We start from the raw sequence: 276988 nt of genomic DNA on the forward strand, positions 1-276988 counted from the left end.
CAGGTATATGGAAACTCCAGAACCTGGGTTTGCACATTGACAGGGTGTCTATGTGCATGTTGGGTAGGTTTAAGCATCAGAAAACAAAGCACATTGTAGATGAACTTCAGACACTTCTTCATGCAATAGCTAAGCAGTATAAAAGGGCTGGGGGTGATTTATCTCAGTAACACAAAGGTGTTAGGCTGCAAGTCTGGCCAGTTGCATTGGCTGACCGGGCCTGTGGCTCCTCCTCTAGTTACAGATGGGCTGTATGCCCCTTGTTATGTTGTGTTATGATGGGGTTAATCCTATCTTACGCAGTGAATTAGTTACTGGTATCAATTCAAGCATTGCACGGCTCATAGGAGGATGTGTTTGTTTGTCTTGAGGAGTCTGGCATGAGATTTCCACAGGGTGTGCCATGTTATTACTCAGAACAGAGGGCAGCAACACCAGATGTGGAGAGAGCAGGATTTTCTGAAGCACTATTTTTGAGCCTGCCCTTAGGGAAACGTGCCTCCACTGATGGCTGTGTTTACTCAAATGCAGCTTGGTTGCTTTGATACTTGTTCCAAAACACCTGCAATGGAATAATTGCAACTGTTTTAGTATAACTACGCTGGCAACTTGCCTGTGAAGAAGATACTTGTGGAAACAGTCAGTCATTTTCCTCCTAGCCCAGCCTGCTGCCTCCCCCATATCCCCAAACTAATCTGATAGTGTTTAGTTATCTTACATAGATTTTTAAATAGTGCCAATTGATATATTTGATGGACAGTCTGAATTATTTTATTTTATTTTATTTTATTTTTTTAATTTTTTTATTTTATTTTTTTTATTTTTTTATTTTATTTTTTTTTATTTTATTTTTTTATTTTATTTATTTTATTTTATTTTATTATTTTATTTTATTTTATTTATTTTATTTTATTTTATTTATTTTTTTTTATTTTATTTTTTTATTTTATTTTATTTTATTTTATTTTATTTTATTTATTTTATTTTATTTTTTTATTTTATTTTATTTTATTTTTTTATTTTATTTTATTTATTTTATTTTATTTTATTTTATTTTTTTATTTTATTTTATTTATTTTATTTTATTTTATTTTATTTTATTTTTATTTTTTCTAATATAGTTTGGTTATACTGCTGAGATTTGAGTCATCACTGAATATCCCAGTTTGGAAGGAACCCAGAAGGATTATCCAATCCAAATCCTGGTTCTGATATAGTTCTATATAAAAATGAAAATTGTTTCCATAGTGCTTGTTAATGTTGCTGTGACAACTTCTGGTTTCCAGCTGATGAATAATGATGTGGATGGATACATAAATTTCAGGAGTGTTGAGTAAGGAAACGCACAGCTCAGCAGGACAACAGATGGGGGAGCTGCAGAGGCAACATGAAGGTAAGGAGATGTTCTGGAAGCAATGGGACATATTGGGTCACTGTGAAAGGGCTGGAGATGGTTTGGGATAAGAAAATGAGATGCTTTTATTTATCTTTATGCCTCTTCCACAACTGAAACCTCTACCAAAGTGGAGATTTACACATGGCTTAAAGCATGTGACTAATCCCATTGACACTACTAAGTAGTACTACTTAAGCACTTAACTTCATATTCCTTTTAAGTAACTTTGAACTGGTTTAAACTTCTCATGTTTGACATCCCATAGGGAAACCAGATGCTCATTCCTTCTGATGGTTTAGTGTTTTCTGAGTACTTACATGCAACACCTTCTGCCCAGCTCCTGTCTGATCTCTCCAGCTGTGTGATCCAGAATCTTGGCGTATCCTTCAAGAGCTTGACTGCACTCAGCAAAGAAGCTATTCACAAACAGATGAGTACTTCATTATGATTAAATTCTGTTTTATTCAGTGTCGAATCTTCTCACCTTGCAGTGAAAGGTGCTGCCCGTGGTGTGTAGTCAAGAAATAATTGGCAAGCTACTGGCACTTGGTGATGTTTCATTAGAGGAACCTGCTTATGAACATGCTTCTGAATCCAGCCTTCATGGAAATGTCACTTCTCAGGAAGCAACACCACGAGGGTGCCAAAAAAGCCCAGATCAGAAGCTCTTCAGGGATGCACGCGTTCAGAAAAGGTGGAGTATGTACAAGTGAAGCTGTAACAGAAAAGAAAGGATCCAAAAGAAGAAATACAAAGAAAAACCCCTGTGGGAGACATGGTGATTGCTTAACAGCAATGGAAGCATTTTTGAGAAACAGTTTTATTTTGAGAAGTATCTGTTTTCCACAGGGAATATTATTTAGCAATGACAACTGCACTGCTCTCAGTGTAAAAGAAGAAATAAATCCAGTACCTGTGTCTAGCAGTGTCCTTGGGTTTATTTCTTCGTGAAGAAAATCAGACTGTAAAGAAATGATGGAGGCCTGTTCACAGGTGGATCCTATAGAAATACCTTATTCCCCTTGATACTGAAGCTGACCCATGCAACATTCAGGAAGTATTAGACAACTTTAATGAACAGAATCATAGACTGTCCTAAGCTGGAAGGGATCAAATCCAACTCAATGACATCTCACGATGAGCCTGTAGGATCACAAAGCACTGTCGCTTGGAACGGACTTCTGCAGTATCTGCTTCCACCCCTGCTCACAGCAAGCCAGTTACATAGCTCAGGACCCTGTCCATTGAAATTCTGCATTTCTCCATGAATGGACATCACACAGCCTCTCTAGTTGCTTGTTCCAATGTTGCACCTCTCATAAGGAAGATACTCATTTTTCTCCTGTTTGGGATTTCCTTGACTTCTGTTGGTTTTTGTGTGCCTCTGAGAAATCTGGCAACGTTTCCTATAGCTCTCTCCCTACCCTTTGGCTTCTGGTATGTGTCAGTAAAGCTTAGGAGGAATGTGAGGTCATGCAATGGAAAGTAGGTAATGATGAATGTCCTTTCAAAAGTTATCAGCTGTACGATGGGAGTAATTTGCAGTTGTGCTCTACAGCTGTATGTATAGGAAAGCTCAAGGTTACTCATGCATTCACCTGGAGCCATAAGCAGGTGCTTGGGGGATGGAGAAATTCAGTTCCATAGCACTTGTCAGGACAGAGGGCTCTGTCAAATGAAATCAAATCTGCTGTGGGCACTGATTTGTTACTGAAAAATTGACTTTTACAGAGTCTGTCACAGCTTTGGTACATCAGATCTAGAGTTCCAGAATCACAAATCTGAGAAGTCTGAAATAATACATGAAGGCAAGGCCTGCAAGGTGAAGGTACAGATAAAAATGGTTCAGATCTACTATCTAGAAAGAAGTGCATGTTAAAGATGCAAAAACACTGAGAAAGATGGCTGTACGAGCCTTTTATAAACTATTTTTGGAAGCATTGGGTACTAAACATGTGTCACTTTTGTTTATTCTTCATTGCCTTTTCTTTATTGTCAAGGCATTTGAGTCAGAGCCTATAAAAACTGCTGAAGAGATTCTCATTTGTTTGCGCATTCCTGAGTTCTGGCAGAGACTGTAAGACAAGCTGCAAGTAGATCAGTGAAACCATGAGGTAAATGCTCCCGAGAATACATCAAGATAGGGGTAATTCAACAGGAATGTTCTTCCCATTGGATACATGTGACAGTTTGCTGGAGTTTAACCCAGTTTTGGTACGTCCTGGGTGGGGTCCTGGACAACCTAAGCTGCTGGAGGGCAGCTGAAGTTACAGGCCGTTTGTAATAAAGCTTACTATGAGCAATTGCCTCTGTCTCAAAGGAATGCATGGAGAGCAGTGTGGCACTAACTTAGATGATGCGAGCTAAATGTGATTGGTTTGCCTATTCCCAAGAATTTTCTGTCTTACAGTAAGGATGAGTAGAGAAGGGCAGCACAGTGGTATCCACGTGCTCTTGAACTCTCCTGATATGTCTGACATAGTTCACAAATGCTCCCTCAAAAACTGCAAGTAAATAGGTCACCGATACTTCATACCAAAGCTGAGCTGCCATAGACTTCTTTTCCATTTGTTTCACTTTCTGTGCCTGATGATAGTTGGGTTGTCCAGAAGAAAGCAGCTTGTATGGCTACTACTTACAACTTTAGGTGGTGGTCCTGATGTTCCTTCACAGGCGGTTCAGGTGTGACTGGGATGAACTCTTAGGAGGAGTATAGAAACAAGAGTTAGAGACCTAAAGTAGATAAAGACTCCCATGAATGTTTCAGAGATGGTTTGGAAACCCATATTGCTCAATATCCTGATCAGTGTGTGAGTTATGTTGTGTTATCATAAATTCTGCTGATTATTTCAACTGGATATCACATTTCACCTCAATTTCTATTGTAAAATTTCACAAAGTATGGGAACTAAGTGTGACTTTGTTATTCAAGCTATGCGTTTTGATTCCCAGCCACATTTGGAACTGCTTGCCCGTGTTGTGTCTAGCAAGTAAATGACTCAGACTGGAAGCAAGAAGGGTTTTGGAATTGAGTTGAGTAGAAACTTAGAAGACTGCCTACAATTGCCTTGTAACCAAACTGCAGGCCCAGTAAAACCATGCAGAGGTCATCAAGTTCAATGGACAGCTCAGAGTTTTTGGTATGGAACCTGAAAGTCAAAGTACTTTCATGGAGTCAACAAGATCGATCACCCTGTCAACAACACCTCTATCTGAAGCAACTGATCTAGCTAGAATAATGTCCATTAAGCAAAATAAACATCTACAACTGAAAAAATTATAGAGGAAGTCTTCCCTGTGGCCACATCATGCTCCCTGAAGGACCAGAAGGTGATTAGGAACAGTTGGTGTGGATAGAGCAATGGTTGATGGTGCCAGAGCCAACTCTGTGGCCTTCGGTGGTGAGGTGGTGGGGGAAGGGGAGAGGGGTGGATTTTTAGCACAGACTTCATCATTTTCTGCCATAGTAACTATTGTCAAATACAGACTGGATGTAGAGCACAAACTGGGTGGAAAAATCCTGGAGTCAAAGGCATTCAGGGTTTCCCAGTCCAGCTGGCAGGCTGTTCATTTCCCCTTCTGTTGTTAACAAAGCCTTCTGGTTTTCCAGTTTTCCTGTCCTCGTCTCCTGGGGCTTGGCATCAGGTAGGTAACTTCTCATTTTTTTTTGCCCACCATTAATGATCTAATTGTCTTAATAACAATAACTCTGAACTGTACTGTGAACTTCTTTGTAGAGTTTTCTGGTTCAGAGTTGTGAAGCTCTCCCAATGTTGCCATAAGCCAGGATGCATCTGCTTCTTCTTGGGCTGTTTCTATCGACAGGAAGATCTTTAGGAAACGCTATGTGAGATCTAGGTATGTTTTTTGTCCCACCTCAACCCTACAGCTTTAAAGTCATTTTTGAGATTAACTTGATTATATTTTGACTCAAAAGGAACAGGGAACATGGGAAGAAACATTCCATCTCTCCATGTCACATTGGTGACTGGTGGGCTGTGGCCATGGAAAGATTTGAGACTTGTGTTCTTTCATCTCTCTATTAAGAGTCATCACTCAGCTGCGTCCTGTGCCCAAATTCTGTGCAGATAAACCAGTGCTACTTGTACCATTGGATGATTTCAATGTCTTTTGTTGGCCAGCATCCTTGGTCCATCCCTCTGTGTTACGTTGATGGAGTCCTTCTGATCTCACTACTTTCCTTCATCACCTTTTCCTTCAGCTTCTAGTGTAACCTCACTGGCATCCAGATCGTACTGGGTTTTAGTTTTCACCCAACACAAACCCAATGTGAGACTTAACTAGGGGCTTCAAAATTGAGGTTCCTGCTACATGCAGACCAAGACAGAAACAGCTTCAATAACTGTACATTGATATTGTGCATTGCACAGCTGCTGTGTTCCCCTGCCTTTGGTCCCTCTTCCTCTTTTCAACTCCTACATTCAACATTTCTAATAGCCCCCTTTGGGATCTTCCTCTGGAAACTGACTGAGTAAACACTTCATGGAGGATGCGGGTGGTGGTTGGGCTGGACGATCTGACTGTGGTCTTTTCCAGCCTTGATATTGTTGTGCCTCCAGCTGATCTCAGACACTCAGAATGTTATCTGCTTTGTTTGCTGCCATAAATAAGCGTGTCTTGTAGTTCCCTCCTGATAGCCATGCGGAGATGAAGTGGTGGAGGGGCAGCCAGCTGGGTCTGTTGTGGCTCCCAGATCAGTAGCAGGACTGGGTTTTAAACTCAAAGCCATTTCTGCAGTGTTTAGAAAAGATTCATGCTGCAAAAAGGGAGAGATCGCTTTATTACTGCTGCTCATTGGCCGCTGTACCAACTTTGCCTGGGAGTTTCTAAATACGCCTACGATTGGGCTGGTGCCTTTGAAAAAGGTGATCAATAGGTGTGTAAATGTGGCACCGAGGGACACAGTCAGAGGACACAGTGGGGATGGGTTGGGGTTGGACTGGGGATCTTAGAAGTCTTTTCCAACCGGAGTGATTTTGTGATTCCTTTAGTGAGAAGCAGTGTCTGAAGGTGAAATTGGTCTCTGCCTCTTCTCGGTCCCTCTGTATTTATCCCTTGACTGTGGGATGGACCTGAGCAGCTCTGACCCACTCTGTCCCCCATACCACTTCTTATTTCCCCCCCGTGCCATCCGTCCTGGCCAATCCCCAAACCATGCCCTTTCTCTTTTCTCCTGCAGGAAACCTAATCTCTCCAGTAAATGACACCCAGAGCTATTTTGGAGCTGTGCTGTAGGGGGAAAGCAAAGCACGTCAGCAATGTGACAGCCAGGAGGGGTGGGCAGGGGGTGGCACAGCCTAACCCCGGGTGGCGAAGGCACTGCAGGGAACTCGGGGGGACCTTGTGCCGTGCATCCCTATCGCCGCTGGGGTTTCTGTTTTATTTTGCTGAAGGGGAAAGGGGGGAACCAAAGCCAGCATGGTGCCCCTATGTCCTCTGTTCCCCTTTTCCCCCTTCTACCTTCTGTCATCTCCATAAGAAGCGACTTTCTGTCACCCTGCCCAAGGACTTTTATCTCCTCAGGCTCCAGGTAAGACTGAAACCTTCAGCTGTAGGGAGGTGTGAGATTTGGGCATTTGAGGTAAAAAAAGAGAACGATGTTTGGCTGTGATAGGAGTGAAGTTGTTTCTGTGTCAGCATTATTGCACTGGAGTGTGGTTTGTGAAGCGTGTTTGGAGATGGAGCTGAGGGTAGAGATGGTGAATCCACCCTTCTGCTGGGGAGTGAACATGGATTGCATTGCTTGCTTACTTCTGTCTGTGTTAAAAAAGAAACATGGATCAAATCAGAGGAGAGAATAGGGGAGAGTCAGCGTTAAACAGCTATTGGTTGTGTCTGATGTAATTTGTCCCCAAACTGTTGATAGCAGCTTGCATGAAGAGCCTGGAAAAATAAGAGAGGTGACAGCAAGAAGTGTTTTTTAGGGCTTTATTTGCAGGGTACTATCCTCAGTGAGAGCTCTTTCCCCCTGAGCTCCTTGCCGGTGCTGACACAGATTCAAACCACAGCCCCCACCCTCCTCACATTTCTCCAAATGGCTCTGACAAGCCATGGGCAGAGATGGAGCCCGACAGCTGATGCTATTTTTGTCCCCACAGCTCAATGGGTTGGAGTGGCTGTTAGGACAATGATGTCTTCGTTAGAATACAGGTGCTGGGGCCGGAGTCTCGCAGCTCATTGAGGGAATTCTTTGTCCCTATGGATGTTGTCATTTCACAGCTCCCTTCCATGGGAAATACACTGTGCTAAATCTTCCAGCTTAATATAAGTGAGTTTATTTCTCTGTTAATGCTGATGGGAAAGTATATGAGTGTTGGGGGTGTTTGTTTCAGGACTGTTTTCTTCATGGATATCCACGTTAGAAGTGATAGGATGCAAGGACATGGTTGCAAGTTGTGTCAGAAGAGATTTAGTCTGGATGTTAGGAAGGATTTCTTCATGGGGAGTTGCTGGAATGGGCTGCCCAGGCAAGTGCTGGAGTCCCCATCCTTGGGGGTATATAAAGGATACTTGGGGGGTGACAGTGAGGGACATGGCTCAGTGGTGGCACTTTGTGATCTTGAAGGTATTTTCTAATCTAGATGATGCTGTGATTCTATTGCAAGGGAGAGAGAGGTCTATGGAAAGGATCAGTTGAGTGATACAGTTGAATGTGAGTCTACTGTGCTCCTGAACCTTCCTGGTTCACTTGCTCAAGCTCCCCATCTTTGCTGCCCAAGCAGATGTAGGTGTCCTGCCGCAGCCACCCACATCCAGGAGATGGTACAGGCAAAACCCAATTGGAAGAGATTTGTGATGACTTCACTAGTATTTACATCATTCCTTTTCTGTCCCCAGAATTATATTTCCTCTCTATTTCTGTTCTTTTCACCCCCATGAAGCAGCAATAAGCATCACCCTACACCTAAGATCTCCCCTGTGTTGTAGATGTTATTTATGTTTGGTCAGAGCAGCCTGGGTGGCTTCAGGCTTAGAAGAACAAAAGAAGATGCCATGTAGTCTATTGGACTTAACCAAAAAAAGTCATCTATTTCACTTCAGTCTCATGTGTTACGCCGACTGTGTAACCATCACACATTGCTTATGTGACTGGTAGGTGATCTGACTGCATTGCCCAGTAGTTGTACAAACCATGTGGATGATACCTGTCGGAATTTTCTAAAGGTTTGATTCTTTTATTTGCTACCAGATGTTGGGAATTGTTGTAGTTCATTTAGAAAGGATTCATACCAGGATTGTGAGGTGCTGCAGGGCCCTTTCTAGATACTTGTTGTGTTATTAACCCTAATTGAACTCTGAGGGTCAAAACTGTCATGAGCATAGCCAAATTTTGCTCAGGGTTGCTCATGCTGAGCACCGTATGTGCTCAAATAACCACTTACGAAGCTTCCCTTAATCTCTCCCATGGGCTTTAGCCAACTACAGAGGCAACATGGAATGCGAGTGAGCCTTACCCTGAGTTGAGACAGAAGCTTAATGCAGTAGGCCTAGTTTATTGCACAGGCTTCTCTGCATCCTACATCTCTTATAGCACACCTATGCTCCAGCCACCACAGAAAGCTCTTCCATTGCTCATCCAGTGACCTTTGGATGTGCCAGATCTGCTGTCCCTCACTGCAGTGGAATTCAGAGTAGCCCAAGCTCAGCTCTGTGTCCAGCTCCTCAGTGACAGATCCCATTCCTGCTCTGATGAAGCAGGCGCCAGATGAATGCAGTCATCTCAGATCAGTCTATCTGTGCAAATCTGTGTGCACCTTATTTGGAGACTTAATGGGCATGGAGCACTGGGTGTGCTGCTGTGCCTTTCATCTCTGATGCTGCTGTAATGGTTCTAAGGTGCCCATGGCTCTGACATCACTGAACTTACTCTGCATTTGTGCCATTTACTTACTAACCTCTGTTCCCTGGGAGATTGTAAGGCATTACTGCCCAGCAGCACTCAAAACATCAAAGGAAATCTGTACGACCCATTTTATGACCCATCAGCTTCTCATCCCACCCACAGAGCAGTTTCCTCTTTTTAGATGGAAAAACACAGGCAGATGTATCATGTAAACTGCACAAATATCATCGCTGCCTTGATTTTATCTGAAGCTTTATGTTTTAGTGATATTCTTTAAAGGGTTTGGGAGTCAAACAGGGACCTTCCACAGTTATATTGTCTCTTATCATGGGAGAGGAAGGAGGGCTGCAGAAGTAAGTCCAGGAAATGTGAACTCTAAAGCTGACTGAGACAATGACCGTGCAGGCAGAGGACAGCTCTTAATGTGGTTTCTGGAGAACCTCTGTGCTTTTGGTTTGCATTAAGAATTGGCAGCTGTTTTAGCTTTAGGAAGGTGTTAGAATCTCAGAATCATTCAGGTCGGAAAAGACCTCTGAGATCTCCAACCCACCCCCATCATGCCTACTGACCATGATACCCCTCAGTGCCACATCTCCACAGTTATAGAGCACCTCTGGGGAAAGCCTGACTGTGTGCACGGCTGTCTGTTGTTTCCCGGGCAGTGATCTGACTTATTTGCATTATCTGACACTTGTGCTTCTTTCCCCAAAACATGAAAAAGTGGAGAAATAGAATGGATAAAAACCCAGGCCAATTGATGTGTACTTTGCTCTCAGTGTGCTCAGAAATACCCACATGTGAATGTGATCTCTGCTGCAAATGATTCATCGCAGTGGGATTATAAAGTGAAACGTGACACTGGTAAATGTCTGAGATTAATTGGAAGGGGTGTTTGCACTGATGAGGTTTATTCATGTTTTGTTGTCCTATCGTTATAAGGACAGCAGTCCTCACATTTGCAGAGTTAATATTGGCATTGAAGTTTGTGCGTGCCTGTAAAGAATCTACAGTAGTGTATTTGCTCAATAAACTGCTTAAAACATTGCACTCATGAAAAATCAACTCTTGGCTTTACACATGGCATCCATTTCTCAGTCTAACCAAGGGAGATGCCTTTTCTCCTATTTAGATGTAAAAAAAACCCCATGTATTTACTAGTCCAGCCTACCTGAGGAATAAGGAATCATAGAAACATCAAGGCTGGAAACATCATTTTCTTTTTCCTCTTTGTCATATTATGAATTTGAAGCTGAAATGGAGTTGGTGTGGGAAGGATGCAATAGAACCATGCCTTCCAAAGACATAGCCAAACAGTTTTGATGTTAAGATGAAGCCTGAAATTCAGCCTAGTGGGCAGAGAAGGTTGGGGCATGGGTTCCAAGTCCATGTTTTGATTTATTCTTTCTTACTGTAGTAAATGCTACTGCTCGATTCTCCAGGGATGGACTTCAATCCCAGCATCTCACCACCCTCAACTAGAGTTCTGCTGCCTCAAATGAGCAGAAGACTCTGATCAATTGACTTCAGTGGAAATTTCCACTGACTTCAGTGTACTTTTGTCATGGTTTTGCATGACAACTTTGGCTCCAGCCCAATGCCTGGGTCTGCATCTTTCAGCCATTCATGTATCTTGCATTGCAGCCTTGTAAGTGTTTATGGAAAATACACTTTTAAAGCTCAAATGAAGACAGAGGTTGGATGTAGTCAGAGGGAATAGGAAGCGCAAACTGGTTCACAGATTTCTGGTGCAGTCTGTGATACCATCTTCAATAGTAGTAATGACTCAGATGAGCACCATCTTGTGTTTTTGTGCCCCCACTTTCCCATTCTTAAATTTTAACGTCACTTTGTCAGCAAACTGAATGGAATGAAGAATAACTTGCTATTAATGTCACGCCTGGTTTGTTGTATACAGATGGTTGGACTAGGTGACCTTAGTGGTCTTTTTCAGTCTTAATGATGATATGATTCTAAGTACTGTGGCAAGTACCTTGTCATATACACGGAGTGTGAGCCCATCCCTATCTTGACATGAAGAAGAAATGGGAGGAAAACAAAGACATGAGGTTTTTGGCTTGTTCTTACTGCTTTCTGCTGGATGTGAAGGGGAAAGCGCTAAGGACATCTGCCATTGGGTGAGAAAGGGGGTGGATGTGTGGCCAGCAGGGAAGCCAGGCTGCCATAGGATTAAGCAGGATATTTCTGTCACAGTGACCGGTTATTATTTCTTTGAGTTCCTCCCAGCGTGGTGCCTGGTAGCTTCACTGTATGTGGCACTTTGAAGGTGAAAGAGCACAGAGGTGAGAGTTCTGCAGACCCTCATTCCTATAGCTCAGGGGGTGCAAGTTGCCAATGCAGAAGTGCCTGGTATTGTGTACCTGGAGACATGGAGTGTGTAGGGAGAAACTGTGCCACCAGAAAGGCTTTAAGCTGGGGTTTGCTCTCCTTACAGAGCTCTATTCTGGGCTCTCATCCTCCTCCCAGGCACAGTCAGCTGCTGCACTTGGGTTTCTGGTGCCTTTAGATGTGCTTTGATTGATTCAGAAATGCTCATGAAGAGAGCAGGGCTGCTCCTGAGGGAACTAGAAGTAGTTTCACTCCAGCAGAAGGGAAAGGATACCCAGGAGTAATGAAGGGACAAGGAAAGTTTGTGTGCCACGCAGAGTTCAGGTGACCCTAAATGCTGTGCTCTGCTGTGATGCTCAGCTGCACAAGGACGGGTGGGCTCTGTGAACAGTGAGTGCCACTGATTGATTCTGGCTTTCTCAGCATGCAGAGGCACCAGAATTGCTGTTAGCTTCAGTTCTGGGCATTGCTTTCCCTGGAAGTGTTCAGGAACTGCGGAGATACAACACTGATGGATGTGGTTTAGTGGACGTGGTGGGGATGGGTTAACAGTTGGACTAGATATTAGTGGTCTTTTACAACCTGAATGATGGTATTAATAGTAGGGCAGGGATGCCTGTCCCACTGCATGAGCGGGGTTTGCTGTAAGGTGTGTGTGGATATGGTTCAGAAAACAAGGCCTTGGGGTGGAAAAAAAATAGATGAAAGGAAGATGGGCATAAAGAAGATATCTTGATAGGTAGACCCATCACTCAGAATTTAATGTCTTTTGTATTCATAATACAGAATCAGCCCATATACTATATAGCGTTAGTACTCATCATTTTCCTAGTGCCATCATGCTGTTTGTGGATGAACTGCCCAATGACTTGCTTTTTACCCAGTGACTTCAGTTGGAAAATGGGCTGCTTTCTCAGCAGATTCACATCACTCAGTTTGGACACAAGAAGTATACAAGGTCTTCTCACCCCTACTAAAAAGGACAGTGGAAATGTACTCCAATCAGATTGTTCTGGATGACAAATGTCCCGATACCACAAAAGTGCAGCAGTTGTTTGCTTGCACCGTCTAATCTGTTCGCTTGTGACATTTCTCTTTCTCACCCTTTAGGTAACCGAGATGGATTACAGCTCGTTCAGTGGAGTCCCCCGATTCTTGACCCGGCCGAAGGCGTTTATGGTATCTGTGGGGAAAGATGCCACGCTGAGCTGCCAGATCATTGGAAACCCCATCCCAGTTGTGAGCTGGGAAAAGGACAAACTTCCCATCCAGTCTGGGGGAAGGTTTAAAACCACAGAAGATGGGGACCTCTATCAGCTAACTATCTATGATCTGAGCCTGGAGGACAGCGGCCAGTACATCTGCCGTGCCAAGAACACCATCGGGGAAGCTTTTGCAGCTGTTAGTATCAAAGTCGGAGAGGAGACCACAGTCACAGAGTCAGCCCCATATTTCATCCAGAAACCTTCTTCCATCAAAGTAACTTTGGGAGAGGATGCCATGTTCAAATGCAAAGTCCAAGGCAGCCCTCCCCTCTCTGTGAACTGGGAGAAAGACGGCAGGCACCTGAGGAACCGGGCTGACGCTGGCCGCTTCCAGATAGAGTCAGCTGGGGAGTCCAATGCTCTCACCATTCAATGTACCCGGCTGGGGGACAGTGGCACATATACGTGTCGGGCCGAGAATCCCATCGGCTCTGCCAGCGCTTCTGCAGCACTGGTTGTGGAAACGCAGGGCTCTTCCAACCCGGGCAGCCATTTCGATACCAGCTATGGCAAAACCACTTCCCTGTTGTCTCACTTGCAAAAGAGGCGGGAGGAGATCAGGAAGATGGACATCTCCCATGGGGCTCTTGATGCCACATCAGCCCAGTCTTACTCCAAAACAGAAGGGCTGTCTGGCATCGGTTACAGCCTCTCCCGGGATTATGAGAGGGCAGCCGGCCTCACCACCAAAGGGGCTCGCAATGCCACGTTTGGGACGCTGACGCGCACCTGCAGTGTGACGGAAGGGAAGCACGCCAAGCTGAGCTGCTACGTGACTGGGGAGCCTAAACCAGAGATCGTGTGGAAGAAGGACGACGAGGTCATCGTGGAAGGGCGGAGGCATGTCATCTATGAGGATGATCAGGAGAACTTTGTGCTGAAGATCCTCTACTGTAAGCAAGTGGACAACGGGCTGTATACCTGCACAGCCTCCAACCTGGCAGGGCAGACCTATAGCTCTGTGTTGGTCACTGTCAAAGGTGAGTGCCTCCATCTGCTCCTACAAAGGGGAAAGCGATGCTTCCAGCTTGGTGTGAAACCGGGCAAAGCTTCTGCCACCAAAGTGCAGATAGGGAGTATGGGTTGCACATAAAAAGCCCTGCAGATTGAAAGTAGGTTATAGTACTGGAACAGGTGACGTGGGAGGCAGGAGTCTCGTCACTTAAGGAGCTTTAGGATGTTCAGTAAACAAGCTTCAGTCAGGAATGGATGATGCTTCAGGGTGGATATTCAGAAAAATTTCTTCTCCTGATGAGTGGTCAGGCATTGGAACAGGCTGCTCATGGAGGTGGTGGAGTCACTGTTCTTGGAGGTGTTCAGGAAGCGAGTGGATGTTGCCTTGAGTGACGTGGTTTAATGGGCATGGTGGTGCTGGGTTTGTGGTTAGGCAAGATGATCCTAGTGGTTTTATTCATCCTTAATGATTCTATGTAGAACTGGTGCGCTGTGGGGCAGCGGGGATGAACTGGATCTCTACTGTAAAACATGGAGAGATCAACTGTCATCCTCTGATTCCAGTGAGTGCTGAAGCCCCATCTTCCCCTCCAGACTTTAATCAGATCTGGATTTAAAATTCACCATAGGGTTCAATCTCACCACACACCATTAAATAGCAGTAGAGGAAAATCCTCCCTGCAAACTGAGTGTGTCAGGTTGGGTTGGACCCTTCAGGGGCCTTACTCCAGCTCAAATCACAGCTTCCCCTGTTCTCCTGCCCAGAGTGACCCACCAGCAGCCTTGTTATTGCCAGGCCTTTTCAACCTTTTCCCTGCTCACGCTGTTGGGCAGCCTGTAGTCCTGCTGTGCTCCCAGAGCTCCACCAATGCCAGGATGCCTCTTCTTGCAGTGGTTGGTTGTGATGAAATTGCCTTCAGAGCATCCCTTGACTCTGCTGCAGGTCAGATTAAGGTCTTCAGAACACAAACAAACACACAATGCATGTTTTCACAAAGGAAATCCTGTATTTTCAAGCTTCTATTTGGTGAGGCTTCAGCAGGCAGTTTGAAACACAGACAGCACCTATAAACTTATTCTGAGACATAAAAAACAAAAACAGAATAATTTTTTGTGTGGCAAAATTGACTCTTTGGACTGGTAGCAAAATGTGTCAGAGATTCAAATGTACAGGAAACGGCTGCATTCCATACTGGTCATTTAGTTTTCTGGTTTCCCTCTTCTGGACCTCTCTTCATTCTCACTGTCTTTCCCAGCAGTGACTCGTGCCCTGTGTCCATCAGTGACACTCAATCCATGCAGCTCGCTGGCACCAGTCCCACTCATTGCCATCTCATGGAGGTGCTGAGTGGTGTTGAGAAGAGCATTTGGCTCTTCCCTAAAGCTGTGATTACCGTATGAGATGGGACTCAAAGGAGAAGACCAAGCCAGGCTCTGGGACGGCTGCTCTTGTAGAGCATGACTCCAGCTCCATTCCTCATCTAGTGTCTGTCTGGCTCCAAAACGCACTGTGTTTGTTTGATAATTCCCAATGGGGTGCAGCCTGTTCCAAAGCAGACAAAGCATGCGAAGCAGCAGGCCTGGGAGCAAGCTCCATGGCAAAGGGCTATTCATCAATGTCCATCGTCAAGAGATGTGAGTCAGAGGGCTCAAGTGGAAATACTTGTGGTCTGTTTCTTTGTGACGCTATACCATGTAGGGCTTTCTGACCAGGCCAAAGCTGCCATGGAAAATCTACTTGTGTTGGTTATAATTAGGCCCTGAATAATGGCTCTCATTTGTGTCACAAGAAGTCTTTATCCATCCAAAGACAGCTCAGGATGATGCAGCAACGAAGAGAGCTTTTAATTCTGTCCGTTATGCAATTGGTGATGCCATTAGTTTGCCTGCAGTCATGTTTTGAGGGGTAGATCATCGTGCTACACAATCTTCTCTTTGCTCACTTGTGCAAAAGAGGCTGAATGATGTGACTGCATTGGACTGTGTGCAGATAACAGAATATTTAGAGGGCTTGTGATGCTGCTTCCCCTGTGAGTACCCACAGGCACAGATAGATACAGATCCACAGAGAGTTGTGGATGCAGGCATTCAAGGCCAGGCTGGATGTGGCTCTGGGCAGCCTGGCCTGGTGGTTTGTGACCCTGCCCATGGCAGGGGGTTGAAACTGGATGAGCACTGTAGCCCTTTTCAACCCAGACCATTGTATGATTCTATGATACCTGGGTAGGAAAGCTGCATGGGTTTAACTGCAATCCAGGCACTCCGGTTCACGTACGGTACATAATTTAAACACAGGAATCTGAGAGACAGTATATTTGCTGGTGTTTTAAACGTAATAAGAAAAACCTCCTAGCCCAGCATTCTGCCTCCAAATGGCAGCATCTCAGAGCACAGGAAGTCAATAAACTTTTTCCCAAGAGAAGTTCCCCTCTTTAACAAACCAAAGAGCAGAAATGATGGGAGAAACATGAATGAATTGCTTGAATTTCCTGAAGGCTTTGAAGATGTCCCTAAACCACATGTGAAGTCAGTAAGAATAGTGTACAGGTCTCTATCCTGGGGCCTGGACCAAGCAATGGTCTGAGTAAAACAGTGTGGGACTGAGTGTCTGAATACAGAGGCACTCAATAAGTAGTTAAGTAACCAGATACTGTAACGAAAGGTTAAAGCTTGCCAGCCAGATCAAGGTTTGAAAAACAGATTGGGACCAAAGCCACTTCTTTCTTCCTGTGGTTTGAAATGATGGTGGGTGACTGCTGGCATCATCTGAGATCTGAAAGAGAACAGCAATGTGAGAAGTACGAAGGTACAAGGGCAATATGGGAAGCACTGTAACTAAGGAAAGAAATGAAGGAATGAGACAACGGGAGTTTGTTTGTGTACCTTCAGATTGTTCTTTTCTGGAGTATTTTCTGTGTTCTTACTGTGATTGAATCACTTCTGGAAAAAAATGCCTCTTGAATAATAGATGGAGAGCGCTACAAGAAAGCCAAGAGGAGGCAAGAGGAAGTGCAGGCAGATGAAAGCCCAGGTTGGGAGGGCTTATACACATTGGGAAGGTTAAGGAGAATCTAGTTTCCCTGCAGGCTGCACCTATTCTTAGCAAAATATGTGTTAGCAGGGCCTGTAGTTAAAACATAACATCACCTCATTGCTATGCTGGTTGGTATGGACCAAACAAAAGTTTCTGATGCTGGAGACGTGTTTTCAGGACAAGCAGCCAAATTCATAGCTGGTTTAAGCTCTTGCAGTTCTCTACTGACTCCATGAGCTGCTCTTGCTCCACGATCCCTCAGGGCTACGCTTTGCTTCTTTCCATTTCACATTTTTCCCAGTAGACTGAACTTTGTAGATCTCATATTTCTCCTTGTATAGCACTGCTTTATTGCCCTCATACGCTTTAGTGAGCATTTGCTGCTTTGGCTAAAATCAGACAAATAGAAAAAAAAACATACAGTAAAAAAAAGTGTGGAGAATTCATCATTTAAAAGAAATTCATCCTGACAGTAGAGCTGAATTTCAACGACCTCTCAGGGCGTTCTGTGTGAATGGAAATGAGTCGTGCTGGGAGCTGAGATGCTGTAAGAACTAAGTAGAACTGTTGCTCAAATTCAGACCACTGAGCTTGCATGGAAGGAAATGCTTCTAGAGAAAGGCTGATTTGGAGTTCTTGCAAAGACTTTTTTCCATACTTTTGGTGGCACTTACATCAAACAGAAGTTTTTTTTATGAGATTTATGTTGCACGTGACTTCGGATGATCATGCTTAACTTCCAAGGGTGTTTTTTAGGTATTCTGAACATTTTGGATAATCATACTATGGCCTGGGTTGAAAAGGACCACAGAGATCATCTCATTCCAACCCCATGCTATGTGCAGGGTCATCAACCAGCAGACCAGGCTGTCCAGAGCCACATCCAGCCTGGCCTTGAATGCCTGCAGGGATGGGGCATCCACAGTCTCCTTGGGCAGAAGGAGGAAACTAGTTGGCTGCCAAATGCCTGTGTCTTCCATATTGGAATCATACTTAGGAGAAGCGAACTGGGCAGTTAATATTCATGGAGGCTGACAGGTGGAATGCAATGCCAACATCTGCAGCACCTCTTGCTGAACTCCCTCTGGTAGTTACAGCACAGAATGTTTCTGAATTGTGTTGGGTGCCGTACAGATACATCGAAGAGGGTCCTACATTGGAGAATTGGCCAAGTATGGTGTGAAAGAAGGCAATGCAGAGGTCTCTGCTCCACATATCATCCTGACCAGTACATGAATGTGTTTAGTTATTTTCCTATTTGGCTAGTTAAGTAGAAAATACACTAAGGGTCTTTTTCATGTAAATATTACCCAAATTAACCTCTTTTGCCCTCTGGCTGACCGGCCATGTTAGACTACATAGGGAAGATAAAGATTTGTTCAGGAATTATAATGTTGGTGGGTTTCAGAGCCTTTCTCACACATCCCCGAAGCAGGAAAAAGCAATGGGCTGGGAAAATAGCAGTCTTTAATTTAATTTGTCAGCTGCGGTCTCTGCTGTCTCTCTGAAGCCTCATTCAGAGCACAATAAGATGTGTGCATATGTCAAGAGAGTGGAAGCAAAGTTGTTTTCAGATTATATCTGTGACCTCTCAGTGGCTGTAAGGAAAGAGGTGTTAATGACATGGCTTTAAGTAGGGAAACAAGCCTGTGTACCTCTCAGGTGTGCCTTGTATGTTCTTCTGGCCCTTGGGCACATCACTGTGCTTTCATAGTCAGCTCCAAAATCCCTCCTATCTCACACAGCTGCATTGCATTCACTTCTTCAATGCTGACACTGTTCCCATAAATGCATTCTTGACATCATCCTCTTGCTTGGTCACCTGGCAAGAGCATTGCATCCTCTTAATTCCCCCTGACCAAATGGGGTGCTTTCAGATGTGAGATAGAGGAGTCCAAGCTGCCTTTTAGGTAGAGAGAAAGAGGTAATTAATGTGAGGAAAGGGCTGTATTACCACAGCTGAAGACTTTTTGAGGAAAGACTTTGACTTGCCTTGAAATGAGGCACGTTAACCCAAAAGGCACGTCCTCCTTGCTTAGGTATTGGATGGGTACCCAGTGAAGTTCCAGCTCCAGAATTACAACCTAAGCAGTTGTAATCAGTGTCTTCTAGTCCTTTCCTAGTGATGGGGCAGGAGGGACAGACCATGGCTCAGCTGCCAAAAGATGGTTAACTTTTAAGCCATGCTCTGTCCAACAGAAAGTATTACAGGCTGCAAAATAGGTTTTCACCTTCACACATCAGCCCTTCTTTCTCAGAAGTGATTTATGTGCCCCTTCTACTTGCAGGCCATAGCCTGCCCAACTCAGATCCCAGTGATACAGCGTGGTACAGTTGGTAAACTGCCCAGTACAGAGGAAGCTGAAGGGAGAGCTCGTGGTGCCCTATAGCTCCCCATGGCCTTCCAGCCCCTCGTGGCCCTACTGCTTCTCACAGGGTTTGAGCCTTTCTCACTGAGTTTTTTTTCATGTCTCTTAATCTAAGCTGCCACAAATTCTTGTTTCTCCTTTCTTTTTAATCCCCCGAAGAACCTCCAATACCCTTCAAGGAAAAACTGAAGGATCTTGAAGTCTGGGAGAAGGAATCTGCCACCTTCCAGTGTGAAGTGCCTGTTCCCAGTACGGAGACTTCTTGGTTCAAGGAGGAAACCAAACTCCGTCAGAGCAAGAAATACAACATAGAAGAAGAGGGCACGTATCGCCGGCTCACAGTCCAGAACGTCACTGCAGATGATGATGCTGTCTATATCTGTGAGATGAAAGAAGGGAGCAGGACCATTGCAGAATTGTCTGTCCAAGGTAAGAAAGAGCTTTACTATTTCAGATGGGCCAAGTCTCACCTACTGGGTGAGAGATGCATGTGTGGGACTCCAGACTTGAGCTTGCAAACACATTTATCCCATACATGTAGAGAAGAACAGCAGAATCCATTACAATGTGAGAAGGGAGCCACTGATCCATGGGCCCCTGGGTCTCTTGCCAGGGCTTATCTGGGACACAGGGTCACAAAATGAGGAGAGACTGTGTTGCTGCACAAGGCAGGTTACATAGTGGGACCCCATGCTTTAAGTGGTTCCCTGAAAGGCAAAGCCTTTGAGCTGTAGTTCAGCGTTGTAGACTTTCCTTGATGTGATCCCAAGCAATGGATGTGTGTTCTGGCACCATCTCACACAGGTCTTGTCAAGTAAATCTTGTCTGAGAGTGGTGCAGATCAGACTGGGAAGTTGGCTTGGCAGCTGTTTTATGGTCTGATGAATGGTGCAGGCTGTGCTCATCATCCATATGATGTCAGACTGCAAAACTGATTCGTGTTTTAGAGCCCTGACATCTGGAGTTGCTTTTTGGAGTTTGGAAGGCTGATGAATAGAGGATAAAATGTAGATATAGGTCCCTGTTTAAGCCCCCTGAGTCCAGCTGTTTAGCACTGAATTTAATGTAAGCGTAGAGATGAGTACATCACGGGTGTCTCACAACAGTGTGCACATCAGAGACACAGTTGGCAGAAGGCAACTCACTGATTTGCTGTCTGAGAAAGTATTTAGCTGCACAACTCCAGGACCTGCAGTTTTCACATCGATGCTGCTCGTTCTGTTGTCATTGACATGTCTCCTGTCATGCAAACTGGAGACCTACTGGATCACACTCGTCCTGTCTTCTTTGAAGCCTGAGTTTACTCCATCTGAAAACAATGTTCTCCACTACATAAATTGGTGCAAGGTAGATTGTTGCTGAGAGTCATTGTGCAAATTCCTTTCTGCCTAAATAGCACAGACATAAGAGCTGACACGAGTGAAGGCAGAAGGTGTCATTTAGTCTGTGGACACTTGAGAGTTCAGATAGACATCCCTTTGTTTTGACTTCTGCTGGGGCCAAAACAGTCAAACCATTTAAGTGCGCTTGGCCCTGGTAGGGCAGCTGGTATTTGTTTTTACTTGTTTGTGCTGTGGTTCTACAACATGTTCCATTAAAAAGAGAGTGACTGAGCCAGGTGGAGCTCTCAGGGGAGAAAGAAAGCAGAGCCTTCCTGAAGGAGCCCTGTGCCAACCCAGGAGGAGAAGATTCAAGAGAGCAGGGTGGGGTCAGGATAATGTGAGAGCTTGGCAAGGTGGGCAGCCCAATGGCACTGCTTAGGGCAGCAGGGAGCAGACACGTGGCCAAGCTTCAGAGAGGATGAGCAGAAAACCAGAGTACTGAAAACTGATGAAGTGTGCCTGCTCTGTTCCATGTTGCAGTTCAGCATTGCTTTCCGTTAAATACCTCTAGATGCTTTGCCTGTTGGAGGGCACTTCTGCTTTGCAGGGACTCTTCTGGGGCTTGACAAAGTGACTGTCTGCTGATAGGACTGATCTGATTTTTCAGTGCAAACTTGCCTGTGGGTAGTCAAGTTTTGTAACTCTGACATTATTCTATTAGATTTTCACTGAAGGATGCGTGTGTAGTGTCTACCATGTATTGCTGGGTGAGAGCTACTGACTAACCTGGCTGTTGTCTGGGCGGTCCAGTGCTACAGGACACCTTTATATCTGCTGTTTGTGAACCATCCTTACTTTCCTATTTAAAGGGAACATCATTAAAAAACTTCCACGAAAGACTGCAGTTTCAGTTAACGACACAGCCATTTTCTGTGTGGAGCTGGACAACGAATGCCAGAACATCTGCTGGCTGAAAAACACAGAAGAGGTGAAACCCAGCGATCGAATCTCCATCACGCGCTCCGGCAGACAACACACCATGATCATCCGAGAGTGTACGATGGAAGATGCCGGTGAGATCGTCTTCCTGGCTGATGAAAGCAGGACTTCTACCCAATTCACTGTGACCAGTAAGTTTCCCTTGTATTCAGCCTTGGTGTTGTCTCAGAGAGTGGTGAGACACTGGTACTGCTGCCTGGGGAGAAGTGGGTGCTCCATTCCTAGGGGCGTTCAAAGCCAGGTTGGATGGAGCCCTGAGCAGCCTGACCTTGTGAGTGGCAAAATGGAAAGGGGTTGGGTCTTTAAGATCCCTTCCAACCTAAACTTGTCTATGATTCTCAGATTCCTCAGCACACAAGCACTCCTGTATTAGGGGTGTTCTTTATAGGTACTGCTACAATGAGTTGTGCGTTGGCCAAAGAAAGTGGGAAGTTGGCTTGTCAGAAATGCCAACAACCTGATGTTATGGAGAGGACAAAAGAGAGAGAAGACAAGTTCAGGAGAAAGCATGGCACAGCAGCCCAGGGGAGGCACTGGAGGCATTAAAGGCCAGGCTGGATGTGGCTCTGGGCAGCCTGGGCTGCTGGTTGGTGACCCTGCACATAGCAGGGGGTTGGAACAGGATGAGCACTGTGGGCCTTTGCAACCCAGGCCATTCTATGACTGTACGATTCCATACTGGAACAAATATAAAATGCTAACTGTAAAACATGGAGTAGAACCTGCGTGATTGTCCACAGTGTGGAGGTTTCCTTCAGCTGGCAAAGCTGATCTGGGCAAGGGTCTCAAGCTGAGCAGCAGCAGCAGAAGCAGCATAGCAGATAAGGGACCTGACATGAAATTTGGGTGAAGCTGCCTGATTTTATGAAGCCATTCACATTATTTTTTTGGTGCTGTATTTCCCAAATAAGTGGTTTCTGGCACTGCTGCGGCACCAGTCTGCATGTGAACATCGACTCTATTCACCATCTGGGAAGATTAGTACTTCCCTTCTCCCACCAGCACCACTCAATTACAGTTACTCAGTGGTTAAAAAGAGGAATCCTTATAGAAGGTTTTACAGCTGTCATGTTATCTGAAGTGCTTGGGGCATTCTGATGCTATTAAGCTATATTGTATTAATGAGGAAAAAAGGTAGGCATCTGGCTGTTGTGACAGCTTCTAAGTTATTTGGAAAGCTGTACCACCCAACCACTCATTCTATTTGACGGAGGTGACAAAGCTCAGTTTAATTTCTGACTGCTGTTTAAATGATGAAGCTAGAGCTGCTTCCTGGAGCAGAAAAAGCTCGGAAGCTGTTCTCCTACAAGCAGACACCTCTGAGCAAAATATGACATCTCAATTTCTGATGGTAAGGTCAGGAGATCTGATTCCAGCGTCTAGCTTTCGGCTTCATGCTATGTTAGTGGGACCTTTGGCATCTAGCTCTAACCAACAGCAACTGACAGGCTGGTAACAGTGCACCCCAAAACAGTTATGTGTCTATTTATGTTATGAGGGAAAATTGTATCGCATTGAGATTTCCTATTTTTACTCTTTGCATATCTAACTAGCTGCTGGAAGAACCCTGTACACCATGTTCACACCGCTTTCAATTAGCTGAATGAGCCTGTTGTTGGCATTTTAATACCATTTACCAGGCAGGTAATATTTGTGGAGTATTTGGCTCTCTCTACAGTCATGAATATTTGAGTATCTTCAACATGTGGCTCATTGCTTCCATTTCAGGCTGCCCAGAGAAGCTGTGGATGCCCGTCCTTGGTGTTCAAGGCCAGGTTGGATAGATGGTGTGCAGCCTGAGCTGGTTAGTGGGCAGCCAGCCCATAGCAGGGCATTTAGAACTGGATGATCTTTAAGGTTTCTTCCAACCCAAGCCCTCCCGTGATCCTATGATTGTGTGATTTCATTCAGGTTCTTTAAGATGAGTTCTCCTGAATGCGCTGTTCTCCATAGGATTATAATTGGAGTCTGGATGGGTAACTTAAACCAGACACCAAACTTTCTGATGGCCAAAATTAAATGAAATCAATCCTTTACTGTGTCAGTAGTCTGTAACTAGAGCGCATCGGGTAATTCCCAGCCTCCTGCCTGTATCAGTGGCTGCACACAGTGAATAAGTCTGATGGGATTTTAACCTCTAAAATGTTCAAAAGCAACCAGAGGGTGAATGTATTCACTGTGCAAATACCTGCAGGAATAAGCTTGTTGTGTATGTCCTCAGGTACCACAATAGCCACATCTCCTTGGCTGCAGGGTCCTGTGATGGGGACTTGCCTTTGTGTCATTTCCTTCTGAAGTGAATTCTTCAGTCCCCAAACTTGGCTCTGCATAAATTGCTAAAACATGTATTTGCTGACAGAGATCCCTGATGACAGCTCTCACCCTTGGGAGACAAAAGGGCTTTCTGTATGGGAGTAGCACGGAATTCAAAGGCACAACAGGGGACAGATTCCCAGAAGAAAGTGGCTGCAGAGAACAGCCAAGCTCATGGAACAAGCAATTGAGACCTCCATAGAGGAATGGACTCCAAAACCACTGCGCTGCTTATTCATATCGACCATTTATCTATAAAACGTTGTAGTTGTGCCACGTTTAGCTGGTCTGTGCTTAAACTTGTTAAGAATAAAACAGACTCAAACATTTCCATACACTTCTGGAACAGATCCTTGAGAAGAAGTGTAGACCACAGGCTCCTTGCGTAGGAGTGGATTTATGTTGCCTCTCAGGATGCCACATCTGTGTGTAGAGACAGCAGAATATTGCTGTGCTTTTCCTTATGCAATCCATGGTGCTTTGCCACATAGTGCTTCTCACAGGCACATCCGTGTTCTTGTCTGTAGTTCTGATGGGGACTGCTGTGGTTGATGCGGGCAGCAGATTAGTACTAGTGCAAGTCAGCTCCTGTTCAGTGATGTGTAATAGACACAGGAGGTATCATGGGTCTGTGTCTAGCACTGAAAACTTCAGCTTATGAATTGTTCATAGTAAACTCTGAAAGGATCTTCTATGCTTTCTTTTGCAAAGGTTTTACAGAGATTTATTAACCTAGGGTAGCCTTTAGACCAGTGTAAGCTCTAGTTTTCCTCACTCAGACATAGTGTGTTTCTCACTATTTTTTACCTTTGGAGTCTCCCATCCCTGGAGATATTTAAGAGACATAGGGATACAGTTAATGGTGGGACTCAGTAGGTCATGCTGAATGTTGAGTCTGATGTTCTTGAAGGTCTTTTCCAACCTAAATGACTTTACGATCATATTTCTGTATTTATTGCTATTCAGCTCCCAGAAAACCTCCCACCCAGCCCCCAGCTGACCCCGTGGTGAAAAATAAAACAGAAACCTCAGTGACGCTGGCATGGTCCCCTCCGAAGATGCACCGCCCCATTCCAATCGATGGCTACGTTGTGGAACGCAAGAAACTAACTGGCTTCACCTGGGTGAGGTGCCACGAGTCTCATGTCCCTGTCCCAGAGTTCACAGTGAGCAATCTGTCTGAAGAGGCTGATTATCAATTCCGAGTGTCTGCAGTCAATGCGCATGGACAGAGCCCGTATCTGGAATTCCCAGGGAGCGTGCACCTTGGTAAGCACAAAAACCCCAATGGAAATGGGTCAGTGTGTGCTGAGCAGCTGTGTTGGTTCCCTAAAGACATTTCCTTTGACTTTAAGTAGTGCATTAACACACCAAAGACTTTCCTTCATTCCTAGTTCTCCTATCTCATTTCAACCTCCACCTACCACTAAAGTGATACAAGTTATGTTACTGTGACAGAGCCGTGAATATCCTTATATTTTGATACCTCACATGTGCAAGAGGCAGAACTTTCTGTAACAGATCTTAAGCATAGAAGTGCTTCTTCCAGCACTCGTGCAAAGGGAGAAGTAGAAATGTACCCATGATTTAATCTTCCGTCTATAAATGAGATACCAGACTTGCATCTAAAGAGTGTTGATGTGACGATCATGATGCCATGAAAACCAGGTTCCTGTTGGTTTCTCTTTAATCTCAGAGCAACTAGAAGAAATGCAGGATTATACTTCATTTGTAGGGTGCCACAGAATCATTCCATGCCATGGGATTGTTTCTTCCTTTGATTCATTGCACTGAACAGTCTCTGCTTAGACTCCAGTCATTTCTGTTATTGTGTCATTCTTTTCCCTTGCTGCCCAAATATGCTCGTGCTTCCCTGGAATATCTAGCAGTGATGAGTGGGCTGGGAGGACTGCTGAGGATCTTTCTGAACTATAAGAGCAATACTTTGTATTAAAAAATAACACAACGTGCTTGCTAGGCATCCTGGGTGGTTTGAGACGCTTAGCAGGTCTGTTATGACGTGAAACATCTTAGTACTAATTAATACATACCTGTTGTTCTGTCTATGTAGAAAATAGGAGTTGCTCTTGTGTGACAGGTCAGTTAACTGCAGCTGGAGAAAGCAAATCCCATTCATCGATCATGCACTATATTCAGTGCATGCAAGACATGTGCAGGATTTTGTTCTCATGTCTCATTTAGTCTAAGAACTACCTTCATAGAAAGACTTGTTCTGCTGCATGGCAGCCTTGTGCCTTTTGGTCTCAGACATACACGTTGTTCTTCTTCCTCAGAACCAGTCCTGGCTGTGAAATCCCCCCTAACAACTGGTGAAGCTGTCCCTGGAGGGGATGCCATGTTTACTATTGACCTTACAACAACATGTTGCGGCACTTGGTACCTCAATGGGAAAGTCTTACAGGAAAGCGAGACCTGTATCATCAAGAGAACCCAAACTACTCACAGCCTAATCATAAAGAACGTCACCAAGAACGATGATGGAGCAGAAGTGAAATTTGTTGCCAAAAATGTTGATGTCAGCACCAAGATGAGAGTGAGAGGTATTTGCTTTGATCATTCTCCTTTCCCCATACAGTCAAGGCATAGTTGCTGTGATCTGATGATTAGAACTGGGGCTGCAGGCATTCACTGACTGTACCAAATACCTGAAATTGCATCACATGGGCTGACGTGAGTCCTGGTAATGTCCTAAACATGATAGCACTGAGTGTAGAGTAAGCCAATCTACCCAGCTGCTTGGTATCTGAACCAGACTGCTTCATGCCAGCTGATGAATGTCTGCAGTTCACAGCCATTGGTCAGTGCATTCAGTCACCAGGTTTACCACTGCATCACCTCAGAGCAGTACTTTCAGCTCCAGGTTCAGACAGCCTTTCCGATTGCACTGGAATAGTTTAGAAGGAGGGGAGCAATCATTCCAATGAGATCTCTATCAATCAGCTTTGCATAACAAAAGCTAAAGAATAAACATTCATTATGGGAGGACCTGTTTGTCGTTGGGTAAAAACCTCTGCTGAAGCTTGTTTAGAGCATTATCAATCAGTAGAAGGAGATGTTTGGTTGTTTTTTACTTAGTAAATCTGACAAGAAGACCAAATTAAATATCTTGAATTGCTCAGCACTGACACAGTCGCAAGTGCAGGAACAGAACATGATACTTTTTCAGAGATCTTGCAGCAAACATTGATCACGTTAACCTGATGTAAATTGAAATAACGAGGCCTTTGCTCCTGACAGGTGCTGCAGTGAGATTTACCAATAAGAGCAAAGATGTAGAAAAGATCTCCGCTCGGCTGCGTGAGGAAGCCAGACTTCAGGCTGAGCTTTCAGACACAGGCGCTACTGTGAAGTGGATGAAGGATGGGAAGGAGCTCGAGGCCAATGAAAAATATGAACTGCAAATTGTGGGGAAGAGACACACCCTGAAAATTCACAACGTCTCAATGGACGATGCTGGAAGTTATCAGTGCATCTGTGAGGGGGATAAAATGCTATATCAGCTTTCAGTGAAAGGTATGTGACTGTCTGGGCTGTCCTCTTCCTGCCCAGAGCCAGCAGACTGCATTCACCTGACCGTCCAACAGTCCAGCTGTTGTCAGACAGCATCTGGGGTGTTTTTAGAGGCTATTTTGACTTGAACTGGCCAGTCTGCTTTGTAGAGCCATTTGATTTCTGTGTTCTGTCCCGTGATTCGTCCCTAAGATACAGAGGAAATCAAGGCAAAGATAGGAAAAAGAGCATCTCGGCCTTCCTGCTCTTCTCTCAGGGTGGCCACGAGAGATGATGTAAACAGCTCTTTTTGTAGCAGTGATTCAAAATGTAGAAGAGACCTGTGAAGAGTCACAGGGGTGTTTACCTGGCTGCCATTCCATGGTGGGTTTTCTCTTACACAGATGTAGAGAGAAACTTAACTTTCCCAGGCAGCTCTCTGTTTTGCTGCAGGCTGTAGGTCTGATTTCTGAGATCCACACGCTGGGCCTTGTTTGCAATAAATGAGAGCTCTTTGTTTGCTCCAGTGGAAGAGTTTCCATTTCTGCAGTACCCTCTGCAGATTACATCAATGCAAATGCACCTTCTTCCCAGCAAATTGCCTTTTTTCTTTTACACTGAGTATGCATGAGGCTCTTCATCATATTCTGCTGGCTTGTCACCCTTGTTGATCCATGCAGAAACAACAAAGCCCTAGAGTAGCGTATGCACTTTGGCATTGGAGAGCTTACTTAATTGGTTATTCTCAAAGAACAAACTCCAAAGAGGCATGGAGACAGCTCTAAACAGAACTGAATAATGGGACTACATTTATGGAGAGCAGAACTTCCTGCCAACGCTTGTCAGTTAGTCTTAATTTTGCTTTTCTTCTCTCTCTCTGTCGTGTTAGCATAATATTTCATGCTGGCAGGTCTGCCCACAGAATTAATTGAATTAGCTGATGGACGTTTCCATGTGCTTTGCACTGTAATGTGACTATCAAATGAGTAATCAATGCTGTTATTTTAAAGTCTGTGTTGGCAAGCTGTAAGACAAACAACTGCCGTTGATAGCTTGGTTACTGCAGAATCAGCTTTCGTGTATCTCATATATAGGGAAGAGACCCTTAAGGGTCAGCTAGTTCAACTAGTTCAACTCCCCTGCAATGAACAGGGACACCGCAGCTCCATCAGGTGCTCTGAGCCCTGTCCAACCTGACTTTGAGCATCCTCAAGCTCACAATGCCACACACTCCCAGTACTTCACCATTCAGCATCGCCGCTTGTATCTTCTCTTCCTGTAAATCAGAGCTAGCTGGTAAATCATCTGCTGTGAGGGTCAGCTGTGTCTCTCACACGGGCATCACGTGGCTGCTGGGAGGCTCTGTCAAGCTGCAGCCAGAGGTGTGTCACCCGCTGGGCCTCGTGCCCAGAGGAGCCCATAGGAAAGTGTTCTTGCAGTTTGTCATGCACTGCACTGCCATGAGACTTCATGTGCCAGACATCCCCTGACACGTGACCTCCTGCATCCAGGCAGGACAGCTGAGACGTCTCCTTCAGCCTGCCACGACTGCAGTTTCACCCTGGTTTTACTAAGGAAGGAGAAGGCACGTGGATGAAACTCTTTTCCTGCTCTTCCTCCCAAACCTTTCAACCTGTGTGCCATGCTGGTGGAAAAACAGAGATCTCAGCAGCATCCATCCTTTGCAGGGAGGTTGGGAAGAGGAGATGGTGTTATTCCATAAAGGGAGGTGGGGAACTGGCACAGGCTGCCCAGGGAGGTAGTGGGGTCCCTGGAGGTGTTCAGGAACTGTGGAGATGTGGCTCTGAGGGATGTTATCAGGGGGCATGTTGGGTTGGGTTGGGGTTGGAATCAAAGGAGAACCCCCATGTATTTCAGCAGGAAGCGCTGCTGGTAACAACACCTTTGGAGCAAATCCTGGTAGGGTCAAACTCAGCTGGTCCAGTCTGGAGGCTGTTCCTCCTTGCTGCAGTATCTGCAGTGAAAACCAGCACCTGCTTTTGTGTGGCTGGGCTGACATCCAGCAGTGGTGAGGGGACTGCAATTGTTAGAGACAGATTCTGAAGAAATGAATTAAATTTGACTGTATTATAGGATGGATTTAAATGTATTTACAGGATCTCAGGCACCCCAGTGTCCCATCAGCTGGCTCTTGAGCTCCTAAAAGACAAGAGTTCTGTAGAATGTTGTTGAATTTGTATTATACATGCGTGTTCTTGGAACTGCAGAACTAATGCATGCATAATCCAGACTTTGATTTTAGCAGCTCTGACTGCACCGTCTCAACAGACCCTGCTCAGTTGTGTGCACTGTTTTGAAATGATATATTAGCAAGAAGTTGGAAAACAAACTCCATTACCCAGAGTAAAATGGGACCGTGGCCTTAGGCTTAAACTTTTGCCTAAGACAATGGTGAGATGTTAAATCTTTGCAGTCAATTATTCCACTGTGCGTTAATAAGGGCCAGTTTCATCATCTAAATTCTGCGCTCCAGTTAATTTCCAGAAAGGAATTTTGTTTTTCTTTTCAGTCCTAAGTGATATCTCCATCTTTTAGGCTCGTTTTGTTTGCCAGGAGGTTACAATGCAGTAATAGAACACCCTCCATTGCTTTCCTTCCAGTTTGCTTGTTCCAATTCTTCCCTCAGTTTTCCTATTTTAGACATTTTCTTGAAGCCTTGGGCTTCTTCCTTTGGCTCTGTCCCCTGTACAGTGTATGTCCTTCAACTTCTGGAGATAAGATAATCTGGTACATTATAAAACCATTATAAAAGCTGCCAATTTGCCAGCTTCTGAATTAGAATCTAGCAATTAGAACCAGGATTAAACGTATACGTTTGGTCTCATGATAAATGAATACCTCATGGTCACCAATGCCCTTCAATTCTTTACCATCATACATATTTTATGTGTCCATATTTTGTTTCAGCACTGGCAAACTTTGTAAACAAAGAGAAAACTGGAGGAGTTATCAGGGCCGTTGCTGGAAAACAAGCTGAATTTGTTTCTGAGACCTCTGAAGCCAACGTCATGGTGAAGTGGTACAAAAATGGCAAAGAAATCACGACCAGTAAGAAATTCACAATGGAAGATAAAGGGAAACTGCATAAGCTCGTGGCTTCAGCTGTAACGAAAGAAGATGAGGGAACATACACCTGCAAAATTGGAGATGACACTCTGATTTTTGATTTGAAAGTCTCAGGTAAGTTTGCGAGGCAAACATGAGATCACAATCCGTGTTAAGCACTTCAGACTTCATTCATTTTACTTGTCATAGAATCATAGAATTACCCAGGTTGGAAAAGACCTTGAAGATCATCAAGTCCAACCGCAGCCTAACCAGTACCCCATCTCTAAAAAACCTCTGCTAAATCATATCCCTGAGTACCACATCCAAACGGCTCTTAAACACATCCAGGGATGGCGATTCAACCACCTCCTTGGGGAGCCTATTCCAGTACCTAACCATGTGTATCCCATTCCAGTCCCTAACCATGTGTATCCCATTCCAGTCCCTAACCATGTGTATCCCATTCCAGTACCTAACCACCCTTTCTGTAAAGAAGTTCTTCCTAATATCCAACCTGAACTTGCCCCGGCGCAACTTGAGGCCATTTCCCCTCGTCCTGTCACTTGTCACTAGTGAGAAGAGACCTGCCCCACTCTCACTGTAAGAACCTTTCAGGTACTGGAAGACGGCAATAAGGTCTCCCCTCAGCCTTCAACCCTGTGGGTTTCCAGTATTTAGGACAAAGATTGCACAGCACCATTTAAGCAATTCTGACCTTACTGTTGTCCCTGTGCAAATCCATAGTACGAGCAAATAACATAACTGTGTTGTGATGAATTCAGAACAGCCAGCTGGGGCTGGAGTCACGACTTGAGCCCTCACATCTGGGCTTCATTCTTCTAGTTCTTGAATTGCCTCAGCACGTAACATCATCTTTGAAACTATGACTGAAATGGGCCTAAGTTCTTAGCATGGGAATCCTGTCTCCCCTTTTGACAAATTAAATTCCACATTTGGAGAGTTCAGTGTCTCCTGCTGTACCCAAAGGATGTTGTGATCTCTGAGGTGTCTCCCTGAGGTGCTGTAAGCACAGCCATTAGCTCATTGTACAAGTAAAGCACCGTCAGGCCAAGCCTGGAGGAGTAATGCTTGTTGCTGACATGTTCCTGTTCAGGGTGGAGCTGGAGGGTAAAAAAACACAAGAAATTTTCATTGAAATTCAATATCTGTGAAATCCATCTGTCTGCATTCACAGAGCCTGGTGTTAAGGTCTGTTTTCTGGTTTATATCCTGAGCCTATTTTCCATAACCCAGTACTCAGTTGCAAACTGAAACTCTACTGAAAGCCTTTCACTGTGTATGCTCATGCTGCAGTGCAGCGCTTGTGACCTTTAACAGCACATCCATGTTACTCTGATCACAGGATCCTTAAGGTTGATTAAGACCCTCTAGTCCAACTGCTCACCCATCACCACCATGATGCTCACCATCAGCTAACTAAAAGCTCAGCAGAGCTGGTAGATCAAGCACAGCACTGGATTTGGGGTTGCTAGAGTTTCCTAAGATACTGAAGGATTGCTTGCGGGCGGTGTTGGCTCAGGTGTTCACTCTGCATCCCACCTCCAGTTCTGTTTGGTTGAGGATCATACATTCTGCAATTTCACTTTGAGTGTTATTCAAAGACACTGGCTTTATCCGTTGAAAAACTGATCTAAAACAAGCCAAGAAGACTCTGTTGGAACTGGTTGATGCAGAACAAAGGCATCACCAAAGGACAACTTGCACTGTTTGATGAACATTATTGGATGAGAGCTAAGATAAGATTTAAAAGGTTCTAGGGCTGTCTCTGAGCATCAAATACAGAGGAAGCCTGCATGATTCCCTGAGACTGGATACCTCCTACTTTGGTGTAGGGTTAAGGGAACACTAGCAGTAACTCCTATCACAAAACATCACATGGCTCAGACAAAAAAGCCAATAAGAGGGCTTAATTAGGAGCACCAAATAGTCACAAGATGGTCTTAGGGCAGGGAAGTAATCTATCTACGTGATATTGATTGATGCTATTAGTTCTTAACAGCTTGACTCTAGAGGGACTGTTCTTCTTTGGTCACCTAGTTTTAAAAGAATAGATGGTTCCTATCTATTACAATTTTTAACAAATTAGTTGTTCACTGATGCCATAAATGTGCCTGGCATAGCAATTGGCCTTGGTATATTCAGTGACTGAAAGCAACAGTTGTTGCTATAAGAAATGCAATACTAAGCTGGGACTGCCTGTAGCTGACAGCCATCACCTTGCTCCTCAGGCAGGTTCTGTCTGGATGGAATGAAGGGCATGAAATACTGATGTGCTCATCAAATGCTGCTTGTTAGCTTAGAGACAAGATGTCGAATAGGTTTGTTCATGTATTGCAAACACGTTACTTGGCTGCCTTCATTTTAGCTTCAGAAGAACACGTGCAGAATACAGAACTGATTAGAAAAAAAATAAGATCTGTCTGCTTAGAACTTACTCATTCCTTACACAGGAGAATCAAGCACATGTTTGTATGTGAGAACCTCCAGAGGTGAAACTTGATCACGCAAATGTAATGAGCAGAGAAATTACAATCAGTTCTAACTGTATCTTAATGCTGCGCTGAATAAGCCTGAGTCAGGATGTAAACCACTTTCTCTTTTTTAATTCAGATGAAGCCATTCATTTTGTCAACAAGCCCAAAACAACTCCAGAAATATCAGTCAGTCCTTCTGAAGACCTGGAGCTGGTGTGTGAGGTGTCAGCCGCAAGCGGAGCTGTTGTATGGAAGAAAGATCAAACAGAGGTGAAACAGGACCAGAGGACAACCATCATCTCCCAGGGGACACACCGCAAGCTCATCATCAAAAATGTGACCCTGAAAGACCAAGGGAGCTACAGCTGTGAAACAAAAGATGACAAAGCAACATTCCAAGTGAAAGTCAGAGGTGAGAAAATGCTTGGAATCCCAGAGATAAAGTAACGCTTCATTTTGTGTGCCTTGCATCTGGAGGATCAACTTACAGCCTCTCTGGTGCGAAACATTTTGGCTGTAGGACTTGCTTTGTCATCTAGTGTCATAGCAACGCTTTTATACGTGTGCTTTTACATCCAGGAATGAATAACTGCAATAAACAATAGGCAAGGAGGGTAACTACTGCACCTCTTACAGTCAGCTGGTGTCTGCAGTGTTACAGTGCAAGAGCACACCAGGTGTGCAAGGAGAGAGGAAAGGGGAAGTGTTTGAAGAGGTCTGGTTACAAAATTTGAATGACACAATTAGGTGGAAAATACAAATAATCATAGACTCAGAATGTCCTGAGTTGCAAAGGCCCACAGTGCTCATCCAGTTCCAACCCCCTGCTATGTGCAGGGTCACCAACCAGCAGCCCAGGCTGCCCAGAGCCACATCCAGCCTGGCCTTGAATGCCTGCAGGGATGGGGCATCCACAGCCTCCTTGGGCAACCTGTTCCAGAGGGCTGTTCCCTTCTGATTTATTGGAACTGCAGAGAGACATCAGGAGAGAAAAAGATGAGGGAGGAGGTTCAGCAGTGCATGCAGGTGCTCTAAATCTCATGTCCAAATCTGTTCTCAGACTGCGAAATGTTTAGCTTTGTCCCGTATGCCTATCATTTCCCAAGGCAAAATACAGAGGAAAGTGTTTTCCTGTCTTAATGAGGCATCACGATGTTCCCTGTGAAGGGCAAGTCTAGTGAAAACAGGGGGAACTGGAGTAAGCTCTGCAGCAGAATACAGCAAAACACTGTGTGACTGTTGTGATGTCCCTGCAGAGAAAGAAGATGCGTTTACAAACAAGGACAAGGTACAAAAGGAGGTGAAGGCTGTACTGACTCAAAATGCCACGCTGAGCTGCGAGGTGGCCCAGGACAAGACCGAGGTGAAGTGGTACAAGGAGGGGAAACTGATCACCTCGAGCAAGAAGTTCCGGGTGGAGTCAGAGGGCAAAGTGCGTCGGCTGGTGGTGAGCCAGGTGGAGAAGAAAGATGCAGGGGAGTACAGCTGCGAGGCTGCTGGCCAGAAACTCACCTTCAAGATTGATGTTACTGGTAGGAAACACATTTTGGTTGATATTTCATTTCCTTTTCTTTGTGTCTGTTTTTTCTTTGCTCCTTTTTTTTGTCTGTCCGGAAAGTAAAAATAATGCCTTTTGATGTTTGTCTAAGCTAATATTTCAGTAAGGTTTTCTAGGGCACAGCAATTACACTTGTTGCATGTAGGTGTCCTGATACCAGCCACTCAACTGCCTGTTATTCTTCTTCTGCTCTGGTGTTGAATCTAGAGTTTCTGCTAGCAGGCACTGCACTGAAAAACCTCTTCCAGGGCGGTATCCATCATGCCTGAAAGTCATTGTATTTTCTCCATTTCATCTTTTCTCTGCACAATATCATATCTTCCAAAACCAAATTTTTCTTTCTTATTCCACAGCCTGGCTGTGGAAACGTCTATGTGAACGTGTCCTCATGATTCTGCCATGAAACTGTTTTGGGGAGGATGAAAAGAAATGCTTACAAACGTGCAGCTAAAATTATGATTTGCTTTTAACAACGTTTCATCCAGCTCTTCCCCTACGACTACTTTTATCATCAGCTGTCCATGGATGTCCAACTGTGATCTGTACAACAACGTGCAACACTGCTCTACCAATTGATATTTCAACAGTGGTATTTACAGATCTCTACTGTGGCTGCACTGAGAAGGTTTAGTTGTTGGTGTCCTAAGAGCTTTTGGTCAGAGGCATTGCACTTGCCTTTGACTTGTTGAATCCCAAGTTGACAACCATTCGTTCCATGTTCTGTAGATGTAATGACCAGTCATGAATCCATTTATACTTTTCTATCTGTACATTTCTCATTAGTCTAGTTTAGCACAGAGGCAGATCTCTCACTCCAACTGCAGTAGAGATTGCTCTGGTGTCAGTATATTTTGCACAAGATCTGGTAAATTTTAACTTAGGCTCCAGATAGCCATGGGCACAGCTGCGTTATGAGTGACCATTTGTGAGCTGGCTGATGACAAGGGATTGTCTTCTGTTTTATTTGTGGCTGCACTCTACTGGCTTTTGCTTATAAGTCAACTTATTCTCTGTTAACTTTACAGTTCTTGTCTTGTATTCTGAGCTGATCAGGACAGGGAATCTGTTTTCTCTTCTTCGTTCTTACGGCACTGAACACATTGAAGTTTAATCCTGGTCAAGGTTTGGCATTTTATCAGCTATGTGGAGGAGCAACTGTACTGGGAGTCTACTGCCTTTCTGCTCACACACAGGCTGGAGACCTGGTGTCCTTGCAGGGCATAGCTTGCGTTCTGTTCCCTTGTAAAGGTTGCAGTCTTTGCTGCTCTCTCCGTCTTGGGGCATTCTGATCCTTCATTACCTGGTGTGCAATATATCTCTGCTCCTGTAGTAGACAGTTTTGCTGCTGCCTGTGGTGTAGACTCTAAACTATCGGCTCTTACTGTTCCCACACCACGTGGATGTGATTCTGGGGCCTTTGGATCGGTTTCATGAGTTGTGTAGCTCATGCTTTTGGCTCAGGAAATTGGCAGTTTCAGTGACGAGTGGATTACAGGAAGGGTAGATTTGGGAGGTATCTGTCAGAGAAAATGAAATATGAACGATGACAGAAAGACCATCGCAACAGCTGGAATCAACCAAGTTAATCCTCAGCAGCCGAAGCCAGCCCACATATTACTGCAGAGGTGTAAAACACAGAAATGTAATGGTTTTACACTTGAATTTTGCTAGCTGAGGGCTATTATTAGCTGTTTGCCTCAGAAACCAAAGGTTTTCTGTTCTCTTTCAGACTGGGTGACCTCATGGCTGCACAGGGTAATGTAATACCTCCTCCTTTGCCATACGTGGAGAGTGCTTGCCTAGCTACCGTTGCTGTATTTCTCATGTGTACCACTGTAACATGACGTGCAAGTCCAGCACTCACTGCAAAACGATCTGGTGTGAAAGTCAGGAGGGATTATGAGTACTCTTTGAGTGGTTGGCTCTTTCACTACAGAAATCCTCACCTTACTAGCTTATCCCAAAGTGCAATGGCTTTCTGAGTCTTAATTTATCCTCTTACCATTGCACTCAGAAAGCTTTTCAGGGTTCTTCTACCCCAGGGTTCCACTGGTAGCACAAAACTATCCCATTTTAAGGACATCTTGAATGTTAGGTGCTCAGTGTTGAGCATTATGGGATGCAGATTAGGCTTTCTTGCTTAAAGGAAACAAGTGCTGCACACCTTGGAAACCTATAGAAAACTATAGTAAAAAGGGCTGATTCTGCCATCTCGTTATCTCAGTATTTGTGGTGCACGCTGAAATCCTTATTTGAAGTGGGCCAAAGCTCCATTGCCTTGATCTTAATGGAACTTCACTTGCAAACGATGGCAGAAATTGGAAATGTCATCTACACTGACTACTCACGTAGCTTTAAGATGTGTTTCTGTGGCAGATTTCTGGCTATTGTAAATCACTTTGTAAGCTCATTAAAAGATATGGTCACATTTCCCTATTGCTATAGAAGTGTTTAGTGTTGAAGGGCAAGAATGCAAAGGATGAATAACTCCATCTGTTCTACTGTGGTTGAACCCAGCAGCAACTCAGCACCACACATTTGCTTACTTACTGTCCCCATATGGGACAGGGGAGAGAACTGGAAGGGTAGAAGTGTGAGAACTCATGGTAGAGGCAGTTGTCTACGTAGAGCAAAAGCTGTGCATGCAAACAAAGCAAACCAAGGAACTGATCTGCCAGTTCCCATTGGTGGGCAGATGTACAGCCACTTCAAGAAAAACAGGTCTCATAATGCATTGTAGTTTCTTGGGCAAAGAGATTGCTCTTAACAACTCTCCCTTTCTCTTTGTTCCCCCCCCAGCTTTTATTGCTGCCATATGGTTTGGTACATCCCTTGAGCTCTCTCTCTCTCAGCCCAAAGCTGGACACTTGCTAATTTTTAGCAAGTAATTTTAAGCATAGCACTTGCTTAAACAAGCTGTTTTGGGACTTGTTTAATTAATGTATTCTCTGTATTTATCATCTAAGTTTTTGGATAGAAGCTGAAACGTTCTATTTTTTTCACTCAGTTTTTAATGCAGACCATGGTGTGTCCTTGAGCTCTTACCAAAGTGTTGCTTGATCTACAAATTGTCTGGAATGCATTTGTGAGAAGTTTTGCATCACCTGGTTGGTACGGGCCATGTTTGTTGTCTTGCTAATGAGCAAGTCTTCTGATCTTCTTAAAATCATTCAGGTTGGAAAAGACCACAAAGATCCCCACATCCAGCCTCAACCCATCCCACCATGCCCACTGCTCACGTCCCTCAGTGCCACATCTCCATGGTAACTAATCCAGGGATGGTGACCCCACCACCTCCCAGAGTAGCTGTGCCACCGCATCACCATTCCTCTTAAGAAGAAGTTTTTCTTAACATCCAACTTGAACCTCCCCTGAAAGTCATCAGTCACAACGGGGGCTGTTGAAGACGAGTGGAGACAATGGTACTTCTACAGTCAATACAGCCAGGGAGATCAAATGTAGAGAGTATAAACTGCATTCTTGCATTGGCTTGCTGCCCTGCTCCCTCGCCTTCAGTGGACAGCAGTGCTGGTGGTAGAGCTGTGGTGTGAATCCTGGGACTGCACGTACTGCAACGGTCAGCAGCACAGGAACTTGACCTGAACTTACCCTCCCGGGCAGCTGCTGCCACTCAGAATTCAGACAGCATGCAGAGGAGAAAGTCATGAAGGAAGGGATAAGGATGGCAGCAAGAGGCTTCACAGAGTGACAGTGGGGAGGAAGGCGATAGGGGACAGGTCATGGAAGGCTTTGCCATGACTGCAGGGGAGCAGGAGCCTTCCCAGTCACCTGAGCTGAGCATGCCTGAATATGCTTGCATGAATGATCTGGATGACTGGTCTTCCATGTCTCCACTGCAAATAAAAGGCAATGTCAATCCCCCTCACACCTGCTAGTCCTGCATTCATCCTTGGAGCCTCTGCTTTGGTATCTACATCAGGACCCTGGGATCCTTCCTGGAACCCAAACAGGCTTAGGAAGCTTATTCACTATTGGGCTGCTGTTAGAAGCTGGCTAGCACTAGAGAAGTCCATGATGTAAATGCATCAGAAATATTCTGCACTTCTACAGCTTTTTGTAGGGCAAACCACGGGATAAAAATGGAAGCCCATTTATTTAGGGTTTATCTGTTCTCCCATGCCTCAAATACACACTAGCATGAAAGTTATCAGCAACCAGTTGTTGGGAAAAGGAGAACCAGATAAAACAGTCATTAAAGTAATCAATAAAAGTTTCAACGTATCAATCTATCCCACTTAGCAAGGTGATTAACTGAATCTTTTAAGTGTGTAGGCCTAACTAATTACACTTGATATCTTTCTGATCCTAGCTCCATTTGTTGACACAAAGGGTAAGGTGGGCTTTAACACTTTATTCTATATGTGTTAGGTATTAAGAGGAGATTACCTCAGCCAGTTTTCTGAAGAATCAGGGGTTGCTGAGGGTAGAAAACCATGTTTTGTGCATAAAGCCGAGCTACCAAATCTAATGTAGGCCAAGTATTCACCATATTAAGGGCTATATCATTGCCACGGGGTTGAGTCAAAAGATGGTTTTCTGTACAACAACCAGTCATAACGTAAGATACTCAGATGCTCCTAAATTCCCATGGTTTCCTAATTTTGAGGCCTGCAGTTCATAATTGAGCTGCATTTGGCTGATCTCCAGTGTGGAGTGGAGCAATATCAAAAAGACACGCAGATGAAGATTTGTCATTGTCTTCATTAGAAGAAATCTGAAAATTAGGAGTCCCAGCTGATAGTAAGAACTACCCAGAGGGATGGGATGACCATATGGACTGTGTTGAGGATGCACTATAATGTGTGATAAACACTGAAGCAGTGTTGCTCCAGGAAATGGCCCTGTACAACACAGAAGCAACTTTTAATGTCTTCCAGTCACAAGCTGCTTATATCTAATGTATATTTTCCCTAATGTTTTCCAGTTCCAGAACCAGAAGATGCCTTTATCAACAAGGAGAAGGTGCAGAAGGAGGTGAAGGCTGCACCAACAGAAAATGCCACGCTGAGCTGCGAGGTGGCCCAGGACAAGACCGAGGTGAAGTGGTACAAGGAAGGGAAACTGATCACCTCGAGCAAGAAGTTCAGGGTGGAGTCAGAGGGCAAAGTGCGTCGGCTGGTGGTGAGCCAGGTGGAGAAGAAAGATGCAGGGGAGTACAGCTGCGAGGCTGCTGGCCAGAAACTCACCTTCAAGGTTCATGTCACAGGTGAGAGAGATGTTTTTCATCACAGAACGGCCCACGAGTCCCACTTGGTTTCCAGTTCTACCTGAAATTCTCTACAGATCCCTGCTGGTGTCCAGCTGCTGTGTTAGAAAGGGAAGGCTCTCCTGAGAGTGCCGTATAGATTTCCCAGCCTCATGAAGACATCTTGGATGCACTGAGCATGTCAAATTGCCCAAGATGCCTGAATGTGGGCAACTGGAGTATGGTCAGTTGTAGTCAGTACAGTCTGAGGAGTGAGCTGCCACCATCAGGTGTCTGCTGTAGGGTGAGGCGAATCACTCACTGCCTTCCTCTGAAGGTCACCACCTCAGTACAGCACAGCTTCAAATCCCTCATTCTCATTGGGAAACTGAAGCTTGAATATCTTACTGTGGGAGCCGAGATCAACCCTAACGCTCAGGTGGCTGAAGTTAAGTGCAGTTAACTTGTTTCATGATGTCATATTCTTTACTACTGAGAATTAGCAGTGGCTTCTGAGTTTCAGTATCTAAACCTTATTTACAATATTGAGGATTTGGTAAAGAACTGGGATTGGTTTGTAGGTATGCAGTGAAAGAAGTCCTCCTGTTGACAAGGACAGAAACGAACACCTAATCAGGAGTCACATCAGTACTGCATGAGCACATTGTTCTGTGTAAATGGCACTTCAGAGAGTCATTCCTGACACCTGTATATCACAGAGCACGACATGCTTATATTTTCAGTTTGTTTTTGCTTCCAATTTTTGATTAATGTACTCATAAGAATATCGCCCTCATCTAAAAACAGACTTTGTAGGGACAAGTTATGCAAAGCTCCAAGAACCACAGAGAAATTAAGTTAAAAAGGATCTCATGAGATCCACGTAATGCATCCTTCTCTGCTGCGTTAGTGTAGTTTGATTCCCATCCACTTATTGGGGGAGAATGCAAGGAGCTGTTTTAGAAACAGCTCTGGGTTTAAAAAGGAAAATATTTGCTCAGAAACCTTAATTATTTAAAAATATGGAAGGTATGAAGAATAATTAATGGTATGAATACAAAGGATATTTAAAGATATGAAGAATATATATAGCATAGTAGTGAACGATGAAGTGTCGGGTCATTGGTAATTAATAGACAGAATGTATTTAATCTGGATCACGTTTAGTATAAATGAGACCATTCCAAAATGGCCAACATACATGAAGTTGTTACAAGCAGCATTTTGCGTTTGGTTTTGAACACACTGGGCAGTGTGAGTATACCTGTGCATCCTAAACGCTCTCCCAATCTGCAGAAGCAGAAGATGCCTTTATCAACAAGCAGAAGGTGCAGAAGGAGGTGAAGGCTGCACCAACAGAAAATGCCACGCTGAGCTGCGAGGTGGCCCAGGACAAGACCGAGGTGAAGTGGTACAAGGAGGGGAAACTGATCACCTCGAGCAAGAAGTTCCGGGTGGAGTCAGAGGGCAAAGTGCGTCGGCTGGTGGTGAGCCAGGTGGAGAAGAAAGATGCAGGGGAGTACAGCTGCGAGGCTGCTGGCCAGAAACTCACCTTCAAGGTTCATGTCACAGGTGAGAGAGAACACTTTTCTACTGTACTGAACCCCCCAGCAAAGAAGGAGGGAAAGTTAAGTAGCTTGGCACATTCAACCCCAGCAGTCAGTGATGTAGATGGTGCTTAAATTCTGTTTAACTCATGTACTTTTCACAGTCTGTTTGCCTTTTGAAGCTATGAACGCAGAGGACTTGGGTAGCCTAAGCTTAAGACAGGCTGGAAATAATTGGGGAATTCCCCTGGGGATCTCAAGGAGATGCAGTGATAGGAAAATAGAAGTCAATAATGACAGGGGAAATTAAAGAATATTAAAGATATCTTCAGGGCACAAGCACTCCCCTGCAAGTGCTTCTTCCTCAATAGTCTTAGAAACAGCATTTGGTCACAATGCTAGAAGAAGGCATTGGTGGTTTCTATTAAATTAAAGAAACCTGCAACTAAAATGGTTTTCCCATATTATCTTTTGTTTTCTTCTCAATGGCAAGTACAAAGGAAATGCTTAAAAAAATAGAAAGGCTTCAAGCTGGTGCTTTTCTTTCCAGAAATGGAGGAAGACAGGCGTTCTATTTATTAGGAGAGTCTCATAAGAAAGGTGGAAAAAGACTTTTTACCAGGGTCTATAACAACATAACTAGGGGCAATGGTTTCAAAAGTGAAGCTAGTGGACTCAGTTTGGACATGAGAAAAGTTCTTTATGATGAGGATGGTGATATACTGGAACAGACTGTCCAGAGAAAGTTGTGGGTGACTCATCATTGGGAGTGTCCAAGGCCAGGCTGGATGGGGACTATGGGCAGCCTCATTTAGTGAATGATGTCCCTGACCACCACAAGAGGTTGGACTGGATGATCTTTAAAGCTTCCTTCTAACCCAAACCATTCTATAATTCCATAGGGGAAAACATTTTATTACTGCCCCTGAAAACTCATGAGATATTAGAACTGTTTTCAGAAATAAGTAGGTGAGAAAAATACATTTCCTCACTATGACTTAAACAGAATTTAACCTTGACCCTCACCTGGCTTTTGCTGGCAAAGCAACTTACAGCTGTCAGCTTGTTTGGACAATGTAATGCCTGTCCCCTTGTATGGAACAGACATATGACTGCATATGCTGGTGTGCTGCTGGACAGTGGGGAAATGGGTATTTCTTTCTTTGTGAAGATTTTGGAACATGATAGTACTAGAGATGGAAACAAGTTTAGGGCTATCTAAGCTGTTTTGGTCTGGCAGGGAGGAAGTTCTTCACTGACAGTTTATATAGTTATGTTGGCATTCAGCTCATAGCACTGTCAGGAAATGTGATAGGGAACGTTGCCCTCAACAGTACAATTCAAAGATGAATTTGGGCATTTGGTGGAAAGGCTGTGCAGAAAAGATTCATGTCTTAAATTTGCTCATTTGCTTTCAATTCCAGAAGCAGAGGATGCCTTTATCAACAAGGAGAAGGTGCAGAAGGAGGTGAAGGCTGCACCAACAGAGAATGCTACGCTGAGCTGCGAGGTGGCCCAGGACAAGACCGAGGTGAAGTGGTACAAGGAGGGGAAACTGATCACCTCGAGCAAGAAGTTCCGGGTGGAGTCAGAGGGCAAAGTGCGTCGGCTGGTGGTGAGCCAGGTGGAGAAGAAAGATGCAGGGGAGTACAGCTGCGAGGCTGCTGGCCAGAAACTCACCTTCAAGGTTCATGTCACAGGTGAGAAGGAACACTTTTTGGCCTTTCCTTCCTATTTCTAGAATAATTTAGAAAACCGTCATTAGTTTGTAAGTGTTTTCCTGCTATGCTTCAATTTTTTGGAGCTGATCTTTGGGGTGGTTTATTTCTGATGAGGAAATTGAACAAATGATTCCAAATACAGTTGTGAGGCAGCTCCATCCTTTAAAATCTTCAGGAATTTCCCTTTGCTGTGGGAATGAGGCCATAGACAGATTGCACTTCTCCATTCCCACGTGCCTGTACCACTGGAACAACTCTGCAATGCAGATGCTTCTCAGGAAGTTTCAGAGCAGGGGCTTTGTGTCAAGCAGTCGGGTGTGTGCTCAGTGTTTGCATGCTTTTGTCTTGGGAGGGCTCACTTTGCTTGTGAGAGAATACTACAGGAATGCTTTGTATAAGTTGATGTTTTGAAGACATGAAGTAAATGGCAGCTAGGGGAAGAAAGAGTCATGGAGAGTCATACAAGAAGCATCATAGAATGGCTTTTGTTGGAAGGGGCCTTGAAGATCATCCAGTTCCAATCTCTGTCATGGACAGGGACACGTTCCATGAAACCAGGTTACTCTAACACCCACCCAGCCTGGACTTGGACATTTCCAGGGATGGGGCATCCACAAATTGCACAACTTCTCTCCACATCATACTCCTTCCCAAAATCCTGCTCTTCTTTCAAGAGGCCAAACTAATGTATCTCTCTCTTCTCAGAGCCAGAAGTTGTATTTACAAACAAAGAAAAGGTGCAGAAGGAGGTGAAGGCTGCACCAACAGAAAATGCCACGCTGAGCTGCGAGGTGGCCCAGGACAAGACCGAGGTGAAGTGGTACAAGGAGGGGAAACTGATCACCTCGAGCAAGAAGTTCAGGGTGGAGTCAGAGGGCAAAGTGCGTCGGCTGGTGGTGAGCCAGGTGGAGAAGAAAGATGCAGGGGAGTACAGCTGCGAGGCTGCTGGCCAGAAACTCACCTTCAAGATTCATGTCACAGGTGAGAAAGGGCACTCTTTGGCCTTTGTATTTCTAGAATAATTTCTACAATATTTAGAAAAATGATTATTCTTTTATAAGAATATTTCCTGTTGGGTGTCATATTTTTGGAAACATGACTGGTATTGTTTAGGTCTGATGGGAAAATGGGGAAAAGAGTTCTGAATATATTTCGCTTTGTGTCTCCTCTATAAAGCTTTAGAAAGTCCTTAGGACAGGCAGCTCCATCCTTTAAAAACTTCCAGAGTTTGCCATTGCTGTGGGAGCAGATCCATACACAGGAAGGTTGTACTTGTACCTGTCTATCCCCACACACTTGTACAACTGGAGAAGTGTGAAGTGCAGCTGATTCTCAAAATGATTTAGAAGAGGGGCATCATGGTGAGCAATTGGGTGTCAGCCCAACGTCTGACCACTTTTTATTCATCTTGTAAGGTCTTGTCCCATCCTATGGAGAAGATATAACTGAAAGGTTTTGTGTAGATGAATGTTTCTGAGGCGTCAAGGAGTTGGCAGCAAGGGGAAGAAAGCGGTGTGGAGAGTCATCCAAGATTCATTGCTCTGTTGTGGCTCCAGAGTAGGAAAAAGGATTTTGCTTTCTGACCTACTCTCTGCCCCCCAATTCTCTTGCAAGTGACCTGAATAATGTGGCTCCAGGAGGATGAGGGGATTTCACCATTTAGATGCAATAATGTGAGATAAACTTGGCTCTTCGCAGGGTGGGATGGGAAATAGTGACAAAGTCCTGAACGTGGAGTCCTGGTCCATCACTGTTTGCAGTGAACAGAATGATCCAGTGCTGATAACAAAGGCAGCTACTGGGATCAAAAGAAATGAATGATATGGGTCTCTGATGCTGCATGCTACATTTCCTGGCACTAGGAATTTGTCCGTTTGCACTCAGCTTCAACCATAATATTTCCTTCTTTGACTGCAGCGCAGTGGCTTTAAGAACCACCCAGGTGATCTCCTACCTTGCTTCACAGAGATAGTTGCTTTGTCACAAAAAGATTACTAAAAGCTTCTTTAGGAAACAAAGCTACAGCAAACAGACAAGCAAATGAAAATCACCCTTCATGGCACAGTTTGCATGTTCTTCTAGCAGCTTTAGGTGTGTTCTGCCAGGTCAAAGAGATGGTTTTCCATTGTTCCTGTAAGCGAGAAGGGCAGTTTGCACATTCATATCTTGGACACGATTTTTTTTCCCTTCTCAGAGCCAGAAGTTGTATTTACAAACAAGGAGAAGGTGCAGAAGGAGGTGAAGGCTGCACCAACAGAAAACGCCACACTGAGCTGTGAGGTGGCCCAGGACAAGACCGAGGTGAAGTGGTACAAGGAGGGGAAACTGATCACCTCGAGCAAGAAGTTCCGGGTGGAGTCAGAGGGCAAAGTGCGTCGGCTGGTGGTGAGCCAGGTGGAGAAGAAAGATGCAGGGGAGTACAGCTGCGAGGCTGCTGGCCAGAAACTCACCTTCAAGATTGACGTCACAGGTAAGACAGTTGTTGTCTGAAATACAGCAGAGGATAGTAAAGTGAAATCTAGTTTCTATTATACAGTGATCCAGCTGCAATAGTCTGTGCTGAGGTTTTTTCCCTATACTTGATTGCTTGGATTTGTAGCAAGTATTTGGTTTTAGTGTGGCACAAAGATCCGTTTCAGTCTGTCTGTAGAATAATAATTACTGATATACGTACAATGGAAGCAACATTCAAGATATTATTCAAATGCCCGAGATCCCAAAGTGTAATTCCTGTTCACCGGAACATTTAACCAAGACAAGTATGTGTGCTGAGGATGGAATTCATGTTCTGTGTGCAGCCTTTTGTGGCAGGATCAGCAGGAACTCCTCCTAGCAGCACACTGCCTGTTTACTGTGCCTTTATGTTGGAGGCTGCATCTGGATAGGTGAGTCTGCTACTCATAGTAAGACATGGAGGGCAGTGGAGAGATGTATGCCCAGAGTGATCCTGCTTTGAAGCATTTCTGAACACTGTGTTGGACCAGCAATGGTGAGCCTGAAAGCAGCTGAGCTAAAATTTGTGCTGATAACCAGCAGAAGAGCAGTGTTAAAATGAAAGCAGCTCTGAATAGCAATAAATAGATGAATAATTAAGTAACAGAGGAGTGTTCTTTCCTTTCACGTTTTGCTTGCTCAGTTTCTCCTCTGTTCAGCTGTAAAGCATCTACTTGCTTTGCCATTTCAGCATCAGCACTCACTGAGTTGGGTTGCGAATGTTTCTTTTCCAATTTGTGATATAACATATTTGAAACCTCAGCCTTCAAGATGCCCTAACGCTTTGCTGGGTGGTAATTGGCCTTTGGGCAGGAAAGATTCCCAGCGCTGGGACCTTCGGACCAGGTCTGCTTGGTTCCTAACCTATATTAAGCTTGTGATGTCAAAGGGAACCTTGAAGTTGACAATGTACATGTATACTTTACGAGCCACTATGCTGGGCTACCTGAGTGCTGAGTGCTGTAGGGAGAGCATATTTCCTTTGTGCCTTTGACACAGTCGTGGCAGTGGTAGAAGCCATGAGGAGTCTGTTCAAGAAGGCAGAAGGACTGTTCTGAGTCATGAAAAGGCAAGCCAGTGGTTTTACTATCACGTGTTTATGTGTTTTGATGTTTCACGGTGGGTCTTAAGTAAAAGGAACTTGGGCTTTTGGTTGCCCGCAGGACAGATGTTCTTTTGGGTTAAATATGTTCGCGTAGTGACTTGCAACCATGGGACTGGTGTTCAAGGACCCTCTTGGTTCCTTCAGTTCCTAGGTTCTTTCTTCCCTAGATTTGACACTTTGCTTCAACAGAGGAGCTGATATTCTCTAGTGAAGGCTATCAGTTTGGGCACAAGTGGTTACTTAAACCTTTTCCAACCTGTACATACAAACCTGCAAGATGGTCTCAGTTCAGTCCCACAGTCAATACTTTTTCTTTTCTTCACTCAGAGCCAAAACCTGTGTTTATAAACCAGGAGAAGGTGCAGAAAGAGGTGAGTGCTGTCCTGACAGAAAGTGCCGCCCTCAGCTGTGAAGTAGCACAGGATACAACCGAAGTAAAATGGTACAAGGATGGAAGACTGCTTGCCTCCTCCAGAAAGTTCAAAATGGAAACAGTGGGCAAAACACGGCGTCTGGTTGTGGAGCAGCTGGAGAAGAAAGATGCTGGAGAATACATCTGTGAGGCTGCTGGCCAGAAGCTGACCTTCAAGTTGGAAACAACTGGTGAGCATTTGCTTTGGGAGCACTAAGCAGCTGTTTATGTGGCTTAGAGGAAGACTATGTTATACCGTGTGGGCATGGTGCAGCCATGATTCCCCCTGGAACAACATCAATGACCCACACCACAGATTAGATTCTCCTTTTTAATGTAGTGGTAGCGAGGTGAAAATCTGGCTGTGGGATATTTTTGACTAAGGAAATTCCATATAGATTTTGTTCATCATTGCACGCCTCGTCACCTGATCTGTTTCAGTGACCAGTAGCTGAAAGCAGACATGGGACGTTCTGAAGAGCAGAGAAAGAGACAGGGAGGAAGGTGATTAAGACAATCCCCTCTGCTGCTGTGTGTCCCAGAACTTCCCAGTTCTGTGGCAAAGAGTTGTACAAGATGAAGAGACCAAGAGAACGGGAGTAGAATGAATAGAAAATAGGCCTTACTTAGGCCATACTCAGCATATTAATACTTCTCAGTTAGTTTTAGAATTCTAGAGATAGCAGAATTACGCAGGTAATTTTACTTGTAAGAAACACGTTTTCATGGGTAGCAGATAAAATGTATATTTTAATTTCCATTCCTTTGCTTTATCTTCTAAGCAGAAGCTCTGGATTTCTTGTTGGATCATTTTCTTCCTTCCCACTCAGCAAAAGATTATATTAGCCATATTCCTTATGTTGTAACAGATTACGGATGAGCTGGTATGCAATTGTGAGGCATGGAAACTGAAAACTGCTGTCTTTAAGGATTTGAGAAGTTACTAATTTTCCTATTTCAATATCTTTCTCAGAACCAGAGGCTAAATTCGAAAAGGAATTTGTCCAGAAGGAGCCTCTCGTTGTTCAAGAGCATGAAAGCATCACTCTGACTACTTCAGTAACACCTGAAACTGCTGTAGTTAAGTGGTACAAAGATGGAAGGGAAATCAAGGCGAGCAAGAAGTATGAGATCAAGAGTGATGGGGCATCCAGGACTCTGACGGTGAACCTGGCAGAGAGCACAGACACTGCTTTGTATGCTTGCCAGACAAAGAATGACAAGCAGGAATTCAAAGTAGAAGTGAAAGGTGAGCAGATTGCAGCCCGCAAGTTGTGTCTTTCCTTACAGCTGCTCTTTTCTTATGGGAGGATGAAGTGAAGATGATTGATCTCTCTTAAAAGCTGTTCCAACCTTTATGCTTGAATTGCTGTTGCAGCTACCGTAGCATCCTCAGCAATAGACCAGAAAAGACCTTCTTGCATCCAAAGACCCAAGTTTGTCCTCTGCTGGCCACTTGAGAGCTCAGAGACTATAATGGGTTCTTTACTGGTGTTTGCTCCTCACTGTCATCACATGGTTTCTATCTCCTCCTAAAGCAGTTGGTAGGGCATGGACAGAGCCTCAGCTCTTCCGGACTCTGCTAAGCATGTCAAAACTGATGAGGAGGATGTAGAATGGGGTTTGTGTCCCTTCGGACACCTACACTGGAGAAATCTGCAGCTGGCACGCACCCCACCAGCTCCCTTTGGCTGTGACTGCATGGGAATGGTTGCTGGCAGGTCATGATCCAATCAACAGGTTGAATGTCTCACATTCCCAGATCTCTGACTCCATTGACTGTGTCTCTAGTGACATGAAATACAAATGTGGCTGCTGGGGTTCTTACATCTGTACAGATTTTTAATGGTAGTCAGGAAAATTAGACTCTGATGTTAAAAAACAAAACAATAAAAGCAGCAAGAAGAGACAAGCCCAACCAACCGACAATAGCAGCAAAAAACCACCATGCATCTCATTAGGTAGAAGATTAAAGGCATAGGAAGGTAGTCTCTAGACCTCTTTAAGGCACTGTTCTTACGTTGCAGAAGTATAATGATAATATAATTCCATGTTGATAAAATCTCCAGATTTCCATCTTTTGGGTTTCTTTCAGCCTTCCCTGATCCCCGAGTCTGTCTGTTCATGGGGTTTTTTATTTGGTTTTGTAGAACACGTTTCTTAACTTCTGCTTTCTCATAGTTCTTTTCTTTCCTCTGCATCTTAGAAATCCCAGTGAAGTTCACCAAGAAGCTCGAAGCTGTTAAGGCTGAGATTGGAGGCAGTGTCACTTTGACCTGTGAAGTGAGCCATGCCAGAGGGAAGGTGGTGTGGCGCAGGAATGCAATTGAGATCAAACCCAGCAAACGTTTCCAGATTCATGAGGAGGGGGTCAGAAGAACCTTGACAATAACAGGGATCCGGGCTGAGGATGAGGGAGAGTACTTCTGTGAGTCCAGAGATGACAAGAGCAGCGTTACCGTCACCCCCAAAGGTATGTCTCTGGAAATGAAGGCTGACAGTGTGGAAGGATCCTTGGGTTCCCTCATCAGCCATTACAACACTGCAAAGCCGAGTTTATTTGTGTGTTTATGCTGTTCTCTGTGTTAACAACCAAGTACAAAACGTCTCTTCCTCTCTATATAGCTGTGGAACAACTGTTTCTGAAGAGCACAGCTGTTAAGCGGGCAAATCAGCCTTCAAGGCTGGAATTAAGCATCCCAAATGTAAGATGGGATTTTTTTTACCCCTTCTTTGCCTCTTTTCCTCTTGCATCTTTGTAGATACAACCTACAGGCAGGAGATGTGAGTGTGCGTTATGGTGATCATCTACTGTGAGTCATAAAACCTGATGCTTCCAATAAAATCATTGACTCCGTTGGCTCTTTGAAGGTGCTGATACATACAGGAGCTCATACACTTAGGGACACATCTTTTATGTACTCCTAAGTGGTTTCTTCTTCTCCATCAGCTCCCAGAGTGGTGAAATTTGTTACGAGCCTCAACAACGTGGCTTCTGAAGAAGGCAAAGAGGCTGTGTTCAAGTGCACTGTTTCTCCCAGTGATGCTGTGGTCACCTGGTACAGGAATGGTGTCAAGATTGAAGCCAGTAAGAAATACGTGATCTCACAGAAGGACACCAACCACAGCCTCACCATCACCGACCTGACACTGGAAGATGCAGCTGAAATCTCTGCCAATGCTGAGGGCGTAGAAAGCACAGCCAATCTCAGAGTCCGAGGTAAGGGGCCGTAATGCCCCACTGACAGGCTGTCACTGGTGCTGTGGTTTGTGGGTTTCATGTTGCCTTTCCTTTGATTATGGTAACGGTATGGAATGTTGCTTCCTTAAATAGGGTTCCCCTGAATGCACTGGGACTGGAACCACCATTTAAATTCTTTCTAAAAAACTGTTTTGTGGGTTCTCTGTGTTCTTACTATTATTTCTTCTCATTTATCAGAGGCTTCAATCTCATTCAAGAAGAAACTGGAGCCTAAAACTGTTGAAGAGAGAGACACGGTGACCTTGGAGGTAGAGCTGACCAAGCCTGCAGAAGTCAAGTGGATGAGGAACAGCATTGTATTGAAGCCCAGTGAAAAAATAGAGATCAAAGCTGAGGGAACAAAGCGTATCTTGATAGTTAAGGACATCTCCTTTGCAGACAGGGGCTTTTACTGCTGCGAGAGTCCTGATGACAAGACCCAAGCCAAGATCAATGTGGAAAGTAAGTGGAATAATTGCAAGGTCTGTAAATACACTGTGATGTGAACTTGGATTCAGGTCTTCCCTATTATCACAGTGGCCACTGCCAGCCCTACTTGCCATGGGGGCAGGGAGACACAGCCCTGGGCTTGGACACTGTTCTAATGCTTGAAATAAGGTGGAAGAGAGGGCAGTCCTTCCACCATCAGCCCTCGGCCATGTCATTGACATAAGCTCTTAGCTGACTCCCTTCTGAAATTTCTCACTCTGGTGCAGTCTGTTTTTCTTCATCTGTAAGGCTATTAGCAACCTATTCCCTGCTTACCCATCCATTCTTCTCTACAAAGCACGTCTTTCAGAGCATCTCTTTAGAATCAGTCAGAGTTAAAAATATAAATCAAAATAAAAACACAACAGCGCATCTGTCTATGGATGCTTTCCTTTCAAGTAAGCTAACGGTGTCTCAGCTGTAGCCCTGTACTTCTGTCCTATTTCCTGCATTCTTTTGTCATGATTGCTATGGAATGAGCAAGGACAGAATTTAAGCACATAAGGTCTATCTGATCTTGTCTACAAAGCCCCTGCCACCAATTGCTGCTGTGTAGGTCGTAAATAGGTACTGAAAAACTTGATAGCAGGCTTCGAGTACATAAAAGGCTCTTAGAAAGTGGAAGCAAACAATCTGTTCTCTGTGCAGAAATAATGGACTTAAATTGCAATGACAACGATACAAGTTATACAACAAAAAAGCTTTTTAATGGCTGGATGACTGGATAAGTCATTTGGAGGGGCTTTGAAGGCTTCACTGAGGGTTTCAGAAAAGGTTAGTGAAATATCTGGGGCACAAAGAGCTGAGCATGTCCTGGAGCAATGGAGAAGGGCTGGATGATTTTTGTGGGTATTTTCAGCCATAGAATTTTGTGTCCTGGTGGTGTCAGTACGTTCTTTCGCACAACATGGACAGGTTGGTTTGTTGCATTGCTTCAGACTTTTGTACTAGAAGCTCAGCATTGCATAGGCATTCAGAGAGGGTTAAAGCTCACACTTCTGCAAAGCAAACAAGCTCCTGCAATTGGTCTCTATTTTAGCTGTGGATCAGCTTTACAGTTCCCTTCCATAAGCTTTATGGTTCCCTTCTGTGAGTCTACTTATACAGACTAAGTGCTTAACTTTAACTCTTGCTCCAGGATTTCGGGCATACTGTTAGCAAAAATATCACAAATAATTTCACCAACAATTCTCCCCACCTATATGTAGCTTTCCTTTTTTTCACTGGAAGGGTTTACATTGGCAGATAAGGTGGCCATGTGGAAACAACCCCATTAATTCTCACGAAGCTCTGATTTCCCTGACTGGCCTTTGTTTTGTGATTCTGCATGCATGCCCTGTAGCTAAAGCCTGGATGTCTTCTCCAACACCTTCTATCTCCCATCCTTACTTAAGCTACTCCATTGCGAATTTCTCTGCTAGTACATGAGAGTTTTTATTTTGCCCCTTCTGTGAGGCAGCAGCTGGATGGGAAGGGTGAGATGAGGACTAGCCTGTTTGGGTGCCTTTTTTTTTTGCCTAAGAGCAAACTGGGAACCAAAGATACCAAAAATTGAAGATGAACCGTGTCACACAGAGCAGGGTTTGTCAAATCACTGGCATGCACTGTTAGGACAACTTCATCATCAACATATTCCGGGCTGACAGTTGTCACTAAATTCTGCTTCTGTGCCCCAAAATGTGCACTTATCACTTCTATTGGCAGTTGCTCATCTTTTCTCCAAACGGAATGGTTGTAGGAAATAAAACAGGCAAGCAAACAAACCAAACAACCCGCAGATATTAACCTCCAGCTGATTGTCAGTGCTGGCCACGTGCATCACTTCAGATCCTTCTGCGACCAACAGAGATTGGAAAATACAAAGCCCTTCAGAGACTGCTTTTATTTCCAGAGACACTGAATTACCCTCTGGAGTGTCTTTCTGAATATATAAGGAACCACAGGTGGCTACGACCCTGATTTATATCTAGATTCAGGCTTTCTGTTTCACTTAGGTTGGATGAATGGCTCCAGAGAAGATAGGGAAATACAGCAGTTCATTGATACCACGTGTTGGAAGAATGCAGCTCAGTGCTGGGCAGTTTGCTGCTTCGTTCCCTCTTACAAGTTGCACCCCAAGGCATTGTTTTCAAACTCTGGATGTGTCAGTTTCCTTCCAGCAAGATCATCAAATCATTCAGGCTGGAAAAGACCACTGAGATCCCGAGTCCAACCCCAGCCCATCCCTGCCGTGCCTACTAACCACATCCCCCAGTGCCACATACCCATGGCTCTTGAGCACCTCCAGTGACTGCGATATATCAGTGTGGTTGCTTCAGTTGTGTGAGTTTTCAGACACTGGCTGTTGTTATAGCAAGGCAAAAAAGCAAAGCTGATGGAACGGTGTCTATTCAGGAAGCAATTGGCTGTCCTGATAGCTGCCAACAGTTTTGCACGAGGTGTGTCATGCAAGCTTGCATGAGTCTGGTTTAAAAACTTCCTGTTCCAATGGAAGGAGAGGATGTTGGTACATGATAACTGTGGGATTTGTGCTCTCCCAACATCCAGTTGCAATCACAGCTTATTGTGGCTGTAGAAAATATCTTCTCTGTAGACAAACTGAGTTAGTTCCATTAAGTGGCTGAAGCTCTAAGTGATCCAAGGTGAAGCATAATCCGAACTGGAATTTAGCTAATTGTAGTAGGGAATTCTTGTGATCAACCAAGCCGTAGTTATGAGTTATTTAATATACAAGTCCTCCATCTAAAACAGCATTGAGCTCTTACCCTGGTTTATGGTAGAAGTGAGAGTTTAACAGCAGTAGGCTGAAGTTATGCTCCATATTTCTTGTCACTCAAAAGAATATTTGAATATATTATTTTCTTTGGCTATGTAAGAGCTCATAATGAGGTCAGCTGATGTTCTTTAAATGCTGGGAGTCTGGCAATGTGGGGAAGTGGACTGTTATTTGCTGTTGAGCTTTAGGCTAAGAAGCCTGATTTTAGAGGACCGTGGGCTTCCCCTTTTCATTCCCCTCTCCTTCCCTTCTCCCTGGACTGATACCGCATGGTTTGAGAATGCTTTCAGAGCAAGGTAACTGAGGAATAGCCATGTGAAAACCTGTTGCTTTACTGCACTATAAAAGACACTTAGTCAAAAGACAAGTTCCAAGCTTAGGATTCCAGGAGATCCTAGAAACAACTGAGCTGCTCAAACTTGTAGTCTGGCTGAATATCTTATTGTCAGTTATGGTCAGGAGGAGATGCTTGAGTAAGACAAATAAAAGGTCATGGGTAAATTGGTCCTTTTTGTGATACACTTCCCCAAATGTCTGTTGCCTTATGACAAGAAGAATTCTGCAAAAGTAATTTTTTTTTTTCAGTCTTGTGTGCAGTACAAAGAGGAGTAAAATCTAGGAGGCCACTTGAAATGTTTTTTCCATCTGGAAGGATCCATTTAAGAGCACACATGGACCTGGTTATGAACAAGTTTTCTTCTTTGCAAAGGTTGTTGCTTAATTTGCAGATACTGTACCTGGAAGAGGAAGAGGGAAGTAACTTGTTTTGTAAGTCCTGATGCTATTCAAGCATTCAAGGCCAGGCTGGATGAGGCTTTGTGCAATCTGGTCTAGAGGGACGCGTCCCTGCCTACAGCAGGGGGGTTGGAACTGGACGATCTCAAAGTTCCCTTCCAACCTAAACCTTTCTATGATTCCTTCTATGATTCTATTTCTCAGCTGCTGGTGTGAGATCTCCAACCTCTCTCCGTTGTCTTTCAGTGCGGCAGATCAAGCTGGTGAAAGGTCTGCAGCCCCTTGAAGTCCCTGAGAAGGGAACTGTCACCTTTTTGGTGGAGGTGTCCCATGAGGATGTGGAAGGGACTTGGCAGAAGGACGGCGTGCGGCTGAAGCCTGCACCAAATATCACGATGGGCGTCCAGGGGAAGAAACATTCATTGACTCTTTCTTCTGTGACCCTTGAAGATGCAGGACTCATTTCCTTTAAAGCAGAAGGCATTAATTCATCAGGGAGGCTCACTGTGACAGGTATTGGTTGGTGCAGGGTGTGCTTATCTGCTCCTGTCCCAGATTAACAGCAGAACCAGCTTTCCTTCCAGCTGCAAAGAATGTTACGCACTGGGCCATTGCCACCAGAGTATCCCTCAAATATCAAGAGGATTGTTGTAACATCTTTGTCCCTAGCACAAGTAATGATAATGTGCTCAAAACAAGAGGTTTTTTGTTGTTAATTGCAAGTTATAGTAAGCATGGAAAGTAGGCACTGCCTTTCATTATTCCTTATGCCAGATGCTCCTAGAGACCTCATTCCCAACTAAGTGCACATCCTTTTTTTTTCCTCCTCAGAATTGCCTGTGAAAATCAGCAAACCATTGGCAGACATTAGCGTCACTCAGAAGGACAAGGTCACATTTGAGTGTGAGCTGTCCAGGCCCAACGTGGACGTCAAGTGGTTCAAGGTATGGCATGTAATGGTATTTTCATTTCTGACTTCTCTGGAAATGAATGAGAGCCTTTAATTTCACTTCCAAGGGATGTGAGTCTGAGCTTTTGCTTTATAGCTTTTGCACTGCTCTCTTTATGCTCTTTTACTTGCCCAGATCAGCACTCTTTGTTATTATGTCCGGAGTTCATTTATCAGGTTGAAACTGAAGTTTGTTTTGGGTTTATTGTGAACTCCTGAGGTCTTGCTGCGCAAAATATTGTTGGTAGTTCAGTCTTGTGCTTCAACTCTAACATAGAAATTCTCGCCCAGGATTTGTAGCCTTGTTGTGAACTGGGTTTTAGGGTGAAATCTCAGTTTTCTTTGCACCTGACAGTGTGAGAATTTGCTCTGGCACTTTGTGTACCTCTTTGGTGCTCAGCTGTTCCTTCCCTTACTTGGGGATAACATCATTTAATCAAGTTGGTGTCCAAATGGGCTTGTTAACTGTCCTCCAAGGTGCTTTAAGATGTCATAGGTCATCCAGAATTTATGCGTGTTCTGTAGCCATTCCTACATGTTGAAAACACTGCACTGTGCTTAAGTTTCAGCATATGTTCCAGTAAGCACAGTTCCATTAATTCTAGGGAAGTGGGTGAATTAAGCGTAGATCTGAAGGCTCCCTTTGCTCAGTGCAGAGATGGAAGGACTGATGGAGATCTGACTTGATGTTTTCCCTCCTAGGATGGGAAGGAGCTCCGTCAAAGTAAAAAAGTGGGCATTACTTCCCAGGGAAATAAGAGAAGTCTCGTTATTCACAAGTGTGAATATGAAGATCAGGGAACATACACGTGCCAAGCAGCTGAAGACAAGACGTCAGCTACCCTAAAGGTTCATGGTATGTTTAACTGAAAGAGCAAATGAATCCTATTGTGGTATTTTGCACCAGAGCAAGAAATGCCTCATGGGCAGTTTGGGCATTTCTTGGTTAGTCATTTTGGATACTCTTTTAGTGAGAAAAATACTGGCAGAACTGTTGTGTACTTGTTCTAGCCTTAGAGGAGTCTTTCTGGAAGAAGCTCTAATTGTGTTTTCCATCTACTAGAAGTGATTGACATTTTCTGGAATTTAAATAGTATTTCTAGATCAGCAAATGAGCAAATACTGGACAGACCGGCACAGATCAGGGATTCAGTGTCTGGCATGCCCATGGTTTGGTTCAGCTTCTGCCACTGCCAAAGGACTTTACCTGATTACAAACTGGACAGTCCCTGGGTACAATTTCAAGACCTGCCATACTTTTTACCAGTGTAGTAAATGATAAAGAAAATGCCATGATATCTGTCTGCCTCTCTTCTTTATGCTCAAGACAGATTTTCCCTCCTCGTACTGCACTGGTTAAACCCCAGTTTGTAGCTCATCACCGGGCTCTGGAGCATCAGACTGGTTACTGAACACGCGGGTCTGCTGTGCCCTGGTGGATGCCACCTTCCAAAGGGATGTCTGAAAGGATGCTTTTTTCTGATTTCCTACTAGATGCTGTCCTCATGTGGCCACTTGGGTTCAGTGTTAGCAGTCTCTTCATGAACATCTGTTCTGTCCCATTACTTTGGTGAACTCTCATTTTCTCTCTCAGTCTGCAACCGGGTTGGGTTGCTGTTTCAGTACTGCCTATTTTATGCAGGAACTCTGCTCTTGAGGTTAATCCAAGTTGTATCCAGGCCTTTCAGAAGGAAAGGGAAATAGTAGCACAGAAATATAGTCTGGTTCTGACATAAATAAGTGCAGACCTGGAGAGTTAAAAGGGATTGTGTGATGTTCAAGGGATTTTGAAGCAAAGATATCCCCTAGGTAAGATTTGTGGCTGACATTCTCCATATGTTCTGGGCACACAAGCTAAGGAAAGACTGGTGAGCATGCAGAGAAACCTGTGGTTCAGACAAGTTTGTAGTGACACAAGAGATTGTAGAGTTCTGAATAGTTCTCCTTGGCATAGTTTGGAAAATAAAGATGAGGTGATTGGTGGTAACCAATATGGCTTCATCCAGGTCAAGCCATGCCTGACAAACTTGGTGGCCTTTCATGATGGAGTAACAGCATCAGTGGGAGAGCAACTGACGTCATCTACTTGGACTTGTGCAGAGCATTTGATCCTGTCCTGCATGACATCCTGGTCACCGAATTGGAGAAAGATGGTTTTGATGGATGGACCACTTGCAGGATAGGGAACTGGCTGGATGGTCACACTCAGAGAGTTGCAGTCAATAGCTTAGTGTCCAGGTGGAGAGTGGTTCTGGGACCAGTGTTATTTAACATCTTTGTAGGCAACATGGACAGTGGGATCAGGTGCACCCTCAGCAAGTTTGTAGGTGACACCAAGCTGAGCGGTGCTGTTGATGTGCTAGAGGGAAAGGATGCTACCCAGAGGGACCTGGACAGGCTGGAGAGGTGGGCCCTTGGCAGCCTTATGAACTTCAGTGTGGCCAAGTACAAGGTCCTGCACCTGGGTCAGGGCAATCCCAAGCACAGGCACAGGCTTGGAGGAGAGTGGTTTGAGAGAAGCCTTGACCCTGAGGAGAAGAGTTGGTCTGGAGGGAGGTGTCCCTGCCTATAGCAGGGGGGTTGGACCTAAATGATCTTAAGGATTCATTCCATTCTATTGTTTTTCTACTCTTAATTTTGCTTAAAAGATTTTAGAATAAATGAAATTCTGGCTTCCATGAAATCTGTTTGCAGGGAGCTCCATTGTAGATAGTATGTCTATCTTTAAGTTCAAGGCCAATAATGAATTTACTGTGTTGAAGAGAGAAATGACTTGTGAACAGATGATGGTTTAGAATAAAACGTAATTCTATTTATTTTCTATGCAAATATGTGTAAGGAAAAGATGCTGCACTCAGTTCTGGAAATACCTTGACAGATATATCTCTACTGTTTCACAGCTCGAGATATCAAGATTGTTAAACCACTGGAAGATGTGGAAGTGAATGAATATGAGAGTGCATCTTTTGTCTGTGAGATTTCACACGATGAGGTTCAGACCCAGTGGTACAAAGATGACAACAAGCTGAAGGCTGATGACAACATCAGAATGCGGCAAGATGGTAGGGTGTAAGAGGGGGATCTTTCTCCTGAGTGGGGGGGTGGGTTGGAGATCAAGCAGAAAGGACATCTGAAATGAAGAAGGTTCAGAAGGGAGTTTCCCATTTGTTTTGGGATTGAGGTTAGGGTGGAACAAATGACATAGTGGGAACCTTAGTGTGGGAAGTGTGATGCTGTCCCACCATCCCTTGCTGCCAGAAGTGGGTAGTAAATCAGTGCAATTATTTCCAAAGTGGGGGTGAACAGGACAGTCAGTTCACTTCTCAAAAGAGTTTTGTCTGACAGCGAGTGTGATCCTTCCATCTCAGGTACTTGGAAGATGACGGCGGCTGCATTCGGTCAGTCCTTGTAGAAGCCGTGTTTAGATTACACTTCGGTGGGGATGTGGATGTGGGGGAATGGGTAGTTTCATTGACATGAGAACAGGCAGTGGTGCTGTGATACCAGATGGATGATGTTCTGCCTGGCAATGTGCCTCAGAGCTGTTTGCTCAAGGAAGCAAAGTGTCGTTGTGTGTCTGCTCTCAAGAACGCAGTTTGGTAGGGATGGGTTGGTGGTTGGACCAGATGACCTTAGTGGTCTTTTCCAACCTTAGTGACTCTATGGTTCTCTGCTTCAGGAAAGACCTACTCGCTGACTTACACACGTGTCCAAGTCAAGGATGCAGCAGAAATCAAATTTGTAGCAGAAAAAGCAGAATCTCGTGCCCATCTTACAGTTAAAGGTAATTATGCTTTTGATGACAACTTTGCTTAAATTATCTCATGTTATAAACCAGCTAACATCCTTTGCTTTAATGTCAAGGAAGTTAAACAACAGCAGAACCTTTCACAGAAATAAAAACTCCTACCTAGCGACCTTTTTGTCCATGAAAATATCTACCTTGTCTTTTGGGATTTACTTTTTCTAAGTAAAACAGTTTATTTTCTCAGGAGGTTGATTTTCTACCTTTAGACTTCAGATTTGTGCTTGGACGTTGAAGGATAAAAAAACATATCTTGGCTTTTTCTTCTTTTTCTCTTGCTGTTTGAAAAGAGCACAGGGTATTTTTAATATATATAACGATAAGCTATATATATAATGTTAAGTGTGATAAAGAAAAGGGAGACATTTGAGTTAGTACGCTACTCAAGAGTTCATTCCCCAGCTTGGCCACTGCACTGCTGTACAGTGCTGAGTAAATTACTCTTTGCCTCTGAAATTTGGCCATCCAAGTGGTAAAATAGGGATAACAGGTCTTCTTTTAATTAGCTCTTTATTTGCTGTGCGTTAGAACAAGTGCTTAACAGAGCATCACCATCCAAGTAACCATCCATAGAAGAACTATCGCTACCGAGTTTAATTGGCCTCTCTCTCAGAAACTGTGCTGATTATTATTATATATATACACATATATATGTTTGTTTGTTTGTTTGTTTTCCCCTTCTTAGAACTGCCTGTGAGAATTGTGAAGCCTCTGCGAGATAAGATTGCGCTTGAAAAGCATCGGGGATTCCTGGAGTGCCAGGTGTCTCGTGCCAATGCTGAAGTCAAGTGGTACAAAAAGGATGTTGAAATTCATCCCAGTGACAAATATGAAATTGTGAGCGATGGCGTGTATCGGAAACTCATCATCAACGATGCGGATTATGAAGATGAGGATACATACACTTGTGATGCCTTTGATGATAAAAGCAGTGCTCATTTCTTTGTTGAAGGTAAAAATAGTAATAATAACAATAAAATAAAATAAAGGCAGGGGGATGCAGATGGACTTATACAAAAGCCGTTGTCACTTACTTTGAAAACACAATGCAAATTAAATGATTATTTTTTGTTTTCCCAAAGTCCATTGATATTCTTCCTGTTACAATTGTAAGGGCAAGAACAACCTGGAAAATGAATTTCTCCTAAGTAGAGTCATTAAATTTGAGCTACAGAGACCTTTACTAGGAGAAAACTTTTTGTTCAGAGCTAAGTTGCTGTATTTAACCAAAGTAATTATCAATATCTGTGTTTCATTGAACCTCTATCCCATTTCATAATGCCAGAAGGTTGATATTGGGATGGGAAGGTCATGGTTTGCTTTGGATATTGGACTGGGAATCAGAAGATCAGGGCTCTCTTCAGGTTGTCAAAGTCTTATCGTCTGACTTCTTAACAACAACATTCTTTTTTATTATATTATTTTTTAATGATGTTTTAAGGCATTTTGAGCTGATAGGTGTAGTGTTCATGTGCAGTAATGCTGGCATGAGTGAGTAGGGTGATAATATAAGGGTTTTTTTTTTATTCCTTCTAAATCTCTGCTTTCTCTTGTTCCATCCTTTTGAAAGAGCAATCCATTAATATAGTAAAGGAGCTGTGTGATGAGGATGTGACTGAGCCTGAAGAAGCCAAATTTGAGTGCGAGATATCCATTCCTTCTGTGAAACCTCCCAAGTGGTATCTACGTGGGGAAGTCTTACAGGCTGGCAGAAACTTTATTATGCAGCAAGAAGGCACCATCCACCGGCTGACCATACTGAAAACCACCACTGATATGACAGGCACCATTCAGTTCTCAATTGGCAAATCAAAATCCACAGCAAATCTGCTTGTCAGAGGTAACATATCCTGGCTTGGTTTACATCACGAAGATGAAGAATTAATAAATGTAAATTCTTCCTTCCCTGGGGTCTTTGAAATACTGTGTGTGTGTCTGGAGGGTCTGCTCCATTTCCAGTTAAAAGTCGTTGGACACTAAAAGAGGCAGCTGCATCTCAGTAAGAGATCTGTTTGAATAGCTGTGATGTGCTTACTATTCAGATCTACAGAGCTGAGGTTTTGTCCTTGGCTGTACCAAAGAAGTCAAATCAGGTGAAATTCATTATATTTCTGAACTAGATGAGTTTAAGTTTGGTAGCACATAAATTTGATGCAGTTTGTCATTGATTTCATCTGAAACAAAGCTTCCAGGCTTTTTATCTGCTGTTGTCCCCAGAGTAAGAGTCTCCATTCACATCCTGAAGTACTTGTTATATCTTCAACTCGCTCTTATTTGAATAATAAAATCCTCAACTGGGAGCAATTCAATAAGCACAGAACGAGAGCTGGACCTTACATTTGGTAGACAAAATACAGTATTATTTTATAGAAATGTAGTCAATAGCATTCCCTATAGACAATCATTTGTTTTATCTTCAAAGAGCTTCACAGAGCCTTTGCGAACATGAAATTAATTGGAATGGAATACACGCAAGAGACTTTCCTCTTCTTCCAATTGTCCTCATCCTTTCTTCTCTTCCACCCTTGCTTTGCAGATTACCACATACAAATCACCAGGAAGTTGGAGGACAAGACAGCTTTGGAACGTCATTCTGTCATCCTGTCCTGTGACTTCAGGCCTTCTCCGAAGGTCGTGAAATGGTTCAAGGGCCACACACCCATCGAGCCCTCTGAGAAGTACAAGATCAAGAGGGATAAGCATTCAGCAGAGCTCAAGATTCTGAAGCTGAAGCCCGATGATGCTGGTGTGTACAAATGCAAGGCAGGAATTGCAGAGACTGAGGCCACGCTGACAGTTGAAGGTATGAGCAGGGAGGGTGGCTTCTTACGTGTCCTATTTCACCTCAGATTTCTCTTCTTGAGGTTGATTTCTGCAGTTCTCTCCTGCTAACTTTGTAAATGTATAATCTTCACTGAGCTGTTTATATTGTGCACTGTGCAGAAGTTACAGCGTACTGAAATCAAACATTCACACTCAGGTGGGTTATGCACACACAAGGGCAGTTACTGGGTGAGGTGATGGGGTTACATGGATTTGAATTTGTCTTTCTTTTCTTGAGACATATTATTTTCCATTTTGTCCAGTGAACCAAATCCTTTGAAAGTCTTTAATAGTCCTAGGTTAAAATGTTGGGATTTTTGTGTGTGTGTGGACTGAACTGCAACAGGTCTTTGACTGTAGGTGCATGTCTGCGGTTTTCATTTCCACTGACCACTGTGTCAGCTCTTATCTGTTGTTTGTTCATTCATAATGGTCACAGATTAGTAGAATAACTGAGGTTGGACAAGGCCATGAAGATGATCTAATCCAACCATTCTACCTCATCCCAGTATGATTTATAGTAACAGTGGTAACAGTGCACCTTGTTTCCCCACAGCCCGCAATGTAGAAGTAACAAAACACCTGCAGGATGTGGAAATTGAAGAAGAGAGCTCTGCTGTCTTCTCCTGCGAGCTGTCCCATGATGACGAGGATGTGGAATGGTTCCTGAATGGCACCCTCCTTTACACCAACAATTACAATGACATCAAGAACGTTGGCAATTGCTACACACTGACAATGAAGCAGGTTAAGCCTGAGGATGCTGGCACGGTGACAATGAAGTCAGACAAGGTGTCAGAAAGCGCGCGCCTGAAGGTGATAGGTGGGTCTGATCACACCCCTCCTGGATGTAAGAGGTGCTAAGGAGCTATAATTCATTATATTGTGCAGCAATCCTTCTTCTAAACCTCACCTCTCTGTGGTGACAAGTCATCAGGGGCTTTCTTCCAGTGGAAGGTGCCATTGCGGCAGATATCAACGAAGGAGGATGGTTTTGGTGTCCTGCCAAAGCATTCCATTGCTCTTTGTCATCATTTTACTTAACATAAGAAGAGTTACAAGAGCAGTTTCTTTTACTGCTTCAGTAATATGCACAGTAAATGCTGTTGTCTCCAAGGATTTATGACTGCAGGGAGAGATCACTCAGTGTGTGTTTTGCCTCTGGTACAACTAATGACCAGGCTGTGAGCAACCTGATCTAGCTATTGATGTACCTGTTTATTGCAGGGGAGCTGGGCTAGATGGCCTTTAAAGGTCTCTTCCAATTCTAAGGATACTGTGATTCTAATCTGGTCTCCCCAGCAATTAAGCTCTTTTGCTCTATGCGCTCAGAGTTTGAAGGATTTCCTCTTCCTCCTTTCTTTTATGTTTGGTGGATGTTTTTTTCACCTTATGTGTGAAATAGAAGATCGATAAAAGGAGTCGATAAAACAGGAAAATCAAAAGTGTTCAGCAGCAGTGTTCCTCTTAACGCTGTAGCCTGCTGTATGAGCTCTGTTCCATGAGAGGGCAATGCCAGCTCTCTAGCTTTAGGAGAGCAGCATCCCAATTACTTCATATGATATCAGTCCCACCCATGGCAATGCAGGCTGTCTCTCCTGTTCCCTGTATTCTCCTACTGATCAGTTCAGAATTCCATAAAGCTCATTCAGTTGTCAGACATGAAACCGCTTTAGGTTCTATACTGGTGTTGTCAGTACTGGTAAAGATTTATTTATCCCTCTTTAAAAATCTGAAAGCAACTGGAAATGTCTCAACTTATGTATCCCATTGTCCTGTTTTGCCTGTTTAACTGCAGAGAAGCCCGCTGTCTTCATGAAGTCCTTGGACGATGTTTTTGGTGAGGAGCGGGGTGTGATTAAATTGGAATGTGAAGTCTCTAAAGAGAAGGTCAAACCGGTTTGGAAAAAGGACGGTGTTGTGCTCACTTCTGGCAACAAGTATGAACTGGTACAGTCTGGGAAGACCCTGTGTCTCCTTATCCATGACCTCGAGAAGTCAGATGCGGGTTTATATACCTGTGATATTGGCACCGATGTTGCCAAGTCAAAGGTCGGCGTTCAGGGTAAGTACTGTGGAAAGTAAAGGGGTGCTGAAAGCACTTTCAGTTTGGTCACTATGTCTTACACCTATTCCCCCATGAGCCTTAATGGTTCCTATAATAGAACTGCATTACTGCAATTTAGCACAGTGATGTCTGGACAATTCCCATTGCTTTTGATGTAAATGTATCTCATTTTGCCATGAAAATCACCAAACGTGTCAAGAATGTCCTGGAAATGTTTCCTTTCTAAACATCCCTAAAATGGACAAATGGTTTGAACACCAGCAAGGGTAGGATAGTAACAAATTAGCTAATAGAAACATTTAATTTCTTGTCATAGGCAAAATCCTTTTTCTCACGCAGCATCCTAGAGTTGTCCTCTCTGTTAGGTTTTTCCCTCTGTAGCTCATTGAATCTTCATTCTGCTCCACAGACTGAGCTGCTCTCCTTGTAGTTCTTCCAGAGCAAAGCCAAGAGTTTCACATGTTTTTCTGTAGCTTTCTGGTAATTCTGAGTGGAGAATGCCTTAGGAATTCTTTGCAAGTTGGGTACATCAGTCAGGAACGCAGCCATGTTCTGCAAATCCTGAGTTAAAACACCAGTACTGCTGCTCACATCAGTCACAAATGCCTTTTCTCCATATAAACCTCATACTAACCGATCTCTTATCTTCCAGAGCTGAACATTGGCATTACCAAACGGCTGAAAAACACTGAAATCCATGAGGGAGAAGATTGTACTTTTGAATGCATTCTGTCCCATGAAAGCATTGATGAGTTCAATTGGACACTGAATGGAAGCAGAGTGGAAAGTGGTGGGCGATTTAAAGCTTCTAACGTGGGTCGGAAATATACTCTCAGTATCAAAAGTGTGATTCCTACTGATGCTGGGGAAGTCGTTTTCACTGCCCGTGGTCTAACCTCCAAAGCCTCTCTGTCTGTGAAAGGTAATGAGATCAGAGAGATTCTGGGGTCTGATTCCTTCAACTGTCTTCTGATAAGATGGTCATGAGAGCTAACTCACAATATGGTTAAAGTGAATCGCAACCTTCTACTTGAACTTTGAAGCACTGAGAATTTCTCTTAAAAATAAGTGAAAGGAGGAAACATTTTACACAAACGTGAGAACTACCCAAGACATTGGGGTAGAGTTGGAAATGGGCATCTCACTACAGCTTGTTCCATTAACAGTAAATCAGGAACAATCTGTTCAGGGAACTGTGGGAGCAAATATCCTCTAAGTATAAGCTGAAGGGATGGCCTTCACATCATCTAGCTGTACAAAAGATTCCTATCTAGAACATGTGCATCTGAGAGCATCATCCAAGGCTCCCAGTGTGATCAGTGGAGAGAAGAAAGAGGCAGTTTTCAGAGATGGTTCATCATCCGCAATTGGATAGATTGAAGACAAAATAAATGGTACCTTGAATTCCATTGTCTGTACTTTGCAGATTACTGCTGGCTGTAGGATGGCCTCCATTTCAAGCGCCTCTCTATCTCCAGCATGTAGATGCATGTATTTAGAGAGAGACATCCTACCCCTAAGTGTACATTACTCATAAAGCATGTTTTCTTTCAGAAAAACCTACTGAGGTTACAAAACAGCTGGAGGATAAGACAGCAGCAGCAGGGCAGGACATCAGCCTGAGCTGCGAGCTGTCGAAACCCGATGTGAACATCAGGTGGTACAAGGATGGCAAAGCAATCAGAAAAAGCCAGAAGTACGACTTGCAGCAGGAGGGAACGAGGGCCGTTCTGATCATCCATGACTCTACCACCAAGGACAGCGGGGAGTACACCTGTGAGACAGAGGACTCTAAAACACAAGCCAGGGTCACTGTGCAAGGTGAGTTGAAAATCACACTGGGGGTGGCATGTAGAGAAGTCGAGGTAAATATCTGCAGCCTGTGGGTGATGTTTTTCCTCTTCTGTTTCCTTGAGCGGGGTCAATTATTAGTTTTCAGAAAATATTATGGATAAAAGTCTTTTACTTAAAATAATCTGGAAACTGAATGATTCTCCACAATGATGTGGATCTGGGCAGCCTGATCTGGTTGTTGGTGACCCCTTGGCAGGGGGTTTGAAACTAGATGATCTTTGAGGTCCTTTTCAACCCAGGCCGTTCTATGATTCAGTGATCATTCTATGATCTTGGGTGTTACTTAGTGAGCCAAGAAAAGATGGCAATCTGAATTAGTCAGTATTAAATATGTGTAATCAAAACTATACGCAGTTTACCAGATGAGATCCCACCAGCATGTTTATAATAGTATTAAACTTCCCAGATATCTTCTGCAATTATCAAGCCTATGTAAACGGGTGGACTCTGTGGTCTTCTTAGTCTCTTTGCATCGCTATATGATGTTCTAGAAGTGAGGTCAAAGGGGATTCAGGACAACCTCTTTGTTGGGATAACAAATCCCTTTGTCCTACACCCTCATCCTTCTTTTTTTCCTTCCAGAAAAACCTAACTACTTTATCAAGGAACTTTCAGATCTGAAAATCGAAGAAAGTGGAACTGCAGTTTTTACATGCCAGAGCGAGAAAGCCGCATCCTCCGTGATATGGAGAAAAGGCATAGCTGAGCTCAGGCCTGGCAGGAAATACGAGATGGCACAGAAGGGACGAGACCTGCAGCTGACCATAAAAAATCTGGAGAAAAGTGACAGTGACGTGTACAGCTGTGACATTGGTGATGCCCAGTCCAGAGCCAAGCTGGTTGTACAAGGTATGTGTGAGAGCCATATGACTGCACATCCTGTTTCTCCACTACCAAGACATTATCCTGGTAGAGTTTGTACATTTATGGCATATCTTTGGGGCTGCAGCTGTCTGGCCTGAATAGCAGTTCACAGGCCATACACAGAGCAAGCTGCATGGAAAGGGAAAGAACTGTACCAACTAGAGCAGTGCCGCTGGGTGGCTGTTTTTGTGCTGCCATCTACGCATATGCAGATCAATTTCTCAGCACATGAGTAGCACATTCATTCATTTTTGCCTCAGACTCACAATGTGTACACCGCACAGGACATGGACAAAAATATAGCAGTATGGAACCTGTCATGTAGAGCAATTCATTGATTGGAGCATTTGTACTTTGAGAACTTCATGTATCATTTAAAAACCAAGAATGCTGATGTACGGTGAGGCTGGTGACCCAAAAATGAGTGTGAAGTTTCTATTTCTGACCTTTCTGAGTCAAAAATAGTCCTCCAAAAGTCTAGGCAAAAATTCCCTGATGCTGCATTCCAGGTAGTTTCATTGGGGGAAAGTTCGTAACATTGGATTTGCCTTGTGCTGGCTACTTGTCCTGCTACATGTGTTCTGGTACACCAAAGGTGTCTTCATCCTATATTGGTGTGTGTCTTGTATGCATTATCTTTTTGTGAATAGGTTTTGTTGTGTGTGTTTAGTAACAGGGGAATTGTGTTTCAGTCTTCTGTATCATGAGTGTATTTCTTTCTTGAAATACGTGGAAAATCTTTCCATAATGGTTTTCATGTTGGGAATGGAAGATTCCAGTAATTGATGTATCTGTGTTCGTTTCAGGCCAGAAAGTGCTAATAACAGAAGACCTGGAAGATGTCACTGTGTTAGAAGGGGAGTCTGCCATGTTCAAATGCAGAATCTCTCCTGTAGAGTATAGCAAAGTGCAGTGGTTTTTGGATAAAACCCCACTCCATACCAATGAACTTAATGACATCCAGTCTCAGCCTGGCGGATATCACCTGCTAACCTTGAAAAAACTCTCTCTGAAGGACTCGGGGGTCATTACATTTGAAGCTGGTGATAAGAAAACATCTGCCAGTTTGGTTGTTAAAGGTAATTTAAGCATAAAAACGGCAGGAGACTGCATAGAAATAACTATGGAAAAATGTGGATAGGTGGGGAAAAGCGCAATAAACTTGGCCCCATCATTTGTATATCTCTATATTTTTGAATGTATTATTACCTATATAACATATCTGGGAAACGAACACCTTGCAATATTGGAGAACTGACAATACGTTTATTGGACCTTAGATGGGAATATTATGCTATAGCAATGATACATTGAATATTGTGTCCAGTTTTCCTTCAGCTAAGCTCTTAGGGCACCACTGCAATGGTAAGTGAAAATAAATTCATTATCTCATAGAAAAAAAGAAGCAACAAATATGTCTTCAATTTAATTTTCATTGTTTGAAGGGTAATGTTACATGTTCTCTACTGTTCATGGTTGACAATATTTTCTCCTGAAAAGTTAAACTAGGCAAAAATTACAATGCTGTTCTACTTTTATAGGGAAGGAATAAGACAAATGCCAGACAACCTAAGAGCGTAAGTTTAGAGAAGTGTTGTTTTCTTAGTGGAAATATCGATCCTTCTTATTACCCAGAGATGTGTAACACACTGTCTCTGTGTCATATTCTTATTCTTTTCAGAATCATCCCATTTCTTGCAAGGATATATATATATTTTTTTTCTCAAAAGTCAAGAACTTTGCCCCGGTTGACAATTTTTGCCTTCCTACAGAATTGCAAATTGATATTCTTGAAGAGAAATGAAAGATCTTATTTGCAAAGGGTTGACACCTTTTGGTGACCCCAAGAAGTGGTGCTGTATTGTGGAGGAGAACAGTTTTTGATTTTCCGGTTAATTGGGTTTTTAATGTATTAAAGCCAGAAGCTGGGAGTTGTAATACCTATCTTGGTCAATTTAGCTTTTAGTATCTAGCTTAGGCTGCTTCTAGGAGCTGTAAAGAGAGATGAAACGCTTCCAGAGAGCATTTCAACACCTCTGTCCTAAAAACATGTGTTGGAAATGAATACCCTGCCCTTGCAGGTGTCTGTTGTCTTCCATTAATGATAGAGATACCCTACATGACCAGTCTAGGATATCCACCTGCTTTTTAGATGGCCTTGTGCTGATATTCGTAGAATCATATGATGAAGTAAGCTCTGCTCTATATGTCTGTCTGAGAAATCAGAGCTGTACCTTGCTTGATCTAGAATTAGCCTTCTACATTGCATTGGAAGGCCCAAACTGAGAAGCACGCATGGAGAAGTGTTTAGGAAAGTTGTGCCTCTGTCTTGCTTAAGTTCAATGAGATGTGAGAGATTTTGTTATATGGCATTTTATTTCCAGTTTGTCCCAGATGCCATTAGGTGTTCACTATACCAGATTTTATGGCATGATTAATGCCTTCCCAAGGGCTTTGTAATCCAAATTATTCCTTGCTAACCTGTGGTTTTAATGCAAATGATCTTGGATATAAGCCTCACAGATTACTTGTGATTTGAACATCTGCACCTCTTGTGAAAATCTCAGACCGTTTTTATGTGATTCTAGAAAAGCCCTGCATCTTCACAAAGGAGCTGGTTGATACTGAAGTCACTGAGGGAAAGGATGTGATTCTTCACTGTGAAACCTCCAAGTCAGACAGCCCTGTAAAGTGGTGCAAAGACGGGAAGAGCCTTAGGAATTCTTCTAAGTATAACATCAGTCGTTCGGGATTTGAAGCCAAGCTGGTCATATATGGGGCAGAAGAAAGAGACAGTGGCAGATATGAGTGTGAGGCTGGAGCAGCTAAAAGTAGTGCTGTTATTACTGTCAAGGGTAAGAACATTTGGAGTAATGGTTTGGGTTCTGCTTTGTCAACCATCACAACATTCAGAACAATGCATAGAAGTGATGTAATTGTGAAACTGTATCGAAAAGGAACCTCATGTCTTTGCAGCTCAGAGCAGGAAAGGTTCTAGTTAAATCACTCAGGATAGCATCCAGAGAGGTGGCAACGTGAGACAGGGAAATCCTTCATTTTATCTAGAGCTGTCAGGAGAAAATGGTGGCAATCTCTGCAGAAGATCAAAGAATCATTAAGGTTGGAAAAGACCTCTAAGATCATCTAGTCCAACTGTCCACCTACCACTGATATTGTCCCCTTAGTGTCACATCTCCCCACTGTCCTTGAACATATCCTATCCAGGGATAGCGATTCCACTGCCTCCCTGGGCAGCCCATTCCAGCACCTGACCACTCTGTAGGAGAAGGATTTTTCCTAATACCCAACCTGAACCTGCCCAGGCACAACTTGAAGCCATTCCCCTTGTCCTATTACTGTTACGTGAGAAAAGAGGCCAACTCCCACCTCACTACAACCTCCTTTCAGGGAACAGTACAGAGTGATGAGGTCTCCCCTGAGCCTCCTCCTGTTCCCTCACCCAAGTTCCCTCCGCTGCTCCCCATAAGACTCATGCTTCAGGTCCACCCAGCCTAAAAGGTAATGCAGAGAAAGGATGAATTGCCTTCTGAAACTCTTTCCAGTGCTATCCCTGTCCAAGGAAGGGAGCTCATACACCCACATTTGTCAAAGGAATTGCTTGAGGCATCTGAATTTATTAGGAGTACTGCATCCAAAAGCACTTATTCCAAAGAACGTGGTCAGGGAGAAGTCAATAATTGAAGGGTTGTGTTTGAGCTGAAACAAATGTTTTCTTCTTAGATATAAGAGATTTTAGTGTACTTCCCTGAGCACGTTAGGAAAGCATGTGAGGTAAACATTGGGACTGAGCTGGGCCAAAACCAGAGTCACATACTGCTCACACTATAAACCTTCCCCTAAGAGAAGCCAGCAAGAACAAGAAGTCTTTGACTCGTTGGAAGAGTCAACCTGAACCTCTGAGCATGAAGAGGGAGGGAAGCTGCTCACAGTATTTGCCGAGCACCAAGAAACCACATCAAGGCTGAGGTCTGCAATGCAAGGATAAAGAAGAACTTAATGTAATGAGGATATCCAAATTGCTATAACTTTCCATAGCACCGCAGTACTTTTCCAATACCCAATACACACAAAGACAAGGTGCTGAAGGCCACGTTGGATGAGGCCCTGGGCAGCCTGATCTGGTGGCTGGCAACTCTGCTTAAAGCAAGGGGGTTGGAGCTGGATGGGCTGTAATTGCCCCTTCCAAGCTAAACCATTCTTTGATTCTACAAAGACCTGAGTTGACTCCAGTAGGACCTGAATCTCACTCATGATGAAGAATTTTTCTGCTAGCTAAAGCAAAAAAGCATTCATGAAGAGTGTTATCCAACTGCCAATGAGTGTTATGCGCCTTCCCCATTCCTCCTTTCACAGAGCAGGGTGTGAATAGGTGTAGGATTTAAACACATGGATTCAGATGAGAGGAATCAAGTCACAGATATGCCCACAGTATATTATATTGTTCTAACATTTCTTTATCTGTCAGGGTCACAGTAGAATGGTAGAATTCAACAACAGCATTAAAAAATCAGAGTCTGTGTTAGTGTGGGTGTCCACAGACTAGAGATGAAAGGGGAACAGAAGAATAAGGTGCAGTATTTCAATAGACACAGGACAAATGCATCATGGATCATTGCCTGAACTGCACGTTCATCAGCTTGAGTTAGTAGACAGCACCAGCCAGGAGGAAAGGGATTGGTTTTGTTGTTGCAAGGTTGTTGTATATGATTTATGTTTTAAATTATCTGAAAGGAAAACACGTTGTTAGACATTTCTATTCCTTCTCCTTTTCCCCAATAAGTGCTATCTCCACTGCAGTTCACCTTCAAGTCCTGAATCCCAGGCTGTGACAGAGCCTGCACAAGAACATCCATATGGACCCTTCTGTGTTTTACGTTTCTTTGGTGCTGTTTTTAAGTCTACATTCGTGTCTGATAAAAATCTGTTGTGGTTTCTTATGGCAAAAAATTAACGCTGCTGGTCTTGAGAAAAGGTGCTCTGTCATTTCTTTGTGTCCTCTGTGTTACGTGACGGGTGACCTCAGTGAGGTTCAACATTGATTGTAGCATTTGCCAGGCTCTAACCACAGATCTGCGATCCAGTTCAGTGTCTACCAAACCTGATGTCACCAAGACACATCTAAGTTGCACCTGTGGAACCGGCTTTGGTTGCTTTGCATACTCTGTGTGTTGCTCCTTGAATTTGGTTGTTTCCTCAGAAGGCCAAGGGAAGATGAAGTAGGGCACTTCTCTAGATCTGTGCCCTGGCATTACATTAAACCATTTTGATGTTTACTGCTGAGAGGAAAGGAGAGAAAAATTCAAATAGCTGAGCGTAATGACTCTGCTAAAGATCTTAAGGCTTAAGTTTTGCCATTGCTCCAAGTACTGAGACCAGTTGCACGCAGTTGGTGCCATTAATAGTATTGGAAGCATCTGCTGCTGTCGTTAATAACAGCAATTGCCTTTTAATAGTGCAAATTGTGATTAAAAGGAAAAAAAAGCATATGATCTCAGATACTTTTTGCTGTTGCAGAGTGCATTTCCATTCCTGAGGTTTTCTATCTGAATAGTAACAATTAAAAATAATGAAACAAAAAGGAAACAGGGATCTGCAAACTTGACTATGTGCAATGTTCCTTTTCAGAAATGCCAGTTCTCTTCAAGCAAGAGCTTCAAAACCAAGAAGCTAAAGAAGGAAAACAAATCAAACTGACTTGTGAGCTCAGCAAACCCGATACCCCGGTGAAGTGGATGAAGGGAGGCACTGTTCTGTATGCCAGTGAGAAATATGAGTTTAAGCAGCATGGTACTGTGGCAGAGCTCATCATTCGGGATGTGACATCGATAGATGCTGGGGACTACACCTGTACTGCTGGGGAACTGAAGACCACTGCTCAGGTGAAAGTACATGGTAAGCAATGTTGGGTATACTGCAGCACTTTCTTATTGCATCTCTCTACACAGCAACCATCTACAATCTCATGATGACAATGTAATGGCAATGTAGCATACTTGGAAGTAGCTGTATGTATTTTTCATGTGATTTCATGTCTTGCATCTGGGATCTTAAATCTGTCTCTTCCCGCTGAGCAGAAAATTAGTGCAGATTTGTTTCCTGTGCTCTGTGTGCTGATTGGTTTGCTGTTATACATGGTTGTAAAACCGGAGTTATAGATCAAGAACATGGGAGCACAGGCAGAATGTGAACATTTAATGTGGAAGAGCAGAAAGGAGCACCATGCAGTCAAGTCTAATCCCTGGCAAACTGCAGGTGGCAAACTGGTTGATATTTAGATTCCCTCAAACTTCCTAGACATCTTCTCTAAAGGCTCTCAGATACGGTCAGCAAAACGAAATGGTTTTAAACTGGAAGAGGGTAGATTTAGGCTAGATATTAGGAAGAGATTCTTTACTACTAGGGTTGTGAGACACTGGAACAGGTTGCCCAGTGAGGTTGTGGATGCCCCCTCCTTGGAAGCATTCAAGGCCAGTCTGGATGGGGCTGTGAGCAACCTGGTCTAGTGGGAGGTGTCCCTGCCTGTAGCAGGGGGTTGGAACTGGATGATCCTAATGGTCCCTTCCAACCCAAACCATTCTATGATTGTATGATTTATGACTATGAACTACTATGGGATGCCTGTTGTACAGTGGGAGCTTGTCCTGATCCCTGTTTCTGTATCATAGCAGTGCCAGTCCTTTTCAAACAAACCTTGGAGAACACGGAAACAGAAGAGGGGAAATCTGTCTCTCTGCGCTGTCAACTCACAAAAGCAGATGCCACTGTGGTGTGGAAGAAGGGAGAAGCCACACTCCAGGCAAGTGCCAAATATGAAATGAAGCAGAAGGGGACAATGGCAGAGCTGGTGATTCATAATGCAGAGCCAGAAGATGCGGGAAGATACACCTGTGACACTGGAGACCAGCAGACCACAGCCCAAGTCAAAATCCATGGTAGGAATGAGACACCTGCTTGTGACCATTTGTTTACTGTTCTTGCCATGGTCCTGCGCATTTCCAATGGGTGCTCAGAAAAAAAAAGGGATCAGTCCAAAGGAAAGGCAGCTCTGGTTGTGTCCATTAGGTTACCTGTGTTCTAGGACAATAACTTCATACTAAAACGTATCAATCAATTAACCCTGACCTGATATAAATATGTCTTTCCTCACCTCTGAAATAACTGTTCTGCTTTCTGCTCAGGACGTAGACACTTACCTGAGTTCTAAACTGCGAGGTAAGAAGATGATGGATATGTTTTGTTAGGAGATATGCATTTCTTTTCTTTACTTGCTGAACAATTTTTTTCACGTCTGTGACCAACAGCATTTGGGCAGCAGGGGAATAACTACTTTGATGTTCTAATTATTGAAAAATAATTGTTTTGGTTTTAATTCCCTACAAACTCATGGCAAGTAAGTGCAAGTAGAGTCCTGGAAGTGCAGGTAAGTCAAAGTCCATTAGCTGTGCCAAGAGAATATTGTTTGGCCTTTAGGGTCCCATAAAGAGGTAATAGTTGTTAATGATGCCCCTAAAGTAAAATGAGAATGCTTCATTCCTCAGCCATCTCTGCACTCATTGAAGAAGAGCTTAAGAGTCTGGAGGCTCTGGAAGGTGGGACAGCCACCCTGCACTGCCGGCTGAGCAGAGAGGCCCCCGTGGAGTGGAGGAAAGGGCACACTGTTCTCAGGCCAAGTAACAAGTACAGGATGAGACAAGAGGGCACGTTGGCTGAGCTACTGATCCATGACCTGGAGACAAAGGATGCTGGAGACTACACATGTGTAGTGGGAAGCCAAAAAACCACTGCAGCCTTATCAGTGAATGGTAAAAAGTCAGAAATCACTCATGAAATTCTGGAATATTTCTGTCCATCTCTCTTCCTTTCTATGTATTCCATTTCAACTCCTACCTTTATGTCCTCTGTCTACTCTTCTCATCCTTCCACTTGTACGTGTGTTACAGGAAGCCAAAAAACACAGCAGCCTTATCAGTGAATGATAAAATGTCAGAAATTACTCATGAAATTCTGTAATGTCTATCTGTCTGTCCTTTCCTTCTTCCTTTCTATGTATTCCCTTTCAATACCTGCCTTTATGTCCTGTGTCAACCCCAACCTTTATGTCCTGTGTCCACAATTTTCATCCTTCCATCCTTTCACGTTTCCATGCTACTCCTTTCCCCATTCTCCATCCACAATCAGATTTCATCACTCTCAGTGTTGCATGTGTGTTTCTGTAATGACTTCTCAAGTGAAGGACACTAATGTGCGTGTATGCCTTCCTAAATTAGTGTGGGAAAAGATTCCTTGTGATTTTCTGTTAAGGAGGATTCCTGACCTCCTGTCTGGATAAGGTTGTTGTTTGTGTGCATGTTCTTGATCAGATCTCTGATTGCTAGAAAATGTTGTTACAAGCCACAAAAAAAGATGGATTATGGTTAAGGATAATGGCATAGGAATAAGGTCTGGAGAGTCATTTATAAATCACAACGCAGCTGCTGACCAGAGGGCATTGGGTTGCAACCCCTTGTTCATTCTGCATCTCTCAGCCCTGCCAGTCCACTTCAAGAAAGAGCTGAAGAACGAGGAAGGTACGGAGAGTGGAACGGCCACGCTGCAGTGCGAGCTGAGCAAGGCAGTCAGCATGGTTGAGTGGAGGAAGGATGGGAAGGCACTGATAGCAAATGGCAAATACAAAATGAGACGGGAAGGGCGCTTTGCTGAGCTGGTCATCCAAGACCTAGACTTGACCGATGCTGGGAGTTACACCTGTGTGTGCGGAGACCAGAAGACCACAGCTTCTTTGAGAGTGAATGGTAAACATTCTACCCATCTTTCTCATTAAGCCCCAAGCTGAGCGTGTTTGACAACATTTTCTGATTGTCTGATGCTTGGTCAGTACAAGTCTGTAGAGGTTTCATGTTGTCAGCTCTGTGGAGCAAGTCATCCTGTTAGAGAGCATTCCCTTGCCTTTCTTTTCCTCTGAGACAGCTCAGTAATGTTCTGAATTGCTCTTTCTAATTTATTTCTCTCTGCTCTAGAAGGTCTTCCCCCCTCATATAACTTAGCAGTGGTACCTCTGGTTAAATGCACACACTGCAGTCCAATAATTCAGTGGAAGTTCCAGGTTATTTCATTACATTTCTGATTCCATCTCTGTTGGTATTGCATCCTTCAGCCTTACCTATCCTCTTCCAAGAAGAAATGGTGGACAAGGAAGCTACAGAGGGCCAGGCAGTCACTTTGCACTGCAAGCTGAGCAAATCGGCTCCTGTTGAATGGAGGAAGGGGAATAAAGTCCTCAAACCAAGTGAGAAATACAAAATAGAGCAGGAAGGCCCATTTGCAGAGCTGGTGATCCAGGATTTGGATTCGGCAGACGCTGGTGATTACAGCTGTGTGTGTGGAAATCAACAGACTACAGCCACTTTGACAGTAAATGGTAAAAAAGAAATTCTCAGCACGTGTTTCTGAACTCTTTTTCTCCCACTGCATCTGACCTCTCCACACTTTTCCATTCCCAACCTTGCTGATAGGTTTTTCTTTCCTGTTTTTCTCCTCTCTCTCTCTGCCCCACCACTGCCTCTCTCCCCTCCTCTCACCTGATCCCGTCTTGATGTGCTGTGTTAGAATGACCTGAAGTACAGGTCTCCCTCTCGACACCATTCCCAATCCAGTGCAGCTGATGTTTAGATTTTGTCCTCATAAGGATTGTCCTAGAGGTGGGATTCATATCTACTCTTAGTTTCCTAGGCTGCTACATCTGTTGCTCCGAAGCAGAAAGAGTTTTCATTGAAGTGTGATGCTAAGGAGCATCTTACTGAAGAAATACTCTTTTTTTTTCCCCACACTCCTACTGTGCCCAGCCCCCTTTTTTTAAGCAGTTTTGTTTTAATTCTCACCAAACGTTTGCTGTATCTGCATAAAGCTGACAGCACGTTTGCAGGGCTTTGTCTTAGGGGATCCATTTGTAAGATTACAGACAGTGCCACAGCTCAGGTACTTCTGGAGAAGTGTTCAAGGCAAACGAGTTGCTCCAGGAGTCCTACTGAAATATGGCCTTTAATTTTATGATCTGTAAAATACGGGGTGGATTGCTTGTTAACTTAGTTTGTGGATAGTAAAAAGTTTGCTTTAAAGTCAAATTTTAAAGCATGCAAACAAGGAAAAAAAAGGTAAACTGAAATATGAACATAATCCTGGAGTGTGGGGAAAGCTTTGTGGCATGCAGGTTCAGGGAGATGAAGGAAGAGAGCAAGTAGACCGTGGGCCAGGCTTTCTCAGCTTTGATGCCATGTTAATATTCCATTTACTCTGCAGTCCTACCCACTCTTTTCACCAAAGAACTGAGCAATGAAGAAGCTACGGAAGGTAGAAGCGTTTCTCTGCACTGTGAGCTGAACAAGGCTGCTGCTAATGTGGAGTGGAAAAAGGGCCTCAAGACCCTCAAGTCAAGTGACAAGTATAAAATGAAACGGGAAGGCGTCATGGCAGAGCTTTTAATCCAAAATCTAGACATGACAGATGCTGGAAACTACTCCTGTGTGTGCGGAGACCAGCAGACTACGGCTGTTCTAACAGTACATGGTAAAACAAAAGAATCCAGATGAATGCTACAATTAACTGCTGTGTTCTCTCTGTCCATGTGGAGAACAGATGCCTTGTTACCCTGCCACCTCCTTCCTCTGCCAGGCCTTCATCCTCAGCTCCATGATGTCAATGATGTGTTCCTGTTGGCATCAGCATGGCTGGTGTGCATGGCACAGGAGGGGTGTCAGAGTATGAGCTTGGGGAGAAAGCAGGCAACCAGGCTTGCTGCTACCCATTTGCTGAGGGCTGATATCTTGGTTTTCCCTCTTGCAGATTCCTTTATCACAATCCCCATTGTGCTCAAGAATGTTGAGTCCCAAAGGGGTCCATGACTTGGTGTTTTTAAGGTGTCATCAAACTCAGCCTGGTTAGGATATTCCCTGAAATCTTATTCCCACTCTCTATTTTCCTGGGATACCGAAGTGGTTTAAAACATACAGACCAGACTCTCCCGTGCAAAGCAAACGCAAACTACCTCAGGGATTATTATCCCGAGTTACTTTTATTGCAACTGACATGTTTGAAAGAACACGTCAATGGAAGTGAAAATGCTTGTTTCCCTATTGTGTATTGAAGTGAACAGTTTCATTTCAAACTGAATTCTAGAATGAAACTCAGTGTTTCATTCCTTATTTTAGTGCAGAGTTCCTTTCCATTTGCTTAATGTTAAGATGCAGGATGTTAAGCAAACATCCTGTTTTCATTATGGTTTAAGACTTTGTGTGAGAAACCCTTTATTTTTTATTTTTTTCCCAGAAATTTCAATTTAATTGTTTTTATTGGAAATTTCACAGGAAAAGTGGGGTGGGGGGAACCTACTTCTGTCTGTATTGATTTGTTTCTCTCAGTGAAACATCTCTGTGGGTCGCAGCAATCATTGGATCCTTTCCCAGTGATGGCATTATTTTGCTCCTCGTACTGATTCGTGGAGAATATTGACAACTTGTGTTGATAAATCCATTCAAGATAAGAAGGAAAAGGGAAATTAAATACCACTGTTTAATTTGAACTCCTCGGAGCTCACATCTCACTGCTCGTATTGCTGTCCCTCAGCTTTACCTGCATTTTTCAAAGAGGGCTTGAAGAACAGAGAAGCCACCGATGGTGGAACTGCCACACTGCGCTGTGAGCTGAGCAAGGTCGGAGTCCCAGTGGAGTGGAAAAAAGGAGATAAGATGCTCAAGTCAAGTGATAAGTATAGGATGAGACAAGAAGAAACCTCTGCAGAGCTGTTGATCCGAAACCTGGAGGTAGAGGATACTGGAGAATATACTTGTGTGTGTGGAGATCAGAAGACCTCAGCTGTCTTGACGGTGCATGGTAAAAAAAACCAACCCATTCTCCTTTATCATAACTGCATCTCGGAGATACCCTTTTTCTCTGGGAGGTCTCCTCACTGGTTTTGATGTTTTGATTCTGCAGCCTTTTCCTGGTTTAGAATGTCTTGTGTTGGAAGGGTCCTCAAAGCCCACCTCGTCCCATCTGCTTTGCTGGTATTTCATCCTGTCTCCCAGCGTCAGGGTGAATCAGATCACCTAATGGCAGCATGGAGTTGTGATGGTTTCATACCCTAGAGCTTTCTGAATGCTTTCAGAGTACAAAGAGCAGTTGATAGGGCCCAAAGCATCTAGACCTCTAACTACAAGCTTGTTCTCAGAGGGTTTGTCCTCTGTGTCTCTCTGATGTCACTGGATGCCATTGCTTAACTTCAAGGAAAGTTCATTAAGAATGTTGAGCTCAGCTAGGAAGAGGTTTTTTCAGTGTGGGAGGAAATGACTCTTTTGCAGCACTGTGGTATATTGTGCTGGTGAAACCATACTTTAACAAAACACGATCAACAGCCCAACAACAAACCATTACTCTGAAGGTCCTGATTTAGGAGAAGCAAGCTGAAATTTGTTCCTGCCTCTGCTGTGGTGATTAGAGAAAAGCTTTGTGTTCCCCTCCAACAGGTCACATACAGTTCCAGTAGATTAAAGGAACATTTCTATTTGAGGGGTATCTGAAAGATGAGATGCTTTTAAAGACAGGAGCAAAACTGGAGGCAAACATCTCTCTGATGTCTCTGCATGCTTTTATTTCCTCTTATTTCTTCCAGTTAAAGGTACTTGTGTCCTTTCCTTCCTTCAGGCTGGTGCTTCCTTATGCAAGTTGCTTTCTTTTTACATTGATGACACCACACAAGGCAACTTGCAGTAAACCATGGCCTAATGGTGCACAGGACCTGATTCTGTATTCATAGGATCACTGAAGTTAAAAAAGACCTTTCCCCATCCCCATCGTGCCCACTAATATGCCCCTCAGTGCCACACCTACACATTTCAAGGTCTGGTTAATGGTTTGATGTACTCTGTTTATGTTACTTCTCTTAGCTTTGCCTGTGCTTTTCAAAAAAGAACTCGCCAATGTGGAAGCCACAGAAAGTGGGACGGCTGTTCTGCAGTGTGAACTGACTAAATCCGCTCCGGTGGAGTGGAGGAAAGGACAGGAGTTGCTCAAGCCCAGTGATAAGTACAAACTGAGGCTGAAGGATACCATTGCTGAGCTGACAATCCAAAGCCTGGAGGAACAAGATGCGGGAGATTACACGTGTGTGTGTGGAGACAAGACAACTACAGCATCTCTGACAGTGCATGGTAAAATACTTACTTTTAGTAGGGAATTTCTGCATTGCCATCTGGGCTTTCATGCAGGATCGCAAATTGGCACCGATTTCATCTATTACTTTAGATTTCTATGATAAATGAGTTTACCACATACTTTTTGTGGAAGTCCTTCACTTGGGAATGATACGTAGCATCTTACAGGCTTTTCTGTTCCTGTTCTTTCACATTAATGCAGTCTGGAAACAGATGCTGAAGATCTTGATGAAGTAGTAAATACCACTTCCCGTTAATTAATTTCTAGGCATATCACTTACCAGTGAGTTTTCACCTCTTTTTCTTAGATATAATTGGAAAATGCTCTGTTATGTTAATAGTTGAGAAAGACAGGTGAGAACTAGGCATTACAGCCTGGAATATTAAGTGATGGGTTTCCAGCTGATTGTTCATTTGATCTGAAGACAGAGCTGTGCAAACTCTATTAAAGCTTGCCGTCTGTTTTCTGTTGCTTACATCTTAAAATGGATTTAAAATACACGTCCCAGTACTGAAATTACACTCCTTCAATCCTGATTTCCGATTCAGGCTGCAGTGAGTAAGGCAGAGATGCCCCTGATGTTTGTATCTCATGAACTATATGTGTGAATGAAAACGTTTTGAAATCAAAGGGTTTTAAGGCAACGGAGCAGTCAGGATACGGTATTTCCTCAGTTTTAAAGTGCTCTCTCTTCACCTGTGATCTTCAGCCCTCCCTCCACGTTTTAAAAAGGAGTTGAAGAATGTGGAAGCCACAGAAAATGGAGTGGCCACTTTCTGCTGTGAGCTGAACAAGCCTGCAGCTTCTGTGGAATGGAGGAAAGGAGACAGAGCCCTGGAGCCGAGTGACAAGGTCACCATAACGTGCAAGGGCACAACCGCAGAGCTGGTGATCCGTGACTTAGATCTGGCAGATGCTGGAGATTACACATGCTGTTATGGAGATCAGAAAACCACAGCTGCTCTAAAAGTGAATGGTAAAAAAATAATCTTATACCCAATTAAGTAGATTATTTCCAAGCAGATTGAAAAAACAGAAACAAAAGAAAAGCAGAGTAGTATTGAAATTGCAGCCATGTTTCAGATTAATTTAACTACATGTGGTTGGACTTGTGCATAAAGCCCTGAAGGTGCTGGTGAATGCCAGGCATAGGTCAGATGTTTATTGCAAACAGACATAATTTAATGTATGAGCTTTTCCAGTAATGATCAGAGTTATGACAGAACTTCAACTCTCTACTTTGGCTTTATTTTCCGTTGTGGTAAGCGGTGCCCAAAGTAAGGCTGTCTTGCAGAGTCTGAAGCAATATGTGGTGTGGTTCTCCATTTCATAACACAGAACATGCTATAAGAAAAATCACTGCTTTACAAACAAGACTTTCCAAAGTTGCTATCAGACGATTCTCAGAGTTACTATCAATGCTATTTGGATTAAGGAAGGCTTTGCTTGTCATACGTGGTCCACAGACCACAAACAAGTGGTTACTTGAATTACTCCCGTGGTCATACATTCTCCTCATTTTGAACTCCTCAGCCTTGCCTGCATATTTCAAGGAAGAGATGAAGAACGAGGAAGCCACAGAAGGTGGAACAGCCACGCTGCAGTGTGAGCTATCTAGGGCTGTCCCTGTGGAGTGGAAAAAGAGGCACAAAGTGCTCAAATCGGGTGAAAAATATTCTATGAGGCAGGAAGGTGCCACAGCACAACTCCTGATCCATGCTTTGGAAGTCAAGGATGCTGGGGAGTATACCTGTGTGTGCGGGGACAAGAAGACTACTGCAGTGCTGACAGTGCACGGTAAAAGAAAAAACACCAATCACAACACGTTGTTTTTATCCAATTCTAGATAGAAATCTAGTTCTGTTGATTATATTAATGTTGCATTCCCAAGTTTTCTCTCCCTGCTTCCATTGGTGCATGACTACATTGCTTTGTACCACACTGAAAGGTTCCACACGCTTACATGTTCTATTGTTACTTATATCTGACTTGGGCCTGTGCGTTCTGGAAAAGAGTAATCTTAGATTTCAAGTTAGATTAGGATGTGACAGATTGGTATGAACAGTACAGACAAAACTTGGTCTCGGTGCATCTTCTTAGTATAACTTTGATCACGGATTGTGTAGATTTGTATTCTGGTATTGCAGAATATTCGGCATTATGGAGTATGAGACTTCTTCATAGTCTTCAGTGAAACACTTCTTCGAGCTTTCTTTGGAAGAGAGGAAACACAATTTCCACTGTTAATGCAGGACAGGAGGAAATAGTTTTCAGCCATCTTTCTCACACAGAAAGTCAGTGAGTCAGTCCCTTTGCTTTGCTTCCCAGACTTTTTCATTTTGATGTTTATGTACAGCACAAAGATAGGTTCCATCTTGAACTTCCAATTTAACTGTGGGAAATAGAGTTGGGAAGGGCCCCTGCAGTCATCTAGTCCCAACTCATCACCCCTGTATAACCTATACTTAAAAACCTTTGACGGTGAAGAATCTGCAGTTCTCCCAGACACCCATCTCAACACCTGTCTGTCATTACTGCTGGGAAGTTCTTCCTAAGGCCAACTGAAACCTTTCTTGAGCCAGCTTAGGTTCCACACACTGTGGAGAGGAAGAAGTCTTGTCTGTAACAGATTTGAAGACTTCTATCACATCTCCATCTCTGTTCTCTTTTTTGGATTAAGCAGCTTCATTTCTTTCACACTTTCTTCCTAGATCATGTTTTCTAGACTTTGGCTCATCTCCATTGCTTTCTGGAATGCCTTTGGCTCATCCATGTCTTTCTAGAAGCACAGTGGCCAAAAATGGACCCAAGTGCTCCATGTGAGGCCTTCCAGGCTGGAGCAGGGTGAAGGTGTCTGGGTTCAAATGTGTCACATATCTTGCATATGACACTCCACATTATATATCCTATCATCATTATTGCTTTCTTTGTATCAGAATTGATTTCTTGACTTACATTTGAACAGTCATCTCCTGTAATCCCAAACCTCTTTCTGAATACCTTCCGCCTGTTATTACCTATCTTGTATTTATGTAGTTGATTGGGATCTTGCCACTGTTCCATCAAGATCCTAATTCTGTTAACAAAGTGCTTTCAGTTTCTCTCCCAGCTTGAGTTCTCCTGCAAAGTTAGTAAGACTTCTCTACATTGTTGGCTTCAGAGTTTGTTTTCTCTTAGCTATCATTAAATATTGAAACAAACAAGCAAACAAAATAATAATAATAAACAATAAACAAAAAACACAAGGAATTTAAACACTTCATTCTTCTGTAGGCCACCAACTATCAACATAGATTCCTGAAAGAGGCAGACCAACCTCCTCTTTGTTGTTTTCCTTCCTTCAGATCAACTTACTGAGTGTCATTATGTTATTTCTGTTCCTTCTAGTTCAAGCTGGCCAGATTTTCTGCATGCTAATATTCTGGCACAACCAAGACCCACAAGTTGGACTGTACAACTGCATGGAGCACACAGCTGTGCCTGGAGGCATTTGATGTCAAAGTCTCATTGTAGATTATCTTCCAGCTCTTCTTTCTGGTTGGTCTCTTTGCCTAAGAACTGCCCGAGTCCAGAATTTGGGAACTGCCCTGACTCCGCTGGGATGCACAGAGAACCCAACCTTTGCCTCTCTATTCTCTAGTATTTCTAAGATCATTATGATCCTTTTCAACCCAGGCCATTCTATGATTCTATGTTTTATGGCTCTGAATTTCAGGAAAATTAGGAACTTTTGACTTAGGTAGACTATTCCTGATAGTCCTTCTAGCAGGATAGTCTGTGTGATTATGCCCTTAATGTAGCCTCTTTGAGAAGCTTTCTGCTGTCTTAAACCTTGTCCTTTAAGATTGCTTCTACTTGGTTGCATTTAGCAATTCTTAAAGAATTGAAGCTTTCATTGTTTCCCACATCATTTCCTTTCGCCTTGCTCTGTCATTACCTGTCCAAAGACCCATGAGCATCTCTGCTTTGTAATGGATAGCTGCCCAGTTATTCTCTACATCTGTACTCTCAAATATTTATTTCTTGCTGGTCAGAGTCAGAGCTTTGACTCTTTTATGCATATTCTACGACCAAAAGTGGTCACCACCCCATTCCAAAGACTTAGCAGACACTATCCCATCCTACTACTCCCAAGATATGTATTACTGCATTGCAATCCAGCATTCAACTCAAGGATTCTATTAGTTGTTCCAAAGGAGTTCAGTGTTAGGACACTCCTGAACCTCCTGATATGATAGTCTTACAGGAGAAGTCCATAATGGAGACAACCTATTTCGTTTTTATTTCTACTGTTACACGAGCACTTTGAAGAAGCCTACTCCATTTAACCCATCGGCCTTTTGCATCCACTCTAACTCTTGAGTTAAGCATCTTTAATGCATAAATCTTTAACTTCTTTATTTTCCTGATGACAGTATAACCTTCAGTACCAATTTTCCAGGCAAGGAAGTTATAGTTTTAGCCATAGGTGAAGTCTTCCTATTCCTCCTGCTTGTGTCCTTAACAAGGCATGGATAAGTAATGCTGAACGTCACATCTTTTTGGTGGCCAAAAATTGCATGTCATGAAAATGTTTGCTCTTTATTTCTCAGCCCTTCCTGCTCTCTTCAAAGAAGAGTTAAGAGACGAGGAAGCCACTGAGGGTGACGTAGTCACTCTGCGCTGTGAGCTGACCAAGGCTGCACCAGTGGAATGGAAAAAGGGGCACGCAGTGCTCAAACCTAGTGAGAAATACAGAATGAGGCAGAAGGATGCCACCGCAGAACTGGTGATCCATAACCTAGATGAGAGCGATGCTGGGGATTACACCTGCGTGTGTGGGGATAAACAGTCCACAGCTTCCTTAGCAGTACACGGTAATCACGTTTTTCATCTGGATGTTCTCATCATCAAGCTCATGGTTTTGATTCATTTTGTGTTTTTATTTTCCCCATGTTTATTGTTATCTCTGCATACTTTCCTCTGAGTCTGACTTTTCACATCATGGTCATAGTAATTAATTTGCATTTGTTTTTTATCAAAGGGGAAAACCTACACCCCTGCCCTTAATACAAAGTGGTTGTAGGACCTTATGAAATATGTAGATGTGAAAACAGACCCTAGGACATCTCCCCACTCTTGCTTCAGCCTTCCCTTCCCCCAGCTCTGCTCTTCATCCAGAGGCTGTTTGCAGCTCCATTTAACCTCTGTCCATTGCATCCTCAGCACTGCCTGCACACATCAAGGAAAGCCTGAAGGGCGAGGAAGTAACAGAAGGGCAAACGGCCACTCTGCTCTGTGAGCTGACCAAAGTTGCTCAGGTAGAGTGGAGAAAGGGAAGCACTTTGCTCCAAGCCAGCAGCAAGTACAAAATGAGACAGGAGGGCACCGTCATGAAGCTGCTCATCCACGATACAGAGCTGAAAGATGCTGGAGAATACACATGTGCGTGTGGGGAACAAGAGACAACAGCTGCCTTGATAGTGAATGGTAAAAAAAACCACACCTATGTATCTGTATCACTGTGCACTTTTTCTCCTAGCTCATCACTGTTTGTTATGTGTTCACCCGCAGCTGGGTTAGGATAAATCTGTAAGCTGTCTTCAAGCTCTGGTTGCACCCAGGCTACTTTTCTGCTTATGCCTATTTGTTTTTCCAATGCCCCAGGATTAGGAAATTGCAACTCTGTCTCCACTGAAATGTTCTCTGTTTCTTTTTGTCCTCATCCATCTTCACCTGTGTGACGTGTCGTTATTTAATGTCCTCTGTCCATTTCACAACCTTCAGCCTTGCCTGCACTTTTCAAAGAGGAGCTGAAGAACCTGCAGGCCATGGAAAGCCAGACAGTCACTCTGCGCTGTGAGCTGACCAAGGCTTCACCCGTCTCATGGAAGAAAGGAAACAAGATCCTCAGAGCAAGTGAAAAATACACCATGCGGCAGGATGACGTCCTTGCAGAGCTGGAAATCCATGAGCTAGATCTGCAGGATGCAGGAGATTACACTTGTGTGTGTGGAGACCAGCATACCACTGCCTCTCTGACAGTGAATGGTAAAATCACTTTGCAGATGGCTGTCCGCTCTTTGGTTCTCTGCATCATCCCGCTGTGATGTGAAACGTTCACCCTATCAGCTTTTGGATTTTCCCCAGGAATTATTAATTTATGGCCCTATTTTGATGTATTGTGGCTCCGTTTTGAGAACTCAGCCCAACTGCCAGGAGTTGGACTCGATGATCCTTATGGGTTCCTCCCAGCTTGGGATATGTTATGAAATGCTCACGTTAGAGTGAGATGTTTCAGATATATTCTTTAAGTCGCATCTTGGATCCTGTGGTACTTTGACCTTCCAGCTCAGAGTTTCTTTTCTTACTGTCATTTTCCACATCATCATAGTGGTAATCTCAATGTTTAGATTATCTGACTTAGCTGTACTTAAATTAATGGTTCATGATGCCAGTCATAAGTACAGAGGTCTTAGTTTAAATACGTTGTCTGTTGGCTTTCCATTCCCAGCCCTGCCAGTTGTTTTCAAGGAAGAGCTGAAAAATGAAGAAGTCACGGAAGGAGCATCAGTCTCTCTGCATTGTGAATTAAGCAAAGCAGCTCCAGTGCAGTGGAAAATAGGGTCCAAAATGCTCAAAGCGAGTGACAAATACCAAATGAGCCAGCGTGGCACCACTGCAGAGTTGGTCATTTGTGACCTAGATGTAACAGATGCTGGAGATTACACTTGTGTTTGTGGTGACCAGAAGACAACAGCAACCTTAACAGTTCATGGTAAAAAAAGTCTTTATTAAAATTAATAGAGCTATAGATAGACATAACTCTGGATGAGAGGTTAAGATCTAGGCTATCAAAAGAGTAGGTTGAAAGGGGAGGCATAAGGGGAAATAATACCAAGCAGGACAAAGAAGTTAGGATTGGAATTCTGGTTTTCTAGTGACCGTTTGTCCGTGTTGTGTCCTTCAGCTCTGCCACCACTCTTTAAGGAAGAGCTAAAGAATGAGGAGGCAGAAGAAGGTGGAGATGTCATCCTGCACTGCGAGCTCACCAAGGCTGCTCCGGTGGAGTGGCAGAAGGACCAGAAGGTTCTCAAAGAGAGTGAGAAATACCAAATGAGGCAGGAAGGGCCCAAGGCAGAGCTGGTGATTCGTGGAGTGGCTGAGGATGATGCAGGAGACTACAGCTGTGTGTGCGGGGAGCACCAGACTACCTCTGTGTTAACAGTACAGGGTAAAACTGACCTGTTTCCTAACTAGACATACCCATCCTCTGCTAGCGGGTGTTCACTTCTCCATGTCTGTTTGTTCAGCCTTATTAACTGCCCTTCCATTTGTTTGAAACAGCATTTCCTGTCTTTGATGACCTCTGATTGGAAAATACCACTCTATATTCTTCTTCATCCTTTCGTTTCTTCCTTTCCTCAAACACAAACCTGCTAACCTCTCTCCTTTCCAGCTCTCTTTTTGTAGCACATAAACCCACTGTTCTTTTGTCTTTCCTTTTCTGCCTTTCCTTCCTACAACACAATTCTGTTTGTTCTTTGCTTGTTCTCTCCCTTCCAGCTTTCTCAATCTGTGCCATTTGAATGTAGGGTATAATAAGCCATATTCTGAATGTGACCACATTATTTTTACTGTGCTGAGTGACATCTGTGTTGCTCTTTGTGCCCATAGCCACCATCCTAATGCAAAAAGATAGGTTTGTACTGGAAGTCCAATCTTCTGGGTAAGAAAGGATATGTTTTTTGTGACCTCTTCTGGTCTTATTTTGGTACAAGAACCGGGTATTGTGCAACCAGAACAGACATTTCAGCTTAACTCTGCTGCAGATGAGAAGTGTGCCAAATCAAGACTTCTAGCCTGAGTATTTTAATGTAGCTCCACCACCACGAGGGAGTCATGAAGTCCAAGACCTGAGATATCCAACAACCTTGTGAAATGGGTGGAATATCCCATCATCTCACCTAGTTACTTAGAGGGACGTACGTGAAGTTCACTGTATTTACTTTGAGGACACAACATGCAGTGGGTACTAGAATTAAGCAAGCCCAGAAAGCGTATTTTGGGATGGGAATACAGGCTTAGGATTCAGCATCTAGAGACTTTCTCTGGGGTCAAGAGGCATCTGTGAGCCTTGGCTGTGTCTTTTCAACGACACCTCAAGGAACAAGGAATGATGAAGAGGAAAGAGTTGTGCCAACACTTGGAGCCCAGCAGGGCTGCTCTGTAAGAAGGAAAAGATGGTCTTTGTGGAAGATGTTATCACGTGCATGAGCCTAGGGAGCTCAAAGGTGCTCCTCTTGGTTCTTCTTATAAGGAAACTGGGAGAAAGCAGGGGTACATCTCTTGGCTGCAGTGCAGTTCTGCTAGTAGGAAGCCAACATAAACCCTAAATAATTAAATGTATTCCCACGAGGATGTCTGTGTTTCTCTTTCCTCTCTTTGCTGCTAATGCCCTTCCATAACCTTCACAACCATACCCCATCACTTCCCACTCCAACCCACTCCAGGAAGTATCCTCAGTTTGTAATACATTTTACCTGCATCCTGCAGCTGTGCCTCCATTTTTCCAAGAAGAGATGACCAGCGAGGAAGCAGTAGAAGGTGGAAAGGCTACTTTGCACTGTCGGATCAGCAAGGCTTCTGCCCCTGTTCAGTGGAAGAAGGGCCATCGCATCCTCACCTCGGGCAGCAAGTACAGCATGAGCCAGGAAGGCTGTGTTGTGGAGCTGGTAGTTCACAATTTAGACTTAAGTGACACTGGAGAGTATACCTGTGTTTGTGGAAACAAGACAACCACAGCTGCCTTAACAGTGCATGGTAAAGTAATCCTTGGGACTAAGGTTCTCCACAACTTACACCTGTCCATATCTCTATCTCTATCTCTATTGTTGTAGTCTCCTCCCACTCCCTTTCTGTTTGCTTGGGCTTTTGTTTTTCTTTGGAGGTAGTTTGGATGCTTCTTCCTACTGTTAGAAACAGAAAAAGAGGTGCCTGTTAGTGCCTGTCCTCCTTATCTCTGCTGGTTCTTCTCACTTTCCTTGCCCTGATGCATTGTCAAAGCAAGATATTTCCATTGTGTTCCACTGACCCATGCCATGCATCCTTTCCCACTGGACTTCATCTAGCTGACTTTTCAATTCAATGGTAATTCTTTTACTCTTCAGTGCTGCCTCCAGAATTCAAGACAGACCTGAAGGACCTGGAAGCTGTAGAAGGTGGGACAGCTACTCTGAACTGTGAGCTGACCAAACCCGCTGCAGTGGAGTGGAAGAAAGGGCAGGAGGTGCTCAAAGCAAGCAAAAAGTACAAAATGAGTCAAGATGGTGCTGTTGCAAAGCTGATTATCCATGAGCTGGATGAGGAGGATGCTGGAGATTATACCTGTGTGTGTGGAGATCAGCAGACAACAGCCACTTTGACAGTCAATGGTAAAACAAGCTGCATTTTGTATTATACTTATTTCATTGTCACTTACAGAGAAGACATGGCCGTGACTCGTAACGAAGGTGTGTGGAATAGCATGGCCTGTACAGCCTAATAGAGTGATCAGGTGGAAAATGGGATATGTGGTGCAGAACAGAATACATCGTCTCAGTCCCGTATTGTCAGGGTAATTGTAATCTCTCCTGCAAGTGTTCTGCCCTGAGAGGGGATCCGAAAGCTTGCAAATCTTGCTGATCTCTGGAATATCTCTTCATCAGTGAGAGAAATATTCTGCTGTTTTTCAGTCTTAGGTTGGATGAGGCTAGAATAGCCTTTATGGCAAGTGTAACTTCCTAAAATTGATTTCTTCTTGTCATGCAGATCTTCCTATTATCTCTCTGGAGAAACAGCTTTGTACTTTGAATCAAGAGCATTGAGATTTAGAGCCACCTGCAAATAAGCTCTCTTGGTGTTTCCATTTTCTTCCTGCTTTCTCTTTCCCAAACCCCAACTGCAGCATGTTTGCAAGTTGTATTTCTATTTTATAGCCCTACCAGCACTTTTCAAGCAAGAGCTTCAGAATGCTGAGGCAGACGAAGGTGGGACAGTGACCCTGAGGTGTGAGCTTACCAAACCCAAGGCTCCAGTAGAGTGGAGGAAAGGAGATATTACTCTCTACCCTGGTTTGAAATACGAGATGAAGCAGAAGAGCTCCTCTGCAGAACTGGTCATTTATGACTTAGAATTGGATGATTCAGGAAAGTACACCTGCGACTCCGGACATCAGCAGACAACAGCTGCAGTAACTGTACATGGTAGGCAGTACTGACCCCTTGGCTCAATAGAGACAAAGTGAAAGGAGCACCTTTTGGTATCTTTGTTTATCACTTCATTGCCAGCTCTTACCATACTGCTGCTGCTTATGTTTTGAATGCTATCTTGGTCTTCTGTATGTTGGTGGAAGTTTATATAGGGCATGAATGGGGGAGGGAGGAATACTCTTAGCTCAGTATTGCAAACTCCCAGACTTTCTTTGAGGAACAACAAGGGTCCAAGTAGAGGGAGCACATCCCTCTGTGTCCTGGTGGACACTGGCTGAAGCACCCCTAGATGGCACAGAGAGACTTCCATGGGAAAACCTGACAACTTCAGATGGCACACCAGGCCATGCTGCTCTTTCCTAACTCTTCCCTAACTTCACTGTCTGCCCTCAGCTCTTGGTTCATGAAGTGCTTCAAGGAAGATGCTGCTAAGAAGGAGAACAGCAGCCCAAGGATTTTGGAATCGTTAGAATTAGGCTGTTTCAGAAGAATGATGGTAGGATTGGGTCGTTTGTGGACTGAACCGCTCTTAAAACATTTTCCTCTCAAACTTTGCAGCACTGCCTGTCACATTTAAGAAAATCCTCCAAAATAAGGAATCAGAGGAAGGAAGTACAGCTACTTTCTGCTGCGAGCTGTCAAAACCCAATGCTGCAGTGGAATGGAGGAAAGGAGGAGTGGGGCTGCAGCCCGATGAGAAATATGAGATGAGGCAGAGGGAATGCCTGGTAGAGCTCTTAATACATAACCTCCAATTGGAAGATACAGGAGAATACAGCTGTGATACCGGGGATCAGGAAACAAAGGCATCCTTACATGTGAAAGGTATGTGGTGTGAGCTGACTCAAAAAGCAGTAGATTTCATCTTACTCAAACCAACAACTTGAATAGGATTACCTGCCTTTTTTCTTTATAAATATTTCCAAATAAAATGGACCAGGAAGATACTTCCTTTTTCCAGCAGTGTGTCTGAGTCTTGATTTCTAAGAAGAAATACTTTCAGGCTCTGCGGTGGAAGAGAAATAGAAGGAAGAGCAAAGTTTTAATGTAATGCAGGAATGTTTCATGCGATATGTGATTTAAGTGTTTTGAGAAGGAATTCCTTTCAAATCCTGGAAAGAGATTGGCAGCGACCTCCCTACTCTGCTGAGACTGCTCAGGGAGTTCAACTGCTTTACTCCCGAGATCTTTGTGACATCAACTGAAGGATAAATTCATTCAAATAATCCAGCCCTGGGAAAGATTGAAGTCAAGGAACAAAGGAAGGAACCTTTGTTAGTGCTGATGGCAGCTTCTCGTGCAGAAATATCTGCTACCACAACCAGGCTTATTAGAAAACGTGGGTCTTGCCTTGGAGCATAGCACTTGCAGAGCACAGTATCTTCTTCCCCCAGGTGTCAATCTAGTCGTGTTAACCAGGACTTGATTCTGGCTTGAATAAAAGCTGCTGTTCTTTGTTGTTTTCATTTTCCTTTAGCCCTGCCAGTTCTTTTCAAAAAGGAGCTCAAGGACGAGGAGGTTGAAGAAGGAGCTGCGGTGAAATTCCGGTGTGAGCTGACAAAGGATAATGCAACGGTGGAGTGGAGGAAGGGCACCATGGAGATCTTCCCATGCTCCAAATATGAAATGAAATTAAGTGGCTGCACAGCTGAGCTTGTGATCCATAATGCAGAACCAGAGGATGCTTCTGATTATACCTGTGATACAGGAGACCAGCAGAGCACAGCCATCCTCAGAGTGAATGGTTAGCATTGCACCAAGATGGAGCAGCAGATAAAAGGGATTTGTGAAGCTGTGTAGATAACATTTTGTTATTCTCAGGTGACCAAGTCCCTCCGAAAAGTAAGATAAAGAGGAAAGGTTTGTGAGATGTCTAGTCATAAACCAGAATACACAAAAGTGGACTTTTTTTGGTACAGGTGGATAGAATGGCTGTTTAGGTCTGTGTAGTTCTTAACTTTGGCATTTGCTGCTGGGTCACTCAGCTCAACAACTGGTAGTAAGCCGTTTACAAAAAGCATTTTGAAAATGGGCTGTTTTCAGTTCTTCTAAGGACCTCCCATGAGGATCCCAAGAGCAGAGTAATGTCTGCACATAGTCAGCATTGGTGACATGTCTGTGGTTGCCTCTGATATTTGGGTGGAACTTGTGGCTTCCATCTAAGCCACAGCATTCCAACTGTGTGTGCTTTGGGCTGAATCCAGTCTGGGAAGAAGCTGCTGTCCCAGTGATGGGTGAAAGAGTGCTCCTTGTATGTGCATCCTAATAGGTCTTAGATAACAGAACCAGAAACACTGGTTCACAGCTGCTCACACATCCATGAGGGTATTCTCTTCTTGTTTCCATCAGTGGTGAGCTGTGGTCTGGGCTCTTCCCATCGGTTTGCATATTATCTGGAAGGACATTCTGCTGCTCATGTAGGGTCTAGATGTGATGGTATAGAAACGAGATGTGCACAAATCTTTGCAATTGCTGTTCGAAGTCAAATATTTATGCTAGCTTTAACCAGAAAGTGCCACGTTCTGCTCAGTCAAGATCTTTTTGTGTGGGAGTTTTCAATATCCAGAGCAGATCCTAGAGGATATAATGAAAGATACCCTTGGGAACAAACACATTTGGGATTTTTTTTCTCCCTGTTTGGATATACAGAAGTTAAGTATCATATATTCACTTAAAGCAAACATGTTCTGCAGCTTCAGACCTTGAGTGCCTTGTGCTGAGTTGTCCAGACCTGACATTCATCCAAGCTAACAGTTCATGCACTCATTGCCTTTCTCACTTTGCAGCCATCAAGCCCCAGCTGAAGCAGCAGCTGAAGAATGAAGAAGTGGAGGTGGGAGGGACGGCTAAGCTGCGCTGTGAGATTTCTATAAGCAAAGCAGAAGTGGAATGGAAGAAAGATGGAGTCGTGCTTCACTCAAGTTCCAAGTATGAAATGTGGCAGCAGGGCACCATCCGTGAGCTGCGTGTTCACCATTTGGAGCCTGGTGATGCAGGAGAATACTCCTGCAAGGCTGGAGATGAGACAACCTCTGCGAAGCTGACTGTGAAAGGCAAGAGATGCTTACTGGAACAAGGGGATTTTCACTTTAAGATAATAAGATTTGGAAACATCCCTGCTACCATTATGTTAAATGCACGTAGGGCACAGGAAGGGTCTTGTGAAGTAGTATGAAATCTTGTTGTCTATGACTGAAGTGAGGCAATGAGTCCCTTGGTGGGCAGGCAAGAATAATGTAGCTATAATTTTTGACTCAGGGTTTGAAATGTTTGCTTGGCATCTGAGTGAGCAGATGGCTCACCTCTAGCTTCCAGTCACATGGCAGCACTACAGGCAGAGCTTGCTTTCAGGTTGGACCACTAGTGTATAACAGTCACCTCTAGCCACTCCGCGGGCTCCTCGCAGTTACAGATGCTCTGTATGCTGTGCCCAGTTGCACCATTTTTCATGCTGAGGATGACTTAAGTGGAACAAATCAATGCGTACCCTCTGTGCTCAGATGGAGACTGCTGTACTGCCCTTCAGTATGTACACCAGATTCAGGGAGAAGTCCCTGCCTATTGCAGGCTGTCTGTGTGACCACTGCACAGATCTGCTGGTGCTCAGCTGACCTAGAAGGAGATCTAGCAAAGCATAAACACCCTGTGCACTGATCCAGCGAGTCCTGCTGTGAGCACTGTGCCACCCAGATACTGCAGCCCAGAGAATAAGCAAGTCTTAGCAAAAAGGCAGGAGAGGGGATCAGTATTTAATGTTGTTCTGTGAAGATATCTACAAATGTAATTTCAATGTCCCGACTTTCAAATCTGGCATTCAAGCCATATTCACCCAGTCACAGCACCAATTGTGCTAGTCAATACACAGCACATCTCTGAGAGAGAGCAAATGATAAAACCACTAACTGAAAGATCACAGAATTGGAGGGGTTGGAAGGAACCTCAAAAGATCATTAAGTCCAACCCCCTGCTAAATCAGGTACCCTACAATAGGTCACACAGGTCAGTGTCCAGATGGGCCTCGAGTCCTCTATCATCTTTGCAGCCCTCTGCTGGACTCCCTCTAAGAGATCCCTGTCTTTTTTGAACTGGAGTACCCAGAACTGGACTCAGTAGTTTAAATGTGGCCCCATCAGTGCAGAGTAGAGGGGGAGGATCACTTTCCTTGCCCTGCTGGCCATGCTCTTTTTAGTGCATCCTGGGATCTCATTATCCTTCTTGGCCATAGAGGCACTGCTAGCCCATGGCAAATTCTTCCTCCCCAGGTGCAAGACTCTATACTTGTTCTTGTTAAACCTCATCAGGTTCCTCCCTGCCCAAACCTTTAGTCTGTCCAGGCCAAATGGTAATTGTCAGATAACTACATGCACTGAAAGGAATCAAATAACAGAGTTCAAAACATAATTTGAGAGGCTGTGATGTCCTCATCCTTGGAGGAAGTCAATGAAACTCAGCTGGACACAGCACTGAGCAACATGCTGTGAGCTGGCCTTGTTCTGGGCAGTGGTTAGTGGGCATGGTGGGGATGGGTAGAGGGTTGGAACTGCTGATCTTAGAGATCTTTTCCAACTCGAGTGATTCTATGATTTGGTCCATATTTTCCATTTTATGCACTGACTGTTTGCAGAGCCTGATGTGACCATTGTGAGTCACCTAAAGGACATGGTGGTGTTCGAAGGGGACGATGTCACGTTTCAGTGCCAGGTGTCTCATGAGAACGCAAGGGATGTGGAATGGAAGCTACAGGATGTTGCTCTGCAAAATAATGAGATGAATGAGATCTCGGTGGAGAAAGGGAAGATCCACAAGCTGACACTGAGGAAGGTGACTGAGCAGGACATTGGCACCATCACTTTCCGAGTGGGACCATACACATCCACAGCAGAGCTCACAGTAAAAGGTAAAGTACTCTGTGATGCAGTAAAGACCTGTGAGAACAGGAGGCGTTTTGCTTTTGCATATACTGATAGCAAAGTTAAGGCCACTGTTCACTTCTCGTTAGCTCATGTTAGCAATGTGCTTGTGCTTCAGAGCACATCTGATGCACTGATGTGTTCTCATATGCTGTCATCACTATGGATGGAAAGTGGAGAAATCACCATTTTTAGCATCCTGAAGCTAAGTATTTGTGAGTGGGTTTCATTGGAAATCCATTCACTTCTTTAATCCCCCAAAAATATAGAAGTTAAAGTATTTGCCTAACTGTGCAGCTGTCATTTTTTAACAGTAGGGAAAGCAAATAAAGGTGGCTGTTAATTCCTTCACTGTGTTTGCAATTTCAGCTCCACCTCCGGTCTTTAGGAAGAAATTACAGAACACAGAATTCCAGGAAGAGGAAACAGCCGTCCTGCACTGCGAGCTCTCCCAGCCTAATCTTGCCGTGGAGTGGAAGAAGGATGCCCAGGTGATTTCCTCAAGCTCCAAATATGAAATCAGACAGGAGGGAACAACCCACACTTTAAAGATTTATCACCTAAAACCAGAAGACTCTGGCAAATACAGCTGTGATAATGGAAATGAGCAAACGACAGCCACTTTAACTGTAAAAGGTAGGTTGGTTTGCGTTGTTTTGTTTTTAAGTTGAGAAGCTCCTTCCACTTTCTTGGCAAAGTACTAATGAGTGAGTGTTATCTAAAGTCTTGGCTTCAACTTTACTGACACAAAGCAGCTGAGTCCTTTTGTTTTCAGAAGCTTTTTCCTCCTATCCGGGGCATAGTAACTTCTTCCACTATTCTAGACCCAAGGTTCTCTTTAGACTCTTTAGACTCAGAAGACCAACACCATTTTGTTTCTCAGCCACCTTTATTTTTTAAGCTGTGGTCCCAACTGGGCAACAAGTGCCTAGGATTTGAAGTGCTCAGAGTTACCTGGACTCTCAATTCTAGCTGAAGAGCGAGCTACCTAAGGAAGTTTATTGCCTATGGTCTTAAATACAAGTTAAATGTGCCAATATATCCATTTAAAAAGATCTAGCCTGCTACAAATACAGTCTTTTCCTGAGCTCCAAGATCAGCTAAGATAAAGAGGAGCCAGGAAGTTCTTGTGACGTGTCATCTTTTGAGGACATATTGCCCATGATGGATGTGCACTTGCTTGCTATCACACCAAATCCAGGATCCAGTGATGCCGGAATATTGGCACGGTAAGCCCATCCTCTGACAGTAGCTGTCCTGCTGTGTTCCTGTGTGTGGTCACAGCCATTCCAGCACTCTTAGAAAAGAAACTCCAAAACCAGGAAGCTGAGAAGAAGGTTCTGCAGTCACTCTTCTTGCTGAACTCTTCAAACTCAATGTACCACTGAGGTGGAAAAAAGGGTCAGCCTTGCTCCAGGCCAGCAACAAGTATGAGATGAGGCAGATGGGCTCTGCTGTGGAGCTATTCATCCATGATCTACAGCTGAAGGATGCTGGAGACAACACCTGCTGGTGATGAGCAAACTATGGCATCCTTGTTAGTGAAAGGTGAAACGAGCTTTCACTTCACCTTTTGGGGAGCTCTAGGTTAATTTAGGGATTCTACATCTAAGACTTAAGAGCACCGTAATAGAGAGTTTGTTCCTTTTTTCTGCGATGGTTTCTCATTCAACAGTGAACAACTAGATGTTCACGAAGCTTGTCTGTCAAGATATTATTTCTGTTCTCCTTTTTCATTTCTTTGTTCTTAAGAGTCGTTGGACTGCAGAAATTATCTGCACAATGGCATGCCCTTCCTGCAAATGCAGCTGTACAAAAATCTGATTCAAGCCATTGCCTAACTGTCCCATGGAGACATTCCTATGCCATCTGTGGCTATGACATGCCCATTTGGAGATACACACACCTACATGCTCAAGGGTCAACAGCTGTGGCCATGCCATTGTAAAGTGAAATGTATTCCCAGAGGTGGTCAGTGTGCACAGTGCCCATTGGGGAGCGCAGAGTGCTTGCTGCTCCTGGAAATCTAGTGCTTTTTTTTTTCCTCTTCCTCTGTTTTGCCTTCAGGTCATTGAGCTTTAATCAAGTCTGGAATGGCCCTTCAGTTTCACTAAATGCAGTCAACAATGAAACCATTTTTTCCTCTGATTTCTCTTGGTTTAGCTTTGCCAGCAATCATCACAAAACCGCTCCAGAACCAGCAAGCTGAAGAAGGTGGCACCATCACTTTAAGCTGTGAAATCTCAAAATCAAATGCCACTGTGCAGTGGAAGAAGGCTGGGAAAGTGCTGCGACCAAGCAATAAATACAAGATGCACCAAGCTGGGTCTGTGGCTGAGCTGACGATTCTCAACTTGAGTGAAGCTGATGCTGGGGAGTACGTGTGTGATACAGGGGACCAGCAAAGCACTGCAGTCGTGCATGTGAAAGGTAGGACTATGTGTGGGGAAGAGCTGAACAGAGCTCATTACTATGGCAGTGACACACGATTAAGAAATTTGATTGGTTGATGTTGTCCTGTGACCAAACTGAGTCATAGGGATTTTGGAGATAAGGGTGGTTTCAAGAGAACAGAGCTGCTTGTTTCTAGGGAGTCAGAAACAGAAATCATGACCTTGTGGTTTTATGTTAATGTCAACCACTCAAATCTCTTGACAGTGCTTTCACAATACATAGGTTGTATTATAAATGTAATGTGTCTTGTGGGTATTAGTTCTTTCAAATACTACAGTACTGTCAAGAATGAGTATAACACAGTGTTTAACCTGGAAAAATAAGAAGTATCACTTGAACGTAGCTATCAAACTATGTTGACCTTTCCATAAAGAACCAGCAGCAACCATTGTGGAGATGCTGAAGGATGTCACTTCATATGAAGGGGAAGATGCAGTGTTTGAATGCAGACTGTCCCAGGAAACAACTCAGGATGCTCAGTGGTTCCTGGGGGATGTTCCTCTGCAATCCAATGAAATGAACGAGATCAAAGTCCAAGGGACACGTCACACTTTGATCCTGAGGAAGGTGACACTAGAAGACTGTGGACTCATCAGCTTCAAAGTCGGGCAGCACACCACAGGGGCACAGCTAACAGTCCAAGGTGAGCTATTTACCAAAAAGAAGGATTTAGAAAGTACTGGTGAGCGCTATCGGTGTTGCCTTAGTTTTTGTCACTGTATTTTGGAGGAAGGGTCTCTGCAAATCTTGGGAGATTCATCTAACACAGTTCAGGCATTTAAGAGTTGGATATTGTGCACACCTGAGCCAGTTGTTTCAGACCTTTTTATAGTCTGGAGTGAAGTAGATATCCTTTGAGAACAAGTCAACCTATCTTCAAACAGGCATCTGAGATACATTAAAATCAGTGCTGAAGATCATCAATAATAGTTTCTGGATTCATTTCCCACTTGTGATGTTTTCAGATCCTTGCCCTGAAAACAAAATCCTGAAGTTATTCTGATTTGGAAAGGTTGGCCATGTCAATGCCTTATCTTTTCTGTTCCTCTTCTAACTGGTTCCAAATGCAACTATGACAGAACCACAGGTTGGAAAGGACTTCTGGGGGATCATCAAGTCCAACCTGTGCAGTAGGTTGCACAGGAAAACATCCAGGCAGGTTTTGAACATCTCCAGGGGAGACCGTAAGCATACAGTTCTGATCTCAGGCTGGTGCTGGATTCCACACATGCAGCAGTGTTTGCATCTCTTCTCTGCAGCTGCTCCGATCACCTTTGTGAAGGCCCTCCACAGCCTGGAGCTGCAGGAGGGTGGCACAGCCCACTTGTGCTGTGAGGTATCTCGTCCCAACATCCCTGTGCAGTGGAAGAAAGGCACATCTGTCATCCACTCCAGCCAGAAGTACAGCATCAAGCAGGATGGGAATGTGCACACGTTGGCCATTCACGATTTGGACTGTGGGGACTCAGGAGAATACAGCTGTCACACAGCTGATGGGAAGACCACTGCCAGACTAGAAGTGAAAGGTATGATTTCCTCTTTGCTCAGCAGCTCTGAGACAACAGCTGAAAGAGTATGTTGTGCTCTTTGGAGCATCCTAGTATTAGAAAGGCATTGTGTCTATGGAATAAGTGGAGCAAAGCTTGTCGTGGGACTGGAGAAGGTGAAGTATCAGGAAAGGCAGGAGTAGCTGGGTTTGTTCAGCTACTATCAGGAAAAGAAGGTTGAAGGAGGATCTCATTGGTGTCTGCAAATGTCTGTTGGGTGCCTACAGAGAAGAGAGAGAGACAGACTTTTATTAGGATGTGCAAACTGATGAGAAACGAGAAGCACAAGTTAATCAAGAGCAATTCAGATTAGGGAAGTAAAACACAGCTTTTATGATGAGGGATAGTCAGATGATGGAGCGGTGACACGGAGAGGTGGAGGAATTCCTTCCATGGAAGAACTCCACAGTTCGCCCCAGCCTTAACCATTCCCTAACTGATCCTTTCCTGTGTGATCTGAAATGGTTCTTGAAATGGCCTTGAAATGTATTGTTTGAGAACTCCTATCTGTTCCATTGTCTTATCTTTGGATGGAAAACCATTTGGGCTTCAGAAAGGATTATTGAAATTAGTTGGGAATTCTTTTGGAAAAAAAAACATTCAGGATATAGGGAAAGAAATTGTGGAATTCCTGTGGAATTGTATTTTTTCCTGCTGGTTAACTCTATCCCTTCTCCTCCTTTGCCTGGCTTGAAAATAGACATCCCTCTTACCCAGGTAAATAAAGCCAGAACTGCACATGGATTTCATGATTGACACTACCACTCCAGTTCTTACCAGTACAAGGTGTTCTGTCTTGTCAACAAAACAGTCCTCTGTTTTCTATCTGTTTTGCCTGTTTGTTCTCTTGGCACCGCTCCCCCCTTGAAGCCCAGCCCGTGCTTTTCAAACACCGGCTGAAGAATGAGGAGGTGGAGGAAGGGCGCACTGCTGTGTTGCACTGTGAGCTGACGAAACCCAACGCACCCGTGGAGTGGAGGAAAGGAGATACGGTGCTGCACTCAGGTGACAAGTATGAGATCCGGCAAGAGGGGACGCATGTTGAGCTCTTCATCTATGATGCCAAGGCTCAGGATGTGGGTGATTACATGTGTGACTCAGGGGATCAGCAGACCACCGCATCGTTGCATGTCAAAGGTAGGGGAAGCCTTGCCAGAAGGCAGAAAAGCTGTGGCTGCCTTCTATAGAATTGAAACCGTAGAATCACCAGGGTTGGAAAAGACCTCCAAGATCACCCAGTCAAACTACCCGTCTATCACCAGTATTCCCCACTAATGGAAATTTAGTCGCTAACACTCTGTGAATTCAGAGTACAGGAAGGGTTTTGATCTTAAGTCTACTCTTCAAAGAAGATTGCAGGCCCATTTTAAATGAAGATGTTACAGCTATTTCTGTCCGAGCAGCACTAGATCTGTGTCTCTGTGTCTTTTTGTAGTGGCTGTTCTTCTGGATTGTAGAGTTTTATTCAGTTTACACTGAGCGCTGTGCTTCTAGATCCTGAGCTTAGCACCCCGTAGCCAGTGTTCTGCACTACAAGAAAAACATTGAGGTGCTGGAGAGTGTGCATGGAAGGGCAAGAGAACTGTGAAAGGTTTGGAGCACAGTCCTATGGGGGACTATGAGGGAAATGTGGTTCAGGCTGGAGAAGAGGATGCTCACGGGAGCCCTTATCACTCTCTAGAACAGCTTGAAGGGAGATTGTAGTGAGGTGGAGGTCAGTCTCTTCTCGCAGGTAACAGTGATAGAATGAGAAGTGATGACCTCAAGTTGCACCATGGAAGGTTCAGGTTGGATATTAGGAGCAACTTCTCCCAAAGAGTGGTGATGTGTTGGCACAGGCTGCCCAGGGGGTTGGTGGATTTACCATCCCTAGAGGTGTTCCAGAACCCTGGAGATGTGGCACTGAGGGATGTGGTCAGTGGGCATGGTGGGGGTGGGTTGATGGTTGGACTGGGGATCCTGGAGATCTTTTCCAACCTGAATGAGTCTATGATTTTTCTCAGTGTGTCATTTCAGTGATTAAATGCTGATATTGGTAGTTTTTTTCCCTCTAATCATTTACAGTGAATATTGTGGGTATGCACAGGTGAAACACCTTACATCAGCCTGTGACCTCTGCCAGTCCTATACTGAGCAGTGGTCATCTTCACATCATCAGTGTCCAGGGCACAATCCCAAAGTCCCGCTCTGGGCTTGGCATTGTCCTTAGGGAGCTGTGGTTCATAAAGGTGGGGAATGCCAAGCTGCAGAAAACTGCATGCAAGTCCCTCACCTCTGGGTACTGTCACTGTTGAGGCTGCTTCTCTGCTGCAGTACTACCCGTGCTGTTTAAGGAAGAGCTGAAAAATGTGGAGTCTGAAGAAGGGGGAACAGCTGTCTTGCACTGCGAGATTTCCAAGCCAGATGCTCCTGTCGAGTGGAGAAAAGGAGGGGTGGTCATTCAGCCCAGCGCGAAGTACGAAATGAAGCTGAAGGGCTGCACTGCAGAGCTGATCATCCATGGCGTGGAGCTTGATGACTGTGGGGATTACACCTGTAGCACCGGATATGAGATCACCACAGGTTCTGTGTATGTGCAAGGTAAGATGAAGGCTGGCGGGAGTGCCCTGGTTTTTCTGCCTGAACTTTTTACTCCACAATCTTTGGCAGTAACTGTCCAAACTTGTCTCGGATGCAAACCAATGGAATTCGATTCATTTTGTCCCTGATTTAAGTGACAATGCAAACATTTATTCTCAAGTTGAGATCTGATTAATGCTTATAAATTACCACAGGAAGGAACTTGTGTATGCTTACGCTTTTCTTTTCCTTTGGCACCTTCTCTTGCTCTGTTATGCAGAAGAAGAAGCAGTCATAGTTTCTGGGTTAAAGAACACAGACGTCTTTGTGGGTGAATCGGCCACTTTCACCTGCGAGCTGTCACCCCCAGGCGTGAAGAACGTGCAGTGGTGGCTCGATGGATCTCCCCTTCACAACAACTTTGTGACTGAAATCTCTGAGCAGGACGGGATAATCCACACTTTAACCCTAAATGACGTGGCTTGCCACGACTCAGGCACTGTCACCTTCAGAGCTGGCTCTCTTATATCTTCAGCCAAATTATTAGTCAAAGGTATTTTGTTGTCAGAAAGACAGAGATGGCCACCTCTGGAATTGCTCAGTGTGCAAGTGCTTCTGCCTTCCTGGCTACCCTTACTAAATCTCTCCACAATTTCTCTGTGGCACGATAGTCCTGCAGCTCTGCGCTTCAGCAGGGCAGCCATACTTGGTTCAGAAGTCTTGTAGGTACAACCACATCAACGCTTCAATGGCTGAGGTGAGGAAGGGTTACAGGGTCAGGACTACTGCTTGTACTGCACATCTCAATAGAGCTGAACCAATACAGGAGAAGAAAGTGTGCTTTCTTCTCAGTGGCAGTGCCTGAATTTTTCATCTCCCTTCAACTTTTTTCCTTATATTACCACAATTAACCAAGACAAGGCCTTGTGGCTCATATGCTGATGGCTTCAGAGCTCACTCTTGAAACCAGATGGTATATGACATTGCTGCATCACAGCGTGGCAAAGTGGGCCACGCTTGTTGATATGCCAGAATGCTAATGGTCATCGTTGCACTAGCAAAGTCTTGTCTGTTGGGTGAATGTTGTTTCTCATTTGGTAAGGGTAGCCACAAACTGCAAATAACACTGAGCTCCAGACTTCATGGTAAAGCAAGCTGCTTCCTGTTCAGTCCTTTTATAGCCATTGGGAAAAGTTGTTATTTTTTGGAAAAAAGTAACACTTATTCCTTGCTTGGAAATGGGATTTTTGTATAAAGAGATAGAAATTAAAATCTGCTCTCATGCTGTAAGTGTTCACCATAATGATCCACAGCGTGGCACTGAGTCACAGGTTGATGTCTCTACCTAATGATGCCTCTCGTGCATTCAGAAAGTTTATCTCCACGCAGTGATAAAATGCCAAATTATTTGTTTCTAACATCAGAATCGTGCAGCATCGAGGCTGTCTGTCAAAGCCAAGAAGCACCTGTCCGTGCATATAGATTTAGAGTTTCACATTTCCAGAGGCAAAACGTGGTTCCGGGCTTCCTAGGTAAAAAACCCATCTGGGCATAAAGCATAAAATAAATCCAGGTGCATCAATTAGGTTTTCTATTCTGCAAATAAGGGGCTCCAGAGAAATTTGAATTTCACATCATCACAGATTTTTTTCATGTTGGAAGCTTTGGAGATTATCTCCTCCAGGCCCATAGCTCATGTCTTCTACACACGTGGATACTTTGTGCCTCTGTTAAGGCAACATTTCTTTAGTGTAAACATGAATCCTGGTAGCATATGACTATAATTGGATTGGGAGGAAGGCAGTTTTAAAACACCCCTGTTACACTGTGCTGAATAGGAAAGTAAGAACTAGTCAAATTCTAACCATGCTTATATAACAGCCAACTTCCTACACTTCATTTTGGCCAGAACTATAGAACCAGATCTGTCTTCAGACTATCACTGTCCTAGAGCTGCGTTCACTCAGTGACCCATCATGAAGAAACATTTGTGTATATGCAGGGGGAAATGAGAAAAGGTTAAGAGCTGCCTCCTCGTGACTGTCTTGTGCAGGGTGAGGATCACAGCCCTGCTGTGGCCTTTTGGCTCCTAAGGCCCAAGGAGCTTCCTGCTGTTGGGTCCGCCAAGGGCTTAGCCCAGTGGTGGGACATTGCCATTGGAACTGGGACTCATTCCTTCTTCAAGACCGCAGGTAACATTTGCTGTAAGGAGCGTGTCTGCATCCCATGAAATGGGATGGTAGCGTATTCCTCTGGTTGCAAAGATGCCTTCTGGCTTCTTCAGTCCTGGCGTAACAAAACATCTCCAGGCGCTGCCATGGACACCTCCTCTCCATTCGCACACTTGCAGACACAGTGAATGGTGGAGGGAGACTTAGAGAGCAGGATTAAGACTTGGAAAAAATTTCTAAGAGATGTTGGTAAAACCAGCTTTGCTTCCCAAGGTCTTCCAGTAACGCACCAAGCCCTCCACCTGCTTCACCAGTTTCAACAGGAGCATTCAGACAGAGTTGCAGTGTGGTTTATTCTGGCTGATCTGTGGTCAGAAGAACAGTCTGGAAGTAAAGGACAGTTACTAGCCTTCTCTGTCATCTTTTTAAGCTGAGCTGCATTATCAGTAGCCCTACCAAGTTTTTAAAGGAGCTGATGTGGTCCTGCAGAGAAGGATGCTGCAGAGAGGCTTCGCTTCTCAGATTTCATTAAGATTTTCCTTTTCAGCATATATACTGCAGCTGTGTGCAGGTGATCCAATTTGACATCTTGGGAGAGACTCCTGGGCTGCTTTGGAAGCTCACAGTGTTTGGAGGTTAGATTTACTCTGCTTCTCCAGGAAGCAGAAATGCTCTTTTAAAAGAAGAGCTCTGAATGTTTAAAACCAGCCCCTTGGATCTCACCATTTCAGAGGAGCTGCCCATCCAGCTGCTCTCAGCATTTCTCAGGAACTCAACTTGAGATTGCAGTGGTTGATGGGGGAGCATTCAATAGGTTCACACAGCTGGGTCTCTAGAACAGCTGCTGCGTAGAGCACAAGGTTACCCTTTTCCCCCACATTATGTCTCTGTCACAAGAGAGGAGTGAATATTTGCATTTGTGCGTTGCATTTCTGTTCAGTGAGTGGTTGCAGTCTGTTTCAGAAGGAGCCTCCAATAGGGTTAATGGCACTGAGAGGTCAGAGGCCATGTACCGCAGGGAACACCTTGCTGCAGCCCATCATCAACTGCATTCTCTGTCTCGGATTTGCACTCCAGTCATGTTCTGAGAAGCACGAGTGTTTCACACCCAATGTGAAACCTCTCATCTAGAGCATCTCAGCAGTGCTGGGAGGAAAATCAGAACTGGAGGATATCTGGGCAGATGCTCTGCACAGAAGGTCATATTTGGGACAGTCAGAGTGCAGGCTGATGGTCTGCTGCCCATTGTGACAGTTACATTCTAATGTGCCAGTTTTGCTTCAGTCCTGCTTGATGCTGACACAAGCACAGACTAAACTGCTCGTGCCCAGTGTGTCCAGTCAGCTTCCTGCTTGCACTTTCACTCTGCTTGCTTCCCATGGGCTCTGTGCTTGTCAAAAGTCTCTAAGTTACCATTTCCATGAGGATCCACTAATGCATGTCCTTCCTGACGTGTTGGTTGACAGATCCAACCATTGAAGTGGTCAGTCCCATGCAGGATATAACTGTTGATGAAGATGGCACAGCAGAGTTCATATGCCAATATTCTAGGCCAGTGCACGCCATATGGAAGAAAAATGATCAGGAAATACTTGCAGATGGGCAGCGAGTGATTATCGATCAGGACTGGAATGTAAGCATGCTAAAAATTAAACCCACGGTACCAGAAGACAGTGGCGTCTATTCTTGTGAAGCTGAAGGCACTAAAGTGGTGGCTGCACTTGATGTTCAAGGTGAGGTCTTCCAGCCAAAGAGGAAGACTATCATGGTTTCCAACTAGAAGGTGGAAAAAACATGGCAGCATCTCGCAATAAGTGACATGTTAGAATCTGTTCTTTCGTGTTCGTGCCAGTGCTGATAATGATGCTGAAAGTAGCTAGGAGTTATTGGGAACTGAATATGAAACTGTAGCATTTCACTGGAGCTTAGTTCTAATTAACGCTCACTTACTGCACCACTTACGCACCGTACCTCTTCCACATGGAACTGCATTTGGCTGCCACATCAGCGCTACGGAATGCCTCCTGCTGAATTATTGTGAACTTACCAATATAATGTTGGTCCAAAGGAATAATAACAAAGTTTTTTGTGCTGTTACAGAGTGCTTTTGACACATGAGTTCTCTAATGTAGCTAATGGATAACATCAAATTCCTTTTTATTCCCAACTAAGCTAAAATAGCTTGGGATTTTACTTGTTTCAAATACAGATCACTCAGGAAACAACTTCTCACTTGTCATCAGCATTTGTAAGGGGCCTGAGGATCAGCAGATGAAATTAAGAGTAGGTTTATGATTTGATATCAATGCCTGTTAGTTTTATCCTGTTGTTTGCATATGGAATTTTTGTTCTCAGTCACCAAGTGAATCAGCTCAACCAGCGAATATAGGGGCTCTGATCTGACTTCTGAATTGCTGTGTTTTGTTTATAAAAATTATGCCTTCTTGTCTGATTAGAGTTGTGAATGCAGAACTTTGGGGTATTATTAACTGTAGCATTTTCTATGTTGATAAACTTTCCATTTGGGGGACTAAAGGAGTCATAGAGTCATAGAATCACACGGTTGGAAAGGACCTTTAAGATCATCTAGTCCAACCGTTCTCCCTTTACCATACCTACAGAAAACCCCTAAACCATATCTCCTAGCTCCCTATCCAAAAGAAAAGGCTTGGATTAGTCCTTACAAAATTATACGCTCTCCAAGGTTTACAAAACCCTCACTGTTCTCTATAGGTATGAATACTGTAAAACACAGAAATGCTTTAGTAGCTTGTGCCTTTTTCTGCTATCGAATGAGTAAATCAGCACTGTTTTTTACCTTGTGTAGAAGAGTTCTAATGTCTCAGGGTGTTGGTTTATGTCACAGATGGCGCTGAGCATTGTATGGTATCTGTGTAAATTGTGTCTACCTAATTGTGCATTCCCACTGCTGCGCATATGATTTACCCATGGAGTTAGTCTAACAGAAATCACATTTACAAGCACCAGCCTGTGCTTCGTTTGGCATCAGGCTGGTTGTTTACCTACAAAGGCAACAGATGCATGCAGTGACTGTAGGCAAATGGAGCGTATAGATATGGGCACATTTCTGACCACACAATTAACTGTGCATGCATGAGAAAATAAATCTAATCCATTACCACTGAGCCTTAGTAATGATTCAGAAACTTACTGTTTCCTGCTAATATAGATTTCAATTCTTTATGTGTTTCCACGAGGCAGACATTCAAAATGTATTAACTCAGATGGCAGGGTTTTTTTGCCAGCTATAATACTCTCTTGTTTTGCATGAGAGGGAGTAAGGCTGCACTGTGAGCGGCCAGTTAGTTGACATCTCCCCAGTTCTGATGACAATTACGCTGCCTGGGAGATCTGTGAGAAACTTTTCCTCTTGTGAGACTGAAGAAATTTGATCATGCTTTATCTTCCTGAGCTGTCCCTTCCTATCAACAGTCCAACTGGTTCATAGGAACACTAACATTTTCTGTCTTTATTTGCAAAAATGAAAGTCAAAAAGTGGAGGAAGCCTAGGTGAAATGAGATCCCAGAGGTTTATCATTAGTTTTAAACTATCTCTCTAGCTACAGTGTTTTTATACGTAGAATTGTGTTAGAACCTGGTTGAAAAATAACAGCTAAGGAGCTGGACTTAGTGGTCCTCGTGGGTCCCTTCCAACTCGGGCTGTTGTATGATTCCAAGCTAAGCCTTCAAGCACAGTTTGTCACATCCCCACCCTTTCCATCAGCTTTCCAGACGTGGGAATCATCTGGTGATCCAAGGCTTGTTGATACTCAGATGTACACAGCAGGGAATTAATGCTGTTGGTTTTCTTTCCTTGTTAGCCAAGAACAGCATTGTCCAGGGCCTGGAGAACGTGGAAGCAGTGGAAGGAGGGGAAGCCCTGTTTGAATGCTACCTTTCCAAGCCTGAGTGCTACAACTACAACTGGCTGATTGATGACGAGCCTGCCAAAACTACAGAAAACACGGAGATGGTTTACTTTGAAAATGGGCGCAGGCATCTGCTGCTGCTGAAGAACCTCACTCTGCAAGACAGCTGCAGGGTGACTTTTATGTGCAGTGATGCAGTGACCTCAGCCTTCCTCACAGTGAAAGGTAACTGCTGGACTTGCATGGGGAGTCTTATCTTTCTGATAGGGAAGGACAAACGAGCTAGGGACATATAATGAATGGCAGAGAGGAAGTTCCTCTAGGTATTTCCATTGTATTTTTCTGCTACTTGGAAAAGAAAGGCATTGCTTGGTTGGTTTTTGCAAGTTTTATAAAGCTTCAGCCACCAAGGATGCCATTTGTTCAGGTGATATATGTAACCTCCATTTTAATGATCCCCTTGCTCTCCAATGCCCGACTGTTCAGAGATTCAACTTGAATATCCACCTCCTCTTACCTCTATTTGTTTCTGTGTCTGAGGGTTCTGATTACCTATTTTCCTCTGTAGGATGGCGCCTGCAGATCTTGCAGCCTCTCACGGATGTGGAAGTCTCTCCAGGGCAGAAAGCTACGTTCAGTTGTGCTCTAAGTGAAGCTGTGCCAATTAACGAAGTTACCTGGTATTTTAATGATACAGAGATCCAACCAGATGAGAACTGGGAGATACAAGCAGATGGAAACAAATACAAACTTATTCTGAATAAAGCCCAACCACATCATTCAGGAGAGGTGACGTTTGCTTCCAGGGAAGCAATTGCATCAGCCAAATTATCTGTGCTAGGTAAGACCATTTGTTGTACACGTCTGTCATTTTAGCCCAGCAGCACTGGAGATGGAATTTCCTCTGGAGCTGAGCTACAACCTCACATTTTCTAATCTTTGTACTGATTTTTTCTCATTGCCTTCCATGTCCCAAGGTAGCTTTCTTAGTCTAAGAGTTTTCTGCAGAGCAACTTGTTCTTTGACCAGCCCATCAGAAAAATTAGATCAGGCCAGTGATGACAGAGATGTTCAGCAGCTTTCTTTCACTGCAGTCTTTTTTAAAACATAATACGGTTACATGGAAGTCAATTTTCACAGAGTTCAACCCCACCCTCAGAAAACATGTGGGTAGAGGGGGGAGTTGTGCTAGAATGCATGTAGAAAAACTAGCAGGGGCAGAATAGAACCCTTTGAAATCTGCTGACCTACTTCAGCACAAAAGCAACCAGTATTCCAGACTACTGAGCTGCATGTTACAGTCTTCTTACGGAATTCAGCCATACATCTACCTCAGGCTTCAGAGATTAGGAGAGTGAGAACCTCTTGGAGTACTCTGTGAGTGGAGAAGACAGTACTGCCAAATTCCCTTGTAGGGTGTGTTATACAAATGATTTGGCAAAGCCCATCTCAGCTCCCCAAGACCTGTCTCCTTCCCACAGTGAGATAGGTTGATCACCCAGGAATGGCACAGCCCCAGGGATGGTTAAGAGATAATTGCAGTGTGTTTTATCTGTACTTGAAGATGTTCGAGAGTCACTAACTGAACATCTTGTCTTTAAATTACTACAGGTAGTCCAGCTGTCATTTTAATTAATTCTGAGACTTCAAAGATCCCTGGTATCTTCAGCTTAAAACAATATGGGGCAAATACATTTTAGGAATTTAAAAATGTTATACTCATGAACTCCCTCTGTTGATTTTCTGTATGAAATTTGCCTGAAAATGTAGGAAAGAAGCCTACGTAAGCTATCTGGTGTGCAAAACATGTCCAATGGACCATGGTCAATTGCTCATCATCCTTCCATGGTCAATGGTCAGTGACCCATGGTCCCTCCTCCATAGTCAGTGGCAACTCTCCCCTTCTCCTCATCTCCCAATGAAACTGGGAATTCAATGGGTTTTTAGGATTTTATGGTGGTGATAGGTTGACGTTTGGACTTTGTGATCCTAGTGGTGTTTCCCAACCTTATTGATTCTATGAAATCTGTGAAATGAAAGAGCTGGCTCTTTTGCCTTGAGTTTTTGGACTGGAACGTTGTGGCAGGTTGTTGATTTGATAAATGCCTCAGACTTGAAGACTAGAATGGGTATTTCTGTCTTTTAAGCAAAAGTATTAGGTGATGGACATTTTCCGTTGTACTAAGTATGACTGTTAGTAGCCAGTCCTATGAGACACCACTCTATTCTCATCATGTATTTATTTGTTACTGCCTGATGATGTGAGTTAGCAATTACACTTGACTTGCTGTTGAAGTTACCAATGACTCTGTAATCCAGTAATAACTTGATGTCCACCAAACGTGAGCTGTATAAAATCAAAGCCCAAATGTACTCAAAGCTTAACAACACACACAGTATAGAGTCATCTTTATTTTGAGTTGGGTGGGACAAAGCAACGAAAAAAAGACACAATAATATATGGCACTGAATGTCTGAGAGGGCAGATGGAAGACGAATACTTGTTCTCAGCACTGTAGATCAGTGCGGAAGAAATCAGTGGCACAGATATTCAACTCATGGTCACAGGCACATACACTTGGCTTTAGAATGAACCAAACATTGTGTTTCTTGTACTTCTGTCTCACTGTTTGTAGAGGGCTCTCAGGTTGCTTTAGTAGAAAGCAATATTGCTCACACTGTGCATCACTGGACCTCTGTTGTGCCTTCAGCCCATCCCGATCCCCCTGAAGAACCAAAAGTTTTACATACGAGCAGTCACTCTGTGACTCTGTCTTGGTACAAGCCGCTGAGCGATGGTGGTTGCGACATCCTAGGCTACCAAGTGGAGAGAAAAATCCCAGGTGTTGGCTGGCAGTCATGCAGCAAGAGCGTAATTCAAAGCATGGAGTTTGTGGTGGACAATCTCACCCCAGGCGAACCCTACAGATTCCGCGTCTTGGCTGTAAACAAAGTTGGGGCCAGCGAGCCAGCACAGTTCCCTCAAATGGTGCAGCTAGGTGAGAAAGGAAAGATGGCCCCATGGAGGACTGCAAGCTGCTGTCGGCCTGTTTCGCATGGCATGTCTGCTTCTCCTCTTCCAGGTATCTCCTGGATGAGTTCAATCAGCAGCATCTTTCAGTGCTTTGCTGCCAACACAATACAGGAGAACGAGCTTGGACAAATTGTTCTGGGCTGCCACAAAGCAAAACCCGCTGTGTTGTCACTATCCAGCACCTTCTCTAAGCTGCATCAAGCTGTCTTGTGCCTGCACTGCATCCATGTGTTGTCCGATCATCATGAGTTCCTTTTCTGCCGGAGCTCAGGTGGAATGAGTCAGAAGGGGCATGCTGGGATGTGTTTGGGTAACCAAAGCTGGTTACTGCTGGCACTGATATGGGCCTTGGCACTGTTATCTTCTTCACCCATCTTTCTTCATATGATTGCATATCTTTTGTGATAACTCCTACGAAGGAGTACTGGAGAAATCAGTTTATTTGCTGCCTATTGGTATGACTTTGGAAGTGGAATGGAGAACCACTCCATCAACCTTTTCTTGCAGCTCCTTCCATGATAACTGAGAGCCCAGAATGACAAGAATAATAAAAATCAAAAGTCACCAAGTTTTCTCTTAAGCTCAGCTTTGATGTTTTTGCAACATAAATTCCAGTGTGCCAGCTGGACTTCAATGACTATATACGCTCACTCTGCCTGCAACAAATCCAAGGGATTTTGAGCAGAGATTCCCACACCAGGGATGGATGGCACTTGGATGTGGGTTGACTCATAAGGTCCCAGTCAACATCTCTGCATTTAATGCATTTGTCATGACTTAATTTTAAATATTGCTGCCATACAAGCATTGGTAAGCCTTCTTCTGAAGTAAAGATTTTATTTTAAATATTCTTTAAGCTTTCTGATATTTTTTTTCCCCCAAACTCTTCTGAAACTAGCATAATTATATACATATATTTTTAATCTCTCTGAGCAACCTGGTCTAGAGGGAGGAATCCGTGCTTCTAGGAGGGGGTTGGAACCAGATGATCGTAAAGGTCCCTTCCAACCCAAACCTTTCCCTGATTCTATGATTGGAATGAATACAAATTTTAAGAACTTCTTTTCTTTTTTGTTCTTTTTATTCTTTCATTGTTTTGTTGTATCACTTCTAAGCATTTAAGATCTCCTGGGATCCATAGGACTGCTTGAAAATTGGTTATGATGGGTAAATGAAGGTCAGCAAACAAAGCAGAGGAATGGGAAAAACGCAATGACTTTTGCATGTATAGATTTAAATGGAACTGGTTTCATCCCTAGGAGAGCTTGTACAGTTATTTTGGAAGTGCAAATATTGGATGCTGCCTGTGATTTATTTATTTTTTTCCATTTTCTTTGGCTCGTCCGCAGCAGTTAAAGAATCTGTAAATGAACGATGGGATTTTCGAATACTTTATAGAGTGCTCTGGAGTGCCTTAAAGTTCATGGTGTGTTCTTTCTGTTAATTTACCTGTTTTTCAATTACAGAGCCTTCAGTTACCATCACCCATCCTTTGGTGGGTGGATCAGTCTCTGAAGGGGAGGTGGCTCGGTTGGAGTGCAAATTGTCGAGTGAAACCAAAGAGAATGTGACGTGGCTCAAAGGGAAAGACCCGATACAAACTGGAGGAAGATATGAAATCCTCTCTGATGGAAAAAAACAGATACTCATTATTCACGCATTTAAAGCCGAGGATCAGGACACATACACCTGCATGGTTTCTCCAGAAGTCAAATCTGTTGCCAGCTTATGCCTTGAAGGTATAGAGTGTGTATTGCTGTAATGCTTAATCAATTCTGTCTATGGACATCTGGGGGCATCTCCACAGCCAGGACTGGAATTTTTTTTCTTTGACAAGCTATATCTAAAATCTGCAAATTATTCTTTTCTTACTCTTAGGTTTAACTGAGTTTGTTTTTGAGTCTCTGATCATTTTGAGCTGCTCAGATGAGATTTTCCCAGGTCACACAGCACTCTCAGACACAGGTTTGGAATTGGAGTGGTCCGCTGCAGAGAAAGGAGTTGGACTCAGAGATCCTTGTTCTCTGTTCCAACTTGGGATAATTTTTGATTTTATTTATTCAAATGTGTGGGGAATTAAAAACATGTTGTTTGGCCCTCTTTTATGTATGTTATTTGGATGTCGTAGGATGGCTGATGCTTAGCTAACTGCCACCAATATTCTTCAGCTCAGACTTCAGAAAAATGTTTCTCCATGCTCTCTTAGAGCTTCCTTGTATGCTTTATCATTTAACATCTTCAATTCTCCTTAGTTCCTACAGCGGCAATGCTAAAAGAGATTGCCAAGGAGGCGCCCCCTGCAAGCCAACAGGAGGAGCTGGTGGATGGTCACGTCCAGCCCAGCTTGCCCCCTGAAGCTGCACAGGAGGGAGACCTTCATCTCCTGTGGGAAGCTTTGGCCAAGAAGCGCCGGATGAGCCGGGAGCCCACCTTGGATTCCATCAGCGAGGTGCCTGAAGAAGATGAGAAGCTTCAGAAGCTGAGAAAGGAAGAAGCAGAGATGTCTCACTATTACTCAGAGGAGTACTCCACATGCGATGAGCTGGCCAGGACAGGAGAAGCAGATTTTTCTTTCACAAGTTCAGATGACGAATCTAGAGCTGGAACTCCTTCGCTAGTCAACTACCTCAAGAAAGCTGAAAAGAAAAGTGTGAGTGTTACCACCAAGGTTCAGTCCATCTCCACAGGGAAGTTATGGAAACAGTGGGAGAAATCCAGCGTGGAGACTGTTGTGGCTGCCCCAGGTGCTAAGCCAGCTGAACCAGAATTAGCAGATTTAGATGATCCTTCCATGAACAGCGCTGCTGTGAAGATTCAGGCTGCTTTCAAGGGCTACAAAGTCAGAAAAGAGATCAAGCAACAAGAGTGCCCAGTGTTTACCGAGACCTTCAAAGACTTCTCTGGTGAGCCTGGGAGCACCCTGCATCTTGAGTGTGTGGCCCACAGCAAGAGTGACATGAAGGTCCGTTGGCTGAAGGATGGAGAGGAACTGTCAGACGGCCGGTACTATCACATAGACAACTACAGCGATGGGACCTGCTCTTTGATCATCACTGGCCTCGATAAGAAAGATGCGGGTAAATACACCTGTGAGGCATCCAATAAATTTGGGAAAGTTTCACACAGCGCGAAGGTGGTGATCGGTGCTGAGGAGCCGCAAGCACTTCCTAAGGTGAAGCCTATAAAACAAAGCACCGATAGTGAGACAGAAAGCTCCTCTGGCAGCGATCTGGATGATGCTTTCCGTAAAGCTGGAAGGAGGCTGCACAGGCTTTTCAGGGCCAAGATCTCAACAGAGATGTCTGATGTGGAGGAAGAGCTCTTTGTCAGTGCAGACGAAGGGGATGTAGAGGTGGTTGACCATCAGACGTATCGTGAGGACGATCGGTACATTTACATAAAGTTTGAGGTCTTGTCTGAGGCAAAAACAGCCGCCACTCGTTTCAGAGAGATGTTTGGTGCCCTGGGGATTCCCGTGGAGATCGATATTTTGGAACAAGGCCCGAGGAAACTGGAACTGCGCATTGGGAAAGCAACGCCACCCACCCACGGCAAGTTTGCTCCACCAGTTCCGAGACCACCGCCGCCTTTGCTGACTTCTGACACAGGTAGGGTAAAGCAGACTGGTTTATTCAATGAAAAAGGTGTCTGGAGCAGATCAGAAAGTAGTCTTCTCGTTCATGAGGTAATTTCTCAGACCTTATAATTTTTGTGCAGATATTTTCCTGGAAAGTTTATATATTTGAAAAAAAAAAGAAAAAAGAAAGGAATTTTTAATTATTTTTCATATGTGGGGAGAGGAGAAGTCAGTGACAAGGGGAGGGACTGCAAAGAATAATTCACTTACTTAAAAAGCTGCTTTTCGTAGTAGAAATGTCCTCGACTGTAATTGTATAGCCACAAATTCTGTGCTTATTGTATTTAAATCAGTGAAGTACATTTCAGAACTGCCCCAAGGGAGAAATGACATTTGGGCAGCAGTACAACTAAAATACATCTTCCAACAAAGCTTTTTCTTTCTTCCTTCCTAACTGCCCTGGCTTTAGCTCCCATGTTCCTGACCGAGCTCCAAAACCAAGAGGTACAAGATGGATATCCTGTCAGCTTTGACTGCATTGTCGTTGGCAAACCCCTCCCCACAGTTCGTTGGTTCAAGGATGGGAAAGCTATTGAAGAAAATGATCACTACATGATCAACGAGGACCAGGAAGGGTGCCATCAGCTGATCATCACAGCTGTGGTCCCCACCGACATGGGTGTTTACCGTTGCCTTGCTGAAAACAGCATGGGAGTGGCTTCAACCAAGGCTGAGCTTCGAGTGGACCGTAAGCATTGCAAAAAAGCAAACTGAATATTTGGAGGTGGATCTACGTTTTTCAAGGAAAAACACTGTCTACATTTGAGAATAAATAATACATGTACATTGCCCACAAAATGCTACACTCCCAAACCTGGTGGGTTTCCTTGGGTTTTGCCAACACTGAGGTGTGGCTCTGAGCAAAGCTTTTCAGATATAATGAGACATTTCCATAAATCAAGGGGATGTGGGATTCTGCTGCTGTAGTGTTGTGGAATCAGTCACTCACATTAACAGGGAAAAAATAATCACAGTAACATGAAGGTTTCAAAGTTCAGCTTAGAGACAATATTTCCTTCTTCATTTAACAGTGACCAGCACCGACTACGAGACAGCAGCAGATGCAACAGAGACATCGTCTTACTACAGCGCCAAAGAATATGTTTCAAGGTAAAGTATCAAACTCTGAACTCTTTCTTTTACCTTGATTAGATAACTATGCACATTTATAGTAAGTCCATTTTTGCTGTATCTGGCATGGCTGGATTAATGTCATAAAGGAATACTGGCCAGCTGAGTTTTCAGATGAAATAACTACAACAACATTTGTTTATCACCTTCACGGTGGTCTGAATATTTCTTCACAATATCTTTGCTTTTAATGTCACACGCTGCTGAATCTGCTGCCATGATGATGGATCACACAGACTGAATTAACCTAAAATAGGTGATCCTGATTCCTAACTCTTTGCTAGTTCTCTGACTTCCTTCTTTCTAATTCAAATCACTTCTTAGTCGAGAACAAGAGGAGTCTACCACAGAGGAAGAGCAATTGCCCCAGATCCTTGATGACCTTCATGATATTCATTTGGCACCTGGAGCACCGCTGGCTAAATTTCACCTGAAGGTGAAAGGTGAGAGGAGCTCACAGCACTGCCTGTTGTTCCAGGTTTGCAGTCAGGGTGAAATGCTAGACAAAGTTTTCCCACGTGCTCTTGGAGTTGTAGAATCAAGGGAGGTTGGAAAAGACCTCCAAGATCATCCAGCCCAACTGTGCAGTTGTGCCCCCAGTCTGTGAACCTCGCACTCTTGTGCACAAAGCAGCAAGAAGAATGTCTGTGTGTTGATGAGCATTGGCTTTTGCAGCACACTCAGGCACATTAAGTCATCGTGATGTGCCTTTGCCTGAAGAGCTGGTTGCAGGCACACGCTCCCAAAAACTCAGTACAGTAAATTCTCTGAGCACATTATTTATGGAGGAATAATAAAGAGTAAAAGAGACAGTGTGAGTGTCGTTAATGAACAAAACAATCCTGGACGTACCGTTTTGAGGGGGTCACCACTACATGATAGAAGCTGCAAAAGCATCCCAGTGGAGTTGCCTTTCCAAAGTAGGGAGAGGTGGAAATTCTCCTGTGTTTGTTTGTTGTTTGTTTGTTTCTGCCTGTAAAAAATGATGAGAACTGTTTTTGAAACTGGAACTGAAACTGATAAAATCCAGAGGCATAGAACCACATTTTATTTCACTGAAGACTTCAGCTTTTGCCTTTGTGTGCATTACAAGGCAGATATAAGGGTAACTTTCCCAATCTGAAAGGTGCTTGGATATGGAAAAGGATATAGGGAGGGCCAGCAACAGAAGAGATAGGAAAGAACTTTCACAAGTAAATACAATTCCATGAATTTTCGGCCAATTCTACTCTGGTAATTCTTCAGATCAGAATCCATGGGCTGAGCTGAGGACCCATAGTCCACAAGGATCTGCCTGATTTGAGATGTTCCCAAATAAATGATGGTAATTCACTCTTTGTGTCTGTATTGGCTTCTCACAGGGTACCCAGAGCCTCGTCTCTATTGGTTCAAAAATGGGCAGCCATTGAAGGCCTCGGATCGTATCCTGAAGATTGATAAAAGGGAGTTCCACTCACTGGAAATTCTCAATGTCACTAAGGCAGATGCTGGCCAGTACTCAATATTTCTCATCAACTCTGCTGGTTCTGCATACTCGTCAGCCAGGCTGGTAGTCAAAGGTGGGTACTGGCCTATCTGGGGCACCCAATTTTCACCTGGCACTTGGCCTTGTAGAACCTCATCCCATTCACCTCAGCCCAGCAATCCAGCCCTTTGGAGGGCCTCCCTACCCTCAGGCAGATGGACACCACCTCCCAACTTGGTGTCATCTGTAAATTACTCAATCCTAAGATTTCCATGTAATGTGTCCTGCAGTGGATAAGCATCTGAAATCATCTTTCTGTTTTTCTGCCAACTCAAAGCTATTTGCATTTGTCATTTTGTTTCTTTCCCTTGTGTTGCAGATCCTGATGAGAAGGAAGAGGGGTCAGAAACAGGTGAGAGAAGCCATAGCAGGTGATGACAGAACCCCTGGGCAATTTTCAGTTGTTTGAACTCACACAGGACGCATCACCATGTTTCATCCATGTCATTTTCAGATTCCCATGAGCAGCTGATACCACCAAGGTTCCTAGAAAGGTTTACCAATAAAAAGGTGAAGAAAGGTGCGAGCATCACACTATCTGTAAAAGTTGAAGGTAAGTGGGTAGTTACCTTCATAACACTTGCATTGTACATCTTTATGACTCAATCTGGACGTTCTCTGGGCCCAAGTCATTGCAGCATATCTCCTACACTAATCTGAGGTCAGGGGCCATATTTTACTGTAACAGACTTTGAGTACGCTGAAGGAAAGCACATCTGCACCTCCATGTTCCTGTTTGTAAGAATAGGGTTAATAACACTTAATGCTCTTATGAAGATGTGTTGGTTAAGAGGGTTGTGTTTAGAAAAACTCTTTATGAGTGAGCCAGATAAAGGTTTATGCTCCTTTAGTAGATATATGTCATAACTTATTTGTGGAGAAGCATCAGGAATCAAGCCAAAAGCAGCATTTATTCACAGTATGGCTCATGACTGTGTGTGAGTAACGCTGTTAGGAAAACTGAATTCAGTGCTTTGGTTTTCCTGCAGGACATCCACCACCAACCATTACTTGGCTGAAAGAAGAGTCTCAGGAAGACATCCTGTGGATCAAACCAGACACTCCTGGTTATAAACTTGCCAGTTCCAATATGCATCACAGTTTAATCCTGTTGGATGTTAAAAAGAAGTACAGCGGAGCTTACACATGCATTGCTACCAACAAGGCTGGCCAGTCCATCTGCACTGCCAACCTAGAAGTTGCAGATGGTAAGTCATATGTTAAAGACACTTTTTCTACTTTACCTTTCACACAGTTCCTAAGAGTGCGACTGAGAAGGAAATTAACCAAGTCATAACTAAAATAAATATGATTTCCCTGAATTAGCCATGAATTTTCTTGCCTTGTCAATGATGATGCTCTTAACATTTATAGTGTTTCAGAGTTCTGAACCTAGCCTTCATTAAAAGCTGCATCTTTTCTGTATAAAGAACAGACAAGTCTGAAAAAGAACCACATGAACCACAAAGAAAAAAAGAAAGACCATGTAAAATAACTGTCATCATTTAGAAAAGTATCATCGCTTACTGCTCCAAGAGCTACAGCTGCATAGCTTGAGCAGTGTGGGGAGATGGGACAGAGCCCTACATCTGTGTGAGAACAGAGAGGAGCAAAGCATTTGTGTTGCACAAGTGGTAGCATGCATCCCAGCTGAGGAAATGTTAGTGGGGCAGGTTCAGTCTGTCAGTATTCCCAGTAATCCATGTCTAGAAAATGTGTCTACAGTAAGCAGAACGTCCTACATCTGCTGCCCTCTGATTCTAAACCCTAATCTTGCAGTGAAAGAGGCTGAAGTCCTGACCCAGGAACGTGTGATGGTATCAGAGGCCATAATGACCACCCTGGGGTAAGTGGCTGAAGCAGAGCAGTGCAGCTATCGTCCCACAGAAGTTAAACAGTGAGAAGTGAGGGGCTTAGTGTCTACAAAGACAAGCAGACTACTTCCAGTGAGGATCCTGTACATGGATTCTGAATACTAACATCTGCAGTACTGACCACTGTTTCTCTGTAACTCATCTTTCTCCATCTTTAAAATGGGACTGACCCTTATCAATAGTCCTTCATACTGGGCATACAGAACATTTATTGATGGACACAAACAAAACAGTTTGAGGTCCTATAAATGAAGCATCCTATACATGCAGTAATACATATGTCAGTCATTTCTTCACGATTATCAAGGAAGATGGTGCAAGAACAAAAAAAGAAGATTTAGTTTGTTTTGAATAAAAGTCTTTCTTCTTTTTGTCCCTGTATATAACAAGGGGGTTGGAACTAGATGATCTTCAAGCTTCCTTCCTGCCCAAACCATTCTATGACTCCTTTTTGTCTCCTAACCAGAATGCCAAAAAGATTAACAGGGTTAAGGCCTGCATGTATCGAAAGGTTCTGCTCACAAACTTCTCACCTGCAAAGACACATGAAAAACCTCTCAACTTGCCATTCTTGGCTTGAATATTGGGGAGATACGTTCTGAAAAGTGGTACCCACCCGAACCCACCTTAGCTTCTACAGTCCTAAAGGAAACGACCAGTTTCACTCCAGGTTGTCAATTTGCAGAGTGAATTTCCCTTCCTAAGCATCCGTTTGCTATGTGGAATTGTCTGTCTCTCTCCATTGACGAAAAAACGGTCCTAATTAAAAAACAGAGTCCCAGTTGAACTAACTGACACTAGTCTGTGTTTCTCGGAGGTTTATAGCTGGTATTCCTCTATACATGTTCTGTTTACTACACGTTGTCTTTATCAAAGTTGATAACTGAAGCTTAGGAGATAGTGGTTAAACTCTGAAAGTAAAGTGCCCTTCTTCCTGTGTACAGGAGAGGTCTTTTCTCATTTAGGACTTATTACTACATGTTTTAATTTAACTTCTAATTCTGCTTTTCTCCTTTATTTTCTTTTTTTTTTATTTATTTATTTTTTTTTTTCCAGAGCTGTTCATCCCTCTGAAGGTAAGATGAACTTCTTTTTTCTCCTACTACTGCCTTTCACATCTACAGCTGAGATTGCCTATGTGTGCCATGATAAACACCTTCTGTCTTTCTGTACTCTGAAATACTGTATTTTTGGGGGGACTCTGTTTGTGAGTAAATTGTTTGGAGGAAATGTGAGCAAGCAGCATTAAAAGTAGGGGAGGTGAAGAAACTGAGGCCTTCCTTCCTTCCACAGAAGTTTTGTTAATAATAATAATCATTATTGTTATCATTGACTTTCCAATGCCATGCTTCATGCACAACAGAAAACTGTATTTTCCAGGAGATCTTGAAACTGGCAGGGAAGGTGTATCCAGAACCCCTATTTCATTAGCTGATGTTGGAACCGAAGAATTCTTCCAGAAGCTCACCTCTCGTATCTCAGAAATGGTGTCTGCCAAAATAAGTCAGGGTAAGCAACCTGGCAAATGCAATTTAATTAGTATAGAACATGTAATGCTTTCTTAGTCACCCTCTGGTCTTTAAGTATGAGGAAGATTGGTAAAGCAGGTTTTGAGGCAGCCATCTTGCATAAGCATGAACAGTAGTAGATGTTTAGTACCAAGAATTTCTAGTGAGAGGCCATCCAAACTGTCCCAACTTAGTCTACAGTTTTGAAGCAGCAATAAGCTATGACTATGGACTGAAACAGCTAGTATCCATTTTTAGCATCCAATGTTTATTTGAGTGAACAGGATTAAATATAGGCCTGTGGGGGCATAAGGCAAGTTCTAAAAACAGAAGTTTGTTTTGTACATCTTTGCTTTGACGTGCAATGCTTCTGAGTCTGAAGGGAATCCTGCTTTAAAGATTTCCCATGTCTTAATGTTCTTAGTTCCTAGGGGCATTTTTAGTTCAGACAAGGCTGAAAACTGTGCTGTTCTTATGAATGACATGAAAAAAATCTAGTTTGTTGTGCCCTTTTTCTTGCAGTAAATTTCTGCCTTGAAACTCAAGTTTGAGTGTAATTATAATGCACACAGGAGGCACATAGCCTCACGCATAGAGATGTTCCACTGTTTATTCCACCTTATGAACCAGAAGGATATCACACTAAACAACCCAAGTGTTCCTCTTGGGCAATGCTTGCGTTTTTAACATTGAAAATTATTACGTATTTGCTTAAGGTTCAAATAGATCTTAATTTCATACTTAGATGTCTCTCTGCCTTTTAGCTACACTCCGAGTGCCAGGTGCAGAAAGTGATGATGAATCCAAAACCCCCTCTGCATCTCCTCGCCATGGTCGATCCAGACCTTCATCCATTGCTCAGGAGTCCTCCTCTGAATCTGAAGATGGGGATTCCAGAGGAGAGGTATGACATCTTCTTGGGTGGTGCTGTTTGGAGCCAGGAGTTGGACTCTCAATGGTCCTTATGGATCCTTTCCAACGTGGGGCACTCTATGATTCTATGACCTGTATGGATGAGTTTCACACAAGAAGAAAACCTCACTTAAAATTATCAGTCTCCACGGTTTCCATCCCCTTGTGGGGTGTGCCTCATTGCAGTGGTACATTTAGCAGTACAGTACATGGGATGTACGACATAGAGCACAGTGAATCAGATTCTCATGGCGCACTCTGTGACCTGAAACAAATCATTCAACTCAACTTGGACAAAATTTACCATGTATTTTTTCTTCACCATTCCAGGAAGTAAAAGCTTAATTTTCTGTGCCCTTGGACAGTTAGCAGAATAATTTCGATGAGAATTTCTTCCCATGGGAATAACAGTGAAAACTTAGTGAAAATCCAAATGTTTGGGATGTTTACATCAAAAAATTTCTTAAAAAAGGAGAACATGAAGAAAACAAATGGAACCTTTGACAATGTTGGCCATTCTTCAGGGTCGCTTTTCTCCTTTGTCACAAAATTCACTCATTACACACAACCCGAACACTTTGGACAGCTTTGAAAATACTGTGTTCCAATTGCAAACAGCGCTTCTGTTTTCCATAAAGGGGCTGGTAGATAAAACACAGATAATTGCTTCTGTTCTGTTGGTGTTGCTGTATTCACTTCAGAACTCCAAATAACTGTTGTTTTATCCCTGCAGATCTTTGACGTCTACATGGTCACAGCTGACTACTTGCCTGCTGCCCCTGACAAGGAGGCCATCACTTTGAAGGAAGGCCAATATGTGGAAGTCCTCGATTCAGCTCATCCCCTGAAGTGGTTGGTCAGGACCAAACCCACAAAGTCCAGTCCCTCTCGGCAGGGCTGGGTATCTCCAGCTTACCTGGACAAGAGATTAAAGGTGACTGATCATGCTGTACTTATTTTCTATCTACAATGAAGTGGTTTGGTTGCCATTCATACACATCTCTCTTGCACAGCCTGACAGGGAGGAAGCCATTGAAGGGGTCTTGATGGAGCTTTTTCATATTCTCCATGATTGCAGGGGTACCCGGGTTTGAAAAACCTTACCATCCTCCAAGTAATTGCAAACTTCTGCTTTAGTAGTTATTGAAAGGGGTGTGAGGGATATCATGCAGCATGCACTGATGAAATCACTGTCAGATGAATGTGTTTCTTTTTTCTTGTGTTTTAGTTGTCACCAGAGTGGGGAACAACAGAAGTTCCCGAGTTCCCTGGAGAATGTGTTTCTGAGGATGAATATAAAAGGAAGCTTAGGTAAGCTCTTGTCGTTTGATATTTGCAATGCTGAGTCTTGCTGTCTTTTGATGTAACACAAATGGCATTAAGGTACTCCTGTCAGAGCTGTTCTTCTGAGATCTGCCATCCACTCTTTCTAAGACTTAGAATTTTTGATGTTTGAGTGATTCCTGCCATCAAAAAGCCAAGGAAAATTCCAGGCAATCTAAATCATAATGGAAGACTTGAAAGAAGGGTTTTAGTGATGGAATTCTGGAGGCTCAGTATTTCACACACAAAAAAAAGCCCAAACAAGCCTTAGAGTTTGGTACTTCAGTGTGTTCTATATCTGAGGATATTTTCTATTAGTGAAAGCTCTCACAGAAGCCCTGCTACAACTTTGTGTCAATCTCTTGTCGTGCACTACGTGCTGAGTGTTCTATCATTGCATTTTTGGAGGCGTAATGTGGCAATAAAGTTGCTGCTATCTACTTTACATGGATTCTTTTGTCACTCATGTTCTATTCCATTGCCTTAGCAGTAGATACCTGTGAGGTAGGGGTAGATGTCCCAACACAAGTGGGGTATCCAAGTTCCCTCTGTGATCAGATCCCTTACAAATCTGTTCAGCTCACTCCAGGATATTTATTCCTTTGATCAAATGTCACTACTTTCATGACGAAAAGACACTCAGTATGTTGAGGATAATAGTGATGATTGTTTTTTCTTTTTGCTTGTTCATTTCCCCTTCAGTGTTCTTATCCAAGAACTGTTGATCTCAGAAGAGGATTACATTCAAGATCTACAGTTCCTCCAGACTCATCACCTTAGGTACACTGAGACCTGCCCCAGTGTCCCAGGAGCTATTGCCAGTCAGAAATCCACCATCTTCAGAAACATTGATGATATTACTCACTTCCACTCCAGGTAGGCATCCCCGTGTGCCTTCCTTTAAGAGCAAAAAGTGGCTCACTTACTACTGATTTCATAGCTATGCCAGCTGTGGTTACTGTGAAGATTGTAGAGCATGGCAGTGTTGACATTCAAAAGAACTGATGTGCCTTTTTAGATGAGAGATGGTGGTGTGGCTTAAGTCAGAGCACAGAGCCAACACTCCCATAATACCCCTCAGAGCTTCAAAACTTCATGAATCCAGCTTATTTCTTACCCATTTAAGATATCTTAATTGAGAAACCATGAAAAATTATTTAAAAAGCAGCAGCATCTTACACTACAGCGCTGTCTTCACAGGGACACATTCATATAGAACTGATACCAGTGTTTATGCATTTAAACACACCAAGATATAGCAAGCTTCCCATGTACCACCTCATGCTACAAAGCATTTGTCTACCACAGGGTATGATTTCCTGCAGATCTGCTGTTCAAAAGTAAATTCTCAAGGTCTGGTCTGGACTACTCTTAATTACCAAGGAAAGGAAGTGTTGTGCAAGGTCTATGTGTGCTGGGCTTTCCAGTTCTGAGAGGGTTCCATGAGTTCTTCTCATGAAAAGGCATTATTTTTATGGAAAGTATCCATGAATAGCATGAGAATTATTCCTTTCTTCCCCATTTTCCTGGTTGTTGCAACTTCTGATTTACACGAGGGAGGCCAATAACACGCACACACAAAACTCAACTCTTCCTTCCAACCTAAACCGTTCAGTGATTCAACAACCAGTGTGCAATCAGCATCTGCCCTAATCAACGTGTGTTCCAGTTGGTGCTGACAGCATCCCAAGCAGGAGCAGCCAAGGGGGGTTTGAACAGGTGGTGATGAAAAGAATAGAGCTACTCTGGGAAAAGCACTATGAGGGGCACTGTTGCTATGAAAGGGAGGACAGTTTTGTGGGATATCTCCTTCTCCCTTCACTCTCCATTTGTTTTTTCCCAAAAATAACTTTATCTGTTGAAGTCAGTGCATGCCATCAGCTACCAACGCCGTTAAAAATCTCTTTGTATGTGAACTTGTCTTAATATCCTTTGTGCAACAGAGGAAGGATCTCTCACCACTTGCTTAGATGGTTCATTGACCCTTAAAACGAGGCATTAACCCAAGAGGTGTTTGAGGAAGGGCTGAATTCTCACTTTGTGCTAAACCCATGAAAACGATCCCTACCATCCTGCAAGGTATTCAAGCGAAGCAGGGCAGAACTTTGCTGGGTAAAGAAACATTGGAAGCTTAATGCAAACATGTCAGCAACCCTCGGTCCCCCAGCCATTTCCTTTGATCTGTGTTGACCTTAGCTTGTGCTGATTTAGAGATCTGGCTTTGTTCTAGCATCATTGCATTGCCTTCTCCTCAGTTATCTTTTTCTCTTTTCTTCCGCAGCATCTTCCTCCGAGGCTTGCAGAAATGTGACACTGATGACGATGTGGCCATGTGCTTTATTAAACACGAGGCAGAATTTAATAAGTACATCCAGTACCTGGTGGGGCGGGTACAGGCAGAGTCGATCGTTGTCAGCAAAGCTGTCCAGGATTTCTACAAGGTAAACAGCAACCAAAGCACCCCTTGAACCTGTGTGAGGATTTACTGTATGAACATTTTCCCAAGCATAATCCTTACCACTGCTGTTTATAATAATAATTTCTCATTCTTCTATGTTTTTGTTTTGTTTTTTTTCCAGAGATACACAGATGAAATTCTAATGAATGAAGATCCTTCACAGACGCTTATCCCACCATTGCAGCACTATCTGGAAAAACCCATCAACAGGATCCAGCAGTATCAGACTATTATCAAGGTAAAGAACATATGCTATGCTTGTTTCTGATAGCTTTATGTTCTGCTTTGTGCAGCCTGTGGGGAAAAATCCTTCTTTATTTTCTGTTCCTTGGCATCCTTCTGATGTAACTACTGTCAAAAGCTTGAGTAAATTGAGGCAGTAGTCACTGTTATTGACAGTACTCTCTAGTTTCATGACTGTAAGTCCAGACGAAAGTTCACATTTCTAATGCCACAAACCAACCCCAACCCCCAGACCACAGACAAAAGCTTGAAAACAGCACTTTTCAATAGTATTTATCATGGGAAGTAGCACAAGAGTATCCAGAAATAAGACCATCTTGCCAAAAAAGCCAAAATGTACCTTAGCTGTACAGAAATGAGCAGTTTGGATAGTTTAAAGAAGGATCAAATTAATTTTCTGATTTTGAACACCTGCCTGCACACGAACATTAAAATTTTAAGGATATCTTGGAACAGAAAGCAAACATAGGCTCTTCCCGTGTCTTCAGAGCTGGAATAAAGGCGCGTGAACAAGTATGAAAGGAAAGAAATAACTGCTATTTCGTGCTTTTCTATCCTTTCGTATTTCTCTGTAATGTCTACTCTTATTTTAGCATTGCCCCGTGAATGACATTGTCAGGGTAAGCACTAGAGGAATACAATGAGTACATTTAGGATTGTACTTATTTTTTTTTTTTTTCACTGCACAGTAATATTCACATTGTTTACCTACAGGAATTAATCCGAAACAAAGCAAGAAACAGCCAAAACTGCACTTTGCTGGAGCAGGCTTATGCCATCGTGTCTGCACTCACCCGAAGAGCAGAAAACAACCTCCACGTCTCACTCATCGAGAACTACCCAGGGACCTTGGAAAGCCTTGGTGAACCCATCCGACAGGTAACTGTGACACATGCACCTTATGTCCTACCAGATGCTCCATTAGAAGCTCCATATCTGAAACAGAGTACTTGTTTATTGCCTTTCTTGCTCATCTGTGTGACACATCCCAGTAGGTAGGAAAGATGAGTCTACTGGCTTGACAAAGGCTTAAAGAACAAGAGTGCAGATGCTTGTGGGCCAGCTCACATGTGATGTACTTATTTCCTTTTACAAAACTCTCATCACGTAGGAAAGGATCTGATTTGCCTCCTCCCTCCCCCCATGATTTTTAAGTATGTTATTCCTTCTTCATCCTCTCCTATCATGGGCAAAATACATGGAACAAAGTGGACCAATTCCACCTTCTTTTGAAGAGGTGGAATTTGAGGAGTTTGCAGAGCATGTCAGTTCAAGGTAACATAACATACTTTGTACATTCTCCAGTGAAAATCTGTGATCAGTTTATGTCATTTCAAAACTATTCACGTACCTTCAAAAGCTTTGCCAGGTGACTCGTGGAATAGCAGCAGAGGAAAGATAACCTATCTATTAAGAAACCAGTGTAGGACTCCAGGGGAGACTTTATAGCTCTCTACAATGACTGAAAAGGATGCTGTAGCAAGGTGGGGGTTGACCTTTTCTCCCAGATGACAGTGATAGGATGAGAGGTAATGGACTCAGATTGCACCAGGGGAGGTTCAGGTTGGATATTAGGAATAACTTCTCGGAAGGAGCAGTTAGGCACTGGAAGAGGCTGCTCAGGGAGGTGGTGGTGTCACCATCCCTGGAGGTCTTCAGGCACTGTGGAGATATGTCTCTGAGGGACATGGTCAGTGGGCATGGTGGAGGGTTGGGTTGGGTTTGGACTTGGTGATCTTAGAGGTCTTTTCCAACCTGAATGATTCTTGACTTTTAGCATGCTAGCTCAAATTCCTGTCTCTTTGTAGACTTACTGCATCACGTGGGTCATTTACTCTGCCTCTTTGTGTCCCCTCTCTTTCATGAGAACCACAGTGTTCTGTTGGGTAGAGTTGTAAGGTTAATTGCAGCAATTGTGGTACAGTCTGGTACAACTCAACTGTCTGCAGTTAGACACCTGATAATAGAATCACACTCCAGATGTGCCCACTTGTCCCAGCTGGTGGCAGGGGGAACCCATCTCATGGGGTTCATGAGGATACAGAAAATGAACATCCTGCTCTGGTGAAGGAGATCAAATGAGCGTGTAATAAACCATGTTGTAATAAAGCAGTGGTGCAGAAGATAAGGATGTAATAGTAAAAAAAAATAAATTGTTATTTCTCAAAAATTTATTATCTCCCTGCTGAAAAAATGGCAGTGTGATATCACCATGGGAATTATTCTAGTTGCCACCATTTGCTCTTCCTTATTTTTCCTGCCAGGGCCACTTCATTGTGTGGGAAGGAGCTCCAGGAGCTAGAATGGCATGGAAAGGACACAAAAGACACGTCTTCCTCTTCAGGAATTACCTTGTGATCTGCAAACCAAAGCGAGACACGAGGACAGACACCTACAGTTACATCTTCAAGAACATCATGAAGGTCAAACAAATAAAAAGCTTTTTAGAGTTCTTGACTAAGCCCATTGCCAACCCTTCAACATTAGACTCTGGGGCAGTTACGTGTCCCACTCTGAGATACCCTTTAATACTGGGCATGACTTACCTGAAATATAATAATTACTGCCAAAAAAACCCTTCTATTTGCTATTCAAAAGTCAGAAATACCAGGGGAAGAAAGTGTTGCAGAGTGACTCTGGTTGCTGTTCAGCCAAAGCCCTGCTGCATTTCTCCAGCAGTCAGACAATTACTCTAATTTCCTCTTTTGCTGTTAGAGCATCTAATATAGCTTTGATGGGAATGGCATAAATAGTGTCCACAAAAGAACACCAACAGCAGGAGACTTGCTGGTGTTTAATAAATGTTTCCATTTAAAACCTGTATTGATGTTTCTGGCTTACAAAGGCTAGGCCCAGATCTGAATCGTACTAATCTGAGAGATTTCAGTTCTGGTTGGAATGCAGTCCGACCTGAAATGAACAAAGGATTTGTGTTGACTTTCTTGCGCTCCTCCTGTTTGCAGCTAAACAACATAGATGTGAATGACATTGTGGAAGGGGATGACCGCGCCTTTGAGATCTGGCACGAGCGGGAGGACTCAGTCCGCAAGTACCTCCTTCAGGCTCGTACTGTGAACATCAAGAACTCCTGGGTGAAGGAGATCTGTGGCATTCAGCAGCGAATCAGCCAGCCTGTCTGGAGTGAGTATGGCTTGCTTGGGACTGGCTCCCTGGTTGAAGAGTTTTTTCAGAACAGATGGAAACCATCTAGGGTCGTCTGCCACCTCCTCAACTGAACAAGGTTTTAACCTTCCCACAGGTTAAAACCACATCACTGCTCTAAATAGCTATTCACACAGCCTGACTGCAAGCAGTAAGCTTTAACTGAAATGATTATAGTTAAGTACTCCACCTGAACTAGGGTAGGAACCTTGATCAAATGCATAGGATATGACTCTCTCTGTTTACCATCTAGAGAACTAAGACCATATATCACCAAAGTGATCAGCTTTACATGATGGCGGTCCCAGAGGACCTGTGTGATTTGGAGGTAATAGCAGAGCAAGTGAATATCTTTTTTATTACTGTTCAGTGTCCATAAACCAAATATGTAAAACACAAGGTGATGAGCTGAGAAGAGCTGGCTGTTCCACTGCCACTTCAACACCGCCCTTACACAGGTTACCTTTGAGGATCAGCCACAGGCTGAAGTTCTGTCTTCCTATTTAGACATCCTTGCCAATAGAAGGAGAGTTTTCCAGCACGCAGTCATGGAACCTCAGAATCACATGGGTTGGTAGGGACCTCTAGGGATCACGAAGTCCAACCCCCTGCTAAAGCAGGTTCCCTAAAGTAGGTTGCAAATGAAAATGAAGAGAGAAATGCAATACTGAATCACCTAAAACATGAATTGCAGTTGGCACTAGAGGTGAATGTATTCTGGCAGGGATTGCAGGAGAGTAGACAGTCACAGGACTTGGTGACAAAGACCTCAGACCACTCAATTGGAAAGAGCCACAAGGTTTGAACCACAGCCCTGCTTCTAACCTTATCAAGGCCCTTGTTACTTCATCAGGTGTCAAACACTCCACCCTCAGCTTCTGCTTACATTGCCATGCCCGGGCACATGGATTTGCTCTGGATTGTCATAGTATCATCCAGGTTGCTTCATCCTCACTGTCATTTCAGGCCAATTTTTAATCCACAAATTTTTTTCAACAGGCATATGAGATTTTTATTGTCCATATATAAGCTAGAAAAGGCATAATTTGCACCACAGGAAATATAACACTTTAAAGTGTCAGAACAGAATTGGTTTTAGCATATATATGCTGTAAAAAACAGAAGTGTGAACTCTTCATCGTTGTGCCTTTAGTGAGATGCTCTAATGAAGAAGACTATAGGAACACTATTGCACAGTTTTGCATGGTAGGAATAAATGAGAAATCTCTTAACAAAGCATAGATTTGGCTGTATGGAGACCAACAGAGTACTTGTTTGGCTATCAAGGGTTTATTTTAACTGGGGAATTACTTTGGCAGCTTTGCGTGTTTGAATAATGGATATGCTTGCTTACACAGCCAAAAATACTTCCATGCCAGCAACAAGTTCATATTTTTATGGCCTATCTTTAGAGCCAACAACAAACATGTATCAGGCTGAGTTTATTCTCAAGTAAGCAAGAACAGCATGTCACATTCTGTAATGCAGTGTAATGCAATGTAATGCAATGTAATTTCCCAATTCAACTTTCCCTTCTGAACCTCACAGAATTCCAGAAATGCTATCTTATCATCTTACCTCGCAGCATCCATCCCACAGACCTTATCCCCCTCAGGGATAACCTGTTGATTCTGTTTCAGTTCCTCCAGACTTTGAGGAAGAACTGGCAGACTGTACAGCCGAGCTGGGAGAGACAGTGAAGCTGGCTTGCAAAGTGACAGGAGCTCCCAAGCCATCTGTCAGCTGGTACAAAGGTATGAGAAGCACATCAGGAAACACGTACTCCCAAGTTTCTTCTCTCTGTGCCACGTTATCAGTGGGTAATCTAAAGGCTGGTCACCTAGAAATAACTAATTCTAGCCTTACCGTTAGCTCAAAGTAATATGGATCTTTCTGTGACAAATGATATACTCAAATTGTGATTTACCTACAGGAAGATTTTCCTTTGAGGGTGATGAAGAGCTCATTCCTCAATTGATAACTGAAAAACAAATGCAGCTCTCATTCCTCTGAAGTGGAATTGCTGGATAGAATTCCCATGGAGAAAACATAACTGATACTTAACTATTTACAAAGACTTTTTTTTTTCCCTTTATTTTTAAGATGGAAAGCCAGTGGAGGTGGATCCCCATCACATTATAATAGAAGATCCTGATGGCTCCTGCACATTGATCTTGGACAACCTAACAGGCGTTGACTCAGGACAGTACATGTGCTTTGCTTCCAGTCCTGCTGGAAATGCCAGTACCTTAGGAAAGATCCTTGTTCAAGGTAAAGATCTGCACAGATGTGTTGTTTCAAAGGGCAATGTAATTCCTCTAAGCATGAATATGAAGACATTCTGGAAGTTCTGTATAGCATGCAAGAGAGATTAAATTGAAGATAGAGTACTAGTGAAATCTCAGGTCAAAAATGAGGCCTTTACTGTCTTGTGCACTGAGACTGTGAGAATTATCTGGTCAGGGACACATCCTTTCATCCTTTGTATCTGTTAGAGCATGGTCATATTGGCAGCTGTTCATTACCTTTACCTTTGCTTTGCAGTGCCACCACGGTTTGTGAACAAGGTTAGAAATGCTTATTTTGTGGAAGGTGAGGATGCTCAATTTACCTGCACTGTTGAAGGAGCACCGAGGCCTCAGATCAGGTCAGTTCCTCGAGCAGCTTGGGGACAAATCCCACATTCCCATTTTGTATGGTCAGAAGACCCTCCCTGCTTGTTTTTCCCAAGTCACGACCCTTTCTTCTCTGAGTTTTCCACCTTGTTACCATCCCCATGCTGGCTTTTTCCAGTCCCATTCTTCCTTAGTTTCTCAACATTTTTTTTTTTCTAGCTAGAATCTGAAACAATACTTACAGATAATGCTTAGATATAAGATCTCATGCCCTGGCAACATTTTATCATTGCTTTATTCTCCTCGTCCTACACTTGAATCAAGCAAACCGTCTGGGATAATCAGACAGAAAGCTCAATATAATATAACTTACCATGATTAGAAACACATTTCCCTACATTGGCTGATGAGATTCCTTGAGGAGGGTCTCTGCACCCCACGTGCTTCAGTATCCACATGTGATCTACCTTCCTGCATAACCGTCTTCCAATAAACAAGCATTTGTCTAATGATTAACTGCTGAGTTGCGTGCCCACTGTTCTGACAGATGGATCAATGAACTGGGAACCTCTTGACACTGCTTATTTTTCCTGGCTCATATGAAGTGTTTTCCCCACGCAGATGGTATAAGGATGGCACACTGTTAAAGGACACAAATAAATACCAGACTTTCAGTGAACCACGGAGTGGTATAACAGTCCTGGTGGTCAAGAACCCTTCCAATGAAGATATGGGACACTACGAATGTGAAGTAAGTTCAGAGAGATTTAGAGATCTGCTGACATTATGTAGACTGGAGAAGTCACTGCACTGAGGTCCATTGTGTGAGATCAGTGACTGAGAAATCATTGCTGCATGCCATATCAAAAAACTGATACAAGTCAGGTTCTCCCTAGATCTGGACCTTGAACGTCCAAAAGCTTGGGATGACTCTGATCTGAGAGTTTGTTCCTTGAGGTTGTTCAAGTAATGATAGAGCGAGCTTATTCTGGAGCTTAAATCCACGTCTCTAGAGATGCATCTTTTGAAGTTTGGGATCATTCTGGTGTGATTATTTTCTCAGGACCACCTTTAAACTAGAACAGACTTATGTCAATACAAATCCAAAAGGAAGAAGTAAATAGAAATGGAAAGCACGTCCTTTCCTGTATATTTAGCAAGCGTTCATGGGAAGTATCTCACAAAATTGGAATGAATGTGCTGCAAAGTGTTTTGTAAAACGTCAGTCATGGCCTGTGTACTCACAATAATAAAACAGTAATAAGCTCTCAGGGCTCAGCAATTAAAGGGTACAGGGCTCAGCTTATAGCAACGTCACCATCTTTTCCATAGATTTTTTATGTGATCTGATCCAATATAAAGACTTCTACTAGAATTTTATCAAAACCACATCACCTGGCTTCTGCCAATAGCTGAGATTCCAAGATCCAGTGTTGCCTTGGTTGAGTAAGATTCAGTAGACTGAAGGATGATTAGGAGTAAAACCAAAACAACACAGATGTTTAACACAACTGTTTTACTGCCACTTAAATGGCAGCAATCTGACCTCTTGGTAGAGATAGTTACCTTAGGACCAAATCACAGAGCAAACAATGAGTAACTAAACTAGCTGTTGTGCCATAACTTGTCTGTATAAGTCATTATGGTAAAGCATTATAATGATCTTACTGAGCAGCATGCATTCATTGAAACTGTATTCAGATCTAGGGGCACACATTCATCTGTTTCTGTTGTCATGCAATTGCAAAGTACTTATTGTTACAGAATGGAAAGGTTTTATTGTAGGAAAGCATTCTGCATTTTATTCAGTACTACATGATTCTCTTTAGCTGGTGAACAGATTAGGGTCAGCAAAAAGTGGAGCAGAACTTTACCATCACAGTGCTGCAGCCCTGACCCAGGAGAGAAGAGGAGACCAAGCCATTACCATTGAAGGTATGGTCATTGTCCAGCCCTGTAAGTATGTCAGTGTATTACTCTAAAACCATCTCACTGAGGTTCAAACATATTTGCCATCTTATCCATGTTGATTGTTGGTGTCCACGTATCTGTTTGTCCATTGAGATGTGCATGGGTATATTGCAGCCCAGCCATATACCCATCACCATCTGTTGATTTCCAAATCTGGCAAATCAGCTTCGTCATATAATGTTCATGAATGCATTATATGAAAAAGGAGGCATAAATGAAGGGTATGTCACACCACCCAAGAAAAATGTTTCTATTCCTGTAGCAGTACTTGGACATGTATGTCAGCCTGGCAGAACACAAGTTATGTTTTCCTGGCAGAGAACAGGGGCCAGTAAATGAAGCCACAGATGTACTGTGATCCTTTCCTGAGGTGCTACTGAAAACCTTCTGAAGTTATTAGGAAAGGAGAACTTACCGCTGTATGTCCTGCACAGTGTTTCATCTCTTAGCTAGGACTATTCACATGATCATAGAGTCTGTTCTGTTTTTTTCCATGCATCTTTCAACCGAATCAGTAGGGTGATATGGGCTGATCTTACACCATCCAAGAACGCATCTCTTTATTAGCACTTTAACTTCCTAAGTTGCCTTCCTAAAGATACCTTTTTATTAAAGGAACTTCCACAAGCTGTCTGCTTGGTACACAAATGTAGATTAGTGGCCATATCTGAGAATGGAATATTCCCTAGCCTTCAAAATTGTTTCTTCGTACATGTTAGAAGCATCCTTGCGTAGCTGGGCATGAACCAACCAATGCTGACTCTCTTGAGCAGCTCCCAGAAGCAGTTCAGGAGAGAAAATAGCCAAGGGACAATAGACAGTCAGTAGCTTACTGTTTTGAAGGGTGAGAGAGAGGACTAGGACAGGCACAGGTCATTCCATGCCAACAAATACTGTTGTCAGAGAACTCTTCCTGATGCAAATAGTTGTGACACAAGCAATGAAAGCCAGAGGTTTGCCAAGATCTCATCGTCAGTGTTTTTATATTAACTCAGGATAATAACAAGAGTTCAAGTGTACTTTTGATGTGGCTTGAGTGTTGTTATCTGCATCCAAGTGAGAGACATCAAGTACAAAGACCTCCTGACTCAAGCAGCAAATGCCCAAGGTCTGGAAAAAAATACTCCGGGAAAATGGTGCTCCACTCTCCTATTTTCTTAACATTTTTTCCCATGTTGTCCCTATCTGAAAGACGGTCCTGGTCAGGATGGAGCGCTGGGTCAGCCCTTTGTGGACACTGTTAATGCATTGCTATACACTAAGAGGATTCAGACACACCAGGGCATTAAGAGCAGCATCCAGATCTATGTATTCACTTGTTTTGGTTTTATGCTTGCTTTCCTTGTGATCCTTTACCAGAGTACTGTAAATCAGCAAACAGCATTGCAGGGAGAATGGTGTTTGTAGAGCAACACTACAATTGTTTTGGTAGCATAAATCTTGAAGTACTTTAATGCTTTGTCCTTGCTGAGACAAGGAGAGGAAAATAACTTACATGCAGTATGTAGAGGAACATAAATTACTGTTCAATGTCCATGAAGTCTCCTTGTGCCAAGGCAGAAGATGCTATAAAAGCAAAGGTTGTAAAACAGCTCATGGGGTTACAAATGTATACGTTCAGCCCTGAATTAATCACGTGATATCACTCCCACAGCCATAAACAAAAAGATTTTGTGAGCTTGTTGGAAGCAATGTAATTGGAGCTTGTTGTTATGAAATAGTCTTTGGTCTGTGATTCGCAATTGACTCAGCTTGGTAATAGGGAAAGAAATAGATCCCTGAGTGACCTCTGGGGTGAAACAGTGGGAGCTGCTCCAAGCCAACCAAAGCAATGAGCAGGCTCACCATGATGGCTGTTCTGAGCAGAATCAAGATAAGTTTGGCACAATACACTTGTACAAAGAGGGAGTTCATTGCTTCTTTGGGAATCAGTGACCACTTTGATCTACCTATTGAAAAATTAAGCTCATCTGGCAAAGAACAGGAAGATGGATGGATCTCAGGGAAGGCTTTTGCTTTCCATCCTTACAAGCTTTTGTCCTTGTGAAAATTGGACTATTTATAACTTCACCAAGAGGGCTACATTACTGCTGTGCAGTTTTACTTCATCAGGAAATGGCTGCTTTGTCTGTTTTCCAGTTTACCTGATTTATAGTTGGTTCTGGGAAATGGCTATAATAAGAGACTCCTGAGACGCCCAAGGGGCTTTGGTTGCAATTGTGTTAGTTTTCATTCTCCTGCCTTTCCTGTAATGTGTATTACACCAAGCCAAACCTACTGTCACAATTGAGATTCCATTAGTACAGTGGTTTACGGGCCCTGACCTGCAGCCAGTGATGGTCATCAGACCAACACTTGGGGTCTCAAAAGCAAAATTCTTGCCATTAGGTTTAAATTCCTAGTATGGAAATTTGCAGATACATCGGAAGGATCAAAATCAAAAGGATGGAAACCACTGAACTAAAGGATCCCCTGACTTCTGCCTTAAGTCACACTTGGTTTTTGCACTGAAGTCAACGGAGAGTTGCATTAAAAATCCTCTTTCTGTGGATATTTGAAGAATTTCAGACACTTTAAAAAGAAAAAAAAGAAATGTAATGGAAAGAAGATCTGTCTCTTTGACTTCAAGTTGACTGTCTGCTTTGTGGCCACCCGCCTTGCTGCTTAACCTTCATACAGCAAGTCTGACCCAGTGTGGGCTGGCGTGCTTTGGCATCCCTTTTTAACATGTTGTTATTGCAATTCCCTCATCCCACATTCACTAATTTGTTTGTTAATTTTCCCAATACAAACCCAGTGTTTCTGAGAGGTGCTGAATTTTCATCTGGGCAGGCAAGTCTAGGACAGTGAGTAGAAGGGGAAAGGATGGGATATTCAAATGAAGATAAAGAAAACCTTAGAGAAAAGTACTCAAAAGCTAGCATAGTTACAGCAAGGCAACAACCATCCCTATAGCTTTGCCTCAGTTCTCATGCAGAGCTTAGGGCAGATTCAATTACCTTGTAGTCACCATTCCTGGAGGTGTTGGGGAAGCACAGAGATGCACTGAGGGACATGGTCAGTGGGCATGGTGGGCTGGGGTTGGACAAGAGGATCTCAGAGGTCTTCTCCAACCACAGTGATCCTATGATTCTACCTGGCTTTTGATAACGCCCCTCTTGCAAGCCAAATCTCCTGAGGCTCTCAAATGTAAGACTGCCCTGAGATCCCCATTCTGGAATTGGCTTTAGCAGTTCACGTCAGATTTGTGCACCCTGTGCTATGGGTTCATCTCTGAGGTGTATTCAGGGAAATGGGTTCAAGCTTCCGGGAGTGGGAAGAGTGGAACTTAAAATCTGTGAGAAAGGCCACATTGGAAACCAACTTTGAAACATTCAGACAAACCAGAGCTGACTTCCATTCAAATGTAGCCTAGATGTTCCATAGCTCACAAGGCAGCGATTGAACGCATTAACCAAGGAAGAGTCTGGCCCTACAGAAGCACTGGCTGACCCTAATGCTTACAGCTTTTAACCTGCTTCTCAGGGGCTCCTGCTTTGCAAAGCTGTTTTCCTACAATGCTCTTTAACAAGTTGAAATGATAAATCCAGTGCTAAAATTTCCTCTCGGGAAAACAGGCCCAGATTCTCTCATCCTACTTTCATGTGGTTCTATCCTTTACAGAGGGCTACGTAAATCCTCCCTCACACCTCAGATGCAGCACATACAAAATAGATGTATTCTGCAGTGAACTGCAAGTCATCAGGACCCACTTGATCACTTGAAATAGGTTGTTCACAACAGAACTGATTCTCTCACTCTTTGCGATTTTAGGGATTTTATTTTTTCTTAATTTGCAGTTCACTTTGAATTTTACCAAATGGAAATCATCAGGCTGGTTACAAGGCTGCAAACCAATTGCTGGAAAAATTGTTTTGAGATTAAATTAAGTTTCTTAGAAACTTTTCTAGCTTATTCAAGGAGAGGTGGGGCTTGATGCTTATTTTTTTTTTTTCCCAGATCTCACATAGGTTCAGCCGTTCAGAATAGGTCCTAAACAGTCCGGTTCTGTGTCTCAATTTTAATCCAGCAGATAAATATTTATAGAAATTAGGAGGAAGTTTTTCACCCAGAGGGTGGTGACGCACTGGAACAGGTTGCCCAAGGAGGCTGTGGATGCTCCATCCCTGTAGGCATTCAAGGCCAGGCTGGATGTGGCTCTGGGCAGCTTGGTTGGGTGGTTGGCGACCCTGCACATAGCAGGGGGTTGGAACTGGATGAGCACTGTGGTCCTTTTCAACCCAGGCCATTCTATGACTCAGTAAGTTGGGGACCTTCTGAAAATCTCCATTAGCTCTTTACGTGCTATCTTTTGTGTTTTCAAAAACATCCTTTTGAACAAATATTTGCAAAGTCACTGAATCTTCTATCATTTTTTTTCTGTATCTTGGCATGCCTTACAAGATTCTAGCTCAGCATTGGGGCAGGGCTCACAAGAGCCGCACACGCTAGAGCAAAAGGGAAGGAGCAGGTGTAAGTGTGCTACAGGGCTACCTCTGGGCTTCCTACAGATTTTTGATGCTCATTTTCTGTTCTGATGATGATGATTTTCGTTATCATTGTTGTCAGCTGGGATTTTGCATCTAGTCCACAGTAGGAAGCGTTTAGTGTTTGGGGGAAACTCTTCAAGCAAGTGAAATCACAGTTGAAAGCATTTCAGCTTTCCGTGATTTCCCATCTCAAAGCATTTCCAGGTTTCTTACACTATCATTACTGTATTACAGGGAAAGGAAAAAGGTAAAAAGTGCAGTACCTTGTCTTCTCTATTTGGCCTTCCAAACAAAAGTCAGTATCTCCCAGTAGCAAAAAAAAAAAACAACAACAACAACAGTTTTTGCAATACTGTTCTCAACACAACAGTTATTAGCAAATCTAAATTACTCTGTTCAAAGAGCATTTGAATCCTCATTCTTGGTCATAAAGGTGATGCTGGAAATAACCACAGAAAGCATGGATGGGATGGTACAGGCATTTGTTTTTACTCCAGTCTATTTTGATTAACTGAGCAAAGTTAATTTCATCATTTCAGCTTTTGCCTCTCTTTAACCCCATGCTGTTCATACTGTTTTCTTTGTAGTCACTGAACAAGAGACTAAAGTGCCCAAGAAAACCATCATCATGTAAGTGCTGATTATTTTTGTTTCGTTTTGTTTTCTGGTAACATTTGTGTTTTGCCTTGCTGCCTCTGCATGATCCAATAACAAGCTCGTGTTTATTGGCCATGCAAGTGTGTTCACCCCTATTCCGCCAGATCTGATGGTATTTTGTGTTATGCAAAGTAACCAGGAACAAAGGAACAGTCTGACTCAGAGCTTTGAAATATACCAACACTGGGAACTGGCTACTCAAAAAGATAAACAAACACAACAGTTACAGCCTACAATGTTTTTTGTGTGGGATGTCATCAGCTGTTAAAATCTTTAAGTATCTTCTTTCTCTGAAGTAACGTAACATAAGCGAGGGCGTAACTAAATTGTATGATGCTTGACGATTATCCTTACACGTTAGATTGTCAGGGCACCTTTAAGGAATTCAACTTGTGTCCTGTTGGCCACAGGTGACAAGGGAAGAGGAATTTTAGGGAAATGCATTTCCACAAGAGCCATTATTTTGCTAAAACCAGCCCTTGGCTTGGACACGACTCTAATAGTTGCCTTTTTTAGAAGTAATTTTGTTAAATGATGAGGCAGATTTGTGAAACAACAGCTAACATACGACTCAGCAAGTGCTTTGTCTTTCCTTCTTTCTATTATTTTCTGTGATGACTATCAGTTATCATCCATGTCCATCTGTACGAAGCCGTGGCCCCACAACCCAGCAGCTTCTACCCTGAGCAGGCTCTGAGTAGGCAGAGAATGGGAAGGATGAACAAGACTTAGGTCTGCCTTTGGCTAATTTCCTTGAGTTAACAGTTCGAGTCATAAGGGTTTTTTTTTTAACCTTTCAAATACCAGAAAATGAAGATGCAGGCCTCAGATTTCCACTAGATAGATATCCACTAGATAGATAGACAGAAGAGTGGCACAGTTCTTGATATCACATTCAGAAACAACCCAGGGAAGTCCTGAGAAGGAAGCAATCTCTCAGCCAGACCATGAATGGAGCTTAGTAAATCTCACCTTCCTACATCTCTGCACCTGGAAACCACCTGGAAAAAGGCTTTTTTTTCACATCTCCCCCCCGTAAGCTAAGAGCAGTCCTTACCCCTTTATGATTTCAGATCAGAAGAAGCAGCATTACTATTGGTTGATTAAATAATATCAAAATAATGCAAAATACCATCAGATAAGCTGACTTCTAAATTTCTAACACGTTGTGTTGGACAGCTCAAGAGGTGATTCTTAAATTAAGGGCTGCAGCCCCAGCAGGGGTTGGGTTGGTACCTTTATGTGTGGGATCTCAGAACAAGGTTGTGAGTTGGACTAGATGATCATAGTGGTTTTCTCCAACCTCAGTGATTCTAAGGGAACTTGTGCTCCCTTTGGTGGTAGAATGGGGTCATGAGCCCATCTGGGAGGGCCTCAGCTTGAATGAGAATGGTGATGGAGTAAGGTTTGGGAACAGCTTGTGAAGGGCATGTTGCATCTTTTCAAACATAGCAAACTGAGAAACAGAAGCTTCTTTGAAATTGCCAGCAGGAAATAAATCAACAGATAATTTAGAGACAAGATTGAGCAATGCCCCTGTAAATCCCAGAGCAAAAAAAAAAGTATTGTAACTTTGCAATGTAGAGCTAAGTCTAGCACAAGCACAAGTGGGTTCATTCATATCTGTATCAGAAGGGACTTGGTTTGGGATAATTTAGAAAGGAACTGTGGTTATGGTGAAGGCTTTGCAGAGCAGTGTCAGCAGACAAGATCAGCGTGGGAAGGCAGAGCAGAAGAGTGATGGCAACTTGTGGGAAAAAGCAAAGCAGGAGCAGATGAGCCTAGTCAGGTGAGGTGCTGAGGCTGGTAAGGGAAAAAGGTATAAAAGTTATAGTTTTTATACATAATTGCTCCTTCCTGGATCTGGTGATTGTCTTTATCCTTCAGTTTGTTCTGGTTTTATTATTATTATTTCAGTCTCTATTGCTTGGAGGTAGAATGAAAATCTCAGGGCAGAAACAAAATTAGCTTTACCTCTTAGCTCCACTTTACCATTTAGCAGCCACCTCTGCAGCAGAACATCAGATTCCTGACACTTGCAAGTCAAACTCTGTCTTTACCTTCAGGTTTTTCCATGTAAAAAAATGACACAAAAAAAATCTGCAGGAAAACTGCATGTTGAACATAAAAATTAAGAATGTTAAAATCTGACCATGGATATTCCTGTCCCCAGATGCATTTAAAGTCAGTTCGCCATGGGGTGGGAGTAGACAATTGTCTTGATACAAGCAGAATATATCTGTGCAAAGGTGGTGAGAAATCCCAGCCACACTGGATAACTTAAAGAATATAAACACCAGCAGAATCACTCTGAGAAGTAACAACTAGGCATTCAAGATTGATCTGGTGTTCCTATAACTGTTGCTGATAGTAGGGTCAGGCTGTGTCTGCAGTTACAGTACTAAGAAGAGTAAATTTAAATGTATTTTGGCATAGCTGAATTCTGTAGGAAGCATTCTAACTTTCCTGGATTCCAAATGCTTAATGCCCTTTTAGTATTGCTATTCTGCCTGTGAAAAAGAAGATCGCTAGCCTAAAATGAATCTTTAATCAGTGAAATAGAGATAGGATCGACTTACTAAAAGAGAGGACATTACTGACCCTACTGTAATAAAAAACATTTTACCATTTTGTTTGACCAAGCCTAGATCGTAACCATGGACGTTTAGGAAATGGGTAAACTAGAGTGATTAAAGCTCTGGGTGAGTAAAACCCTTGGGTGCCACTGCTCTTTGGGCACAAAGTAGGTGTTCACTGCAAGCACGTGAAATGTAGTAGTGTACAGAAGACCGTTTCTTGTCTGGACATATTTGTGCACACAGGGAGGCTGAAAGAGCTGGGATCCACTTTGGGCAAAGAGGTTTTGGCTGATTCAGCAAGTAAGCAGTGGTGGGCATGTGGGCACGTGTGTTGTGTGTGTATCCATTCCAAAATGACACGCTTCACCCAACGCTGGAGTGCTCCTAAGACTAACCCCACTATAGCGCCTTGATCGACACTGGCATGTGCAAATGGAGCGTGGCTCTCCAAAAGTCTTGCCTTCCTGCCAACTCCATTTCAACTCTTTCCCTCATCAGAGAGGAGACGATAACTACTGTGGTGAAGAACCCAAGGCAAAGGGGAAGGGTTTCTCCTGCCCGTTCTTCTTCAGGCCATTCACCTTCCCGCTCTCCAAGAGCAGAGCCAACTCCAGAGCCAGTTTTTGTCTCAAAGATCAGGCAGCCTGTCCACAGGCATGAGCAAGAGGCGACCTCAAAGTCTGCTGTTCCAGTGCTGTATGTCACAGAGCCAGAGGACAGGCAAGGAGCAGCAGCAAGAGAGGTCACCGTGGAGACCAAGGTGGAAGAGCAAAAGCCCAAGTGGGTTGAAGTGGAAGAAATAATTGAATTCAAGGTGAAAAAATCACCAAAGCCTGTAAGGAAAAGAGGATCTTCCCCAGCAAAACAAGAAAAAGATGACTCAGGGGTGTTAACATTCACTTTTCCCAGCTCAAGGCCAACACGTTCCCCAGATGATGATCCAAATACAAACAATTCCAACAATAAACTGGTGGAACAGTCAAAGTCTTCTTTGCCTCAGGAAAGTCTCTCTGAAGTCAATATCCAACCTCTGGTGTACACAACGGATCAGGAAGGACCTCAAGGCAGTAACGAAGACAGAAGCTCCCCGTGTGAGTTGGAACAGCTAGGAAGTAACTCCTGTACTGATTGTGGATCTGAAGGAAAGAACTGCCCACAGGAAACAAGTGAGCACTGTGGGGAAAGGGTTGCTTCCCCACTGCTTGCCTGTGGAGGTGAGCCTTTGAGCTTCAGGTTTGAGACAGCTGCAGCAGATGAGCACGGACTTCTCTTCTCATCGGTGAGGCCAGAGGTTGAAGAAGTGGATGAGTTAGACACGTCTTGGCCTGCTGAAGAGGGAATGCCTCAAGTGGTTGAAGATGTCCTTCCAGAAGAGGAGAATGTCATTATAGTTGATGAACCAGAAGAACTACAGACGGAAGACATCAGCACCCGGAACCTCAAAATTTTAACCCACAATGGCAAAATGTTGACTTTGGAGGATCTTGAAGATTACGTTCCTGGAGAAGGTGAGACCTACAGATGCAGTGATAAGAACCATAAAACAGAAAAACCCTGTGAGATCTCTGTGCTCCAGACAGAGATCAGCGAGCCCACCATCGGAAAGCCGATGCTGCTGAACCTGGGGAGACCCGTGGTTTCTGAGCCCAGGCAGAGATTTTTCAGCACTCTGGAGGAGCACATTCCAGGGAGCATGTTCATCTCCACATCTCGAGTAACTGGTGTGCAGTCCGTAGGCTCTTCCAACATCTCCATCCATGTAAGTGATGCCTGCATGGAGGTGAAGCCTGGGGTGCATGCGGCAGCTTCCTCTGCTCCCTCCTTCACTGTGAAACCATCTTTCTGCACTGAAGTCCAACTCTCTGCAGACAACGGGCAGTCGAGCTTTAAAACTGAAGTTTCCACAAGAACCCTCAGCTATGGGACTGTTGGTGAGCCCGTCACGTTGCACATCAGCACAGAAGACCTCTCCCAAAGCTGAGCAGAGACAAGCATAAGTTTCAACGCAAGAGGAAGCAGTGTTTTAGAACAGCAACAACAACAAAAACAACAACAAACGATCACAATTCTTGTGGGTGAGGGTGAATTGGTGGGAATGATGACAAGGTAATGTGTACGAGGGAAAATCTTTGCGTAAAGTATATTGAGCTATGAGCTTTTCCAGTCTTAAAGGGAACACGGCTGTCAGATCAGTTTGTAATTGTAAAATCTTTGATCGAGGTGAACACATATCATTCCATAGAGGAGCTGCGGGGGTAGGCTTAGGAAAAGCCTGATTCTCCTACCTGTGACACAGATACACACAGATAAGTGCTTTTTTTGTTCACGAACTTAAGAATTATTTCAAGTGCCAACCTGTAAATGATAGCATGGCAAGGAGGTGAAAGAATCGACGCTTTCCAGCATCCTCCAGCAGCAGCACGGGAGGACTGTTCCCTGCTAAAGCCATCTCCTGTCACTGCGTGCACCAAAGGTCACGGAGCTCCACACTGCTTTGACTCTACACTTCTGACACCATCAAAAATGTCTTCCTAAACCTTTCAGCGTGAACAGCCTGGTTAAATTATCATGACTTTCTGACAGAGGAAATATTGCATTTGCACGGAACGCAGAGGTCTGCTCAGACCTTCCAGTTGAAATCCTGACTTGGCTGAAGTCAGCGGTCCCAGTGGCTCTGACTTGAGGAAGCCAAGGATTTCGTTGCTCTCTTCCACCTTAAGGAAAACTACAAAAAAAAAGCCATCTTTAACAATGACTGCTATTTACAAGTCCAAAATAGGCGTAGGTTTCAGTTTTTCTGTGTACTACCATAGTGGGTTTATAAACCGTACGTTTTAAAATGTAGGTTCACTTAATGTGCAGCAGAAGATTAAAGAGCTGCACAGAATGACTTCTGCAACTGTAATCAAATGTTAACGCATACAAAGAACCACAGATGAGGTCTTTGTCAATGTACATTACTGGAAAAAATAATCTGGTATATTTGGTCTCCTGTTTGTGCCAGTGGTGAAACTTCACTGTTAACAGATGAACATCTCCTGATGTGCCAGAAGGAATTCACCACAGAGCTGCAGCAAAGTGACAGGAGCACAAACAGTTAAAAAAGAAAAAAAGAGAACAAAACCAAAGAAAACCACAAACGGATCCTTACCACAACTACCTGTTTGAAAAATACATTTATTTGTAGTAAATTGGGCTGCTTGGCAGCACCGCCAATTGCTTCGTGTTACTAAAGCAGTGTATGCTGGATCACATTGCAGAGGTCACCTCGCTGCTTTCTGATGAGTTCCTCTGCAGCTTTGCAGCCAGATTGCTACTTGTGAGGCTCAAATGCACTGGGCATGGCCCATTCCTGTTGGCTTCCCTAAAATGGATATTGCATAGAGAGCTTCAACACATTGCTCAGCCCTGGAAAGAAATGATCTGAAAGGCCCAAACAGTGGTCCCAGTTGAAGTCAACTGGAATCTGTCATTGATCTCAGTAGGACCAAGCACTGGCCCTCTCTATCCAATGGAGGTGTGGGGTGAGGAGTCCTGACACCTTATCCCTGCTGAGTTGCACGGCCATGCTGTAATCTAAATGTTTTTATTTAGATGGAACAGGGAAAACAGAAATGCTCTCAGATGCAGCTTCCAGCTGGCATGAATAGAGAGGTTTACTGAGTTATTGCCTTGGAAATGTTGGTGTGTGATGCTCTGTCTCAGTGTTTCCCAACTAGGTAATGTTGTGAAGTTTGTTCTGGAGTCCAGGCATTATTCCTGCAAACAGGGACTGAATTTACAAGAGGTGCTTGTAGAAAATAATGCATTATTTTCTTCTGTGGCTGAACCTTGATCATGTGGTGACAAAACGTAATGCATTTCTCAGCCTTTTGTTTTTCAAGATCCAAACAGAATACCTTGTGTAATACCATGTGCACTACCCTTGAGACTGAGGGCGCTTTCCTAGTGATTACATGGGGTGAAAGAAATGAAACCTCTTTAGTGTTACTCTCTTGTTTTTGATAAGAGCTCCTTGGTTTATACTCTTCGTTTTATAAGTAAGCAATATAACCTGTGCTTCGTTCATATACTGCGCTTTGCATTGGAAAGCAACAAACATACAACAGGGAAATCCTTCTGAAAATGAAAATGTTTTTGTATCAGGCCTGATTCCTATCTCAGCTCTTCAAGTATCTATCTAGAATAACTCCATAGCAATAAATGGATTTCTTTTGGATTATGGTTGGACTGGATGATCTTAGAGGTCTTTTCCAACCTCTATGACTTACTACTGAGAAAGGAATTTGCTCTATAGTGGTCTCTTAAAGCATATTCTTGCCCAAAAGATAGTGAAGAGTTCTGAAGAGATGTGGAGGTTCTATCTGATGTGGATGATGCTCAGGTATATACTTTTTTAAAAGAAGATGGAAAACTGCAGTTCCGATGGTCTTAGTAAATATATATATATATATGTTTATTAGCTCTAAGCAATTAACATCTGCTTACACTTTCATTTGAAAACCTAAGCAAAAGAAAATCGATCGAAATGAATGTCTGAAATCTTTCGTGGAGCTCTGTTCACAAAATGAAAGGTTTCTGAGCAGCCCGTTACATGCACATTCAAAATATTTTCCTAGAGATTAAACAAAATGATGCTTGTAAGTGATTAAACTGTGTAGATAACTAACGAGACGTGTGGGGGTTTATTTCTTGTAGACGAAAACATGCAGCTGTTTAAAAAAAAAATAAAAAAAATATATATAAAAAAAGATAAATTAATACAAGAAATGTTTAACCGCAATTCCTGCAGGTAAATGGATGTTAATAAAGTGGAAACTTCGGTTTGCTTGCAATTAAAAAACCAACAACAAAAAAAACAAACAAATGCAAGATGCACTGTTAGATGCTGAGTTGATATCAATAAATGTCTTGCATCGGCTGCCTCTAAACTTGCTGGATTTCTGTGTTCTCTGTTCTCTGCACCTGATACTCCATCACCTCATCAGCTTCTCCCCTCAACTTAAGCAGGCTGTGCGTTGCAGATGTGTCATCATTACTGGGTTAACCTGATGTACCATAACTAATATTCATGCTTCTCAGGTCAGCAGCTCGGATCACGGTGTATAATATCACCAAATAGAGAAGAAAGTAGGATCATTAGCAACACAGAGGAGAAGAATCCCACATTGTCTTGTGAACCAGGAGTGTTTGAGAACCTCTTGCCTCACTAGTCCATAACTTGAGCTTATTACCACATTTGACCACAATGCCACAAATCCAAGTTAAACTGAGTTGTATTTTCTCCTTGATAGATAGTAGGGGTGTTTCATGCCTTTCCAAACAGCTCTCTTGTTAGCAGCTGCCCAGCTGGTAGGGCAGCACTGGCTGGTGGCAATCACTACAAGAACTCCAGGAAATCCAAGTCTTCAAAGCTCTTTTCACCCAGCCCGTTGCTAATGGACACCAATGGAGCAGTCTGGGACATGTGAGCAAAACTTGCTTTTCCCATCAAGGAAACCCCAGAATATGAATTCCATCATCACGGAGAGAACACAGAATACAGAATAAAATCTAGCTGTCCTGGAGGCATTCAAGGCCAGGTTGGATGGGGCCTTGGGCAGGCTTATTCATTGGTTGGCAGGAGGGTTGGAAGTAGGTGATCTTTTTGGCCTCCTCCAACCCAAGCCATTCAATGATTCTATGTCTAGAAAGGGGGATTACCCAAACAGGTTTTCCTGCTAATGTCTATCATGGGAATTCACTTTCTCGAGGCTGAGAAAGAAGCTGAGCTGAAACAGAGCTGCAGGACATACTGTATGTGAATGGTGTGAACTGAGTCAGAAGCATCTGTGTGCAAATACTCTCACTTTTTTCTTTCAGCAAGTTCCCAATCGCTCTCCCTTCATCTTGGCCCATAGGCTTGCAGAGCTGTGCCCACTGGCACTTACACAACTCCACACATAAGGCTGCTGCCTACTGGGAATCAGTTCCTGGTATGGCTGGAAGACATTTTTTCTGCTCCAAGAATACAGTTGGATTTATTTTTTCTTCTACTCGGGGAAAACACATTTTTATATGCATGGGAAGCATGTTTAAAATAATAAAGGCTTGGGCAACCAGAATGGGATGTCTAAAGCAGAGCTTTTTAGCCAGATTTATCACGGACTTCATATTCACTCAAGTTTGTACTCTCTGTGACTATGACAAATGGCTGTGATCTGACGTGGGTTTTGTCTTTCTTTGATGGGTGTTTTAGTATCCTTAGATATCTTCTGCCCCTTTGTTGTGTCTCATTAATGTTTGTGGAAGGAGTTCTGGGCAGGAGATTGGACGAGATCAGCTCCTGAGGTTCTTTCCCATCTGATTCACCCAGTACCCCCAACTTGGCCCACCTCCTGCAGTGCTGGTTGGGGATGAGCGTGTGCTGTTTGTCTCCTGGGTGTCTGTTCTGCAGAGATGTGCTTGAGAATCCATTTTTGTTTGGAAAGCTTTGTCGTCTCTCTTCCTTCAAGACTGCCATTACTTGAGGCAGAAGTTACTCCTTCCTCTACAGCGCTTCTCTGTGCACTGTCACAGAGCAATACTGTATGCACAGATGACCTTGCCTCTACAGCTGGCTTGCAAAAGCACCATCAAGTGCCAGTTTCAAAGTTTCAGGTGTCAAGCAAACTTGAATACCTCAAGGTAGGACAAATTCGTTCTCCTGCAAGCAATGCTTCAGGGCCTTCTATGCCATCCTTCCTTGCAGGCTCAGGAAGCAGCAGCCCTTCTTCGAGGGGCACTGGTGAGTCTGCTAAGTGCTCATTCCTCCTTCCTTTCCCTGAGATAATGACCCCAATGGAAGTATATCTGCCCAACCAGACAACATAGGGTCAAGCTGGGAAACAAATCCACTGTCTGGGGGTGTCGTTGTCCTGGTGGGGTCTGTCTGTCTGAAGTCTTTGTGCCTGTCTCCTTATTGTAAGCTCTAGGAAGGGGGGAAGGACGTGATGACAGATGTTCCATCTGACTGCAATAGGTTGCATGCTGCCATTGCTTTCTGTTTGCGCCAAAGAGAGAAAAGCTGTTCTTCTTGTCTGTAGGAAAACCATCCCCACAGTCAGAGCTGGAGACCTCTGTCCAGGCCTCCCTTCGGCGTGCTGATAAGGAGATCAAGACAGCTCTGAAGAAGCTCGTGGACTCGACATCGCTGCTCGTCACTCTTCCCCCGGACACACAAGGAGGCGACCATGGAGCAGTTGGACCTCTGCTGCTCCATGAAGCCAGCACCCAAACCCAGACTGCTGGGGGACAGGGTAGGTCTGGAATGAGACTAGAAGATACTGAATGGAGACTGATGAGGACAAAAAAGGTTGAATGCAATTTCTATCCCCCCCCCCCTCCCTTGCCCCAACTTTGGTTCAGCAACTGCCCAAAGTATCATAGTATCATATCATATCATAGTATCATAGTATCGTGCGAGTTGGAAGGGACCTTAGAGATCATCGAGTCCATCTCCCGGGTTTCGAGCCCTCTGTGTAGCGAAGTGGCACTTCTACCCCTGCGCCACAGGGGGGATTCAAACCCGGGCCCTCCAGTGGCGCAGGCAGCAGCTTAAACCACTGCGCCACTGGGGGCACACGCCCCCAGTGAAGAAGTGAAGAAGAAGAGGATTTTTTTCTACATCTAGTCTTATAACCTTTATTTTTTTCCTTTTTTCCTTCATTTTTTCCCTTTTTTTTTCCCCCCGACTTCCTTTATTTCCTTGTTTGCCTTTTTTCTCCCTGTGTCGGGCACAGAAGTAATTTGATTTTGGATGTGCTGGGGTGGGGAAGGGCTGTTGATTTTCTCGTTGTCTGCCAAAAGCAAACTGGAAATTTGAAATCCCTTTACCAACTGCCAGAGAATGTATAGCACGTTGGGCACGACAAGTTCCCCTGCAGTTCCTTGGCCCTGGAGTTGAGCAGACCCCTCAGCCATTAAGCGATTAACGCCAATGATGTGTGTCACGGTGTCTTCAGGTTTCACGTATTCGTGTTGTTCTTAAGTCACGTGAGCAAGCTGCAGCCCCGCTGCTCTCCCTCCTGCTTCTGCCGCAGCAACTTGTCTGTCTCTGTTTGCGTCAAGTCAGAGGATCTGGCCTCCACCAACATAAACCTAAAAGGACAACATCACACAGCCCACAGCCCTCAAACTAAAGATGTGGTTCCAAAAAAAAAAGAGAGATTTTTGCCTAAAGCTGTAGGAGAATGGAAGCATTTCATGGAGTTAGACCAAAAATAACTGAATAAAAATGACAGGGCTTTAATTTTTATTATTTATTCATTTTTCTCCTTTTTCATGTGAAATCATCCATGCAAATAATCCTGTGGTGAAGCAGACTCGGAAATCATCAGGGGTAAAATGTGAAATGGATTGCATCTTTACTCTCAGCTGCAGAGAGAACAGAGTAGTCAAGTTATTCATAGGGGCGTTATTCTAATACGAGGTTGACTTGGCAATCATCTCACTGATCTCATGTGAATAAAAAGAAGGCAAATATTTTGATAGTGCTGGTAACCAGGAAGCCCCAATCCATTCCCTACCCAGATGGGATCTTTGCCCCTGTTTCCTTCTTGTTCCTACTGACCACCTGTCCTACCTGTGTCTGCATGTTTCTCCTTATAGAATAACTCATGTTGCCAGGTTTTTTTGTCCATTCAGCCTCCCTGCTGTTATTCAATGTCTTTCCTCTATGTGGTCATCTCAAATGGGCTGAATTCTCCTTTTAGCTTCAACCATATCACTCAGCTGAGGCCAGAAGGATTCCATTCTGACACAAAGCAAACTAGAGATGGCTTCACGGGTTGGCTCTGGTTTTCAGGTGTGCCCTCATAGCCGATGTGTCTAACTTCCCTGATTTCTGCTACCAGAGAAAGCACAAAGGCAGATTCCAGGTGGAGAACCAAGTGTTCCAATGCCCAGCCTTTCCTATGAGGAGACATCTGCTGGAGCTGGAAGCACTCAGGAGCGCACTGTTCCCATTTCCAGGTAAACATACATTCTGATACATGGATTTTCCTCTGCAGGGAAGCTGGTGGTGACTTGAACTCATTTCTGTCTCTCTGCATTGCACAAGAAGGTTGTAAAATATTGGAGAGAAACAAACTCTGCCAAATCAAAATGGTTCCCATATTAATTTTAAGTAAATATCGGTTAGTCTGGTGGTTAAACACATCGTTCAATGGCAAGGTGTAATCCTGTGGCTCTGCAGTTGTGTGTGACTATGTCTTTTCTCTTGGGCTTCATGAAAGAACACCACCGGCTGCGGGAACGGGAGGCTGGTACAGGAGAGAAGGGGATGTGGTCTGGGACGTACACAGCGAAGTTTATATTGAGACCACGGAGAGAACCTGTGTGTATAAGACTGAGGAGAAGACCCCAACAAGTAAGGAGGAGCCTTGTCTCTATTTCTCAGGTTGACTTTCATTGCCTTCCCTTTGGGTGACCTCACTCACTGACTGTGGTTTTGTTTGAAATAATTCGACTTCTTCACCAGTAAATATTAAACAAAAAGTAACGTTTAACATGAAGAAGCCTAAAAGTAACGCCACCATAAAGAAACCCAAACATGTTGCTGTGATATCTCTTGATTTGACCTAAAGCCAATATCACACCCTGGGTCCAGACTTGGGTCACTGAACCTACATCAGCACAGCATGAACAAAGTCATGGTACGGTGAGTACAGCAAAGCATTGTGTCTCACCAGGTCCTCCCTATATGCAAGTGACAATAGAGGATGTGCAGGTGAATTCGGGGGAGCGTGCCAAATTTCAGGCAGTCATCGAAGGAACCCCTCCACCTACGGTTCTGTGGTTTAAGGTAAGGGCAAAGCCTTCTCTGGCTGAGAATAAGGACCACAGAAAGGGCTGCAAAACAACAGTTCTATGGGGAAAGCCTTTTTGTTTTGTCATTCTACATCTCCTAAGCTGAATCTTATCTGCAGATGTTTCCTTTTTTAAATTAGCTGCAGTTCTCCCTGCAACCACCATGCTTGAATTTTGCCTTGAGATGATTCCAGCATCACTGGGGCTCCTTCTACAAGATCATTTTGGGGACATAAGTAGGCAAGAAGGGAGGTCGGTGTCTGTCTGAGAGCCAGAGGGGTGTGTGCTGTCATTTTTAGGGTCAGGAATGAGATTAAGAATGGTTTACTCCAACTGTCAGCATGACTTTCAGGTTCTGCATCTTTTCCATAGTTACTTGGTAAACTGAGTGCAAGTAAAGAGTGCAATAGAGAGTATGGAAAATCATTTGTCATTCCCCAGAATATTGTTTTCCCCCTCAAATATTGCATCGCTGTTAAGTCTGCCTGTATTAGATTTCATCTGACATCTCCTTGCCCAGTCAGGCGGGCTTGGAGTGCTGGAAAAGCCAAAGAAGGAACCACATCACCTGGAGATCCTTCCCCAGCCCTCTTTCTAATGCATGGGCTCTGAAATAGAGATGTTGTATAAGCAGAGAAGCATTTAGCCACGGGGTCCTCTTCAGCCTGCATTTTGTTAGTGACTTTTGCTAGATGGAAAGGTCTGTGTTGTAGCTCTGCTCTTCTTTCTCATTTCTTGAATAAATGTCTGTTTCCATCTTGGTTTTCCAGTAACAAAAAGTGGTTCCCTTCTTTCAGGGCACTACGCTGCTGACAGACAGCATTAGGCTCCATCAAGGGAAGGCAGGAACGACCTATTTCTTAATCCTTGAAAACGCTGTGCCCGAAGATGGTGGTGTTTATACCTGTGTTGCCAAAAATGCAGGAGGGGAGGTTCTATGCAAAGCAGAGCTGGTTGTACATGAAGGTAACACCATTCTTTGAGCTGCATGAGTTGCTTCAGTAACCTCTGCAGGGTGCACTCTGTCATCAGCTTCCTTTGGCACCCATGTGGTATCTGCCATGTGTTCCAGCTTAGCGTTTGCATGTTAGCAGCATGGCGTGATGCAGTATGAAGGGAAATCTGCCAATGACCTGCGTAGAACAAATGAGTTGGGTTTTTATGTTTCTTTTATCTCTGCTTGAGACTATATGGTGAACTGACACCATGGGCCGCAGAAATGAGCATGGCCACATCGCGGTGATCACGTTGTGTAATCCAGCAGCTATACCAAACTCTGCAGAAGTTCAGAGGAGCCCAATATGTTTCCTTACCTTTAGCTGTCCTGAAATAACTTTGCACATCATCTGAATATTAACCTTTATATTTTTCTTCATTTCCAAAGCTAAGAAAGACCAAGCAGCAAAGAAAGTTGCAACCCGGAGAAAGCTCCATTCCCTGTATGAGGTTAAGCAGGAGATTGGAAGGTAAATGGATTTTCCAGCATTCAACATTTTCCGATATCCAGTTGCCCACCTGAGCTGCCGAGCAGCAGGAACAAGAGGCAGAACCACAACTAAATCCAAGTGGGAGATTGCCCTGTTACAGGGGTGCTGGGAACTCTGCTCTGAAGTTTCTGACAGGTTGGGAGAGTCCATGGAGCCCACAGGTCACTCCAGCTGATAAAATGCTTGGGGGTTTTCAGGTCGTGCTGAGTGATGTGGCCTATGGTGATCACAGGCATGGGCTGGTGGTTGGACTAAATGATCCCAGTGGTCTTTCCAACCTTAATGATTCTATGAGTGGGTGCCCATGTATGGCCCTTGGGCAATACTAAGCTCAATAATCCACAGCAATGCAGGTACCGGCACCGTGTCCATCTGAGGGACCTGAGAGCCTAAGCCTCTGTCAGCACACATCTGGAATAGGTTTTCCTTCAGTGGGAACTTGCTGCTTAGTTTTGGAAGCAGCCAGGAGAGGGCAATAGCAGCTCACACATAGAGAAACCACAGCTGTGAGGGAAAATGCGAGCCCTGGGCAGCTGTCAGAGCTGGGGCATGGGAAGGTCCTCACCTGCTGTGCAAGGGCTTTGAAGTGAGGCTGAGCCAGGCTTGTCCTCTGATTCTGCACAGGGGCTGCTTCAGCTTTGTGAAACGAGTTGTGCACAAAGGGAACAGAGTGTCGTGTGCTGCCAAATTCATCCCTCTGAGAAGCAAAACGAAGGCTCAGGCGCATCAGGAGAGAGATATTCTCACCTCTCTGTCCCACGACAGGATTACCAGGCTGCTGGATCACTTTGAAACGCGGAAAACCCTGATTTTGATCTTGGAGTTGTATCCTTTTCTATGCTTCTCCTTCGAGGAGGCTGGAAAGTAATGGGCAGATATCATTTATTAAATAGCTGTGCTAAGAAGCGATTCCTAGCTTTTGCTGAGATAGCAGAACACACACGACCATTCCCCACACCACAATATAGCACTGCTCTGTGTGTCCTCACTGAATTACCATGTTTCTGCTGCTGTAGGAAAAAACATGTTATCTGCATGTATGAGTGTGAATGAGCCGTTAAGCACCAAAGTTCTTTTCTGCAGTGTCTGGAAGGGAAGGACTCTGCTCCCAATGAGATCTCATGAATTCTGGCCTCTGTTAATTGAGATGAGGTGGCTGCAAAGTGAAAATAGCAATTTAGCTTCTGGATGCTGGGAACCTCCTGAGTAACACAACCTGAGGCTCTCCAGGCAGGCAGGCCTTCACACAAACACCACTCAATAGGACACGTTTCAGAGCAAAATGGCCACTTTGTAAGTGAGAAGGGAAGATGGGGTGCTGGGACTTGGGAGAAGAGATGAGCCGACATTGCAGACTGAAGACCCAAATCCCCAGACACAACTTTTGGTCTTTGTGTGCCATTGGTTTTAAGGCAGAAGCTTTGCTTAAAGACTTGGAACAGCATAGGCTGAGTCATTGGGAGATCAGCATGAACAAAGCCAGCCTTGCCCTTTTGGGGAGCAACCATCTCTGATGGTTCTGATCTCTGGAGCCTTGAACATGTTTCAATAGATGTGGCACTGGGGGACGTGGTCAGTGGGCACAGTGGGGATGGGTTGGGGTTGGACTTGGGGATCTTGGAGGTCTTTTCCAACCTGGATGATTCTACGAGTCTATAACTGTGGTTCTGTTTTATCTTAACACTGTTGTAAGATGCTCCAACGAAGAGCTCCTCGACCGTCTGTTCAAGAAGAGTGTGGTCACTGAAGCAGAGGTAATCTTCCCTTCTCATTTCGGTGCCCAAAGTCAGCACAGAATAATGCTCACACATAAACCCACTTCCTTCCAGTCTCCAAACCAAGATCTGAAATGAAATGATGGTTTCTCAGATAATTTTTGTTATTATTATGTTTTTTTTAAATATTGGGTGCTCGAAGCTCAAAAGGTTTCACATCTCCCATCCAGGCTCCAAGTTTCCCCTATTTGTTGCTAAAACTGATTTTTCTTGGAAATGTTCAGAGGGAAATGTCAGTCAGCACCTCAAAATTGAGAGGTAGAAGGCTTCCAAAGTTGAAGGTGGCTGTAAACTTCCTGGTTCAATCTGTCCCTGTATCACATTATAAGAAACAAAGAACCATTGGTGGAATCAGGGATCCTCTTTATCTAATATTAATATTCAGGGGCTTAATGACCTGTAGCTAAAAATTGGATATATATACATTTTTTTTTCAGGTGAAATTGTACATAAAGCAAATTTTGGAAGGAATCAATTATCTTCATGACAACAACATCCTTCATTTGGACATTAAGGTAACGTGCAGAAGTGGGTCTAGTTTGCAATAGCCTCTTGTTGGCTTAGGTATTTCCCATTTGAATTATTGCCTGATCTCAATAAATGCTTCTTTATCTTTCATTTCATTTTCCAGCCTCTGAATATCCTCATGGTTTATCCCGAGAGGGAAGACCTTAAGATCTGTGACTTTGGGTTTGCTCAGAAGATCACACCCTTGGAGCCTCAGTTCAGTAAATATGGGTCTCCAGAATTCGTTGCCCCAGAAATTGTCTCTCAGTCACCGGTGTCAAAAGCAACTGATATCTGGTAACCTGCTGTCATTCTAAATAGCTTTTGCACTGAATGGCCTGAATTTGGGTCATCTGGGTTAAAATAAGTGTTTCCTTAGGAGTATGTAACGATGTTACTGTGTGTCCATTCACACCATGGGGTGATTTATTGCAGTTACATCAAACTGTTTTGCAGTGGATAGGCTTGGTTTTGTCACAGTTCCTTTGGCTTAGCCAAAATGAATGCGTAGAACTATGGGGAGTCCATTGTGCAGAATTCTGTGCCACTGAGCAAACCTGGAACATCTGCAATGGAGCAACTGTACCAATGTACCAATTGTTCATACAAAAAGAGCATTAATGAGTGAATAATACCGTATGTTGGTAGAGGTGGTACAGTTAGTAAAGGTGATCCCATGTAAAGAAAGGGAACAAACTGGAAGTGAACACTGAGAATCCAGAACACATTGAGGGTGTTTAAAGCTCCTTTTTCTTCTATTTTGGCCAACAGTAATTGATGTTTGACAGCTAATTAATGCAAAGAAGCGCCTCGAGGAAAGTGATCTTTAATAAACAGGTGGTAGCTCAAAAACATGGCCCCAGGAGGCCCTCTAGAAAACTCCACAGAAGTATTTTGAGCTGCCTTTTTCACTTAGCTTTAAAAATAGAGGAATAGTTGAGACCAATTTTATACAAACGATGAAAGGAAAAGGAAACAACAGAAAAACAACGAAGGGTGAAAACAAAAGCTTTGGGGATTTATCCCCTTGGAAAAGAGGCAGTATTCTTGAGGAGGGAAAAAAGGACACACATCTAACTTTTATGTTCTCTCTGTCCTCAGGGCTGTTGGAGTCATCACCTATTTGAGGTAAGAACATCTGCTTGTATGTACTTGTTTGGTGCCCTTTTGCTGGTCAGAGCCCTCCAGCTTCGTCAAGTGTGGGTTCCGAGGGTGTGAAGCACTGAGTTCTTTGATGATTTATACACTCTCTTCTTTGACTGCTCTTTCTGTGTTGCCAAAGTTCTTTTGGTCATTGTCACTGTATAAAGACTTGAGCACACAAATCTCTCTCGCTCTTGCCCATTTTAGCCATCATCCGACCGTAGCCATCAACCTTACCTGTCAAACAGGGATAAATAATTCAGTTGGATAAATAATAAATAGATATTGAAAAAAATGAAAGATGCTCTGTTGGCAAGCACTGCAAGTCCCACATATAGAGTCCCTCAAGCAGCTGAAAGCCCCATGTAGATGTTTGCACTTTGCTCATTTGAACAGCAAACACAACTCTAAAGTCTGTCCCCTTCTATTTTACGCTGTTCAATAAACAAGCCTGACGTGCAAGTCTCCATTTGCTGGGGAGAATGACAGAGGGACACTTCTGAATATCCAGAAAGGAGACGTTTCATGGACCGCTCCTGATTTTGTGCACCTGAGTGAAGATGCAAAAGATTTTATAAGGCGTATCCTACAGCAGCAGCCCAAGTAAGTGCATTTCAATGCTTCCTACAGGCAACCTGCAGAGGTGCCATGATCTCAGGATCAGTGGGGAGCCTCAAAGCAGCCAGAGGGGTTGTTCCACCTTAAGGGAAAGAAACCTGGGGCTGAATGCTGCTTTCTGGGTGGCTTCTCAGCTCCAAAACAGCAGAGAAAAGCCATACAGAAAAGCATCCACACAGCGTGGGTAACTTGAGGAAGATCTCATGACTGTTGTTTGAAGTGATTTGCTACTAATGTGGTGTTCTTTTATCTGATCAGAGACAGGCCTGGTGCTTCAGATTGCCTTTCACACAGATGGTTCATGGTAAGTTGGTCCTGGTTCCTTACTACAGTCATTAAGGGTTTTTTTTGGTTGATGGGAGCTTTGGAGAGGCAACTCTTAAGGCTGTCTGAGAACTGTTTGCTGTTTTATTCCCTCTCTTGGTCTCCCACTTTCTGTCCTACAGAGCAAAGCTGGTCTGGCTCTCCAGAAAGAGGAGACACGTTGGTGTTGACTTGCCAGGATATCCTCCCTTTCAAAAGATTACTACCATGATATAAATACAGCATCTCTGTATAGAGCAGGAGCTGTGGCTTTGCAGAAGGAGGTTATGTTTCACATTCCAGAGGCTTAAATCCCTATGGGCAAGGAGCTAAAAAAAAATTTCTCATAGGAACTTTATCACATGCATTGAACGAGGCTTGCTCTTATAATTGAAAATCTGATATTGCCTACAATAATGGATTTGTAGAATTGGATCCTTTATTTCCCCAATAAAGCAATTGTGGAAGAAGTCACTCCTTTAAATAATAATAATAATCAGGAAATGCAGTCAGGGTTTTTTATCCACTGATTTTCCTCTCATTCTACCCAACAGCACAACCTCCCCCTTGAAGATGCTCATTTCATTAATACCAAACAGTTGAAATTCATTGTGGCTCGGAGCAAGTGGCAGGTGAGTTGGCCCTAAGGTGTGTGGTTTCTTTTTAGTTAATTATCTTAATTACGTTAGCATCTTTAAAGTCTGTTGGGCTAAGACAGTGAGCACAGCAGAGATCTCAGCATGGCTACAAATAGGGAATAAGCCAAGAAGTCAATGAATGTGGCAGAAATAAACTACCTGGGCTTTATTATCATCCTGGCTTGTGTGCAGGGCTCTTCCGCCAGGCACTGAAACCAAGATTAAGGCACCTTTCTTTAGCTGGGTAGATGTGAGGAGGTGTCAGCATTCCTGTTCACAACAGAGAGAGCAGCGGAGTCAGCAGAAATTTTGTCTCTTACTTTGTTGGGTTTTTTTAAGTATTTCTATGACATTACATGGACTGTGCCACTTTCACTCCACCATGTTAACAGTAGCACAGCATGGAACAGAATAGGACAGACCATAATAGAATAGTTCACTTGGAAGGGACCTACAAACATTACCAAGTCCAACTGCCTGACACCTTCAGGGCTAACCAAAAGTCAAAGCCTTATGTGAGGGCAGTGTCCAAATGCCTCTTGAATACTGACAGGCGTGAGGCATCAGATGTCTCTCTAGGAAGCCTGTTCCAGTTTGATCACCCTCATGGTAATGAAGTTTCTCACAGTATCCTGTCTGAACGTCCCGTGCTATGGCTTTGTGCTGTTCCCATGTGTCCTTTATTGGACACCATGGAGAAGAGATTGGCATCTCCCATTATGTAGTCCAGTCCCAGTAACGTAGGACTTGGAAATTAAAGGTACTTAAAAGCAAATAAGGAGGAAATGACCTCATATGATACATGGTTGTGTGTAAGTTGGTTCCCCTCAGCTGTCTTTGCAATTGGTGAACTGCAAAGACACATGTCCCAGGAAGCCTCCTCTTTTCTTGTAGCTGTCTAAAATAATCAGATTGGTTTCCTGCTGAGGATGCTCAGTTCCCTCTGTTGGCTGTAAATGAAGGACAGCTGCTCGACTTCAACTGCTTCAACTGCCATGTCTGACGTGGCTGAAGTTGGAGCTGATGATTCCTGCTGTCTGCACTATGGTGCAACTTCCATTGGCCCAAGACACTACAGGTCATAATGCAGTCAGTGGATTTAAGGCCATTTACTCCAGCAAGGCCCTTATCTAATGTGTTCAGTTAAAAAACCTTTTTCCATCTGCTTTGAATGGTTAGATTGTCTTTATCAACCGCAGGCTGTGCCCTCCTTCTCTCATCATAAGAAGTGTGCCCTGAAGCCAACATAGTTTTATTGCTGTGAATGAGAGAATAGGGATACTCAGAAACTAAGGCCTAAATTGACTGTATCTACTAAAGGGTGGCAACATGCTGTTGAAGTAGTCTGAGTGGCCTTGAGTGCAGGAAATGGTTTTGGTATTTTTGTTTTGCCGTGCTCCTCCCATGTTTCCATCTGATTGCACCGCATTTTGTTTGGGTTTTCAGCGCTCTCTGATGTGCTATAAATCCATACTGGTGATGCGATCCATCCCAGAGATCCTGGAAAGGACTCATGACAACACCTCCCTGGCCATCTCCCGGCACCTGATAGAGGAGAGCACTTCCTCCAGTACCAGCGGCTCGTCTTCGGACAACGAGAACTCTCACTTCCCCAAGAAGAGGCATTTTGGCTCTACACCTGAACTACACCTGTCCATATTTGATGCACCAAGCAGTCAAGAGCCTCCAAGGCACGTAAGAGAAGAGAAGAGCTCCACATTCTCAATCCCTCCAGTAAAACCCATGAGGAGGAAGTATGCTGCGATGAAAAGTGAATTGGGGGACAAATCACCTACAGAAAGCCAAGAGCTCGGGGCGGGTCTTTTAGAAGAGAGAGAGGAAGGGCTTCATCCCAGAATTCAAGATGAGATGACCCAAAGAAGTCATGCAGCTGAGCCTTCGTCAGTGAAGACTTCTGCAGAAAGCTCATCAGATCTGAAACAGAAACCAGACATAGTTTTATCTGAAATGGACAAAACTGAGAAGGCCGAGGATGGGACAGAAAAGCCACCTGTATGTGTTCCTAGACAGAGTGTTATTAAAAGCACTTTCTACAGCCAAGCAGCTGAGCTCCCTGCAAGGACACCTTCCTCTCCGGGCAGGGAGTTCAGGAGGCACCTGGACAGGGCCAGGAGGACCTTTAGGAAAGCTGGATATTCCAAAGTGCCTCTCAGTGGTCTCCGTGAACCCCTTCTGGAACAGTTTGAACTGGAAGAAGAGGAGAGCAAGGATGGAAGTGAGCACAGGGAGAGTCTGCTTGGTTCCCTGACCAAATCAGCTTCATTTGATACTGCGAGGAAACCCCCACATCCTGCCATTGCTGGCTCCAGCCGAAGCCGTTCCCTGGATGACTACAGGTTGAGAGCCTCCAGATCCTTGAGGGAACAAGATATTTTGGAAGAAGACTATGATGTCATGGCACAGGAAAGTTGTCCCGAAGGCAGTGAGCACTGTGATGTTTCTGCAAAGCCAGGTAAAGGAGATGCTGCAGGCACTGCAGAGGAAGGAGACGTTGGGAAAGCCAGCAGGGACTGTTCAGAAGAGCAGCTCTCCCCTTCCACACATTGCGAAGGCAGTGGGTGCCCATCTGTTTCTGTGCAACAGCTGCAGAGACTTCCAGTGTCACCTCGTGGAAACGAGAATAGGAAGCATTTACTGAAGAAGTCAAGAGCTACTTATATTGAGGAGGAAGACTTGGAAGGCAAAAGTCCCATTCTGTCTGCCCAGCACTCAGACCTAGCTGTGCCAACAGCTCAAAAACATGAAACCCTGAAGGCTAAATCTATCCCCGGGGCTTCTGACACAGCTGAGCAGGAGGGTAAGCAGGACACTTCAGCTCTGCCACAGCCAGAGACCACCTCCAGGTCTGCCCCTGGATTGTGCCCCCCACCCCAGGATTCTGCTGACAGCCATCCTGACCTACAAGGGGAAGGCTTCCTCACCAAAAGGACAGCCCCAGCCGCTCCTTGGGTGGACAAGAGGAGGAAACAATCCCATGAGAAGCCTTCTGCTCCCAGTTCTTCCCAGTCTGATCTCATGGAGCACGAAAGCTCTGCTGCTTTAACAGGCCTGCAGACAGAAATTTGTTCTTTTCCAGAACATAAAGACAAAATGCAACAATTTTCTGATGAAAGCATTATGGCACCTACTGACTTGGAGGCCAAACCGCCAGGTATACTACCTGTTCCACATACAGCCGCTCACCAGAAGCTGAAGACCTCTAAAGAAGTGAGACCTACTGTCCCGGGGGATGAAGGACCAGCTGTTGCTGAGATCACCCCATTTGCAGCCCACGATGGTGAAAGTCAAGCCCACAAGAAGGCTTCTCCTCATGCAGACACATCAGCCATCCCAAAGGTGGAGCATCCAGTTGTTCCCAAAGTCCCACCATCAAAACCAGTGCGAACTTCCATCTCTGGTGGAGCTCGGCACACTGAACGGCCAGCTCACAGCAAGGAGAGGCTCGCTGCTCTGAGGAGTGAAGGTCCATCTGTCACAGAGGTTGTTCCCAGTTTGGTCCGTGAAGCTGAAATCAAGGAAGCTGTACCCCAGAAGGCTCCTCAGGGCACAGTGCCTGCTGCTCTGGAGGGCAGACACCTATCTGTAACCGCTTCATCCCCAAAACCACATCTCCCTCCAGTCCGTGAGAGTGAAAGGCAAGAACACACAAAGGCATCGCTTCTCAGCAAGGTGAGATCTGTTGTCACTAGTGGAAGCCCAGAGGCTGGACAGACCCCATCTGCTCCATCCCCCGAGAGTGAAAGTCAGGTGTTGGAGCAGCACAAGGCTGCTTATCCTAGTGGGAAAGTTTCTGCTGCTCAGGAGGATGTGCACCCAACTATCTTTGCTGCTCCACCACCACAAGTTCAGTCTCCAGCTTCAGTCTATCAGCTGGAATATGAGGAACAGCTGACGTTTTATGGCGAGGACAGAGATACCGCCTTGGGAAGTGGAAGCCATGATGCTGGAAAACCTGTGCCACCATCACTCTGCAGGGATGGAAGTCGGGAGCTGTCACAGCACAGGTCTTCTTTTTACAGTGATGAGGAGTCTGCTGCCCTGGAGGGTTTGGTGGATGAGATGGTTTCCCTCTCTGAAGAGATGAACGTGTGGGCAGAGTCAGTTGCTGACCATGAGGAGGGCAGAAAGCATATCTCTGCCACAGATACATCCTACAAAGGCCCAGATGGCCAAGCAGCTACAGACATCTCCTGCCATTCCATACAGGGGGGTAAAATAGGAGAACTCTGTGAGCTGGAAGATCTCGCTGAATCCTATTTCGCCCTGAGCGAGAAGCCAGCAGCACTGCAAGGGCAGGAATGTGAACAGCTGGAGGACTCGACACTTGAGAGCCCCAGTTCCAGCCAACAGAGCATTCCCCCGACCGACAGCTCAGCTGTTGGGAAAGCCCCCAGCCAAACACCAGTGAACCAGGGCACTGGGAGGCACCCAGAAGTTTCTTTGGTGAAAATCAAAGACCTGTCGGATGAGACGCCGTGTATCGGCAGCGGAACTCCCAAACTGGACATCTCGGAGGTGGATCCGGCCTATTTGAATTTCTCAGACCTGTATGACATTGTCTATTTTCCATTTGAATTTATGAATTTTAGGAAGCCTCAGCCTAAACCGACGGGCAGACGGTTCATACCTTTAAGTGAAAGGGCAAGGTCACCTCCCGGGGGACATCTGCATAAGGATAAGAAGCTGTGCATCAGGGAAGAGGCGGAAGAAAAGAAAGGGAAGAACCATTTGGAAATATCTGAGGATTCGAAGGGAGGTAACCTGTTAGCTACGGGAAAAGCGGCAGAGAGTCATAGGGAAATGTACGGCCCCCAGAAGGACTCGAGTGGTAAGCAGAAAAGCTCCTTCTACAGCAAGCCAGGGCTCTTCAAACCTTATGGAAGGTCTCATTCAGCGGAGCGGTCAGTGGAGCAGAGCCTGAAGAAGAAAGTAAAAGCTTCTGTTGCCCATATATCAAGAATCCTAAAAGGAAAGATATCTCCAGAGCCAGAGTCGGAGGAAGGTAAGTATTTCACTGTGCCTTCATAGGTTCACCACCATAACTAAGCACTTCTACATCTGTCCTTTTGTCCCCAGTGTATCTGTGGCTGTGGTTAGGCAGTCATTGCTAAACTGACTTCCATGCAGAGTCAGCTGGGCTAACCTGCTGATGGCAGCAGCTAAAATTCCCCTGCCTGAGTTTTCACAACAGCATGTTGGGGCTGGATGACACTTCACTCCCTGCAGCATCTTCTGCAGGTACCAGCTGAGCATGGCAAGTCTTTAAGGCTGGGCAAAGTTGGTGCACTCACTCTGGCTACCTGCCTTGATGATACTCAAGTCTGGACAACAAAACCTGTCCTTACTTCTCTGTTGTTCCTAGATACGGACAACAGACCCTGTTCTTATATCTCCACCCTTCCTGACTAAGCCATGTTCTCCCCGTGTACCAATTTCCCCGTACTACTTGTCACAGCCTTCCCTCATGACTGAAGGCTCGTTGATAAGGACTCCTCTCACTGCTGAGCTATGTATGTGTGAATGGCAGAACTGCCTGCTGTGAATGATGGCCTTGAATAAGTTCTCATCCTTTCTTTGAAACAGAGTTTGGTGAGCTGGGAAGTGAAGCAGCAGAAAAAGAGCCCTTAACAGGAGCTGAAGGATCTCTGAAGTGGAAATCAGGGCTTCCATCGTTCAAACTACCAAGCCTCATGCCGAAAGAGAAAGGTATTGCTGGTGCATAAGTCGTGTTGTGTACATGGAACGGAACACGGCCTCATTGCCTGAGTGCCTCTGAAAACCCACGGTCGGAGGAATGCCAGAGCATGAACAAAATGTTTGCTCTTTAACTGATTTGAAATGTTTCACAGTGATCTTCTTGCACTTATTCTTACATAGCGCTCCTGGCCATTCTGCATCAATGTTTGTCTCTTCTTGGCAGCACCCTCCTTTGTTGAGGAGCTCCTGGACCAGGCAGCTGCTGCAGGACAGTGCGTGACACTGTCGTGCCGGACGGCCCCACATTCCTCCCTTCACATCCGCTGGTTCAGAGGTGAGCTTACAGCCCACTACAGGTCCCTCCAGGACAGGGATGGCTTAGGCACCTCTGGATACATTGCCAAGATACTTATTTCTCATCTATTCCACCTTGCAGATGGGATGCCGGTCCACAGCAGCAGTCGGATCCTCATCTCGTCCACACTCAAGCACTTCCAGCTGTTAACTATTCTCTCTGTCGTTGCTGAGGATTTTGGCATTTACACCTGTGTGGCCACCAGCTCCCTGGGTTCAGCATCCACCTCTTGCGTTATAAGGAAAGCAGGTAACAAAAGGATCCACATCTTTATACTGCAAGTGCTGATTTTGAAGCATAGAATGGGTTGCAAAGGACCACAATGCTCATCTTGTTTCAACCCCTTGCTATATTCAGGGTCACTAACAACATCTCTCCTGGATTCAGAACCCAAGTAGTAAAGACGTGGATATAAAACCAGACTTCAAAACCTTAATATATGCAAACACATACATATTTGAAGCAGAATACCTGCAACACAAACACTGTTTCTGTGCTTATCAAAGCTAACAGACACCGATTTTTGCTTCATCTCAACAGAAGTTCCTCCCAGCCCCGCACCCCCTGACGTCGTGGAGGTCTATGAGGATGGAGCACAGGTGGTCTGGAAACCTGTGGAGACCAACACTTCTGTCTGTTACACTGTCCAGTGCAAGAGTGAAGGTAATTGTGGAATATCCCAAGCTGGAAGGGACCCATAAAGGATCATCGAGTCCAGCTCCTACTGCAGATAGTAGTAGTAGTATACAGTGTACAGATAGTAGTACAGATAGTAGTACAGATAGTCCTACAGCTCCTACTACAGATAGTAGGCCTTTGCATACTGCTTCTGCAGATGCTTCTCTGATTCTAAGCTGTATCTGCTCCTTCTTACGTGTACACACACCCTAATCCAACCAGAACCCTGCAAAGTCATTGATACCTTCATATTAAGAGAAGAATTACTGCCTGTGCCAAGATTTGATGCTCTCTGTCAGTGTTTAATTGAATGAAAGGGTAGGTTTAATCTTGGACAGTTTCAATGGCATTGACAAAGTGTGGGACACAGCATCACATAAAACGTTTGCTGCTGATCTTCTATTTCCCACCCAAGACAAACCTACAGCTTCATTCCTCTTAGACATCTCCTAAATGTTATAAAAGCAGAGGGAATTTGGCCCCAGTTTTAAGTACTGGGTTAGCTAGGAGGGTGTTAATGGATGGCTCTGCTCTGAAGCCCTGCCCTTCTGCTTTCAGTTTCAGGACAGGACCGAAGGGATAAAGCAGGGGGTTTCCTTAACCTTTTGTTCAGAGCTCTTGAGGTCTATTTGCACACGAGACTGGTGGCATGAAGTTACCCCATTCTTTTGAAGCAGTGTTGCCACACCTTGGACTGATCAAACAGAAAAGCGCTGACTTTGGAAGAGCTATTGGCCACATTCACAGCTAGTTGCACCACACGCAAAAGCAGCTGGTATCAGATCCCTCACTTAGAGCTTCCATTGGTTTTCCATATTGCCAGCACTGTGAGTTGAGTTGAAAAAGAAGAAAGAAGAAAACAAAAACCATCAACCAACCGACAACAAAAAAGACTTGACCATCTGAAATGAGTCCTAATCTCTTTCTTCTGTCTTTCCTTGGCTCAGATGGGGAGTGGAAGACTCTTGCTGCTGACATCGCTGACTGCTGTTACTATGCCAAGAACCTCTCCAGAGGTGTTACCTACTGCTTCAGGATAGCCTGCACCAGCAAGGCAGGAATGGGCCCTTACAGCAACCCATCTGCCGCAGTGAAAGTCAGAAGGAAGGATCAATTGGGTAAGAGCATTGGGAGAGCACTGTATTCCTCTGGCATCAACATAACTGCACTCTTTGTTTCTCCCCTGAATACTCTGTAATATTCACTTGTGGTTTTGGGTTTTTTTAAATCCATAATTGCATGAAAAAGACCATCCTTACAGCAAAACGTTTTCCTTCAAGAAGCGGAAGGATGGACCAGCAGGAATTTCCTCCCAGTGGAGAAGAGTTCTCTGTAAAAATCCATTCACAGAGATATTTTTAACCCACTCTAAATCATCTGCTTTCCTTTGGCCCGGGATTCATGAGCAAACATACTTTGCAGTCATTCCATCCAGGGCCTGTAGCATCAAATCCCTTCATCTCAACATGTCCTTCATCTCAATCTGTCAGGGCATGCTGACATCAGAATGCATTCCTCATCCTCTAGCAGTGTACTGTGATGATTCTCTTTACTGTTTGATGTCGTAGTCATAGAATCACAAAGGTCTTTTCCAGCCTTAATGACTCTAAGATCATCAGGTCTAACCGTAAACCCATCACCACATGCAACCTTGTGTAGTCTGGAGTGGTTCCACCAGGGAATTCCTGGGTGCTCATTCCAGAATCTGCTGCACTCACATCGAGTGCTGTGCTGCAAGCAGAAGCCAACATGCAGACCTGCATGCAGAAAGCCCCACTGCCACCTTTATTTGTCCATAGGTGATGGAGGGCGGCTCACGGAAGCTCCGGTTTCTACACAGAGTTGTTTTCCCATGTAATCGTTGCCACTTTTTTCTCTGCAGAATTTCCTGCTGCAACACAGAACTTCCCAACAGCTGAGGAAGAGAGCGAAATAATTGCACCACCCGAACCTTTCCCGACCTACCAGACCTACGCCTTCCAAACAGAGATCAAAAGGTAGGGAATCCAACTGAGCAGCAGGAAGTGCTGCACGTGCTGCAGTTTCAAGTGACTATACAGTTTAGAGACACAAGAGGATGTGCAAAGCATCATAATTGCTGCAGTAGCTCAGCACAGGGGAGGGATGAAAAACACAGCATGGGATCCTTATGATTTTGAAGTACAGAAGCTCCTGGCTCTTCCAGGAGCAGCAGAGAAGCTTAACTTGCCTTTGTGTTCCTTTGTACCAGGGGGCGGTTCAGCATCGTCCGTCAGTGCAGGGAAAAAGTAAGCGGCAAGACTTTAGCTGCTAAAATTATCCCTTACTGGCAAGAGGACAAGCAGAGCGTGCTGCTGGAGTACCAGGTCCTCAGGAAGCTTCATCACACCAACATAGCTCAGCTGAAGGGAGCTTACGTCAGCCCCCGGCATCTGGTGTTGATCCAGGAGATGTGTGTGGGACCAGAACTACTCCACTCCTTGGCATTACGGTAATCATAAGTGGAGGGAAGGGTTTTCCCATCAGGACTGGCATAGGTAGCAAAGCACATCTTGCTTTTGTTTGTCAAACGGGATCACCTCTCTGCATCTGTCCCAGTGTGCTGTCATGGCATAATTGTCACTGTACTCTACCTCATGAAGCCTTGTTTCCCTTCCGTGTTGCTTCTCACAATGGCAGAATCTGCTGGAATCCTCTGATTTAATGGGGTGGGAATGGTGGGCATCAAATCTGCGTTCTGATTTCTGCACAACCACTGCTTTCCCTGACGTGCAGCTCTCAGCCTGCTGAACCTCTTGCATCTGTTGGCCTGACTCACAACAGGGGCAAAAATCTCAGTATAGATTAAGGGAGTTTATAGAAGGGAAGGAGATTGACTTTTTATGTGGACGGAGTGTAAAAGGACAAGGCAGAATGGCTTTAAACTAAAAGAAGGGAAGATTAGGTTAGATGTTAGGAGGGATTGTCTTTTACTCCAAGGGCAGTGAGGTGCTGGCACTGCTGCTCAGAGAGGTTATGGGCCCCATCTCTGGAGGTGCTCAAGGGCAGCCTGAGCTGGTGGTTGGCAGCCCTACCCATAGCAGTAGATAATCCTGGAAGTCTCTTCCAACCCAAGCCATTCCATGACTACATGATTTTTGAGATGAGTGGAGTTGTTTCCTGCCTCTCAAGAGCCTCACTGGATCAGACAACCAGAGGAGGATAACAGCAGGGCCAGAATGATGTTCTTGGGCACAAAGATACGACACCTCTGGTTTCTACCACTTTCTTCTACCAGGACGTCATACTCAGAGGTGGAGGTCCGAGATTACCTGTGGCAGATCCTCAGTGCAGTTGAGTACCTGCATGCACAAAGCATCCTGCACCTGGATCTCAGGTCCGAAAACATGATCATCACCGAGCCCAACCTGCTGAAGCTCCTGGATTTTGGCAACGCACAGTTCTATGCACAAGACAAGGTCATTACTATGGACAAATGCATGGATTATGTTGAAACCATGGGTGAGTACAGAGTTCATTCACGGCAGCCTTGACGTTGTATGCAATCTGCAGTAAACAGAGAGTCTGGGCCATTGGGCAAGGCACTGAGGCTGCAGCTGGCCCCAGCAAGAAGTTTCACGATGAGCTCATGGGCATGGGTGGTGGTGACAGCAATTCCCAGGCCATGGAGTACAGAGCCAGAAGTCGTGACCAATGTCATTCTGGCCAGCGTCCATGTGTCCTATGCTCAAGGTTGTAGTGTTACTGTCAGTAAGCCCCGTTGTTTTGATGTTCTCAAGGTTTTGTTTCAGCCTTGACCGAGATCAGCCAACCTCCCTGTACTGGAAAGATTTTCTTCATCCCAAGAAAGGCAGCAAAGCATAAAAGTGCTTTGTGCTGGCTCTGGTGCTGTAGCATTGGAAGGGAGATTGGCTTACACCCAATTGCTTTTCTAGCTCCAGAACTGCTGACAGAGCAAGGAGCCCTCCCACAGACTGATATCTGGTCCGTTGGAATCACGGCATTCATCATGTAAGTCAGCCTGTCCTTCCCTACCCCGGCTTTAAAAGTGCATTTACACTTTAAAAGTGTCATCAACCAAGGGAGGGAGCAGTACCCACTCAAACATTAACATCAGTAGTAGCCTCTCCCTTGAGCAATGCCACCAAAGACATGTGGCAGGGGCTGTGGAGCTGGCTGCACTGTGCAAGGATGCCCAGACCCTGCCACATCTCCAAGTGGAATAAGGAGGTGGTTTTTACAGCCCAGCAGCTGCTGTGTTTCTTGCTCAACCTCACCTGAAATGCCCCCGCTTTAACAAGAAAATGCAAATTACACCGAGCAGAAAAGCAGCTGAAGTCATGAAGCCCGCTGAGGGATGTTGCCCTTTGGGATCCTGTTTTCCACGCGATGTTTCTGTGCACTGCCATGACCTCCTTCTGGGTGGGAATTCCCAGGAGAAGGAGCATCTCAAGCGATGCCCTTTGTGCTGATAATGCTATTGTTTCGGGTTAGGCTGAGCGCCAACTACCCGGTCAGCTCCGATGTGCCCTGCGAGTTCCTGAGAACCACCAGGAAGGGGAAGGTGAAGCTCACACGGTGCTACGCGGGTCTGTCCGGAGGAGCAGTGTCATTCCTCCAGAGCACCCTGTGTGCAAATCCCTGGTAAGGCAGCATCTGCTCCCCTGGCAGTTTGTGCACATCCTGGCTCCTGCCCCCTTTCTTCCTCTCCCATTTGGGATGTGGGAGAGAAAACGCAACTGAGCTTTTTCCCCTTTGTCCCAGGGGAAGACCATCAGCCTCCGAGTGCCTTCAGAGCCCGTGGCTCCAGGAGACGGGTTTGGACAACAGGCAGCAAGCACTGATCACCTTCCCCACCACCAAACTGAGGAATTTCCTGACTGATCGGGAAAAGAAAAGGGGCCTGCTGTGCTCCAAGTACGGCCTCATGATTGCACAGTGAAGGGGATGTGGTGATGGGCACGGATCATCTCCCCTTCTGCTCTCGGTGTAGCAAACTGTTCTGTCCAGTTACTTCGCTTCAGCTGACTGTGTTCTTCCTGAATGCAACTTAGCATAGCTAAGCAAATTAACCCATTGCCACCTGGTGAGAGCTGAAACACAGTTAATGTAGCTCAGCTGACAGATGGTAACTTGACAGTACTTGGGCCACTTGGCTCTGTGCTTCCAGGAGCAGGAAGGAAAGGTTTGCAGAGCCCTTTCTGAATGGGACTAGCTGCCAGCCCTGAGCAGCTCAGCAAATCCTTCCCTGAGGTCAGTGTGCAAACACTGGGCTCTGACTTTTGCCCTGGCCCCAGGATGCCAGCACCATGCACATTCAGATGCTTCTGGGTCACGTATCCCATTGCTACAAGGACTGAGAGACTGGTGGGCTTCTTGCCTGCCTCCTGGGGTTGGACATGATGAGCTCCAAAGGTCCCTTTTAACCCCTGCAGTTCTGTGATTCTGCTAAATCCCAAAGGAAATGGAAAACACTTATAAAGGGAAAACATCCCTGACATGAAAAGAGCTCCAAGAAGGTGATACTGGGAATGGGGAAATGGAAAACACATCAGAAAGATTCACTGTGGGGAAACAGTGCAGAGCACGGCGCTTCTGGGGGCTGATGCCAGGCAGCAACTTATCCTTACGCTTTGGATGTAGAGATCCAACTGGATAAAGCCCTGAGCAGCTCAGTGTGAGCAGAGGGTTGAACCAGAGACCTCGTGAGTCCCTCCCAACGTGACATGTGCTGTGTTGCCATGTCTGTGATGTGCCCCATGATGATTTTGCCTTGTGTCAGATACAGGGTTGGGCGATGGGACCCTGGTGACATCCATTGTCTGGGCTCAGCATGTTGCACCTGTAGCACAGGGTGAGTGCAGGGAGGGAAACAGTACTGGGACTCTCCAGTAACTGATAAATTGCACATCTGTCCCACCCTAATCCTCACAAAGCTGTAGATTGCTTTCCCTGGGGCTCAAGTTAACCACCTGTCATAGAGCCTAGCGGCTCTCCATGGGCCCTTGCACTGCTGTTGCTGCAGAGCTGGTCATGTTCCTCAAGGGGTTTGTGGTCTGTAGACGCCACAACACTTCTTTTTTTGGGGGGCATGTGTATTTGAAACCTCCCATCAGACCCAGATGACTGGCTGGCCCATCACACAGGGCTTCACAACAACCCCTCATCTACATCAGTTTGTCTTCAGATTCTTCAGGAAGGCCCTGGGCAACCTGAACGCTGCGGTCCTCTTTTCTCCAAGGTCTGCTGAGGACAGATGGTGTTCGCTGTGTCGTTGCTTTGTACCTATAACCTCCGTGTTCCTTTGGGTTTCTCTGATGTGAGTGATGTATTTATGGGTGCAGTTGGGTTTCTTGAGCTTTCCCTACATGCAGCGTTTAAGCACAGGCTTTCCTCGAGTCGCACCTCATCGTATCCAGAGGGTCAAGGATAGGAAATCAGTTGATAGTATGTTACAGTTATACTAGACGTGATGCTGTTTAGTCAGTGGGGAATCTTTTCCAACACATTTAACCCATGTTGCCCCAGAGCTGTAGCTTGCAGCACCGTGGCTGCTCCTCCTGCGCTGTGTGCAGAGCGAACTGGGAGCAAAGCAGTTCCCACTGTGCTGTGTGGAGCAGACACTGATTCATCAGACTGTACATCTTTGAACATCGAGGTATCGCTGTCTTCACAGTGCATTGGAGGAGAGGAAAGCGAGGTCTGAGGGGCAGATTTCACACTCAGTTCTCTTGGGTTTCCAGGCATTAAGGAAGACAGCGTGATGAGCTGTGGTCTGTGAACCTTTCAGGACCTGTAAGGTCTCTATTGGCACAGTCTGGTTTTTCCTCTTGCTGCTCTGCTTTGGGATGGACTGCTCGGTGCCAGGGGACAGCCCATCCAAGCATAAACTTTGATTGCAGATTAACCCATTTGGAGCTTTTACACTGTTCCTCAAATTAAGTGATTTTTGCTTCTCACACTTGCATGCGTTTGAGCATGTCTAAAGTCTTTTATAGACTCAATACTGTTTTGTTAAATTATCTGCTCTGACAAGGAATTAAAGCCGGATTTTTCTGCTGAATCATTGCCACTGTCATTATTTTGATCTCTTTTTCCCAAACCCGGTCCATCTTTGTTCAGAACCCCCCCTCAACTCTGCCCTGAGGTCATTACGAGCGATAACAAAACACACACGCTGGCTGGAGTGCAGCAAAGCAAATCAAATGCAGCTTATTGTTTTTCCTAGGGCAGCTCTGCCTTCACCAGGAGGAGAACTTAGAACAGCTGCTCAGTTGCTGCAGATACAACATAGCCCCGGCCTGCACAACAGAAAGCAGAATCTGGCTCTGATGTTTTGAGATGCATGAAAACGTTTGAGCTGTCCTTGATTGCACATAACAAAGGGACCTGGGCAAGCTCAACAACTGGGCAAAGGAGACCCTAATGAGGTTGAACAAGGCCAAGTGCAGGGTGCTGCACCTGGGTTGGGGCAGTCCCAGATGTGAGCACAGATGGGAGATGAACACACTGAGAGCAGAAGGACTTGGGGGTTCTGGTGGGCAAAAAGGTGGACATGAGCCAGCAGCGTGCTCTTGCAGCCTGGAAGGCCAACTGCATCCTGGGCTGCATCCCCCTCTGCTCTGCCCTTGTGAGTTCCAATTTGGAGCACTGCATCCAGGGCTGGCCCCTCATCACAGGAGGGACGTGGACCTAAGCCATTCTGTGATAACCTCCTAAGGAAGGCAGCGTCCACGTTAAGTTGGTTCACTGTGTTGCGATTGAACTCCTCTGGGGAGTGATGTTCCCTTGGTTGCTGAAGGAAGAAAACAAAAGAAGAGGGGAAGAAGTACCCCCAACAGGCATTAGATGGGAACAGTGCCAGTCCGTGAGCCTCAAGGAAAGACTGGGATGACATCAGGAACCAGGTTTGCACACCAGACCCCAGCACTCCCCTCACAGAAGGGCAGTCCTTAAGGAAAGGGATTTAAGAAGCTGGGGCAGGCTGTGCAGATTGGGCACAGCGTGGAAATGCAAGAGTATGGACGAGCTGACTGTTTCCACACGCCTGCTCATTTTTAACCCCTTGGTAACTCTACTTTCCTCCCCACATCACCTAAATCCCTCCTTCTCTCCATTTTGGTTCCTTCCTCAAGCATCCCACCATAAACCCTGTGCAATCCCCACATGCCTCTCCTATGTGCCCCACAAAATGCCTTACCCCTTAGCAGCAACCCACCTTAATCCTTAACCCTGTGACACAGTGGGCCTCATACTGCTCTGGTGGGACAACCCCAAAGAGACCCAGCTGAGGCATTCATCCTTAATTTGGGTTCCCACCTACAATTACATCCCTATTCTCCTCTTGGTATGTGCAAGTTGGATTCTGACAGGTTGGTGGCTGTTGTGAAGGGCTGAGAGTAACCCAGCAGGGTACTATTTGGGGTCTACCACCTCAACATCACCTCTCTGGTTTCCCCTGTGGGTGTGCAGGTGAGCTTTTATCACATAACCTACCAGACATGGTAGCGGGAGATGCAGGGCAGCACTACAAGCCAAGCAGACAAAGAGAAAAGTCACAATGCTGTTAAGCAAATAACATATTGACATTGGCTCCACACGGATCCAGCAGCCAACAGCTTGGGCAGTTTATTTCACAGCAACATCTGAACAAACAGCACACCACGGCTTTCTCAAACACGTTGCCGATATCTGAACCGAATGTCGTGAACAGGCTGCATGGTTCCAAAGCCCCAGCGGCTCGAATCTATGGCCGGGATCTCCTCTTTGTCGTTGACCAGCTCCAGGTCATAGTGAGTCAGCATCAAGGACACAAACAATTTAATTTCAGCTGTAGCAAAGAACCGGCCGGGACAGGTGGATACACCGGCCCCCCAAGGCATGTTGAAGTATTTCAGCCGTTTGCCATCCTTGTAAAAATCTTTCTTGGTGCCGTCTGGGTTGACAAAGCGGTCATACTTAAATTTGTGAGGCTCAGGGTGGATTTCTGGGTTCATCTGCACAGAGAGGTGTGGGAACAGAGCTACCCGGTCCCCTTTGCGTAGAGTGTACTCTCTGCCGCCACTCGCTTTGAGGCTCACATCCTGGAGGACGGCTCTGATCAGGATTGGGGCTGCCACCAGCCTCAGGGTCTCCTCCACGGCACTGTCCAGAAAGGGAGTCTGGTCTAACATGTCTCTGGTGATGTTAACTGGTGGGCTTCCTGGCTTCACTTCTTGGCCATGATCCCTCAAGACTTTTTCTACCTCTTCCTTCACAGCCTTCATAGCTTCTGGATCCTTCATGAGATACAAGAGGAGCCAGAAGGCAGTAGGGCCCGTATTGCCTTGGGACGCCCACAGCATCATAAACTTGAAGCGGTCCCGCATGTAGTCAGGGACACCATTTTCTGCCAAAAACTGGTCTTGTTCACTTATCCACCTACTGACATTTTCCTTCTGAGAGTCCTTACTCACAGACAGAGCATCCCAAAAGAACCTCTTCAGCCTCTCCGCCTCTACTTTGTCCTTGGGAGGCAACATGGCATAGGCCAGGCGGGGGAAGAGGCGGTCGTACTTCCGAAACTCAGTGAACAGCTGGTTGGAGTGGATGAGGTCTTGCTCATGAGCTTTCTCCTTGCTCCCTGTCCCTTGGTGAGACTGGGTGCCGTACAGAGCCAGGTACCCGGCTCTGAAGACGATGTTGTAGCAGTAGTGGAAGAGGCCGGCCTCTTGCCATGGTTGCTTCTCCTCTCCTGAGCTCAGCTTGAAAAGCATCAGCTTCTGGAAGTTATCCATGGTGGCCTGTGTCAGGAGACTGAGTCCTTCTCCCATCAGATGCTTCGTGCTAAAAGTGTGCACTGCACTGTTGTTGTTCTTGCTGGACTTGTAGCCAAAAACCTGGAGGACCAATTTAGCTGCAAAGGTCAGAAAGTCTAGTTTAGACCGTGATTCCTTCACAATGGCTCCAAAGCAGAAGGGGTCCATCACAAAGGTAAAGTAATAGCCTCCGATCAGCACTGTGAAAATATCTCCGTGTTTTCTCTGCATCTTACTTAGAAACCCTGAACTGTCCTTCCTGAAATCCAGCGCATAACCCAGCCAGGGAATGATGCCTTTGTCCAAAGGTGGCTCATTGGATCTTCGTCTCCGAAAGGCTCCCAGGAGGTAAAGCCCCCCGAGCAGCGATACCACCAAGGTGCAGAGGAAAACTGCCCAGAATGCCATCGGATCCCTTCTCCTGGCCGTGGGTATGACCCAGAGTGAACAGAGTGCTTTTTATTCCCATTCAGCAGCTGATATGCAGATGCAGAGCTGACAGCATCTGTCCCGATTGGCAGCGATTATTTGCTTTGCCTATTCGGAGTGAGGACGTCTCTTTCCTTGGCTGGCACACAGAGATTTCTAAGCTGGAAGGTATGTTAGAGTCCACTGAGGTCAACAAACTGCTGCATAAAGTGGATGGGTGTCAGCGCGGGCTCTGCAGCAGTATAAGCCAAGGCTGTTTTCTGGGCTGCTCTGAGTTTCTGAAGAAGGGTCTCTGGAGAATCCCCCTCAGCAATTTCTGTGTTTAACACCAGGTTACAGACTTGCAGTGTGGGCTGGAAAAAAGAGGAACAGATATTTGAAGTTGTGCTGGAACTGGGACCAAGGGGGGGACAGAGCTGAGCTACTTTGGTCTCGAATGCCAAGAAAAGGAAAGGTCTCCTACAGCTCTATTCGTTTTGCCTACTGCTCCTCAATGTCTCCTGTTGGGGTAGGGGGACCACAGGGACCCCATCCCTTGTGCCCAGTGCAGTGCTGGGCATCCAGCCGCAGGCATGTGGACCTTGCAGCCTCCTGTGGGATAAAAGGGCATTATGTGGTGAGAGAGGTAGGGAAAAGGATATAGATGGATAGGATATAGAGATGACCATGCACAGGGCACTCTGCTTCCACCCACTTCCCATTTTCCCACCCTTGTTCCTTCCCAGTTCACCCTTCATTTTCTTTTCCTTCACCTCTTCCCCTAAGCATCCCATCGTAATCTCTGCACAGTCCCACGGGCTCTCCCTGGGGAAGATCTCTATCTCGGATTTGTTTCCCAGCTGTTCTTCCCTTCCACATTCCCCCCACGGACCTGACCCACAGCACAGCATCATCTATATATATATATTTGCTTCGGTGTTTTTTTGAGCAAAGCTCCCAGCTTTGCCATTTTGGAAACACACAGCAGTGATGCTGGCAATAATGGCAGTGAAAAGAAATGCACGTTTTTTGTTCAACTGAAAACCCTTCTCAGTCCTATCAGTAACCCTGTCTAGCAATAAAATTAAGAAGGTGATGAGTATTTGCTCTGAAGATATAAACTTTATTTGCACAGTTCTAGCCAACTCACGTGCTGAATTGATTTCTAGGCTGGAGAAAGCCCAGCTAGAGTTCAAAAGCATTTGGGGTGGACAGTACCTTTTAAATAAAGGTCAGCAAACCAGTAACCTTGAACTATAAAACAGTTATAAGGATTGGCTAATAGATATCCATGCTCTTCAGTTTAAGGCCATGCTGCCACTTAGTGGAGAGGTTAAACTAGCGTCTGTTAATGATGGTCTCCATTGAGCTTTTTCATTTTGGTTTTTTGTTCTCTCTCTTACTGATTGTTACTGGTCTGAATTCTGGTGCTGCAATGATCAAACTGATCTCAACCCAAAGATCCATCCCTTGGGTAGGCACAGGGTCTTGCTCAGTTCACTTCAATGTGGCATACACAGCTCATTGACCCCCAGAGGGTCCAACTTAAAAGTGCCTGTTCCTCCTGTTGTCTCTCCTGGTAGGCTAAGGGGTGAGCCTGGCCGAGTGCACCCCCCTGGCACACGGCAAAAGCCAGCAAGAATTAATCACGTGTTGGTGATGCTCAGCATTTCTATCTGAGCGCTGTATCTGCTGCAAGAGCTGCTTGTCTCTGAGAGCTGGATGTCAAAGGTGCCCTTCCTACAGAACGCCTGAGGGATCTTCCGTAAGTACAACCTGAACCGTTTCCTCACAAAAGCGTAGAGCACAGGGTTGAGGCAGCAGTGGATAAAGGACAAGCTCTCTGTGATCTGTATGGCATAGTCCAGTTGCCTGCTCCTCTCGCAGCTCTGGATCAGACCAACGTATTGCAGGGAGTGAAGGATGAGGACGATGTTGTAAGGGAACCACAGGACAAAGAAGACAGCCACCACAGTAAAGACAAAGCGGAGTGCTCTCCTCGAGCCAGGCACCCGGGACGCGGTGAGGACACACATGCTGCGGGAATAGCAGAACACCATGAAGAAGAAAGGCAAAAGAAAACCCAGGATGTTTTGAGTGACCTGAAAGACAACTTTCCAAAGTAAGTGTTTCTGGCCGTAATCATGCGTGCACATGATGGTTTTGTTGTGCATTTCCTTCGTGCTGCTGAAGAGGGCATCAGGAATGGAGAGGAGTACGGAGAGGATCCACAACACCAACGAGACGAGGAAGGACTTCTTTTGCGTCACAGAGCTGTGAGGAGAGCAAGCATGAACTACCTGCAGATACGTGTCCAGACTCATGCAGCTTACGAAAAAGATACCACTGTAAAAATTCATGATGTACATGGCATTTAAGAAGGGGCACAACAGATCCCAGGTCACCCTCTGAGAAATGAACAGGGCCCAGAAAGGAAAGGTTAGCAGCAAGAGGAAATCCGAAACCACCAGGTTCAGCAGATACACCTCTGCCGTCTTCTTTTTCTTACTGACATACATGAGGACAGTAAATAGAAGAATGTTCCCAGTGAACCCAACCAGGAAAACCACGGTGTAAAAAGCTGGCAAGAACGCTTTGCTAAAGGAGACCACCTCTTCTTTGGTGCAAAGGCCATAAAGCATGTAATCCTCCTCATCCAGGTACTCATAGGGGTAGTCACTCAATCTGGCAGTGTAATCTTGGCCATCCAGCAAGGCTGCAGCTGTTGTCACCAGCTCTGAAGCTGCGTACGGCAAGTGGCTTCCTAGGAGCAAAAGACAGGAGAAGGGGATTGCCAAGGCCTGTCAAAATGTCCCTCTCATTGCAGGAAAAGCAAATGTGGAATCTTTTCTTCAGTTCATAGGTTTAAATCCATGCCACATGTCCTGCACTCTTTGGCCTTTGCCTACAGCATGGAGACAGCCATAGACACAAACATTTCAAATAATACTTTAGGTTTCTCTGCTCCCATGCATGAAAAGCATGGTCTCCTGTGAGCCGATTCACCACTTCCCTCTGACACCACTGCAGGCTTTTGAGGAAGTTTCTACCCTAAATTATATGAAGCCCAGCACCACACCCAGCTGTGTACTGCTCTGTGTTCACCAGAATTGCTACTGAGAAAGTGGCATAGAATCATAGAACCATTCAGGTTGGGAAAAAACACTGAGACCATCAAGTCCAGCCCCAACCTACCCCCACCGTGCTCACTGGCCGTGCCCCTCAGTGCCATATCTACCCTCTTCTTGAACAGCCCCAGGGACTGGGACTCTCCCACCTCTCTGGGCAGCCTGTGTTGGAGCATTGCCACTCTTTCTAAGAAGAAATTTTTCCTAATATACAACCCGACATCCTGCTTTTCAGCACAGCAGAACCTACCACCAGCACCTTTAGTTTGGTAGGGCTGCTCTCAGAAACAAAATACCAAAAAGTAACCGCTCCTGGTACAACGTGAGCCCTTCTTTGTGTCACTTCTAGGAACCAAAGCATGAGACAAGAGGTTGGTTGAAGGCCCTGCCCAAGGCCATGCATTAGAGTTGTTCCTCCTGTGACCCGGGACTGCACACTGTTCCAACAGCTGCAGATCACACTTCAGTAAATGGTCAATAATTGAGAGAACTTCCTAGTTTCAGAGTCTGATTGTCAACAAACTCCAACCACGAGAGCATCACAAGGAAGTCATCTTCCAAAAGTCATGCAAACGGGGCAATGTCTGTCACTGAAGAGATGAAATCTCCTATGGCGGGAGATGAAATCTGCCAGAACCACCTCCCATTGGTACCATAAAGGCCAGAGTGGGTTTTACTGATGAAAATTAATCTCCAGGCTCTAACAGCCACTGTTCCCAGGACAAGCTGTGCTAACCCTAACCCTACCTATGACCAAGATCCCCAAAGGCAGATAGGGCCAGAACCAGGCTTTTCTCATGGAAAGGCATGAAGCAGGAGCACCTGCACCTCAGAGCACCCAAGGCTTGGAGCAGGGTGCTGAGGATCCCTGCAGTGCAGAGTTGCAAGAGGTGAACATACCTGTTGTGACCTCATGTCTGAAACTGCCCAAGTATCCATCCATTGCCGGCTGAAAGGAGAGAAAGTTTAGTGTGGGCAGAGCTGTGATGTTTTCCTGTGGTCTCACCTCTGCTTGGTGAGCAGCAGATGGAAGCCACATGGATGCACAGCACAACAAGAAAACTTTATGGGAATGAGCTTTATTTTTTTCTGTTTCTTGTTTTGGAGGAAACTCCTCTGCAGCTGAACGCACTCTGGACCACACATCCATGGGAGGAAGCCAAAGTTTTCTACCCACTCTCACATCCAGTGAGACTCCCAGACAGCTCCAGCACCCCCTGCACCCACACTGGGGCAGCCACCCCACAACCCCCACTTATGGGGCTTTTTCAGCTCCCTGAGATGCTGCTTCTCCCCTGGCTGTGTTGCTCCCCCTCCATTCAGCACCGGCACTAATGTTCACAATATATCCCATGTTGCAGAGCAAAGAAGCAATTAATCCTCCCGAGATATACATGGGCTGAGCTCTGAAATTAATCCCAGCCCAAAGGAAACTCTCCAGGTTTTTCCATTATCTACAAACACAAAAGAGAAAATGCACTTACAAGAGTCGCTGCTCCACAGTGGGCAGTTCCCACTGTGCCAGAAGTTTGACTCAGGCTTCTAGGAACAGATCTCTCACAGTGGTGCAAGAGGAAATGTGAGCTCAGTGTGACCGCTCTGCCTTTATTTTGCCTTTCCTGGAGTCACCGCAGTGCTGACACCACCCCTGAAAAAAGATGAAATAGGATTTGCAAGGAGGTGAGACAGAGCGGGCTTACACAGCCCAGCTGCTTGCTTAGAGCCTGTGTGGAAACCCAGTGCTGACAGTTCCAATGTCAGGAAACCATCATGCACTGAGATGTCCAGTCTCACTGCTCAGCTGCTGCTGGGGCTGCCTCCAGCCTGGTCCCCATGTTCTTCTTGCTGTTGCTGTGGTACTCTGAGATGCATTTCATTGGTTACTTCCTTGTCCACTGTTCCAAAAGGACTTTTGCACCAAAAATATGAGTGTTACTGATTTAAAACACTCTTCAGGGAAAATCAGTGCAGCTCCCAGCCCATATCTCAGCTCCTCCACGCTCTGCCCTTGCACCAAACCTGCATTTCCCTACAGTGCCCATGCAAGACCAAAAGCTGCTTGTTTCTGCTGCCTGGTAAGGCTCAGTTTTCCAAAGGGAACCAAACCAGCCATTGAGCTGGTCAATTACAGCAATCAGCTGCCTCAGCTAAAGCGGTGCTCCCAGGCCTGGGCAATGCACACAACAGCAGGGAGCAAAAAGCACAGGCTTTGATGGAGCTGCTTCAGGTGACAGGAGCTTCCTTAGCCCAGCAATGAAAACAAAGTGAGTTTGGGTTTATAATTGAGTTTCTACCCGAGAGCACAGAGCTCAGAGCTGCAGGGAATTAAACATGTCTGTAACAGCCATGGCCAAGAGCAGCCCTCGCTGTCATTTATTACCAGATTTTAAGTCCATTTGGGAGCTGGTAATTGCAGACTCCTTTGTTTTTTTTTCCTGTTATACTCTGCAGAGCCTTAATGGCTTTGGCAATTAATGTAACCAGATTATCGATAATGGAAAGCACATTTAGGGACGTTCAGTAGCATGAAAAATAATAATTAAAAATAAAGGATATAAAAGAGCTGCTTGCTTTTATGCTGCCTGGAAAAGCAGGGCTCTGCTCTCTCTGGGGCCCCAGACTCCGAAAATAGGGGTGAGGGCTCCACAAAGCACTTTTCTATGCTGTTTTGCTCTGACAGCATAGATCAGGGGAAGGTTTTAGGCATCTTCAGGATCCTGAGGGGGTTTTTTTTGTTTGAGCTTCAGGCAAAAAAGTAATAATGACCATCTGTAGCTGAGCACAGGCACAGCCTTCTGGCCCTGCTGAACTCCTGGGGCAGGCAGGGTAATGACAGCACTGATAGCATCAGCTTCCCTGCCCTATATCTCAGGCCTCTCTGAGGTCACACGTGGCTGCTCCTGACCTCGTGGCCACGTCCCTTTGTTTCAGAGTGGGGTGTATCGGTTCTGAATGGGTTTCATGCCAGGTACAGGAAGCAGGATCCCCTCTGCCACTTTGTTATCGAATTTAATGCAAGAAGAGTGAGCAGAAGGGCTGGGCTGCAATGAGAAAAGAGCAGAAGGGCCGGCACTGAGGAGAGATCGGGATAGCGGCAGCCATAGGAAACCACGCCGCCCCATCCTGCAGGTCGGGGGTTGGGGGGAACCGAGTGACGTCACGCCGCGCCTCACCTCCTAGTCCATATAAGGACTTGACCCACGTAAGGACGTGAAGGCTCCGCCCCCCCAAACGGCGCTCAGGATTGGCTGGCGGCGGGCGCGCGGCGCTCTGGGAGCTGTAGTTCTGATGCGGGAAGGGGGCGGGGCCAGGCTGCCGGCCAATAAGGGCGGGGGGGCGGGGCTTGGTGCCGCAGACGCCGGCCGGTGTCGGGAACCGAGTGCGGAGTGTGCGCTGTGCGGTGAGCGGAGCGCCGGGTGCGGGCACTGCGGGGCGTTATCCGGCCTGTCTCCTTCCTTTCTTCTTTCTGCTTCGTCTCCGCTTTGAAGCGGAGCTCACGGGCGGCCTTGCAGGCCTCGGTGCGTCCCGGGGGTCGGGCAAGGTCAGGGCGGGCCGGGGCGCGGGGTGCTGCCGGCGGCTCGGTTGGCGTTCCCCGGGTCTGAGGTTCCTGAGCCCGCGGGGAAGGACGGAACGCGGCTCGGGAGGGTCCCGTTAGCGGGATGAGCGCTGGTTGTAAGGAGCTCTGCGGTGAAATGGGTGTGCGGGAAATGCTGCTCGGGACGGGCGTGCAGCCCTTTCCGGGTTGTGCCCCAGCAGGTCCCCGTCCTGCCCGTGCATCCTAATAGCTTCCTTATCAAATCTGAAGGGAGACTCGTTGTCTTTGCAGGCACCATGTCGTCCGGGCACAAACCTGTTTACCCCGAGTATGAGACTGAAACCAGCCAGACGTCGAAGCTGCTACGGAAGTTTAAGGAGACGCCATTCGTACCCATTGGTGAGCTGGAGTTTGGATGTACTTCCATAGACCTGCGCTGTGTGGGAAATCAATACGGCAAACACAGTCCTGTGAATGGGTTTGAAATGGGTTCCTCTTTGTAATGAGCTCCAGGTGTGGGGTTGTTATGTGGTAACAGCAGTGCTGCTCGTACCTGTGATGGTATTTATTTGATGCTGTGTTAAGAGAGAAATGGATGAGGTCTCTCATCTTAATAACAGCAGACCCAGAATGTCAAAAAGAATGCCCAAAAATGTTTAGGTGCGTTTCAAAAGATGTACTGAAGTGTTCCTGTGATGAGGAGGGCATCTAGCAGCTGTTCTAATGTAGTTATTGGCTGTGATGTGGTCGCTACAATATGACTTTCAAGCTAATAACGTAGCAAACAAGTATCTAGAATCCATCCCACGCCCTAAAGATGAGGTAGTTTTCCATTGCCGTTCTGCACTCCTAGCATTTTCCTGCTAGGTTTCATGGTTCCCCAGCTTGAGATTGGCTGAGTTCTCAGCCTCTGCTTGAGCTGCTGGAAAAACCTTGAGGACAGGTCTGTGTGCACCCTGAGGACTTTGCTGTGATTGGGAGCCACCTCTTCACACGGAGAGGGTTTGATTTCGAGCTGCCTTAAATGGACGGTATTCAGGTCAGTCGGGGTGAGCTGTTCCGTGACAGCTGATTGCTGCTTCTGGGTTCTGTGGTCACAGGACTTTGCTCTGGGGCTCTCAATGAAGCAGGCTGCTGGCTTCCCCCAGGTGGATCAGCTCACCCTCAAACTGTGTCAGAGCTGAGTTCTTTATTTGTCTATAATGCAGCTATTCTGTAAGTCATGCACAGAGAAAGGCTGTTAGCTTCTCAGGTGGAACTGCTAATGTTTCTTGTTCAGGTAGTCAAGCTGTCTGGCTTTTTGGCAGTGAAATATACACAGTCCTTAAAACTTGGCAGCCTTCTTTGAATTATGTAAATAATCATCCTTAAATGCAGACTGAAGTGGTGGGGATTGGAAATTGCTGCCCGCTGCCGTTCTGTGAGAGCCCTTCTGTATACCAGAAGGAAATGGCACAGCCTGGCCTGTGTGGTTTGTAGGACTAAAATGGACCTCTGTGAAGAGACCATGCTGAACCTCTGTCCTGTAATGTGGGAGAGGGAACTGATGACTTGTGTCCAGGTGAAAGAAGGCCAAATGTGACAACACCCCAAATAACGTGCTGGGCAGGCAGGTGATATGTTAGGATGCCTCCACCCATCGTTAGCACTGAGTGCCCCAGCCAAAGCTGAGCTGTTTTATTGAGTGTGAGCTTCCTTCCAAGAAAGCCAGCAGCACTTGTGCTCTCTGAGAAATATTGAAGGGATTCTGACACCTTGAGAACAGTCCCCGAGTTTCTGCTGTTGTGTTTTAACACCACTGGAAATCGTCGCTGTCTTCCCTGCTGACTTGTGATTGAAATGAGGTGGAAAGCAGTGGGAAGGACAGGGACTTGCCCTGTGTGCGGAGAGCCATCAGACAAAAACACGCTTATTCTCAGTGTTTCTTGAGGCAGATCAAAGTCACCGAGGCGTGGGATGGGATCCTTACTCACATGGGTGTTTTCCTCCCTTGCAGGGATGGCTGGCTTTGCCGTGGTGGTGGGCTATGGGCTGTACAAACTGAAGCACCGGGGGAACACAAAGATGTCGCTCCACCTGATTCACATGCGTGTGGCAGCGCAGGGTTTCGTTGTGGGAGCAATAACTTGTGGTACGTACTGAGCAGGGCCTTGTGGAGACCTTCTTGTACCTCTTGTCCTGCTGGTGGATGTTGTAGTGCACGTGTTGAGTACTGAACTCCGTTAGCTCTGAGAGTAGAAGTTTGGACTACTTATACATGTGGGAAGCTTCTGGAGGTACTGAAATTAGAGGCAAAGACAAATGACCACCTGCTGTTAATGTTTTCCCACGTAGATACGCTGCTGTTTCTGAATTTAATGCACTGGAAAGCCAGCTTGCATAGACAGTGATGACTATGAATGTACTTCGAGGCCCTATTTAAGTATTCCAGCTGTGTGTGTGTTGAATGAGCATCCCACATAATGCTGCCTGCCTTCATTCTATTGCCAGCAAGAGCAAAGCTTGACTCTGGCTGTAAAGCAGACTGGAGTTGGCTGGGGATCTGTGTGCAACAAGGCAAGGAAAAGAGGAAAACAGAAGAGGGAGGAAAACAGAAGAGGGAGGAAAACAGAAGAGGGAGGAAAACAGAAGAGGGAGGAAAACAGAAGAGGGAGGAAAACAGAAGAGGGAGGAAAACAGAAGAGGGAGGAAAACAGAAGAGGGAGGAAAACAGAAGAGGGAGGAAAACAGAAGAGGGAGGAAAACAGAAGAGGGAGGAAAACAGAAGAGGGAGGAAAACAGAAGAGGGAGGAAAACAGAAGAGGGAGGAAAACAGAAGAGGGAGGAAAACAGAAGAGGGAGGAAAACAGAAGAGGGAGGAAAACAGAAGAGGGAGGAAAACAGAAGAGGGAGGAAAACAGAAGAGGGAGGAAAACAGAAGAGGGAGGAAAACAGAAGAGGGAGGGCAACGTTGTTTCTGTTGCTCAGAGTTGAGATTTTGAACACTTTTTGTATTCAGTCCAGCTTTCTTTATCTCACACTGTGGGTTTTTTTCTGTCTCATAGGTGTGCTGTATTCCATGCTTCGGGAGTATGTGATAAAGCCCAAGGAGTAATAGAAGGATGACGTAAATCTGTCCCGGTGGTGGCCTGTGTACTGCATCTATTAACCTCATATCAAGGGGTTCTTGGGGGGGGGAAAAATATATATATTGTTTTAGAGAATTGCCCTTTATTTTTGTATCTGGTACGCTGTTCTGAGGCTGGCAGCATAAATGATCGCATACTAGGCGAATGGCAGTCTGGTTCCCTTCGATTGGCACTATCATACCCTGCTTTTTAGGGGATGTAGTGGAAAACCCATATTCTTCCCCTTGGCTGTTTTACTCAGTCCTACAATTGGTGATTTCTCTTGCTGCCGTTGCCCAAAATGACAAAGTCTGAGCTAGCTTTGCTAGACCTCAGCCCAGGGCGTAGAGGCTGTGTCTGTAAGATAGCATTGTATTTTCACGTCACTTTCTGTCCTGTATATTTGCCAGCCTCCGGCTTTGTAATTTAGAAGCTTCTAATAGCACTGATTTCTAAAACAGAGAGATCTATAAACATCTATTTTATTTTATTTTTTATTTAAGGCGTGAGGTTATTTGGTGTGTTTCAGCTATTTAAATGTTATATTTATTCATCGTTAATGAAGACACAGGCTCCCTATTTTTTACCATAGGCTTTCAGACCCTTGGATTACTGTATTTTGTGTAACTTTAGTGTTCTTCTGGCTAATATTTACATCTGAAAAGCCCCTTGGGTGAGGTGTAAAGACCTTTGTAAGCTGCCAGTGTGGTATTTCGCAGGAACCCCTTGTATCTCTTAACAGCAGTCACCTAAATAAATGTATTGATGAAGTGAATCGGTTCTAAAAACAAACCAGCCTACATTCCATCGTGCCAATATTAAGTCCAACCGATAAAACGAGTCGTGCCCTCCCTCTCTGTGGTATGTTGTGGGGAGGGGCGTGTGATGCAATGTGAATAAACAGCTGAGAGCAATGCAGGTAACCAACGTGTGTGCGAGGATTTCCTGCGGGGCCGGACTGGGGAGCAGCGTGCTGAGCCAAGGCAGCTTCCTCCGCTGTGTTTGGCCGTAAATCGTATTCTTCTCAGCCACGATGGCGGCTCCCAGCGCCGCCTCAGCTCTGTGGGTTGCCGGAAGGCCGAGGGCGCTAAGATGGCGGCCGCGCTGAGGAGAGAGACGCTCGGTGCGCATGCGCGGCCCCGCTCTTTCCTCCGCCCTCGCCACGTTGTTGCCATGGGGACAGCGTGGGCCGGCGGCGGAGCCGGGAACCGGAGGGGCTGAGTACGGCCGTGCCAACGCGGGCTCTGAGAGCTCTGCCGCCGGTCTCGGGGCTGGGGGAGGCCGGGTAGGTAGGAACCGGGGGTGTCGGAGGGGGTGGGCCGGCGGAGAGGGGCTGAGGGAGCAGCGCGGCCTGTCACGGAGCGCCTGTGTGGAGGTGAAGGAGGCCGCGCTCCGCGCAGGGTGAGCTATGGCGCATCCCCTTCGGTCCAGAGAGTCCCGAGGGGTAACGGTGCCCACAGGTTGTAATTCATCCCCAGCCAGGCTTGGTGCTTGAATAAAGTTCCTCACAGACACGCAGGTGCACTTTGTCCTTCCTCAGAGTGAGATAGGCCCTGCGCTAATGTTAGAAAGATAGGGGAAGGTTGTCAGCCACCCTCTTGGTATCCAAAGGGAGTATGAGTATAAACAGGGATTACAGAATCATTGGATGGCCTGGGTTGAAAAGACCCACAGTGCTCATCCAGTTCCAACCCCCTGCTGTGTGCAGGGTCAGCAACCAGCAGCCCAGGCTGCCCAGAGCCACATCCAGCCTGGCCTTGAATGCCTGCAGGGATGGGGCATCCACAGCCTCCTTGGGCAACCTGTTCAGTGCGTCACCACCCTCTGGGTGAAAAGCTTCTTCCTAATATCCAACCTAACCCCCCTGTCTAGTTTAAAACCCCTTGTCCTATTGCTGCCCACCCTCACAAACAGCCATTCCCCCTCCTGTTTATATGTTCCCTTCAAGTATTGGAAGTCCACAATGAGGTCTCACCAGGGCCTTCTCCAAGCTAAACAAGGCCAGGTCCCTCAACCTTTCTTCATAGACTTCATAGGGATCTCTGTTTCACTCTCAGTTCTACCTTAGACCCAACATAGGGAATCAGCACCTTCCTTTGTAACCTGGAGACAGAGCTGAGCAGCAGCCTGCCTGCATTCCTTTCAGTAACATGGTTGTTACATTGGCTTCGGTTCAGCCCCAACTTGCTCTCCTCTAAAGATGTTTGTTTTAAATGGGTCTGTTTAGAAAACAGTTTAAAACACTTTTTTAATGTTGGAGGTTAAAAGACCTGAAGACATTTTTTAATTTATTTACTTATTTTTTCTGTTTGAAAGGCATTTGTGGTAAAAAGCCATTAAAGTGAAGCTGTGAGGCTGAAGAGCACAGTGATTTAGAGGAAAAGGTGGTGTCAGGGAGACTGTGCAAAGGTCAGTGTGGAAAAACTACAACGTAGCTGTTAGAAGAGGATGTTTTGAATATGGTGTTGATCTCTGCTCTCTGTTGCTCTTCATTTTCTTCTTGTGATGCTTTTAGTAAGCAATGGAGTCAGACATAAATGGGAACGAACACCTTAAAAGCCAGTTTACAGCTCTTCAGGTACAACAGCAGAGAAGACTGCAGACTCTAATGGAGAGGAAGAAAGAAAAGCAGAACAGTCAGAAGGGTAACAATGGCAATGGAAAGGAGACTTTCAACATCCCGACTGATCTAAACTTGTTTGAAACAGAACAGCCTGTAACTGAAGATGACAGCAAAAGGTAAAAGTGTAGCAACACTTGTCCTTCAGGAGATCACCAAAAGCATGTTTAGCATCCGGTCTTATGTCACAGTAAAAAACCACTTTGTCTTCAGTTTCCAGTATCCTGAGAAAACTCTCACTGTGTCTGAGATATTTTGCACTGTGATATGCCCTTTAGTTATCAGCATTTCACAAGTAAAGAGCTGCAGGATGGAGGGGTTAAGGTACCAGCTAGGTACTACCTGACCATCTCCAGTCACTCGGGGTGATTGAACTGCTGGTTAGCTCCTGCTTAGCTCTGTAAACAAGTTCCCTACATGAATAATTTCCAGAGACCAATATGTGTAAAGCATCATGCAGCTAACAGGTATAAACCAAAGGCCTGCAGCCCAGAGAAGTGTTCCCCTGTGTGTCTTTCACTTATGACATGACTTAGTAGGTCAAAAGACGGCCATAGGAGATGGAGTGTATGTACAGGAGAGTCTCATAGATAAGGTTGCCTCATGGGTGAGATACTTGACAGGGATACACCAGGTAGGATTTTAAATCATACTGGGGTCAGAGGTTTGGGTCTTATCTCACCCACTGAGGGATTATTTGGCTTATCAGAACACTAGACATTCTACTGTGGAACTTCCTTTATCTTGCATTTGAGGCTGAGTGTACAATTCAATTTACTGGACCAGATTTGAAACCCCAGCTCAGATCATTCATCTTCCTCCTAGGATGTAATCAGTGTCTCCTGACACAATTAATTTATCTGTATTTTTACAAACTCAAATAGGTTTGGAGCTGGACAGATCCCAAAGATGTCTTCTGTTGCTACAGTGTTGGCTATTCTGTGATTTTCTCCCTGTTAAGTGAAGGCAGCTTAAAAAAATCCTGCTTCCGCTCACCACTTGCAGCTCTACCAATACAGCTGTCTTCAGGGCTGTGCTGGAAACTGAATTCACTTTCTGGGACAAGGGTATTTTTATCTCAGGTCATTTCAGTGATCTAGATTATAACCTTAGCCACACAAACTGTTTTATTACTGCCATGATAGGGAGGTGGGCTGTGGTACATGGGTGTGTGGGAGGAGCTGCCAGCTCTGCCAAAACCAACAGATTACAGGTGGAAAGCCACTTGGGTATGTACCTTTGAGACAGTTTTCCCTCCCAGAATCTATAGTGGGGAAAGGGACCTCTAGCCAGGCTTATCAGGCCATTAACCAAACTTTATTGGGCCCTAACTGCTGTTCTTCCTTCTGTGTTACTCTGGGCAGTTTGTTTCTGAAGTTTGGTTCTTCACACCCAATTATTTATGCTGCAGCAGAAACTGGGAATGAATCGGTGAAGTTTTCAAGTGCTTCTGGGAATATGGTGTTCATGCTGCAAGAGAAACCTGTGTGAAAGCAGGGAGCTGAGCTTTCAGAAAGAAACTGTAGCTTTCCCTCCTGCTTTCCATACAAAGATGGAAATCTTTACATATTGGTCCCTCTCCATGGCTGTCCGACCTGCTAGTGTGAGCTTCTGATCTGATCTCTTACCAATTGTCCCCTTCAACATTTCTTTTGATAGGATGTAAAGATTACTGTGGGGATTTATTTTTGCAGGGGGAGACTGATTCCCACATTTCAGCTGTAAATTTGACTGGGGAAAAGGGATCTGAGGAGTTGCTGTGGCATACTGGCAGAGTGAGCTGCGGAGTACAGGAGACTCCCAGCAATTCTGGCAATGCTTCTCTGCCATTTGCAGCTCAGTAATTTAGGCCTGAGTAACTCAAGAGCAGTTACCTAGCTCTTTATTTGTCTTTTTAATAACATTGACCATTAAAAGTCTTCATTTGACATACCATGTGTAGCAGATTGCAGATTTATCTGGATTGTCCTTTGTTCGTGTATGTTTACATTTGGCAGAAGAGTAGTTATCAAATCCAGGCAGGATTTGCTTCTGGAAAGGATTCATCATTGTGTACAGATACTGTGTTGCTGTATTTCCATGACAACGCATAAGAAAGTCGTTCCCAAAGTACCAGGACTCCCTCCATATGGTCTGCAGTGGCAGTGATTTCTGTATGTCCATGTTGTTTACAGCAACACTTCCTCCTCTCGGTTGCCATCCTTCCTCTGGGCCTCAGGAGTTCATTTTTCCTTCCTTCCATTCCTCCTTCCAGTTTCTATTCAGGCACACGTCCAGCTGACATTGCTGTCTGTTTTTCTGTAGCTTTATCTGTTTTGGTGCCTTTAAGATTAAGTATTTTTCCCCATCACATGGAGAATCTGTAACAGAGTTGGGAAAGATACCTGAATATCTGTTACAGACATTGTTCACCAACTTCCCTGGCTCTGTTTCTTTGAACTACAGTAAAACAAGTGAGCTTTTTGCAGCTTGTTTCTTTTGATGGTTTTTCCATTACTGAACCACTTGGGTGGAAACCTCCTTTATAATGCATAGAATCACTCTGTAATGGGGTGGGAAGAAGTCCCTCAAACAAGACTCCAGCTCTGTACAGTTGGGATTTCCAGCCTTTTTGCCACAAGTGCTGTGTGTTAAGGTTCTCAAGCCAACTCTGAGGAAGAGATCTCTGATCAGGTGTGCTATGAGCTTAGAACCTTGTTTGCATCTTAATTTCATAACAGTTGAGAATCCTTTTGCCCATGTGTCCCTCATTAAATCTGCACAGTTTTGTTGCTAACTTCTGTGTGTAGGACGTGTGGGAATAACTTAGTTTTGTCTTTTCTCTGCTCAGATTGCTGCTTGCTTTCTTCTGCTTTGTAAATAACTGCCTTTGATCTCCCTTTGATTTTCAGCTTTGGAGCAGAAGTGCATTGCTTAATTATGGATTGTGAATCATCTTATAAATTGCCTCTGTAGCTTATAGCAGTGCTTTAAGGGGTCATTTATTCTGACATGCAGATACAGAGTGTGGATTTAAGAGTCTGGTTTGAGCAAAAAACTTGCTAAAACTTTTGAGAGAAAAGAGTGATGTGACTGTTGTGATTGCTGACTTCTGGCTCTGGTTGTGCTTATGGCCACATACTGAAACAACTGGCCTTCATCCAAACCCAGGCTACCTACTTCCTGCAGGCTGGAGCAATCTCTCTGTAGGCTGAAGGCGTGGGACTCTATTCCAGATTGAGTCACTGAATGTGTATACCCAAGGTCACAGTGCAGGTAATGAGAATCTAGGGTTTTATTCAGCTGCTGGTGCTATCTGGGATGCCCTATGGTATCAGGGGTATCTACATAGTAAAGGCAGGACACAGGAGACATGTGCCCTTAAGCAGCAGCAGCTGGGGGCTGGCTCAGATGGCACCTATGTGTGGGTAATCAGATTGCCTCTCCTCACTGGATAGTGGGCTCAGATAACTCTGGGACGTCTTGGATAGATGCCTGTGTTTTCACAGTCTAATTGTGCCCCCAAGGCCCTAACTTCCAGATTTTACATTTGGAGGAACTGTCATGAAAAACCAGCAAAGAGATTAAAGTTCTTCATTCTCTGGATGTCCGAGAGAAATGAAACCCATAAATGTTACTAAATGTGCCAGAGAATTGGAGGAGCAGGGCTATTTCCTCCCATTCAGAGGGCATTTGATATTCTTTGTTCCTAAGTGAATTCCAAAAAGTAACATAACAGTACAAGCTGATGGCAGTCCATCCTGGTGGGGTTCCAAGAAAATCAAATGAGGACATCAGAAATTGATCTTTTTTTTGACTTGCTCTGAAGCCTTCACTTTTGAAGAAAGAACTTCAGTAGCAGCTTTTGTAGTTTATACTTCGTTGGTTTCTATTGGCTTTGGTAAGCATAGGAAGTAAAGCCTGAATGTCACAGGTGCTGAATGGCAAACCCACCTGTTTCCTCTGAAGAACCAGATAGGTGAGTGTGAATGAGGTGAGTCTCTTCAGCAGCCTCGGGAGCCTTGGAAAAGATGAGTGCTCTGTGATGCTTTGCTCCCAAGAACAGAAGGAAACTGAATAGGTGAAATATCAGATGCCCAGCTGGTGTTCAGGATGTTCTGCTTAATTCAGTAATTCCTGGTGAGCTCAGCTCATTCAGCATAGTCGTTTCATTACTTTACTTCTAGAAGCATCTGTTTGAAACACATTCTAGAGACATCTGCCATTATGACTTTCTTTTTTTGTCAGATCGCTTGAGGTTGAGGATGAACAACACCAGGATCAGCTTCGAGAGCTCCGGGATGAGAACTGCAGATTATACAAACTGGTGACAGAGAAAGATTTTGAGATAAAGCAACTGCAGAAAAAAATACAGGAGAATAGATTGGCTTTGTCAGGTAAACACAGTAGCTTTGTGTTCACACTAGGCTAGTTCCAGTATTTGTTTGCTGCTGAAGACAGTAAAAGGACGATAACAACATCACTGTGAGAAAAATAAACCTTCTGTCAGTAAAATATTTACGTGACGGCTATTTCACCTGCTCTCTGATAAAAAGGAGTATTTCAGGCATATTGTGGTTGCCTCCATTTCCACTCCTGTAGTGAACTTATGCTAGGAGGATCCAAATTCAGCTCTGAGAAAGAATTGCAAGGCCTAAGCTGACACTTCGGCGTTTGCAGTTATTTGAACATCAACGTGTCTCCCACCTGGGAGTCTCACTGCCTGTGGGAGGTTCCTTGCAGTGCTTTGGCATGATAGCATGTACACAAGGATTGACATGTAAGCTCACAGCTCTGCATCTTACTTGCATCTTACTTATTACTCTCTCCTATGGTTTCATGAGCTGCAAAATTTGAATACTACTACTCCCCTTCTTAGAAATAGAGCTACTCGAAAGACAAGAAGTGGTCTGATATTGTCAGACAGGTCAGGCCAAAGACGCAGAGTGCTGTTATCAGTAATCATGTCCCTTTAAAGAATTACAGTGCTCTTTTGGGACACGCAGCTATTTGTGTTCCACACAGATTTACAAACTTGCCACTATCAGCACAAAAAGTGGGGACTCTGAAATTTTAGAAGCCTTTTTATTAATGTCAGAGAGAAGTGTTGCAGGTTTCCCAGCTACACTGCGTTAAATTCCTTATTCAGGCTTCTTTTGTTTAAATGCCTGGGTAAGATACATGCAGAATGCTGGCTCAACAAAAAGTCCAGTTTTAAAGTTTGGACGGTCTTTGAAGACTAAATCGTGCAGTTTGAACCTCCTCCACTGGGTGCCACTGTTGTGCAGGACAGCAGTGATGACCTGGCTGGTAGGGAAGGGGAAAAACAGCAGTAAGCAGAACTAAATAATGCATATATCACATTTTCATTATTAATAATTAGCTGCAGCTTTTATTTAGGGTAGATGATACAGTGTTACTAGGTCAAGACAAGAGCTAGAAATGCTGCTGTAGCTTCTTGGCTGGCAAACTACCAGCCTGTGGCAGTTTGCTCCATACCTCTGTCTTTCCTGCCTACTTTGTGGCAAGAGACTCCCACACTTTTCAGGGAAATAAGAATCTTTAATTAAATGTGTGCCATGTATTTGAAGACACTGCATAAGAGCCTGAGCCTGTTTCTTTGTTAGTTTAGTATGTACTGTGGTCCTTAGCAGCCATTATTTGTTATGAAGGCTAAGGAATAAATAACTGCTAGAGGAAACATATCGGGTAAAGAAGTAAGAACAGTGGAAATGCTTTTAAAAACAATAAACTTTTTATTTACTTTACAAGGTTTTAAAATAGCGACATGGGGTCACATTCTGTTCTCACCTGTATTCTGCATAGCTTTTGTGAGCTCTCTAGAGGTTTAATGGGACTCCAGATTCATTTAAGAGCAGTCTGTCATCTTTGCATCTCACTGCAGTTCTAGCATATAATCTACACAGATGTCAGCAGAAGAATCATTAGGAATACTGAAGGGGGGTGAAAGAGTTAAAAAGAACTAATAGCTAATTCACTGTACATATATCCCAGTTTTCATCTAGCTCAGATGTAAGGTGTTATTGCAAGCTGATATTCAGTGCTGAGCTAGAGGTTTTCTTGAGCACTATGTGTAATCATATCAATTTTGCACTTGTACGAAAGCTTTTCTTCACCTATGTGGTATTAGAAAAAGCCAAGGACACAGAAGGCATTCCAGGGATTTCTTTATCTGTGACACTAATCAAACCTTCTCTGATGAGGAAGTGAGTGAAGTGTCTGTTTAAAAGATCACAGTAATACGGTAAAGCTCTGTGTATAATCACAAGGGACACATAAATAGACACAAAGAAATCTCCTGGAAGTTATCCAGCATCCAACTGTAATAATGTCCCTGACCTTTAAGGACAGATGTCTACCAAACTTTGCACCTCTGTTTCAACAACACCAGAAATAAACAACCAGCGCAAAGTAGAGTGCTGTCTTTTTCTGTAACGTGCCATATTATGCCACCTGGTCATAACAGCCCTTCACAGCGATGAGCAGAAAACACCTCTGCCAATTGCATGTAAAAATATTGCTATGAGTTCTGTTGTGGTCTTTTGATGTGGCCATTGCTAAAGTGTGAAATGTGGCTTTGCTGGTCACACTGTGGTGCTTGTTCAAAGAATCAAGCAATCCAGCTGGAATCACTGTCGCCTCTTTTCCCTCTATTACTCATTTAAGTGCCTGGCACAGCGCTGAGAAATGACTTAGACAATAACAGTACACTGTGCGTTGGATAGAGAACAAAAGCATCATCTATTGTGACTCTTGCCTGTAAGAAATATCCTTTGCTTTGTTGTGTACTTTCCAGGGACGTCTGGTTTAGCAGGGGATGTTGCAGCTACGAAAATAGTTGAACTGGCCAAAAAGAACCGTGAGATAATTGCCGAGACTGAGAGTGAAAAAGCCAAAGTAAAGCAACTGAATAACAAAGTCAAAGAGCTGGAGAGAGAAGTGAGACATTTTTCTTGTTTTCTTTTTCTTCCTGCGAGAACACAGAAGTCCAGCTTTTGGGGTTGAGGAGCTGTAGCAGCTGTGGGCTTGATTCATGTTGCCAATTTGAATTTGCTCTTGCATCCGTGCTTGGAGTTCTCATCATTCTTGTCCGTCCTGGGAGGGAGGGATGTATGCCCTCAGCTGTTTCCAGTGTTGCAGCAAGGAGGAGCTAGGAGAGGACATCAGTAAGTTATAACGAGCCAAAGATGTGTGAAATGCCATTTAGGAATGTTCACTTGTATTTTGAAGCACAAGTGGCATAAATGCTGTCTGAACCGAGGTAGGAACAAATTATGTCACTTTAGATAGCAGATCTTCACTCAGGCAGGTGTATTCTTCTGGTTTAGTATGACTTTTTTATATGGGCTGACCTTTCACAGGACTAATTTTTCTGAGATGAAATGAAAATGAGATGTTCTGATCTCAATGTTTACTTTGTTCATTGGCTCCTACTGTTCTTCCTTATGTGTTTTTGGTAAATTTTTGTTCATTTTCAGTGTGTTTTACTGCACTTTGCCTCCTCAGTAGACATCACTTTAATGTATTGATAACACTTATTTTGCTATCTGACAAAAGCATTTTGGCTCCATCTTCTGTAATCACATATTGTCGCAAATCACTCCTCCATTGGAACTGTACCTATTATTTGAAAGATGGAGAAGTGTTGGATGATATGTTTGAGAACTGCATAAGTGAAGAGAGTTCTGGTCAGAAGGGTCTTGTGAAACAGTTGGCTGGATGGCTAAGAAATATCTGGCATGGCTGGGGACCTCTGAAGTCACACACGCAGGGAAGCAAGCCATAAATAATTTCAGGAAGTATTCCAGAATGAAATTGTCTTGGTTATAATCCTCTGCTGAAGAAGTGTAATGAGCATTATTCAGACAGAAACTTATTATTCTCTGGTATTTACCCAAAAGAAAAGTAATGCAGACACTTCAGGAAAGGAAGTGAAGAAACAGTAATTGCTGATCCAAGCAGTGGTAAGCTTCTCAGATATGAACCAATCTGTTACTTGGATGTTAGCACCATCAAAATCAAAACCCAGTGAAGCAACTTGTCTCTTCTGAGATAGAGGTGAACTACAATCTGGGGGTCTCTATCAGAAATACTCAAGGAAGCTGTGGATGCCCCATCCCTGAATGCATCCAAGGCCAGGCTGGATGTAGCTCTGGGCAGCCTGGTCTGGTGGTTGGTGACCCTGCACATAGCAGGAGGGTTGAAACAAGATGAGCATTGTGGTCCTTTTCAACCAAGGTCATTCTATGACTTTCTGAAGTGCTGAGTGATGTGTAAGAAGAGCTACCACAGATAGGAACCTGTGGAGATTCACATCTGTCTAATAATTTGAAGCTGAGCTAATGATTTACACTCATCTTTTTCCTTCGATGATAGAAAGAATCAAGACAACTAACGTGCATTTCAATTCTCTGCTCATAGGCAAAGAAGGACCATCTGAGGCACTGCTCGATCTCTCAGACACCCATACAGGACTGTTAGATGTGACAGGACTGGCAGTCAGGGTACAATAGTTGTAGGATACCTCAAACAGGACTAAAGAGCCGCATGTGGGCAAAAACAGAGCCCTCATTTCATGCATCCACTTGATCTAATGTAGACCTGGCTGAAGAGTAGAATTCCATGATTGTATTGACTAGATTCCATGCATTATTAATAGAGACATTCACACTGAGAGCAGGAAAAGCATTAATTTGTTGTGTTGAATCTCATCCCATATGCTCACTTCTAGATGGCTTAAACTCAGTGAAATCATAGAATCACCAAGCTTGGAAAAGACCTCCAACATCACCCAGTCCAAATGTCCACCTATCACCAATAGTTCCCACTAAGCCATGTCCAAAATGACTGAAGGTACCTTATGAATACATCACTACCACACCAGTGGAAAACACTGTTATTTTATTGTTAGCTCTTTGTTTGCACGAGAACAGAACACTATGGAAATCATAAGTGTTTTAAGGTGAATGTGTTCCCACAAACAAAATGCAGGGTGTGGTCATTGAGCAAGTGCTTAGCAAAGAGTGGTACTAATAAAGAAAGACCACAAATGGATGTTTGCAGAAAACACCATTAGAATTTGACCTAGCAGCTGCCACCAGCTAAAGGAGTTTATGAACTGGATAGAAGGGTGCCCTAAGCATGGCTTTATTTGCCAAGAAATGCTCAGGAGGCTCTGGATTGCACTCACTCCAGATATGGCTTTAATAAAGAAGCTATTCCTCAGAGCCTTCTTTTATTTGGGCAAATAATCAAGATTTTCTTCCCACCTTAAAGAATGAAATCTCAGCCCCTTGAAACAACATTTCCCAAACCTTTATGCTCCAAACTGCACTCTGATCCTATAATGACTCTTTACAGTCTCAACAAAAACATGCCTGGTTCAGAAGGGGGATGACAGTGCCTCTGCCTTCTTATTCTGTGTGCAAGCAATAGCAGACCTATGCTTTACACATTGAGAAATGCTACTTTAGAGCTATACCAGCTAAAATATGGGTGTTGACATCACTACTAAATCACAGATGTAGGGCAATAGGTCGTCATTTCTCTCTTTAAATTCCTCTGGTGGGCAGAAGTTTGTTCTTTTTATGGAATATCCTGATTTTCTTGAAAAGTAGGTAAACTGGCAACAACATCATTCTGATCTGCGCTGTCCTGAGCATTCACTGATACATATAAATGCTTATTTTATGAACCTCTGATGATAAAATTCCCCAGAAATCACTGAAGTTATCCCACAATAAAGTAATACAGGCTTCTTTGGGAAGCTTTTCAGGACAAGGGTTTTCTACTGGTTGCATTCAAAAAAACAAGGAGAAATAAGGTCTTTTTTTTCCAGAAGATCATTCAGATTGCAGTTGTATTATTTACTAATTAATCTTCCATGAAGATTGTTTCCTTCACTGTATTTGTTCAATAATGATGCATTTTTTTTCTTCCAGCTGCAGACAGCTGTGGAAAAAATACATTTTCTTGGTGGCAACGATGCAGGCATCAAGCAGTCAGCTCTGAAGAAGACAGAAGAAAACTTGGTATGAATTGTACCCGTGGGGAGGAAAGCAGATCAGAAGTAATAGCTGATACTTTTGCTGTTGTGCATTCCTTCTCTTATGACAGGGGTGTACCCCGTCACTAATTCTGCAGCCACATTGCTCTGCTTTTGCTTCCCCTGTACCTTAAACAGTAGGGAGTGTATTTTCATGGGTGTGAAAGAAAAAGATTCTGTTGGATCTGTGGACCACAATAACTTCAGTTTTTCACTGTAGATTTTGTTCTTACCAAATCCATTCTTTTCTTCAAAGGCTGAAAGTCCAGAGGTGAAAGCATTGCAAGAAAAATTAACTACAGCCAACTTCAAAGTGCTGGAGTATCGTAACCAGCTGCAATCTACAAAACAGGAACTGAAGATGACCCAAAAGGTACTGTCCCAGGACACAGTCTGTGGCTGGGATCCTGGGCATGATCTCTCTCATGTGAAATCAGGAGGTGGCTTTTCCTTGGAGCTTTCTTTAGCCTCCATGATTCCAGTGAACTCTGGGTATAAGAGACCACAGATACAGTGGTTGCATTGGAAAGATATGCACATGGACACACACAGGTTTCATACTCTGCATGAAGAGTCTCCCTCTGTGGGTGAATGTTTCCATTATTTCTTCTCTTATCATGGGTAGAGGTACTTGAAGATTTGAAGCACAATAGGTTTTGACTGACCTGAAGCATACATTCAGATCCATTCCTATTTTCAAAAGCATTTAATTATGTATTTACTTTTAATGTAGGTTTCATTCCCATGAACATTAATGAGATTAAAGATCATACTTGAACTAAAGCATGTTTAAACAGCTTGGTGGAGTGACATCCAGACTGACCTTTTCCTTTTTGATTCATGGTGGATTTTAATGCATTACTCTGTACTCTGCTTCCTTTAGTTTCATTTCTTTGCGTAAGAGACCTGCAATGCAGATCAGAGTAGAGAATATGGTTCTAAAAATAGAACTCTGCTGACCTTTTTATAAATAATTTAAATGCTCATCATACTAACTTTAGCTCTTGTTAATGTGGCTCTTTCAGAATTGTGTGAGAGAGATTGGCTTAATGCCTGATTGCAGGGGTGTGTATTAAGACAAGAGCTCTACTCTGTTCCTACTTAGTTCTGGCTATAGATCATACACGCAATAATTAAATACTTTGAAAACTCTTAGTAATGCTTAGGAAATCTCGGTGATTAATTTGAAATGCTCTTCTTACAGAGGTAGCACAGTTTGACACCTTTCTCCTGGTGTTAGGGGAACAGGCAGGTTCCTTTAGAGATCACTGGTAGAATAAGGCGTGCCTGCAAGTTAATGGTTATAATTAGAGCTGTATTATTGCCTAAAAATCTTAGCAGCCATCGTAGCTTATTATTACATCAATTTTTTAGTAAGTATTGTTGTTTTCTTATTATTTAGAATTTTTAGTCACCTAGAATTTTTTATCACCTGGATCCTCTGCAGATCAAATTCCTGCTAATCAGCATGTGATAGTCTACTGTCTAGCTCTGAATTCACCTAAAGGAACACGAGCCACTCACTCAGAAAGAAGGCATCATTAGTGGCATCCCTGGCCATCAAGGGGGTCACAGGTTTTGCCATCCAGAAGCAGTTCAGTTCTGAGTCCCACTTAGGACTTGCAGCTGCTTGATTTTATAGTCATTATCTCATGTTCTGCTGCCCGGTTCCTTAACAAGCATCACCATATCTGGGCGACTAAGTGCCGTTGCTTTGAGAGCATCAGTATTTCTTATCAGAATGCCAACAGATGGCTTCTTTGTTCTTTAACAGGGTTCGCCACATTCTGGTGGCAGTGCTGGTGGGCAGATGTTCTCATCACAGTGCAAGAGAAGAGGAGATAGAAGGGGCGCAATACGTGAACAGGCCACTTACATATTATGGCCGTTTGATTCATGGTGTCTGTTATGTTAACTATATTAGATATCAGGAGTGGTGGGTACTGCTCACAACACCCAACTAGATACAGCTAGACAGTCCAATCTGACACTCTCCATAGGCAGGCAGCAAAATATGGACTCATAAAACAAAATCAGAGACTAATACCCAAACATTGAAATACTGAAATATCTACCATAACAAAACCATTTTTGTTAGTCAGACCCTCCTAAGCAGCAGTGAATATCTGGAGTATCAGACATCAGGTGCAGGAGATAAAGGCTATAGTGTGTATATAGATACAGTGTTTTGTGTGTACCACTAGAAAGGGTGAATTTTGCTCCCACCTCCCCAACACCTTTCAACCTAGTCTTTTTGCTAATGTTAACCCCTTCTTTGCAGCTCTTAGCAAATGAAGTTGGTGAAGATGTGAATATCCAAAGTCTTTTGACCAATTCTGGCAGCTGGCGTGGACGAGCCCAGCAAATTCTTGTTCTCCAAAGCAAGGTGAGTTAAGAGCCTGTGTAGTGCCTGCAAGCTGGTCCTGGGATGCTCTCTGTAGGAAAGATGTCTGAGGTAACCTGTTAGTTTCTTAAGTCATTCTTAACATTTATACCTGCTTATGTGTCCCAGTACAAAGTATTTACTGCAAATAAATGACCAGTCTTTGCTGTACTGAGGAAAGCAATGGAAATCTTCATGGTAACTTTTGGAATGTTATTTTAGTGCGTGTGTGTGTGTTTATGGTGGTGATGTGTTAAATTTTAAATGTGTACTGATGTCTGCAATCTTTCAGAATTCCTAGAGAGTACATTGATTAGTCTATTGCAAACATGCAAACCCCAGTATTCAGTTGGGTAGCATCTGTGTTGGAGGAGAGAGTTTGGTGACCTTGGAGAGCTGTGGCAGCTTAGTTAAAATCCCAAGGTGTTGTGAAGGTGCCTCTCCGCACTGAGTACAGAAGGAGCTTTGTCCATCTCTGTGCTCTCACTTACACACCTTTGTTCAGTGCTTGAAGTCACATGGGAAGAATTGAGGCCAGATAAGATTTTCAAGTTGTTCCCCCCGGAAAAGTAAAGTCTTTAGCTCTAAAGAGCACAGTACAGCTGAAATGTCAGATCAGCACAGGGAGACACTTTGTCAGCGTCTTACATAAAACTTCTCTCATGTAATTTGAAACAAAAACTTCCTATTTTTCTCATATTGAATGATATGCCAATGAACTGTGATTTTTGCGCTCTGATTGACTGAAATAGTTAATCTTCCTTTAACTAGACCCCCTGGCTGAGATTCATCTGAAGTCTGTACATATCGTACTGTACTGCACTGCAGAAATTTCTGTCTGCACAGACTCCACAGGCCCCTTTTTTTGTCAGCAATTACAGTCAATAGATCAACAGGGTGCATCTTATCTCAGAAGACACCTCCAAAACAGAGCAGAATATAAGTACTGTAGCAGTGTCCACTTCTTTCTCCTGCCTATAAAATAAACCTGTAGTGAATAGCTGAGATGCAGGAGTTAAGTTCTGCTGCCCACACAGATGTCTAATGCCAGCTGGGGTGCCACAGGGTATCCCTTTGGTCACTCACTGCTCTGTGTCTGTTAGCCATGACAATGTCAAGAAGTAAATAACAAGATGCTGCAGCCTGAGCTCCCTTTGTTTATGTGCTTTTTGATGCTTGGTCTCTGTATTGTCCCCTAGATTAGAGAGATGGAGAATCAGTTGGGTCAGAACAAGAGCAGAACATCACTGAGTGAAATGGATGAGGAACTGCTGGCTCTTACCGACCCGAGGAAGCTGTCAGCCCAAGAGAAGAACTTGCTGAAAATTCGCAGTTTGGAAAAAGAAAGGAAAGAAGCCTTGGAGGTAAAATCGTACAAGCTGACCTGAGTCTTGCTGAGATATTTAGTGTAATAACCTGTCTTACCTTCAGGGTATATGTTATATATCCTACCTGGAGACCATTTTAGAAGCCCACCTGATCTGCTTGAGGAAGTCCTGTCATGCTTCGCAGACTGTACAAAAAACTTCCATGCTTGTTTTCTGCATTGAACTCATGTGCTCAGGCAAACCTTTCAGTAGGTCTTCCCTCTGCTTCATGATTCATGTGTCATATGCATCTACTTGGCCTGAAAAGTGGCCACCTGACAAGTAGGCCTGGTATATGACATTAGGCAGTAGGAGAGAGGAGCAGCGATGCAGTGCAGCTGACACAGGCTTTGCACTGAAGTCACGTGTAGAAAGAGTCCCTGCTGCATCTGCATCCTTCTCTCCATATGATCAGCTGTGCGTTCTTTATGCAGTGTTAAATACAAGCATGCCCCTCACACCTCATGTATCTTTATGGTGATGGTCTCCTACTTTTGAATAAAGCTGAGAATTACAGCAGACTCATTTCAAGAGGCATTTTGAAAATGGCTCTTACCCTCCATCTGTTGCATTTAGTCACTACAAAGATAAAGAGACACACAGTGTTTATGGATTGAGAGGGGCTACAGCAAATAGCATATGTAGTAAACCCTACAATGGAAAGGATACAGAGTTCTGTGTCCACAAGAAACACAGGGGGTGCGGTGTGAGGTGTCAGCTGTACATATGCAGGCTAACAAAGTACATTTCCCTGAAGACTTTTCCTGCATTCACTTCTCTAAAAGCCACCTGAAAACCATTCCAGAGCTTAATTAGTTGCCACCACAATTTAACTGTGCAGTAGAATGAGCAGTGGGGTAGTACACACCTCTCACTCTTGGCTGTGAGAGTGAAAAAGATTTATAGCCATGGGCATGCAGCACAGGGAAGGTTTCCCTTGATAACTGTAATCTGCGTGGCTTCACTCTGCCTTTGTGTTTCAGGCTCCACTCCCCCAGATTCCTTGCACTTGTCCATTTCTACAAGACTATTAGAGTGCTCTCTGACCAGTTCCAACTAGGTGAAGGAATGGCTCAGGAGACAACATATGCCAGGCACTGCTTCTAGTAGGCACTGTGACATCACCAGCCTGTATCTGGAAGAAAGGAAGTTTCTCCGTGGAGGATAATGAGGCAAATAAAAGAGCAGAAGCATGCAAAATTACACAGTAACACAAACTTATTGTGTGCCTCCTGACATACTGAATCAACCTTGTCTACTTGTGTTTCTGATCAGACTGATCCTTTTTTGATGGTGGCAAACAGATGAGCAGTGCTATTTATAATTTCTATTTATTTAGGAGAGATAGGATATGTCATTGCCTTTTTTCTTCCAATTCTTCCAGGCAATGTGTGATTCCTTTTGCTCACCAAAGTATGCAGGGCTTGGTGACAGGCTATAACTGTCATTTCCTCTGATGTGTTTGCATCACTGCAGAAACTCACTGTGGAACACGATGCTCTCCAAAAAAATCATGAGGAAGTGAAAAAAAACCTCGATGCAACAAAAGCCAGGAACAAAGTGCTGTGCAGTGAAGTGAAAACCTTGAAGGCACAGATCGTAACCCTGCTGGAGAAAGGAAAACACGATGATGAGCTCATAGATGCCTTACTGGTATTGCCCTTGCAGTCATCCCTCTTTCTATAAGTGATGAAATGTGGCATCATTTAAAGACACAGTGACACAATCTTAGGGTATACAGGAACTGATGGATCAAACTGTGATGGCCAGAGGTTTCACAATTAGCTAAAGCCCTTCTACATTTCGGATCAGGTTATGTGAAGGCTGCAGAACAGCACCAGAAATGACAGCTGGAATTGAATGGCTCTTAGCTGTAAGCATTGTAGAGGAATGTTTTGCAGAATGATGGAAATAGGGAAGTCAAGCAGTTAGAGGAAGGGCTTCTTGCCTGACTCAGAAAGCTGGACTGATCTCAGACTAGTTTTTACATTGTGTTTTTTTTTAATCTGAGAATGCCTGCAGTCTTACACTTTAATTTGCTGTGTTACACAGCCAGAAACATGAGAACAGAACCATGAGTACTACACTGTAGGCACATGTGGTTGCAGTAGCTGAAGCTAAGAGGATATGGTGCCTTCAAAATTAGGAGTGCTAAATGGGGACCCAAGATGGAGTCGTGCTTAAATATATGCCCACTGTCATCCTCTCGCAGAGCTGTTTCTCTCAGTTCTAATTTGAACCATCCCATTTCTAAAGCCTTGATATGACCAGTGAGGAAGGACTGTCCTTATCCAGCAGAACACGTGTGGACATTACAAGTAGCTGTGCTGTGCAATTCTTTTATTGGTTATCTACTCAGGGAAGACAAGGTGATGTCACACTTAAAACACAGTGGACCAAATTCTTGGAGTAGCAGTAGTGGCATCAATTTGCTTACACCAGAGAATGAGTTTGACAGGGCAGTGGCTTGCCCTAGTATTCATAAATGGGTATTTTTCTTGGAGGATGTAAACTATGCACAGAATCTTACTAATCATTGTGTACAAAAATGTATATCTCATTCATTATTTCTATTTTATCAGAGCCAGCAGAAACAAATGCAGGAAATCTTAAAGCACCTGAGCCAGCAGGATGAGAAGAACAAAGAATCCCAGCAGTTGCTAGGACAGCACTTGAACAATGAGGCTCAGAAACAAAACTGCCTTATAGAGCAGCTCAGGCAGATGGTGGCTGAACGAGAAGCAAAGGTTAAAGAGCTGGAAGAGGAGATTGGGCAACTCGCACTTCAGGTAGTCAGAAGAAATGAACTAGAAAAGCACACCTGTAATCATTTCAGATCTGCTTTTTCACTTCTCTGATGTTAACCATGATGGCACCTGCCCTACTGACAGTCACTTCTATTGGAATGATGATGCAGGAATTCTCTCTTGTAACTCTAATTTTCTTTCTTGTTTGTACACAATTTGAATGGCAGAAAAAATAGGGATATTAATACCTTTGCATCAGGGATGTGCTACACCTGACAGCAGGGATGGGGCCACAGAAGGTATTTCTCAGTATTGCCCATCCTTGGCTGCTGAAGGATGCAGGCAGGCAAATGTAGGTGAGGCCAACACCAGCAATTTGCCATCATGCCCAGTTAGAAACCCTCATGGAGTGATGGGACCCCATAGTAAGTTATTTTCACTGTAAGCCACTTCAAAAACTTCCTCCAATCATCAAGGTAGTAATCAGAGTGTGATGAGTCTCAGCCATATGAAGATTTCATTGTACAGATAAAAGAATCAGAAAGGTTGGCTGCTAATGAACTAGTATGTTAAAATGTCTTCAACAAGATGGTACTATTGCTAGAACACAGGCATAGGAATTGAGAGGCAGTCCACTAACATATCAAAGGCTTCTTCTGTGCTCTGATTTTGTTAAGAGTATCTAGATATCCAGTTCCCATAGATATAACCCTTGTAAGGTTATGGCAAGGTTATGAATCTATCAGATACCTTGGAAATGGGGGCTGGAGTGTTGAATCCAAGATAAATGTTGTGATGGGGACACAAACCAACCATACTAGCAGTGGTGCTGCTGCACTGTAGGTTCTCTAGTGACACTGTGTATAACCTATGATTTTATATGAAACTGCACTTCTCACTGACATTTGCTTTGTTTCTGTTCTGCAATGATTAGAAACTGAAGAAAAGTTTCTGAGCAGGTCCTGTAAATTAAAAGTTCTGGCATGCTTCTAGCAATAGTCACGATCTGCTGATCAGACATTGATGCAGCTCTTTTTCTTTGAACTGTGTAATTGGTTTTGTAACCTGCTCCAACATTAACAGAAGAAATCTGCCCATCAAGGGGACAATTCAGAAGCTGTTGTTACACCACCCACTGCACACTCAGAAGATCTACGTCTTTCTGGGCTTAAGCCCCTGACATCAGCCAGCGATCAGGTTGGAAGGATTGCATCTGCTCGGTAAGAAGATCCTAATGCCAGTCTTTAACATTGCTGTGAGTTATTCAGAAGCATGGTTTTCCCAGACAACTTTATCAGGCCACTAGTGCTGTGTGCCAATGGTTGTGGCAGGCTGTTTACGGTATATGGGAATCTGTAATTGCATTGTCTCTTGGACATTTGTCTTGGAACAGAAGAGGATACACAGGCTTGCAGACATTACTACATTTGGCATGATGGTAGTGCAGCTAATTGTCTTCCTCCAGCTTGGCTAATGTTTATGTGGTTAGCTTAAGTGCCTGTGATTCTGTTCTCTTAGGACAAACAGGACTTCTAATGAGCAGCATTCTGAAAATAGGGTGGCAAATTAATACACAACTCCATTTTAGGTAAATAGTACAGCACTAGTGCATTGCTTAAATCAATAAAGGTGCTTTGAGTAATGTTTCCTTGCAGAAATGTTGAAAACACACCACATTGTTTACTCTTAACAAGCATCCTTTTAGAAGTCTCACTGAAGTCGATGTAAGTTATGCTCATCTTAATACAATTGTAAGCCTGATTTTTGTTCACACTGATGAGGCTGTGGCTCACCCTGACTCTTTGAAGCTACCATAACACCAGCTGTATTTTTCCTGTTAAAATGCTGGGTTTGCTGCTGAAGAGGAGCTGAGATGGATGTTCTCAGAGGGAGTAAACTTTTTAGCAAGTTAAAGTTGCAACTAGTTTCTCTTACGAAACCTTAACTAGACGACCACGTTACTTCAGACACAAAGACTGGCTTGAAAATCGCCAGATTCCTCCCTGTGTCTAAGTAGAACATTATCACAAGATTAAAAAAAGGCTCTTCGGAGTGTTCTGAAATGGGAGTTAGAACAGTATCCTTAATTGAAAGTTTCTCTTGCAGAGTGGTAGCATCTCCAGGGTTCTGCACTCCCAGCTGGCTTTATTCTCTGACTTGTAACTTCACAGATGTAATATTCTCATGGGGCAAATCTATGTTCTATCCACTTATTTTTTTTCTTTTGCCGGTTACTTCAAATGTCTGCTGATAGTAAGCAGGCGGGTGAGCATGAAAGCTGTGCTGGGTATAGGCATTGTAGGAGCCCTAAGTGCAATGCATAAATTACTGCTTGTGCATGTAGCTAACGTAGTGCTGGCCAGGCAATGGCTGGTGTCAGGTGGGCAACGAAGGAGTCTGAATCTGCAAGAGCTGTTAATAATGCGGTCAGCAGGGCTCACTCAATTCCATTAACTTTAATACGCCGATGAAACATCTATTCCATTTTACTTTAGTGAATCATCTTTTCCTATCAAGAAAGATGAAATGAAAAATGCTATAAATAGGATCTAAAGCCCCTTGGAGACGTTCGAGTTAAAATCTGCAGCTTTAGCCTGGGCCACATCTATCATTACCAACCTTCATTTGGTTCTGGGATGGGTTAACCAGGCACAGCTTAGATGGCTGTTCTACTATATTAAGGCCTTATCCTTTGTTAGCTGCAGCTTAAAGACCAGAAAACGTGGGTTACATCTACAAGGAATTACCTTTGGAGGGCTGAACTCAAGAATTAAAGTTCTACACCTTGTTGTGGAACAGGGTTTAGGTTGGTTCTGATGGTTCTGCTCACCAGTTGCTCTGTGGCTACTCTTGACCCCCCCATGCTATGACACTGTGGTACAAAATGCTGGCATGAGGTGCCAGCAAAGTACCCTCGGAAGCACAGAGATCAAAAACCAAGCTTTGTACATGGAACACTCAAGGTGTTTTTGCAGTGTGTTGTGGGGTTAGATAGCAAGTTGAGCTATGGTGTATGCAAAGCCTATGTGGTACCCCCTAGGAGGCTCTAGCAGGCTCTCCCCTGCAAGGCAGCAATAAACATAGAAAATCAGAGTTCTTGGAGGACTGTCCTCTGTAGAGGTCAGTGTTTAACAAAGCTTTCTTCCTTTTAGCACGGTGTCCAAGATGGGCCATATGCTTATAGAATCAGCAGCTACCAAACCTTCCCTTCTCAATAGCAACATCACACCTGGCAGGTACGTGTGTCGGCTTATCTGAAACAAGAGAGAGAACCTGTTGTACTCCACAAGCTGCTGGCAGCCCTTAGCTGCCTTCTTTTAGTAACAGCAGCTTCTTTTGCCATCTGTCTGATACTGTTAGTGGGTTTTGACAAAGGCTGCAGTGTCTTCTTGCTGTCTTGCTTTTTTAATCAGTTGCTAGTTTTATGCCCCATTATTTCCATTTTTCATCCCCCAACCACGAAAGTTTCTTCTACTTTTGGCTCTAAGGGAGATGTTCCATAATACTCCTGAGTGGAGATGTAAGAGCAGAAATGCAGTACATAACAATGGGATGCATGAAAAAGTGTCCCTTCATTTCATCGCATATTAGGAACAAGAAAGGCCATTTTACTAATGCTGCCTGAAGGCTTTCAGTTAGAGAAAATCGATAGCATGCCATTAAATAGCCTGGTGAAGCACTTTGGGGAATCTTTGTGTAGGCTTCTCTTACTTTGGCAGCAGCAGAGGGAAGAGAGTCTGCGAACTTACGGCAGGGGAAGTTTGTTTTCATGGGTGATGGGAAAGGAGAGCACTATTGTGAAAGGGTTGCTTTGGTTCCACGTATTCCATATATTGCGGTGTGGGGACTGATACTGGGGGAGGTAGTGAGCCTAGCAGTGCATGCTGGCTGGGTCTTCAGGCAAGTGTATTTTGATATGTTTTTTCAAATGCTGTCATTTCTTTCATTCGTGAAATGGGAAACAGATACTTTTATGCTTCTGCTGCTTTTAGGCTTGCTGGCATCGACAGCCTGGATTTCAAAGTGCTGCAGACGCAGATCACAGAGCACAAGGCCCTGTGCCAGGCCGCAGAAGTGGAGAGAGACAGGCTCCTGGAGCTGGTCACTGTGCTTCAGAAGAGGTAGAGGCTGATTCTGGCTGTGTCCTGTATGGGATGCTATGCCTCCACTTCCACTCCACTCAGGAGTGGCTGAGACACGTGAGAGTCTGTGCCATGCTGTCCACATGAGCTACAAGTGTTATGCATTCCTTAAATAGTGGCTTTTCAAATTCTTCTGCTCAATTTCACTGCCTAATTGATTCATATTTTTTTTATTCTCTTAAAGTACAGAAAAAAATTGAGTCATCTTCAAGCCTGCTACACTTAGATAAAACTGGAGTTGGTGTATTTATGTATGTATGGCATTACTGAGGCAGCAGCATTATTCATCAGTATGAAATATTGTTATTATAACCCGACTTCTGTTTGAGAAGCATTTCACATTCTCTTTAAGTTTCACCTTTTGAATGAATTTCTTCTGGTTTAACTGAAGCAGAGAGGTGATATTTTTGTTCTCATTATTCAATTCAATTTGAGACAAGGTTAAAATCAAGCTATGCTTTCGGAGGGCAAGCAAAGCAATCTTTTCTCTTTACAAACCATTCAGCCACTGACTTTTTCTCAGTCAGAGAGTGTGTAGCATCTCATTCCCAAATCTCTATTCCAGCTTTAAGAAGATAATTTTTTCTCTATGTTTTCGAAAACAATAAGAACTATTTGTTTGCTTGCTTGATTTTTGCACTCGTTATCATTTCTTGCTTATCTAATTTTGGTTCTGTACAATTAATCACAGTCAAACAAACACCTTTACCACAGTTACAAAAAAATATATCATCTCCTGTGCTTTAAAGGAATAAGTCCTAGAAATATGTCATGTCTGTAAGCCCAGTGACTTTAATAGAGCTATGGCATCAGATAAGGGTGGAGGTGTGAGTGATTGCTGAATTGGGGCCATTGTGAATACGGGATAATGAAGAACGCAGAGGCAATGAAATGCACAATTATAAGTAAAACGTACCACAGACTGATGATTCAGCAGCTCCGCAGTTATCACACATTTATCAAGAGCTCCTGCAGGTAAAGTAAATTTTGTGAGACTGTATGTAATAATTCTTGGAAGGCCTCAGGATAATATAACATCCAGTTATATATCAACATTAATATATGTAAAAGAAGGGAGGTGTTCCTCCTCTCCCCTTCCTCTGTTGCAGTATAGGTCAACAAAGCTCAAGGAATGTATACAATATGCTTAAGCCAAGAGGAGAGCACTGGGAATGGTTACACAAGAAGGATTCTTCTACAGCAGACTTATAACTTAAGACTGTATTTCACAGCTGTTTACTGCAGAGCAGAATATACTGTCAGAACACATTGCATTGTTAGCAGGTTGTAGGATTGGATCCTACTTCAGGAAGGGGAGAAGCTAGAACAAGATTTCAGTTTGCTGCTCATATTGGTGGAAGATTTCATAAAACCCTACTAGTCCTGTTGTTTTTCTCCCCTGTTTGTTGTATGTGGATGCTATGGGAACACCTGGTCAAACAATAGGTTCATCAGTTCAAAACCACCGAGGAGAAATGCAACTTCACATAGCTTGTCACCAGCATGGTAATTCACTGCCACAGCAGATCACAGCCTGTAGCCTGTAGCTAGATTTTTAAATGCAGTGATATAATTTTATTATAGTTGTAATACTATTTTTTAGTTATGTCAGTTAGGAGGGAAATAAGGCTAATCAAGTCTTTTGATTCAAGGAGTAATCCACTATCACCCGTGCGGTCAAGGGAGTTTTTTTGTTCTGCACCATCCAATACACTGACATGGACAATACATGGACATTGAGGCTTCTCCCTAGCTTTAAATTCCTCTTCATCATTTGATGTCAGACTCTGCCCCCCCAGGAGAAGCACCACTGACTGCATCTGTGGGTGCACATTTGGTTAACAGGGAGGTAGTTTGCTCTTCCTTACCGTACTGCAGAGTGAGCCATTGCCTTCTCTTCCACTTTCTTCCTTCCACAGCGGTGCCTAATGGCCGAGTTTATTAAAAGCAACATCTTCTTTTTGTACTTGCAGATAACTGACGCAGAACAGCTGAATGCTAGGCAGTGTTTTAATAAACTGTTTTCCTTCCAAATTTCCTTCTCAGTGTTTTAAAGAAGAATGCAGTTCTTTATTCCTGCAATAAAAGCTCTCTGCAGTTTTGCCTGCTCATCTGAGTAGGAAGTTCACACAAGTGGCCGGTGTTGAGGGGTCTAGGCAGCCTCTACTAATGAACGTATTATTTATAATTATTCTCATTAGTTAGTTCTGTTTTACAAATTGAAAGGGTGTCATTAGGAAGAACTGCATTGGGATTTCTGCCTTTGGAAGCATAGAAAACTCTCCCATTTGCTCTGTTGGGAGCTATGCAGCATGAAGTAGGATTCAGTGCTAAGACTGGCTGATTCTTTATAATCACCGCATAACTAAGCTTTGAACCACCTTTTTTTTTGCATATCAGGATAGAAGAAGGCAGTGATAAAGTCCTGGAAACTGAGAAGAGACTCCAGGAAGAGCGGCGGCGATGTGTCATTTTGGAGCAGCAGCTTGAAAAGCTACAAATGGATTCAGGGAGGATCACAAGTACACAGAAACCTCCCCTGAGGAGCAAAACAGGTGAGGTGGAGCTCTTACATACAGCTTTGTCCCCCATCTCACCTCAGTTGTTAATAGACAGCAGCAACATTTGGACTAATCGCTCAAACCTACACAAGTGCTTGACCTTACACCCAGGGGTTTGGACCAGCTCAGAGCAGTGGATTGATACCAAAGATGAAATCCTCACCACTCATTGTTCAAGAGGATTCTGCCATAGATTTAAGTGGGACCAGGACATTTGCAATATCTTGTTTTCATAGGGTTGGTGGTCTACAGAAAGAACTGTGCCCCTATCGTGACCACTGCCCTGTTCCCTTCACACTTCTGCCTGAGAGATTCATCTGAAGGTTAAGAGCAGAATTAAAGGACGCATCCCAATTTAAGGCCTGTCAGCATCTATGAAAAACTATTGCTGCTGATGTAGTAATTAGATCCGGTGTAATTTATTATCCCATGAACGTGTTAATCTTCAGCTATAAATATGAAAGCCTTACTAGCATAGTTAAAGGAGGAGAATTCATGGTGGATGTTAAATTTTTATTTCCCTGATCAGATTCTTTTATTGCTTAAGGACTCTGATTCTGTAAAGTGCCTAAACCAATAAAATGACACATATTCTAAAGGAAACTTTTCCAGAAATTTCCATTTTTATATCTATTTTCGTAAAGTAAAAAGGGTTTAAATGCCCACAGACCAACAGTAGTAACAGGAGTTTCAATTTGACAAATAATGGATGGCATCAGGCTGAGTTACAGCCACTAGAGAGATCACAAGTCTTACTGCAGTGCTGGTACATGCTCTTGGCCTGCCCCACACTGGAACATGTGATCTTTGGCCATAGAGCTCAATAGAAGCATGGTGTGGTTGTCTACAGTGACTGCATCCAGCACTACTGGATGTACTAGTCCCACCCGATCAGCTTCTTACAGCTGATCTGCATTGAGCACCATGACCTGCATGAACAGTGACCTCCCTTTTCACCTGATGTCTTGTTTCTCCTTTGATGTTGGTTAGGCAAGGTAAGAAATGCTACCATGATCGTGTTGTATCTCTTTGCAACTCCCATCATAGTGCTCTTGATCACATCCTTGTCTGGCAATAGAATCTCCCTGGAGCAGCACAGTGATGCAAGAAGTCACATGGTGTTCACTGTGGTCTCAATTTATCCAGGGGAGCTAGGCCCCCAGTGTAAGGTGTACACAGTGCTCAGGACCTCAAGTGAAGCACTGCCACTTACTCATCCAGCATAGAAAGAATAGGATTCCTTTGTTCCAGATGAGTACTGAGTGAGTTCTTGGATCCTGCTTCCCTATGTAAAATACAGATCAGTTCCTTGGAGCAGAACTGTTGTGCCCTTAACAAGAGCCCCATCCAACACTGGGTTACTTTCATGTCTCTTTCTGCTACCACTGACTTTCAGAGCTGTTTTAACTGTATTAACTGACACCGCATTAAGTGATACAGAAAAACTTAGATCCCAATAGAGAGACTCCCTCCAGGAAACAGAAAGTTGCAATTTAATGACCAGCACCATGTCAGACAGAAGAGGGCCTGGAAGCCAATTGCTGCAGCCTGTGGGCTGTAGGACATAGGGCATTCATTTTGACAGAAGAGTGTTGAAGGCCTCCCAGAAGTAGTATCACAGGGCTGTGATTCCCAGAAGGAGCTGGATATAAGAGGTGTTGGAGCCCTCGGATGGCTTCTTCTGAGGAGGAAATCAGAATGTGTGTAGAGATAGGCAGTAGGCAGGTGAGTCTGGGAATAAGCCATCAATGCCAGGCTTTCTCTTCTGACCTATTGCCTTAAATTGTATATTGGCATCTTGATGCTGTCTTCTAGAGGAGAAACTGACTGTTATTTAGAGCTTAAACTTTTATACAACCTGGTTGTGTACCCTGAATGTAACAAACTTATATTTTCCTTGCAACGTTAAATTGATACAGCGATAAACTCTTCAGGTTTAGGACCACTTTGGCCAAGTACTGTTGTATAGTTTGGTAACTCACCTCTGAGAGACTGGCATTTCAGAGCTGAAGGAGACAGGCTGTTCTTACCAGCTTGACGGGTCTCTTCTTACTATTTCATTTGTTAGCCATGTCTGCTTAGGGGCTAAAAGTAAACGTAGAAAAAGGTTGGCCGTAAGATTGGTGAGAAGAAATATTCTCTATGTCCATGAGATGGGGAGGTAACAGTCTTTCACCACAGCTGTTTGAAGAGAGCTCTGCCCTTTGTGATGTGCCAAAATTCTCTGGAGGTTATACAAGAAAACAAGTCTACAAGGCTGTAATATAGCTCTTCAGCAAAGCATGTAGGTTATATAGATTCTTTCATGCCAGATAATTGAGGAAATAAGGAATGAAAACTTGAGCATAAAATAGAGACTAGAGAACCCACTAATTAGAATCATATTTTCCTTTTGATAATGCAAAATTGGAGTGAGCTGGTCTAATTGCTAATCTAACGTTCCTAGTCTCCTCAATTCAAGGGATGCTGAGTAGTTAGAAACAACTCAGTTGTGCTTTAAAATTAATGATGATTTGGGTCTTTTTTTCTGCCTTATCCAAATATCTAATTAGCAAAGAATAATCCCAGAGGAGAACGGGTAAGTAAAAGCAGGTTTTCCTCACTCCTGTGTAACACAGTGTCAAGTTCTAAACCACTTTATGGTTATAAAGTATAACCTTTCTCCTCATACATTTTTGTACTGAGTGTTCCCGGACCACGTTCTTCTAGATATTCCATATAAGAAGGATTCAATGTTTTAACACTAAATTTACTTATTTGGAGATATTTGCATTACAAGGGATTTTAATGTAGAAAAGCAATACAGCAAGATGCTGAAATCACAGCACAAGCACAGTGTAGCAATTGCAAGATGCAGTTGAATCAAACATGGTTCGCGTTACTAGTCTAAGTATCATGATGCTGGGTGTTCTCAGTCACCAAGAAGAATGCATGGCCTGAAGCCTCCTCAAGCCCATTCTTCCCTTCAGGGGTCATTTTATTTGTTTGATTTTTATGTTTCGGACTGAGCCACATATGCACTTCGCCCTTATTGCTCTGGCTGGCTCAGAGAAGCAGTACATTCTATGGATTATTTTAGGGAAGGCCATTTACATTCACTCAACCGACGCAGCTGTTTATCTACAGTGAAGGCCACCCTCTGGTGTTGAGATAAGTTCATTCCCTTTGGTGTTGAGATTAGTCCAGCTTCTCTTCCAATTGTTACAGTTGCTTCCCACATTATTTTCTGAGCTTCATGAGCACACTGTCCTTGTCTGTCTTCTCTGAGTCTCCTGCTCCTATACTATCACCTAATGTTTTGGGCACTAGAATATTTTGGATTACTTTTCTTGTCTAGACAGGTAAACACACATATTACTCAACACACATTTAACCCCGAAATGCGTATTCCTTAGTCTTTAATTCTTCTGGAAGGAGATTAAAAGAAAACTCTGTCCTATATATTTACACTGTCTTCTTGGATATACATAGAACTGTGCTTATTTATGGCCTCAAGTTGAGCCAAGGTAAGTTTAGGTTGGACATTAGGAAACACTTCTTTACAGAAAGGGTAGTTAAACACTGGAATAGGATCCCCAGGGAGGTGGTTGAGTCACTGTCCCTGGATGTGTTTAAGAGCTGTTTGCATGTGGTGCTCAGGGATATGATTTAGCAGAGGGTTGTTAGACTTAGGGTACTATGGTTAGGCTGTGGATGGATTTGATGATCTTTGAGGTCTTTTCCAACCTGGGTAGTTCTATGATTCTATGATTTATTCACTGTTTCCTTTGATCTGTTTGAAATCTCACAAGGTGAAAAATATTGCTCGTGTTGCTTGTTTTACTTACACTGCATTTTGTGATGAAATTCCCAGGCCAGTCTGCAGGTCAGTCAAGGCTGTCCTTGAACATGAGTGATAGGAAGGAGCTCTCCGCAGCCCAGCTGTCCAAGCTGCCTCTAGAATCACAGATAGAGGAGCTCAGCACAAGGTATGGCTTCCTTTCCTCTGTGCTGCATTACTGCCATTTTCTGTTTCAGCAATAGCTCAGATTCATTGCTGTCCTCCTAGCAGTGATATTACCTAGACCAGCTCCTCAGAAGGAAAACCAGCAAGCTGTACGAATCACAGATCCTCTGGATTGAGTTTTCCTGTATCATTCTTATACCAACTGCCTAAAGATGATGCAGATACCCAGAAATGTAAAGTAACACGAAGCACTTCAAGAAAAACACCTTTATTTTTTTCTTTTCTTAGCTATTGATTGCAAGCTTATTGCTGGAAAAAAGAAATGATCATCTTTAACAAAGCATCTGAAAAGTATCTTTGTCTTCTAATAACTTTCTCTGTCTCCAAGAGAAAAGGAGCAAGTGTTTATAGGTCTGTTCTTTCTCATGCCTGTTACAAGATTACCAGAGAGCACCTGTTTCAGTGTTTTCTTCCCTGGAGCTGAAGCGCTGTTCTAATGTGTTTTGAAGCTCCAAAGCTCACATGAAAGTTTCCTTTTGTTTCCTCATAGGCTTGTGATCCAGCTGGATGAGAATGAAGCTCTGAAGGCTGCTCTGGAGGCTACTGTGAGAAAGAAAGAGGAAGACTTTAAGCTGTACCAGGACACAATGGACCAAGTGAAGGATATCTTTCTACAGGCCATTCGGCAGCAGAAACAAGAGAAGAGTTAAGCAAGATATACAGAGCCCTCTGAACTGCAAAGAAAGGAGAGAGGCCAGGTGTTGTGTCCATGGATTGAAATGCACTGGAAGTGTAGTTTTGCATGTCACGTCTTCAGCTTTTGCAGGAGAGGATGAGAGATGAAGCTGGAATACAAACAGACTGAAGATTTTGCATGTTGGCAAATTTGGGCTGTAAAAGTTAGCAAGCAGGTGGCTGCACATGCCAGAGTCTGGTGCAGTGTAGAGCGCTGCAATTCTGCAGAGTGATTTTGGACAAAGCCTCCCTAGTTTCATTTAAGAGAGGGCTCGATATTCATTACACTGCTGCCTTTATCAGCATATGAAGGAATTTGCCTTACAAAAGTTATGCCAGCCCCCTTCCAAAGCTCTGCCAGGAGCAAACTGAGTTCTGTTGTTATCAGCACACTGACACCGGTCTGCCTAAGGCTGTCTGTAGTACTTAAATGATGAGAGAATGGGTTAGCCTGGCCTGTGAATATCTGCGAGTGCACTTCCTAGGCTCTCTATTGATCATCCCAGCTTCTTTCTTAGCTTGAACATATTGACAGAGGAGGTTTCTGAAACTCAATAGAATTTGCACTGGAAAGGAAAACTTTGCAGAGCACTCCTCCAATCAGTAAGACTTACCTTAAATGCAGCTCCCTGTAATAGCTCATTCCATATGAAACTGGCCAGCCGAGTTATGAGTTCCCCAATTTCTCTGCAGCCATCCATCAGGCGGGTCCTGTTCTCATTAGAAAGAAGTGCTGAGTAGAACACAGGCAGCTTTATTACAGCAGAGGAGGGACTTTTGAAACTCCTACATCTCTGTCCTTTTCTCTTGCAGCAGGATGAGAGCACCAAATGCAAGCTAATAAGGCATAATAATGCAGCCTGCCAGCAGAGAGCTAGACTTGGGGATTACAAGCAAATAGAGAGCTAGTCATTTTTGAATAGTGCTGCCTTGTTTCTCAGATGAAAGTCTTTTGAAAGCTCTTTCTGCTTTGTTTTGTCAGCCTCTTTTTGTAAGCGTGAAGTTTGTCAGACTTTAACCCCAGCCATCACCATCCCAAAGTGGATTTGTGGACATGCAAACCGCTGCTCCCTACCCAGCATGAGCAAAGGGCTCTTTCTCCAACAAGTGGGGCCCAAACTGCTCGTTGCCAGATTCCTCCTGCCCCCCCCCTTCCAGAGGCATCAGAGGAAAGGCCATCTAGCAACCCACAGTACACTCCTGTCAGTTGAGGAGTTGTAAATCCTACACTGAGAGTTCGACAAAGTTTTGTCCAAGTGAGCTGCGCTTCCTTTCTGTTCAGCTCCATCCTGATGATGCATGAGACAGCACAGACCAAAGGGAGTAATTCAGCCCACCTCCTGTAGGTATTTTCAGAGCCTGCAGTAGGAACATCACCCAACAAAGCTGCCCGAGCTGTGGTAAAACGTGGAGGTTTTGCTGTGCAGTGGCTGCTAAGCTCAGGCTGCCAGCTTGCAGCTGGAGATTCTGATTTCGCTTACACTGAAGTGTGAATCAATAATATTTTCCCGTAAGTACATAAGAGGAAAACTGCTGTCCTTTCCAATGTGTGGTTGGCATTTGTGTCCTGTCCTCGTGATGCTCTCTAGCAAAATTCTTCCTGAGGTGGCAATGAATCAACCCAGGAAACTCGGATGAGAAAATGGGAGTGCTAGATGATACAGAACACATATGGCTTGATAGCATATGGTACAAACCTCCTAAGTGTTGCAACACTTGTTTCTTTAAGCATATGCTTGTTTGGGGTTGCACTGAAGCACTTTCTCCTATTTTCTGATGCACACAACCAGAAGATGCCTTGAAGAAGGAGGAAGAAGTAAGTCACAGTGAAACAGCGTATTTAGGGAGCCTACACCTGCATGTAACGTTTCTCGTGGCAATGTGCAATCTGCCTCCCATCACAGAGCACCGGAGATCTGAACTCAGGCCAAATTCTGCAGAGCTTCTCAGTTTTCACTTTAGTTTTGAGATAAATTCCCTCTGTACTACCAACGGAGCGACCCGACTTTGACTTTTGCCCACGCTGACCCTTGCAGCAGCTGATTCCCATTTTCTCAAGGTATGGGAGAGGCACAGCTCACACAGTTTTGTCAGTGAATTTAAGAAACCCAGAGAGATCTCTGAAGCAGCCCTAGCTCAGCTGCTGAGCCCCAAACCACTGCAAACACTGGCCTCACTGCAGAAACCCACACTGCAGGTCCTCAGACAGAGTATCTTCCCAAGCAATTCGGATGTGCTGTTTGAGATATGTTTTTTGTAGGGATGCAGCTGAGCTTGATCTGAAACCTCCCAGATCACCGGCTTTCCTTGGAAGTTTCTCCTAGCAGATCAACTCCAGCCTATTAAAATCTTGTGTGTTAGTTCTCATTTGAATCTCAATGACTTCGCTTTGCAGCCAGCCCTCACTGAGCCTCCCTCTGCCAGATAAAAGCAGTGTGAGCACCCGGCCTTTGCTCATTGGGACTTCACAGAGCACAGAGTGGTGTCACAGGCCACTTTCTGAGAAGCTCTGAGTTTTCTCAGTCTCTCCTTGCAGTTTTGATGACAACAGTCCGTGCTGCTGGTGGCAGGAACAGCCCTAAGGCGAATTCTTGCTGCAGGTATTTGAGGCTGTGGACAGTTCTCATTGGGATTCAGGCAGCTTTTAGCCACCGTGTGCAATGAACACGAGTCCAAAGACCAAAGGTTGTCTCAGCAGAGCGCTTCCACTAAGCAGACAGAAAGTGCCTTTCGGATACATCCCATTCTAAAAGTACAGCTGAGCCACTGAGAATAAATCCTGTTGACCTTTGATTAATTGTCAGCGTTTTCCTCTCAGCCTGTTACAAACAGCCTTACCTACAGACAGCAAGCATTGCAAGAGCGAAGCCCACTGCCCCGGCTGGTCGTAATGTGAATTAAGTTGCATTAGCACAGTTAAATATAGATGGAATCGACACGTGCAAGCTCTCCGTGCCTTCAGCTCTGCCGAGCCAAGCAGCAGAGGATCAGCCAGTAGGTCAAAGCTGATCCCACTGTAACTGCTCCAATTTAGAGCCATGGATTTGGGCTGCGGGTGGTGCGTGCCCTCCCCAGGCATTAAACCAGCAGGGGTTTTGCATCTGGGAGACAGTCGCCTTTCCAGGGCACCTGGTCACTTTGCTTTTTGGGAGCTTGGCAGCAAATGCCTCTTTGGAAAGGCTTCAGAGCAGGGAGATGAGAGGAGGAGATGCATTTAACTCCTTTGCAGGGGGAAGTGGGGAGAAAGGGACAAAAGCAAACTGCTTTGTCCGCAGCCAACAGCTGCTGCTGCCCTGTAAGCACTGGGGGCATCGCCCTGTGCATGACATATGAATGAGCTTGAAATGGAAAAACCCCACAGTAGAGCCCCTGTGCTCTAAATTAAGCCACCGCTGAGCCAAGAGGGGTGTTGGGTTTCTCACTCATCCTCTCCCCTCCGAGCCCTGCTCGGAGCTGGCTGGTCCCACAGGGCAGGGCAGCCTCGCTCAACAAATGCCACCTCAATCCCCACGCATCTCCTCTTACAGAGCAAAGGCCCCAAACCCCATCTGCTGGCACAGGATGAAGCCTTGGGTTTTAGAGCAGCTCATTTGTCAGCAAGAATAGTTATCATCTAGACTTTTTCAGGAAGGAAAGGGGATCTTGACGAGAAGGGCTGAAGGCAGCAGGTTTCAACTAGTGTGGGGTGTTGTCCTTGCCAAGCACTTCCCAGGGCAGCAGGAGATCCTGGGTGGGAGTGTGGGGCTTTGGTGGGATCACTGGGGGCCAGAGGAGGAAGGCAGGACCGTTATGGGGGACTGCACGGTGTAATGGGTGACCTGGGATGGAAGGTTGAGAAGCTGGATGGATGGATGGATGGATGGATGGATGGATGGATGGATGGATGGATGGATGGATGGATGGATGGATGGATGGATGGATGGATGGATGGATGGATGAGTAGATGTGTGAATGGGTGCATGGATGGAAGTTTGGATGGACTGATATTTAGATGGATGGATGTGGGTCCCCATTTTCCCTTCTCCCAAGCTGTTCTGCTAGCCAGGGACGTTTCTTCTGAGGTCCTAGTTGACAAGCTCCCAGCAGTTCATATGCATGGGCAGACTTGGTGGGGGAACTTGAAGCAGTATGAAGCAACCCACGTTGTTTATTACAACCCTCTCTCCCTCCATTTCACCCCATAGAGAGCTGCTCCAGCAGCAGGGAGACAGCAACACAAAGCAGGTGGAAGTGGCCAGCAGGAGGATGTCCCCATCTGACCTCTCACATTGATGCTATGCCCCATTGGGATGGAGCTGAGTGCTTTGCATTGAACCCCACTCACACAAAAGAGAGGAGTTCCCTCTGCTCATGTGCCACATCTTCCAGCAACCCAACAGCTGTTTGAAAATACCATCATTAAATCAGCTCGAGGCCATAAACAGCCCTTAGCAGTAAAGCTGCAGTACTGGGGCAATAAAACACGGAGGTGTCCCCTGTGTTGAGGAAGGCAGGCTGATGGCATTAGAAATAAATCTTACTGAGTTAGAAATAGAGATTGAGGTTGTTTTTTTCTTTTCTGATTTTTTTTTTTTATAATATCTATAAATTAAAGCTAAATGATTTTTATCATCACAGTTCCCAGAGCCTCATGAAAAACTGCTGCACCTTCCATCCAGGAAGCTCACAAATTACCCAGGGCAAAAATGAAACGTAGAATTAGATACAAGGAAAGGCAAGATAAAATAATGAAAGAATGAAATAAAATAACACAAATAAAGGGACCTACTTTCCTCCTTTCTCAGGTGGCGAACGTGATGATGGTACCCAACGTGGAGCACACTCAAGGAGGAGGATCTGGGGGCAGGCAGAGCTTTCCCTGCTCTGAGGCTCCCTGATGTATTCCAGACATCAACCACACTGCTGTCAGTGAGTGGAGGCTCATCACGGTCACGTGGAGTATGGTATGTTGTGTTTGTTGCTTATCAACACTGAGCTCTTAATTACTCCTCCTCTAAGCACCTGGTCAGTTATGGCAGGGTGCGTGGAGCTCCTCTGGGTAGGGACGGAGCTGTGGCAGAAAGGTGAAGTCTTTGGGTTTTATACTGTTACACCATTGAGTAATGGGCTCTGCATTGCCCTCATCCAGCCCCAGGCCAGGGGGAGCCCCTTGGCACAGAGCTCCTTGGGTGGTCGTGCTGGAGTTCCTCTCCCTAGAGCCCAGAATGTGCCACATCTCACCCCAACGCAGCCAGCCCATGGAGGTGTTGATCACACCCTGCCTTGATTTGCTCCCCCAGCCCCATGGGGAGCTCATGGAGGTCAACTCCGCCAGAAGCTCCAACCAAACCTCGTAGGGAATGGGGAGAGAAAGCTCAGCTGGTCGCACAGAGATGAGCCGGACACTGCGTTGACTCATCCTTGGCCAACCCCAAAATCACTTTGCCCATATCCCAGCCAGCCCCTCACCATCCCTTCCTGCAGCCTCACACAACGTGCCTCAGTTTCCCCACCTGCGCACCGAGGTCAGCCTTACAGGCTGGAAGAGCAGCCCCAGACCTGGCTCGGGTTGGCTTTGGCAGCCAGCTCAGGTCCTCTCCAGCAGCTGCAATGACAGACAGCTCCTGAACCAGCCCCTCTGCAGCGCTGCTCTAAAATAAAAATACCTCCTGCTGCCGTGCTTCACTCCCAGCCAAACTTCCTCCAGGGGCACTCTGGGGGGGACGGAGCCCCCAGACCTGCCCTGCTGGGCTGAGAGATGCCCAAGGGAAGGCCAGCGGCCCCCAAAGCTCTGCCTTAGGGTTGTTATTTTGTCCCCCACTTTCTCCCCCCCCCCACGTCCCCCAAGCCCTCAGGTTGCATTGCAGGACGCTGGACCCCCCCCTTGGCACCCCCCCTCCCCGGGGCTCAAGGTCAGTAATGGGGAGAGAAATGGGGCTGTGGGAGGGGGCAGATTGTGGGGTGCCCTTGGTGGGGAGGGAATGAGGATGCTGTTGGTCTGGGGGGGAAGGGGTAAAACCTGAAGGGGAAACGCTGAGCATGGCAGCTAAAACTAATCTTGCCCCCCCCCCCGCTTTAATGCAAATAAATAACCAAGCAAATAAAAGCCTTCAGAAACACGGAAAAAGGATAAAAGCTCTTTAAAGCCGCATCCCCCGGTGCCCTCCCTCCGCATAGGGACTGCAGAGCGATGGCAGCGTGCCCCCCCCCCCCCCCCGCTCTGCATTGCCCGCTGACCCCAAATCCACCCCGCAGCTTTTGCGCTGCAGATGCGGGTTCGCTTTCAATTGCCGTCCGAACACGGAGCTCTGCTGATCGGGGGATGCTGGCAGGGCAGGGGGGCACTGCCACCACCGGGTGAGGTGGCACGGAGCTGACAGGGACAGGACCCCCCCCCCCCCCCCCCGCCCTGCTGCTCCTACCCCCCCAACCCCAAAAAGATTTGGACATATGACAACCCGCGGAGGCGACGGGAGGTTGGGTTGGGGAAGCGTTGTAATGCCGGGGTTAATTAGCGCTGGCAGGAGTAGTTAGCCCAGGGCTTTGGGAACACCCCCTAGCACACAGTTCCATGCTGAGAGCTCAGGGCAAAGCAAAACACCTGCAGTAAGTGTGCAGTGGGTGGGGAAGGGGAATGGGGGGGAATTCCTCTGCATCCCCCCCAGCAGTGCACCTTTAGGCTTGACATGCATCCCACCAAGAAGTGAGAGGTGATGCAGAAAGAACCCCATGCAGACCTCAGGGTGGGTATGAGCCCAAATCCTGTGTCCTGGGTGGGTTTGGGGCTCCCCCAGCGCTCAGCTGGTGCTGTTTGCTCCTCTTCTACCAGCCTATACAGGAGCCCACCAAGTGGGGTGGCTGAGGACCAGCAGTAACTCGGGGCATCTGTGGGGTGGCTGAGCTCTTACCTTGGGTTTTATTCCTTTCCCAGGTCTGGATCCCCTACACCCACCAGTAACACGCAGCGATGGGGGTTAAAACAATGCTGCCCAGCCACGAGCTGGGCTTCTATGCTCTCGTTGTGACCTGTGCTGTGCTGTACAGCGGCAGCGGTATCTTCGAGGCATCCAGAGGTAAACATCCCTCCCCTCCATCAAGGAGGAAGGATACAACATCCTTATTAACAACATAGCTTTAATATAAATATTTTTGGTGTATAATAACTTGGGAGTCCTTCAGAGCGGATCCAAAGGGATTTAATACCCACTGCTTTCAGCCTGGTTACCCACACGGCCCCATTCCCATGGCTCTCCATCATCATCACCCTGAGCATGCCACCAGCCTGCCCACACGGCATCACTTCCCAACGATTCTTCTGCCTAGAAGTAGAAAGAAACACCTGAAAAACTCACCCCCTCCAATTGGGAACCCATGCAGGAATGGTTGGCGTTCCTGACTCCCAGTTTTCCACTGGAAATGGGAACTTTCAGGATGGGACTGAGGATGTTTGGGCCCCCGTGACTCACCCTCGTGGTGAGGAGGGCTCCTTGCCTTGCCAAAATGTAGCTCCCTCTTTGCTTCTATCATTGAATCACTACAGAAAGACCTCTGAGATCCCCAATCCCACCCCCACATTTCCCGCTATGTCCCTCAGTGCCACATCCCCATGGCTCTGGAACACCTCTAGGTACAGTGACCCCATCACTTCCCTGGGCAGCCTGTGCCACTGCAGCACCACTCCTACAGGGAATAAACTGTTCCTGTTATCCAAACTGAACCTTTCTCCCCATCACTTTGCAACCTGCTCTAGTGGTTGGTGACCCTGCCCATGGCGGGTGGGGGGGGGTTGAAAGTGGATGATTGTTATGGCCTTTTCAACCCAGGCCACTCTTTGATTCTATGATAACTCTTGTTCTTCTGCAGACAGCATGAACAGAAAAGCCTTTCGGGATGGCATCAAGCCAGGCTGGCACTACTTTGGCAGGAAGATGGTAAGAGGAGGAAGCAGAGCTCTTGTTCTGCTATGGACACTTCTGAAAAGTCCTTGTGTATTTTCTCCCTTAAGAAAGCAATGGATGTTGTCAGGGAAATGGCAGCCCTGCAGCACGGAGTGGATGCTCTGATTTGCGTGCGCTAAGAAACGTATATATCTCTCCCTGGGTTTTATGACAAAGCTAAAGTGCTCGTCAGCCCTGGGGTGGAAATTGGGAAGAAAGGGCCCTGAAATACGTGTGCTTTCCTCCTGAAATGGGCGCTGGGGTGGGAACATGGAGCCTGGGGACCATTAAGCAGCCGGTGCTGCTCCTGCAGGACGTGGCCGACTTCGAGTGGGTGATGTGGTTCACCTCCTTCAGGAACGTCATCATCTTCACCCTCTCAGGACACGTCCTCTTTGCCAAGGTGTGCTCCATGACGGTGCCACAGGTGAGTCAGGGCTGGGTTAAAAGCAGCGGGACTTGGCATCCGCTGGGTGGGCACGGATGGGATGCTGCAGGATGGTGAGGAGGAGGGAGGGCTGGGGTTTCCCACCCTGCTGATGGTTTCCCCTCGCAGCACCGGGCCGTGGTATACATGCTGTATGGGATGCTGGCTGTGCTGGGCAGCATGGGGCTCACCTACCTGATGATCATCCTTTCCCACTGCCTCATCCTCTACTCCGTGGCGCTGGCCAAGCAGAAATGGCTCTGTTATGTGGCTGGGCTCTGCTGCCTCGCCTCCATCAAGCTGGAGCCCTTCAGCTCCTGGCAGGTAGGTGCTATCCTGAGCCTCCCCTTTGCCTCCCATCTCTTTCCTTGTGTTTACCTCCTTAGGTGTCCCCAGATCCCGAGTCCTTTTCCTGGCCCTGTGTCAGCTCCTTAGTTTATGAGAGCAGGGAACTGTTGTGGCACTGAGCTCAGGAACAGTCCCATAGGGGCTGTGTCACATACTGGTGGTTTCCTCCTTGCTGCTTAGGCAGTGTTTTGCCAGGTGACACCAAGCAAGGAATTTTCTTCCCCCGTGCCTCATTTTCCCCACCTGCCATGCAGTGCTGGGATGGGTTCAGTGATGCTTGTGCCTACCTGTATGTTAAAGACTTACTCTCACTGGTGGGTGGGGAGAAGCCCAGGGAGAGCCTTATAAAGCCATGCAGTCCCTCTGAAGGGCAGTACTACCAGTCCCTGCCCATCATCACCTCCTGAAACGTGCTCCTGCCTCTCCACTGGGTTTCCACCATGTCCCTCCTCCCTCTGGGGAGGGCTCTGCCCCTGGACGAAGTGACATTCCCATCCCAGATCACAACCACATCTTCACCAACCGGCTGTGGGCTGTGTTGGTTAAAGGGACCTTCCGCTCCTCTGGGATGTAGGATCCAGACTGAAAATGGAGCCCTGGCTTGATTCTTCTGACAGCAATACTCATTAGGGATAATTGCCAGAGTGTAATTAGGGGCTTTGCCAGCTGCCCCAAGTGTGGATGTCTTCCACAAGATAAGGGAGCACCGAAGTGATGCTGCGTGCCTGGTGGTAACTGTCCTTTTCTCACCCAGAGCGGGTTTGTAACAGGAGCTTTTGATCTTCAAGATGTCCTCTTCTATGGAGGAAGTGGCTTCACCATCATGCGCTGCATGAGCTTCGCTCTCGAGAGCTCCGAGAGGAAGGAAGGTATCTTCTCCATCTTTGACCTCCTCAAGTACAACTTCTACCTTCCCTTCTTCTTCTTCGGGCCCGTCATGACGTTTGACCAGTTTCACATCCAGGTGAGTGTCCCCATGGCCTCCTTGAGTTGATCTGCATGAACTGAAGGTCTACAAATCCCCACTGTTGGCCGCAGCGTAGGTGTATTTGTAGAGGTTATGCAGTCCATGGCCACAGTCCAGGCTCCACAACAGTGCTGTGTTTTTTGGTCAGAGGTGGAAACTGATGAGTTTTTCACCTTCCCTTTTGGGTTTTTTGGCCATTTCCCCTCACAAGACAGGAAAGAGGACATTGTCATGGTGGCAGTGCCATGTTGGGATTGAGGGCAGGAGTGCTCAGCTCATTCCCTTGCTTGTTGGGCACTGCTGTGTTTTGGCAGCCTCTGTCCTGATGCTTCCTCTGCTCCAGATGAACAGACTTGGACATCTCATATATTGCACACAACCAAGGGGGGTTTATAAAGGGCAGACTCCATACAGCAGACCCCTGGGCTGCTGCATCTGGGTTCTTTCACATCCAAAGATCAAGCAACTGCAACAAGCCTCGGTCATTCAAGTAAAGCTGGTACGGCTTGTTGATGTGCCAGGAAGCCCAGCTGATGATTACTATCCTCACTGCTGCTTTGCTTTAGAGAATGAATACTTTTAATAATATTGGGTCAGAAACATGTCAGGAACTCCCTCGTGAATTCAGAAGAGAACACAGCCCAGGCTGTTCATGTGTTTTTCCTAACAGTGCTGTCAGGTGTAAATAAATCAGCACACTGGTCTTGTGGTGCCTGCAAGACATGAGCTCCTATCACCCTACAAGTGATGCGAGGGGGTATTTGTTTCCTGCTCCTTCCACATAGTCCCAGATCTGGATGTTTATAACTATTTAATGAGAAAATAAAACCCAAAGGCACAGCGAGTCCAGCCCCTTTCCCCACCTCACAGCCAGGGGACCTGCCTTGGCCTGGACACCACTGCCACCTCCTGGCTAGGTGCCACCCTGCACTGCTTGCCCTGCAGCTAATTGTAGAGCTGGTTCCTAATTGCCCAGTCTCAATTGTAAAGGCAGACAGATTGAGTCCTTTCCCCAGACCGCGGTCTATGGCCTCGTTAGGGAATGGATCTGCCTCCTTGGCTGTGTCCTGGAGGGGTCCTTTCACCCCGCATCCCCCATGGGTAGTGGGTCTACATGGAATCACAGCATCATTCAGGTCAGAAAAGACCTCTGAGATTCTGAAGTCCAACCCCAGCCCACCCCCCCATGCCCACCGACCACATCCCCCAGTGCCACATCTTCACAGTGCTTCAATGCCTTCAGGGATGGTGACCCCACCACCTCCCTGCCAATAATGCATCACCACTCTTTGAGAGAAGAAATAGTTCCTAATATCCAACCACAGCTTGGCCATTCCTTCTCAGGCTGTCTCTCTTACTGAGAGGAGGGGGACAAACTCACTTCTGTGGGGCTGGAAGTGTTGGGGACAGAGTCCCAGTCCCCATGTCCTCTCCTGCTTTCTTCTCCAACTCAGCGGCCTCGTTATGTCCTTAAAGCACTTGGCATACAACAGACAGGAGAAAATCTGTCAGAGGCTTTAATTCTCAGGAATCATCTGGTTCTGACGGCGGGGCTGGTGCGGCAGCACGCAGATTGCTTTGAGAGAACTCCCACCTCTCACCGGGAATAAAGGGAAAGTCATAAACATAAGAGGATTTTGAACACAGCAGCAATTCTTACGGCGATGCAGGGAAGCGAGGCCATCAGTCTGCCCAGCGTAATCCCAACTGCTCGCTCTGATTATTTCTGTATTACAACACCCAGAGAAACAGCAGCTCCCAGAGGCCGTGTCTGCACAGGGTGCTGCAGAGAGGAAAGCCAAACAGAGAGATCCCAAATGCCCCTTGAGCAGCTGCTCCTCTCCCTTACAACAGATATCTGCAGCAGAAGTTCCAGAGACCATCAGCCATCCTTCTCCTCCCCCTCCCAGATGAGTCCAGCCCAAATGCCCACCTGGGCAGGGCTCCCAGCTGGGATCAGCCCCTCTGCCAACATGTGGATGTCTGTTCTTATAAACTGTAGCATCCTGTAGATGGGATGTTCATGAGCTGAGAACAAAGAAGTTGTGAAAACATTTAGGTTTAATTGGATACTGTAGATTATACATAGAAGCGTAGGCATAGAAGATAAGGAAATGGCATGTCAAACTATCAGAGGAGGAAGCTGACGCGTGAAATTGACCTGTAAAGGACTGATTAGCCGGGTTTTGGAAAACATGATACTACCCAAAGAAACTGCTGTAGTACATATAAGGGGACATCAAAAAGGAGACTCTTTGGGAGCATGAGAAGTAGAGCAGATGATGACAAAGTGAAGGAGGCTGCTTTACAGTCAGAAAAAGCAAGGAAACTGTCTCAGGTGCCTGAAATAAAGCCTCACTCTGTCCTGTACTGAGCTCTGCCTCAGCAGCTCATTGTGAATAGCAAACCTGCAGCCACTATGTAAGAAAGTCGAGTGAAGGCTTATGCCTTAGTGCTAGAAGATTTCCTCTGCAAAAAGACCATCTGACACTCACACCTCGTGACCTATGCAAAGGTCAGCCTTAAGGTAAAGGGATTTCTTGAGAATGACCCCAAGGAGAGATCCTAAACTCTGTTTCATTGGTTGTTATGGTGTTCACCCCATCAGGGATGTTTCCTCTTCTTGTGGATATGTCTCTTGGGTCTTTGTTAAGCAACAGGGATTTGGACACTGTATGTCATGGTGTGATTCCTAAAGGAGTCCCTTAATTCCTAAGTCGAGTCCCTGTTTGGACCCTGAACGTTTCTCCAGTCCTGCTTCCCACCTTGCCCTCCAGCTCAGCCTTTCTTGTTTGCCATCCTGGCAGGTGAGCACCCGAGATCTGCGCCGCAAAGATGATGAGATGAGGAACATTCGGGTCCATGCCCTCCTCCACGTGGGGGCCATCATCGCTGTGGACATCTTCTTCCATTTCTTCTACATCCTCACCCTCCCTTCTGACCTGAAGTTCGTGAACCGCCTCTCGGACTGGGCCTTGGGTGAGTGGTCATGGGGGTGTGCTCAGCCTTGTGCTTAGCTTCAAGGCAGTAGTGCCATCCTACTCCATTGGAAAGCCTCAGCAGTGCCTGTGTTGGATATATTTTAGTAGAGTCCTCCTTCTTCCCCCTGAGCTCCCTGTCATTCCCATTGTATGGACTAAAGGGGAGACAAGGTCTGAGGAAACCTGATCTCTGTTTAAAGTTGGCTATGATGTGAGCAGGTCTGAACCAGGGTCTTCCAGAAGCCAGACTCCCAGGATGAGTAGTGGTAGCACACCGCTATTCAGCTGGCAGCTGGGTAGAAGACTCCAGTCTCCCAAGTGAATGTTCAATGGCAGAATCTGAGATGCCACCAGGTTATGTGACACCCACAGTAGCCTAGAGCAGCCCCGTGTCACATAGAGTGGCACCTGGAGGCCAGGAGGAAATCCTATGTAGCTCCAGAATTGATTTAGGGTGTCCTAAAAGACTGGGATAGCCTGATCAAGTATATATGTTACTCCAGATGGAGCTGTGCAGGCTGACCTCATTGTCCAGATCTGCCTCATCCACAGTGGGAGATGAGGTGTGACTGGGAGCTCAGGTGGCACTGTGACCCCCAGACTGAAGCTCCTCCTCTTCACCCTTTTGACTCCTGTTTTTGCTCCAGCCGGCTTGGCCTACTCCAATTTGGTGTACGACTGGGTCAAAGCTGCTGTCATGTTTGGGGTCATCAACACCATTGCCAGACTGGACCACTTGGACCCACCGCAGCCCCCAAAATGCATCACCATGCTCTACGTCTTTGCAGAAACGTGAGTATCTCGTGTATGTTGTTGATGGAAGGCAGCGTGTTTGACCCTAAAAGAGTGTGCATGGAGATGAGGAGGGCTGAGCTGTGCTTCTGAGCAGCTGGCCTATAGGTTGACTATACTGAAAGCCTAGACTTGGCCATAGCCCAAAGAAATATTCTTGTGCAGGGAACAATAGTAAGGAGGGAGGTGCTAGTGGGATCACGCAGTAGCAGGACTTATTCTAGGAAGGAGCATGGAGAACAAGTGTGAATGAGGTTCAAAGTAAACCTTGCTGGGGTACCAGGCACCCTCTATGGTTGGAAAGGTGTCATTAGCCTGTGTGTTCTAATGTGCTTTTTGCTATCTGTATTGTAGGCATTTTGACAGAGGGATCAATGACTGGCTGTGCAAGTAAGTGTCTACTCAACCATCTCCTATCTATTTTGGGTTCTTCTCTTTCATCACGCAGAAGTGATGTATTAAATACTGTTCATCCCAAAGATAAGAAGCCTTCATTTCTGGGTTAATTTCATGCAGTCACATTTGGTCTGTTTATCCCAAAGGTCATTGAACTAATCAAAACAATGTAGAACTGCCCACCCAGTTCTTCTCTGCCAGAAAAACCTCTCAGTCCAATGAGTTTACTGTTCCCTCATAGGAGGGAGAGTCAGGTTCACCTTCCATCAGGAAGAAAAAGGAACTGAACCCAGGTGGGCAAACGTAGGAGAAGGGGTTTTCCTTGGCTATGGGGAGCACCAATCACTTTCATTGACCATTAGGTATGTGTATGACCACATCGGAGAGAACCACGACAACATCATGAAGGAACTTGTGGCCACCATTGCCACCTTTGCTGTCACCACTCTGTGGTTGGGACCCTGTGAGATTGTTTACATCTGGTCTGTCTTCAACTGCTTTGGCCTCAACTTTGAGCTCTGGGTGCAGAAGTTCTTCCAGTGGAAGCCCCTCTCCAAACTGGAGGTGAGCAGATGCGCTGTGAGCAGATGGGGTTGAGATTGGTGGACCTGGGGACAAACTCTGCTCCTGGAAACACCTATGACTGTAGGGAGCTCATGTTTCTTTAGACAAATGAGATCCATTCAGCTGAGGCTGAAGAGCAGCATCCCCAGTGATGTGGTGCAGCTCCACATCCAGGTTTCCTAGAGTACTTTCCTACAGACTTTATCAGCATTATGTTCAGGTCCTGCCCAGAGAGATGTGGATGCCCCATCCCTGGAGGTGCTCAAGCCCAGGTTGGATGGGGTTTTGAGCAGCCTGATCTGGTGGAGGGCACTCAGCCCATTGCAGGGGGTGGGAGCTCAATGGTCTTTAAGATCCCTTCCAACATAAGCCATTCTTTGGTGCTGTGATACAAGCACGACTATGCAAGAGGACAGTCCTGGTGCTCTTTAATTTCCTGCATGGTTCCACTCACCTAGAGCAAATCCCCACACACCCCTATGATGCTTCATGGGAAATTTAGACAGAGGATGGAGCTTTCAAAGAGAAAAGAAGTCCAAGAGCACCAGCTCTGGCAAGGCACTGAAATAGCACAGATGGATTCCAAAGGTCTGTCCATAGGGAATTGCTTATACATTTCCATACAGAAATCATTTGCTTTTCTTGTCCTGCAAAACACTTTGGCATTCTGACTTCTGATAAAAGCAAATATTTAGAATGAATTGTTTTCCAACCACTCCAAAGCTTAGTGCTCCATCTTTGTTTGGGACCAAGACGCCTCAGAGACGTAGTTGGAAAAAGCTCCATTCTGGGAACAATTTTGTGTTTGTTTATTTGTTTTGCCCAACCCAAAGCCTGGAGGTCCTACATGGATCCAGTAAAGGCTCCTTTTGAACAAAAACATGGGAGAGCATTCCTCCTGTTTGCTCTGCTCTTTCAACTTCCAACCAGATTAAGGCACCCGCAGGCAGTGAAGCTGCCTTCCCTGCAGCACTGCAACTCTCAGTGCTAAGTGGCAAATGGATACATCATGCTCTTAGAAGATTGCTGTAAACCACGTCCCTGCTCCTGGGGAGCTGGGAGTGACTGGGATGCGGGGCTAAGAATAATCTCAGCAAACAGCAGCATTCATCTGCCTTGGGGAATGGCAACAGATGAAGAGAGGAGTGCCCAGCCATCACGATTAGCGTGAAACCATGTGTACCATCCTGGTGGATTTTGGCTGCTGTTGGATCAGCAACCTCTCCTTGCAGCCCCGTTTCCCCTCACTCTGTTCCTCTCTCCTACATAGGCCAAAATGTCAGAGGCCACATCTCGGCGGATTAGGGCTGTTTTTGGGGCAGCAAATTTCTGGGCCATCGTCCTCTACAACATTCTAGCCCTCAACAGTCTGGAGTTTGCACTGCTGGTCACCAAGAGACTCCTCGTGACAGGTAAGGTGCCAATGGCCTTCCGCACTGAGCAATCCCTGTCCTGGTGGGCAGACAGGGGGTGAGGGGCTGCCAAGTCTTTCTGTGTCCAAAGCAGCCTGGCTATTACCATGTTACACATCTGCTCCCAACCACGTCCATTCCTGTGAAAGATGTATAAATATGGATTTCTTAGCTCTTGTCTGGGTTAATGGTTGGACTAGATGATCTTATTGGTCTTTTTCACCTTTATGATTCTATGACATGCCAGCTCTCTGAGGTGCGAGCTGCCTTCCAGATGTGTTTGTGCATCTCCCCTTACAGCCTAATGCTGTGACTTGCTGCAAAGCAGACGTTGCAGTTGGGGACCTCTCCCAGTTGGGCTGAGTCCCTGGGTGCAAAATGGTCCCTTTGCTGGAGGAAGGGATTTACTTGTCTTATTTCATTTCCCTTTTCTTTAGTAGCTCTTCCTGTGCCAACCTGAAGGTGACAGGTAAAAATCCTTATGCTAGGCTCCTTATGAACAGAATTATCAACATCTTCTCGTTGGCAGATGCTGGCACTATTTTAGAGTCTTCTCATGCAACTCATGGTATAAATAGCCACATGGAATCCATGTCCTCCAGCCCTCTTTGGGTCAGGTCTGGCTTAGGAAATGGATAATGTGACGCACTGGGCTCCATGTGCCAGAAGTGCCTGCCCACTGAGTTAGCTGGTGTTTGTGGGTTGCATTATTAATTGCAGAAGTCCTCTTTTAGCAGGTACAAAGCCTGTGCCTCCTATCTGCTGTGGATACCCAACTTGTTGTTACAAACACCCACGGGCCCTTCCTAAGTGGAAGGCTTCCTCCCAGCTCTTGTTACTTATCAAGGTGACAAAAACATGTTCCCACACTGGGATGGGACTAAGCTGAGGTTAACCCTCAGTGTCAGCAGGGTCCAAAGCTTCCAGAAGGTTGCAGTGCTGAACAGGGATGAATGATGGCAGGTTGCATGAGCACAAAGCCAACTGCTGAGTCTGAACTCAATGGGCAAAGCAGGTCTGGAGGTCAGGGAGAGCTCAAAGCAAAACTACAGCATGTTCCCACAACATCAACTGTGATCCAGAATGCCATCGTGGGTTTAGGCACTTCTTCATCTAAAATCCACCCCTGGGGATTTCTCTCCTCTCTCTGTGATGCTGTTGGTTTGGATCCACAAAGGAAAACAACTTTAGCCATGAATCTGGGGACCTCCCATGCCCAACCAAGGGGCAGAGGTGCCAGAGAAGAGTTGGCCCCATTAGGCAAGCAGCACACCAAAGTGACCATGTCTCCCTCCACCTTCCAGGTTTCCCCGTCAGCACCTTGTCCATCTGGTTCATCACATACTGTGGAGTGCAGCTGATCAAAGAGCGTGAACGCATCCTGGCCATGGAAGAGGAGAAGAGTGAGAAACCCAAGGCAGAGTAGAGGAAGGCATCAGTTGGTTTGCCCCAAAGCCTGGACTCCCTTCTGACTGCCTCTGCCAAGCCAGCTGCTGGCAAGGGCTCTCCAAGCACTCTTGGCAATCAGACTGCTGTAACTCACCTATAGAGAAGTCATCTGGAAGGCAGATGCCATCCCTTTGCTGCAGGGATCTCCTGTGGCACAGCGAGCATTTTGCACGCTCCCCGCACATAGCAGACAGCTGAGATAGGCTCCCAAGACACATCTTTTAGGCTCCATCCTTTTTCTGACCCTTTGGCACCACGCAGACCTAGAGATTTCACCCTCTGCTCCCCCATAACACCCGATCCACCAGCATCTGGCTCTCCCACAGGACCTGCAGCCCAGGTCTCCCATCTCCAGGTCACTTCCAGCCAAAGCATCACATTTTTCTTTTGCTACAAGAAATGTCCATCATATACTGTAAATGGTTCAACATCTGGGGCTGTGCATTAAGGGCTGTGAAATGGCTCAGCACAATGAACGCCTACCAAGAGGCTAATAAATAAATAGAACAGTCTTTTATAGCAAAGGGAAAGAGGTTCAGGAACTACACAGGGAAGAGTAATTGTCTTCCCACTGCTGTCAGCCGTGCAGAGTGATGCCTGTTAGTATCTCAAAACAGGTCCCTTCAGTCCTAAACATCTTGCGAAATGATTTAGTGCCAGCCTCAGGTGTAGTCAGTGGCAGTACATGAAGCATGCCTGCTTCACAGCCAGAGCACATCACGTACTGCTCGTCTGCAGGGTGGGCATGTGGAAGAAACAGCAAAGTTTCAGCCAAAGTTCAGCCCAGACCCAGCTCAGCCCCCACAAAGGACCCTTTGCTGTGGGTCATGCAGTGGATGTGGCCGCCACAACCACCACTCTGTGACACATGCCTCGGGACTCAAACCAAGTACCACCCAGCTTCTTTTGCATGCCATGGGCAAAGGTTTAAGCTCACATTCCTGTCCGTGACTGAGGGCTCAGTAGCCAATTCTTGACCATCTCCAGCCACCCAGCCTGACTTTGATGCACACAGCCTAAGCCTGTGCTACATGAACACACACACATACGTACAACCAAAGGAGAAAGGCATCAAATGAAGGGCAGCGCTTTGGGGATGGGTGGTGGAGGGGAAGTGCCTGGTAGCCTCCTTGGAGAAGTAGGCTTTGGAGCACTGTATGGGAAGTGCATTGAATAAATGATCCCATGGTGCCTTGGGGAGGAGATGGGTCTATCACTGAAAATAGATCCAGCTCTCTTGCACTTTACAGAAGTTTTCAGTGGCCTTATGTCTGAATGACATCAATGTGTGGTGAGGGTAGAATCTGGACCACTTTGCAACACGGGATGAGACTCTTGGTGCTGCTGTGTTCTGACTTCCCAGTGGATGAAGCAGGAATGGTTTACCTTGTCAGCTTTCAGCTCTGCCAAAGTGATTTACAAAGTCCCCGATAAACGTCATTTATTTATGTAGTAAAAAATTGTCGGACATCTATGGTGGCTACCACTCATCAATGTTGTGTTGCTGTGATTCCAGTGACCCCTGGGTGACATGTTACCTTGGGATCTGGGAGATCCAGGAGTCTGTTTGCAATTTTGGCATCTAAGGAGACCCACTCATCATTATCAGATTGAAGCCAGTGATGAGCGGCTGTAGCATCATTTGTATTTTGAGTCTATTGCCATGCAGGTACAATTTTACGAGACTACTGCTGTAAAACTGTTGTCTGTGTGGATTTAGAGGTAGAAGTCATGTGGGTTTTCTTTTTGGGAGCTTGGCCCCAGATGTTGGAAGTGCAGTGAGGTGTTGTGCCTTGGTTGCACCTCCAGTCACATCCATAGAACCCCTTCAGCTACCAAGCACACCTCTTTGAAACAGAGGTCTGCTGCTGGACCTCAGCTATGATATGCCTAAAATCTTTAGATATGCCACTCAGCTATGATATGTTGTGCCCTAAAACCTAGTGCAAAATCCAATTTGCTCCCCCATGCAGGTGTCTGCAGACAGCTGGAACCTCCCTGAGCTGCAGGGTCCAAGGACTCTGTCCTTGTGGGCAACCCCAGGTGCACAGGAAGGGAAACAGAGTCACCAGAGTCCTGGTGTTGGAGAAGATGACTCACATGGCAAAGCCAATGACTCTGCACTGCCCTCCCAGCCTGGAGAGTCTGGGAGAGAAAATAACCCATTCACTAAGGATCTAAATTTACTCAGCAGCTACATCTAATGGAGCTGTCAGAAGCTAATCTTAGGCACTGGTAGAGCTGTTACAGAACAGCTCGTGGGAGAACTTTGCCCACCTTTGCCTGAAGGTATCCCCTTGGTTACCATTGCTGTTAGAAGCCCAAAGGGATCCTACATGCCAGGAGCACCAAAGCACTTCTATTACAGCCACATCTCACTGCTCAGCCTTGTGTAGAAGACCCTCAGCTTCAGCATATACCACTGGGGAAAGTGTCTAATCCGACCTTGTTATTGCCTGGCTGCGATAGCAAGGAAAGCTATTTTTTACTACGACTACAAATCCAGATGAGTAGTTCTACTCTATGTACCTTTTTCAATCTGACACAGCTATAAATCTTACATTCACCTTTCTTGCTCTAAAAATCTGTATGGGAGAGAGCAATCCCCCTACATTTCATCCCCTTAGGGTGGTTTACATACATTTTTACTCACCCTCATCCTGAGTGGGGTGACTGTTGCCTGCTTGGAGGCAATTGACTTAGTCCATTGGTCACGGGGTACCACTCATTCATTGTAGTTCCATTAGGCTAAGGTCAGCTGGCTGAGAGCTACTCGTAACTGCCCAGCTCACAGGTGTGAGGCACTGGGAACACATAAGGATATCTAGGATGAATTCATGATTTAAGTGAATGGGGAAAGATGGACCTCAGTGGAGTCCTCTCATCTCAGGCAACTGTCCAACTTGGAATCAACTCCCAAAGGCGAATCAACTCTCCATGGCCATAGGGAGCCTCAAGAACAGCCCCAGGGTGGAAGAGCCAAACCTTTGATGTTTTATTCAGGTCTTCTTTCACCAAGCTCTGGAATGGGCTGGCCTCATTACAGAGCAAAATGAAGGCTGGTAAATGCCATCTCTGCCACATGGACCTGGATGGATTCAAAAATAGGGCTGCTCCACACTTGAACAGGGAGGTCTGGGTCTGGTTTCCCTGCCAAAGCAGGGCACGATGGTGAAAGCAATCAAAATCCAACTCTCAGATGACAGCAGACCTTGTCCTGAAGTAGTCATCCCATCCCAGGGTTTTCCATCTCCCTGAATGGTGGCAAACTGATGTTTTCTGCTGCCGGAGAAGCCTATGGCAGGGTGAAATCTGAAGGGGAGAAAAAGCCCATCTACAGTCAGTGCAACTCTAAACAACAGCTTTTGGGCCCTGTTTGCTTGGAGATATCTCTGTTTTTCATCAGTCCATCAATCTCTAAAGTGATGAGACTTGCACACAAAGGTGGATCAGAAGATTCCTGCGCTCACTGAGCCATTGCTGCTGATGGTATTGAGCCCATCACTTATCTCCTACCCATGCCAGTGTGGGTTATTTACCTGAGCCAGAGCCAGTGCCTCTTTCCAATCATCCGCACAGGCAAAAGACTAACATGAGTTTGTATTTCCTATAGGGGCTGCCATGTTGGCTAGATCTCACTGCATTTAGTGCTATCACCTTATGATTAGCAGTGAGAACATCTTGTGCTGTGAGGAACATGGAAGGTAAATCTGGGATGGCAGCACCCACTGAGCAGCATAGTGAGAAGGAAATCAAGTCAGGGCTCAAGGAAGATTAAAGGCAGAGAAGGATAATTATAAATAACAGTGTGACCACATTGGAAAAGTGAAACACTAACACAGAAGGAAGGAAGAGGGAGGATGGGGCTGTCCAGCCCCAGGAATCTGTGAGCAAATGAATATTGTTGATGGATGAGCCAGTTGAAAGATGTGTGCTCATCCTCTGGTCCTGTCTCTGATCCTGAACTGATGATGTGAGCTGAAATCAGCACATGATTATAGCCCTGCTATATTACTGCCTGGGATGCTGCTGGAACCTCACCAGTACGGCTTCATCTAGCGTCATCCCCTCCCTCATTACTCAGATAACCATCATGTCACAAAGCATACTTATCAACACACACATGCCAGAGCAAGGGGTTATGTGGCTTTAAATACACCAAGAAGACTGCGGCTAATGGCTTTGCATAGATCTAATTAATTTGTTAATTAAATCTGTGCCATCTCTGAGTGTCAGAAAGCCCAAAGGGTCTATAATAACGGAGATAAAACAGACTCTTGTAGAAGTTTTACCATAATTATAAACAATCATAGTTACTCTGCTCACCTAGGTCTGCCCAAACCAATTTGCTTCCTTGTGAGCTCTGTGGGAAGAGCTGGACCTGGAGCAGTCAGCTGAGGCCCCACGAGGCTCTACAATGTCCATGGACATCCAAGCAGGTTGCAGGACCTGGCAGAGCCCTTGGCTCTTCTGCAGTGCACACTGAAGGCTGGCCAGGTTGTCCTACTTTGTCTCTAGGCTTCAGCTTGGGGGTTGAATCCCAGCAGACCTCATCAGAAGACCCCAAACTCACAAGTAAATACCTGCTTTCAGGTGTCTCGGTCAGTGAGACGAAGCTCACTGTTAGGGTCTCTGAAGTTAGGTCTGCCTCATTCCTCATCCCCTTCAGACCCTTGAAAACTGACTCCAGAGGAGAAGAAAGGACAAACCTGCACAGCCCTGGGGATGTGCTGGACTCAAGGATGCCACAACACATGGACTCTCCCTTCTTGCATCTTTCCATCTTTGATTCACGGCCTGTTTTTAGCACCACAAAAGATTCAGCAGTTTGGGAATGTTCTGTTTTGCAGTGTCAGAGGTCTCATCCCTGCCATTCATATCCCAGAAGGCAGATTACGGTGGTTGATTCATCTGGAGGACATTTCCCAAGTGTGGTGGAGGTGTCATAGGGTCGCACACGTCCTTCCATCAGAGGACTTGGTGACTCATCGGCTGAAAGACGGTTCCTGAAGCATCGAGGCTGAAGTACAGCTGTTCCTCCCGTCCCCTCCCTTCCCCCCTTGCCCAGTGTGTCATATTAAAGGGTGATCGGTTTACACATGCTCCAATATGGATTCCTTAAGCTTTGTTACGTGGTGGCTATATATAAAGCTCTGAGCTGGAAGCTGAAGTACACAGACAGCTGCGATAGTAGCGAGCATTTCACATTCCCAGAGCGCTGACAGGCTGGAAGCAAGGGAGACCTGCGAGCCCTGCTTTGAGAAAGTTTCCTTACCAAGGGCACACACAGAGATATATTCATAAATAGATACAAAAGCAAGCTTAGTAAAAAATAGGAGTTCTTACTCTCCACCATGGGTTTGCCTTTTGATCAAGTGGAAGAACTGCGTCTCTACCAGCAAACCCTCCTCCAGGATGGACTGAAAGACATGTTGGACCACAACAAGTTTCTGGACTGTGTCTTGAAAGTCAAGGGAAAGGAGTTTCCCTGCCATCGGCTGGTGCTGGCAGCTTGCAGCCCCTATTTCCGGGCAATGTTCCTCTCAGACATGGAAGAGAGCAAGAAGAGGGAGGTCAGCTTGGAAGACGTCGATCCAGATGTCATGGGCAAGATCCTCCATTACATCTACACCTCTGAGCTAGAGATCACAGAGCAGAATGTTCAGGACATTTTCTCTGTGGCCAACATGTTCCAGATCCCCTCCATCTTCACTGTCTGCGTGTCCTTCTTGCAGAAGCGCCTTTGCCTCAGCAACTGCTTGGCTATCTTCAGGCTGGGCTTGATGTTGGATTGTGCCCGGCTGGCCGTGGCAGCTCGGGATTTCATCTGCGATCGCTTTGCACTGGTCTCCCGTGATGAGGAATTCTACCAGCTCTCACCCGACGAGCTCATCGCCATCATCTCCAGTGACTCCCTCAACATCGAGAAAGAGGAAAATGTCTTTGAAGTGGTGATGAAGTGGGTGGGCACCAAAGACCAGGAGAGCCGGCAGAAGGCCCTGCCTGTTGTCTTTGAAAGCATCCGCTTCCGCCTCATGCCCAAGGACTACATCAAGGACCACGTGGAGAAGCAGGCTGTGGTGAAGTCCAGCCCAGAGCTGCTCAAAAAACTACAGATGGTAAAGGATGCCCAGCAAGGCAAATTCACTGTGGTGAAGAAGAAGAAAGCGAAGAAAAGCGATGAAAAGCAAGCAAAAGGCAACGTTGTCAATGGAGCAGTGGATGAGGAGGAAGATGCAGAGGAGGATGTACTCCCAGGGATCTTAAATGACACAATGCGCTTTGGGATGTTTCTCCAGGACCTCATTTTCATGGTGAGCGACAGTGGAGCAGTGGCCTATGATCCCACTGCCAACGAGTGCTATTTTGCCTCCCTGTCTGCTCAAATCCCAAAGAACCACGTCAGTCTGGTGACCAAAGAGAATCAGATCTTCATTGTCGGAGGACTGTACTACAATGAGGACAACAAAGAGGATCCCATGAGTTCCTACTTCCTACAGGTATTAACTTATATTTTCTTTCTTTTCTTTGAGCAGGAGCATGATCGGTCTTTATTGATGTTAGCAATATCAATGTGATGCTAAAATGAAAGATGTAAATGAAGTTGAAACATTTAAGTTGCTTTACTAGTGATTTTCTTGCCACATTCTTAACATGCATACCACTAACAAGGTTGTGGTCATTGATGAAGAAAGCTTTAATGGTCCAAATCCTGAATGTGACATCATTTTGGCCAATGAATTTGCTCCAGTCCTGCTTGCCAAAGGGCATACAAACTAGGTTGGAGGCATCAGGTCTTTATATCTTCTATATCCCCTGGGAATGAACCCCCAGCAAAACATAGTGATGACTCTGCCAGATGCCAACACAGGGAACAGCAGCAGCTGCAGCCATAGAGTAAACACTCCAAAGACATGAAGTTTGTCCCTGCCTACCGATATCATCCTCTTTTCCAATGCTGTTCTTGTCCCTATATGTGTTCTAGTTCCATCTCAGAGTCTCTGCTTTGGTTGTTTCCATCATGTGCAAGGGAAACTCTGCTGTGACATTTCTGGGGGATATCTAACAGGAAAAGTGGCTATTCTAACTCAGCAATAACCAAAGCTGTGAGCATGCTGGGCTTTGAGCAGGCAATCTGAGCCCCAGGCTGGGCTGTAACCCAAGAGCACCTTCCCTGAAGGGACCTAACAGGGCACTGCCATTCCTGCCAACCCTGTAGGAATCCAGTAAATCCCATGTCCTTCCCCCTCTACCCAGAAATCTCCTGGGTAAACAAGCTCCTATGGCTCACATCTGTTTTGGAAGGAAGCAACAGAGTATTGGGAGGATCAAGCAAGGTAAGTTCCCTTGCTGAGACACAGAAGTTTGATCCTTGCCATGTTGCATGAGTAGGACTGTGTACTCGTACCATGTGTTCAGGGAATGTTTGTCCTCAGCTGAAGTGTTAGACTTAGAAGCCTATGCAGCCCACATTAAGCCCGTGGAATGAGGAGTTAATGGGAAGATACAGCAGCCTGAGGAAGCAGAATGGAGAGGGAAGGTAGTGGGGAATGCCTGGGTAACTGGTACTCGGCACAGAACCTTTTGCACTGAAGAGAAGCTTTGGCCACAGCAGGTACAGACAACTCCAGCCCTTATCTGTGCTCAGCAGGCAGATAGGCTAATTCACATTCAGCCTATACCTACATCTAAAGATGAGTCCTCCACCTATTTGCTGCTGACCAGGCAAGCTGATCTCCTGGGCAGCAGGGAAGGTCTACCATGTCCATGCCTTCATGTATGTTCCTGAATGAATAAGGTGTTCTGAGCCTTTTTCAGCTGGAGCTTCACAAGGATGTAGGACGACCCTAGTACAAACCCCTGTATAATGCAGCAGCCTCTTACACCTTCTGACTCTGTTTCTATCCTCCCCAGTTTCATGTTCCTCCTTCAGTCAGGGTTAGTTTACACTTAAGGACAAGCATCGATGTATCCAAGTGCTGATAAATCCCAGAGGCCTTGCAGATTTTGGCAGGAACAGAATGATTCCGTTGACATTCCAGATGGAAAACGGTATCCTTTATTTGTCACTTCTAAGATTTATGCTTTGGAAACAATACTGAACCCATCGAGAAGCAGGAACTCTCCTGGTGACGGGGCTGCTTAGGCCTGCACTATAAATAACACAAACGTGGACCAGAGCTCACAAAGGGACAACAATCACAGGCACCCAGCTGAGGCTGAGGCTTTGGAGGCAACCCAACAAGCTGCAGCTCCTTGGCCCAAGCCCATAGAAAACAGTGCTTCAGGCTGTGCTCCATCACAGCTTCTTCCTGCAGGGTTCCACCAAACGGCTGCTAGAGGTCACTCCGGACTCAACCCATGAAGTTCCTTCTCCATCGCCAAGATGTCTTAAAAATGTTGACCCATTTTACAGTTCCTTCTAAGCACTTTGGCGTCCAAAGAGCCCCCAGCCCCCATTCTGTCTCATAATCTTTCATGGGTTTTTGTTTTCTGGTGGAGTAATGACTTGATCCACAGACATCCAAGTATTTGGTCATCTGACCTACCTGCATTGCACGTCTCAGTCTCCGTGTCTTATCACACACTTCGGTTGGCATGAAGAGCTCTGGTCTTTGCAGTCTCATCTCTTCAGGTTGGATATCAGGGAGGTGGTGGGGTCACCATCCCTGGAGGTGTTCCAGAAGCACAGAGTTGTGGCACTGAGGGATGTGGTCAGTGGGCATTTGGGGGGGGGTGGTTTGGGGTTGGTTTTGGTTAGCTTGGAGGTCTTTTCCAACCTGAATGATTCTATTCTGTGATCTCAGCTTCATTGTGCCCTGTAGATTTGGTGTAGACAGGTATAGCGTAAAGGGCTTTTGTGCAGATAGAAGCACACTCATTTCATCCACACAATGAGGTGGTAGGGGACACCAGTATCCTGAAAAGCAGGAGAAGAAGCCACTGAGTGATCTTTGCCAGCAAGAAGAAGAACTGGTGGGAAGAGAAAGCATTTTCCTCTTCACTGACTGAGGTGAGTGAGCTATTTAGCCCACATTGTAGACACCACACTGTGACCTCGAGGGGATGGAAAATACCAAAATGAAGCACATAGACACATGCTTCTTCTGGAGAGGTTCAGGCAAAATCTCTAAGACTTAAGTGTTTCAGCTCCTCCAGTCCCAGGAACTATGCTTTATAAGTCCAACATGGGAATCTCCCACCCAAAGATGGCCAAGCTTGTTCCAAGCCAAGGCTTTGGTCCATTGAGAGGAACACATCCCTGTGACAAGCTGTGAGTGGTAATAGATGCTGCTTCGAGTCTCTGGATTCTGCAGGAAGGCACACACTAATGACCTTGTGTTTCCTTTCAGTATGACCATCTGGACTCAGACTGGCTGGGGATGCCCCCCTTGCCCTCCCCACGCTGCCTCTTTGGCCTGGGAGAGGCAGAAAACTCCATTTTTGTGGTTGGAGGGAAAGAGCTGAAAGAGGGAGAGAAGACCTTGGATTCAGTGCTGTGCTACGACCGCCTGTAAGTGTCTGGGTGCAGGTGTGGGGCAGGAGGTGGTCAGCAGGGGAATATGGGGCAGCTGCCATGCAAAGTGAATCCAGCTCCCCAACAAGCAATGGAGCATAGTGACAGGGCTCAAGCTCTGCACACAGACCCTAAGACTCAGGCTGTGCTGTGGGGCTCTCAGCTGCTCTCTCCAGTAGCATCACTTGTGGTAACCGAAGCTCCCAAGGTGGAAGTCGAAATGGGGATATTAAATTACAAAGGAGTGATCTCGACAGATGCTCACGTGTGGCCTGTTTTCTTTCTGTTGCTGCCCCGTTGGTTTGAGGTCTCACAGGGAGTGCCCTTGGGCAGGAAAGTTTGTTTTGGAAGTATTCAGATGTGGCACTGAATGGCCCACCCTGATGGATATCCAATTATTTTTGCACAATGGGCTCTGAACCAGGTTATGTCATAAGCTGTATTTAGAGGCACTGTCCTGGTCTGCTCGTGGGAGGCAGAAATATTCAAAGGCTGCTCCTCTCTGCCCTAAAGAGGCACAGTGGTAGGTGTTAACAAGCCTCTGCTCCATTTATTTTTAGATGCATCTGCTTCAAAGACTGTTTTAGAGGCAGTGATATGAAACCAATTTCATTTCCCCAGAACACGGGGTATTATCTGGGCAGCAGTGTGAGTCCTCCTGCCATGTGCACAGGGGTGGTTTGAGTATGGGTTGGAAACTGGCAGAAATATGACCAGCACCACTCCTAGTTCTGGGGTAATTTAGGTAAAGAGTTCCACAATAGCAAACCTGGAGGGGATAAAGCGCTGGTCTATGGAAGCAACTGGTTGCCTAGAATGGTCAGGCAGTCAGAAGGCATTTCCATTCCTAGGCAAAATGAAGCGCAGGTCTTTGGAGGCTGATCCTACATGGTGAGGCACTGGAATGGACTGTCCAGAGAGGTGGTGGTACCCCATCCCTAGAGATACTCAAGGCCAAGGGGACGGGGCTGTGAGCACCTGACAGAGCTGTGGGTGCTTATGCATTGCAGGGAGTGGGACCTGAAGGCCTTTAGGTTGCCCCTTCCAACTCAAACAGTCCTATGATTCTGAATGAATCTGTGCTACATGGACATTGAAACACATCCTGAGAAACTCCAGCCTGATTTGGGCCTACATACCCACCCACCGAGCATAGGTGTCTGGCCTTCCTTTGGGTCTAGGCACTACATATACAACCCAAATTTTAGCTGGCCCCGTTTTTGGCCACCCAACACAAACCAGCAAGAAGTGAAAATAAAGCATGAGGTGTGCTAAAGTCTCACTTGAGGACAAAGCAGGAGGTTCTGCCATGGAAAAACTGTGAGTACCCTCTAAGTCTCGCTGGATTTCATTTTTTACATAATACAGAAAAACATTATCTTATCCTTTTGTTTCAGTTTTAAGGTGACAAAACTGACTTGTTGAGCATTATCCCATTGGAAACTTCATGTTTTTAAGATACTGTGTTCTCTGTTTGTCAGGATTGGCACTCACCTCCGATCCTGCAAAACACCGCGTACTCTGGGCCTCACCCAGCAAGATACAAATCCTTTTTCTTCCCATCTTTCCCTTATCCAGGTCCTTCAAGTGGGGTGAAGCTGATTCCCTTCCCTATGCAGTCTACGGTCATGCAGTGGTATCACACAAGGACCTTGTCTATGTCATTGGAGGCAAAGGAAGTGACAAGTAGGTCAAAAATCAAGAGAAACCTAGAAGTCATCACCCAGAATACAGTGAGCAAAACTTGCCATAACTCAGTAAAGAAGGTCCGGAAGGAATATAGCATGCATTCACTTACCTCACACTGCCTTTCACTCTACTGGGTAACTTTTGGGAGGGTATTTTGCAGTGTTAGGCTGAGTCAGCAGCACTGAAACAGCACCTGAAGGCTGCACACACGGTCCTGTTAGTGACATGGACTCTTCATACAGGTGTGCACACAGCACTGGGCTTTTAAGGTTCCTTATCCAAAGCAATCACATTGGGAGCAGATGTGTTGTACGCAGAAATGGTATCTCTGGGCATGGGCAAGCTTGAGTGCCTACCCAAGCAAAGACATTAAAGCCAACACAGAGACCAAAATCCCTTCTATAGAGCCATGTTCTTTGCAACAGGCATCCCCAAACTCCTGCAGTGCAAAACTGTCATTGTCAGTCCCTGGGCTGACAATTTATGTTCCCCTTCTCTATCCTCTTTCCCTAGGAAGTGCTTGAAGAAGATGTGTGTCTACAACCCAAATAAGTTTGAGTGGAAGGAGCTGGCTCCCATGAAAACTGCTCGTTCCTTGTTTGGAGCCACTGTGCACAAAGACAAAATCTATGTGGCAGCTGGTGTGACTGACTCTGGTTTGACCAACTCAGTGGAAGTGTATGACATTGCCACCAACAAGTATGTACTGAGCACCTTTGGGACACAGTTACACCAGCACCAGCTGTAGGGGTACATTAAGAGCTTCTAACCATTCTTGCAGCTCCACACATCAGTTCCTCCCAGTCTGTATTCCTTGGGCAACTGGGTATCAATGAGGCCTCATTGAGTAGGGCATTACGTAGCACGCTGCATCTGTCATTAATACCATTTTACTGTGGATCAATCCAGGCTCAGATTCAAAGTGAGTCATCAGTGAGTTGAGCCCTTGGGTGCTTTGTGGGGCTGTTGTTTCATCTTATCATCTTCACCCAATGCAAGAGACGTGTTCCCTGACTTTGGGCTTTGTGCTCCTGTCCAGCCATGGGACCTGCTGGTCTACGCTAGGTGTACATCACAGCTCATTGACTTACAGAAGATGAAACTGATCTATGATGATGGAAGCAGATACCTGTCTCTAGCACCAGGCAACAAATGATCCCATCCCAAGCAAAGCTACACGAGTTAGCCTGCCATGAATTGATTCAGCCACTGATTCCCATGTTGACACCCAAGGGTGGGCAGGGTGCCCTAACACGTCCCTCTCTCTGTGCTGCAGGTGGGACACCTTCCCCGAGTTCCCACAGGAGCGCAGCTCGGTCAGCCTGGTGAGCCTGTCTGGGGTGCTCTACCTGCTTGGAGGGTTTGCCACGGTGGAGACGGAGTCTGGGGAGCTGGTGCCAACAGAGCTGAATGACGTCTGGAGGTGATGACCTTCCCTGGGGCTCTCCATGGGAGATGGGGGATGTTATTCAGTGGCAGACACCAAGGAAACAGACAGTCTTGGTCTTTATGCCTTTAGTCTGAGGGAGATGCTGCTACTCCACCACAAGGCTGCAGGCTCAGCATGAGGTCTCTGGGTGAGATGTGTGCTCTGTACCGTGCTGGAGGGCACGTTAGGTGTTTTGGTGATTTCTCCCAGCCTCCAATAGGAAAACAGCAGGGAAAATCTTTCTCCTGAATTGCCATTTTGTTTGGAGCTGGCTCCAGATCTCCCCTTTGGTTTGAAGCAGTGTTTCTGCGATGAATGCTCTCCTTGAGAAAAGACAGAGCTTGGGCTGGAAACCAGACTGTCTTACATGAGAGCAGAGACAGAAAGCACTTTCTAACAGCTGCTCACGCAGGATTAGTTCCTGTCCCTCAGGTCTGTGGATGTAGAGCACCCTCAGCAGGCATTTCCTGGCCTTCACCACAGATCTTCCATCTTAGTGATACTAACCCATCCCCCAGGGTTCCAGCAGCTGCTATCAGCATGTTGTAGCTGGGTGTTGTGGAGGTGGGGGTTTATAAGGTGCGGAGAGGGAATGCTTTCCTCACCATAGCTATCTGTCTGTCTCCAGATATGATGAAGAGCAGAAGAAGTGGGAAGGGGTCCTCCGCGAGATCCAATACGCCTCTGGTGCCACTTTCCTTCCTGTGCGCCTCAATGTTTTGCGGCTAACAAAGATGTAGCACCATTTCCTTTCTCCAGTGGGCAGGGAGGGATGGGGAGATGCGGTTTCTCTAGATACTGTGTAGGACATTGTGTCTGTGATTGGTACCATTTCACTGAGTCAAATGGGAGAGGGGGAAAATTGAAGCCTTAAATTTGCTGAGGCTCACAAGGTAACTAAAAAAGGACTTCAGAGCATGCGAGGAGCTGGGGAAAACTAACAGACATGGAGCAACGCGCTAATCCAGTCTCAGCTGGCAGAACAAAGAGATTCCACTCTTGTTCCACTTCTTTCTCTTAGTTTTTTCCAATCTTCTCCAGCCATCAGTGGATGTAGAAGGGGGTTCTGAAGGCTGATGTTTCTCCAGACAAAAGGGTCTCTGATATGTTTCCTCACCTTAGGTAGCTGCAGGTGTGGTGCTACAAAGCACTTGAGAGGGAAAAGGGAGGTGGTGCAGGTCAGACCTGGGGGACTCTGAGGAGTTCCCACGTGGCAAAGGTCATTGGGATGATATAGTTAAAAGAAAACAGGCATGTTGGCACTGGGGGCAGAAATTCCTTCAACATTGCAATGAACAGGAAAAAAAAAGAATAGTTCTTCACCTCCATCCTAACTTTGCGCTGTAGGGATGCAAGAAGGTGATGGTTGCAAGAGAGGCTGTGGGTATGATGCTCATCTCCATCCTTAGGGCTCCTTGTGGTTGATCACAGATTACAATGTCCTCATATACGGAGGGACAAGTGCTTTTTGTCAGGGAAAGGTTTTATATTTATGCTTTCATTTTTATTGTCACAAACTTTTTTTTTTTTTTTTTTTTTTTTAAAGCACTGTTTTAATTTGCAAAATTCTTGGAGATCTAAGCAGCGTTTGGCTCAAAGAGAGCTTCCTGCTGAGATAAAATGCATTGTGTTCTGTTTTGTTTTGGTTTTTTTAAGTGATCACGATGATGTTTTGTTAGAAACACGACTGTGCCAGCAGCAGGACAGAGATGTGTTGTTAGACCAGAAATCTAATGATGATGTCCATGCTGTATGACCAACAATTCACTTCAGAATAAACCTTGAAAATATTTCTCCCTGAATTTCCTTTCTCTGAATGTTGATGGAGCTGTAAATGGATGTCCACAGCAATCGCGTGCAAGGGCTCAGCAAAAGCTGTGATGAATGGATGGAGAAATCCAGCCCCATGGGGAGCCCCAGCTTCTACAGTTCTGATTTTCCCCCATTTCAGAGCAGAAGCTTTATTGTATGTCCTAAAAGCTTTTCTCAGTAAACATGAGGACTAGAAACTTGACTAGGAAGAGAAATACCAACTGGATGCCTCCATCGTCACATGGTGCAACAAACAGGGGTGATCGTAAGGAAGAAGAATAAAGATCTTGTAAATAAATACCCTCAAAGTGGCATGAACACTATGATATCAGAAGTCTGGCTTATTTGACTAGTTTAAAATGCAGTCTTGAGAAACTAAAACAAATTTGGAAGTAAAGACAATTTTCCATGAGTAAAGGAGCCAGAGACTCGTCCTGTCTTCGTTGTAAGGATTTTCTAAGAAGAGTTATGGGATAATCTCCTTAGAAGATGATTATGTCAAAAGAGCAATAAAACATTTTCACAAGAAAAATAAATCCGAAACGACTGGCTGGCAGCTGATAGCATTAAAAAGGAAGGGGTATTAAAAAAAAAAAAAAAAAGCAACCAAAATGTTCAAAACAACCAAACACAAAGAAAAAAAACCTGTGGCCAAATAAATAAATCAATACATGGTCACTCTCCATCCACAGAATCACAGAATCACAGAAATTTTCAGGTTGGAAAAGACCTAGAAGATCATCTAGTCCAACCATTGCCAATACTTCCCAGCTAAACCATATTCCTCAACGCAACATCCAAACGTTTCTTGAACACTCCCATGGTCGGTGACTCTACCACCTCCCTGGGCAGTGCATTCCAGTGCCTGACTACCCAATACATGGTCACTCTCCATCCAGTTCTGGAGAAATTCCCATGGAAGAGTCCCAACGTAATACAATGGCTTGTGGCAGAAGTAGAAAGTGGTACCGAGGGAGGGTTTCTCCTCATGGAGGTTCAGCTGCTCCCAGGGGAAACGTGGGCCCTTTGAAGCTGATGGTGTGGCCCTCTGAAGTCAATGGGAGCACTGTTGTGTCTCAGTAATTAGTGGTCCCTTGATAATGGCTTGAGAAGCAGTGATTAAGCCCAGTCAGCATCCCAGTCCACATCTTCAGCCGCTCACCTTGCACCTGTCTGTTGGGAGTTTGGTTAATAGGAGCTGAGCGCTCCCATGTTGTTCACATCCATTAAAAACTTTAGGAGGTAACACCCTTAGCACAGAGCAAGAAAAGATAAAATGGCAGTTTAAAATCTCCCATCATGTCAGCAACAAGGGCCAACACCAGCCAGAGCTCTTCCAAGGAAGGCAGCACAATTGCACATGGCCAAGCAAAAGTCTGGCCCAGAGACCATCCAACACCTCTTGTTGGAAGGCTGTTACAGCCCAAAGAGAGTTTTCAGTAAGAAATGCCAGGAGGATTACCCAAGGAGGCACCACTCCTTGCTATTGCTCAGCATCTTCCTTGCTGACTTGCACACAGCTCCATCAGGACACATCCCCTATGGATATCTGCTCCAGCAATGCTAGCTGAAAGGTTGCATCCCAAGGGTGCAGCAGAATCAGCTCTTCTTCCATTAACTTCCCAGTATTGGTGCTGGCAATGTTCCCTCAACTCCATGTCAAATCAATAAAGATGCTGCATGCTTTTGGATGGGCTCTTTGGTTTCTCAGTTCCCTTCAGAGGTGCCTGCAGAGCCTTGTCTCATAGTTCACTCAAACTGAATGCCTGCAGTAGGACCCTGGAGCTCAATCCTCACCCCCTCCAGCACCTCAGGGCCGTAAGCATCCAGCCCTTTCCTCTCCCCACTCATCACTCTTCCCTGAAAAGGTATTTTGTTATATTTGCCTGTCTGTCTCACCAAGACGCACAGCTCCCACCAAACCCAACACAAAATCCACGCATGTGATGCAAGAGCAGCTGTGAGAGCATGCCATAGTAACAAAGAAAGGGGTAGAGCTCTACGTTTTCTTTTATAAAAGACAAATTGTTTATTGATTCAGTCCTTCCACTTGCAACCTCTTTGGTAACAGTCATAACACTTCTAGACCGGGAGAACGCAGTGGAAAGGCCCAGTTCTGTCCTCTCACCACTTTCAGGAAGCCCTGAACGTGCCTTGGTGAGAGGCCAAAAGCAGGTTTCAAAGCTTGGCCAGGGACCTGGCCTCTATGGACCCCAAGAACAGCCCGCCATGGCTTGTCGTGCTCGTGGGCAGCCCAGAGAGCAGCTCCAGCACCTAAGGGCAGATGACAGCTTAGGATGGTGATGCATGCTGGGGTCGTGGTGCCAAGTCTGGCTATGAGCTGTGCTTGGAAGGCAGCATTGATGCACCTCTTGGGACTTCCCGGACATCAGCCAATGGGGCCAACAAGAAGGCAAGACTTGCCCCTGATGGCCTCACAATGATGGGCTGAACCCAGTGTTGGCCTCCCCCTCATCACACCATCCCAAAGAGAGTAACTGCTGTACTTGGCGTTAGAGATAAACGTATACTGATTACACATGGTCATAAAAAAAAAGTAATAATAATAATAATAATAATAATACATTTCCTAGAACATTACTTAAGACGCTTCTGAAATGCATCCAAGCTCCCCCTCCCCTCCCTGTCTTCCCTTATCTATACAGAATAAAGTGCTTCGTTTAGTTTGTTCACACTAGTAGAGCCACCGATACACTCTTAAGTTGGCATGTTCGGGCAACTGATACCGAATCTCATAAAATAATAGAGCCGAACACCAGGCATGAGGAACGAGTTCTGAGGCAAGTGCTTGGGGTTTCACTCGTTTCCTTCAAGTTCCATGCGACTGAGGTTGTTCTTATTTCTGTTTTTGTTTTTTTCCTGTTCTTTGAAAAAGTTCTTTCTTTGTAAGTTCAACCCAACTCCATTGTGGTTGTGTCTCCTCAGGCAGGGATGCGTGTGGGGAAGCTCTCTCTGTCCGTGTGAACCAAGGGCATCTGTCCATCTGTCCTTCCCTCTTGACTTCAGGCAAACCAAGAGTTGAATCAGTGGAGTTGTCTAGCAGCGGATGCTTGTCTCTATTGCACTGTCACAGCCGTTCCCACCATCTGTCAGTCCATCACCTTCCCATCGCGCTTGGGTTATGGCTGTGGTCCGAAGGGCCAGCCACGCCTCATGGACTTTATGAGGCTAACTGGCCTGTGCTACCAGGCTCCTGGGATACATAAAACAAAAACTACCCTCCCTGCCCAGCTCCCTCCCTCCCCAGAGTTCAACCAAAGGGAAAATCAAAACCAAACTCCGACAGGTCTGGGGTGCGGGCAGAGCTGTCGGCTTGAACATCGCCTTGGGGTGTATTCATGAGCTGCATAATGGGAATCAAGCTCCTCTCCACCCTTGCAGTCTGTCAAAGAAGGGATGTGAGAGATTAAGGTGCAAGAGTTAAAAATAAAAAAAAATAAAATATAAAAACCTCGAACACAACGGGCCCAACTCTCCCGTCTCATCCCCCATCTAATCTAAATGGTGTCAACAGGGTCCAACTGGGATGAATGCAGGACAAGACTCCGTGAGAGCAACTCATTCGAGCTCTTAGAACATTAACGAAAACCAGACATGACAAGACGCATCAGGACCGAACATGGGTGTAGACAAAAGGGCTCGGAGGCCATGCTGGACTCCTAGGAGCTGCCCAGGCCTTGAAGCGGGGAGGGAACAGCAGGGATCTGGTTCTCCAAAGTGCTGTGTGCATGGTCACATCTCAATGTCTCCAAGTGGCTCTCCGGGCAGTCTCTTGTAGGGGAATGGAGGTGGTCGAGCTCAGTTGTGAGGGTTTCCATGGATGCGGCGAGGCCTAGCTGCTGTAGGATGAGGGATAGCAAGTGCTCTGCACCCGCTCATCTCACCCGGCCCAAACTTGGCTTTGTTAGTTCCAACAAAGAGCTCTCACGTCAACATCCAAGTGGGTCAGGTCCTCGCCAGGAGAGGATGAGGACAGGGATGGGGAAAGTCACCCCCAGGTGAGCAGATAAAGGAGAGCAGGTGTGTTGGTGGGAGGATTCACTTGGGGAGAAGTCCACCAGGAAGGCAGGCCAATGGGGTTCATCACAGGAGACCACGCTGGCAAGGTGAAGTCTCCTTGTGGTGCAGGCTCCCATCCCATCTCAAGGCTGAGTGCAAGGGGGAAGAAACATGATGGAGCCCAAGGAGATAAGGTCTGGGAGGCAGTGGTGGAGGAGACAGCACAGATTGCTCTACCAAGGCCCTCCAATACCTCCAAGGGTGTTACTGACAGCTCCTCCAAGGCAGCCACCTCCCAGGCTGGGTCATGGTCCCTTCAAAAAGCCAATGTCCCCAAGAACTAAGCACTCATGTCCCTCACAGGTGTGTGCTTGAGAAAGCTTTGCACCATGCCAAGGTCAAGGAGGACAGAGAGTGGCCAGACTTTTGGTACCCATCTAAGAAGGTTAAATATGTCGAGGCAGCTCTGCATTGCACTCTCCCCATGCTCAAAGGCAGAGGGGAATGAGAGTGAGGCCCTGGTACCGATCCTGGTACACTGGACCCCAGCCTGTACAATAACAAGCAAACTGTTGCTACAAAGTGCTAACAACCCATGAGAGCAGCAAGCTCTCCAGGGATGTCAGGCATGGGGTCACCACTCAGACACCCAGCAGCAGACACTGGTCGCCTAAGCTGTTAGCACAAATATTATTCTTTCAGAGCCGCCATCATTCCTCAGACCTGTCTTAATGCACATCCCTGTCCAGCAACGCCCCCAAGCATGATAATGAGCTCTCCTGGTCCTATACAGACACCTTCCCACGCCCAGTTCAGGAGATGTGCACAAGTGCTTTGCTCATTTGGACCAGATGAAGCACTTCCTGCAGAGCCAGGTGTGGCTCACCCTCCCCAGCACCCTGCTACCTTCCAAACAGGTGCAAACAAGAAAGGGCTCCTGCAGCCCACCCAATGTCGTCTCTCTCTTCTGACCCACAAAAAAAATCTCTTCAACGCCTCCTCTACAACCTGACCGACATCCACATACATCTGCAGAGCTGTCCTGGGCAGCAAGGAATCCCCTACACCTGGGTTGGCACCTCTCTGCTCATGCTGGAGGCTCTGCAGCTCCTGCAGTGCTCCCCAAACCAACCCACAACAGAGACACTGTACCAGACAGAGACCACAGAGTCATGGTCAGAGCAACATGTGAGATCCCAAGGCAAAGTGCAGAAGCAAGAGACTCAGATTGGACCCTAGCATTCAAAAAAAAAACAACAGCAAAGCCTTCATAGGTTCAGTTCCTCCCTTATTCAAGACCACAGTTCTCTGCTGGCTTAAATAAGCAAAATCAAAGGCCAGCTTCACTTCAACATCATTCAGATTGCTGGGAGAGGAAAACACAAACACAGTGTGGCCAAAGATGTACTAATCCACACCATGGGGCACCACCAAGCCAACCACAGCCCTCTCTGGCACAGCCTGGGCACATCAGTCCCTTCTGGTCCCTACAAGGGACTGCCGACCCTATGGGGAGGTGAGGCTTGGTAGAGCAAAGTGGACTTTCCTGACATGGCAAGAAAAAGGCCTTGCCTCCACTCCAACACTTGGGATGAGACACAGCAGCTCCCAGCCAACACGTGGAGCTCACCCACAGGTCGGGTTTGTTCAGATTGTTAAGGCACTATTCTGGGCTGACTCTGCTGAGGACCAGTTGCACGCCATTCCTCCACCCTGGTGCCATCCCACTGGTCCCAAGGCCATCCCAGATCTCCCAAAGCCACTCTGCAAACACCAGAGTATCTCCGGAAATCCAACTCTCAATGGGATGAGAAGGGCACCCCAAAGACAGAAGGGCAGCTGGCTGCCCATGCCCCCAAAACACAGCACCGGTGTTGTGCTTTTGTCTATTGGAGAGAAAAACCTGCGCTGGGGGAGGAAGACAAGGAGAGGGCTGCTAACAAGGCCAGATGATGGCTTTCAATGGGGACACCGGCTTTGCTGCATGCCACTGGGAAGCTAACACACCTCAGCTCTTGGGGAAAGAGCTTGATTGAAAGACCAGCTTTACAGTACAGGGATTCAAGCACCACTAAGCTAGATTTTTTCTTATAAATACTGAAGTGCTGGCAACCCAGATGGCACAGCATGGCGTCCCTCTGAGCCACACCAACCTCTTGACATAGAGATGAATGCAATGGATGGTGACAGGGCAACCAGGAAGGGTTGGGATGAGCAACTCAGCTCAGGATGGAGCCGACGGAGCCTGCATCACCTTGCTGGGTCAAATCAATGTGGCTCAGTGGGAAAAATGCCTTGGGAGAGGCTTTTCTTCCCTGTTTTCCCTATGATGGGGAGTGCTGGTGGAGGGCTGCCAGGGGGCTCCACGGCCAAGATGAAATGGAGAGCGATGTCTTTTACCTGCACCCTTATGGACAGTCCCCCCTGCCTCTACATCTACACTCACTGGGGACTTCTTCCTGCTCCCGCTCTTCGCAGAGGAAGGCTTTGTGGGCACAAAAAAAAACCAACAAAAAAACCACCAAAACAACCCCAAAACGAGGAGGAATGGGGTAAAGAGCAAGCAAAGCCACATCTCCCTGGGTGTTTCCAAGGGGCCGAGCAGTCTGTGCAGGGGGAGGGCACCTAGTTGTTATTTGAATTTATCCTCCCTGCAGGAAACAGGGGAGGTGGGGGTGGTAGGTGAGGAGGAGGAGGGAGGGTCTGTGGCAGGGGAGGAAGCAGCGGCAGTGGGGAGACGCCGGGGGGCAGAGGAGCTGGGCTGGCAGCAGGCTGAGGGACCGCTGTGTCCGAAGCCAAGGGGTTGCTGACACGGAAACATTTCTCCTTGTGGGCTTTCAGCATGTTGGAGAAGCGGAAGCGTTGGCCACAGACATCACAGGGGTAAGGCTTCTCCCCCGTGTGGGTCCGGCGGTGCCGCTTCATGTTGGGGCGGCTGGTGAAGCTCTTCCCGCAGATCTCGCAGATGTAGGGCTTCTCACCTGGGTTTTCAGTGGGGAAAAGGTGAGAAACAGCACTGGATCCTTCCCTCATCCCCACAGAATCTCTGCACCATTAAGGCTAGAAAAGACCTCCAAGTTCATCAAATCCAACCCCAACCCATCCCCACCATGCCCGCTAACCATGTCCCTCAGTGCCACGTCTCCACACTTCTTGACAACGATCCCAACCCCATCCCAACTTCCACTCCCACCTCATCCCAGCAAGACAGGAGCTCTCACCTGTGTGCGTCTTCATGTGCTCATCGAAGTACTGCTTCATGTTGAAGTCCTTGCCACACCACTGGCACATGAACTGCTTGTGGCCGATGTGGATGCTCATGTGGGAGCGCAGCTGGTACTTGTACTGGAAGCGCTCGTTGCAGTTCTGCAGTGGGGTGGATGAGTGGCTGATAAGCGCAGGAAATGCCCCAAAATCCCACCCCACCCCTACCTCGTATGGGAAAAAGGACAAAAATTGATGTTTCCCTGAATGAATGCCAATAAGTGAATTTTGGGGTTGCTGAGAGAAGCTGCAGATGTCCTGTTGCTGGAGTTGCACAAGACCAGGTTGCATGGGGCCCTGGGTTGCTTGAGCTGGCAGGGGGCACCTACCCATAGAAGGAGGTTGGAACTGGATGATCATTAAAGTCCCTTCCAGGCCAAGCCAGTCTGTGATTGTGCGAAAGCCTCAGTCTCACCCTGCGGTTGGTGAGGCCTTCAGGCAGGAGCACAAAGCATGGGGAAGGGGGCAAACACCCAAACAGCACAAAGCGCTGTGAACTGGAGGACACTTCCCCAGTTCAGCACTTCCCCCCATTTATGAGGAACCACGAGGGGCATCAGGGATGTGGGGAGGAGAAGAGACCTCACCTCACACTTGAAAGGCTTCTCCCCAGAGTGCTGCAGCGAATGGACCTTGAGGGACATGCTGCGCTTGAAGGACTTCCCGCAGGTCTCGCAGGTGAAGGGCATGTCCTTGGTGTGAGCTGCGGCAGAGGTGAGCAGTGTCACGTACCATCCCCATGCATTGGCCTCTGGTGGTCCCACAACTGACACCCAACCTTGGCCAACCCAAAGACATCACCCCAAGAAGATGTGTGGTGGTAGCACCGTGCCATCAATGAGCGTGTCTCAGCGCTCACCACTGAGCCTCCCTCCCTTACACAACCCAGTGCAAGATGCTGTCTGCCAAAAAAAAAACCACCCTTTTTGCTCTTTTTTAGTGCCTGTGAGCACAGAGATGCGTCCGCTGCTGCCATCTGTGATTTGCTTTTCAAAGCGCGGTGCCGGCACAGGCTCATTCTCTTTTTACAAGGGAAGGATGGTTACACTTCAAACTTTCCTTTGATCACTTCTGATGTCTTTTTTTTCTTCCCGGTTAAATAAAATAAATGAGATTTCCCAATGCCACACCTGCTCTGCAGCACAGAACTGCTCCAAAAGCAGCGATACAGAGCAGACGTACGCCCAGCATTCACCACCCAGCTCGGCAAGATAAAAAAAGCTAAATTTCTATGCTTTTGCTTTGCTATTCAAAAGCTCACCGTGAGCCAACCCAGCCCTAACTTCCCAACATAGCAGCAATAGAAAAAAATGCCTTTCATCACCAAAACCCCACATCAGCACCCCTAATGAGATCCCCCTTAACGAGACCCGTCGCCTCCCGCACTCACCAACCATGTGTTTGCGCACGTGGGCCATGGTGTAGAACTTCTTCTCGCAGATCTCGCAGGAGAACTTCTTCTCGGCGTAGCCATGGACAATCTTGTTGTGCTCATGGAGCGACCAGAGCTTCTTGAAGCCCTTCCCACACGTCACACACTGCAATGAGAGAGGGGCTGGGCAGGGAGGCAGGGGAACGTACCGAGGCATTGCCGGTATTTGGGTTTTGCTTTGGCTGTTGAAAGACAACATCATCACAAAACCTGAAGCTGACAGAACGACAAGCGGTGTTGCCACAGACCTTGTGGCTTCAAAAGCTCCAAAACTCAATTTTCTACCCATTGGCTGGGCTGATGCCTTTCCAAGGAAGGACACAACCCCTCCAGCAATGGATATATAAGGCTTGGAAAACCTATGGCTCACGCACCAGGGTCTTATTCCCAGCTGGAAATTTCATGCTTGCACAATTAAGGACATTACATCCAACAGACCCCAACCCCTCTGTATTAGCACTAGAAGGCTGCAAGGGATACAGGGAAAAGGAGAGGCCTAAGCCAGGGCAGCACGACTGTTGACTTTAGCAGGTATCCTAGCACTAAATGAGTTCTCTGAAAATAGGTCTTCATCCCCAAAATCCTACTAGTACCCGTGGATTTTGAACACACCCGTGAATCTCCCACAATCTGTTAATATCCATTAATTCAGAAAACAGCCATTAATGGAACAGAACAGACCCCAAACCAGCTCATCTGCACAGCAGATGAATGACAGGATGTGACGATGTTAATCACTAGCAAAGTCTCCTCCTAGGAATCACAGTAAAGGTTTGCTCCTGCTCCACCAGTGCTCATCAGAAAGCTTTTCACCCCTGCCATGAGCTGTGGTTGGCTTTTTACCACACACCCACAGCTTCTGCAACAGGCTCTAAACCCTTTCTGAGTCCCAGCGGAGAGAGGTGAACCCAACCAGTGGTGCGTGAGGTCAGCTTGGAGCTTGGGGAAACAAAAAGCATTGCACAGCCTTGCTCTGCTGGAGCAGCCTTCATCTCCCCATGCACTCTTGTCCAAGTCCTCTTATCCAACTGGGCTCAGAACATCTCGTCTCCTTGCAGGTACACTGTGAGTAATAACTGATGCCTAGGAAGCATCTGGCAACAGCACAGACGAGCAGCACCAGCAAGCCCATGTGGGACTTCACAGGGGGTGCAGACAGCATGGCCTCAACCTTCTCCACCCAGCCAGGGGAAGAGATGCTCATGGATGGGCTTCATCCAGATTTTGCACTGGATGAGGCTGCAGTACCACAGAAAATATACTATTATGTCATGTTGTCGTAGTGTCTCTCTATCTTTATATTTAGGTGCCTAGAAGGCAATATGAGGGTCACAGAGGCACTCCCAGAACTCCATGTCTTCATCCTGGCAGGCTTGAATTTCAGCACAAGCAATCCTCTGAGTTTTAATGGCTCTAAGTAAATATTTCTATAGATCAGAGTAGTTTTATCTCTTCTTTAAGAGGCGTTTTGAGACCAAATTCCACATTCTCCGCTGAAAATGAAAAAGGCTGCAGGGGAATATTAAAATTAAAGGCGGAGAAAGGAGATGTAGGAAAGCCCTCAGCTGGGACCACGCAGCCCCGAGGGCAGAGCCCTGTGCCCTCAGGCAAAGGACAAGGCAAGTCATCAAATACATTCTGGCAAGCAAAGAGGAAAATCACACTGGAGCAGGTTAAGAGAGATTTTGAGAACAACGCGATAAAGCAAAGGGTGAATCCTTATTGAGGCAGCAGGGCAGGAAAGCTGCAATGGGGTCATGGGTGTCAATGGGAAACGTTCCCAGGGAGCAAAGCTGCGGTGTGGGAGTGAGAGCCCTCAGGGCGAGATCTGGGGACGAATCAGCACAGATTTAAGAAGACAGCAATAGGGTATGAAGAATGGTCCTTCCATGGATGTGATTAAAAACTGTCCAGATAGAAACAAAAAGATTCCCTTTTCCAACCAGGAATAATTCCATGGTATATTGATAAAGTTATTTGAGACTGTCGGGCTAAATAGAGTGAATTTGGCTGCTATTTGTAAAATGCAAAATGCCTGAGTAAGTGAGAGGTAATGAGCCAGGCCTTCTGCGGAGGGAGGTCACCGCAGGGGCAGCTGTGGGTCACCCTACCCCAAAATGATCCAGTAAAGGGATTAAAAAGGGAGGAGGGAAAAAAGCAAAGAGGTGGCAGCGCTTGCTGACAGCCCCATTTCATCCACCAGGAAAGCAGCAGAAAGGCATGAAGAAACACCCTGGGAAAAATCTCCTTTCAATTGCTTTATAATGGGCTCTGAACCAGCCAGCAGTGTGCAAGAGGCGTCAAGCATAGATTCACCAGTCCTGGTTCAGTGAACGCAAAATCATCCCAAAAAAGCAGACATCAGAACTGTGAGTTTTTCAGAAGGACCCTCCAAAGGGCTCTGTCACCTATTTTATTCGAGATACGAGCACTGTAGGGCTGCAGTGGCACCCTGGTTGCGTTCCCTTCGCCAAGGAGGGATGCAAAATCCCTTAAAATCCCACCATTTGGTGGAAGGATCACTTGGTGTGAAGCTCTCCATAAGGCGTTGTTCATTTATTAACAGCAGCAGCCCTGTGCAGAACTGTTCAGTGGGGATTAGAAGTCTGCAGGAACGTGCAGTTTTGCTGCTCAGCAGGAATGCCTGTCTATCATCCCAAAATTGCACTGGTCTAACGGAGGCGACTGGCACATGCAGACGAGGATCCCCGTTAATGGTAGGCAAAGGACATTCAGTCCCTGAGCCATGCACGGATGTCAAGTGAGTTTGGGAATTTGCTAAATATGTGAGCTAAAGAGCACAAAAGGCAGATTAAAACCACTTACTTATGTCAGCAGTTCTTCAAATCAAGCTAAATTGGTTTAAGCCTGGGTGGAACCGGCTGGAGTGCGTCTCCATTAGAGGCTTGCAGTGTTTTATCCAGATTAACTGAACGAACGCAAAGAAAAACTACTCCCCCCAAACTATTCTGCATTTCTACCTGGCTGGCCAAGGGGAAGACATGTCTGTTAGAACCAATCCCCTGGTCCCATGCCACCATGGGAACCCTCTAAGCTCAAAGAGTAGTCACAGGAGAAGCAAGGCTCCCTCCAGTCCACCATGCCCATCCACAACATCAAAAGTATTACTGGCACACAAGGTCATGCTATGGTGTAACTGGATGGGATGCTCTCCCCATTGGGATGTCTTGTCATGGTTGGACATCCTTCTCCTTGGTGGGATGAACCACCTCAGAAGGATGTCCCATCATAGTAGGATCTCCCTCCCCAGTAGGCTGTTCAATCATGGTGAGACGTCCCTCCCCTTGATGGGATCCCCATCCCCACCACCATGGTGGGAAGTCCCTTCCCTTGTGGGGATGTCGCTGGGCTGGCAGGCTCACCTGGATGTTCTTCTCGCAGTCAGTCTGATGGTGCAGCAGCAGCTCACTCTCAAGCAGGAAGCGTTTGCCGCACTTGTCACAGATCTGCATGCGGCTGTGCGTGACGTTCATGTGCTTCTCCAGGTACCAGCGGTTGTTGAAGACCCGGGGACACTTCTTGCATGGGTAGTGCTGCTTCTCCTCCAGTTTCACCTTCTGACCCAGCCCGTCTTGCTCTTTCTTCCTCTTCCTCCCTCGTTGCCCTTCCTCTTCTTCCTCTTCCTCCTCTTCGGTCTTGGCCATCTCCTGGGACCGGGTGGCCATGGCAGATTTGGTGGCTTTGGTTGCTCGGCTTCCTCTGCGGGTCTGCCCACTCTTTTCCCTTTTCATCTCTGATGTGTCTTCATCATCATCCTCCTCCTCCTCTTCTTCTGTTGTCTCCTCCAGGTCTTCCTCCTCACTGTGCTCCTCCTCTTCCTCCTCACCCACCTCCGCATCCTCCTCTTCTTCCTCCTCCTCCTCCCCTTCCTCGTTCTCCTCCTCCCCATCCTCCTCTGTGTCACGTCCATCTCCATCGGGTCGCCCCATCACAGCCGCCTCGCTGGCAGCCGCCTTTCCTTCCATGCCCTTGGAGACATTGAGAGTCTGGTTGTTGAGGTTCACCTCCACAATGATCTGTTCCCGGTTGTAGGAGCTCTGACCGTCCAGGTCCTCTTCGGATTCCTCACCCTCCATCTTGCAGACAGCACCTGGACCACCATCCTTCTCCTCCTTGTAGTACTGCTTGGCTTGTCCTGGTGGCAGCGACCCACCATCCGCCCCATCCTCCACCCGCACCGAGTAGGGGTCAGTTCCCTCCCGGGCATAGATCTTGGGGTGAGGGGTGTCCACCTCCTGCTTGATCTCACAGTAATATGGTGGAGGTCCAGCACAGCCCTCGGCGGGCAGGGCCATGTCAGCAGCCAGGCTGAGCGAGCGCGTGTCCAGCAGGTCCTGGCAGGAGGACGCGATGTTGTTCATCTGCAGCACGGCGGCCGCGTTCAGCACGTCCTGCACATTGCAGGAGTTGACAAGGAGCTTGGAGGTGTAGATGAAGTTGAGGATCTGCTGGAGGCCCTGCGAGGTGAGAGCCTCCAGAGAGAGCTCCACGCGTTGCAGCTGCTTGTTTTGGGTGAAGAGGGAGTGGAAGAACTGGCTGTAGGCTGCCAGGACCCCCTTGTGCGCCGGGAAGATGCTCTTGTGCTGCACCAGCACGATGTCCACGTCGCACAGGTCCGGCTGAAAGAGGCGCTGCTCGTTCAGTCTGTCCATCAAACACGTGAAGTGGAGGGCTACATCCTCCACCAGGGAGTACTCAGCTGAAGGGTAGTCAGTTGTCTTTTCGACTATCAGCTGTGGACGAGAAGGCAATAAAACTGCTCAGAAAGGCTCTTTCCCCAGGAAAAAGACCCACCCAGCCATCTCAACCATCCCTGTCTGCCTGTCCACAGTCAGAGATGACAACCAAGAGGCTCCACCTCCAGACTAAGTTTGAGAACACCAACCAAGAAGCTTCATCTTGGAGACAGCAGCCAAGAGGCTCTACCACCAGACCCAGCTTGGAAATGTCAACCAAAATCTTCCACCATGACTATGCTTGGGGACAAACCAAAGAGCTTCACTACTATGCTCAGCTTGGAGATGCCAACCAAAAAGACTCCATCTAGGAGGAGAAAATTCACTGTGAGAACAGGCTGAAGAGCCAAAAGCACTTGTCAGCAGCCCCTCAGTGCAGGTGGGAAGCACCATGGTCACCCCACAACCTGGTGGAGGCCAAAGCCTCACCACTCACAGACAGAAGATGTCATGCAGGACAGAGGGACTTTAATACATCCTCAGCCTCCTGAATCAGATGGGGTGGGTGCTATGATGGGGATATCCATCAGTTCTAGGCAACGGATGAGATGCCTTCCACATAGCAAGGAAGAAATTAGGATTTTATACTTCCCCATTCCTACAACATAATTACACAGAATCCGACAACACTTGGGTTATGCTCACAGAAGGCAGCCCCTGGGCTGTATTTCCAACTCCTCTTTCTCCCATGAGGCCAAGGAACCACAGGTGAACCCAGGGCACTTCCCATCACCCTACGCCACGCTGAGCAAACTCCCAGTTGAGCACATGCCCCCTAAAAGCAATTACCAAATTACTCCACGTGCGCTGACTCACTTTGGCAGGATTCACCAGCATGATTTATGCCTTTTTTTTTTCCCCCCTTAAGCTCTCATCTTATCGTTGCCTGGGGAATGGCAGCACCCAGAACAATCCAAGTCTGGAAATGCTGTGAGCACCGGGGCTGCTGCCCAGTGATTTAACTCCACCTGCATGTGCTTTTGCAGGGCACAGACCCCAGGACTCTCACCCACTGCCCCATAGAGACCCAAACTTCCTTTTCCCTTATTTTCCATGCTGAGCACCCAAGACAAGTGGCACGGATGGATATGGCCCTGGGAACGCTCCTTGTCCTGCTATGGGCTGAGAGGGGCTGGGGTGCAGTACAGTGATGGACGGGCAGTGCTTCATCCTGCACCCTCTGCACCAGAAGACTTTCCCAGCTGATAGTTCTTCTGGGGCAAACAACAGTTCTTGATCAACTGAGTGATTCCAGCAAGACACATTCTGTCTTTTTTTTTTCTTTAAGCCAAAGGCAAAAACATACCAGAAAAAAATGCTCAAATAACAAAAAAGGGTGTTTTCTTCTTTGTTTTCTCACCAAACAAACAAAACCCTTCCTCCACCCTGCTAAAATCTTTCATTTTCCTCTGAATTTCTGCTCTGCAACCACCCAGCTCAGCAGCCCTGGCACGGGGCAGTCCCAGCAAACATTTCTGTCCTTGAGGAAAGGAGGAAAATGCAGCTCTGCTCCCAGCACTGCAGCAGGGCAAGGAGGTGGGGAAGGTATACATTATGGATATTTTCGTTATAAAATGCTGCATCCCCGCTGGTGCATCTAGACATACATCTACCAACCATCAAAACACCCATCCATCCACCAACCAAACATCCAGCCACCCACCCACTCATCCCCCCATCCCTTATTCATCCATCTCCCCATCCATCCATCCATCCATCCATCCATCCATCCATCCATCCATCCATCCATCCATCCATCCATCCATCCATCCATCCATCCATCCCTGCATCCCTGCATCCATCCATCCGTCCACTCATCCATCCTCCCATCTATCCATCCATCTATCCCTCCCTCCATCCCTCCATCCATGCCCCCATTCACCCACTCATCCCCTCCATCCACGTCCCCATCCCTCCTTTCACCCATCATCCCTCATTTCACCCATCATTCCTCCTTCCACCCATCATCCCTCCTTCCACCTGTCCACCCACCCGTCCATCCATCTGTCCCCTCTGCTTTCTAACCCTTGTGACTGCCCAGGACACGTCGACGGAAGGAATTTGGATGGCTCAGCTCCTCCAAGAGAATTGAAAAAATGATGATATAATGAAAATCGCTGTGAACGTTGAAGAAACAGCAAGCTTTCAACTGAGCAGTCTGCTGCTTGCCAGGGACTCTCCCACCTTGATCTCACTCCAAAAATAGCCCTACATTTGGGTTTTTCCTCCAGCATTCCCAACACTGGGGTGCACCTCGCTTTGCTCCCGATTCAAGATGCCATCAGTCCACAAGGTGTGCAGGTGGAAAAATGGGTGCAATATTGGGAAAATGGGGTCCTCTGGACAGCATCGCCTCTGCTGCAGCCCAGTCTGAAAAACAAACGTTGGCTTTTTGCTCTAGATTGAGGCATTTTTGGCAAAAAGGGGCTGACCCCTCACCCAGCGCCGGGTCCTGCCAGGCAGCTCTAATCAGTCCCAGCAGCGGCGAGGACAATGCGTGTCTTGGCTGCGTCCCGCCAGTGACTTCAGCCCGGACTTGTCAGCAGGAGGGTTTGCTTTTTATTGCTATCAGATGCTTTCGTGCTCTTGCCCGGAACTGGCGTCCCAGCCAAGCCCTGAGTCGCATCGGAGAGGCACCCACGGGGGTCACATCCCCACCTCACCCCCAAACATCCCCCCAGGGCAGCATCGGCACAGAGGATGGATCCCACAACCCCTTCTCATGTGCTAACCCTGAATACATACACATATTTTAATTAAAAATAAAAAAAAAAAGTCATATTTTTGCTCTTTTCCGCCATCACGGCTTTGGCTCGCTGGCAGCTCACATTGCTTTGGTTTAGTTTTGCAAGAGGCTCAGCCTGGTGGGAACAAGTCGCATTTTGTGCCCCCATCTCCATCTCTACCCTCATCCTCATTCCCAACCCCACCTCCATCTCCAACCCTAACCCCAACCCCACCTCCATCTCCAACCTTAGCCCTAGCCCCATCTCCAATCTCAATCTCAACCCCAATGCCATCTCCACCCCTGTCTCCATCTCCAATCTCCAGCCCTGTTCCTATCTCCAATCTCCAGCGCCATCTCCATCCCTGTTCCTATCTCCAACCTCCAGTCCCATCCTCATCTCCAATCCCTGTCCGCACCTCCAACTCCAACCCCAACCCTCTCCCAATCTCCATCTCCATCACTGACCTCAACCCCATTGCCATCCCCAAACCCAACTCCATCCCTGTCCTCCCTCCCACCCCCATCCTCAACCCCATCCCAAGCTGGAGGTCCCACTGGGTGCCCCCATTCCATTGGACACTCACACCATATCCTTTTCCCAAACTCTCCCAACCAACCAAAGCCATCACCAAACCTCAGCCATCCCCAGCACCGAGCAGAGCCCTGTTGGGATTATTCGAAAGCGGTGTGGCCATGAACTCCCCACCCCGCTGGGCCAGCCGGCGCCTGCAGCCAGCTCCCCCCGCGCCGACGCTTCCCTCCGGCTCTATTTAAAGAGCATTTCCAACCAGTGCTGCCAAAACCCCATCCCGAAGCAGCCCATGGGGAGGATGCTGGGGGCAAGCGGGGCTCGTTGTGCTCACACTTATTTTTTATTACTCCTATTTTTTCATGCACAAGCCCCTGTTTCCTTCCTTTCCCTTCAAAGAAACCTCACTGCTGCCCCCCGGCCAGAGTAAAGCAGCAGGATGTGGGCAGAGATAAGGGCCATGCAGGAAGCACGGGTGATACTCGCTGGACCGCAGGGAGCCACAACCGAGCCAGGGAAGCAGCAGCGCTATGTAAACACCCCCTGCCTTGAACGGATCTCTCCTTTGGGAATTCCCTTCCAATTCTTCACTCCCCCCAAAATCCCCCAAACTCAATTACTCTGTGCAATCATCCCTGCAGGCATTCAAGGCCAGGCTGCATGTGGCTCTGGGCAGCCTGGGCTGCTGGTTGGCGACCCTGCACATAGCAGGGGGTTGGAACTGGATGAGCATCGTGGGCCTTTTCAATCCAGGCCTTTTCGATCTACTTTTTGGTAGCATTTTGCAACTGCTGAAGCACTGAAAGTTGACCTTCAATATTAAACTGCATTAAGGAAAAGCGCTCTGATAAGTAGCTCAGGATGCTGCCTGTATCTCGCTCATCAAAAATCATTAAAACCTGCCCTATCTGCCATTTGGACAACGCTGTGTTTTGGGGAGAATGCGCTGAGCTGAATCCCCATCTGATGCCACACGAGAAAGGAATGGCATTAAAGCCTATTGTTGTAGAATTCGTGTGACGCAGAACAGCATCACTGAGATGATGCTACGCGGGATGTCAGCGCTGTGGGGCTCCATCCCCACAGTCTGCCCTCTGGTTCCTATTCCTATCATTTGCCCTGTGCCCTTGGATGAGATTTGCATCCTCCCTTCTCTGGCTTTGAGAGCAGATAGTGCTAAAAACAATGCAAAGCTCATGGGAATGAAGCCACCCCATGACCTGCAGCACTGCTGAGCGGCTTAAAGAAAAACACAAGAAACGCCACCAAAAACTCAGGAAACGTCCCCAAAAAGCCATAAAACCACCCAAACTCTGTAACTGCCACCAAAAAAACATTGCCAGGAACCCAAGAAACCACTGGCTTTTGGATCACGGCCACGCACAGAAGCCCTGTGTTGGAGGAAGGCTCTCCCCACCGTGTCCTTCCCTGTCTCCTCCCTCCACCAGCACTCTGGTACAGCTCCCATGCATTGTGTTCACCCCAAGGGCAGAGGGCTGCCAGAGCCTCCCCGCTGCATCACTCCCATTGCAGGGCTGCTCTTGAGGGCTGGTTTGGGATTTCAGGGGCCGTCCAGGAAAAAAAAGCAGCAAGGGAAAGCAGCAGAGAGCCCAGCTGTGGCATCCCGTCCATGGGGATGCTACGGGGCGTGTGGTGGGGCAGATCCAAAGGCCTTGGCCCCATTCATTTGGGCCACCAGCACTTCCCCTGCCTTCAACCAGAGCTTTATTTGAAGGCTGGAGCTCCACACTGGCAGTGGACACATCAAGGTGGGCGATGCTCCCAGCGCCCATCCCACCACAGGGCATCGAGCACCTGAAAAAGACCTCTGAGTTGCCTCAAAAGCCAACCAAGTTTGGGATTCCGAAGGCAGCCAAAGACCTTCCAGGTTCGTTTTCCCTTCTTTGGTTTACATTTGTTCCTAGAAGCCAGCACCCACATTGCCAGGGAGCGATCTGGAAAGCCAGCAGCAGGACTGGCCCTAGAAGAAGGGATCGGGGACGGCTCATTCCCCATCCCTGGGCCCCGCGTAGAGGCTGGGTTGAGGGGCCTCCGAACAGGGGAGCTGGAGCTGCTGCTTAAGGGCTGGTTGTGTTTGGGCTTCTTTATTCTTATACTTACTTTTGTAAAAGCTTTTTTTTTCCCTCTGCTTTTCCTTTGGGGTGTAGAGCTGTAAAACCACAGCAACGTCCCAGCTCTGGGTATGGCAGCACCCACACCTCTCCCCAGCAACACACACCAGAGATGCTCTTTCGGGGCACAATGCTTGCAAATAGGATGCATCCCTCGGGGTAATGCTCTGTGCCACCAAGCATGTAGCCCATGGGAGACCCCAACGGGGGAGAGACGGGCGCTGGGGATGCACACATGTAAAGCTGCTGCCTCTGCCTCCCCCCTCTGCCCAAGAGAAACAAGAGGAAGGAGGATGAAGGGAGGAAACGAGGACAAACCCCAGTGCTCACCTCCCCGGCTGGGCTGCAGGCCAAGTGGCCGTGCCAGGTGCTGGATCCAGCCACTGTCCGGCCTGGTGCAAGATGCTGGCACAAGGAGATCAGGGATACAGCACGTGTGGCCCCATATCAGCATGCTACAGGGACTGCGTGAGCATCCCTACCATGGGACCCTGCTGACATGGTTGGGCCTATGTAGAAACCTCCACAGATCCCAAATGGATGCTCCCACGTGCAATGGATTTGGGCAGGGGGATGGCAACGTCACCCTTCCCAATGTCACCAAAGCTTCTCATCTCCCCCACTTTCCCAAGTGCCAACCCCAACCTCGTGGGCACCGCTGCTCCTCTGCCACCTCCAGCACTGGGACTGACCCCAAGCCTGAGCCAGCAGCCACTGAGATCCAGCGCCCCAAAACCCGATGCTGCTCACACCTGGCCACAGGCCCCACAACTGCATGAAAGGTCCCAATCCCAGCTGCAGCCTTGCTACCAGGGCTCCTCCAGCCCCTCTGCCCTCCCATGGAGGCACTGTGCTGCAATTAAGCCTCCTGTTCATCCCAGATGTGCTGACACCTCCATCCTGGCCCCGTACCCAAACTCATTGCAGGTTGCACCACCACAAGACCCCAAGTGTCCCTGACAAGAGACAGCAGGGATGGCCCTAACGCTCCAGTGAGGCTGTAGGTCATACCAGTGAAGGGGGAGACATGGGGACAAGACCCCAACTGGCCTCAATGAGAGACAGCAGGGATGGCAGTGCACACAGTGGGGTTGCCCATCACCACATGCTGCCATTAGGAGAAATAAAGGGGGAAGATGCAGCGGGCAATGGGTCAGTGAGCCGTGCCCTGGGTTTATCCTTGGTGGGGACAGGCAGGATGCAAAGAGTGCAGCAGCAGAGGGATGCTCTGCTTCACTGATAGCTGCAAACCTAATGGCACACCGATCTCAGAAGCTGAATGGGAACCAAACACCCATCCCAGCTGTGTGTACCAACATCGGGGCACCGCAGCAGCATCCCAACCACATCCCCATAGCGGGGCCTCCACCTTCATTGCTGTGCCCATTCCAGGTGACCCCGGGGCTGCTCTCACAGCCACAGCCACACACTTTCAGGGATGGGGGGTTGATAAAGCATCCTGAGGGATGTTTCTCCCTCCCCCCTTCAGGTTCAAGGTTGTTTGGTGCTGATCAAATCCTTTTCCCCCCCCAATATATATATATATATAAAAGACATAACTGTGGGCTAAAATAGGTCACCCATGCAATGTGCCTCCTCGGCATGTTCTTATTTTCTAGCAGCATGCACAGAGATGTTGGTTCTGCAATGGGTGCTTCCCCCACCCCCCCCAACCCCCACCTTTCCCCATCTCCCCACCATAGGGCACTGCTGGGTGCCCCCAACCCCACTGGGATGATGTGGGAGATGGAGGGGGAGGGAGGTGACAGCCGGGAGGAATTAAGCAAAATGAAGGAGTCATCCGGGAAACAAGAAAGGCTGCACAATGCCAGGGGATCCTCCGGCACCCAAACTTTCCCTGTCGTCCCCCCCCCCTCCATGCTCATAATGTCCCCATCCCCCCTTCCAGCACAGTCCCCCATAGGACAGAGGACAAGGAGCCGGGAGAGGAGGGGGGGGGCTGTGGGAGGGCACCCAGGAAGGGCACCCCTGTACAGAACGGGGCCTGTGCATCACGCTGGGGGATGGGGGGAAAGAGATGGGGGGGGGGGGGGGGAGGGCAGAAGGAAACGACGATAATAATAATGATTATTGTAAATGCGTGCAAATCAGGGCCTCGTGCACCTTCCTGCCCCCTTCAAACCCCATCAGCGCAGCCCAAACCCGCTGCCACCCCTCGCCCCATAAGGATGCAAACCCCCCCAACCCCAATCCCAATCCCAATCCCAATCCCAATCCCAATCCCAATCCCCTCCCGCATAGATTCCGAGGTTAAGTTATGGGATGGCCTCTGCAAAGTCAGCAAAAAACCCCAAAAGGAAAGAAACAGAAATAACCGAGCAGCAAAAGGGGGAGGGTTTTCTTTTTGGTGGGGGGGTTTTTTGGGGGGGGCTTCATGCTCTACCATTTTGATGCGAAGATCTCCGCGCGGAGTCCCGCTGCTCCTCCGCCTCCCGGGGGTTTGTGCTCTCCATGTAAAACGGCCGGCTCGGCTGGCGGCTGCTGCTGCTGCTGCCCGGCAGGGAGGGCTGCTCCTCTCTTCTTTCTTTCTCTCTCGTTCGATTTGTTGCTTTATTTTCCTTTTTCTTCTTCTTATTATTTTTCTTCGCTTTTTTTTTTTTTTTTTTTTTTTTTTGCTTTTTTTTAAATTTTATTTTATATATATATATATTTATATATATATATTTGCTTCTTCGGGTTGGGTTTGGAGGGGTTGAGGGGGAGAAGGAAATTACAGCGCCGCTTGCATCCCCCGTCCCTCTTTTTCTTCCTTCTCTCTTTTGCTTTTGTTTGTTTGTTCCCCCCCCCCCCTCCCACCTTATTTCCCCCCCCTCCCCCCCTTTCTTCTCCTTCCTCCCCTCCTTCCTTCTCCTTCCCCTCCTCCCTCGCTCCTTCACCTCATCCTGCCCATCGCCATGTTCGCCCCTTTTAGGAAGACGGAGGAATGCGGAGCGGCGGCGGCTGGGGCTGCCAAGAGCCCGAGGGCCGCTGATTGGAGACTCCGCATCAGATGGGGCCGCGGCTGCCCCCCTTAAAGGGACAGAGCCCCACCGCCGCGCAGCCCACGCGTGACCTCCCCCTCCACGCGTGACACCCCTCCGGCATCGCCTCCCACCCACCCCCGTATAGAAGCAGCACTAACGGCACGGCCCTCGTCCTCCGTGTGCATCCTTAAGTCCCCGCTGGGGAAACTGAGGCACGGTAGGGATGGCAGCTTTCCCAAGAGTAAAACCCCTCACATTTGGCTTTTTGGGTTGGGAAAGCTCAGTGTGGGGAGAGACGGGCTGATATTTGGTTGAGAAAGGGGTTTGTGGAGAGCTCTCCTGCCGTGGTGGGAACGCGGAGGTGTCCCTGCCTATAGCAAATAGGAACCGGACGATCTTAAAGGTCCCTTCCAACCCAAACCATTCCGGGATTCTATTTTAAAGCACTTTTGGGGTTCACAGTGGGGTCTCGTGGGTGAGGTTTTGCTGCCAGCACTGTGTGGGTCTCACCAAGCCCTCCCCGCACCCCCAGTTCAAATCACACATCTCCCCACGCGCTTGGGGCACCAAAATCAACCCAAATCCCACCTGCTGCCCTGCAACCCAAACCCACAGCAGCTCCAATGAGTCCCCTAAACCCCAATCTGCTGCATCCCCATCCCACACCTTCCCGGCCGTTTCCCTCTTGCCAACCCCTCCCTTTTGCAGACAGAAGTGCAGTAACGTCTTGCACTTGTTTAGACTCGGTTGCCGTGCGCGGTAACTCCTTCCAGATGTGCGCGGCCCTTTGCATCACGTCGCTGCAGTTTCCTGGGCTTATTTAACGTTTGGGTTTTAATCCTCTCTCTTCTTGCTTTCAAATAAAAGAATCCTGGCTGAGACAACCGGCACTTTTTCCCCGTATCGGAGAACTCTTCCCAGGATGTGCTTGGCCTGCCCTACACATCTCAGTGCCTGGAAGCGGTTCCAAGAGCTCCACGAGATGCTGGAGGACACCCAGCGGACACCGATGGGGTGAGATGAAGGCTGAGATGGGAGCAGGGGTTGAGCTCTGTCCCACAGCCCAAATCCGGGACCCGGAGCCCAAACCTCACCCAACCCAGTTTGGTGGGATCCCACCCGACCCCGTCCAGTGACTTTGCTGAGTGGGGGACGTGACGTGGTCGGGTCTGTGGCTGTTGTAATGCAGAAGGCCAAGGGGGAGCTTGATGGGGAAAGCACGTTCTTCATGCCTTCCTGAGAGGATCTGGAAGGTCTGCAGGCTTCTTAGGTGGTGCTGGATGGGACTTGGCCAAGTGAAGGGTCTGGAGCACAAGTCTATGGGGAATGGATGAGGGAACTGGGATGGTTCAGTGTGAAGAAGAGGAGGCTACAACCTGAAAGGAGGTGGTAGAAAGGTGGGGAGTTGGCCTCTTCACCCCCGTTGCAGTGATAGGATGAGGGGTAATGGCCTCAGGTTGCACATAAAAAGGTTCAAGTTGGGTATTAGGAAACATTTCTTCTCAGAATGAGTGGCAATGCCCATGGAGGTGGTGGGGTCACCATGCCTGGGGGTGTTCCAGAGCCATGGGTATTTGGCACTGAGGGACGTGGTCAGTGGGCATGGTGGGATGGGTTGGGGCGGACTTGGGAATCTCAGAGGTCTTTTCCAGTCCCAATGATTCTATGATTCCATGGATTGGTCCTCTAGTGGCTGGGAAGCCCTAGAGATAAGGGTAGGTGAGGAGCAAAAGCAGGAAGGCCCTGTTGATACAGGAGAAGTATGGGGAGCACAAAAGGGCCATCCCCTGCAGATGGGCAACAATATGGGGGCTGGCAACGATGCAGGGGAACCAGGAGAGGTTCAGTGATCTCAAGTTTAACTGATGTCTGAGGTTTCCTATTGACTTCCCATAGCTTTGGTCCTCTAGGGAAGCACCTGTCCCTCTGCTCCCCTGTGTGGAGCTGCAGGGCCATGAGGGGCTGTATGGCCATGAGGGGCTGTATGGCCATGAGGGGGCTGTATGGCCATGAAGAGCTGTATGGCCATGAGGGGCTGTATGGCCATGAGGGGCTATATGGCCATGAGGGGGCTGTATGGCCATGAGGGGCGATATGGCCATGAGGGGGCTGTATGGCCATGAGGGGCGATATGGCCATGAGGGGGCTGTATGGCCATGAGGGGCTGTATGGCCATGAGGGGCTGTATGGCCATGAGGGGGCTGTATGGCCATGAGGGGCTGTATGGCCATGAGGAGCCATGAGGGGGCTGTATGGCCATGAGGGGCTGTATGGCCATGAGGGGCTATATGGCCATGAGGGGCTGTATGGCCATGAGGGGCTGTATGGCCATGAGGGGAGCTGTATGGTCATGAGGGGGCTGTATGGCCATGAGGGGCTGTATGGCCATGAAGGGCTGTATGGTCATGAGGGGCTGTATGGCCATGAGGGGCTGTATGGCCATGAAGGGCTGTATGGCCATGAAGAGCTGTATGGCCATGAGGGGGCTGTATGACCATGAGGGGCTTTATGGCCATGAGGGGCTGTATGGCCATGAGGAGCCATGAGGGGGCTGTATGGCCATGAGGGGGCTGTATGGCCATGAGGGGCTGTATGGCCATGAGGGGCTATATGGCCATGAAGAGCTGTATGGCCATGAGGGGCTGTATGGCCATGAAGAGCTGTATGGCCATGAGGGGCTGTATGGCCATGAAGAGCTGTATGGCCATGAGGGGCTGTATGGCCATGAAGAGCTGTATGGCCATGAGGGGCTGTATGGCCATGAAGGGCTGTATGGCCATGAGGGGGCTGTATGGCCATGAGGGGGCTGTATGGCCATGAGGGGCTGTATGGCCATGAGGGGGCTGTATGGCCATGAGGGGCTGTATGGCCATGAGGGGCTGTATGGACATGAGGGGGCTGTATGGCCATGAGGGGCTGTATGGCCATGAGCCCTCCTCTTGATGTCCTCTGCTCTGGGCCCAACAAGCCCAGGGCCTTAACTCTCCTCACACCCCTTGCCCTGCAGACCCTTCCCCATCTCTGCAGCCTTCCTTTGGACACTCCATAACGGCTCCACATCCTTCTGACATGGCAGCAACCCAACCAGGCTGCAGCACGGAGCGGAGCAGGAGGTGGAAGAGCCTTGCTTGATTCTGTGGGCCTCAGCCACAGGATGGAGGGGCACAGCTGCCCCTTTGGGGATGTACCGCCAACACAGCAACCGGTTTTCACCCAACAGCTGATTTTCTGGGCAGGCACAGGGAGTGTGGAAAAGCAGGGATCACATCAGGCCAAGAGACAGACAGAGAAATAATAGGGAAAGCAAGAACATTCCTGGAGGCTCTCTGGCCTCAATCCCTGCAGCCTCCAGAGAAGAGGAGAGAGACAAAACAAAAGGCATGAGGGAAGAGGGAGCCAAAGGCGAGGAGGTTGGGAGCAGCAGCACCGGGATGCGGCCGACCAGGCCGGGAGGGCCTGGGGGTCGCACCGAAATCACTGCCCTTTTATGGCTGGGTGAGAAGGGCTGCAGCACAGAGCCTGTCCTACTAAGGGAAAACGGCTCCTGTTCAGTGTGTGCAATGAGAACACCCACAGCGTGAGCGCAGAGCGGCTCCCAAAGGACAGATGAAATGCGGCTGCTTCGCGTTGACCCCAATTCTTCTCTACTTTTTTTTTTTTCTCCCTTGCTTCTCACTGAGGGAAGGAACCTTTTAATAAAGGGGTTATTTGAGAGGTTCCAGGTGTTTGGATGAGGTTTGTGGAGGCCGTGCAGGGACACGGGCAGGTTGTGGTGGTTGTCATGCGGCCCCAAGCACCGCCATTGCTCTAAATGAGGGCGGCCCACCTCACCCTCCTGTGTCCCTTCCTCCCTAGAAGACAAAATCCCACCAAAACCAGCTTTTGCTGTTGGCAGGGTGGGCAGGGGAGCGCAGGCTGCTCCAGCACGCTGCCTTGGGGCTGCCCCAACCTTTCAGAAGCCGTTTTCCATCCTCCCAAGTTCCTATTTCTCACGTTCCTCCCGTAGCCCATAATCTCAACCCCCCCCAGCAAGGAGCTGTTGAATCCAAGGTTCACCTCTCAGAGGAGCTTTTAGTGGATTCCAGATCCTGTTTCCTACGAATTCCGTAATAATTAGGTTTGCTTTTTACACGCAACGATGCCAACGTGAGGAAGTTTAATTGAAGTCCTCGAACGAGGAGAAGAGCTAAATATTTAGGCCAAAATTGCTTGGAGGAGGAAGGGGCAGAACCCCCTCCACACAAACACTTCTAGATTTCCCGAAGAATATTTAGCTTGTTTTACCCTGAAAAAAGAAATGATGGAATCACTGACTGCTTTGTGCAAGTTGAGTGTGGTGTGGTGGGCACGGAGGGGATGGGTTGATGGTTGGATCAGATGGTCTTAGTGGTCTTTTCCAATCTTAATGATTCTACGAGTGCCCTGCTGAAAGCTGAGGGTTTCTCATTGCCTTATTTCCTCATGCTCAGCCTGGAGTTAACACTATATTGGGGAAAAAAGCTCATTTTGAGCATGGATTAAGTGCAGGTTTGAAGATCAAGGTCTCTGTGATGGATGCACCAGGCAAGCCAAGCCAAGCCAAGCTGTTCTCACCACTTAGCATTGGAGGGGCTCTCTCTACTAACAGCTTGGCTTGGCAGTTTTAACACTGAGGGGAAAGAAACATTTGGATTCTCCCACCAGGCCTTCCTTCGGCCATTTCTGGCTACTTCTTTCCTGCATGAGCAATGTAACTCCTGTTGCACTCAGGCTGCTGGGCAAGTATAAATTCACTGAATCTTCACCTTTTCTCATGAAAAACATATGTGGGCTTCGTGTTTTAGGTAGAAGAACCACAGAATTTCATAAATAGTTGGGTGTTTTAAAAGCCCTTGAGTGGACCACTAAGGATACTGAGCTGCTGCAGGACTGGAGAAAAGGTTCTTTTATTGCTGGAAAGCTGGTTGAAAGGCAGAGAGCAAAAGGGCTTAGTGGTCTCTTTTGGGGATGGAAGAGTGTGGCTCAGCAGAGCCTGGCACTGGGTCAGCACCAGCAGCACCCGGGTGGACAAGGAGTACATTCAGATGCTCAGCTCTCCCAGCGTCACCAAATGCCACACCGATGGTAAGCAGCTCCACCAAGACCTCAGCAGATTGTGTTCAAGGTGGCAGCCAAAAAAAAGCCAAGATGTCTTGATGCTTTTCTCAAGCATGTCCAATGCAGAGCATAACTGTGATCCCCAAGAGAAGCACGGTGGTTTTGGAGAAGCAGAGAGGACAACAAAACTCGTCCTGTCATGGAATCATCTAGGTTGGAAAAGACCTCCAAGATCACCAAGTCCAACCATCAGCCTGACCTACTGAGTCCCACCGCTGAGCCACGTCCCCATGTCAGATAACCTTCTGAGGTGAAGTGGGAAGGACCGTTCAGCCTGGAGAAGGGAAGGATGAAAAAGATGAACAAGGTGCCCTGAATCACAAAGGCCGTGAATATAGTAAAAACAGGCCAATTACTAATATGAGTAGCAGATCAATTTCAAATGAGTAAAAAGATGCAGGAAAGTCACATCTGCAAGGATGGACCAGGCTCACCCAGGCCATAGAACCACATGGGCTGAAAAAGACCTTCCAGATGAAGTCTAACCATCCGTGCAAATGCAGCGAGATGCACTTGGATTGTTCCTAATCTCAGCTAGACTTCGTCAGAACCTGGCAACAAGCTTCAATCCTTATCCAATCACGCATGTAAAGACTGAATTTCTGCACCTACAGATGGATGTCACCTTCAGGTGTCACCCAGAAATCTGGCAAGGAGAGGTCATGCTCACAGCATGGCATCGCATCCGCTCAGTGATAAGCCAGGTGTGAAAGTTGCATGGGTCTCCCCAGCGTGGGGCTTGCCATTGAAAGGCATCTTTACGTACCAAAGGAGAACGTGGTAAGAGGCAGCATTTCATTAGTCAGGAAGTTATAAATTGATAGCTTGATTGAAATAATTATCAAGATGAAGGACTACAGGAAATACCCAGAGCTGCATTTACAGTCAAGAGCATCTCCAGGGAACAGGGAAAGCTTCACCCAGGCTGAAGCTTCAATGTAGGAAGGCTGTAGGATGCTGCATGTCAGCACCAAGTCCCACAGTGCAAACCTCCATCTGCCCTCTGTGCTGGCTGCCTCTGGGAGCTCAGCAGAGACCAAATAATGGCAGATACGGGCTGCTCTTCCTGGGTCAGACCATTTATTTTCTTAGAACAAACCAGATTCTTACTTTTCCCTTAGAAGGAGCCCCCTCGCAGGGAGCTGGAACTGGATGGGCTTTAAGGTCCCTTCCAACCCAAACCATTCCATGATTCTAAGATTCCAGTTCTGATTCCACAGTTTTGAGAGTGGTTTTTAAGACAGCCAAGGGAATGCTGACACTTGGTGGAGTGGCAAAGTAGGTACGTGTGAAGTACATTAATTTTAAAGTGCTTTCGCTCCTCTCTGGCTTTTAGGTCCTTGGAATCCATGGGGAAATTTTCCATCCCATTAGAGCTATATATTAGTAATGGAAAAAAAAGAGATCAGCGGCAAGAAACCCTTTTGTTCAGTAAGTTCTCAGATATAGAGAATACTCAAATACCAGGAAAAACAGCGAACTTTCCTTCCTTGCTAAAAGTGATGGCTGTGGGGGGTAGCCCTACAATAAGATAAAACATTTCTGAAGTGAAGAATAGGAATAATCTGATTTATATTAAGTAAAAGTATTAAGAACTGCTCGGTGCTTGTATTGGCAAGTCAAGGAGGATGCTGAGGGACATTCAGCTGAAAAGGGATGAATTAGGGGTTAGAAAAGGGCTGAGGGCACATAGCTCAGGGAGCCCACATGGGTGCTAGGGTTTTCAAAGGCAACGGGATAGGGAGGATAGAAGTGCAGCCTGCAAGCATGAAGGCACCAGGAACCTCGGGGAAATGCTTTGCCAAACCCAGAAGCCAGAGGTTGGGTCAGCTGAGCTCAAGTAGGAGCTGAGTTTCAATGGGTGATACTCATGGTATGGGATTGGAACCACATGATCTCTGAGGTCCCTTCCACCCCAAGCCATTCTGTGACTCCACAATTCTGTGATGGCGATAAAGGACAAGAGTGGAATGAAGGCCCCAGAGCAACTTACTAAAAATCACGTCCAGATTTGTCATTGGTGAGCGTTTTAAAATCGAGATGTGGGCAATGGAAGAGGTGGAAGGGGACGGTGACACGGAGCTGGAGGCAAGCAGGGCTGCAGGAGGGAACAGCGCCTGGAGTTGTTATTTACGCTTCGCCTTGGAACTAAGGAGATCCGCAGCCCTGGATTCCCTGGGGAGCTGTCCCAGGCCTGGTACTGCTCAAAATATTTTGTTAATAATTACTTGCATGAATAGAAAATTTGCTTATTGCAGCTGCAAATGATACCAAGCTGGGAGAGACTTGGAGCGCTTTGGAGCATGGGCTGAAACTTCAAAACAAACTTGACGCATTAGAGAAATAGCTTGGAAAAAAAAAAATAATAATAAATAGGCTGCGATTCATTGGAAACAAAGGAAAAACTTGCTGCTTGTGTAAGAAGGCTGGGGCTGCAGAGCACAAAGGCAAACAGCCCTCATCACATTGCTGCAAGAGTGCCAAACTGCAGGCAGGGATGAGCAGGGGAGATGGGGTCTGCAGGGACAAGGACAGCAATGCCTGGGTCTACTTGTGAGCACGGTGTTGGCTGCACATGGGGTGGCTGAGGGGCTAAGAAAAGGCTCAAACATAAATAGTAATAATAATAATAATAAAATAAAAATCAAAGGCTTTGAAGTTACCCATCCCAGAGAAGTGATGGCAGAGCTTTTCACAAATATTTTCAGGTGGTTTAAGGGAAAAAGCTGTTCTCTTCCCTCTCCGACTGTGGGAAGAAGTGGGCTTCGGGGGTCTCAACAAACTTTAGTACAGATGTCAGAAAACTGCTTTCTTTGTAGTAGGGATGAATGGGGATAATTTGGGGTTGGGCACTACAGCTGAACCTCAGTGCTGGCGATGTTTACAGACAGGTTGGATGAGAACTCCTGGAGATTTACAGGCATAACACCTGCTCAAATCCCACCAAGCCTCTGGGAATGGCCAGGCAACAGCAGAAGGTTTGGATGGAGGAGAGGCAAGCACCAACTCTGCTCCCCACACCATCCCTCCCCGAACCCCACCATCAAAACCCATCCCTGGGGGTTTCTGACTCCTGAAACTGAGCAGTTGTTCGTCACAAGGCAGATATTTTAGCTACAAAGAAGGCAGAGGTAAGGCCCAAGGTCATAGAATTGCTTGGGTTGGAGGGGACCTTCAAGCTCGTGAAGCTCCAACCTATCCCACCCTAGGGCTGCGAGCACCTCCAGGGATGGGGCACCCACAGCTCTTTGGGCAGCAGTGCCAGTGCCAACAGGGCCATCAGGAGGGCACTTCAGAGCATGGGATGGAGTCAAGCAGATGGGGCCAGGCTCTGACCATGCCCCTCTCCCTGGTACCTTCCAAAGTCATTCTTGTGGCTTTCAACACTTGCTGCCATGGGGGGACCAGAACAGGGGAACAGCTCATCCTCGTCCCTACGAGCACACACCATGACTTGGGCTGGGAAGAAAGTCCAAGCAACGGCCAGCCCCTTCCTGGCAGCAGTAGAAAATAAAGGGAAGGGATGCGGCAGCCTTAAGGCCAGGACGAGGGTACATGTGTCGGGCCTCTGCTGCAATTGTGAAATATTGCTTTCTTATAAACGCATACTTATCTATACACGGAGATCTCTATCTCTACAGATCACGGACTGATTCTGTGCATGCAGCCGTATCTGCTTCAAGAGCCACGTGGATGTTCTTCAGTTCACGGCTGGGTCCCTTCAATTGCTTACACGATTTCTGACAGTTGTGCCTTCTCACAAGGCTACAGCCATTGGAAACCGGGTGGAAAACCATTAGCTCCACAGCCGTGTATACTGAAATGATTTACAGGGATGTGAGGGAGGGGCGGAGCACACAGAGCTTTATCTTCTCGTGATTTAAATCCCAGGCAGCGCTGGGTTTGGCAATTGCTCCAGATGGATTGCAGAGTGCAGCTCAAGGTCATCTAAATACTGCGCCGGGCTCCCGCCGGTAAGAGCCAGTGCAAAACACACCAAGGCAGCCACAGACATTTAATACACCGCCGG

General features: G+C 45.7%; 9 protein-coding genes and 1 long non-coding RNA gene across 19 annotated transcripts; 6 read left to right on the forward strand and 4 right to left on the reverse strand.

Annotated features, from left to right (window-relative positions):
* The first annotated feature begins 3656 nt into the window (after window positions 1-3656).
* On the forward strand, window positions 3657-170659 carry OBSCN (obscurin, cytoskeletal calmodulin and titin-interacting RhoGEF). The gene is made up of 120 exons (XM_072328332.1): window positions 3657-5254; window positions 12717-13851; window positions 19388-19657; window positions 21420-21680; window positions 24829-25131; window positions 26157-26423; window positions 27121-27396; window positions 30301-30573; window positions 33073-33348; window positions 34193-34468; window positions 39440-39721; window positions 40997-41272; window positions 42672-42947; window positions 43674-43949; window positions 45163-45438; window positions 46894-47169; window positions 47952-48227; window positions 49185-49451; window positions 49929-50198; window positions 50418-50681; window positions 54466-54732; window positions 55051-55163; window positions 55871-56024; window positions 58069-58230; window positions 58848-58952; window positions 59659-59925; window positions 60544-60813; window positions 61510-61776; window positions 62353-62619; window positions 63595-63861; window positions 64517-64786; window positions 65419-65685; window positions 66301-66567; window positions 67389-67661; window positions 69171-69437; window positions 72229-72495; window positions 73269-73535; window positions 74142-74405; window positions 75129-75395; window positions 75758-76021; window positions 76900-77166; window positions 78223-78489; window positions 79542-79805; window positions 80519-80785; window positions 81343-81606; window positions 84402-84665; window positions 85015-85278; window positions 85576-85839; window positions 86303-86566; window positions 86759-87022; window positions 88345-88611; window positions 88959-89222; window positions 89766-90032; window positions 90597-90863; window positions 91516-91782; window positions 92825-93091; window positions 94663-94935; window positions 95318-95584; window positions 97112-97378; window positions 97776-98045; window positions 98662-98928; window positions 99820-100086; window positions 101263-101529; window positions 101789-102061; window positions 105146-105412; window positions 107522-107794; window positions 108138-108410; window positions 110281-110568; window positions 112070-112342; window positions 112856-114211; window positions 114650-114928; window positions 115272-115350; window positions 115696-115814; window positions 116733-116930; window positions 117216-117248; window positions 117351-117449; window positions 117886-118104; window positions 118676-118742; window positions 119827-119846; window positions 120151-120279; window positions 121043-121182; window positions 121924-122124; window positions 122419-122501; window positions 123216-123389; window positions 124795-124954; window positions 125093-125209; window positions 125929-126093; window positions 127479-127637; window positions 128178-128355; window positions 130017-130130; window positions 130480-130647; window positions 130921-131023; window positions 131613-131742; window positions 132821-132926; window positions 147792-148004; window positions 149601-149718; window positions 149982-150115; window positions 150438-150550; window positions 151353-151521; window positions 151940-152021; window positions 152667-152867; window positions 153736-153796; window positions 154255-154332; window positions 154449-154621; window positions 155426-155452; window positions 155918-156070; window positions 156344-156389; window positions 156943-157020; window positions 158473-162049; window positions 162631-162753; window positions 162968-163078; window positions 163181-163348; window positions 163640-163762; window positions 164725-164895; window positions 165660-165774; window positions 166008-166247; window positions 167034-167257; window positions 167692-167767; window positions 168251-168400; window positions 168521-170659. The coding sequence occupies exons 2-120, from the start codon at window positions 12726-12728 to the stop codon at window positions 168696-168698; spliced, it is 30150 nt and encodes a 10049-aa protein (XP_072184433.1). The 5' UTR covers window positions 3657-5254; window positions 12717-12725; the 3' UTR covers window positions 168699-170659.
* On the forward strand, window positions 141152-142708 carry LOC140249191 (uncharacterized). The gene has a single exon (XM_072330570.1). The coding sequence runs from the start codon at window positions 141152-141154 to the stop codon at window positions 142706-142708; it is 1557 nt and encodes a 518-aa protein (XP_072186671.1).
* Window positions 170660-172428: 1769 nt separating the features above from the next.
* Window positions 172429-173961, reverse strand: CYP8B1 (cytochrome P450 family 8 subfamily B member 1). Its single transcript, XM_072330485.1, has one exon. The coding sequence runs from the start codon at window positions 173959-173961 to the stop codon at window positions 172429-172431; it is 1533 nt and encodes a 510-aa protein (XP_072186586.1).
* A 1646-nt stretch (window positions 173962-175607) lies between these two features.
* Window positions 175608-178598, reverse strand: ACKR2 (atypical chemokine receptor 2). Its single transcript, XM_072330614.1, has 3 exons — window positions 178574-178598; window positions 177990-178038; window positions 175608-176725 (listed from the first exon to the last, which is right to left on the reverse strand). Exons 2-3 carry the CDS (start codon window positions 178030-178032, stop codon window positions 175608-175610), a joined length of 1161 nt encoding a protein of 386 aa, XP_072186715.1. The 5' UTR covers window positions 178033-178038; window positions 178574-178598.
* Window positions 178599-180362: 1764 nt separating this feature from the next.
* Window positions 180363-184652, forward strand: HIGD1A (HIG1 hypoxia inducible domain family member 1A). 3 transcript variants are annotated; one of them, XM_072328579.1, is made up of 4 exons: window positions 180363-180489; window positions 180916-181023; window positions 182621-182755; window positions 183669-184652. In XM_072328579.1, exons 1-4 carry the CDS (start codon window positions 180378-180380, stop codon window positions 183716-183718), a joined length of 405 nt encoding a protein of 134 aa, XP_072184680.1. In that variant the 5' UTR covers window positions 180363-180377; the 3' UTR covers window positions 183719-184652. The 3 variants fall into 3 exon arrangements, with proteins under 3 accessions (XP_072184680.1, XP_072184683.1, XP_072184682.1); XM_072328582.1 differs by having other exon boundaries at window positions 180434-180505; XM_072328581.1 differs by having other exon boundaries at window positions 180437-180607.
* A 232-nt stretch (window positions 184653-184884) lies between these two features.
* Window positions 184885-214893, forward strand: CCDC13 (coiled-coil domain containing 13). 2 transcript variants are annotated; one of them, XM_072328910.1, is made up of 17 exons: window positions 184885-185016; window positions 186048-186140; window positions 186247-186470; window positions 190579-190727; window positions 193148-193290; window positions 196293-196382; window positions 196653-196769; window positions 198678-198782; window positions 199979-200143; window positions 201623-201799; window positions 202729-202935; window positions 203977-204113; window positions 206046-206129; window positions 206886-207014; window positions 209436-209590; window positions 213450-213564; window positions 214093-214893. In XM_072328910.1, the coding sequence occupies exons 3-17, from the start codon at window positions 186253-186255 to the stop codon at window positions 214250-214252; spliced, it is 2151 nt and encodes a 716-aa protein (XP_072185011.1). In that variant the 5' UTR covers window positions 184885-185016; window positions 186048-186140; window positions 186247-186252; the 3' UTR covers window positions 214253-214893. The 2 variants fall into 2 exon arrangements, with proteins under 2 accessions (XP_072185011.1, XP_072185012.1); XM_072328911.1 differs by lacking the exon at window positions 184885-185016 and adding an exon at window positions 185063-185132.
* On the reverse strand, window positions 201462-215015 carry LOC140248284 (uncharacterized). Of its 6 annotated transcripts, XR_011902825.1 has the most exons (6): window positions 214892-215015; window positions 213997-214145; window positions 213424-213532; window positions 211579-211681; window positions 207952-208004; window positions 201462-201754 (listed from the first exon to the last, which is right to left on the reverse strand). It is a non-coding gene; the product is annotated as an uncharacterized lncRNA (long non-coding RNA). The 6 variants fall into 6 exon arrangements; XR_011902824.1 differs by lacking the exon at window positions 207952-208004; XR_011902823.1 differs by having other exon boundaries at window positions 213424-214145.
* Window positions 215016-219927: 4912 nt separating this feature from the next.
* Window positions 219928-233224, forward strand: HHATL (hedgehog acyltransferase like). Of its 2 annotated transcripts, none has more exons than XM_072328573.1 (12): window positions 219928-220168; window positions 221188-221329; window positions 222120-222187; window positions 222507-222620; window positions 222750-222944; window positions 223723-223932; window positions 226743-226914; window positions 227564-227708; window positions 228063-228098; window positions 228467-228668; window positions 229939-230080; window positions 231385-233224. In XM_072328573.1, the coding sequence occupies exons 2-12, from the start codon at window positions 221224-221226 to the stop codon at window positions 231504-231506; spliced, it is 1512 nt and encodes a 503-aa protein (XP_072184674.1). In that variant the 5' UTR covers window positions 219928-220168; window positions 221188-221223; the 3' UTR covers window positions 231507-233224. The 2 variants fall into 2 exon arrangements, with proteins under 2 accessions (XP_072184674.1, XP_072184675.1); XM_072328574.1 differs by lacking the exon at window positions 219928-220168 and adding an exon at window positions 220542-220613.
* A 3464-nt stretch (window positions 233225-236688) lies between these two features.
* On the forward strand, window positions 236689-244921 carry KLHL40 (kelch like family member 40). Its single transcript, XM_072329753.1, has 6 exons — window positions 236689-238029; window positions 240883-241043; window positions 242625-242732; window positions 243249-243434; window positions 244012-244158; window positions 244793-244921. Exons 1-6 carry the CDS (start codon window positions 236884-236886, stop codon window positions 244902-244904), a joined length of 1860 nt encoding a protein of 619 aa, XP_072185854.1. The 5' UTR covers window positions 236689-236883; the 3' UTR covers window positions 244905-244921.
* A 3068-nt stretch (window positions 244922-247989) lies between these two features.
* Window positions 247990-267377, reverse strand: ZBTB47 (zinc finger and BTB domain containing 47). Its single transcript, XM_072328512.1, has 6 exons — window positions 267243-267377; window positions 258076-259446; window positions 254651-254798; window positions 253848-253963; window positions 253218-253362; window positions 247990-252977 (listed from the first exon to the last, which is right to left on the reverse strand). Exons 1-6 carry the CDS (start codon window positions 267243-267245, stop codon window positions 252622-252624), a joined length of 2139 nt encoding a protein of 712 aa, XP_072184613.1. The 5' UTR covers window positions 267246-267377; the 3' UTR covers window positions 247990-252621.
* Between the last annotated feature and the right edge of the window lie 9611 nt (window positions 267378-276988).

This window comes from Excalfactoria chinensis, chromosome 2 (assembly GCF_039878825.1).
Source record: "Excalfactoria chinensis isolate bCotChi1 chromosome 2, bCotChi1.hap2, whole genome shotgun sequence".
NCBI lineage: Eukaryota > Metazoa > Chordata > Aves > Galliformes > Phasianidae > Excalfactoria > Excalfactoria chinensis.

Coding starts and splice junctions, on each gene's coding strand:
- ZBTB47 (XM_072328512.1), bottom strand. Junction 253,363..253,847: donor AGAAGCCTTTCAAGTGTGAG/GTGAGGTCTCTT, acceptor ACCCCACTGCAG/AACTGCAACGAGCGCTTCCA. Junction 252,978..253,217: donor GCACATGAAGACGCACACAG/GTGAGAGCTCCT, acceptor CTGAAAACCCAG/GTGAGAAGCCCTACATCTGC.
- HHATL (XM_072328573.1), top strand. CDS start 221,224: ATGGGGGTTAAAACAATGCTGCCCAGCCACGAGCTGGGCTTCTATGCT. Junction 221,330..222,119: donor TATCTTCGAGGCATCCAGAG/GTAAACATCCCT, acceptor GTTCTTCTGCAG/ACAGCATGAACAGAAAAGCC. Junction 222,621..222,749: donor GCTCCATGACGGTGCCACAG/GTGAGTCAGGGC, acceptor TTCCCCTCGCAG/CACCGGGCCGTGGTATACAT.
- HIGD1A (XM_072328579.1), top strand. CDS start 180,378: ATGCGGGAAGGGGGCGGGGCCAGGCTGCCGGCCAATAAGGGCGGGGGG. Junction 180,490..180,915: donor TGCGGAGTGTGCGCTGTGCG/GTGAGCGGAGCG, acceptor TTGTCTTTGCAG/GCACCATGTCGTCCGGGCAC. Junction 182,756..183,668: donor TGTGGGAGCAATAACTTGTG/GTACGTACTGAG, acceptor TCTGTCTCATAG/GTGTGCTGTATTCCATGCTT.
- CCDC13 (XM_072328910.1), top strand. CDS start 186,253: ATGGAGTCAGACATAAATGGGAACGAACACCTTAAAAGCCAGTTTACA. Junction 190,728..193,147: donor GAATAGATTGGCTTTGTCAG/GTAAACACAGTA, acceptor TGTACTTTCCAG/GGACGTCTGGTTTAGCAGGG. Junction 193,291..196,292: donor TCAAAGAGCTGGAGAGAGAA/GTGAGACATTTT, acceptor TTTTTCTTCCAG/CTGCAGACAGCTGTGGAAAA.
- KLHL40 (XM_072329753.1), top strand. CDS start 236,884: ATGGGTTTGCCTTTTGATCAAGTGGAAGAACTGCGTCTCTACCAGCAA. Junction 241,044..242,624: donor GTGCTGTGCTACGACCGCCT/GTAAGTGTCTGG, acceptor TCCCTTATCCAG/GTCCTTCAAGTGGGGTGAAG. Junction 244,159..244,792: donor GAGCTGAATGACGTCTGGAG/GTGATGACCTTC, acceptor GTCTGTCTCCAG/ATATGATGAAGAGCAGAAGA.
- CYP8B1 (XM_072330485.1), bottom strand. CDS start 173,961: ATGGCATTCTGGGCAGTTTTCCTCTGCACCTTGGTGGTATCGCTGCTC.
- LOC140249191 (XM_072330570.1), top strand. CDS start 141,152: ATGTGCAAATGGAGCGTGGCTCTCCAAAAGTCTTGCCTTCCTGCCAAC.
- OBSCN (XM_072328332.1), top strand. CDS start 12,726: ATGGATTACAGCTCGTTCAGTGGAGTCCCCCGATTCTTGACCCGGCCG. Junction 54,733..55,050: donor AGGGAGGCTCACTGTGACAG/GTATTGGTTGGT, acceptor TTTCCTCCTCAG/AATTGCCTGTGAAAATCAGC. Junction 156,390..156,942: donor TTTCACACAGATGGTTCATG/GTAAGTTGGTCC, acceptor TCTACCCAACAG/CACAACCTCCCCCTTGAAGA.
- ACKR2 (XM_072330614.1), bottom strand. CDS start 178,032: ATGGATGGATACTTGGGCAGTTTCAGACATGAGGTCACAACAG. Junction 176,726..177,989: donor CAGACATGAGGTCACAACAG/GTATGTTCACCT, acceptor TTTTGCTCCTAG/GAAGCCACTTGCCGTACGCA.